Genomic DNA, 288,358 nt, shown 5'->3' with positions numbered 1-288,358 from the left:
CCGGGTGCACTGCAGAGGTGGACGAGAAATACAGGATGAGCTAGCAACAGGGCTGAAGAGGAGTTATGCTAAGAAGGAGGATAATGTGAATTGCTGTGCCTTATCCCATCTGTACCCACCTGATGAACTTGAACTGTCAAGTATATGTTTGACTGTTACAAAGAACTTTGTGTCCCCTAAATTGTGTGCGGCGGCTTCTGAGGACAGAAGCCTGAAGGCAGTGGAGGCCTGCGGCCTACAAGAGAGTGTGCTGCACCCCACACCCTAGAGCACACTGGGACTGGGACACCCATTGTCTGTAAAGTGCCAGAGCGAAATCAGACCGACGTTCAGTCACGACTACCGCTCTGTGCCACTTTACAAGATGAGTGATAAGGGAACTTCTCCATCAGAAGAGAAGAGGAAATAATGGTCGCTGCCCAAACTGTGACAAGAACAGGACCACAATGCAACAAGAACTGTCTCACAATGCTCTTGGAACTTTCCCATAATGCATTGCAAATTGAAACTAGAGCAAATACATTAAATCACTAGCAGACAGTGCAGTTATCAAGCAATAAAAAAGAGAGAGGATTCAAATGCAAGCAACATAATGTCAGAACTGATATACACATAAAGTGACTAGATTCCCTGGATAGCTAAATTCGCTGCTGAGGCAAGAACACGGGCTGCCCAGCACTATTTAAGTGCACCCCATGAAGATAGACACTCTAATTTACAAGGCCATAACATATAGGTGCATCTCACAAAATTAGAATATCATCAAAAAGTTAATTTATTTCAGTTCTTCAATACAAAAAGTGAACCTCATATATTATATAGAGTCATTACAAACACAGTGATCTATTTCAAGTGTTTATTTCTGTTAATGTTGATGATTATGGCTTATAGCCAATGAAAACACAAAAGTCATTAACTCAGTAAATTAAAATAATTAACAAAAAACACCTGCAAAGACTTCCTAAGCATTTAAAAAGGTCCCTTAGTCTGTTTTAGTAGGCTCCACAATCATGACAATCATGATGAAGACTGCTGGCTTGACAGATGTCCAGAGTTCCAATTTTCATTTGAAATCAAGGTCCCAGAGTCTGGAAGAAGAGTGGAGAGGCCACAATCCAAGCTGCTTGAGGTCTAGTGTGAAGTTTCCACAATCAGTGATGGTTTGGGGAGCCGTGTCATCTGCTGGTGTAGGTCCACTGTGTTTTTTCAACACAAAAGTCAGCGCAGCCGTCTACCAGGAAATTTTAGAGCACTTCATGCTTCCCTCTGCCACAGTATCAAGCTACCAGGGGGGCAAAGGGGGCGGTGGCCCCGGGCCCCTCGCTCTTAGGGGGCCCATCCAGGGCTACGCCAGTGTAACTGTATCTAGCATGCCCCTGGTGCCAGCATCGGGCCCCACTGCCCGCCACCGCCGCAAGTTTACTGATGAGAGAGGGAGCGCGGATCTCTCTCCCATTAGTCCCTTCTGTGACTGACGTCTCTGACATCATCACTTGGCGCCCAGCCCGCTGTGCTGAAGATGTGTGCGTGCTGGGTGCTCTGAGCAGCGAGGGAACCAGGAGGAGAGATGAGTACTGTTTATTTATTTTTTGCCGGGTGGGGGGCGGCATTATATTACAGACTCTGCCTATGGGAAGGGGGAGGTGCATTATACTACAGACTCTGCCTATGGGGGAGCATTATCCTAAAGACTCTGCCCACAGAGAGGGGGGGCATTATACTAAAGACTCTGCCTATGGGGAGGGGGGGCATTATACTACAGACTGTCTATGGGGAGGGGGGGAGCATTATACTAAAGCCTCTGTCTATGGGGGGGCATTCTACTACAGACTCTGCCTATGGGGGGCATTATACTACAGACTCTGTTTATGAGCAGGGGAGAGCAGTAGACTGCAGACTCTGCCTATGGGGGGACATTGTACTACAGACTCTGCCTATAAGAGGGGGAGCATTATACTACAGACTCTGCCTATGGGGGGTGCATTTTACTACAGACTCTGCCTATAGGTGGGGCATTATACTACAGACGCTGCCTATGAGATGGGGGGGCATTATATCACAGACTCTGCCTATGAGGAGGGGGGGGACATTATACTACAGACTCTGCCTATGAGATGGGGGGGCATTATACTACAGATTCTGCCTATGAGGAGGGGGGGGGATTATACTACAGACTCTGACTATGAGGAGGGGGGAGCATTAAACTACAGACTCTGCCTATGGGGGAGCATTATACTGCAGACTCTGCCTATGGGGGGGCATTATACTACAGACTCTGCCTATGAGGAGGGGGGGAGCATTATACTACAGACTCTGCCTATGGGGGGGACATTGTACTACAGACTCTGCCTATAAGAGGGGGAGCATTATACTACAGACTCTGCCTATGGGGGGTGCATTTTACTACAGACTCTGCCTATAAGTGGGGCATTATACTACAGACGCTGCCTATGAGATGGGGGGGGCATTATACCACAGACTCTGCCTATGAGGAGGGGGGGCACATTACACTACAGACTCTGCCTATGAGATGGGGGGGGGCATTATACTACAGATTCTGCCTATGAGGAGGGGGGGGCATTATACTACAGACTCTGCCTATGAGGAGGGGGGAGCATTATACTACAGACTCTGCCTATGGGGGGGGCATTATACTGCAGACTCTGCCTATGGGGGGGCATTATACCACAGACTCTGCCTATGAGGAGGGGGGGAGCATTATACTACAGACTCTGCCTATGGGGGGGAGCTTTATACTACAGACTCTGTCAATGGGGGGAGCATTTTACTACAGACTCTGCCTATAGGGGCGCATTATACTATACGAAGGACTATGGGGAGTGCATTATACTATATTGAGGACTATCTGGTGCATTATACTATATGTAGGCTATTTATACAGTGTGGGAGATAATGTGGGTTCTTTGAACAGCGTGGGGGCCATCATACAGTGTGGGAGATAATGTGGGGTCTTTGTATAGTGTGGAGGCCATCATACAGTGTTGGAGCCATCAGCTTGGGGGCTACTAAGGGGTCAGTATACTTTGTGGGGGTACTATACAGTGAGGGGGAATTATATCGTGAATAGGAGAACATCATACTGGTTAGAGCGGAGCTCTACATGGGGGGAGACTCAGGACATTATTAAATCTTAGGTGGGCACTTATTGTTATAGGGGAACTCAGGTTATCGTGACTGTCGAAGGGGCACTATTACTTTCTAGGGGGCACAATGTGGGCACTGTTTTCTAGGACACTTGCACACGGCATTACTTTATTTTAGAGGTTTGTTTTACCATCTAGAGGGCACACAGTAGGTGCAGTAATATGGACACATTTTGCAGCAGAGGCTCAGTATTGGGGTATCAGCAGGATGAGAAGTTTGTGCAGGTTGGGGATAGATGTGGTCAGTGCCTGAAATGTAAGGAGTCAAATGTGTCTTTGTTGTGATCTCTGCATACCTGAGACTCTGAGTCCTGGCTGGAGAAGTTGTCGTGTCGGTCTGGGCCAGATGGAAAAGACGGGAAAAGTGAACAATTTAATCAGAAAGAACGTCAGCTGTAAGGTACTATATATAACTGAGCTGTGATCTCTTATATGTTCTGCAGGACTGGCATCTATCAATATATGTCACCATATGGCGGTAATATCAGTGCTGGTCTTTGTATAGAGATTATTTTTAGTAACAGCGCGGTCATCTGCTGAGGTTTTCCTACATCAACTATCTGGGTGCGCCGCTATAGTTGGAATCAGGGTTACCTGGTTAGAGGCCCACTCAGAAGTTTCGGCCCCCTGAACCAAAACCTTAGCTACGCCAAGCTTTTTGGAGATGGAAATTTCATTCTCCAGCAGGACTTGGCCCCTGTCCACACTGACAAAAGTACTAATACCTGGTTTACACAACAGTATCACTGTGCTTGATTGGCAGCAAACTCACCTGACCTTAACCCCATAAAGAATCTATGGGGTATTGTCAAGAGGAAAATGAGAGACACCAGACCCAACAATGCAGACGACCTGAAGGCTTCTATCAAAGCCACCTGGGCTTCCATAACCCCTCAGCAGTGCCACAGGCTGATCCCTCCATGCCACATTGCCGCATTGATGCAGTAATTGATGTAAAAGGAGCCCCGACCAAGTATTGAGGGCATTTATTGAACATACATTTCAGTAGGATAACATTTTGGATTTTGAAAACATTTTTCAAGCTGTTGTTATAAGGTATTCTAATTAATTGAAATAATGACTTTTGAGTTTTCATTGGCTGTAAGCCATAATCATCAACATTAACAGAAATAAACACGTGAAATAGATCACTCTGTGTGTAATGGCTCTATATAATATATGAGTTTCACGTTTTGTATTGAAGAACTGAAATAAATTAACTTTTATGGTGATATTCTAATTTTGTGAGATGCACCTGTAGATGGGCTTGGCTGCACCCTGAATAAAAATAGCATGTAAAAAATATATATGATATATATGAGGTATTGGTCGATATTTTGGCCAAAATATACAAGCTCGCAACCTGCTCAAGGGTCCTCATACTTGCGAGTCCCTACACTAACATTAAAAGCAAAGTCACAAAAACAAGGAATTAAAGTTCCCACCAAAATTCAAGAATTAACACAGCAAATACAGCAACAATAATTACAAGGATGCAGCAAACCCATATAATGAAGAAGTCAGCAACACAGGTGCAAAATATTGATGAGACAACCACTCACAACCTACCAATTCATGGAGGGGGTGATTGCTTAGTATTAAAACTGCACACAAATAAGCCTTGTATAGGGCACTGGTCACACATAGGTAGTGCACAATGTCTGGCTTACAGCCTATTAGTGAAGCCCAAACTATTAGATTAGGTGGGCTGCCCAGCACTTTTTAAGTGCACCCCATGAAGACAGACACCCTAGTTTACAAGGCCAACATTGATGGGTCTGGCTGCACCCTGAATAAAAATAACGTGCAAAAAATATATATGATATATATGAGGTATTAGTAAATATTTTGGCCAAAATACACAAGCTCGCAACCCGCGTCAAGGGTCCTCATACTTGCGAGTCCCTACACTAACATTAAAAGCAAAGACAAATTTAAATTCCCACCAAAATTCAAGAATTAACACAGGAAAAAAGGGCAACAGTGTTTACCTGCCTAGGTCTCAGTACTAATCATACCATATAATAACGATGACAGCAATACAGGTGCAAAATACTGATGCGACAACCACTCACATATTACCAATTAATGGAGGGGGGTGATTACATAGTATTAAAACTGCACACAAAATTATATGGGATTGCTACATCCTAATAGTGCATTAGTTCTGAGATCTGGGCAGGTAAATGCTATATTAATAATTGATTTTTTGGGGAAAGTTAAATTCTCTTTTGTTGGCTTTACTTTTAATCTAACTGAAATACACATAAGCTTTTTTCCTAAACATTAGGATCTGTTTAGAGCCATCAGCTCAAAAAGGCTTCCTTTGACAGACTTGGCATAAGCAGGTCAAAAGGAACCCTGATCTTTACCATTACACCCCTTTACAGGAATGGAGACTTACCACATGCTCAGGGTTGCATCTACAGAGTAGCTGCTGGCCAGAGGAGCGAGTTTGAGGCTATAACTCTAACTAAAGCTTTTTTATTACTAAATGATGGGTTCTGTCTAAGGCCATTGGCTCAAAAAGACTTCCTCGGACAGACTTGGCGCAAGCTACTCCATTCTGCAGATCCCAAGGGAACCCTGGCCTTTACCATTACACCCCTGTACAGGGATAGATACTTACCATAGGCCCAGGGTTGCATCTACAGAGTAGCTGCTGGCCGGAGGAGCGAGCTTGAGGCTATAGTGGTTGATTCAACTCTAACTAAAGCTTTTTTTTCCTAAATACTGGGATCTGTTTAAGGCTGTTGGCTCAAACAGACTTCCTCGGACAGACTTGGCGCAAGCTACTCCATTCTGCAGATCCCAAGGGAACCCTGGTTTTTACCATTACACCCCTGTACAGGGATAGATACTTACCATAGGCCCAGGGTTGCATCTACAGAGTAGCTGCTGGCCGGAGGAGTGCGCTTGAGGCTTGAGTAGTTGAGTCAATCCTAACTAAAGAAAAACCTATCTAATGACACTTTCTTGTTAGGACCTGTCTGAGGCCTATGGCTCAAAAAAGCTTCTTTGGAAAAACTTGGCAAAAGCCAGTCTATCCTACAGGTTCCAAAGGAACTCTGGCCTTCACTCTTACAGCCCTGTACAGCGATAAAGACTTATTACAGGGCCTTGATTGCATCTACATAGTAGATGCTGACTGGAGGGGCAAACTTAAAGTTAGAATGGTTCTGCCAACCCTAACTATTGCTATTTTCTTAAATGTTAGGATATTTCTGAGGCCATTGGCTCAAACAGGCTTCCTTGGACAGACTTGGCGCAAAACACACCATTTCTGATGTTTCCAAATGAACCCTGGGCTTCACCCTTGAACCTCTATACAGGGACCGTTTCATAGTTTTAAGGTTGAAAGACACAAGTCCATCAAGTTCAACCTAAAAGCTAATGTGTTGATCCAGAGGAAGGCAAAAACCCCATGAGGCAGATGCTAATTGCCCCATATTAGGGGAAAAATTCCTTCCCGACTCCACATATGGCAATCAGACTAGTTCCCTGGATCAACGTCCCATAACAAAATCTAGTACGGATCACCTGCAATTTTATATTATTCAAGAAAGGCACACACATGCCCTCCTTGAATTTTTTTTAGAAAATTAAGTATTTCAATTTCATGTGGTAGAGAGTTTCATAACCTCATTGCTCACACAATAAAAATTTGCCAACTAACTTCCTTTAGACAAAGTGAATTAGGATCTTTATGCTAGAGTAATTGAATTAACTCTAACTGAAATAGATTAATGCTTTTTTCCTAAATGTTGAAATTTGTTTAAATCCATCAGCTCAAAAAGGCTTTCTCGGACAGACTTGGCGCAAGCTACTCCATTCTGCAGATCCCAAGGGAACCCTGGCCTTTACCATTACACCCCTGTACAGGGATAGATACTTACCATAGGCCCAGGGCTGCATCTACAGAGTAGCTGCTGGCCGGAGGAGCGAGCTTGAGGCTATAGTGGTTGATTCAACTCTAACTAAAGCTTTTTTTTCCTAAATACTGGGATCTGTTTAAGGCTGTTGGCTCAAACAGACTTCCTCGGACAGACTTGGCGCAAGCTACTCCATTCTGCAGATCCCAAGGGAACCCTGGTTTTTACCATTACACACCTGTACAGGGATAGATACTTACCATAGGCCCAGGGTTGCATCTACAGAGTAGCTGCTGGCCGGAGGAGTGCGCTTGAGGCTTGAGTAGTTGAATCAATCCTAACTAAAGAAAAACCTATCTAATGACACTTTCTTGTTAGGACCTGTCTGAGGCCTATGGCTCAAAAAAGCTTCTTTGGAAAGACTTGGCAAAAGCCAGTCTATCCTACAGGTTCCAAAGGAACTCTGGCCTTCACTCTTACAGCCCTGTACAGTGATAAAGACTTATTACAGGGCCTTGATTGCATCTACATAGTAGATGCTGACTGGAGGGGCAAACTTAAAGTTAGAATGGTTCAGCCAACCCTAACTATTGCTACTTTCTTAAATGTTAGGATATTTCTGAGGCCATTGGCTCAAACAGGCTTCCTTGGACAGACTTGGCGCAAAACACACCATTTCTGATGTTTCCAAATGAACCCTGGGCTTCATCCTTGAACCTCTATACAGGGACCGTTTCATAGTTTTAAGGTTGAAAGACACAAGTCTGTCAAGTTCAACCTAAAAGCTAATGTGTTGATCCAGAGGAAGGCAAAAACCCCATGAGGCAGATGCTAATTGCCCCATATTAGGGGAAAAATTCCTTCCCGACTCCACATATGGCAATCAGACTAGTTCCCTGGATCAACGTCCCATAACAAAATCTAGTACGGATAACCTGCAATTTTATATTATTCAAGAAAGGCACACACATGCCCTCCTTGAATTTTTTTTAGAAAATTAAGTATTTCAATTTCATGTGGTAGAGAGTTTCATAACCTCATTGCTCACACAATAAAAATTTGCCAACTAACTTCCTTTAGACAAAGTGAATTAGGATCTTTATGCTAGAGTAATTGAATTAACTCTAACTGAAATAGATTAATGCTTTTTTCCTAAATGTTGAAATTTGTTTAAATCCATCAGCTCAAAAAGGCTTTCTCGGACAGACTTGGCGCAAGCTACTCCATTCTGCAGATCCCAAGGGAACCCTGGCCTTTACCATTACACCCCTGTACAGGGATAGATACTTACCATAGGCCCAGGGCTGCATCTACAGAGTAGCTGCTGGCCGGAGGAGCGAGCTTGAGGCTATAGTGGTTGATTCAACTCTAACTAAAGCTTTTTTTCCCTAAATATTGGGATCTGTTTAAGGCTGTTGGCTCAAACAGACTTCCTCGGACAGACTTGGCGCAAGCTACTCCATTCTGCAGATCCCAAGGGAACCCTGTTTTTTACCATTACACCCCTGTACAGGGATAGATACTTACCATAGGCCCAGGGTTGCATCTACAGAGTAGCTGCTGGCCGGAGGAGTGCGCTTGAGGCTTGAGTAGTTGAATCAATCCTAACTAAAGAAAAACCTATCTAATGCCACTTTCTTGTTAGGACCTGTCTGAGGCCTATGGCTCAAAAAAGCTTCTTTGGAAAGACTTGGCAAAAGCCAGTCTATCCTACAGGTTCCAAAGGAACTCTGGCCTTCACTCTTTCAGCTCTGTACAGCGATAAAGACTTATTGCAGGGCCTTGATTGCATCTACATAGTAGATACTGACTGGAGGGGCAAACTTAAGGCTAGAATGGTTCAGCCAACCCTAACTATTGCTACTTTCTTAAATGTTAGGATATTTCTGAGGCCGTTGGCTCAAACAGGCTTCCTTGGACAGACTGGGCGCAAAACACACCATTTCTGATGTTTCCAAATGAACCCTGGGCTTCACCCTTGAACCTCAATACATGGACAGTTTCATAGTTTTAAGGTTGAAAGACACAAGTCCATCAAGTTCAACCTAAAAGCTAATGTGTTGATCCAGAGGAAGGCAAAAACCCCATGAGGCAGATGCTAATTGCCCCATATTAGAGGAAAAATTCCTTCCCGACTCCACATATGGCAATCAGACTAGTTCCCTGGATCAACGTCCCATAACAAAATCTAGTACGGATAACCTGCAATTTTATATTATTCAAGAAAGGCACACATATGCCCTCCTTGAATTTTTTTTAGAAAATTTAGTATTTCAAGTTCATGTGGTAGAGAGTTCCATAACCTCATTGCTCACACAATAAAAATTTGCCAACTAACTTCCTTTAGACAAAGTGAATTAGGATCTTTATGCTAGAGTAATTGAATTAACTCTATCTGAAATAGATTAATGCTTTTTTCCTAAATGTTGAAATTTGTTTAAATCCATCAGCTCAAAAAGGCTTTCTCGGACAGACTTGGCGCAAGCTACTCCATTCTGCAGATCCCAAGGGAACCCTGGCCTTTACCATTACACGCCTGTACATGGATAGATACTTACCATAGGCCCAGGGCTGCATCTACAGAGTAGCTGCTGGCCGGAGGAGCGAGCTTGAGGCTATAGTGGTTGATTCAACTCTAACTGAAGCTTTTTTTTTTCCTAAATACTGGGATCTGTTTAAGGCTGTTGGCTCAAACAGACTTCCTCGGACAGACTTGGCGCAAGCTACTCCATTCTGCAGATCCCAAGGGAACCCAGGTTTTTACCATTACACCCCTGTACAGGGATAGATACTTACCATAGGCCCAGGGTTGCATCTACAGAGTAGCTGCTGGCCGGAGGAGTGCGCTTGAGGCTTGAGTAGTTGAATCAATCCTAACTAAAGAAAAACCTATCTAATGCCACTTTCTTGTTAGGACCTGTCTGAGGCCTATGGCTCAAAAAAGCTTCTTTGGAAAGACTTGGCAAAAGCCAGTCTATCCTACAGGTTCCAAAGGAACTCTGGCCTTCACTCTTACAGCCCTGTACAGCGATAAAGACTTATTACATGGCCTTGATTGCATCTACATAGTAGATGCTGACTGGAGGGGCAAACTTAAGGCTAGAATGGTTCAGCCACCCTAACTATTGCTACTTTCTGAAATGTTAGGATATTTCTGAGGCCGTTGGCTCAAACAGGCTTCCTTGGACAGACTGGGCGCAAAACACACCATTTCTGATGGTTCCAAATGAACCCTGGGCTTCACCCTTGAACCTCAATACAGGGACAGTTTCATAGTTTTAAGGTTGAAAGACACAAGTCCATCAAGTTCAACCTAAAAGCTAATGTGTTGATCCAGAGGAAGGCAAAAACCCCATGAGGCAGATGCTAATTGCCCCATTTTAGGGGAAAAATTCCTTCCCGACTCCACATATGGCAATCAGACTAGTTCCCTGGATCAACGTCCCATAATAAAATCTATTACCACTAACCTGAAATGTTATATTATTCAAGGAACATTTTTCATCAAGCAGTTTTCACCGGAAATGTGTTGCACAACTGTTTGAATCTCAGTAAATTCCTGCGCAACTTACATTTGAATACTCTGACCTTTTTACACCCACTCTTTTAACTTCTTAAATAGTGAACAGAGCTTATCTGGACCGCTTGTGGCTTAGCTTTACCTGAAAACTTATTACAAATTAGGCTGGAAAAGTGGTGTAAAATAGGACTGAAATTGACTCCATCTTTTGACTGGAGTACATTTCTTGAGGTGTAGTACGTCAGCTTTAAGGGGATATTTCAATAAATGAATGACCCTGGCTGCAGGTATAAAGAATCAAACTGTGCTGTCCTGACCCATTCCTGGGATTGTGTATGGCACTGACATCACCTCAATACTGCCGCAGCCAACAAATGTAATCAGACGGACTGCCCAGCTGAGCGCACTGAGCTGCTGCAGCTCTGAGATGGTGGAACCTCTTTTTTTTAATTAAATGACCTGCAGCTAGGGACATTCATTTATTGAAAGGGAACAACCCCTTTAAGGATGAGTCAAGTTCATTAAGAGGTTTAGTCTTTTTAATGAATTTGGTGCACGTTCCTCCAATAGGCGCTTCATGAATGCTGGTATAGAAATCCACCAGCCTTGATGAATCGGCCACCATAGGTTTACATGGCATGAGCATATACAGAACAGTTGTGTAGTATACGTTACCAGGCCCTCATGATGCTCTTGGTCCTGGATGGCCTTCCACAGTCTGCTTTCTTGCTTCATCATCTTGAAGGGCTCCACTTTCTTTTCTTCTGGCTGGCATGGTGCGGCTCTATCATCCTGCTCCTTTAACACGAAGGGACGAATGACTGTAAAGCTGCCAGGAGCGTTTTTTTATCCCCTTAGATCATTGTGACACCACAAAGTGATGACATAGACAAGTGGGTGAGGCGCCTTTATTCAGTCATCGGGTGTGGTCAGAAGAAATTAGCATATTCCGTGATGTTACTACAATGAGAACAGACATGAACATTCTATTCGGAACCCGACCGCCATTATCAGCGGAACCTTCACTGCTGTCAGATTGGCACTAAAAACAAAAAGAGACCGCGGTGAACCTGGACAGTAACAATCTACAGGGACAGTGACTGCTAAGCGGACTTCATGTCAGATGTTATGCAGTTTTGTCAGAAAAAAAAACAATAAAATATATAAAAGACAGGCTCCAATAAACCTTAAACACTGGGCTGTAGTCACAGATTCTCCTTCCACCTGCAGCACATTGCTCCCCTGCCTAACCCTCCCCGTCCTGCAGCATGTTTCTCACCGCTTAATTCTCCCACTCCTGCAGCACATCACTCCCCTGTCTAAACCTCCCCCTCTTGCGGCACATTGCTCCCGTCTAATCCTCCCCTCCTTGCAGCACATTGTGCCCTTTCTAAATCTCCCCCTTCCTGCACCACATCACCCACTGCCAAATCCCCTCTTGCACCACATCGCCCACTGCCAAATCCTGCACTTCCTGCAGCATATCGCTCCCTGCCTAATCCTCTCCTATTGCATTACATCACTCCCCTGCATAAGCCACCTCTTCCTGCAGCACATCGCTTCCCTGCCTAAGCCTCCCCCTCCTGCATTACATCACTCCCCTGCCTAATCCTCCTCTTCCTGCAGCACAGCGCTCCCTGCCTAATCCTCCTCTTCCTGCAGCACATCGCTCCCTGCATGATTCTCCCTATCCTGCATTACATCACTCCCCTGCATAATCCTCCTCTCCCTGCAGCACACCACTCCCCTGGCTAATCTTCCCCCTCCTGCAGCACATCGCTCCCCTGACCCCCTCTTACGTGACATCTTTTCTATCAGTTACATTTGTGAAGTAACTGCTGTCTCCTGTGAGCAGTGGAGAGCGAAGCTGAGAGCCAGGAGGCTCTGCCCCTCTGCCCCTTCTTGCCACATCATCATCCATCTACATCAGGGCTGTCAAACTCAAATATATAGAGGGCCAAAAGGAAGAGTTTAACTCAGAAAAATAAGTCAACACTTTATCAGATGTTTCTGTGAAAACTTGAGTACAACAAATAAGATTTTGTTATTTTCCCTCAGTTATACAAAAAATAGTTATGAGAAAAGTGTGACAAAAAGGAGTCATAAAATGCACCAAAATGAAATATCACAATTTATGGCTCAAATTGAGGTGAAGCAAGGAAGAGGTTGAGCTTAGCTAATGAGATGCATCAAACATACAGGTGCTTCTCACAAAATTAGAATATCATCAAAAAGTTAATTTATTTCAGTTCTTCAATCCAAAAAGTGAAACTCATATATTATACAGAGTCATTACAGAGTGATCTATTTCAAGTGTTTATTTCTGTTAATGTTGATAATGATGGCTTACAGCCAATGAAAACACAAAGTCATTATCTCAGTAAATTAGAATAATTAACAAAAATCACCTGCAAAGGCTTCTTACGCATTTAAAAAGGTCCCTTTGTCTGTTTCAGTAGGCTCCACAATCATGGGGAAGACTGCTGACTTGACAGATGTCCAGAAGGCAGTCATTGACACACTCCACAAGGAGTGTAAACCACAAAAGGTCATTGCTAAAGAAGCTGGCTGTTAACAGAGTGCTGTATCCAAGCATATTTATGGAAAGTTGAGTGGAAAGAAAAAGTGTGGTAGGAAGAGGTGCACAAGCAACCGGGATAACCGCAGCCTTGAAAAGATTGTTAAGGAAAGGACATTCAAACATTTGGGGAAGATTCACAAGGAGTGGACTGCTGCTGGAGTCATTGCTTCAAGAGCCATCACACACAGACGTATCCAGGACATGGGCTACAAGTGTCACATTCCTTGTGTCGAGCCACTCATCACCAATAGACAACGCCAGAAGCATCTTACCTGGGCCAAGGAGAAAAACACCTGGACTGTTGCTCAGTGGTCCAAGGTGTTGTTTTCCGATGAAAGTAAATTTTGCATTTAATTTGGAAATCAAGGTCCCAGAGTCTGGAGGAAGAGTGGAGAGGCCACAATCCAAGCTGCTGGAGGTCTCGTGTGAAGTTTCCACAATCGGTGATGGTTTGGGGAGCCATGTCATCTGCTGGTGTAGGTCCACTGTGTTTTATCAAGACCAAAGTCAGCGCACCCGTCTACCAGGACATTGTAGAGCCCTTCATGCTTCCCTCTGCCCACAAGCTTTATGGAGATGGAAATGTCATTTTCCAGCAGGACTTGGCACCTGTCCACACGGCCAAAAGTACCAATACCTGGTTTACACAACAGTATCACTGTGCTTGATTGGCAGCAAACTCACCTGACCTTAACCCCATAGAGAATCTATTATAGGGAATCTATGGGGTATTGTCAAGAGAAAGATGAGAGACACCAGACCCAACAATGCAGACGAGCTGAAGGCTTCTATCAAAGCCACCTGGGCTTCCATAACCCCTCAGCAGTGTCACAGGCTGATCGCCTCCATGCCACATTGCCGCATTGATGCAGTAATTGATGCAAAAGGAGCCTGGCCAAGTATTGAGGGCATTTACTGAACATATATTTCAGTAGGACAACATTTCAGATTTTAAAAACATTTTTCAAGCTGGTGTTATAAAGTATTCTAATTTACTGAGATAATAGCATTAACAGAAATAAACACTTGAAATAGATCACTCTGTCTGTAATGACTCTATATAATATGAGTTTTACTTTTTGTATTGAAGAACTGAAATAAATTAACTTTTTGATGATATTCTAATTTTGTGAGAAGCACCTATAGTATGCTATATGCCCAATTTTAACAAATGTACTGCAATTTTTCCTGAATGTGTTCAGAAATGTACAGATGTGTAAGCAGACAAATGCAGAGACTTAGGCTATGTGCCCACGATGCACAAAAGCTCCGGATTTTTCCTGAGCGTTTCTGCATCTCCCTGGCAGAAAAAACGCATGCGGATTGTACATGCGGATTGTACATGCGGATTGTACATGCGGATTGTATATGCGGATTGTACATGCGGATTGTACATGCGGATTGTACATGCGGATTGTATATGCGGATTGTACATGCGGATTGTATATGCGGATTGTACATGCGGATTGTACATGCAGATTGTACATGCGGATTGTATATGCGGATTGTATATGCGGATTGTACATGCGGATTGTACATGCGGATTGTACATGCGTTTTTCCTGCCAGGGACATGCAGAAGTGAAGCGTTCTTCACATGCATTTCCACATGCGGGTTGACAAGCGCTTTACAAGCGAGTTTAGCATCACTTGGAAAGTGCTTGTCAATTTGGTCACACTATAGAAATCCATGAAAACGGCATGGATTTATATAGTGTGACCCCAAAGACTGGTTAAAAATAAAAAAATCTACTGTATAATTGTCTTTTCCCATCTGTCTGTCTGTCTGTTTGTCCGTCTGTCCTGGAAATCCCGCGTCTCTCATTGGTCCGGCAGCGGCCAATCAGCGCCGCGGGATTTCTGAAAAAAGATGGCGGCCGTTAGCGGCTCATCTGCGGGACGGAGCTCAGCGGCGATGCAGCCGGGAGATGAGCGCCGCGAGGCGCTCATCTCCCGGCCGGTACCAGCAGAAGGACACCGACCGCCGGACCCATCTGCGGGACGGAGATACAGCCGGGAGCCAAAATCGTGTAGCCAAGATCGGTGATTGGTCGCGGCCGATATTTAAATTTGGCGCCCAAATCGGTGATTGGTCGCGGGCAGCGTCCGCGACCAATCAGTACAGTAGTGTTTAACTTTTGCGGCAAGATCAGTGATTGGTCGCGGGCCAAGACCGCGACCAATCACCGATTTGTGCGGCACATTTAAATAGCGGCCGCGACCAATTGGATGTCAGCGCCGCTCCCCGGTCCTCCCTTCACCCCCTAGCCGCATGGATGTCAGCGCCGCTCCCCGGTCCTCCCTTCACACCCTAGCCGCTGATGTCCCCACAGTATCTGCATGGTGTTACAAAGGTCCGGACATTTGTGTTAAAAATCGCTGATTGGTCGCCGACGCTATTTAAATGTGGCGCCAAAATCGGTGATTGGTCGCGCCCAGCGTCGGCGACCAATCAGCGATTTTTAACACAATTGTCCGGACCTTTGTAACACCATGCGGATACTGTGGGGACATCAGCGGCTAGGGTGTGAAGGGAGGACCGGGGAGCGGCGCTGACATCCAATTGGTCGCAGCCGCTATTTAAATGTGCCGCACAAATCGGTGATTGGTCGCGGTCTTGGCCCGCGACCAATCACTGATCTTGCCGCAAAAGTTAAACACTACTGTGCTGATTGGTCGCGGACGCTGCCCGCGACCAATCACCGATTTGGGCGCCAAATTTAAATATCGGCCGCGACCAATCACCGATCTTGGCTCCACATTTAAACACCGCTGTACTGATTGGTCGCGGACGCTATTTAAATGTGGCGCCAAAATCGGTGATTGGTCGCGCCAAGCGTCGGCGACCAATCAGCACAGCGGTGTTTAAATGTGGAGCCAAGATCGGTGATTGGTCGCGGCCGATATTTAAATTTGGCGCCCAAATCGGTGATTGGTCGCGGGCAGCGCCAGCGACCAATCACCGATTTTTAACACAAATGTCCGGACCTTTGTAACACCATGCGGATACTGTGGGGACATCAGCGGCTAGGGTGTCAAGGGAGGACCGGGGAGCGGCGCTGCGGGTCCGGATACTTCAGCTGCGAGCAGTCGCTCATTTCCCGGCTTCTCGCAGCGGAAGTAGCCGCACAGGCAGCGGCGCTCCCCGGTCCTCACTAATACGATTCCGCTCCCCGGTCCTCACCAATACGATTCGCTGATTGGTCTCGCTCTCCACACGCGACCAATCAGTGATCTTGGCGCTAAAGTTAAACACCGCTCTGCTGATTGGTCGCGGCCGCTGCCCGTGACCAATCACCGATTTGGGCGCCACATTTAAATAGCGGCCGCGACCAATCACCGATCTTGCAGCCACATTTAAACACTGCTGTGCTGATTGGTCGCGGACGCCAGACGAGACCAATCAGCGATTTTGGCGCCAAATTTAAACCCGCTCCGCTAGTTGGTCGCAGATGCCGGCCGCGACTAATCAGCATTACTGGCGCCAAATTTAAACACCGCTCTGCTGATTGATCGCGGTCGCTGGCCGGGATCAATCAGCAGTATTGGCGCCAAATTTAAACCCCGCTATGCTGATTGGTCGCGGTTGCCGGCCGCGACCAATCAGCAGTATTGGCGCCAAATTTAAACACCGCTCTGCTGATTGGTCGCGGTGGCCAGCCGCGACCAATCAGCGATTTTGGCGCCAAATTTAAACACCGCTCTGCTGATTGGTCGCGGGCGGCGATTGCGACCAATCAGCATTATTGGCGCCAAATTTAAACCCCGCTCTGCTGATTGGTCGAGACAGCCGGCCGCCACCAATCAGCAATTTTGGCGCCAAACTTAAACCCCGCTCTGCTGATTGGTCGCGGTTGCCGGCCGCGACTAATCAGTATTGTTGGCGCCAAATTGCCGGCCGTGACTAATCAGCATTATTGCCGCCAAATTTAAACACCGCTCTGCTGAATGGTCGTGGCCGTGACCAGTCACCACTATTGGCGCCAAATTTAAACACCGCTTTGCTGATTGGTCGCGACCGGCGGCTGCAACCAATCAGCATTATTGGCGCAAAATTTAAACCCCGCTCTGCTGATTGGTCACGTTCGCTGGCCGCGACCAATCAGCATTATTGGCGCAAAATTTAAACCCCGCCCTGCTGATTAGTCGCGACTGCCGGCCGTGACCAATCAGCGATATAGCCGCCAAATTTCAACACCGCTTTGCTGATTGGTCGCAGTTGTTGGCCGCGACCAATCAGCGATTTTGGCGCCAAATTTAAACACCGCTCTGCTGATTGCGCCCGGTCTGCCGCATACATATTCTAGAATACACGATGCGTTAGAATCAGGCCACCATCTATAAATCTCTACTTAACTTCCGATGGCCCCCGCAGTCTTGCTTCGCTCCGTCCTGGCTGCCGGCAGATCGCGGTACACTGAAGGACCTGCTGTCACATGACTATGACGCCAGCGCAGGTCCTTCACTCCATCGCGAGCTGCCGGCATGGGAGGACGAGCGCAGCGGGGGCCGTCAGAAGGTAAATATAACATTTATTTTATATTTTATTCTTTTTTTTGACAGGTTCTATGGTACCCGGGTCCGGAGGAGAGTCTCCCATCCTCCACACGCGGGTACCATCCGCACATTGAACGCATGTATTCCGCATGTGCTTATCTAGTGAAGCGGAATCCATTTGTTCCAATGCAAGTCAATGGCGGCGAAAAAGCAGCGCTTACGCGAAATAATTGGTAGTGCTGCGTTTTTTTCCGCAATGATAATCCGCAGTGGAAATTTCCGCAGCATGTGCACAGCACATGCGGACTATCATTGGGGAACATGGCAGACCTTCTAACATGCGTTTTTAAGCGTTTCTGCAGCGTTTTTGCCATGCCGAAACACTTAAAAAACGCATTGTGGGCACACAGCCTTAGGCCATGTGCCCACGTAGCGTTTTTGTAGCATTTTTGCGGCATTTTTACGGCCGCGAAAACGTTTGTAGAACAGTCTGCCATGCAAAGCCATGTGAATTCGGATGTGCTGTGCACATGATGCGCTAATTTGCGCGCCGAATTCGCATTACTTTGCAAAACGCAGCAAGACCATTTCTACTGCGATTACGCTGAAGCTTATTCGCGATGCGTGTGGTATCTGGGAGGAAGACGAGACTACAACTCCTCTTCATCCCGGCTACCACGCGGTGAAAAAAAGAAATAAAAAAGTTAAAAACAAACAAAACCTGTATATTCACCTCTCCGGCGGCCCCCGGTCTGCTCTCCGGTCTCCTCCGGTCTGCTGTCTGTACTGTCAGGACCTGCGGTGACGTCATTTAGTCAGGTGATGGTCGCATGACCGCTGACGTCGGCATCAGGTGATGGTCGCGTGACCATCAGCTGACTAAATGACGTCACCGCAGGTCCTGACCGTACACTGCAGGACGCTGAAGAGAGAAGACGCGGCCGGGAGCAGACCGGAGGAGACCGGAGAGCAGACCGGGGGCCGCCGGAGAGGTGAATATACCGTTGTTTTTTTTTATTTATTAACGTTTTCTTTTTTTACTATAGATGCTGCATTTAAAGCATCTAAGTTGTTCACACATTATAGATCCATGTCGGTTGCATGGATTTATATTGTGTGATCAACTTGTCAAGCACTTTTCCAAGTGATGCTCAAAATTGCTTGGAAAAGTGCTTGAAAAAACGCATGTGAAAACGCTTCTCTCTGGCAGAAAAAACGCATGTAAATCTGCATCAAATCTGCTAGGTGTGCACACAGCCTTATAGCTGGTTTTGCTCTGAGCTGAGATGTCCGGGCTGAATAATGCTCTGGGAGCAGAACCCATCAGCAGAATCTGTCTGTTTCCTGCCTTGTACCAGTGGATCCCGGCTATTTAGCTCACAGAGCATTGTCTACACAAGATACAATTGTATCCAATTTTCAGCTGGGAACAGGACTATGGACAAGTTTTGCAGCAACTGCATTTGTGATAGGAAATGTTGATCAATCTAGATTTTCTTCAGTGTTCTTATTCATTGCAGAAAATCTTAAAAAAGCCGAGGAATGTGGGCAACATGGTGGGTCAATGATTAACGCTGTGGGGCTGGGTTCATATAATAGCAAGGACAACATCTGCAAGGAGTTTGTATGTTCTCCCCGTGTTTGTGTGGGTTTCCTCCGGGTTCTCCGGTTTCCTCCCACACTCCAAAGACATACTGATAGGGAATTCATATTGTGAGCCCCAATGGGGACAGTGATGATAATGTCTGTAAGGTGCTACAAAATCTAACGGCGCTATATAAGAGAGTAAAATAAATATATAACTAAATAAAATGAATGTATTAAAAGGCTAAGATTGCAAAGAGCTTGTAAAAACAAGAAACTTTGCAATTTCCTTCTTATTCAAAATCTTCTCTGTTCTCAAGAAGGAAAAGATTTTTAATTCTGCAGTGTACAGCTCATTGCTATGGTTACTGACCACCTGAGAAGTGGCCGGTCTCTTTGGCAAGAAGCGCTCACTTGCAGACTGGTGGACTTCAGTGCCCCTGTGCCTGTCCCATTCTGCAGAGGCAAAGCCGCCTCTGCCCGCAGAATGCAAGAGGGCACAATTCAGACAAGCGGCTCAGCCAAGCCACCGGCCAGAACTGTAAATCTTCAGCTTCTGATGAGAGGAACACAAGACCACCCCTTTAATAAAGGAGTAGAGCAGAACTCATACAGTGATTATTGGGGTCTGACACCTGAAATCCCCAGACATCAGCTACTTCTGCAAGATGATGTACACAGTGTTAAGAGCTGGAATAGCACAGCTCCGCACACTGTGCAATGGCTGGTTTCAGGTACTACAGCTCAGATCACAATCATTTCAATAGGAGCTGCAGTACCAAGATCGGCCACTACACAGTGTACAGCGCTGTGCTGTTTGGGCTCTCTACGCTGAGTATTTCCAGCTGCTGTCTTATTGGTGAGGGGGCCGTGTGTTGGAACCTCACTGATCTGATATTGATGACCAGGGTCGGACTGCGGTGTCTGGGGCCCACAGGGGAAATTAACTCTAGGGGCCCACCTACAGCAAGATGCAAATATCTGTTATCCGCTCTCGCTGTTATAGTGGAGCATTGACTGGCGGCTCCTGCACATCTACTGGGCGACACTCTAACTGGGATGGACATGTTTGCATTAAAGGGCTTCTTTGGTTAAAACTAGTGTTGAGCGAGTATGTTCTGTTAACCCTTTCGGCGAGTATGCTCGGGCCGAGCTCCGAGTATTTATAGCTGCTCGGTGATATGGTTGAATCGCTCCCGTGTGCATGATTTGCGACTGTTTGACGGTTTTAATACATGTGAGGAATGTGTAAGAAATAGACATTCCTCACATGTATTAACCCCTTAAGCCGCGGAGCATTTTCCGTTTTTGCATTTTCGCTTTTTGCTCCACTTGTTCCCAGAGCCATAGCGTTTTTATTTTTTGGTCAATATGGCCATGTTAGGGCTTATTTTTTGCGGGACGAGTTGTACTTTTCAACGCCATTACTAGTTTTACCATGCCGTGTACGGGAAAACGGGAAAAAAATTCCAAGCGCCGTGAAATTGCAAATAAAGTGCAATACCACTGAGGTTTTTTTTAATTTTTTTTTACCACGTTCACTGAATGCTAAAACTGACCTGCCATTATTATTCTCCAGGTCATTAAGAGCTCGTAGACACCAAACATGTATAGGTTCTTTTTTATTTAAGTGATGAAAAAAAATTCCAAAGTTTGGTAAAAAAAAAAATGGTGCCATTTTCCGAGACCCGTAGCGTCTCCATTTTTCGGGATCTGGGGCAGGGTGAGGGCTTATTTTTTGTGAACCGAGCTGAAGTTTTTATAGATGCTATTTTGGGGTAGATCCGATGTTTTGATCGCCCGTTATTGCATTTTATTGCAATTTTACGGTGACCAAAAAACGTAATTCTGGCGTTTAGAATTTTTTTCTCATTACGCCATTTACCGATCGCATTAATTCTATTTTTATATTGATAGATCAGGCGATTCTGAACGCGGCAATGCCAAATATGTGTATGTGGGGTTTATTTTATGATTTTAGGGGGTGATTTAAACTTTTACATTTTTTTATTTTTTTTCATATTTTTTAAAACTTTTTTTTTTCACTTTTTGCTTGCTTCTGTAGTCTCCATAGGAGACTTGAAGCAGCAACTGTCCGATCGCCTCTGCTACATACAGGGGACCAGCAGTTCCCCTGTATGCAGCAGAAATGGTCCTGTCCTATGAGCGCCGACCACTAGATGGCGCTCATAGCGACAGGATCATTACAACCACTGGTGTCTGCTGCAGACCCAGGGTTGTCATGACCACACATCGCCGACCCGCGATCATGTGACGGGGTCGCCGATGGGCGGGGTAAGTGACGAGCTTCCAGGAAGCGCGCATTAAATGCCGCTGTCGGAGATTGACAGCGGCATTTAATATGTTAACAGCCGCTGGTGGATCGCGATTCCACCCGCGCCTGTTGCGGGCACATGTCAGCTGTAATAATCAGCTGACATGTGCTTGGTTCAGTGCGGGCTCAGCGCCGGAGCCCTCACTGAACCGGAGGATAACGACATGCGCGTACTAATACGTGACATGTCGTTAAGGGGTTAAAGCTGTCAAACAGTTGCAAATCATGCACACGGGAGCGATTCAACCATATCACCGAGCAGCTGTAAATACTCGGAGCTCGGCCCGAGCATACTCGGACAGAACATACTCGCTCAACACTAGTTAAAACAAGTTATCACCGATCCATGGGCTCTACAGGATAGGTGATCACTTATTGAGCATTTGTGTCCGAACATTGGAAAACGCACCTATCGGAAGAATGGGGAAGTTTTATCCCTGACAGAACACTTATCCCTATTTTAAAATGCTGCGGCAGGTGGGACGTCTGACCGCAGCTCTATTCATTCTCTTAGAGACTTGCAAAAAAGAGCAGCGCTCACAGCCACTGAGAGAATGAATGGATCAGTGGTCGCATCTCACATGCCGCTCCAGTCTAATGGGGAGAAAAGCTCCACATTCTGCCGGTGTGTGCAAGCAGTCAGACCCCCACCAATCAATATTATCAATGATCCTGTGGAGAGGTGATTACTTGTTTTCACCGGAGAACCCCTGTAAGTGCATCTCTGCCGCTCTGGTCCAAGTATTTAATCGCTAAGGCCACGGCCCTACTATCAGTATTCGGTCAGTATCCAGTCAGTATTTTTTCTCAGGAGTGGGAGCCAAAACAGGTGATGAACAATCAGAGAAAAGGTATAATAGAAACAAGTCACCAATTCTGCATTAATCAACCATTCCTGGTTTCGGCAGCCACTCCTGAGAAAAATACTGACCAAATACTGATGGTGGGGCTGTGGCCTAATGGAAAAAAATCTTTTCCTAGTTAAGATCAGCGAGAATAAAATGACCGCCATACACAACACAGTCCACTATATCAACACCAATAATACCACATACAAAAGGGACAAATATCGCCACACCTTGACTAGATCACATATTACCACTACATAGTGACCGAATAATACCACATACAAGGAACAAATATGGCCAAACTATGACCAGACCATATATTACCACCCCAAGGTGACCAAATACTACAATACTGATCATGAATACAAAACCACAATACTAACAACACTGTTATTACCACCAGCAACATTATACACAGGAGCTCTGTATATAGTGTCCGTGTACAGGTAACACAGTGATCACCAGTGACATTATAGACAGGAGCTCTGTATATAGTGTATAGGTAATACAGTGATCACCAGTGACATACACAGGAGCTCTGTATATACTATATACACACGTGGTCAAAATTGTTCGTACCCCTCGTTTAATGAAAGAAAAACCCACAATGGTCACAGAAAAAAATTGAATCTGACAAAAGTAATAATAAATTAAAAATCGATGAAAATGAACAAATGAAAGACAGACATTGCTTTTCAACCCTGCTTCCACAGAAATGAAAAAAAAATTAAACTCATGAAATAGGCCTGGACAGAAATGATGGTACCCCTGAAAATAATGTGACAAAAGGGACATGTTAAATCAAGTTGTGTCCACTAATTAGCATCACAGGTGTCTACAATCTTGTAATCAGTCAGTGGGCCTATATTTAGGGCTACAGATACTCACTGTGCTGTTTGGTGACATGGTGTGTACCACACTCAACATGGACCAGAGGAAGCAAAGGAAAGAGTTGTCTCAGGAGATTAGAAAGAAAATTATAGACAAGCATGTTAAAGGTAAAGGTTATAAGACCATCTCCAAGCAGCTTGATGTTCCTGTAACTACAGTTGCACATATTATTCAGAAATTTAAGATCCATGGGACTGTAGCCAACCTCCCTGGACGTGGCCGCAGGAGGAAAATTGATAACAAATCAAAGAGACGGATAATATGAATGGTAACAAGAGCCCAGGATAACTTCTAAAGAGATTAAAGGTGAACTTCAAGCTCAAGGAACATCAGTGTCAGATCGCACCATCCGTCATTGTTTGATCTAAAGTGGACTTCATGGGAGACGACCAAGGAGAACACCATTGTTGAAAAAAAAACATAAAAAAGCCAGACTGGAATTTGCCAAACTACATGTTCACAAGTCACAAAGCTTTTAGGAGAATGTCCTATGGACAGATGAGACAAAAATGGAAGTTTTTGGCAAGGCACATCAGCTTTATGTTCACAGATGGAAAAATGAAGCATATCAAGATAAGAACACTGTCCCTACTGTGAAACATGGAGGAGTCTCTTTTATGCTTTGGGGCTGGTCTGCTGCATCTGGCACAGGGTGTCTTGAATCTGTGCAGGGTACAATGAAATCTCAAGACTATCAAGGGATTCTAGAGAGAAATGTGCTGCTCAGTGTCAGAAAGCGTGGTCTCAGTCGCAGGTCATGGGTCTTGCAACAGGATAATGACCCAAAACACACAGCTAAAAACACCCAACAATGGCTAAGAGGAAAACATTGGACTATTCTGAAGTGGCTTCTATGAGCCCTGACCTAAATCCTATTGAGCATCTTTGGAAAGAGCTGAAAGAGCTGAAACATGACATCTGGAAAAGGCAACCTTCAACCATGAGACAACTGGAGCAGTTTGCTCATGAGGAGTGGCCAAAATACCTGTGGAGAGGTGCAGAAGTCTCATTGACAGTTACAGGAATCGTTTGATTGCAGTGATTGCGTCAAAAGGTTGTTCAGCAAAATATTTGTCAGATTCAAGTTATTTCTGTGACCATTGTGGGTTTTTCTTTCATTAAACGAGGGGTACCAACAATTTTGACCACGTGTGTAGTGTAAGTGTACATGTAATACACTGACTCACCAGTGACGTCTCTAGGTGAAGTCCTTCATCTTCGCTTTTCTTCTTCATCTGGCACAGACGGCCATCACTTCTTCCAGCCAGGAATCATCTCTGCAGAAAATAACACACAGTTATCAATAACTGATCTCTTCTAGAGAATATTCCCACTCCACCCCCCGACTTCTACACTACACTAGTTGAAGAAAAAAATCAATATAGTGCGGCCCTGCACAGTAAAAGGAGCCCGCTTTTGTCCCATCCCATGGAAAACAATTTCCTAAAAAGTAAATTATATTACAGAAGTAATAATGTCCCTAATTGGACTCTAAAATAATAATGTTCCCCACTGGCCACCATAAACTAATAAAGTATGTTCCTCAATCTGGCCCCAAACAGTAATTAAGTCCCTTGTTCAGCCTGGCACCCCCATATATCCATCCTGGCCCCCCCTTCCCTGCATATATCCATCCTGACACCCCCCCATATATCCCTTCTGGCCCCCATATGTCCAGTGTGACCCCTCCATATATTTATCCTAGCCCACGTGTATCGAGCCTGCCCCCTCCCATATATCCATCCTAGTCCCCCATGTGGCCTGCCTGTTCCCCCCATATATCCATCCTGGCCTCCATGTGTCCAGCCTGCCCCCCCATATATCTGTCCTGGCCTCCATGTGTCCAGCCTGCCCCCTCCCATATATCCGTCCTAAAGCCCCATGTGTCCAGCCTGCCCCCCTATATATCCATCCTGGCCTCCATGTGTCCAGCATGCCCCCCTACATATCCATCCTGGCCTCCATGTATCCAGCCTGCCCCCCGCAATATATCCATCCTGGCCTCCATGTTTCCAGCCTGCCCCCCCATATATCCATCCTGGCTTCCATGTGTCCAGCCTGCCCCCTCATATATCCATCCTGCCCTTCCCCCCTGCATATATCCATCCTGACACCCCCCCATATATCCATTCTGGCCCCCATATGTCCAGCGTGGCCCCTCCATATATTTATCCTAGCCCACGTGTATCGAGCCTGCCCCCCCCACATATCTATCCTAGCCCCTCATGTGTCCAGCCTGCCCCCTCACATATCCATCCTGGCCATCATGTGTCCAGCCTGCCCCGCCCCCCATATATCTGGCCCCCCCATATATCCATCCCCCCCACATATCCATCCTGGCCTCCATGTGTCCAGCCTGCACCCCCATATAGCCATCCTGCCCCCCCTTTCCCATGTGTCCAGCCAGGCTCCTCCTTATGTGTCCAGCCAGACTCCCCCCCTTGTGTGTCCAGCCAGGGTTCCCCCCTTGTGTGTCCAGCCAGGGTTCCCTCTTGTGTGTCCAGCCAGCTCCCCCCTTGTGTGTCCAACCAGGGCTCCCCCTTGTGTGTCCAGCCAGGGTTCCCCCTTGTGTGTCCAGCCAGGGCTCCCCCTTGTGTGTCCATCAAGGCCCCTCTTGTGTGTCCAGCCGGGCCCCCCCTTGTGTGTCCAGCCTGCCCCCCATATAGCCATCCTGCCCCCCCTTTCCCATGTGTCCAGCCAGGCTCCCCCTTATGTGTCCAGCCAGGCTCCCCCCCTTGTGTGTCAAGCCAGGGTTCCCCCCTTGTGTGTCCAGTCATGGTTCACTCTTGTGTGTCCAGCCAGCTCCCCCCTTGTGTGTCCAGCCAGGGCTCCCCCTTGTGTGTCCAGCCAGGGTTCCCCCTTGTGTGTCCAGCCAGGGCTCCCCCTTGTGTGTCCAGCAAGGCCCCTCTTGTGTGTCCAGGCGGGCCCCCCCTTGTGTGTCCAGCCAGGGTCCCCCCTTGTGTGTCCAGCGGGCCCCCCCTTGTGTGTCCAGCCAGCGGCCCATCCCATTCTGCATCCACTCATATACACACAGACACACACACAGACACACACACAGACACAGACACCTCTTACCTTCCTGCGCTCCCGTGCGGTGTCCTTCTTCTCCGGCGGCTGAGTTGCGCGCCTCCTTCACAGCAGGCGCATGACGATGACATCATATGCTGGCCGGGGAAGGGAGACGCGCAGTTTCAGCTGCTTCACTGGGACGTGTGTCGCGGCGGTTCAGGTAATGAGCGCCGCGTGCGCGCGTCCCTGCATACACTGTGCCTGCGCTTTTAAAGGGCCCGTGCCCCTTAAAACCGCAGGTTTTTTTTTTCTTCATTCTCTTCTCCCCCTCTCCTCTGCAGGAGGGTACCCCGCCAGCCCAGTCCCACCCTGTTGATGACTTATCCTAAAATCGGTCATTAATATATAAGTCCTGGACAGTCCCGTTAAGCTTGTTTTACCTAGTTATAAAAGCCCTTTAAGTCCTCATTATAAGGTAAGGTATGAATGGATCTAATTAAATTCTCCAAAGAGAACTATTTATACATTTTTAGACACTGTGAGCTTTCTACAAGATATTGCGGGCAGTATATAGCGAATATACGGACACAGAGCCATTCGCCGGCTCAGATTGCCAATAAGCACCTTGTAAATATGAGACCTTGACTCAGAAAGTTTAGGATCAATGGTCCATTTGTAACGGTACACCGAACAGGTGTAGAGGCACAAAATCATTGCATTTATGCGACGTCTGCTCCGGTACACACCTGCCTTCTAAAATTGGGGAGCACAGTTTTTTCTTTATTAGGTTGAATATTATATGATCCGTCCTGGGACCTGTATTGTTCAACATCTTTATCAATGATTTAGATGAAGGAATTGAGGGTAAACTGATTAAATTTGCTGATGACACAAAGCTAGGAGGGATAGCTAATACTAGAGAAGAGAGAGAGAGGATTCAAAAAGACCTAAATAAACTGGAGCAGTGGGCAGCAACCAACAGAATGGTTTTTAACAGGGAAAAATGCAAAGTACTACATCTGGGCAATAAAAATTAAAAAAGCATATACAGAATGGGAGAAATAGAGCTAAGCAACAGTACATGTGAAAAAGACTTAGGTATACTAATAGATCATAGACTGAACATGAGTCAACAGTGTGATGCAGCAGCAAAAAAGGCAAATACAATTCTGGGATGTATTAACAGAAGCATACAGTCTAGATCACGTGAAGTCATTATCGGTCTTTACTCCTCTTTTGTCAGACCTCATCTGGAATACTGTGTACAGTTTTGGGCACCACATTTTAAAAAAGACATAGACAAACTGGAGCAAGTTCAGAGAAGAGCGACCAGAATGGTGACTGGTCTGCAAACCATGTCCTATGAGGAACGGTTGCAGGATTTGGGAATGTTTAGCTTGCAAAAAAGAAGACTGAGAGGAGACTTAATAGCTGTCTACAAATATGTCAAGGGCTGTCACATTGTAGAAGGATCATCTTTATTCTCATTTGCACAAGGAAAGACTAGAAGCAATGGGATGAAACTAAATGGGAGGAGACACAGATTAGATATTAGAAAAAACTTTTTGACAGTTAGGGTGATTAATAAGTGGAACAGGCTGCCACGAGAGGTGGTGAGTTCCCCTTCAATGGACGTCTTCAAACAGAGGCTGGACAGACATCTGTCTGAGATGATCTAGTGAATCCTGCTTTGAGCAGGGGGTTGGACCAGATGACCCAGGAGGTCCCTTCCAACTCTACCATTCTATGATTCTATGATTCTATGATTTTACGATGTCGCATTATTTTGAAATTATGGAGAAATCTTATTACTGAAATACCATAACTATACAGTAAAACCAGGAGACTCTGAGTTTTGTTAAATAAAGTTTCAAAATTATTAGTTTTAAAAGCAAACACTCACTTTAAAGGAGTTATCACCTGATTTAAAAGTGATTCTTAAAGGGGCTTTCCACTAATGGCCAATAGCTTTACTGGCCATTTTGAAAATTAAAAAAAAAAATCTTCACACCTCCCGGACCAACATGGTTCCTCCAATCACAGGGCTGTGTCTGCCAGCTTTCACATGACATGTCTTGTGACCACTGCAGCCAATCAGCAGCCATTGGAAGCGGGGAGGAAGGGGCGTAATGATCACATCACAAGAGTGGGCGACGGCAATCAGGCTCATGTGGGGGACGTCGCCTACGCCAGCGCTTATTCCACCTGGATGTACATCCTCGGATGCACATTCAGATGAAATGTACTGTGGCGCAGAGACCCACTGATTCCCTGCACTTCAATACATGCTGCCGGCCAATCAGAGGCTGGTAGCTGACCTTGGCTTGCCCGTCATGGGCAGCACATGGAAATGACGTCTTGCGCTACTCATGCAGGCTCATCAAAGTCAGCTGCTGGCTTTTGCACCAGCTATAAAAGAGGATGCCGCACATTGTGGCAGCGGGAAGGTAAGAATTAATGTTTTGGTTTTTTTTTAAATGTACTGGAGAACAAATTATTACTGGAAGGGGCCTAGAATGGGGGGCTATATAGCAGGATGGGGACCAGGAAGTGGGAAATTGTTCTAAGATGGGGCCCAGGATGGAGAGGGGCATTATTACAGGGAGAAGCCAGGAGGGGGACATTATTACTGGAAGGGACTCAGGATGGGGAGCTATATATCAGGAAGGGGCCAAGGATGTGGGAAATTGTTATAGGATGGGGCCCAGGATGAAGTGGGGCATTATCACAGGAAGAAGCCAAGAGGGGAACATTATTACTGGAAGGTTTCAGGAAGGGGACATTATTACTGGAAGGGGCCAAGGATGGAGGACTTTATACCAGGAAGTGGTCAAAGTTGGGAGACATTATATCAGAAAGGAACACAGTATGGGGAATATTTTGCCAGGAAAGGGCACAGTAAGGGGTACATTGTTATCGGATAGAGGGGCATTAATACAGGAATGGGCCCAGGACAGGGGACAATAATTCAGGAAGGGGTCAGGAGGGGAACATTATTACTTGAAGGGGCCAGGACGGAGGACATTATTACAGGCAAGGACCAGGATGAGGAAAATTATTACAGGAAGGAGACAGGATGGGGGACATTATTACATGGGGGGGGGGGCGAATATATATGTTTTTGTAGGTTCTAGAACGCTTACAGAAGGTAAGGTCCAAATTTTGCATGGGGCCAATCGGACTCTAGTTAAGCCACTGCAGAGATCTCTCCTGATGGTTGAAAAGCGCTGATCCAGGTGGTAAGTAGTTGTTTATTTTATGATGGTCAGTTTAGCTGTTAAGAAGGAGCTGGACAACCACTTTAATGAGTTTAGGGTAGGGATATAATGTAAATAAAAAGGACAACATCTTCAAGGAGTTTGTATGTTCTCCCCGTGTTTGCATGAATTTCCTCTGGGTTCTCCATTTTCACTCATACTGCAAAAACAAACTGACATCATAGGTTACTTGGCTTAATATGAAATTGTCCCTCATGTGTACCGCATTGTGGGCAGGGACTATATGTACATCACTGCAGAATATGTTGGCAATAAAAAGTCAACAGAAATTAATATCATGCAGATTGTTATGGGTCCGGGTGGTGGAACCTCTGTGCTGAGGTGCAAGGAGGGACCCAGAGGGGCGTGACTAAGTATCCACCCGAACCAACCCTGGTCGTACGGCAGCTAACGACACTGTGACCAGGGAGGATCCGGGCTGAGGGACCAGGTGCTACTCTGGGGACGACCTTGTAAGAGAGCAGGTGGCTCCCACGGGTCAGATGGCTGGGACTGACCGGTATGGCGGATGGACACGGCAAGCAGGCGGAAGTCTCTGGTAGCAGACAGGTGGTCACAGTTCAAGAAAGCAGAGCAAGCAGCAGTCTTTAGGTTTACCAGGAAGGTGGTCACAGCAAGTGACGGCAGGGTCTCCAGGCAGGCTGGCAGGAAACAGGCAGGTGCTCCCAGGTGAGCGGGCAGACAGATGAGGCGGGTAACTGGCAGGTAACTGGTGGGTGCTCCCAGGTGAGCCGGCAGACAGACGAGGCAGGTAACTGGCAGGTAACAGGTGGGCGCTCCCAGGTGAGCGGGCAGACAGACGAGGCAGGTAATTGGCAGGTAACAGGTGGGCGCTCCCAGGTGAGCGGACAGACAGACGAGGCAGGTAACAGGCGGGTGCTCCCAGGTGAGCGGCCAGACAGACGAGGCAGGTAACTGGCAGGTAACTGGTGGGCGCTCCCAGGTGAGCGGTCTGACAGACAAGGCAGGCGGATGCTCCCAGGTGAGCGGATTGATAGCCAAGGCAGGTAACCGGCAGATAACAGGTGAGCACTCCAGGTGAGCAGGCTGGCAGGTAACGGGCAGATAATAGGCTGGCAGGCAGGAAGAGGAGTCAGGCTAGCAGCGGGACCTCAGGGCTGAAGCACAGATCAGACACAGTGCAAACAACTTTGCTCGGGCTCCTCCATTTTGGAGGAGGTGCCTTATATATGGGAGGTCCTCTGGCAATTGGCCGGGGACTCCTTAGGACGGCGTGCGCGGTCCCTTTAAGAGAGGGGAAGTGCGCGAGCGCGCGCCCTAAGCACACAGCCGGGGAAGGAGCGCGTGCCGGAAGCAGTGGGGAGAGAAGCGCTAGAGGACGCCGCGCCAGGAGTGGGGAGGTTAGAGGGATGGCGTCTCTGCCTAGCAAGGGGCAGAGACGCCGATGCTACACAGATCCTCACCAGGACTCCAGCAGTGTCACCATCCTGCCACCATACAGCTATAGAAGGACAATAAACCTGCAGGGTTCTCCCCTCAGTTATTTTTTCCTTTAATTTTATTATCTGTTTCTTACTCACAGTGACAGAACAGTCATCAGATATTTTATTCTTCACTTTTTATTTTACAGTCTCAGCTCTGAAGAATAGAACGTCTTATGAATAAATGACAGCTCACTTACACTGTGTTCCAAATTATTATGCAAATAATATTTTCTCAGATTTCCCAAATTACCTATATGAATTGCAGTCATTGTAATTTTCCAGTCAAATAACTATTAGAGTACAATTGAAAGGTTTTTGTACAAACTGCCTATGATAACAGTATATTTTTAAAAAAATAAAAAACTCAAACTGCACTCAAAATGCATGTTCCAATTATTATGCACAGCAGAGTTTTCAACCTTTTCATTTTAATAAAGAACAAAAAAAATGTTCATTTTTGAAATTATAAGCATTAGCAGGTTATTACAAACTGAAATCAAACAGTTTTCAACTCAAAACTTTATTCTAGGTGATGTTACATTTGCACATAGGACCGCTTGTCCGAATGGAGCTTCTGAACTCTCTCGTCCATTGAATTTGTCAGGTTTTGGATGGTTTCTGCTTCCAATTGTTTTGCATGATGACAGAATACCCTCCCAGAGCTGTTGCTTACATGTGAACTGCCTCCAGCCATCATAGACACGCCTTTTGATGATGCTCAAGAGGTTCTCAATGGGGTTGAGGTCTGGGGAGCATGGGTACCACACCATAAGTTTGTCCCCTTTTATGCCCATAGCAGCCAGAGATGCAGATGTGTTATGTGCAGCATGAGATGGGGCATTATCATGCATGAAAATGATCTTGCTGCGGAATGCACGGTTCTTCTTCTTGAACCATGGAAGGAAGTGCTGTTTGAGAAACTCAACATACATTATGGAGTTCATCTTTACCCCTTCAGGGATCCTAAAAGGGCCGACAATCTCTCTCCCCATGATTCCAGCCCAAAACATTACTCCACCTTCTCCTTGTTAGCGCCGTAGCCGTGTTTGCATGGGGTGTCCATCAACCAGCCATCCTCCACTCCATCCATCTGGACCATCGAGATCATTTCATGCATGATAATGCCCCGTCTCATGCTGCACATAACACATCTGCATCTCTGGCTGCTATGGGCATAAAAGGGGACAAACTTATGGTGTGGCACCCATGCTCCCCTGACCTCAACCCCATTGAGAACCTCTGGAGCATCATCAAAAGGAGTGTCTATGATGGCAGGAGGCAGTTCACATCTAAGCAACAGCTCTGGGAGGGTATTCTGTCCTCATGCAAAATAATTGGAAGCAGAAACCATCCAAAACCTGACAAATTCAATGGACGAGAGAGTTCAGAAGCTCCTTTCGAACAAGCGGTGCTATGTGCAAATGTAACATCACCTAGAATAAAGTTTTGAGTTGAAAACTGTTTGATTTCAGTTTGTAATAACCTGCTAATGCTTATAATTTCAAAAATGACCATTTTTTTGTTCTTTATTAAAATGAAAAGGTTGAAAACTCTGCTGTGCATAATAATTTGGAACATGCATTTTGAGTGCAGTTTGAGTTTTTTATTTTTTTTTAAATATACTGTTATCATAGGCAGTTTGTACAAAAACCTTTCAATTGTACTCTAATAGTTATTGGACTGGAAAATTACAATGACTGCAATTCATATAGGTAATTTGGGAAAATCTGAGAAAATATTATTTGCATAATAATTAGGAACACAGTGTATTACAGTGGTGGCCAAAAGTATTGGCACCCCTGCAATTCTGTCAGATAATACTCAGTTTCTTCCTGAAAATGATTGCAATCACAAATTCTTTGGTATTATTATCTTCATTTAATTTGCTTGCAAGGAAAAAACACAAAAGAGAATGAAGCAAAAATCAAAACCTTGATCATTTCACACAAAACTCCAAAAATGGGCCGGACAAAAGTATTGGCACCCTCAGCCTAATACTTGGTTGCACAACCTTTAGCCAAAATAACTGCGAACAACCGCTTCCGGTAACCATCAATGAGTTTCTTACAATGCTCTGCTGGAATTATAGACCATTCTTCTTTGGCAAACTGCTCCAGGTCCCTGATATTTGAAGGGTGCCTTCTCCAAACTGCCATTTTGAGATCTCTCCACAGGTGTTCTATGGGATTCAGGTCTGGACTCATTGCTGGCCACCTTAGACGTCTCCAGTGCTTTCTCTCAAACCATTTTATAGTGCTTTTGGAAGTGTGTTTTGGGTCATTGTCCTGCTGGAAGACCCATGACCTCTGAGAGAGACCCAGCTTTCTCACACCGGGCCCTACATTATGCTGCAAAATTTGTTGGCAGGATAGGCGGATTATAATGAGGGCAATCCGGGCTACCGCCCAGGCCCCCGAGCCTGCAGAGGGCCCGCGGCTCCGGGCGGGGTGTCTAATGCCGGATTGCCCTCATTATATGTGCGGGCCACCGCGGCACATACCGGTAGCAGTGGCGGGAGGGGGGGCCCCGGACCGCTCCCCCAGCAGCGGCCGCCGCTACTTCTTCATCGGCCGGGCCAGCACTGCAGCAGTTAACTTCCCTGTGCTGGCCCAACCGCATCACTGCTAGGAGACACGGCCCCGTCACTGCTAGGAGACACGGCCCTGTGCGCTGTGATGTCACGCAGTGCGCGCCCGGCCTGCACTGCTGCAACGGAGAAATCAGAGCAGGCAGGAGGAATGGAGCCGGGGGATGGTGAGTCTGTGTCTGTATGTATGTACAGTCATGGCCAAAAGTTTTGAGAATGACACCAAAATTATATTTTCCCATGATCTGCTGGCCTCTGGTTTTTATTAGTGTTTGTCTGATGTTTATATCACATACAGAAATATAATTGCAATCATATTATGAGTACCAATAGGTTATATTGACAGTTAGAATGAGTTAATGCAGCAAGTCAATATTTGCAGTGTTGCCCCTTCTTCTTCAAGACCTCTGTAATTCTCCCTGGCATGCTCTCAATCAACTTTTGGACCAAATCCTGACTGATAGCAGTCCATTCTTGCATGATCAATGCTTGCATTTTGCCAGAATTTGTTGGTTTTTGTTTGTCCACCCGTCTCTTGATTGATCACAAGTTCTCAATGGGATTAAGATCTGGGGAGTTTCCAGGCCATGGACCCAAAATCTCTATGTTTTGTTCCATGAGCCATTTAGTTATCACCTTTGCTTTATGGCAAGGTGCTCCATCATGCTGGAAAAGGCATTGTTGGGCGCCAAACTGCTCTTGGACGGTTGGGAGAAGTTGCTCTTGGAGGACATTCTGGTACCATTCTTTATTCATGGCTGTGTTTTTAGGCAAGACTGTGAGTGAGCCGATTCCCTTGGCTGAGAAGCAACCCCACACATGAATGGTTTCAGGATGCTTTACAGTTGGCATGAGACAAGACTGGTGGTAGCGCTCACCTCTTCTTCTCCGAATAAGCTGTTTTCCAGATGTCCCAAACAATCGAAAAGGGGATTCATCAGAGAAAATGACTTTGCCCCAGTCCTCAGCAGTCCACTCCCTGTACCTTTTGCAGAATATCAGTCGGTCCCTGATGTTTTTTCTGGAGAGAAGTGGCTTCTTTGCTGCCCTCCTTGAAACCAGCCCTTGCTCAAAGAGTCTCCGCCTCACAGTGCGTGCAGAAGCACTCACACCAGCCTGCTGCCATTCCTGAGCAAGCTCGGCACTGCTGGTAGTCCGATCCCGCAGCTGAAACAGTTTTAAGATACGGTCCTGGCGCTTGCTGGTCTGTCTTGGGCGCCCTGGAGCCTTTTTGACAACAATGGAAGCTCTCTCCTTGAAGTTCTTGATGATGCGATAGATTGTTGACTGAGGTGCAATCTTTGTAGCTGCGATACTCTTCCCTGTTAGGCCATTTTTGTGCAGTGCAATGATGGCTGCACATGTTTCTTTAGAGATAACCATGGTTAACTGAAGAGAAACAATGATACCAAGAACCAGCCTCCTTTTAAAGTGTCCAGTGATGTCATTCTTACTTAATCATGACTGATTGATCGCCAGCCCTGTCCTCATCAACACCCACACCTGTGTTAATGGATCAATCACTAAAACGATGTTAGCTGCTCCTTTTAAGGCAGGACTGCAATGATATTGAAATGTGTTTTGGGGGTTAAAGTTCATTTTCTGGGCAAATATTGACTTTGCAAGTACAGTAATTGCTGTTAAGCTGATCACTCTTTGACATTCAGGAGTATATGCAAATTGCCATTACAAAAAATGAAGCAGTAAACTTTGGTAAAATTACTATTTGTCTCATTCTCAATACTTTTGGCCATGACTGTATGTATGTATGTATGTGTGTGTGTGTGTGTGTGTGTGTAGGCAGATATCATTGTGTGATGTCTGTTTATATGTATTTTTGTGTTTCAAATGTGTTTATGCTTGTATGTATATGTCTGTATATGTTTGTGTGTGTGCGTGACTGCATGCGTGACTGCGTGCGGCCTCCTGCTGAGTATAGTTGGCGCCGTGCGGCCTCCTGCTGTCTCTGGGGGGGGCGCCGTGCGGCCTCCCACTATGTATAGATGGCACCGTGCGGCCTCCTGCTGTATATAGATGGCGCCGTGCGGCCCCTGCTTTGTATAGATGGTGCCGTGCGGCCTCCTGCTGTGTATAGATGGCTACATGAGGCCTCCTGCTGTGTATAGATGGCTATGTGCGGCCTCCTGCTGTGTATAGATGGCGCCGTGCGGCCCCCTGCTGTGTATAGATGGCGCCGTGCGGCCCTCTGCTGTGTATAGATGGCGCCGTGCGGCCTCCTGCTGTGTATAGATGGCGCCGTGCGGCCCCCTGCTGTGTATAGATGGCGCCGTAAGGCCCCCTGCTGTGAATAGATGACGCCGTGCGGCCCCCTGCTGTGTATAGATGGCGCCGTGCGGCCTCCTGCTGTGTATAGATGGCGCTGTGTGCCCTCCTGCTGTGTATAGATGGCTACGTGCGGCCTCCTGCTGTGTATAGATGGCTACGTGCGGCCTCCTGCTGTGTATAGATGGCGCCGTGCGGCCTACTGCTGTATATAGATGGCGCCGTGCGGCCTCCTGCTGTGTATAGATGGCGCCGTGCGGCCTCCTGCTGTGTATAGATGGCGCCGTGCGGCCTCCTGCTGTGTATAGATGGCGCCATGCGGCCTCCTGCTGTGTATAGATGGCGCCGTGCGGCCTACTGCTGTATATAGATGGCGCCGTGCGGCCTCCTGCTGTGTATAGATGGCGCCGTGCGGCCACCTGCTGTGTATAGGTGGCGCCGTGTGGCCCCCTGCTGTGTATAGATGGCGCCGTGCGGCCTTCTGCTGTGTATAGATGGCGCCGTGCGGCCCCTGCTGTGTATAGATGGCGCCGTGCGGCCTCCTGCTGTGTATAGATGGCGCCGTGCGGCCTCCTGCTGTGTATAGATGGCGCCGTGCGGCCTCCTGCTGTGTATAGATGGCGCCATGCGGCCTCCTGCTGTGTATAGATGGCGCCGTGCGGCCTCCTGCTGTGTATAGATGGCTACGTGCCCCCACCTGCTGTGTATAGATGGCGCCGTGCGGCCTCCTGCTGCCTCTGGGGGGGACGCCGTGTGGCCTTCCGCTGTGTATAGATGGCGCCGTGCGGCCTCCTGCTGTGTATAGATGGCGCCGTGCGGCCTCTCGCTGTGTATAGAAGGCTACGTGCGGCGTCCCGCTGTGTATAGATGGCTATGTGCGGCCTCCCGCTGTGTATAGATGGCTACGTGTGCTCAATATTGAGTCATACAATTAATGTAAGGCTATGTGCCCACGATACAGAAATGTTCCGGATTTTTTTTGAGTGTTTCTGCATCTCCCTGGCAGAAAAAACGCATGCGGATTTTACATGTGGATTGTACATGCGGATTGTACAAGCGTTTTCCTGCCAGGGACATGCAGATGTGAAGCGTTCTTCACTTACATTTCCGAATGCGGGTTGACAAGCGCTTTCCAAGCGACTTTAGCATCACTTGGAAAGTGCTTGACAACTTGGTCACACTATATAAATCCATGCAACCAGCAAGGATTTATATAGTGTGACCGTAAAAGAATGGTAAAAAATAAAAAAATATATACTTACCTTCTGATGGCCTGCCGATGTCAGCGGTCGCGTGACCCGTCACATGACTAAATGACGTCACGGCAGGTCCTTTTCAGACCATCGCGAGCTGCCGGCAAGCCAGGACGCATCGCTATGGAGACCGGGGGCCATCAGAAGGTAAGTATAATATTTATTTTTTATTTTATTCTTTTTTTACAGGTTCTATGGTACCCGGGTCCGGAGGAGAGTCTCCTGTCCTCCACACCCGGGTACCATCCGCACATTGACACGCATGGATTCCGCATCTACAGATGCAGGGATGCGGATTCCATGCGTTCTAATGCAAGTCAATGGCGGCGAAAAGCCGCGCTTCTGCAAAATAATTGGTAATGCTGCGGATTTTTCCGCAATGATAATCCGCAGCGGAAATTTCCGCAGCATGTACACAGCACATGCAGATTATCATTGGGGAACATGGCAGACCTTCTACCAAGCATTTTTTAAGCGTTTCGGCAGCGGAATTGTCGCTGCGGAAACGCTTAAAAAACGCATAGTGGGCACACAGCCTAAAAAAAGATATTATAATTAATATTGTGCCAAATTAATTTCACGTGAACTATCACATGATTTATCACAGGGGATCATGTGACATGTCACGTGATAAATCAGGTGTGTGTGGGGGGGGCCCGTGCCTTCTAAACTGCCCCTGGGTCCTTGCTCCTCTTAATCCACCCCTGGTTGGTAGTCTTCAGACTTCATAATGCCATGCACACGGTCAAGCAGTCCAGTGCCAGAGGCAGCAAAGCAACCCCAAAACACCAGGGAACCTCCACCATGTTTGACTGTAGGGACCATGTTCTTTTCTTTGAATGCCTCTTTTTTTTCCCTGTACACTCTATGTTGATGGTTTTTCCCAAAAGCTCGACTTTTGTCTCATCTTACCAGAGAGCATTCTTCCAAAACGTTTTAGGCTTTATCAGGTAAGTTTTGGCAAACTCCAGCCTGGCATTTTTATGTCTCGGGATAAGAAGTGGGGTCTTCCTGGGTATCCTACCATACAGTTCCTTTTCATTCAGACGCTGACGGATAGTACGGGTTGACACTGTTGTACCCTCAGACTGCAGGGCAGCTTGAACTTGTTTGGATGTTAGTCGAGGTTCTTTATCCACCATCCGCACAATCTTGCGTTGAAATCTCTCGTCAATTTTTCTTTTCCGTCCACATCTAGGGAGGTTATCCACAGTGCCATGGGCTTTAAACTTCTTGAAGACACTGCGCACGGAAGACACAGGAACATTCAGGTCTTTGGAGATGGACTTGTAGCCTTGAGATTGCTCATGCTTCCTCACAATTTGGATTCTCAAGTCCTCAGACAGTTCTTTGGTCTTCTTTATTTTCTCCATGCTCAATGTGGTATACACAAGGACACAGGACAGAGGTTCAGTCAACTTTAATCCATGTTAACTGTCTGCAAGTGTGATTTAGTTATTGCCAACACCTGTTAGGTGCCACAGGTAAGTTACAGGTGCTGTTAATTACACGAATTAGAGAAGCATCACATGATTTTTCAAACAGTGCCAATACTTTTTTCCATCCCCTTTTTTAGGTTTGATGTGGAATTATATCCAATTTGGCTTTAGGACAATTATTTTTGTGTTTTTTCATTGAAAACAAATTAAATGAAGATAATAATACCAAAGAATTTGTGATTGCAATCATTTTCAGGAAGAAACAGAGTATTATCTGACAGAATTGCAGGGGTGCCAATACTTTTGGCCACCACTGTATTTCATGCGGCAGAAGTTAGCCTCCAGCAATGGAAGAGGGAACCGAGAAAGTGTAGAAAATGCTCTATCATGGCAGCAGTGGTATGAGACATTGGAAATGCACGATCAAACCTATCATATCATAGGATTATCTATCATCTATCTATCCTTATATTCTCTATTTCATATCTATCTATCCATCTATCTATCCATATATGTATCTATCTATCTTTCTATCTATCCATGTATGATAGATGGATAGATAGATGGATAGATGGATAAATAGATGGATAGATAGATGGATAGATAGATAAATAGATAGATAGATAGTGTAGGGATTTGTACTCACTGAGCCGCGTTGGAGGTAGGCACGGGTTCACACAGTGATGCAGTCCACGGGTTCAAACAAACTGGTGGCTTATTTTAGTGTCCATACACCAGTTAAGAAACAAAAGTTACAGCCTTTTCCTGGCACAAAAAGGAATAACAGAACAAAGCTCAAAATAACAAGTCCATGCAGCACGGCTTCAGCCGTTTAAACAAGGTGCTTTTCTCTGCCTCCTGCAGAGTCTAAGAGGCACCTGCAAGGTCTGCTCACCTTGCCCAGCAAACACAGACAGAGACAGGCGCAGCTGTCTTAAATTAGCCTTCCAAGACCTGGACTGGAGGTAAGTGAGCAGCTGTCCCCCCCAGCTCTTTCAGCTGCTCATAAAACCCGGCCCTGTAATCCGGACCCATTAAATTCCTCTCAGCACTATGTGTGCTGGAGCCTGCTTCTCAGGGTCCTACATCACCGAAGCATGGCACTTCGAGGACACATACCTCCCATCCACAACCTGTCCGGCAGCAACCTTACATACACCCCCCCTCTGTCCAAAGCCGTAGGGCTTGGCACCTTCTGTCACCATACAATAAACCCTTGACAAGGCAGCGGCATTCCCATGTTGTTTCCCAGGCCTATGCTCTACCCGGAAACTAAAATCTTGTAGAGCCAGGAACCACCTAGTCACTCTGGCATTGTTTCCCTTCTTTTCTCGCATCCACCTCAGTGGGGCATGGTCTGACACTAACCTGAACCTTCTACCTAATAGGTAATACCTCAGTGTCTAACGCCCACTTAATGGCCAAACATTCTTTTTCTACAATGGAGTAGTTCTTCTCACAAGCGGAGAGCTTCCGACTGAGGTATTTTACAGGGTGTTCTTCTCCGTTAACCTCCTGGGACAAGACAGCTCCCAGCCCGACATCCGATGCATCCATCTGGACCACAAACTCCTTGGAGAAGCTGGGTGCCAACAAGACTGGTTGTTTACAGAGGACCAGTTTCAATTCCTGGCAGGTCGCTTCTGCTTCCGGGGCCCACTTAGCCATAGCTGACTTCATCCCTTTCAGAAGATCCGTCAGTGGGGCTGCTATCAGAGCAAAGTTTGGGACAAATCTTCGATAGTAGCCCACAATGCCTAGAAACGCCCTGACCTGCTTCTTCGAGAGGGGCTGTGGCCAGTTCAAGATCGCCTCGACCTTATTTATTTGTAGTTTTATTTCCCCTCTACAACCACGTACCCTAGGTACTTGGCTTCCTCCATCCCCATGGCACATTTCTTCGGGTTGATAGTAAAGCCCACCTTCCTTAGGGCATCAAGTATGGCTTGAACTTTGTCCAGATGACTTTCCCAGTCCTGGCTAAATATGACGATGTCATCTAGGTAGGCCGCTGCATACTGTTTGTGGGGTGCTAAGATCCGGTCCATGGCTCCCTGGAAGGTGGCCGGAGCTCCCTGCAAACCAAACGGCATCCTGACGTATTGGCGTCGAGAAGGCTGTCTTCTCCTTGGCCTCTTTGGACAGGGGAATTTGCCAATATCCTTTGGTGAGGTCCAGAGTGGTGATGTACCGAGAGGGTCCTAGCCTTTCGATAAGCTCATCTAACCTAGGCATTGGGTAGGCGTCGAACTTTGAGACCTCGTTCAGCTTCTTATAGTCGTTGCAAAACCGCCATTCCCCATCTGGTTTCGGCACTAAGACTATAGGAACTGGACCATCCACTTTTGGACTCTTCAATGACTCCCAGGTTAAGCATCCGCCTTACTTCTTTAGAGATCACCTCTCTGCGGGTTTCGGGGATCCGGTATGGTTTTAGATTGACGCGAACATGAGGCTCTGTGAGAACCTCATGCTCTATGACCTGAGTGAGTCCTGGCAACTCCGAAAACATGTCTTTATTTCGCTGTAACAACTCTTTGCACTATTGCTTTTGGGCACATGACAGTGACTCTGCCACCTTGACCTCTTTCACATCGGCCTCAGCCTCAGCCACTAAACAGGGAGCTTCCGCAGGCTCTCTATCTGGCTTAATCAAGTTAACATGGTAAATGTGGTAGGGCTTCCTCTTCCCTGGTTGGTGGATCTTATAGTTGACTTCCCCCACTTTCTCTACCACCTCATAGGGGCCCTGCCACTTGGCCATGAACTTGCTCACCACTGTGGGACTAGCACAAGCACTCGATCTCCTGGGTTGAACGATCTCACCCTGGCCGACCTATTATACACCCTGGACTGTGCCTCTTGTGGCTTGAGGAGGTGCTCCCTCACAATGGGCATCACATGGGCAATCCTCTTTTGCATCTGGGCAACGTGCTACACCACTCTCCTATAGGGAGTGGTCTCAGCTTCCCAGGACTCTTTCGCCACCTCCAGGAGTCCTCGAGGGTGTCGTCCATAGAGTGGTTCAAACGGGGAGAAACCTGTGGAAGCTTTGGGAACTTCCCTCATAGCGAACAACAGATAGTCCCAGTCTCGGCCATCCTTTTCCACTGCTTTCCTCAACATTGCTTTCAAGGTTTTGTTAAACGTCTCGACCAGTCCGTCCGTCTGGGGATGGTACACGGAGGTTCTCAGTTGTGCAATGTGCAGTGTCTTGCACAATTCCCTCATGACCTTCGACATAAATGGAGTTCCTTGGTCTGTTAGGATCTCCTTAGGCAACCCGGTTCTTGAAAACTTGAGGACTAACTCCGGGGCTATACACCTGGCGGAGGAGTTTCATAGTGGTACGGCCTCCGGATACCGGGTAGCTTAATCTAATACCACCAGGATATACTGATGCCCTTGGGCGGACATGACCAGAGGCCCCACTAGACCCATTGCTATGCGTTCGAATGGAACCTCGATGACTGGTAGTGGCACTAGGGGACTGCGGAAGTGGGCCACTGGGGAGGTTATCTGGCATGTGGGGCAGGAACGACAATAACTCTCTATTTCTCTATAGCAACCTGGCCAGTAGAATCTTTGGAGGATCCGTTCTTGAATCTTGTCTGCACCCAGGTGACCACCCAACACATAAGAATGAGCCATGTCTAACACCCTGCGTCTATAGGGCCCTGGCACCAGCAACTGTTCTATTACCTCACCCCTTGGCTTGGTTATTCTGTACAGCAAATCCCCATTCACAGCAAAATGAGGGAACCGAGTGTCAGCCTCCGGTTCCTGAGGCACCCCATTTAACACAGTAACATTTTCAAAGGCCCCTTTCAGAGTTAAATCCCTGAGTTGGGCAGTTCCAAAGTTTCCCTCGGACACCTCCAGCTCAGGGATATTGGCCTCAGGGGATGCTACTTCATCCTCATTGTCCACCAGCACACACATGGGAAACTCATCTACTATGTTCTGCGGGTAAGTTTCCTTAGGGGCGATCTGGCTGTCGTCCAAGCAGCCAGGTGTCCCCACTTTCCCCCACATTTCCCAGAATAATGCAAAGTCACGTCCAATTATTATGGGATGCAATAGGTCCTTAACGACCGCCACTTCATGAGATGTGGTGCCACAGTCTGTGTTTACATCCACCTGGGCCACAGGATAGTTCTTAGCGTCCCCATGGATACACCGGACACCCACCACCTTCCCAGGAACCAGCCGATGAGGGAGTGTGGCCCTTATCAGGGTCACCAAACTTCCTGAGTCCAATAGTCCAGAGACTTGTGCCCCTTTAACTGACACTGAGCATGCCTGAGGGACCTCGCCATGTTGACGAACCGCGCTGCAGGCGGGGTAGGCAAAATAAGAGCAACGCCGGCCCATGTTGCAGTCCATTGGTTCAGCGTTTATGGGACACCGGGCGGCAATATGGCCAGGGGTATGACATCTCCAACACACCATATTATGGGGTGGGACCTTGGGCAGCAACTCAGACCCCTCCTGAACTCTAGGATGCCCCCCAGGTGTGGCGCTAACTCCCTTCTTTTGGGTGTCCGCCACCTTTTGGGAACCCCAGTATTGAGAGGCTACGACCCCTTGTTTTCCCAACGGACTCTCAACCGCCTGGTATCTTTCCACCAACCCCACCAAGTCATCAGCATTATGGGGATCTCCCTGGGCAACCCAGGATTTCACCGACTTCGGGAGAGAGTGTATAAACCTGTCTATAACGACCTCTATCTCATATCATAGGACTATCTATCATCTATCTTTTATCTATCCATCTATCTATCTCATATCTATCTATCTATCTATCTATCTATCAATCTCATATCTATCTATCTTCTCCACTTTTTATTTGGTCTCAGGTATGACTTTCATATTACCCACGACTGTTACTTGCCACAGGTGAGTTTTAACGAGCATCACATGCTTGAAGCAAAGTTGTTTTTCCACAATTTTGGAAAGTGCCAATTTTGTCCGGCCCATTTTTGGAGTTTTGTGTGAAATTATGTCCAATATTCCTTTTTTTCTCATTTTTTTGTGCTGTTTCAATACAGACAAAGGAAATAAATATTATAACAATTGTGTAACAAAACATGTGTAATTGTAATAATTTTCTGGGAGAAATACTTCACTTTCTGGAACAATCTCAAGGTTGCTAAACACTTCCGGCCATGACTGTGTGTATATATGGGCCCTCAATAAACCATCCCTCCCAAGGAAAAGGCCACAGCAAGGGTCAGGAATCGGTGGCCTTCCCTCTCCGAATCTTAGGGAGAGACGGTTGTGCTTCCAGCATCCACCTAGGCTGCCACCCCAGTGGAACTAATAGCAGGGTAGCCAACTGTCCAGAAATTCTTGGACAGTCCATAAAAATAGGGCACTTTTTTCCCTGTCCGTAAAAAAAAATGTGATGCGTCCATAATCTTTTTGAAGCTAGAGAGACTTGTTCAGATGTAGGGAGATGTAGGGGCATCATATTGTGTATAGGGAGATGTAGGGGCATCATATTGTGTATAGGTATCATATTGTGTATCTGCATGTGTGGAGACATCATACTGTGTATATGGAGCTGTGAGCACATCATACTGTATTTAGGGAACAATGAGGGAATCATACTGTATACAAGGAGCTGTGGAAACATCATGCTGTGTATAGGGTCTGTGGGGTCATCATCTAATATATATAATCGTCTTATCCCGTCTGTCTGTCTGTCCTTCTGTCCAGGAAATCCTGCGTCGCTGATTGGTCCGGCCGCGGCCAATCAGTGACGCGGGATTTTAGAAAAAGGTGGCGGCCGTTAGCGGCTCATCTGCCGCACGGAGGTCAGCGGCGATGCAGCCGGTAGATGACCGGCGCTAGCCGCTCATCTCCCGGCTGCTCTCAGCAGAAGTACCGCGACCGGCGGCGAAGCTGACCTCCATGCGGCTACCATCGGGAGATCAGTGGCTAGGGCCGCTGGGGGAGCGGCGCCGCCAGTCGGGATACTTCGGCTGTGAGCAGCCGGCCATCTCCCGGTTCCTCGCATTGGAAGTACCCGCACAGGCAGCGTCGCTGTCCGGTCCTCAGTAATACGATTCGCTGATTGGTCGGAATCAGCGATATTGTCGCCGCGACCAATCAGCAATATTGGTGCCAAATTTAAACACCGCTCTGCTGATTGCGCCTGGTCGGCCGCATACAGAATCTAGAATACCCGATGCGTTAGAATCGGGCCACCATCTAGTACTGTATATAAAGAGCTGTGGGAGCCATCACACTATATATAGAGACCTGTGAAAAGCTAATGTGTTGATCCAGAGGAAGTCAAAAAACCCCATGAGGCAGATGCTGCTTGCCCAAAATTAGGGGAAAAATTCCTTCCCGACTCCACATATGGCAATCAGACTAGTTCCCTAGATCAACGTCCCATAATAAAATCTAGTATGAATAACCTGTAATGTTATTCAAGAAAGTCACACAGGATCTTCTTGAACTTTTTATTAGAGAATTAAGTATTACAAGGTCATGTGGTAGAGAGTTCCATACCTCACACAATAAAACATTGCCATCTAACTTCCTTTAGACAAAGCGAATTAGGAGCTTGATGCTAGAGTAGTTGAATTAAAACTGAAAAAAATTATTAACACTGCAAAAAAGAGGAACAGTATTTATTCTCCAGCCCAGGTCTCAAAACGAATGCACTAATCAGGATGAAGCAAACCATATAATAAAGGCAGGGGCAGCACAGGTACAAAATACTGATGAGACAACCAACTCATAACCTACCAATTCTTGGAGGGAGTCATTGCTTAGTATTAAAACTGCACACAAAAAATGGCTTGTATAGGGCACTGGTCACACACAGATTGTTAGGGGAATGGTTGCAAACAACTTTATTAAATAATGGAAAGCAAACGAACCCGGGGTCCGCGATGCAGCCTGGAGGACTGCGGCCGAACACCTTCCGGGTAAGAAGGTAAAACAACCAACTGAAATAACAATCCCCCCCGTGTTACTGCACACCGGAACGGGAATTGGGATTCGCACTATCTCCGTTAACTGCACGAGAGATGTGCGACACATAATGTAGCTGTAGCCCTGTTAACTGCACAGAGGCTACGCAGCAGGCGCTAGGATGCATGTGTGATTCACGCCGGCGTATACATGCTCCCAGCCAGCGTGCTACCGGACTGAGGAGTATCTCTCCACGTGGCTAACAGGCGGTGCCGGGAATACGGAGTCCGCAGTCTGCTCGGGGTGTATAGCGACCCCCTTGTTGGAGCCAGACTGTCAGACGAAGCTACCTGCCTCCCTCCATCTAAGGCTGTCTATCCCCTGCTAAACCTGCCTGTCAGAAGCTATAACAGCAAAAGCACACGTGGAGCCGAAACGACCAAGCGTCCACACAATAACACCAACTCAGCTCAATGATCAGAGCGCGCCGCCATGTTTGTGGGCGTGCTATTTAAATATTAAGCCCTGCCCACCCTCATATTATTGGTGACGTCACCCGCGACCAATCAGGCGGTGCCAGGTCACCGGATCAGCCGACTCCCAAACCACCAATCACGGTCCGCCATGTCACGGGCATGCTCAGTGCAGTGTATCCTGGACTTAGGCTGTAACAGCCATGTGTCCCTCCGCAACCTATCCTTCATGTTGCTAGGAACAAAGACCTGAGAGACAGCTTGTACATCTCGTGCACCAGCTAGGCGTTGGGACTGATGATGATGCTGAGCAGCATCAGCCCTGGCTGGACCAGAATGGGAGACCACAGAATCCACTGATGATTCTGAACCCATTTCAGATCCAGAAAACACTTAACACAGATAGTGCTCAATATAGGGCTTACAGCCTATTAGTGACCCTCATACTGTTAGATTAGGTGGGCTGCAAAGCACCATCTAAGTGCACCCCATGAGGACAGACCCCCTAGTTTACAAATCCAGCATTGATGGGCTTGTCTGAACCCTGAATAAAAATAACATGCAAAATCTATATATGAGGTACTGGTAGATATTTTGGCACTGGTCACGCACAGTGTCTGGTTTACAGCCTATTAGTGACGCCCATACTATTAGATTAGGCGGGCTATGCTCCCCTCATACACCTTACCACAGTGTGTAGTGTGACATGGAGCTAAACCCCCTGTCTTCTTAAGAATAAGGCTGCGAAAACCCTTCTCTTTATTGATAGTAGAGAAACCTCCATACAGTAGATGCGGAAAACATACGATGAACCCCAGTATTGTACCACATAGATAGGGCTCTTACCGGCTAAGCTTGGAGCAGGCAGTGTGCACAGAGCCCAAGATACAAAACTGTAGGAATGTGGACTGTCTTACCCTGTTCCTGCCCCTGAAGACAACAAACGCGTCATGTGAATACTGTCTTGCGGTTTTATATGTAAAAGTGATATGTGTCTTATGTAATGTATAATGGTGATGTAACAGCATGTGAAGTGTTAATGCATAATGTGAGTATAGCATAAGATAAGCTTAGGATACCATAAGACATAAGTATAACATAAACCCTAAAATACAAATTTTATTAAATCTCTTTAAAATCGGGACATGCGGCATAAAGATGATCCGCATCAGTATTGCACTTTATCAAGATAAGTTCCTTTTATTGTTTAGTCTTGTGATCATTTATGTCATTGATACCTCTATGGGTGATTAATTCCAGGGCTGGCTAGGGTTATCCAGGGATAGCCGCCGTGGAGCGGGGCGCCACAGTGTCAACATTAACTAGGGTGTCACCCTCCACTATAAGGCAGGTAATCAGCATCTAGGGTGTTGAACAGGGCTGATTGTAGCCTTTGTTTGGATGCCCGAATGTATCCTTTGGCTTGGAGGTCCAAAGATATTAGGAACGTTCTTGGGTGTTTTTATAAATTTGCACATTGTCACTTTATTCACTGTTGTCACTTTAATCATTTAGTACACACTGAGGATTGATTGTTTGATGTGATATCTGTACCAGTTTCTGGTAGACTGTCAGATCTTTGGTCTATGTAAATACGAATAAGGGACTTTTAGGGTCTAGGGGCAGCTGCCGTTCAGCAAGGGTGCCATTGTCATCTATATGTAGGATGCCCATCTCCGTTGACATGCAGGTTCAGGCTAGGGTATCTATAGGGTGAGTTTTATTGAAGTACAGTGGGTACGGAAAGCATTCAGACCCCTTTAAATTTTTCACTCTTTGTTTCATTGCAGCCATTTGGTAAATTCTAAAAAGTTCATTTTTTTTCTCATTAAAGTCCACTCTGCACCCCATCTTGACTGGAAAAAAACAGAAATGTAGAAATTTTTTCAAATTTATTAAAAAAGAAAAACTGAAATATCACATGGTCATAAGTATTCAGACCCTTTGCTCATATTTAAGTCACATGCTGTCCATTTCCTTGTGATCCTCTTTGAGATGGTTCTACTCTTTCATTGGAGTCCAGCTGTGTTTAATTAAACTGATAGGACTTGATTTGGAAAGGCACACACCTATCTATGTAAGACCTCACAGCTCACAGTGCATGTCAGACCCTTTGCTCAGTATTGAGTAGAAGCCCCCTTTTGAGCTAGTTCATCCATGAGTCTTCTTGGGAATGATGCAACAAGTTTTTCACACCTGGATTTGGGGTTCCTCTGCCATTCTTCCTTGCAGATCCTCTCCAGTTCTGTCAGGTTGGATGGTGAACGTTGGTGGACAGCCATTTTCAGGTCTCTCCAGAGATGTTCAATTGGGTTTAGGTCAGGGCTCTGGCTGGGCCAGTCAAGAATGGTCACAGAGTTGTTCTGAAGCCACTCCTTTGTGATTTTAACTGTGTGCTTAGGGTCATTGTCTTGTTGGAAGGTGAACCTTCGGCCAAGTCTGAGGTCCAGAGCACTCTGGAAGAGGTTTTCATCCAGGATATCTGTATACTTGGCCGCATTCATGTTTCTTTCAATTGCAACCAGCCGTCCTGTCCCTGCAGCTGAAAAACACCCCCATGATGCTGCCACCACCATGTTTCACTGTTGGGATTGTATTGGGCAGGTGACGAGCAGTGCCTTGTTTTCTCCACACATACCGCTTAGAATTATCACCAAAAAGTTCTATCTTCGTCTCATCAGACCAAAGAATCTTATTTCTCATAGACTAGGAGTCCTTCATGTGTTTTTAAGCAAACTCTGTGCGGGCTTTCATATGTCTTGCACTGAGGAGAGGCTTCCGTTGGGCCACTCTGCCATAAAGGCTCGACTTGTGGAGGGCTGCAGTGATAGTTGACTTTATGCAACTTTCTCCCATCTCTCTACTGCATCTCTGGAGTTCAGCCACAGTGATCTTGGGGTTCTTCTTTACCTCTCTCACCAAGGCTCTTCTCCCACGATTGCTCAGTTTAGCTGGACGGCCAGGTCTAGGAAGACTTCTGGTGGTCCCAAACTTCTTCCATTTAAGGATTATGGAGGCCACTGTGTTCTTAGGACCCTTGACTAATGCAGAAATTCTTTTGTAAACTTGGCCAGATCTGTGCCTTGCCACAATTCTGTCTCTAAGCTCCTTGGGCAGTGTCAGGATGCCAGGTTTAATTTTACTTTGCCAATAGTTTTTCCCTTAGCCAAGATGGCTTCCATTGCCTCACTGGGGTCATGTGTTTCCTGCCTGTGGACCTACTTAAACTGCATGTGTTGCAATCATGCCTTGCCTGAGTATTGTGTGCTTGTAGCTTGCTACTCACCTGTGCTAGCCCTCTGAATAGAGTCTTGCTGACCTTGTGTTTACTCCTAGTCATCCGCTGAAAGGATTGCTGCCTGAATCCTCTGCTAAGGGGACTTCTGCTGAAAGGAACCGCTGGCTGTTGTTCACTCACGCTGGGATCTCTAAACTTTTGTCTTCCTGAAGCAAACTTCTCCTGGATCTCTACACCTCTGGTATAGTCACCATCTTGCTCTGTGTTTAAATACCCGGCTCCAGCTCTGCTTAAGACATCGCTGTTTCCTCCGCTGCACCTTCTGCATTCTTCAATATCCAGATCCATATTCCAGTTTGTCTTCTCTTCTGCACTACGTGAGTCCACAATCAACTGAGGAATACCTACGTCTGCTTACTATCCTTATTTCTGTTTGCATACTACTGTACCTAAGTAAACTTGGACTATCGTTAACGTTTACATACCCTAATAGTAATGAAGGCCGTGCCTTACAGATTAGGTTCTAAGAAGTATTGTTTGGAATGAACTTACCTTCATAAACTGTTTGCTGTGATCTTTTGCACTTGAGTTTAAAATAGACTTTCACACTACTCTTGTCTCAGTCTCTGCTTTTGGCCCACGCCATTGGACTTCAGGGTATCTACTAACATCGTAACAGGCAGTTCCTTTGAGCTCATGATTCTCATTTGGTCTGACATGCACTGTGAGCTGTGAGGTCTTATATAGACAGGTGTGTGCCTTTCCAAATCAAGTCCTATCAGTTTAATTAAACACAGCTGGACTCCAATGAAAGAGTAGAACCATCTCAAGGAGGATCACAAGGAAATGGACAGCATGTGACTTAAATATGAGCAAAGGGTCTGAATACTTATGACCATGTGATATTTCAGTTTTCCTTTTTTAATAAATTTGCAAAAATTTCTACATTTCTGTTTTTTTTCAGTCAAGATGGGGTGCACAGTGTACTTTAATGAGAAAAAAAAAAGAACTTTTTAGAATTTACCAAATGGCTGCAATGAAACAAAGAGTGAAAAATGTAAAGGGGTCTGAATGCTTTCCGTACCCACTGTATATAGTACTCAATGGGTGTGGCCTGCCTCTGATTGAGAAGTGCCTCTTCCCGCAGTCTGAATAAGGGTCTATCGTTAGGGGTGTGACTAATTTGTTTTCACTTAAGGTGATATATGTCCCGCTTTTAATGAGATTTAATAACATTTGTATTTTAGGGTTTCTATTATAATTCTGGGATTTCCTAATTTGTTTATAGAATTTTTGAATTGCATAACACATAGGATAAGGATAATAGGTTTAGTATATGAGATAGGAAATAGTTATTGATAGAACTAGTGCAGTGGATGGGCACTAGTGTTAATAAAAAGAGGGGCACTTCCTGATAGTGTGCGCCATGTCCCATGATTTGGGAATCTTACAGACCATATTGCACTATCATTAACCCCTTCCCGACCCGTTTCACACCGTCTGTGACATGGAATTCAGTTCGTTCCCGACCCGTGTCACAGCGTCTGTGACATGGAGGGATCGCTCCCCTGCAGTGCCTGCGAGCAGTGTCGCTCAGATGTCACAGTTGCTACTGCAACTGTGACACCTGTAGTTGACCCCACAGGTGGTGGATTAACCCTCCCGTGCCTAAAACCCCCCCAATTGGCAGTTTCACTTTCACTTTAGTGAAACTGACAATCGGAATGAATTAAATATTTCACCAATGGAAATTGGTGAAATATTTACTATCTGGGCATGGATTGATGCATATAGCATGAGCCATTGGCTGGGGGGAGTGTCACCTCTGTCCCCCCCTCCCCCCAGATCTGATTGGGGGGCTAGCGTCACATGGACACTAGACCCAATCAGATGTGGAGGGAGTTGTTCACGATGGCTGAAACTCCCCAGCTCCATCCCGTCCCTGGATCGTCTGCTGCCGCCGTGGATCGTCCTGCTGCCGCCGCCATGGATTGTCCTGCTGCCGCCGCCGTGGATCGTCCTGCTGCCGCCGCCGCCGTGGATCGTCTGCTGCCGCCGCTGATCTGCCACCGCTGATCCGCAGCAGGTAGTATTGCCCCCACTTCCCCCCGACCCCCCCCACCTCCACTACCCCCTCCCAATTTCTTACCTGCACCCCGACCTCCGCTCCCAATATCTTCCACGTCTTCATCCACCGGCTGCTGCTCTCCTTCTGACAGCCGGTGGACTGTGATCACAGGCAGCAGCAGGCTCAGTGTAAATGCCCTGCGCCTGTGATCACACCCACCATCCCCCAGTCCCAGTGATCTCACCCACCATCTCCCCCTCCCAGTGATAACCCCCCGTCCCAATTATCACCCCCTCCCAATGATCACCCCCTCTCCCCAGTGAACACCCCCCCTCCCAATCATCACCCCCTCCCCCCAGTGATCACCCCCCCCCATCCGAGTGATCACCCCCCTGCTGCTGCCAGCTACTGCCTGCCGGCTCCTACCCCCGCTTGCTGCTGCTGGCTCCTGCCCCCCTTTCTGCCCCCTTTTGCCCCAGTGATCACCCCCCCCTCCCCTGCTGCTGCTGGCTCTTCCATCTCCTCAGCCCCCTCCTGCTCCCCGTGTGCCTGAGCGTGCCCCCTCCTGCGCCGCGTGTGCCTGAGCGTGCCCCCTCCTGCGCCACGTGTGCCTGAGCGTGCCCCCTCCTGCGCCGCGTGTGCCTGAGTGTGCCCCCTCCTGCGCCCCGTGTGCCTAAACATTGAAGCTCCCCCACAAGTGACCCCATTTTGGAAACTAGACCCCCCAAGGCACCTATCTAGATGCATAGTGAGCATTTGGTGCCCCCAGGTGCTTCACAAATTGTTTCATAAAAATGAAAAAGTGGAAAAAAAATATACTTTTTCATTTTTACGGATTAATTTGTGAATCACCTGGGGGTTCAAAATGCTCACCACCCATCTAGATAAGTTCCCTGGGGGGTATAGTTTCCAAAATGGGGTCACTTGTTGGAGAGCTCCAATGTTTAGACACACAGGGGCACTCCAAACGCAACATGGTGTCCGCTAACAATTTGAGCTGATTTTCCATTCAATTTGTTAGCAGACACCATGTCGCGTTTGGAGAGCCCCTGTGTGCCTAAACATTGGAGCTCCCCCACAAGTGACCCCATTTTGGAAACTAGACCCCCCAAGGCACCTATCTAGATGCATAATGAGCACTTGGAACCCCCAGGTGCTTCACAAATGTTGATGATTATGGCTTACAGCGAATGAAAACACAAAAGTCATTAACTCAGTAAATTAAAATAATTAACAAAAAACACCTGCAAAGACTACCTAGGCATTTAAAAAGGTCCCTTAGTCTGTTTCAGTAGGCTCCACAATCTTGGTGAAGACTGCTGACTTGACAGATGTCCAGAAGGCAGTCATTGACACACTCCACAAGGTCCCAGAGTTCCAATTTTCATTTGAAATCAAGGTCCCAGAGTCTGGAAGAAGAGTGGAGAGGCCACAATCCAAGCTGCTTGAGGTTTAGTGTGAAGTTTCCACAATCAGTGATGGTTTGGGGAGCCGTGTCATCTGCTGGTGTAGGTCCACTGTGTTTTTTCAACACCAAAGTCAGCGCAGCCGTCTACCAGGAAATTTTAGAGCACTTCATGCTTCCCTCCGCCACAGTATCATAGCTACCAGGGGGGCAAAGGGGGCGGTGGCCCCGGGCCCCGCGCTCTTAGGGGGCCCATCCAGGGCTACGCCAGTGTAACTGTATCTGGCATGCCCCTGGTGCCAGCATCGGGCCCCACCGCCTGTCACCGCCGCAAGTTTACTGATGAGAGAGGGAGCGCGGATCTCTCTCCCATTAGTCCCTTCTGTGTCTGACGTCTCTGACATCATCACTTGGCGCCCGGCCCGCTGTGCTGAAGATGTGTGCGGGCTGGGTGCTCTGAGCAGTGAGGGAACCAGGAGGAGAGGTGAGTACTGTTTATTTATTTTTTGCCGGGAGGGGAGCGGCATTATATTACAGACTCTGCCTATGGGAAGGGGGAGGTGCATTATACTACAGACTCTGCCTATGGGGGAGCATTATCCTAAAGACTCTGCCCACAGAGAGGGGGGGGCATTATACTAAAGACTCTGCCTATGGGGAGGGGGGGCATTATACTACAGACTGTCTATGGGGAGGGGGGGAGCATTATACTAAAGACTCTCTCTATGGGGGGGCATTATACTACAGGCTCTGCCTATGGGGGGCATTATACTACAGACTCTGTTTATGAGCAGGGGAGAGCAGTATACTACAGACTCTGCCTATGGGGGGGACATTGTACTACAGACTCTGCCTATAAGAGGGGGAGCATTATACTATGGACTCTGCCTATGAGATGGGGGGGCATTATACCACAGACTCTGCCTATGAGGAGGGGGGGCCCATTATACTACAGACTCTGCCTATGAGATGGGGGGGCATTATACTACAGATTCTGCCTATGAGGAGGGGGGGGCATTATGCTACAGACTCTGTCTATGAGGAGGGGGGAGCATTATACTACAGACTCTGCCTATGGGGGGGGGGCATTATACTGCAGACAATGCCTATGGGGGGGCATTATACTACAGACTCTGCCTATGAGGAGGGGGGGAGCATTATACTACAGACTCTGCCTATGGGGGGGGAGCATTATACTACAGACTCTGTCAATGGGGGGAGCATTTTACTACAGACTCTGCCTATGGGGGCGCATTATACTATACGAAGGACTATGGGGAGTGCATTATACTATATTGAGGACTATCTGGTGCATTATACTATATGTAGGCTATTTATACAGTGTGGGAGATAATGTGGGTTTTTTGAACAGTGTGGGGGCCATCATACAGTGTGGGAGGAATGCTCAACCTCTTCCTTGCTTCACCTCAATTTGAGGATTAGACGGGAGCAATGTGCCGCAAGAGGGGGAGGTTTAGACAGTGGAGCGATGTGCTGCAGTAGGTGGAGGATTTGGCTGTGGGCGATGTGGTGTAAGAGGGGATTTTGCAGTGGCTGATGTGGTGCAGGAAGGGGGAGATTTAGAAAGGGAACAATGTGCTGCAAGGAGGGGAGGATTAGACGGGACCAATGTGCCGCAAGAGGGGGAGGTTTAGACAGGGGAGCGATCTGCTGCAGGAGTGGGAGAATTAAGCGGTGAGAAATATGCTGCAGGATGGGGAGGGTTAGGCAGGGGAGCAATGTGCTGCAGGTGGAAGGAGAATCTGTGACTACAGCCCAGTGTTTAAGGTTTATTGGAGCCTGTCTTTTATATATTTTATTGTTTTTTTTTCTGACAAAACTGCATAACATCTGACATGAAGTCCGCTTAGCAGTCACTGTCCCTGTAGATTGTTACTGTCCAGGTTCACCGCGGTCTCTTTTTGTTTTTAGTGCCAATCTGACAGCAGTGAAGGTTCCGCTGATAATGGCGGTCGGGTTCCGAATAGAATGTTCATGTCTGTTCTCATTGTAGTAACATCACGGAATATGCTAATTTCTTCTGACCACACCCGATGACTGAATAAAGGCGCCTCACCCACTTGTCTATGTCATCACTTTGTGGTGTCACAATGATCTAAGGGGATAAAAAAAACGCTCCTGGCAGCTTTACAGTCGTCCCTTCGTGTTAAAGGAGCAGGATGATAGAGCCGCACCATGCCAGCCAGAAGAAAAGAAAGTGGAGCCCTTCAAGATGATGAAGCAAGAAAGCAGACTGTGGAAGGCCATCCAGGACCAAGAGCATCATGAGGGCCTGGTAACGTATACTACACAACTGTTCTGTATATGCTCATGCCATGTAAACCTATGGTGGCCGATTCATCAAGGCTGGTGGATTTCTATACCAGCATTCATGAAGCGCCTATTGGTGGAACGTGCACCAAATTCATTAAAAAGACTAAACCTCTTAATGAACTTGACTCATCCTTAAAGGGGTTGTTCCCTTTCAATAAATGAATGTCCCTAGCTGCAGGTTATTTAATTAAAAAAAAGAGGTTCCACCATCTCAGAGCTGCAGCAGCTCAGTGCGCTCAGCTGGGCAGTCCGTCTGATTACATTTGTTGGCTGCGGCAGTATTGAGGTGATGGCAGTGCCATACACAATCCCAGGAATGGGTCAGGACAGCACAGTTTGATTCTTTATACCTGCAGCCAGGGTCATTCATTTACTGAAATATCCCCTTAAAGCTGACGTTCTACACCTCAAGAAATGTACTCCAGTCAAAAGATGGAGTCAATTTCAGTCCTAATTTACACCACTTTTCCAGCCTAATTTGTAATAAGTTTTCAGGTAAAGCTAAGCCACAAGCGGTCCAGATAAGCTCTGTTCACTATTTAAGAAGTTAAAAGAGTGGGTGTAAAAATGTCAGAGTATTTAAATGTAAGTTGCGCAGGAATTTACTGAGATTCAAACAGTTGTGCAACACATTTCCGGTGAAAACTGCTTGATGAAAAATGTTCCTTGAATAATATAACATTTCAGGTTAGTGGTAATAGATTTTATTATGGGACGTTGATCCAGGGAACTAGTCTGATTGCCATATGTGGAGTCGGGAAGGAATTTTTCCCCTAAAATGGGGCAATTAGCATCTGCCTCATGGGTTTTTGCCTTCCTCTGGATCAACACATTAGCTTTTAGGTTGAACTTGATGGACTTGTGTCTTTCAACCTTAAAACTATGAAACTGTCCCTGTATTGAGGTTCAAGGGTGAAGCCCAGGGTTCATTTGGAACCATCAGAAATGGTGTGTTTTGCGCCCAGTCTGTCCAAGGAAGCCTGTTTGAGCCAACGGCCTCAGAAATATCCTAACATTTCAGAAAGTAGCAATAGTTAGGGTGGCTGAACCATTCTAGCCTTAAGTTTGCCCCTCCAGTCAGCATCTACTATGTAGATGCAATCAAGGCCATGTAATAAGTCTTTATCGCTGTACAGGGCTGTAAGAGTGAAGGCCAGAGTTCCTTTGGAACCTGTAGGATAGACTGGCTTTTGCCAAGTCTTTCCAAAGAAGCTTTTTTGAGCCATAGGCCTCAGACAGGTCCTAACAAGAAAGTGGCATTAGATAGGTTTTTCTTTAGTTAGGATTGATTCAACTTCTCAAGCCTCAAGCGCACTCCTCCGGCCAGCAGCTACTCTGTAGATGCAACCCTGGGCCTATGGTAAGTATCTATCCCTGTACAGGGGTGTAATGGTAAAAACCTGGGTTCCCTTGGGATCTGCAGAATGGAGTAGCTTGCGCCAAGTCTGTCCGAGGAAGTCTGTTTGAGCCAACAGCCTTAAACAGATCCCAGTATTTAGGAAAAAAAAAAGCTTCAGTTAGAGTTGAATCAACCACTATAGCCTCAAGCTCGCTCCTCCGGCCAGCAGCTACTCTGTAGATGCAGCCCTGGGCCTATGGTAAGTATCTATCCATGTACAGGCGTGTAATGGTAAAGGCCAGGGTTCTCTTGGGATCTGCAGAATGGAGTAGCTTGCGCCAAGTCTGTCCGAGAAAGCCTTTTTGAGCTGATGGATTTAAACAAATTTCAACATTTAGGAAAAAAGCATTAATCTATTTCAGTTAGAGTTAATTCAATTACTCTAGCATAAAGATCCTAATTCACTTTGTGTAAAGGAAGTTAGTTGGCAAATTTTTATTGTGTGAGCAATGAGGTTATGGAACTCTCTACCACATGAACTTGAAATACTTAATTTTCTAAAAAAAATTCAAGGAGGGCATATGTGTGCCTTTCTTGAATAATATAAAATTGCAGGTTATCCGTACTAGATTTTGTTATGGGACGTTGATCCAGGGAACTAGTCTGATTGCCATATGTGGAGTCGGGAAGGAATTTTTCCTCTAATATGGGGCAATTAGCATCTGCCTCATGGGGTTTTTGCCTTCCTCTGGATCAACACATTAGCTTTTAGGTTGAACTTGATGGACTTGTGTCTTTCAACCTTAAAACTATGAAACTGTCCATGTATTGAGGTTCAAGGGTGAAGCCCAGGGTTCATTTGGAAACATCAGAAATGGTGTGTTTTGCGCCCAGTCTGTCCAAGGAAGCCTGTTTGAGCCAACGGCCTCAGAAATATCCTAACTTTTAAGAAAGTAGCAATAGTTAGGGTTGGCTGAACCATTCTAGCCTTAAGTTTGCCCCTCCAGTCAGTATCTACTATGTAGATGCAATCAAGGCCCTGCAATAAGTCTTTATCGCTGTACAGAGCTGAAAGAGTGAAGGCCAGAGTTCCTTTGGAACCTGTAGGATAGACTGGCTTTTGCCAAGTCTTTCCAAAGAAGCTTTTTTGAGCCATAGGCCTCAGACAGGTCCTAACAAGAAAGTGGCATTAGATAGGTTTTTCTTTAGTTAGGATTGATTCAACTACTCAAGCCTCAAGCGCACTCCTCCGGCCAGCAGCTACTCTGTAGATGCAACCCTGGGCCTATGGTAAGTATCTATCCCTGTACAGGGGTGTAATGGTAAAAAACAGGGTTCCCTTGGGATCTGCAGAATGGAGTAGCTTGCGCCAAGTCTGTCCGAGGAAGTCTGTTTGAGCCAACAGCCTTAAACAGATCCCAGTATTTAGGAAAAAAAAGCTTTAGTTAGAGTTGAATCAACCACTATAGCCTCAAGCTCGCTCCTCCGGCCAGCAGCTACTCTGTAGATGCAGCCCTGGGCCTATGGTAAGTATCTATCCCTGTACAGGGGTGTAATGGTAAAGGCCAGGGTTCCCTTGGGATCTGCAGAATGGAGTAGCTTGCGCCAAGTCTGTCCGAGAAAGCCTTTTTGAGCTGATGGATTTAAACAAATTTCAACATTTAGGAAAAAAGCATTAATCTATTTCAGTTAGAGTTAATTCAATTACTCTAGCATAAAGATCCTAATTCACTTTGTCTAAAGGAAGTTAGTTGGCAAATTTTTATTGTGTGAGCAATGAGGTTATGAAACTCTCTACCACATGAAATTGAAATACTTAATTTTCTAAAAAAAATTCAAGGAGGGCATGTGTGTGTCTTTCTTGAATAATATAAAATTGCAGGTTATCCGTACTAGATTTTGTTATGGGACGTTGATCCAGGGAACTAGTCTGATTGCCATATGTGGAGTCGGGAAGGAATTTTTCCCCTAATATGGGGCAATTAGCATCTGCCTCATGGGGTTTTTGCCTTCCTCTGGATCAACACATTAGCTTTTAGGTTGAACTTGATGGACTTGTGTCTTTCAACCTTAAAACTATGAAACGGTCCCTGTATAGAGGTTCAAGGGTGAAGCCCAGGGTTCATTTGGAAACATCAGAAATGGTGTGTTTTGCGCCCAGTCTGTCCAAGGAAGCCTGTTTGAGCCAACGGCCTCAGAAATATCTTAACATTTAAGAAAGTAGCAATAGTTAGGGTTGGCTGAACCATTCTAGCCTTAAGTTTGCCCCTCCAGTCAGCATCTACTATGTAGATGCAATCAAGGCCCTGTAATAAGTCTTTATCGCTGTACAGGGCTGTAAGAGTGAAGGCCAGAGTTCCTTTGGAACCTGTAGGATAGACTGGCTTTTGCCAAGTCTTTCCAAAGAAGCTTTTTTGAGCCATAGGCCTCAGACAGGTCCTAACAAGAAAGTGGCATTAGATAGGTTTTCCTTTAGTTAGGATTGATTCAACTACTCAAGCCTCAAGCGCACTCCTCCGGCCAGCAGCTACTCTGTAGATGCAACCCTGGGCCTATGGTAAGTATCTATCCCTGTACAGGGGTGTAATGGTAAAAACCAGGGTTCCCTTGGGATCTGCAGAATGGAGTAGCTTGCGCCAAGTCTGTCCGAGGAAGTCTGTTTGAGCCAACAGCCTTAAACAGATCCCAGTATTTAGGAAAAAAAAGCTTTAGTTAGAGTTGAATCAACCACTATAGCCTCAAGCTCGCTCCTCCGGCCAGCAGCTACTCTGTAGATGCAGCCCTGGGCCTATGGTAAGTATCTATCCCTGTACAGGGGTGTAATGGTAAAGGCCAGGGTTCCCTTGGGATCTGCAGAATGGAGTAGCTTGCGCCAAGTCTGTCCGAGAAAGCCTTTTTGAGCTGATGGATTTAAACAAATTTCAACATTTAGGAAAAAAGCATTAATCTATTTCAGTTAGAGTTAATTCAATTACTCTAGCATAAAGATCCTAATTCACTTTGTCTAAAGGAAATTAGTTGGCAAATTTTTATTGTGTGAGCAATGAGGTTATGAAACTCTCTACCACATGAAATTGAAATACTTAATTTTCTAAAAAAAATTCAAGGAGGGCATGTGTGTGCCTTTCTTAAATAATATAAAATTGCAGGTTATCCGTACTAGATTTTGTTATGGGACGTTGATCCAGGGAACTAGTCTGATTGCCATATGTGGAGTCGGGAAGGAATTTTTACCCTAATATGGGGCAATTAGCATCTGCTTCATGGGGTTTTTGCCTTCCTCTGGATCAACACATTAGCTTTTAGGTTGAACTTGACAGACTTGTGTCTTTCAACCTTAAAACTATGAAACGGTCCCTGTATAGAGGTTCAAGGGTGAAGCCCAGGGTTCATTTGGAAACATCAGAAATGGTGTGTTTTGCGCCAAGTCTGTCCAAGGAAGCCTGTTTGAGCCAAGGGCCTCAGAAATATCCTAACATTTAAGAAAGTAGCAATAGTTAGGGTTGGCTGAACCATTCTAACTTTAAGTTTGCCCCTCCAGTCAGCATCTACTATGTAGATGCAATCAAGGTCCTGTAGTAAGTCTTTATCACTGTACATGGCTGTAAGAGTGAAGGCCAGAGTTCCTTTGGAACCTGTAGGATAGACTGGGTTTTGCCAAGTCTTTCCAAAGAAGCTTTTTTGAGCCATAGGCCTCAGACAGGTCCTAACAAGAAAGTGGCATTAGATAGGTTTTTCTTTAGTTAGGATTGATTCAACTACTCAAGCCTCAAGCGCACTCCTCCGGCCAGCAGCTACTCTGTAGATGCAACCCTGGGCCTATGGTAAGTATCTATCCCTGTACAGGGGTGTAATGGTAAAAAACAGGGTTCCCTTGGGATCTGCAGAATGGAGTAGCTTGCGCCAAGTCTGTCCGAGGAAGTCTGTTTGAGCCAACAGCCTTAAACAGATCCCAGTATTTAGGAAAAAAAAGCTTTAGTTAGAGTTGAATCAACCACTATAGCCTCAAGCTCGCTCCTCCGGCCAGCAGCTACTCTGTAGATGCAGCCCTGGGCCTATGGTAAGTATCTATCCCTGTACAGGGGTGTAATGGTAAAGGCCAGGGTTCGCTTGGGATCTGCAGAATGGAGTAGCTTGCGCCAAGTCTGTCCGAGAAAGCCTTTTTGAGCTGATGGATTTAAACAAATTTCAACATTTAGGAAAAAAGCATTAATCTATTTCAGTTAGAGTTAATTCAATTACTCTAGCATAAAGATCCTAATTCACTTTGTCTAAAGGAAGTTAGTTGGCAAATTTTTATTGTGTGAGCAATGAGGTTATGAAACTCTCTACCACATGAAATTGAAATACTTAATTTTCTAAAAAAAATTCAAGGAGGGCATGTGTGTGCCTTTCTTGAATAATATAAAATTGCAGGTTATCCGTACTAGATTTTGTTATGGGACGTTGATCCAGGGAACTAGTCTGATTGCCATATGTGGAGTCGGGAAGGAATTTTTCCCCTAATATGGGGCAATTAGCATCTGCCTCATGGGGTTTTTGCCTTCCTCTGGATCAACACATTAGCTTTTAGGTTGAACTTGATGGACTTGTGTCTTTCAACCTTAAAACTATGAAACGGTCCCTGTATAGAGGTTCAAGGGTGAAGCCCAGGGTTCATTTGGAAACATCAGAAATGGTGTGTTTTGCGCCCAGTCTGTCCAAGGAAGCCTGTTTGAGCCAACGGCCTCAGAAATATCTTAACATTTAAGAAAGTAGCAATAGTTAGGGTTGGCTGAACCATTCTAGCCTTAAGTTTGCCCCTCCAGTCAGCATCTACTATGTAGATGCAATCAAGGCCCTGTAATAAGTCTTTATCGCTGTACAGGGCTGTAAGAGTGAAGGCCAGAGTTCCTTTGGAACCTGTAGGATAGACTGGCTTTTGCCAAGTCTTTCCAAAGAAGCTTTTTTGAGCCATAGGCCTCAGACAGGTCCTAACAAGAAAGTGGCATTAGATAGGTTTTCCTTCAGTTAGGATTGATTCAACTACTCAAGCCTCAAGCGCACTCCTCCGGCCAGCAGCTACTCTGTAGATGCAACCCTGGGCCTATGGTAAGTATCTATCCCTGTACAGGGGTGTAATGGTAAAAACCAGGGTTCCCTTGGGATCTGCAGAATGGAGTAGCTTGCGCCAAGTCTGTCCGAGGAAGTCTGTTTGAGCCAACAGCCTTAAACAGATCCCAGTATTTAGGAAAAAAAAGCTTTAGTTAGAGTTGAATCAACCACTATAGCCTCAAGCTCGCTCCTCCGGCCAGCAGCTACTCTGTAGATGCAGCCCTGGGCCTATGGTAAGTATCTATCCCTGTACAGGGGTGTAATGGTAAAGGCCAGGGTTCCCTTGGGATCTGCAGAATGGAGTAGCTTGCGCCAAGTCTGTCCGAGAAAGCCTTTTTGAGCTGATGGATTTAAACAAATTTCAACATTTAGGAAAAAAGCATTAATGTATTTCAGTTAGAGTTAATTCAATTACTCTAGCATAAAGATCCTAATTCACTTTGTCTAAAGGAAATTAGTTGGCAAATTTTTATTGTGTGAGCAATGAGGTTATGAAACTCTCTACCACATGAAATTGAAATACTTAATTTTCTAAAAAAAATTCAAGGAGGGCATGTGTGTGCCTTTCTTAAATAATATAAAATTGCAGGTTATCCGTACTAGATTTTGTTATGGGACGTTGATCCAGGGAACTAGTCTGATTGCCATATGTGGAGTCGGGAAGGAATTTTTCCCCTAATATGGGGCAATTAGCATCTGCCTCATGGGGTTTTTGCCTTCCTCTGGATCAACACATTAGCTTTTAGGTTGAACTTGACAGACTTGTGTCTTTCAACCTTAAAACTATGAAACGGTCCCTGTATAGAGGTTCAAGGGTGAAGCCCAGGGTTCATTTGGAAACATCAGAAATGGTGTGTTTTGCGCCAACTCTGTCCAAGGAAGCCTGTTTGAGCCAATGGCCTCAGAAATATCCTAACATTTAAGAAAGTAGCAATAGTTAGGGTTGGCTGAACCATTCTAACTTTAAGTTTGCCCCTCCAGTCAGCATCTACTATGTAGATGCAATCAAGGCCCTGTAGTAAGTCTTTATCACTGTACATGGCTGTAAGAGTGAAGGCCAGAGTTCCTTTGGAACCTGTAGGATAGACTGGGTTTTGCCAAGTCTTTCCAAAGAAGCTTTTTTGAGCCATAGGCCTCAGACAGGTCCTAACAAGAAAGTGGCATTAGATAGGTTTTTCTTTAGTTAGGATTGATTCAACTACTCAAGCCTCAAGCGCACTCCTCCGGCCAGCAGCTACTCTGTAGATGCAACCCTGGGCCTATGGTAAGTATCTATCCCTGTACAGGTGTGTAATGGTAAAAACCAGGGTTCCCTTGGGATCTGCAGAATGGAGTAGCTTGCGCCAAGTCTGTCCGAGGAAGTCTGTTTGAGCCAATAGCCTTAAACAGATCCCAGTATTTAGGAAAAAAAAGCTTTAGTTAGAGTTGAATCAACCACTATAGCCTCAAGCTCGCTCCTCCGGCCAGCAGCTACTCTGTAGATGCAGCCCTGGGCCTATGGTAAGTATCTATCCCTGTACAGGGGTGTAATGGTAAAGGCCAGGGTTCCCTTGGGATCTGCAGAATGGAGTAGCTTGCGCCAAGTCTGTCCGAGAAAGCCTTTTTGAGCTGATGGATTTAAACAAATTTCAACATTTAGGAAAAAAGCATTAATCTATTTCAGTTAGAGTTAATTCAATTACTCTAGCATAAAGATCCTAATTCACTTTGTCTAAAGGAAGTTAGTTGGCAAATTTTTATTGTGTGAGCAATGAGGTTATGAAACTCTCTACCACATGAAATTGAAATACTTAATTTTCTAAAAAAAATTCAAGGAGGGCATGTGTGTGCCTTTCTTGAATAATATAAAATTGCAGGTTATCCGTACTAGATTTTGTTATGGGACGTTGATCCAGGGAACTAGTCTGATTGCCATATGTGGAGTCGGGAAGGAATTTTTCCCCTAATATGGGGCAATTAGCATCTGCCTCATGGGGTTTTTGCCTTCCTCTGGATCAACACATTAGCTTTTAGGTTGAACTTGATGGACTTGTGTCTTTCAACCTTAAAACTATGAAACGGTCCCTGTATAGAGGTTCAAGGGTGAAGCCCAGGGTTCATTTGGAAACATCAGAAATGGTGTGTTTTGCGCCAAGTCTGTCCAAGGAAGCCTGTTTGAGCCAACGGCCTCAGAAATATCCTAACATTTAAGAAAGTAGCAATAGTTAGGGTTGGCTGAACAATTCTAACCTTAAGTTTGCCCCTCCAGTCAGCATCTACTATGTAGATGCAATCAAGGCCCTGTAATAAGTCTTTATCACTGTACAGGGATGTAAGAGTGAAGGTCAGAGTTCCTTTGGAACCTGTAGGATAGACTGGCTTTTGCCAAGTTTTTCCAAAGAAGCTTTTTTGAGCCATAGGCCTCAGACAGGTCCTAACAAGAAAGTGTCATTAGATACGTTTTTCTTTTGTTAGGATTGACTCAACTACTCAAGCCTCAAGCGCACTCCTCCGGCCAGCAGCTACTCTGTAGATGCAACCCTGGGCCTATGGTAAGTATCTATCCCTGTACAGGGGTGTAATGGTAAAAACCAGGGTTCCCTTGGGATCTGCAGAATGGAGTAGCTTGCGCCAAGTCTGTCCGAGGAAGTCTATTTGAGCCAACAGCCTTAAACAGATCCCAGTATTTAGGAAAAAAAAGCTTTAGTTAGAGTTGAATCAACCACTATAGCCTCAAGCTCGCTCCTCCGGCCAGCAGCTACTCTGTAGATGCAACCCTGGGCCTATGGTAAGTATCTATCCCTGTACAGGGGTGTAATGGTAAAGGCCAGGGTTCCCTTGGGATCTGCAGAATGGAGTAGCTTGCGCCAAGTCTGTCCGAGGAAGCCTTTTTGAGCTGATGGATTTAAACAAATTTCAACATTTAGGAAAAAAGCATTAATCTATTTCAGTTAGAGTTAATTCAATTACTCTAGCATAAAGATCCTAATTCACTTTGTCTAAAGGAAGTTAGTTGGCAAATTTTTATTGTGTGAGCAATGAGGTTATGAAACTCTCTACCACATGAAATTGAAATACTTAATTTTCTAAAAAAAATTCAAGGAGGGCATGTGTGTGCCTTTCTTGAATAATATAAAATTGCAGGTTATCCGTACTAGATTTTGTTATGGGACGTTGATCCAGGGAACTAGTCTGATTGCCATATGTGGAGTCGGGAAGGAATTTTTCCCCTAATATGGGGCAATTAGCATCTGCCTCATGGGGTTTTTGCCTTCCTCTGGATCAACACATTAGCTTTTAGGTTGAACTTGATGGACTTGTGTCTTTCAACCTTAAAACTATGAAACGGTCCCTGTATAGAGGTTCAAGGGTGAAGCCCAGGGTTCATTTGGAAACATCAGAAATGGTGTGTTTTGCGCCCAGTCTGTCCAAGGAAGCCTGTTTGAGCCAACGGCCTCAGAAATATCCTAACATTTAAGAAAGTAGCAATAGTTAGGGTTGGCTGAACCATTCTAGCCTTAAGTTTGCCCCTCCAGTCAGCATCTACTATGTAGATGCAATCAAGACCCTGTAATAAGTCTTTATCGCTGTACAGGGCTGTAAGAGTGAAGGCCAGAGTTCCTTTGGAACCTGTAGGATAGACTGGCTTTTGCCAAGTCTTTCCAAAGAAGCTTTTTTGAGCCATAGGCCTCAGACAGGTCCTAACAAGAAAGTGGCATTAGATAGGTTTTTCTTTACTTAGGATTGATTCAACTACTCAAGCCTCAAGCGCACTCCTCCGGCCAGCAGCTACTCTGTAGATGCAACCCTGGGCCTATGGTAAGTATCTATCCCTGTACAGGGGTGTAATGGTAAAAACCAGGGTTCCCTTGGGATCTGCAGAATGGAGTAGCTTGCGCCAAGTCTGTCCGAGGAAGTCTGTTTGAGCCAACAGCCTTAAACAGATCCCAGTATTTAGGAAAAAAAAGCTTTAGTTAGAGTTGAATCAACCACTATAGCCTCAAGCTCGCTCCTCCGGCCAGCAGCTACTCTGTAGATGCAGCCCTGGGCCTATGGTAAGTATCTATCCCTGTACAGGGGTGTAATGGTAAAGGCCAGGGTTCCCTTGGGATCTGCAGAATGGAGTAGCTTGCGCCAAGTCTGTCCGAGAAAGCCTTTTTGAGCTGATGGATTTAAACAAATTTCAACATTTAGGAAAAAAGCATTAATCTATTTCAGTTAGAGTTAATTCAATTACTCTAGCATAAAGATCCTAATTCAGTTTGTCTAAAGGAAGTTAGTTGGCAAATTTTTATTGTGTGAGCAATGAGGTTATGAAACTCTCTACCACATGAAATTGAAATACTTAATTTTCTAAAAAAAATTCAAGGAGGGCATGTGTGTGCCTTTCTTAAATAATATAAAATTGCAGGTTATCCGTACTAGATTTTGTTATGGGACGTTGATCCAGGGAACTAGTCTGATTGCCATATGTGGAGTCGGGAAGGAATTTTTCCCCTAATATGGGGCAATTAGCATCTGCCTCATGGGGTTTTTGCCTTCCTCTGGATCAACACATTAGCTTTTAGGTTGAACTTGACAGACTTGTGTCTTTCAACCTTAAAACTATGAAACGGTCCCTGTATAGAGGTTCAAGGGTGAAGCCCAGGGTTCATTTGGAAACATCAGAAATGGTGTGTTTTGCGCCAAGTCTGTCCAAGGAAGCCTGTTTGAGCCAATGGCCTCAGAAATATCCTAACATTTAAGAAAATAGCAATAGTTAGGGTTGGCAGAACCATTCTAACTTTAAGTTTGCCCCTCCAGTCAGCATCTACTATGTAGATGCAATCAAGGCCCTGTAATAAGTCTTTATCACTGTACAGGGCTGTAAGAGTGAAGGCCAGAGTTCCTTTGGAACCTGTAGGATAGACTGGCTTTTGCCAAGTCTTTCCAAAGAAGCTTTTTTGAGCCATAGGCCTCAGACAGGTCCTAACAAGAAAGTGTCATTAGATAGGTTTTTCTTTAGTTAGGATTGATTCAACTACTCAAGCCTCAAGCGCACTCCTCCGGCCAGCAGCTACTCTGTAGATGCAACCCTGGGCCTATGGTAAGTATCTATCCCTGTACAGGTGTGTAATGGTTACAACCAGGGTTCCCTTGGGATCTGCAGAATGGAGTAGCTTGCGCCAAGTCTGTCCGAGGAAGTCTGTTTGAGCCAACAGCCTTAAACAGATCCCAGTATTTAGGAAAAAAAAGCTTTAGTTAGAGTTGAATCAACCACTATAGCCTCAAGCTCGCTCCTCCGGCCAGCAACTACTCTGTAGATGCAGCCCTGGGCCTATGGTAAGTATCTATCCCTGTACAGGGGTGTAATGGTAAAGGCCAGGGTTCCCTTGGGATCTGCAGAATGGAGTAGCTTGCGCCAAGTCTGTCCGAGAAAGCCTTTTTGAGCTGATGGATTTAAACAAATTTCAACATTTAGGAAAAAAGCATTAATCTATTTCAGTTAGAGTTAATTCAATTACTCTAGCATAAAGATCCTAATTCACTTTGTCTAAAGGAAGTTAGTTGGCAAATTTTTATTGTGTGAGCAATGAGGTTATGAAACTCTCTACCACATGAAATTGAAATACTTAATTTTCTAAAAAAAATTCAAGGAGGGCATGTGTGTGCCTTTCTTGAATAATATAAAATTGCAGGTTATCCGTACTAGATTTTGTTATGGGACGTTGATCCAGGGAACTAGTCTGATTGCCATATGTGGAGTCGGGAAGGAATTTTTCCCCTAATATGGGGCAATTAGCATCTGCCTCATGGGGTTTTTGCCTTCCTCTGGATCAACACATTAGCTTTTAGGTTGAACTTGATGGACTTGTGTCTTTCAACCTTAAAACTATGAAACGGTCCCTGTATAGAGGTTCAAGGGTGAAGCCCAGGGTTCATTTGGAAACATCAGAAATGGTGTGTTTTGCGCCAAGTCTGTCCAAGGAAGCCTGTTTGAGCCAACGGCCTCAGAAATATCCTAACATTTAAGAAAGTAGCAATAGTTAGGGTTGGCTGAACCATTCTAACCTTAAGTTTGCCCCTCCAGTCAGCATCTACTATGTAGATGCAATCAAGGCCCTGTAATAAGTCTTTATCACTGTACAGGGATGTAAGAGTGAAGGTCAGAGTTCCTTTGGAACCTGTAGGATAGACTGGCTTTTGCCAAGTTTTTCCAAAGAAGCTTTTTTGAGCCATAGGCCTCAGACAGGTCCTAACAAGAAAGTGTCATTAGATAGGTTTTTCTTTAGTTAGGATTGACTCAACTACTCAAGCCTCAAGCGCACTCCTCCGGCCAGCAGCTACTCTGTAGATGCAACCCTGGGCCTATGGTAAGTATCTATCCCTGTACAGGGGTGTAATGGTAAAAACCAGGGTTCCCTTGGGATCTGCAGAATGGAGTAGCTTGCGCCAAGTCTGTCCGAGGAAGTCTGTTTGAGCCAACAGCCTTAAACAGATCCCAGTATTTAGGAAAAAAAAGCTTTAGTTAGAGTTGAATCAACCACTATAGCCTCAAGCTCGCTCCTCCGGCCAGCAGCTACTCTGTAGATGCAGCCCTGGGCCTATGGTAAGTATCTATCCCTGTACAGGGGTGTAATGGTAAAGGCCAGGGTTCCCTTGGGATCTGCAGAATGGAGTAGCTTGCGCCAAGTCTGTCCGAGACAGCCTTTTTGAGCTGATGGATTTAAACAAATTTCAACATTTAGGAAAAAAGCATTAATCTATTTCAGTTAGAGTTAATTCAATTACTCTAGCATAAAGATCCTAATTCACTTTGTCTAAAGGAAGTTAGTTGGCAAATTTTTATTGTGTGAGCAATGAGGTTATGAAACTCTCTACCACATGAAATTGAAATACTTAATTTTCTAAAAAAAATTCAAGGAGGGCATGTGTGTGCCTTTCTTAAATAATATAAAATTGCAGGTTATCCGTACTAGATTTTTTTATGGGACGTTGATCCAGGGAACTAGTCTGATTGCCATATGTGGAGTCGGGAAGGAATTTTTCCCCTAATATGGGGCAATTAGCATCTGCCTCATGGGGTTTTTGCCTTCCTCTGGATCAACACATTAGCTTTTAGGTTGAACTTGACAGACTTGTGTCTTTCAACCTTAAAACTATGAAACGGTCCCTGTATAGAGGTTCAAGGGTGAAGCCCAGGGTTCATTTGGAAACATCAGAAATGGTGTGTTTTGCGCCAAGTCTGTCCAAGGAAGCCTGTTTGAGCCAATGGCCTCAGAAATATCCTAACATTTAAGAAAATAGCAATAGTTATGGTTGGCAGAACCATTCTAACTTTAAGTTTGCCCCTCCAGTCAGCATCTACTATGTAGATGCAATCAAGGCCCTGTAATAAGTCTTTATCACTGTACAGGGCTGTAAGAGTGAAGGCCAGAGTTCCTTTGGAACCTGTAGGATAGACTGGCTTTTGCCAAGTCTTTCCAAAGAAGCTTTTTTGAGCCATAGGCCTCAGACAGGTCCTAACAAGAAAGTGTCATTAGATAGGTTTTTCTTTAGTTAGGATTGATTCAACTACTCAAGCCTCAAGCGCACTCCTCCGGCCAGCAGCTACTCTGTAGATGCAACCCTGGGCCTATGGTAAGTATCTATCCCTGTACAGGTGTGTAATGGTAAAAACCAGGGTTCCCTTGGGATCTGCAGAATGGAGTAGCTTGCGCCAAGTCTGTCCGAGGAAATCTGTTTGAGCCAACAGCCTTAAACAGATCCCAGTATTTAGGAAAAAAAAGCTTTAGTTAGAGTTGAATCAACCACTATAGCCTCAAGCTCGCTCCTCCGGCCAGCAACTACTCTGTAGATGCAGCCCTGGGCCTATGGTAAGTATCTATCCCTGTACAGGGGTGTAATGGTAAAGGCCAGGGTTCCCTTGGGATCTGCAGAATGGAGTAGCTTGCGCCAAGTCTGTCCGAGAAAGCCTTTTTGAGCTGATGGATTTAAACAAATTTCAACATTTAGGAAAAAAGCATTAATCTATTTCAGTTAGAGTTAATTCAATTACTCTAGCATAAAGATCCTAATTCACTTTGTCTAAAGGAAGTTAGTTGGCAAATTTTTATTGTGTGAGCAATGAGGTTATGAAACTCTCTACCACATGAAATTGAAATACTTAATTTTCTAAAAAAAATTCAAGGAGGGCATGTGTGTGCCTTTCTTGAATAATATAAAATTGCAGGTGATCCGTACTAGATTTTGTTATGGGACGTTGATCCAGGGAACTAGTCTGATTGCCATATGTGGAGTCGGGAAGGAATTTTTCCCCTAATATGGGGCAATTAGCATCTGCCTCATGGGGTTTTTGCCTTCCTCTGGATCAACACATTAGCTTTTAGGTTGAACTTGATGGACTTGTGTCTTTCAACCTTAAAACTATGAAACGGTCCCTGTATAGAGGTTCAAGGGTGAAGCCCAGGGTTCATTTGGAAACATCAGAAATGGTGTGTTTTGCGCCCAGTCTGTCCAAGGAAGCCTGTTTGAGCCAACGGCCTCAGAAATATCCTAACATTTAAGAAAGTAGCAATAGTTAGGGTTGGCTGAACCATTCTAGCCTTAAGTTTGCCCCTCCAGTCAGCATCTACTATGTAGATGCAATCAAGACCCTGTAATAAGTCTTTATCGCTGTACAGGGCTGTAAGAGTGAAGGCCAGAGTTCCTTTGGAACCTGTAGGATAGACTGGCTTTTGCCAAGTCTTTCCAAAGAAGCTTTTTTGAGCCATAGGCCTCAGACAGGTCCTAACAAGAAAGTGTCATTAGATAGGTTTTTCTTTAGTTAGGATTGATTCAACTACTCAAGCCTCAAGCGCACTCCTCCGGCCAGCAGCTACTCTGTAGATGCAACCCTGGGCCTATGGTAAGTATCTATCCCTGTACAGGGGTGTAATGGTAAAAACCAGGGTTCCCTTGGGATCTGCAGAATGGAGTAGCTTGCGCCAAGTCTGTCCGAGGAAGTCTGTTTGAGCGAACAGCCTTAAACAGATCCCAGTATTTAGGAAAAAAAAGCTTTAGTTAGAGTTGAATCAACCACTATAGCCTCAAGCTCGCTCCTCCGGCCAGCAGCTACTCTGTAGATGCAGCCCTGGGCCTATGGTAAGTATCTATCCCTGTACAGGGGTGTAATGGTAAAGGCCAGGGTTCCCTTGGGATCTGCAGAATGGAGTAGCTTGCGCCAAGTCTGTCCGAGGAAGCCTTTTTGAGCCAATGGCCTTAGACAGAACCCATCATTTAGTAATAAAAAAGCTTTAGTTAGAGTTATAGCCTCAAGCTCGCTCCTCTGGCCAGCAGCTACTCTGTAGATGCAACCCTGAGCATGTGGTAAGTCTCCATTCCTGTAAAGGGGTGTAATGGTAAAGATCAGGGTTCCTTTTGACCTGCTTATGCCAGGTCTGTCAAAGGAAGCCTTTTTGAGCTGATGGCTCTACACAGATCCTAATGTTTAGGAAAAAAGCTTATGTGTATTTCAGTTAGATTAAAAGTAAAGCCAACAAAAGAGAATTTAACTTTCGCCAAAAAATCAATTATTAATATAGCATTTACCTGCCCAGATCTCAGAACTAATGCACTATTAGGATGTAGCAATCCCATATAATTTTGTGTGCAGTTTTAATACTATGTAATCACCCCCCTCCATTAATTGGTAATATGTGAGTGGTTGTCGCATCAGTATTTTGCACCTGTATTGCTGTCATCGTTATTATATGGTATGATTAGTACTGAGACCTAGGCAGGTAAACACTGTTGCCCTTTTTTCCTGTGTTAATTCTTGAATTTTGGTGGGAATTTAAATTTGTCTTTGCTTTTAATGTTAGTGTAGGGACTCGCAAGTATGAGGACCCTTGACGCGGGTTGCGAGCTTGTGTATTTTGGCCAAAATATTTACTAATACCTCATATATATCATATATATTTTTTGCACGTTATTTTTATTCAGGGTGCAGCCAGACCCATCAATGTTGGCCTTGTAAACTAGGGTGTCTGTCTTCATGGGGTGCACTTAAAAAGTGCTGGGCAGCCCGCCTAATCTAATAGTTTGGGCTTCACTAATAGGCTGTAAGCCAGACATTGTGCACTACCTATGTGTGACCAGTGCCCTATACAAGGCTTATTTGTGTGCAGTTTTAATACTAAGCAATCACCCCCTCCATGAATTGGTAGGTTGTGAGTGGTTGTCTCATCAATATTTTGCACCTGTGTTGCTGACTTCTTCATTATATGGGTTTGCTGCATCCTTGTAATTATTGTTGCTGTATTTGCTGTGTTAATTCTTGAATTTTGGTGGGAACTTTAATTCCTTGTTTTTGTGACTTTGCTTTTAATGTTAGTGTAGGGACTCGCAAGTATGAGGACCCTTGAGCAGGTTGCGAGCTTGTATATTTTGGCCAAAATATCGACCAATACCTCGTATATATCATATATATTTTTTACATGCTATTTTTATTCAGGGTGCAGCCAAGCCCATCTACAGGTGCATCTCACAAAATTAGAATATCACCAGAAAAGTTAATTTATTTCAGTTCTTCAATACAAAACGTGAAACTCATATATTATATAGAGCCATTACACACAGAGTGATCTATTTCACGTGTTTATTTCTGTTAATGTTGATGATTATGGCTTACAGCCAATGAAAACTCAAAAGTCATTATTTCAATTAATTAGAATACCTTATAACAACAGCTTGAAAAATGTTTTCAAAATCCAAAATGTTATCCTACTGAAATGTATGTTCAATAAATGCCCTCAATACTTGGTCGGGGATCCTTTTACATCAATTACTGCATCAATGCGGCAATGTGGCATGGAGGGATCAGCCTGTGGCACTGCTGAGGGGTTATGGAAGCCCAGGTGGCTTTGATAGAAGCCTTCAGCTCGTCTGCATTGTTGGGTCTGGTGTCTCTCATTTTCCTCTTGACAATACCCCATAGATTCTTTATGGGGTTAAGGTCAGGTGAGTTTGCTGCCAATCAAGCACAGTGATACTGTTGTTTTAAACCAGGTATTAGTACTTTTGTCAGTGTGGACAGGGGCCAAGTCCTGCTGGAGAATGAAATTTCCATCTCCAAAAAGCTTGGCGTAGCTAAGGTTTTGGTTCAGGGGGCCGAAACTTCTGAGTGGGCCTCTAACCAGGTAACCCTGATTCCAACTATAGCGGCGCTCCCAGATAGTTGATGTAGGAAAACCTCAGCAGATGACCGCGCTGTTACTAAAAATAATCTCTATACAAAGACCAGCACTGATATTACCGCCATATGGTGACATATATTGATAGATGCCAGTCCTGCAGAACATATAAGAGATCACAGCTCAGTTATATATAGTACCTTACAGCTGACGTTCTTTCTGATTAAATTGTTCACTTTTCCCGTCTTTTCCATCTGGCCCAGACCGACATGACAACTTCTCCAGCCAGGACTCAGAGTCTCAGGTATGCAGAGATCACAACAAAGACACATTTGACTCCTTACATTTCAGGCACTGACCACATCTATCCCCAACCTGCACAAACTTCTCATCCTGCTGATACCCCAATACTGAGCCTCTGCTGCAAAATGTGTCCCTATTACTGCACCTACTGTGTGCCCTCTAGATGGTAAAACAAACCTCTAAAATAAAGTAATGCCGTGTGCAAGTGTCCTAGAAAACAGTGCCCACATTGTGCCCCCTAGAAATAATAGTGCCCCTTCGACAGTCACGATAACCTGAGTTCCCCTATAACAATAAGTGCCCACCTAAGATTTAATAATGTCCTGAGTCTCCCCCCATGTAGAGCTCCGCTCTAACCAGTATGATGTTCTCCTATTCACGATATAATTCCCCCTCACTGTATAGTACCCCCACAAAGTATACTGACCCCTTAGTAGCCCCCAAGCTGATGGCTCCAACACTGTATGATGGCCTCCACACTATACAAAGACCCCACATTATCTCCCACACTGTATGATGGCCCCCACGCTGTTCAAAGAACCCACATTATCTCCCACACTGTATAAATAGCCTACATATAGTATAATGCACCAGATAGTCCTCAATATAGTATAATGCACTCCCCATAGTCCTTCGTATAGTATAATGCGCCCCTATAGGCAGAGTCTGTAGTAAAATGCTCCCCCCATTGACAGAGTCTGTAGTATAAAGCTCCCCCCCATAGGCAGAGTCTGTAGTATAATGCTCCCCCCCTCCTCATAGGCAGAGTCTGTGGTATAATGCCCCCCCATAGGCAGAGTCTGCAGTATAATGCCCCCCCCCCATAGGCAGAGTCTGTAGTATAATGCTCCCCCCTCCTCATAGGCAGAGTCTGTAGTATAATGCCCCCCCCCTCCTCATAGGCAGAATCTGTAGTATAATGCCCCCCCCATCTCATAGGCAGAGTCTGTAGTGTAATGTGCCCCCCCTCCTCATAGGCAGAGTCTGTGGTATAATGCCCCCCCCCATCTCATAGGCAGCGTCTGTAGTATAATGCCCCACCTATAGGCAGAGTCTGTAGTAAAATGCACCCCCCATAGGCAGAGTCTGTAGTATAATGCTCCCCCTCTTATAGGCAGAGTCTGTAGTACAATGTCCCCCCCATAGGCAGAGTCTGTAGTATAATGCTCCCCCCCTCCTCATAGGCAGAGTCTGTAGTATAATGCCCCCCCATAGGCAGAGTCTGCAGTATAATGCCCCCCCATAGGCAGAGTCTGTAGTATAATGCTCCCCCCTCCTCATAGTCAGAGTCTGTAGTATAATCCCCCCCCCCTCCTCATAGGCAGAATCTGTAGTATAATGCCCCCCCATCTCATAGGCAGAGTCTGTAGTATAATGTGCCCCCCCTCCTCATAGGCAGAGTCTGTGATATAATGCCCCCCCCATCTCATAGGCAGCGTCTGTAGTATAATGCCCCACCTATAGGCAGAGTCTGTAGTAAAATGCACTCCCCATAGGCAGAGTCTGTAGTATAATGCTCCCCCTCTTATAGGCAGAGTCTGTAGTACAATGTCCCCCCATAGGCAGAGTCTGTAGTCTACTGCTCTCCCCTGCTCATAAACAGAGTCTGTAGTATAATGCCCCCCATAGGCAGAGTCTGTAGTAGAATGCCCCCCCATAGACAGAGGCTTTAGTATAATGCTCCCCCCCTCCCCATAGACAGTCTGTAGTATAATGCCCCCCCTCCCCATAGGCAGAGTCTTTAGTATAATGCCCCCCCTCTCTGTGGGCAGAGTCTTTAGGATAATGCTCCCCCATAGGCAGAGTCTGTAGTATAATGCACCTCCCCCTTCCCATAGGCAGAGTCTGTAATATAATGCCGCCCCCCACCCGGCAAAAAATAAATAAACAGTACTCATCTCTCCTCCTGGTTCCCTCGCTGCTCAGAGCACCCAGCACGCACACATCTTCAGCACAGCGGGCTGGGCGCCAAGTGATGATGTCAGAGACGTCAGTCACAGAAGGGACTAATGGGAGAGAGATCCGCGCTCCCTCTCTCATCAGTAAACTTGCGGCGGTGGCGGGCAGTGGGGCCCGATGCTGGCACCAGGGGCATGCTAGATACAGTTACACTGGCGTAGCCCTGGATGGGCCCCCTAAGAGCGAGGGGCCCGGGGCCACCGCCCCCTTTGCCCCCCTGGTAGCTTGATACTGTGGCAGAGGGAAGCATGAAGTGCTCTAAAATTTCCTGGTAGACGGCTGCGCTGACTTTTGTGTTGAAAAAACACAGTGGACCTACACCAGCAGATGACACGGCTCCCCAAACCATCACTGATTGTGGAAACTTCACACTAGACCTCAAGCAGCTTGGATTGTGGCCTCTCCACTCTTCTTCCAGACTCTGGGACCTTGATTTCAAATGAAAATTGGAACTCTGGACATCTGTCAAGCCAGCAGTCTTCATCATGATTGTCATGATTGTGGAGCCTACTAAAACAGACTAAGGGACCTTTTTAAATGCTTAGGAAGTCTTTGCAGGTGTTTTTTGTTAATTATTTTAATTTACTGAGTTAATGACTTTTGTGTTTTCATTGGCTATAAGCCATAATCATCAACATTAACAGAAATAAACACTTGAAATAGATCACTGTGTTTGTAATGACTCTATATAATATATGAGGTTCACTTTTTGCATTGAAGAACTGAAATAAATTAACTTTTTGATGATATTCTAATTTTGTGAGATGCACCTATATGTTATGGCCTTGTAAATTAGAGTGTCTATCTTCATGGGGTGCACTTAAATAGTGCTGGGCAGCCCGTGTTCTTGCCTCAGCAGCGAATTTAGCTATCCAGGGAATCTAGTCACTTTATGTGTATATCAGTTCTGACATTATGTTGCTTGCATTTGAATCCTGTCTCTTTTTTATTGTTTGATAACTGCACTGTCTGCTAGTGATTTAATGTATTTGCTCTAGTTTCAATTTGCAATGCATTATGGGAAAGTTCCAAGAGCATTGTGAGACAGTTCTTGTTGCATTGTGGTCCTGTTCTTGTCACAGTTTGGGCAGCGACCATTATTTCCTCGTCTCTTCTGATGGAGAAGTTCCCTTATCACTCATCTTGTAAAGTGGCACAGAGCGGTAGTCGTGACTGAACGTCGGTCTGATTTCGCTCTGGCACTTTACAGACAATGGGTGTCCCAGTCCCAGTGTGCTCTAGGGTGTGGGGTGCAGCACACTCTCTTGTAGGCCGCAGGCCTCCACTGCCTTCAGGCTTCTGTCCTCAGAAGCCACCGCTCACAATTTAGGGGACACGAAGTTCTTTGTAACAGTCAAACATATACTTGACAGTTCAAGTTCATCAGGTGGGTACAGATGGGATAAGGCACAGCAATTCACATTATCCTCCTTCTTAGCATAACTCCTCTTCAGCCCTGTTGCTAGCTCATCCTGTATTTCTCGTCCACCTCTGCAGTGCACCCGGAACTGGCCTTCAACTTCCATCTATGCAGGTCCCTGTCCATCTTCCTTTGTACTTCAGAGCACACAAAGTGTCCGGCAGCTCCTATGCCAGACCTTAGGCTCTGGACGTGACTGGAGCGACTGCTCTGGATCCCAGTAATGCCTCCCACTGCCTGGAACATTGAGTACTATATACAGTGGGTACGGAAAGCATTCAGACCCCTTTACATCTTTCACTCTTTGTTTCATTGCAGCCATTTGGTAAATTCTAAAAAGTTATTTTTTTTCTCATTAAAGTACACTGTGCACCCCATCTTGACTGAAAAAAAACAGAAATGTAGAAATTTTTGCAAATTTATTAAAAAAGGAAAACTGAAATATCACATGGTCATAAGTATTCAAACCCTTTGCTCATATTTAAGTCACATGCTGTCCATTTCTTGTGATCCTCCTTGAGATGGTTCTACTCTTTCATTGGAGTCCAGCTGTGTTTAATTAAACTGATAGGACTTGATTTGGAAAGGCACACACCTGTCTATATAAGACCTCACAGCTCACAGTGCATGTCAGACCAAATGAGAATCATGAGCTCAAAGGAACTGCCTGTTACGATGTTAGTAGATACCCTGAAGTCCAATGGCGTGGGCCAAAAGCAGAGACTGAGACAAGAGTAGTGTGAAAGTCTATTTTAAACTCAAGTGCAAAAGATCACAGCAAACAGTTTATGAAGGTAAGTTCATTCCAAACAATACTTCTCAGAACCTAATCTGTAAGGCACGGCCTTCATTACTATTAGGGTATGCAAAAGTTAACCATAGTTCAAGTTTACTTAGGTACAGTAATATGCAAACAGAAATAAGGATAGTAAGCAGACGTAGGCATTCCTCAGTTGATTGTGGACTCACGTAGAGCAGAAGAGAAGACAAACTGGAATATGGATCTGGATATTGAAGAATGCAGGAGGTGCAGCGGAGGAAACAGCGATGTCTTAAGCAGAGCTGGAGCCGGGTATTTAAACACAGAGCAAGATGGTGACTATACCAGAGGTGTAGAGATCCAGGAGAAGTTTTCTTCAGGAAGACAAAAGTTCAGAGATCCCAGCGTGAGTGAACAACAGCCAGCGGTTCCTTTCAGCAGAAGTCCCCTTAGCAGAGGATTCAGGCAGCAATCCTTTCAGCGGATGACTAGGAGTAAACACAAAGTCAGCAAGACTCTATTCAGAGGGCTAGCACAGGTGAGTAGAAAGCTAAAAGCACACAATACTCAGGCAAGGCATGATTGCAACACATGCAGTTTAAGTAGGTCCACAGGCAGGAAACACATGACCCCAGTGAGGCAATGGAAGCCATCTTGGCTAAGGGAAAAACTACTGGCAAAGTAAAATTAAACCTGGCATCCTGACACTGCCCAAGGAGCTTAGAGACAGAATTGTGGCAAGGCACAGATCTGGCCAAGTTTACAAAAGAATTTCTGCATTAGTCAAGGGTCCTAAGAACACAGTGGCCTTCATAATCCATAATCCTTAAGTGGAAAAAGTTTGGGACCACCAGAAGTCTTCCTAGACCTGGCCGTTCAGCTCAACTGAGCAATCGTGGGAGAAGAGCCTTGGTGAGAGAGGTAAAGATGAACCCCAAGATCACTGTGGCTGAGCTCCAAAGATGCAGTAGGGAGATGGGAGAAAGTTGCATAAAGTCAACTATCACTGCAGCCCTCCACAAGTCGAGCATTTATGGCAGAGTGGCCCAACGGAAGCCTCTCCTCAGTGCAAGACATATGGAAGCCTGCACAGAGTTTGCTTAAAAACACATGAAGGACTCCCAGTCTATGAGAAATAAGATTCTTTGGTCTGATGAGACTAAGATAGAACTTTTTGGTGATAATTCTAAGGGGTATGTGTGGAGAAAACCAGGCACTGCTCATCACCTGCCCAATACAATCCCAACAGTGAAACATGGTGGTGGCAGCATCATGGGGGTGTTTTTCAGCTGCAGGGACAGGACGACTGGTTGGAATTGAAAGAAACATGAATGTGGCCAAGTACACAGATATCCTGGATGAAAACCTCTTCCAGAGTGCTCTGGACCTCAGACTTGGCCGAAGGTTCACCTTCCAACAAGACAATGACCCTATGCACACAGTTAAAATAACAAAGGAGTGGCTTCAGAACAACTCTGTGACCATTCTAGACTGGCCCAGCCAGAGCCCTGACCTAAACCCAATTGAACATCTCTGGAGAGACCTGAAAATGGCTGTCCACCAACGTTCACCATCCAACCTGACAGAACTGGAGAGGATCTGCAAGGAAGAATGGCAGAGGAACCCCAAATCCAGGTGTGAAAAACTTGTTGCATCATTCCCAAGAAGACTCATGGATGCACTAGCTCAAAAGGGGGCTTCTACTCAATACTGGTCATTTGGTCTGACATGCACTGTGAGCTGTGAGGTCTTATATAGACAGGTGTGTGCCTTTCCAAATCAAGTCCTATCAGTTTAAATAAACACAGCTGGACTCCAATGAAAGAGTAGAACCATCTCAAGGAGGATCACAAGGAAATGGACAGCATGTGACTTAAATATGAGCAAAGGGTCTGAATACTTATGACCATGTGATATTTCAGTTTTCCTTTTTTAATAAATTTGCAAAAATTTCTACATTTCTGTTTTTTTCAGTCAAGATGGGGTGCACAGTGTACTTTAATGAGAAAAAAATGAACTTTTTAGAATTTACCAAATGGCTGCAATGAAACAAAGAGTGAAAAATTTAAAGGGGTCTGAATGCTTTCCGTACCCACTGTACTTCAATAAAACTCACCCTATAGATACCCTAGCCTGAACCTGCATGTCAACGGAGATGGGCATCCTACATATAGATGACAATGTCACCCTTGCTGAACGGCAGCTGCCCCTAGACCCTAAAAGTCCCTTATTCGTACTTACATAGACCAAAGATCTGACAGTCTACCAGAAACTGGTACAGATATCACATCAAACAATCAATCCTCAGTGTGTACTAAATGATTAAAGTGACAACAGTGAATAAAGTGACAATGTGCAAATTTATAAAAACACCCAAGAACGTTCCTAATATCTTTGGACCTCCAAGCCAAAGGATACATTCGGGCATCCAAACAAAGGCTACAATCAGCCCTGTTCAACACCCTAGATGCTGATTACCTGCCTTATAGTGGAGGGTGACACCCTAGTTAATGTTGACACTGTGGCGCCCCGCTCCACGGCGGCTATCCCTGGATAACCCTAGCCAGCCCTGGAATTAATCACCCATAGAGGTATCAATGACATAAATGATCACAAGACTAAACAATAAAAGGAACTTATCTTGATAAAGTGCAATACTGATGCGGATCATCTTTATGCCGCATGTCCCGATTTTAAAGAGATTTAATAAAATTTGTATTTTAGGGTTTATGTTATACTTATGTCTTATGGTATCCTAAGCTTATCTTATGCTATACTCACATTATGCATTAACACTTCACATGCTGTTACATCACCATTATACATTACATAAGACACATATCACTTTTAGATATAAAACCGCAAGAGAGTGTTCACATGAGGTGTTTGTTGTCTTCAGGGGCAGGAACAGGGTATGCCAAGAGAATGCCAAGAGTGTGCAAAGCAGTCATCAAAGCAAAAGGTGGCTACTTTGAAGAACCTAGAATATAAGACATATTTTCAGTTGTTTCACACTTTTTTTGTTAAGTATATAATTCCACATGTGTTAATTCATAGTTTTGATGCCTTCAGTGTGAATGTACAATTTTCATAGTCATGCAAATACAGAAAAATCTTGAAATGAGAAGGTGTGTCCAAACTTTTGGTCTGTACTGTATATTAGATGATGACCCCACAGACCCTATACACAGCATTATGTTTCCACAGCTCCTTGTATACAGTATGATTCCCTCATTGTTCCCTAAATACAGTATGATGTGCTCACAGCTCCATATACACCGTATGATGTCTCCACACATGCAGATACACAATATGATACCTATACACAATATGATGCCCCTACATCTCCCTATATACAATATGATGCCCCTACATCTCCCTCCATCTGAACAAGTCTCTCCAGCTTCAGAAAGATTATGGACGCATCACATTTTTTTTTACGGACAGGGAAAAAAGTGCCCTATTTTTATGGACTGTCCAAGAATTTCTGGACAGTTGGCTACCCTGCTATTAGTTCCACTGGGGTGGCAGCCTAGGTGGATGCTGGAAGCACAACCGTCTCTCCCTAAGATTCGGAGAGGGAAGGCCACCGATTCCTGACCCTTGCTGTGGCCTTTTCGTTGAGAGGGATGGTTTATTGAGGGCCCATATATACACACAGTCATGGCTGGAAGTGTTTAGCAACCTTGAGATTGTTCCAGAAAGTGAAGTATTTCTCCCAGAAAATTATTACAATTACACATGTTTTGTTATACATTTGTTATAATATTTATTTCCTTTGTGTGTATTGAAACAGCACAAAAAAATGGGAAAAAAAGGCAAATTGGACATAATTTCACACAAAACTCCAAAAATGGGCCGGACAAAATTGTTGGCACTTTTCCAAAATTGTGGAAAAACAACTTTGCTTCAAGCATGTGATGCTCGTTAAAACTCACCTGTGGCAAGTAACAGTCGTGGGTAATATGAAAGTCATACCTGAGACCAGATAAAAAGTGGAGAAGATAGATAGATATGAGATTGATAGATAGATAGATATGAGATAGATAGATAGATGGATATGTGGCACCCCAGGGTCTGGTTACCACTGTAATAGAAATATTATGTCTGAGAGCAAGTGGGAGGTTTCCTGGTTCGGAGCCCTTAAACATGCAACACCTCCTGTCCCAGACCAGATAGGGGAGGAACCTGCCCTATATAAACTGGATCTGGGGCGGGGTTAGTGAAGTCAGAGCCTGGAGTTAGTTCCAGACACAGGGAAAGTAACAGCGAGGAGCTCTGTAGGAGCAGGAGCTGAAGACCAGGGACTTGAGCTAAGCGGAGTTCGTCCTGGCAGAAGACTCTGAGAACCGGACACAGGAGTCCGAGGTTGCGGGGACTTATATATACCCAGCAGCAGAAACCCGCCGGCAGGGGATTTCAAGTCCTCTGGCCATAGAAGCCCGGAGGCTCAGTCACGAGCAAGGGACCAGCACTGCAATCGAGGAGCGGGGGCTATCAGAAGGCCCCAAGTCACCAGCCATACAGGTGAGCACCACACGGAACTCTCAGGGACGTGGGCTACTTCCACTCGCTTACAGCAAGGTAGCCAGGAAGAGTGCAGATAGTCAGGGAGGCCTACAACTCCACCTGGCCAGGGGAACTCCAGTTTGCTCACAGACTGACCAGGCCTCTTATGCTAGCCAGTACTCCCGGGAGGGTCTGCCTTATCACCATCAGTAAAGACCCTGAACTGCACTGCAAAGCCTCTGAGTCGTTCCTGCTGCGCTCGTGTACCATCACTCCTATCATCCACACTCACTAGCCTGAGGCTATACTCCTCCCGTGGGGAGTTATACTACACTCTGCTGCCCTCACAACATCAGCCTCAGAGGTCTGCTCAGCAGCGGCGCTTCTTATTGACCGCAATCCACGGGTGGCGTAGTCGGACATTGCATTATACTGATACAGAGACTGCCACAATATTGGTCTGGCCACCCTGAGCCACGGGACCAGGTCGCCACAACTACTCCCAGCATTGCCCTGAAGTCCGGTCCCGGGTGCCCCATGGCCCAGGGGGCGCGTCATATAGATAATAGATAGATGATAGATAGTCCTATGATATGAGATAGAGGTCGTTATAGACAGGTTTATACACTCTCTCCCGAAGTCGGTAAAATCCTGGGTTGCCCAGGGAGATCCCTATAATGCTGATGACTTGGTGGGGTTGGTGGAAAGATACCATGCGGTTGAGAGTCCGTTGGGAAAACAAGGGGTCGTAGCCTCTCAATACTGGGGTTCCCAAAAGGTGGCGGACACCCAAAAGAAGGGAGCTAGCGCCACACCTGGGGGGCATCCTAGAGTTCAGGAGGGGTCTGAGTTGCTGCCCAAGGTCCCACCCCATAATATAGTGTGTTGGAGATGTCATACCCCTGGCCATATTGCCTCCCGGTGTCCCATAACCTCTGAACCAATGGACTGTAACATGGGCCGGCGTTGCTCTTATTTTGCCTACCCCGCCTGCAGCGCGGTTCGTCAACATGGCGAGGGCCCTCAGGCATGCTCAGTGTCAGTTAACGGGGCACAAGTCTCTGGACTATTGGTCTCAGGAAGTTTGGTGACCCTGATAAGGGCCACACTCCCTCATCGGCTGGTTTCTGGGAAGGTGGTGGGTGTCCGGTGTATCAATGGGGACGCTAAGAACTATCCTGTGGCCCAGGTGGATGTAAACACAGACTGTGGCACCACATCTCATGAAGTGGCGGTCGTTAAAGACCTATTGCATCCCATAATAATTGGACGTTACTTTGCATTATTCTGGGAAATGTGGGGGAAAGCGGGGACACCTGGTTGCTTGGACGACAGCCAGATCGCCCCTAAGGAAACTTACCCGCAGAACATAGTAGATGAGTTTCCCATGTGTGTGCTGGTGGGCAATGAGGCTGAAGTAGCATCCCCTGAGTCCAATATCCCTGAGCTTTAGGTGTCCGAGGGAAACTTTGGAACTGCCCAACTCAGGGATTTAACTCTGAAAGGGGCCTTTGAAAATGTTACTGTGTTAAATGGGGTGCCTCAGGAACCGGGGGCTGACACTCGGTTCCCTCATTTTGCTGTGAATGGGGATTTGCTGTACAGAATAACCAAGCCAAGGGGTGAGGTAATAGAACAGTTGCTGGTGCCAGGGCCCTATAGACGCAGGGTGTTAGACATGGCTCATTCTCATGTGTTGGGTGGTCACCTGGGTGCAGACAAGATTCAAGAACGGATCCTCCAAAGATTCTACTGGCCAGGTTGCTATAGAGAAATATAGAGTTATTGTCGTTCCTGCCCCACATGCCAGATAACCTCCCCAGTGGCCCACTTCCGCAGTCCCCTAGTGCCACTACCAGTCATCGAGGTTCCATTCGAACGCATAGCAATGGATCTAGTGGGGCCTCTGGTCAAGTCCGCCCAAGTGCATCAGTATATCCTGGTGGTATTAGATTATGCTACATGGTATCTGGAGGCCGTACCACTACGAAACTCCTCCACCAGGTGTATAGCCCGGGAGTTAGACCACATGTTTTCAAGAACTGGGTTGCCTAACGAGATCCTAACAGACCAAGGAACTCCATTTATGTCGAAGGTCATGAGGGAATTGTGCAAGACACTGCAGATTGCACAACTGAGAACCTCCGTGTACTCTCCCCAGACGGACGGACTGGTAGAGAGGTTTAACAAAACCTTGAAAGCAATGTTGAGGAAAGCAGTGGAAAAGGATGGCCGAGACTGGGACTATATGTTGTTCGCCATGAGGGAAGTTCCCAAAGCTTCCACAGGTTTCTCCCCGTTTGAACCACTCTATGGACGACACTCTCAGGACTCCTGGAGGTGGAGAAAGAGTCCTGGGAAGCTGAGACCACTCCCTATAGGAGAGTGGTGGAGCACGTTGCCCAGATGCAAGAGAGGATTGCCCATGTGATGCCCATTGTGAGGGAGCACCTCCTTAAGGCACAAGAGGCACAGTCCAGGGTGTATAATAGGTCGGCCAGGGTGAGATCGTTCAACCCAGGAGATCGAGTGCTTGTGCTAGTCCCACAGTGGAGACAAGTTCATGGCCAAGTGGCAGGGCCCCTATGAGGTGGTAGAGAAAGTGGGGGAAGTCAACTTTAAGATCCACCAACCAGGGAAGAGGAAGCCCTACCAAATTTACCATGTTAACTTGATTAAGCCATGGCAAGATAGAGAGCCTGCGGAAGCTCCCTGTTTAATGGCTGAGGCTGAGGCCGATGTGAAAGAGGTCAAGGCGGCAGAGTCACTGTCACATGCCCAAAAGCAACAGTGCAAAGAGTTGTTACAGCGAAATAAAGACATGTTTTCGGAGTTGCCAGGACTCACTCAGGTCATAGAGCATGAGGTTCTCACAGAGCCTCATGTTCGCGTCAATCTAAAACCATACCGGATCCCCGAAGCCCGCAGAGAGGTGATCTCTAAAGAAGTAAGGCGGATGCTAATCCTGGGAGTCATTGAAGAGTCCAAAAGTGGATGGTCCAGTCCTATAGTCTTAGTGCCGAAACCAGATGGGGAATGGCGGTTTTGCAACGACTATAGGAAGCTGAACGAGGTCTCAAAGTTCGACGCCTACCCAATGCCTAGGGTAGATGAGCTTATCGAAAGGCTAGGACCCGCTCGGTACATCACCACTCTGGACCTCACCAAAGGATATTGGCAAATTCCCCTGTCCAAAGAGGCTAAGGAGAAGACAGCCTTCTCGACGCCAATACGTCAGGATGCCGTTTGGGTTGAAGGGAGCTCCGGCCACCTTCCAGAGAGCCATGGACCGGATCTTAGCACCCCACAAACAGTATGCAGCGGCCTACCTAGATGCCATCGTCATATTTAGCCAGGACTGGGAAAGTCATCTGGACAAAGTTCAAGCCATACTTGATGCCCTAAGGAAGGCGGGCTTTACTATCAACCCGAAGAAATGTGCCATGGGGATGGAGGAAGCCAAGTACCTAGGGTACGTGGTTGGTAGAGGGGAAATAAAACCACAAATAAATAAGGTCGAGGCGATCTTGAACTGGCCACAGCCCCTCTCGAAGAAGCAGGTCATGGCGTTTCTAGGCATTGTGGGCTACTATCGAAGATTTGTCCCTAACTTTGCCCTGATAGCAGCCCCACTGATGGATCTTCCGAAAGGGATGAAGTCAGCTATGACCAAGTGGTCCCCAGAAGCAGAAGCGACCTGCCAGGAATTGAAACTGGTCCTCTGTAAACAACCAGTCTTGGTGGCACCCAGCTTCTCCAAGGAGTTTGTGGTCCAGATGGATGCATCGGATGTCGGGCTGGGAGCAGTCTTGTCCCAGGAGATTAACGGAGAAGAACACCCTGTAAAATACCTCAGTCTGAAGCTCTCCGCTTGTAAGAAGGACTACTCCATTGTAGAAAAAGAATGTTTGGCCATTAAGTGGGCGTTAAACACTCTGAGGTATTACCTATTAGGTAGAAGGTTCAGGTTAGTGTCAGACCATGCCCCATTGAGGTGGATGCGAGAAAAGAAGGGAAACAATGCCAGAGTGACTAAGTGGTTCCTGGCTCTACAAGATTTTAGTTTCCGGGTAGAGCATAGGCCTGGGAAACAACATGGGAATGCCGCTGCCTTGTCAAGGGTTTATTGTATGGTGACAGAAGGTGCCAAGCCCTACGGCTTTGGACAGAGGGGGGGTGTATGTAAGGTTGCTGCCGGACAGATCGTGGACGGGAGGTATGTGTCCTCGAAGTGCCATGCTTCGGTGATGTAGGATCCGGAGAAGCAGGCTCCAGCACACATAGTGCTGAGAGGAATTTAATGGGTCCGGATTACAGGGCCGGGTTTTATGAGCAGCTGAAAGAGCTGGGGGGGAACAGCTGCTCACTTACCTCCAGTCCAGGTCTTGGAAGGCTAATTTAAGACAGCTGCGCCTGTCTCTGTCTGTCTGTGTTTGCTGGGCAAGGTGAGCAGACCTTGCAGGTGCTTCTTAGACTCTGCAGGAGGCAGAGAAAAGCACCTTGTTTAAACGGCTGAAGCCGTGCTGCATGGACTTGTTATTTTGAGCTTTGTTCTGTTATTCCTTTTTGTGCCAGGAAAAGGCTGTAACTTTTGTTTCTTAACTGGTGTATGGACACTAAAATAAGCCACCAGTTTGTTTGAACCCGTGGACTGCATCACTGTGTGAACCTGTGCCTACCTCCAACGCGGCTCAGTGAGTACAAATCCCTACACTATCTATCTATCTATTTATCTATCTATCCATCTATCTATCCATCTATTTATTCATCTATCCATCTATCTATCCATCTATCATACATGGATAGATAGAAAGATAGATAGATATGTGACACCCCAGGGGTCTGGTTGCTACAGTGATAGAGATATTACGTCTGAGAGCAGGTGGGAGGTCTCTTGGTCAGGGATCCTATGCATGCCACACCTCCTGCCCAGTCCTGGGAGGGGAAGAACTTCCCCTATATAAACCTAGGGCTGAGGCAGGCGTTAGTGAGTAGAGAAGAAGTAGAGAAAGAGAAGCAGCATAGGAAGAAACAACAGGAGCTCTGTGGGAGCAGTGTTACAAGGAGTCAGGGGCTGGCAGCTGCAGAGCTCGCCCTGACTGAGAAGTTATCACCGGACCCGGAGTCCGAGGCTGTGGGGACTAACTCCTATCCAGCAGCAGAAACCGACCGGCAGGGGATTGCAGGTCCTCTGGCCCAGAAACCCGAAGGCACGGTCACACGCGTGGGACCAGCACCGCCGTCGTGGAGCGGAAGCTACTAGAAGGCCCCGAGTCACCGGCCATACGGGTGAGCACCACACGGTACACTCAGGGACGTGGGCTACTTATACCCGCCTCTAGCAAGGTAGCCAGAAGAGTATCGTTAGTTTGGGAGGCCTACAACTCCGCCTGGCCAGGGGAGATCCCATCTGCTCAAGGACTGACCAGGCCCCAATCGCTAGCCAGTACTCCGGGAGGGTCTATCTTTGTCACCAGTAAAGACCCTGAACTACACAGTACCGTCTCCGAGTGGTTCCTGCTACCCCCATCATCCACGTCGGCTGCCCTGAGGCCATACCCCTCCCGTTGGGGGTTATACTATCACGCTGCACAATCCTACCACCGGCCTCAGCGGTCTGCCCTGCAGCAGCAGCTCCCTGGCTGCACTCAACGGGTGGCGTAGTCGTCCAACATCTACCGCTAAAACAGCGCCACTTAGTCTGACTCCCTGGGCACGGACCGGATCACCGCCACGAGACTACAACCCTCAACAGATCCAGCTCCGGGTAAGCTCCCGCGTGCGCAACGCAGCGCGACACAGGCCCAGGGGCGCGTCAACTTTTGGCGTAGTCGGCAGGATCTCGTGCCCGCAACCACCGGGTACTGAAAAAGACTGTTCAAACTTACCAGTGGTGAAGATTCCCACCATCCGGCGCCATCTTCTACATTCTTCCCGCCATCCGCGAAGTTTTCCCGCCATCCGGCGCCATCTTCGGCCTTCTTCCCGCCATCCGTGGAGGTTTCCCGCCATTGGACGCCATCTTGAGGACGCCGCGCGGGAAGAAGAGGGGCGTGGACTCCGAAAGCGCGCGAGAACTGAAGCCCCGCCTCACGTCCGGACGTTGCGTAAGGTCCTGGAAGGAGCCCAGCAGACGCCGACGTCACAGGAGCGCGACGGAAGGTCCTCAACCCTGACGATCCACTGTGGAGCCGCGGCCTACGGAAGAGGATCATCGCAAGGTAGGCCACGGTCCACTAGGGGGGAGAAGGATGTCGGATACGGAGGAGAGCTTCACCGCTTCAACCCCCGCCAGCGCCACCGCTGTTGCGGTCATGCCTTTCACCATGCCCTATATCCCGGGGGCAGCCTGGCTACCCCAGTACTCAGGGGAATCGCATACCCTGCATGACTTTAGAGAAAAGCTGGATAGCCTCTTCCAGGTGTACCCCCTTACAGAAGAGCAAAAAGTGAGCATCCTGGTGGCCCAATTAACCGGGGCAGCCCAAAGGGAGGTAAAGTCCTGGCCACCTGGGGGGAGGACTGTCGCAGGGATACTGGCCCGGCTGAGGGACACCTTTGATACCCGCACCTCAGCCGAGATCAAGCTCAGATTCTACGGGTGCAAACAGCGGGCAAATGAGAGTATAAGGGACTATGCATTAAACCTACAAGAAGCCCTGAGAGCCATTAAGCAGACCGACCCTGACGGCGTGGGAGACGAGGACAGGCTGTTGACTGAACAATTTATAGAGGGTTTATATTGCAATGCCCACCGAACCCAGTTGCGGGCAATGGCCTTACAGGACCCTCATCTGGGATTTGCACAGTTCAAGGACAGAGCCATCCGGGTGCTCCGAGAACCGGCACCAGGTGGCGTTGTGACCCACAGACGCCCCACTACCACTTACCACCAGGAGGCGGCGCCCTTGTCGGCAGGGCCTGTGGGAGCTGATGCGCAGGCTTTGAGCAATGACCCGGCTCCAGACCTGCACCATCAGGTCCAAGAGCTAGCTAAAAGCGTTGCTGCGCTAACCCGAACTGTGCAGTCTTTACAGGTTTCTACTCCAGGGAAGATCCAGCTGGCATCCGGACCGGAGGACATCCCGTGGCGTCGACCAAGGAGGACCCCACCGGCCAGAGGAAGACCCAGCGACCGATACAACGAGGACGGACGACCCATCTGCCGCTGCTGTAATCAACCCGGACATATGGCAAGGTACTGTCCTTTAAACTGGCACAACCTAGGGTAGAGGGCCAACCCCTAGGAAAAAGATCATCAGGCCCATCGAACTGGCGCGACAAATATGTGGGAGGACGTCCAGTCTTGCCTGTGGTACTGGATGGCATTCCTATGAGTGCCCTACTGGATACCGGGTCACAGGTCACCACCATCCCGTACGTGCTCTTCAAGCAGTACTGGAATGACTCGGATATTACCCGCTACCCTGACGACGACTTGAGTATCATCGCCAGCAATGGTCAGCCCGTGCCACAGATCGGATTTAAAGAGGTGACCATTAAAATTGGTAGAGTTGAACTGGCAGCACAGGGACTGATCATTGTAGACATTGACAAACATGAGAGTCACCCAAAGATAACTCTAGGAATTAATGTAATTGAAAATTGTCTTGCAGAGGTGATTTTCCTTTTACAGCAGGTTGCCAAGAACGCCAGCTCCGGCGAGCAGCGAGTGCTCCAAAAAGAGATCCGGGCACTGATGCGACGGCAACAGGTGGAACTCTCCGGTGGTGAGATTGGTAGCGTAAGAATGTGTGACCCTTTCCCTATTGCCATGCCCCCAAAAAGTGAAATGATGATTTGGTGCCGGGCAGCTATTGGTCTGAGAGGTAGAGATTACCAGGCAATGGTAGAACCAGTTTACTCAGACAGTAGGCCCACCATCTTGACAGCACGGGGGGTGGTTAATGTACGCCATGGGAGGGTGCCCGTTCGCATAATCAATATCGGGAAGAGGGAAGTGTACCTGCCCCGGTATGCCACGCTAGCCAAATTATATACCATTAACAAAAATGCTATACAATCTGTGGAACCCTTGCCTCCATCTCACCCGGAGGAAGGTAACGGCTCTAAGAAAACAATGGAGGACTGGTGTCAGCAACTACATTTGGGTACTGACTCCACTCCCTCACACCAGAAACAGGGAGTCTATCGGGTGGTTCAAGAGTACGAGAGAGTGTTTAGTAAACACCCGTTAGACTTCGGGCGAGTCAAGGGGGTAGAACACCACATCCCCACGGGAGACCATCCTCCCATAAAAGAGAGGTATCGACCCGTACCCCCTGCACACTACCAACACGCCAAGGGGATGCTTAGAGACATGAAGGAGGCTGGGGTGATCAGGGATAGCTGTAGCCCCTGGGCAGCTCCACTAGTCTTAGTCAAAAAGAAAGACAACACCATGAGGATGTGTGTAGATTACCGGAAAATCAACCGTATCACACACAAGGATGCGTACCCCTTACCAAGGATAGAGGAGTCTTTGGCTGCTTTAAGATCTGCTAACTTCTTCTCTACCTTGGATCTCACTAGTGGGTACTGGCAGGTTCCTGTAGCAGAGGCGGACTGGGAGAAGACCGCATTCACCACCCCGATGGGACTTAGCGAGTTTACCTGCATGCCGTTCGGACTCTGCAACGCACCAGGAACCTTCCAACGATTAATGGAGTGCTGTCTGGGCCACAGAAACTTCGAGACGGTCCTGTTGTACCTGGACGATGTCATCGTATATTCTAAGACTTATGAGGACCACCTGAAACACCTGGCGGAAGTGTTCGAAGCTCTGGCAAGCTACGGCCTAAAGGTGAAACCCTCCAAGTGTCACCTCCTGAAACCAAAGGTGCAGTACCTGGGACACGTGGTGAGCGCTGACGGAGTGGCTCCCGACCCTGATAAGATCACCGCAATTAAGGAATGGCCAAGTCCCTCCAGTGTAAAGGAAGTGCGGCAGTTCCTCGGGTTGGTAGGCTACTACTGCAGGTTCATCCCCGGTTTCACCAAAAAGGCAGCTCCTATGCAGGACCTCCTGATAGGCCAGTCCTGGAAGGCCAAGAACCAGAAGCCGCCCTTCAGATGGGAGAAGTTGGAAGAAGAGTCCTTCCGCCAGCTGAAGATGGCCCTCACGGGGGATGAAATCCTGGCGTACCCGGATTACAGCCAGCCCTTTATCCTCTACACCGACGCAAGTAACATCGGGCTAGGAGCCGTGCTGTCCCAGATCCAGCAGGGGAAAGAGCGAGTAATCGCTTACGCCAGCCGAAAACTGCGACCCACCGAAAGAAACCCTGAGAATTACAGCTCATTTAAGCTAGAGTTCCTGGCAGTGGTGTGGGCAGTCACCGAACGCTTTAAGCACTACCTCGCTTCTTCCCGGTTCGTCGTGTACACGGATAACAACCCGTTGACACACCTGGACACGGCAAGACTCGGTGCCCTAGAGCAGAGATGGATGGCCCGCCTGTCCAACTACGAGTTCACCATCAAATACCGGGCAGGACGCTCCAATACCAACGCGGACGCCCTGTCCAGGATGCCAAACCTACCGGACGTAGGAGAAGATCCAGAGGGACTGGAAGAAGTCGAACTCCCCGCGTTTCACCGTCATGGGACTATCCAGTATTCCCATCGGGTAAGGAGTAAGCAAGACGCTACGCTTAACCCCTTACCTCACTACAACTGGGCGGAAACGCAAGACAGTGACCCTGCCGTCCGGCTGGTGAAGGAGATGCTGACTCGGCCAGAGGCTCGCCTTGACCCAGATGCTCCGGAGGAAGCCAAGCAACTGTGGGCAGAAAAGAGTAGACTGTTCCTTTACAAGGGGAAGTTGTGCCGCAGAATGGTTAACTCCCGGACGCATGAACTAATCTGGCAAGTAGTGGTGCCACGAAGAGACGCAGCCATGGTGATGGAGGCATACCACGACGGGGCTGGACACTTCGGATGGAAGAAGCTGGAGTTCCTGCTGCGCGAGCGGTTCCACTGGGTAGGCATGAGGGGAACCATCGAGAGGTGGTGCAGAGACTGTGGCCCGTGCAACCTAAGAAGGAAGGACCGTGCCAGCCAGAAGACTCCCCTGCAGTCTATCGTCACCCGGCAGCCGTTGGAACTGGTAGCCTTGGATCATGTAAAACTGACCCCAAGCAGAAGTGGCTACGTCTACGCACTAACCATCGTGGATCACTACTCCCGGTTCTTGGTTGTCGTCCCTGTCAAGGACTTAACAGCTCGAACAGCAGCAAGAGCCTTCCAGCAGCATTTCTGCCGTCCACACGGGTACCCGGACCAAGTGTTGACAGACCAGGGACCTGCCTTTGAAGCGGAGGTCTTCCAAGAATTCTGCACTCTGTATGGCTGCCGGAAGATAAGGACAACACCCTATCATCCGCAAACTAATGGACTTTGTGAGAAAATGAACCAGGTGGTAATGGATCTTCTGAAAACGTTGCCCCTGGAAGAACGCAGTCTGTGGCCTGAGAAGCTGCCCGATCTGGTGGACCTATACAACCACATCCCGGTAGGTTCCACCAACTGTACCCCGGCTTACCTAATGAGGGCGAGACCTGGTAAGTTACCTGTTGACCTGGAAATGGGAGTCCTGACACCCGAGGACACTTCACCAGAAGCAGACTGGGACACAGAGAGGCAGCAGCAGTACCGGAGAGTACAGGAGAGCGTGGAGCGAAGTCTCTGTCAGGCTAGGGAAAGACAAGAGAAAACTTACAACCAGTATGCTCCCGCTGTTCCCCTGGTACCCGGAGAGCAGGTCTTGAAGAGAAAAAGACGGCTCCACAAGTTGGACGACCAGTGGGAGAAGGACCCGTACACCGTACTGCCCTCAAGCCACGACAACCCAAAGGTCTGTACCATCAGTAAAGAAGGAGGGGAAACCACAACCATTGTATCCCAGGATCACCTGAAGAAGTGTCCCGAACAGCTACGGAACCCTGAAGAGGAACAAGAAGACCCTCGACCCGTAGAGGAAAGGGAAGGCATGGTTAGTACTGTGCTCGGAGACTTCCCTCGGTCTTGGACTCAAGTCAATGGCGCAGTTGTGGTACCCGTACTCACCTTCCTCCAACCAGCATCCCAAGCACCTACGGAGCGACAGGTAGAGCTGGAAGAGCAGCCGGTCCAGGAGGCAGAAGACTCCACACAAGCAGAACAGGAGGATCAACCCTCTGCTTATAGTGAGCCTGCCGTACCCCTAGTGAGCCAAAGAGCCGGTAGACAGCTGCCCAGTTTACCCTTGACAGCTCCTACACCCTGTAGTTCAGGGCTAGGCAGTCAGCTCCGTAGGTCCACTAGGGCCACTAGAGGCCAGTTACCCGCACGTTGGAGGATTTGAAATGTATAAATTGTTTTATTTGTGGTTACCTGTTTTTCTTGTTACTTGTAAATAATTATGTGTTTCTAGTTATTTTTAGGAGTCCTTGGTGGATTTACCGGGAATCCTTGTACAATTAGTTGGAGCGTAACCCAGGATGGACTAAAAGACTGTTAAGGACTCGGGGCAGGACAGACCCCTACCTGGTTACGTCTCCCTGTTTTGGTGAAATGGACACCTTTGTTTTCTTCAAAGACTGCACCCGGTTGCGGACACGCTGTAACCATCTTTATGTGTTTTTCTTATTGTATTATTATTGTTTATACCTTGTTATGTTTTTCTAAAAATATGTTTAGTCCCGGAGTACTAAATTTCACTAGGGGGGAATGTGACACCCCAGGGGTCTGGTTGCCACAGTGATAGAGATATTACGTCTGAGAGCAGGTGGGAGGTCTCTTGGTCAGGGATCCTATGCATGCCACACCTCCTGCCCAGTCCTGGGAGGGGAAGAACTTCCCCTATATAAACCTAGGGCTGAGGCAGGGTTAGTGAGTAGAGAAGAAGTAGAGAAAGAGAAGCAGCATAGGAAGAAACAACAGGAGCTCTGTGGGAGCAGTGTTACAAGGAGTCAGGGGCTGGCAGCTGCAGAGCTCGCCCTGACTGAGAAGTTATCACCGGACCCGGAGTCCGAGACTGTGGGGACTAACTCCTATCCAGCAGCAGAAACCGACCGGCAGGGGATTGCAGGTCCTCTGGCCCAGAAACCCGAAGGCACGGTCACACGCGTGGGACCAGCACCGCCGTCGTGGAGCGGAAGCTACTAGAAGACCCCGAGTCACCGGCCATACGGGTGAGCACCACACGGTACACTCAGGGACGTGGGCTACTTATACCCGCCTCTAGCAAGGTAGCCAGAAGAGTATCGTTAGTTTGGGAGGCCTACAACTCCGCCTGGCCAGGGGAGATCCCATCTGCTCAAGGACTGACCAGGCCCCAATCGCTAGCCAGTACTCCGGGAGGGTCTATCTTTGTCACCAGTAAAGACCCTGAACTACACAGTACCGTCTCCGAGTGGTTCCTGCTACCCCCATCATCCACGTCGGCTGCCCAGAGGCCATACCCCTCCCGTTGGGGGTTATACTATCACGCTGCACAATCCTACCACCGGCCTCAGCGGTCTGTCCTGCAGCAGCAGCTCCCTGGCTGCACTCAACGGGTGGCGTAGTCGTCCAACATCTACCGCTAAAACAGCGCCACTTAGTCTGACTCCCTGGGCACGGACCGGATCACCGCCACGAGACTACAACCCTCAACAGATCCGGCTCCGGGTAAGCTCCCGCGTGCGCAACGCAGCGCGACACAGGCCCAGGGGCGCGTCAGATACATATATGGATAGATAGATGGATAGATAGATAGATATGAAATAGAGTATATAAGGATAGATAGATGATAGATAATCCTATGATATGATAGGTTTGATCGTGCATTTCCAATGTCTCTTACCACTGCTGCCATGATAGAGCATTTTCTACACTTTCTCGGTTCCCTCTTCCATTGCTGGAGGCTAACTTCTGCCGCATGAAATACAGTGGTGGCCAAAAGTATTGGCACCCCTGCAATTCTGTCAGATAATACTCAGTTTCTTCCTGAAAATGATTGCAATCACAAATTCTTTGGTATTATTATCTTCATTTAATTTGTCTTCAATGAAAAAACACAAATAGAATTGTCCTAAAGCCAAATTGGATATAATTCCACATCAAACCTAAAAAAGGGGGTGGACAAAAGTATTGGCACTGTTTGAAAAATCATGTGATGCTTCTCTAATTCGTGTAATTAACAGCACCTGTAACTTACCTGTGGCACCTAACAGGTGTTGGCAATAACTAAATCACACTTGCAGCCAGTTAACATGGATTAAAGTTGACTCAACTTCTGTCCTGTGTCCTTGTGTATACCACATTGAGCATGGAGAAAAGAAAGAAGACCAAAGAACTGTTTGCGGACTTGTGAAACCAAATTGTGAGGAAGCATGAGCAATCTGAAGGCTACAAGTCCGTCTCCAAAGACCTGAATGTTCCTGTGTCTTCCGTGCGCAGTGTCATCAAGAAGTTTAAAGCCCATGGCACTGTGGCTAACCTCCCTACATGTGGACGGAAAAGAAAAATTGACGAGAGATTTCAACGCAAGATTGTGCGGATGGTGGATAAAGAACCTCGACTAACATCCAAACAAGTTCAAGCTGCCCTGCAGTCTGAGGGTACAACAGTGTCAACCCGTACTATCCGTCGGCGTCTGAATGAAAAGAGACTGTATGGTAGGATACCCAGGAAGACCCCACTTCTTACCCCGAGACATAAAAAAGCTATCCTGGAGTTTGCCAAAACTTACCTGATAAAGCCTAAAACTGGAAGTGCATTGAGGTGAAGGTGAAGAGGTATTGGGAATCCTGCAGAAAATACCTGTGTGAATTGTGTGAAGAGGTATTGGGAATCCTGCAGAAAATACCTGTGTGAATTGCATGAAGAGGTATTGGGAATCCTGCAGAAAATACCTGTGTGAATTGCGGTGAGTGCTGCATTGTGATCTGCTGAGTGCGTTTCTTCCTGTTTAGATTTATTGGGCTTTTTAAAATCTATTTTCTCACTACAGTTTTAGTTTCTTAGTTTACTACCTGTGTATTTAAGGGTTAACTACATTGCACTGAAATCCTGAGGTGTAGATTTACTCACAAGGGGTTAATTAAGGGGAAGGGGTCATAATTAAGGGTTTATAAGGGGCAGCTGGTTGGGCATAAAGTCCTTTGGAAGTGCATGGAGGTGAAGGGTACATTGCTGGAAAAGGAAAAAAAAAAAAAAAAAAAACACTTTAAATCTCTTAGTTTGCGAGTGTGAACGAGCTGCGTGTGTACGGAGCGTAAGTGCGAACGAAAGTAAGTGTGTGACTTGTTTTTCAGTGACTTTGGATTCAGGGAGTTTGGAAGGGAGGACTTAGGACTGAATTGCTGACTGTATTTCATTCTTTCTTTACTTTACTTTTTACTTAATTAATCCACCTGACCTACTTAGCTGATTCCCCCGTCCATACTTGATACTTAACTGATCCCCTGTCCATACTTAACTGATCCCCCGCCGATATCTAATTGATACACTTGCACATCCCTAATTGATCCCCGTCCATACACCTATATATAAATAATTGTGTTTTGTACTTGTATATATATACTGACTGTATCCCCATATTTAGAATGACGTCCATGTTGGACGGAGCCGTGCAGTGTACATCTTGCGCAATGTATGCATTCCGTGAGCACCCGCTCGAGTATCCATACTGCTGCAAGAGATGTGAGCATATCGTGCACTTGGAAGCCCAAATTCTGGATCTAAGTGCTCAGATAGCGGTACTGAGGAGCATCGACAACATAGAACGGAGTTTGCTGCTCACCGAGCAGACACTCAATGGGTCAATACTGGGGGTGGAGCATAGAGGGGAAGTGCAGGCTGAACAGGCAGGGAGCTGGATAACAGTAAGGAGGGATAGAGGGAAGAAGTATAGGAAGGCTGGTTCAGAACCGGCATTATTGGAGCACGACAGATCCTCTGACCGCCGGGGGAGTGTATGCTCCAGTAATGAGGGGGAGGGGGGAAGTGTAGGGCAGGCAAGACAGGTTCTGGTAGTGGGTGACTCTATTATTAGGGGGACAGACAGGGCAATCTGTCACAAAGACCGGGATCGCCGAACGGTGTGCTGCCTCCCTGGCGCTCGAGTCCGGCACATCGCGGATCGGGTTGACAGGTTACTGGGTGGGGCTGGCGAAGACCCAGCGGTCATGGTCCACATCGGCACCAATGACAAAGTGAGTGGTAGATGGAGGGTCCTTAAAAATTATTTCAGGGACCTAGGTAGGAAGCTTAGGGCAAGGACCTCCAAGGTAGTTTTCTCAGAAATACTACCAATCCCGCGAGCCACACAGGAGCGCCAACAGGAGGTTAGGGAGGTGAATAAGTGGCTAAAGAGTTGGTGCAAGGCAGAAGGGTTTGGGTTCATGGAGAACTGGGCCGACTTCGCGGTCGGCTACAGGCTCTACCGTAGGGACGGGCTGCACCTCAATGGGGAGGGTGCAGCGGTGCTGGGGAAGAAGATGGCTAATAGTAAATGGGAAACCTTCAAAAGAATTCTGAATACTCAGTGCGAGAGGTATATACCGTATGGGAATAAAAGGGCCAGAAATAAGAGGAAACCAATATGGCTGAACAAGAACGTAAAAGGGGCGTTAAATAGCAAAAAAGAGGCATTCAAGAGATTAAAACAGGAAAACAGTAAGGAGGCACTAATGTGTTACAAGGAAAAAACGAGAACCTGCAAAAAACAAATAAAAATAGCGAAGGAGGAAACAGAGAGACGTATTGCTAGGGAAAGTAGATCAAATCCCAAACTGTTCTTTACGTATATAAATAGTAAGAGGATTAAATCGGATAATATTGGACCGATAAAAAGTGAGGAAGGCAAAATCATAGAGAAAGATGAGGATAAAGCTAATCTATTAAATAATTTTTTTTCGACAACTTTCACAAAGGAAATCGAACTAACAGGAGAAATGAGAAGTGACAAACTTAATCCTCCACTAAGTATGACAAATCTAACCCAAGCTGGGGTACAGAAACGCCTCAGTAACATTAAAATAAACAAATCACCAGGACCTGATGGCATACACCCACGGGTACTAAGGGAACTAAGTAATGTGATAGACAGACCGTTATATCTTATATTTAAGGACTCTGTTGAGACTGGGTCTGTGCCACTTGATTGGCGACAGGCGAATGTAGTGCCAATATTCAAAAAGGGAGCGAAAAGTGACGCCGGAAACTATCGGCCGGTGAGTCTGACGTCCGTTGTGGGCAAAATTTTTGAAAGCTTCATTAAAGAGGCAATTATGGAGCATCTTGATGCTAATAATCTTTTAATCCCGAACCAACATGGATTCATGAGGAATCGCTCCTGCCAAACAAACCTGATTGACTTCTACGAGGAGGTTAGCTCTCGAGTAGATCAGGGGGAACCAGTGGATGTCGTGTATCTCGACTTCTCAAAAGCGTTCGATAGCGTGCCACATAATAGGTTGGTATACAAAATAAGAATGATGGGGCTGGGGGAAAATGTTTGCAAGTGGGTAGCAAACTGGCTAAGGGATAGAAGACAGAGGGTGGTTATAAATGGAATATACTCAGAATGGGTAAGCGTCACTAGTGGGGTACCACAGGGGTCTGTACTAGACCCAATGTTATTTAATATCTTTATTAACGACATAGTCAACGGGATAAATAGTAAAATATCAATATTTGCAGATGACACAAAGTTATGTAAAACAATTAATACAAAAGAGGACAGAGCAGACCTACAGAGGGATTTGGATAAGCTGGGTAGGTGGAGCATTAAATGGCAAATGAGGTTTAACGAGGAGAAATGTAAGGTCATACATATGGGAAGGAAAAATGGAAGTCACCAGTACTCACTGAATGGGAAATCATTGGGGAATTCAGAGATGGAGAAGGACTTGGGCATCTTGATTGATAGCAAACTAAATTGGAGTGCCCAAAGTCAGGCCGCTGCTGTAAGGGCAAACAGGGTAATGGGATGTATCAGAAGAGGTATAGCTGCAAAGGAGGAGAACATTGTTCTTCCACTGTACAAAGCACTGGTCAGACCACACTTGGAATACTGTGCTCAGTTATGGGCCCCAATATATAGAAAGGATATAAATGAGCTTGAAAGGTACAAAGGAGGGCAACAAAATTAATAAAGGGAATGGAGGGACTGCAATACCCAGAGAGGTTGGCAAAACTAGGACTTTTCAACCTGGAAAAGAGAAGGTTGAGGGGGGACATAATAAATGTGTACAAATATGTTAGGGGACAGTATAGAGATCTTGCCCGGGATTTGTTCAAAAGGAGGGATATTACGGTAACAAGAGGGCATTCACTAAGACTGGCAGAGAAAAGGTTTCAGCACCAGCATAGGAAGGGGTTCTTTACGGTAAGAGCAGTGAGAATATGGAATTCACTGAGTGAGGAGACGGTAATGTCGGATTCACTACACCAGTTCAAGCGGGGACTGGATGCATTTCTAGATACCAGGCAGATTTCAGCATATACTTAAAAATAAAATAAAATAGTAGGTTGATACAGGGATTTATTCTGACTGCTGGTTTCAGAGTCGGGAGGGAATTTTTCCTCAGGTGAAGATTGGCCAAATCATTTGGGGTTTTTGCCCTCCTCTGGATCAACTTTAGCAATTACAGAACTAACAGGTCGAACTTGATGGACGCAAGTCTTTATTCGGCTTTACAAACTATGTTACTAACGCTTTCTCTGCTCCTCCTTACTGCCGGCGACATCTCTCCACATCCCGGTCCTCCTCACCACATCCCTACACTCACTTCCACCTCCTACCCACGATCTATCCCAAACTCTCGTAACCCTTCTAACCTTATACCCATCCGCCCAGCCCCCTCTTCCCCAGTCCCACTAATAGGAGCTCTATGGAACGCTCGCTCCGTCTGCAACAAACTTTCCTATATTCACGATCTCTTCATCACTAACAAGCTTTCCTTCCTCGGCATCACTGAAACCTGGCTCACCCCCTCCGACACAGTCTCTCCTGCTGAACTTTCGTATGGCGGATTCCACCTCTTCCATACCCCCCGCCCCACCGGCAAGCACGGTGGAGGAATAGGTTTCCTCCTCTCAGAAAACTGCTCCTTCACCCATATCCCACTGCCGCCCTCAATTACTCTCCCCTCTTTTGAAGTGCACTGCGTGCGCATCTACTCCCCATCCAACTGGCTGTTATCTACCGCTCCCCAGGATCAACCACCACTTTCTTTGACCACTTCACCACTTGGCTACTTCATTTCCTCTCCGTTGACATCCCCACTATGCTCATGGGCGACTTTAACATCCCCATTGACACTTCCCTCTCAGCTGCCTCTAAGCTTCTATCCCTCACTTCCTCCTTTGGTCTTACTCAGTGGTCTTCCACACCCACCCACAAAGACGGCCACACACTGGACCTCATCTTCACCCGCCTCTGTTCCCTATCTAACCTCTCTAACTCACCTCTCCCTCTTTCTGACCACAACCTACTCACATGCTCTTCTCTCTCCTCCCCGGGGCAACAATCCCCACTCCACAAACTTGCATACCCTCGCAGAAATCTCAAAACACCTTGACCTACACTGACTCTCTGAATCCCTCCTCCCTCTTACAGACATTAGTTCCTTACATGATGCAGATGTTGCTGCCACTTTATACAACACCACAACCGCTGCAGCTCTCGATTCGGTCGCCCCCCTCACACATACCAAGGCTCGCACAATCAACAGACAACCCTGGCACATCAGCCTAACTAAAGAACTGCGACGGGCCTCCAGGGTTTCTGAGCGTAGATGGAAAAGGTCCCACTCCCATGAGCACTTCATCGCATTCAAACAGTCCCTCACTACGTTCAAGTCCACACTCACTGCAGCAAAACAAACATACTTCGCATCTCTCATATCCTCCCTGTCTCATAACCCCAAACAACTATTCAACACCTTTCCTCCGTCCCCCAGTGCCTCCTCCCTCTCCTCTTATTTCAGCCGAAGACTTTGCCTCATTCTTCAAGCAGAAGATTGACACCATCAGACAAAGCTTTTGCCTAAAGCCCCCACAGCCCCTCCCCACACCTACTCAACCCTCTTCCTCCAAAACCACCTCCACCATTTCTGAAGATCAACTTTCCTCTTTACTCTCCAAATCACACCTCACCACCTGTAAACTTGACCCAATCCCGTCCCACCTCATCCCAAACCTTACCACTATCTTCATCCCAGCCCTAGCCCACCTCTTCAACCTGTCACTAACAACTGGTGTCTTCCCCTCATGCTTCAAACATACCTCAATCACACCCATCCTCAAAAAGCCCTCCCTTGACCCATCCTCTGTGTCTAGCTATCGCCCCATATCACTTCTCCCCTATGCCTCAAAACTACTGGAACAACATGTCCATTCTGAACTGTCCTCCCACCTCTCATCCTGCTCCCTCTTTGACCGCCTACAATCTGGTTTCCGACCACACCATTCTACTGAAACTGCACTGACTAAAGTCACCAACGACCTACTAACCGCCAAATCTAAGCGACACTACTCTGTCCTCCTCCTATACCTGTCATCTGCCTTTGACACAGTGGACCATTCCCTCTTACTACAGACTCCCTCATCTATCGGCATCACAGACTTGGCCCTATCCTGGATCTCCTCATACCTAACAGACAGGACATTCAGTGTCTCCCACTCACACACCACCTCCTCATCTCGCCCCCTATCTGTCAGTGTCCCCCAAGGTTCAGTTCTAGGACCGCTGTTCTTCTCCATCTACACCTTCGGCCTGGGACAGTTCATAGAGTCTCACGGCTTTCATTATCACCTCTATTCCAATGACACACAGATCTACCTCTCTGGACCCGATATCACCTCCTTACTAACCAAAATCCCACAATGTCTATCTGCTATTTCATCCTTCTTCTCTTCCAGATTTCTAAAACTTAACATGGACAAAACAGAATTCATCATCTTTCCACCATCTCATTCAACCCCCCAACTGACCAACTATTAACGTCAATGGCTGCCCACTCTCCCCAGTCCCTCAAGCTCGCTGCCTTGGGGGAACCCTGGACTCTGAACTCTCCTTCAAACCACATATGCAAACCCTTTCCACTTCCTGCCGACTCCAACTCAAAAATATCTCCCAGATCCGCACATTCCTCAACCATGAATCTGCAAAAACACTAGTGCACGCCCTCATCATCTCCCGCCTTGACTACTGCAACCTCCTGCTCTGTGGCCTCCCCTCTAACACTCTCGCACCCCTCCAATCTATCCTAAACTCTGCTGCTCGACTAATCAACCTGTCCCCCCGCTATTCCCCGGCCTCTCCTCTCTGTCAATCTCTTCACTGGCTCCCCATTGCTCAGAGACTCCAGTTCAAAACCCTAACCATGACATACAAAGCCATTCACAACCTGTCTCCTCCATATATCTCTGACCTAGTCTCCCGTTCCATACCCGCACACAACCTCCGATTCTCACAAGAACTCCTTCTCTACTCCCCTCTTATCTCCTCCTCCCACAATCGCATACAAGATTTCTCCCGTGCTTCTACTCTGGAACTCTACCCCAACGTATCAGACTCTCGCCTACCGTGGAAACCTTCAAAAGGAACCTGAAAACCCACCTCTTCCGACAAGCCTACAACCTGCAGTAACCACCGCTCCACCATACTGCTGCACGACCAGCTCTACCCTCACCTACTGTATCCTCACCCATCCCTTGTAGATTGTGAGCCCTCGCGGGCAGGGTCCTCGCTCCTCCTGTACCAGTCGCTGTGACATTGTGTTCAAGATTATTGTAATTGTTCTTTTATTATACCCCTTTTTCACATGTAAAGCGCCATGGAATAAATGGCGCTATAATAATAAATAATAATAATAATAATTTGGTGGGGAGGTTTGTGGTGGTCTATCTGGACAATATTTTGGTTTACTCACCTGATTTTGAGACTCATTGGGGGGATGTTAATCAGGTGCTCCAGATATTAAGGGATAACAAACTTTATGCCAAACTAGAAAAATGTGTTTTCGCTGTTCAGAAGGTGCAGTTTTTGGGGTACTTGTTGTCATCTTTGGGTTTTCGGATGGATCCAGAGAACGTCCCGAGAACCTGAAGGCTCTACAATGTTTTTTTGGGCTTTACTAATTTTTACCGTAAATTCATCCAAAACTACTCTGTTATTGTGAAACCCCTTACTGACATGACTAAGAAGGGGTCTGATTTTTCCAAATGGTCGGATGCTTCCCTCTAGGCTTTTTCTTCCTTAAAGAATCATTTTGCCACTGCACCTATACTCAGTCAATCCGTTGTTTCTCAACCCTTCATTGTGGAGGTTGATGCGTCGGATGTCAGGGTTGTGGCTGTGTTGTCTCAGGGTTCGTCCCGTGGTAAATGGCTTCCATGCGCATTCTTTTCTAAAAAATTGTCTTCGGCTGAGAGAAATTATGACGTGGGTAATAGGGAACTTTTGGCGATCAAATTGGCGTTCGATGAATGGCGACATTGGTTGGAGGGGGCTGTCCATCCTTTTACTGTTATTACTGACCATAAGAACCTGTTATATCTCCAGTTAGCTAAACGTCTCAACCTTAGACAAGCCAGATGGTCACTGTTTTTTACTAGGTTCAATTTTGTTGTCACTTTTCGTCCGTGGGTCAAAAACGTCAAGGCTGATGCTTTGTCCCGGAGATTCACTGGTGGTGGTGACCATGAGAACCCTGCCCCGATATTACAGAAAGGGGTAGTCATTTCGGCACTTTATCTTGAACTGGAGGGTGAGGTGTTGGAGGCTCAGGGGGACGCCCTTGCCTCCTGCCCTTCAGGAAAGTTATTTGTACCATCTAATCTGTTCCGCAAAGTAATTAAGGAACATTATAACTCTGTGCTTGCTGGGCATCCAGATGGTAAGGCAACCGCGGGCCTCCTCTCTCATCATTTTTGGTGGCCAGGGTTGCATCGGGACATAATTGAACACATAGCTGCTTGTAGTATTTGCGCCCGTTGTAAGGTTTTGCATACCCGTTCCGTCTAGTACTTTTCTTCCATTACTTATTCCTAATAGGCCATGGACACACTTGTCCATGGATTTTATTACTGACCAACCGGTTTCTGCAGGCAAAACGGTGGTTTTGGTGGTAGAAGATAGGTTCAGTAAAATGGTTAATTTTGTCTCATTAACTGCGTTTCCAAATGCCAAGACATTTGCTCAGGTGTTCATAAATGAGATAGTGAAGCTTCACAGGGTTCCCTCGTGTCAGATCGGGGGACCCAGTTTGTTTCCTAGTTCTGGAAGGCATTCTGTTCTCGACTGGGGGTGCAGCTGTCCTTTTCCTCTGCCTTCTACCCTCAGTCGAATGGACTGACTGAGCTTGTCAATCAGAATTTGGAGACCTACCCCAGTTGTTTCGTTTCTGAAAATGAGGATTGGGCATCCTACCTACTGCTGGCAGAATTTGCCATTAATAATCATCGTCAAGAATCCACTGGCAGGTCACCGTTCTTCGGTGCATACGGTTATCACCCACAGTTTGGTACTTTTAGTGGGTGAGGAACTTCAGGAGTTCCTGAGGAGGAACGGTTTGCTTCATCGCTCTCCTCGGTATGGCAGGGTGTGCTGAGTAATTTAAAGATGATGGGAGACATGTATAAATGTATGGCTGACAGAAAACGCTTGCCAGGTCCGGACCTGAATGTGAATGACTTTGTGTGGTTGTGTACCAGGAATATAAGATTGAAAGTTCCTTCTTGGAAGTTGGGACCTAGGTTTATTGGTCCCTATAAAATAACCGCCGTCATCAACCCAGCAGAGTTTTGTCTTGAACTTCCTCAGGCCCTTAAAGTCCACAATGTGTTCCATAGGTCCTTACTTAAAAAATATGAGGAACCTCTTGAGCCCTCGCCTCTACCACCACCCCCAGTAAGGGTTGATGACCATGACATACAGTCGCCCTGCAGTTGGTTGCAGGAGATCTCTACATTTGGCATTACAGACATCTTCTTAGAGGCTGGTTGTCTCTAGGACTCAGCGACTACCTCCCTCTGGCTAATTCGCTCCCTGGCCTGGGTGTATAACTACCTGGTGTTTCTGAGAGGGAGGTGCTGGCGATATTCATTACTACTTGTGAGGCTTTAGCAAGAGCAGTACTTTGTCCTCTCTGGAGCTTGAGGCCATGTGCGCATTTGTTTGGAGTCGTCTAAGGCTAAACAATTCCCCCCTGTTTGTCTACCCTTGTTGTCTATAGAGTTTAGTGGAGATCATCTAGTGCTCATCTCCTTCCTTCCCTAGCCTTAGCCATATGCCAGGGAAAGTCAGGGAGAGGCACGCATGCGGCGATTGGTGAAGAGCCAATATAGGGACGGTAGTTGAGACAGGTTGACACTAGACCCGACTAGGAGGTCTTCACTCCCCTATTTCCCTAGTATCTGGGCTCACTTTCCCTCTTCACTCTGTGTTGCACTAAGTCTTTCCCACACCTTGCGTGACAGATGAGCCCCGCATATAATGGTCTCTATAGTATGATGGCTCCACATTAGTGTTGAGCGATACCTTCCGATATCAGGAAATATCGTATCGGATTGGATCGGGCCGATACCCAAAAAGTATCGGATATCGCCGATTCCGATACCGGAAACCAATGCAAGTCAATGGGACACAAATATCGGAATGAAAATAAACCCTTTCTTTCCTTGTAGGTTAATTCTACATGAAGTAAAACAACTAAGAATAATGTAGAATGACATGAAAAGCCGGCAATTCAGCAGCGGCATTCACCGGTACCCGACAATTTACAACAGAAAGAATAGAGCATCACACATAGATTAGATAGATAGAAACATGTCAGTCACATATATATGAAGTACAGTGACAGTGTTGCTTACTGTACTTGTCATTTAGTGTAAAGGATTTATTAAAAAAAATATTAGTGTTTTCGTGCACCGTCTCTTTAAAAAAGCCGGCCGGCAATTCAGCAGCGGTACCCGACAATTTATAACAGACAGAATAGAGCTTCACACATAGATTAGATAGATAGAAACATGTCAGTCACATATATATGAAGTACAGTGACAGTGTTGCTTACTGTACTTGTCATTTAGTGTAAAGGATTTATTTAAAAAAATAATAGTGTTTTCATGCACCGTCTCTTTAAGAAAGCCGGCCGGCAATTCAGCATCTGTACCCGACAATTTAGAATAGAAAGAATAGAGAATCACACATAGATTAGATAGATAGAAACATGTCAGTCACATATATATGAAGTACAGTAATAGTGTTGATTACTGTACTTGTCATTTAGTGTTAAAATAAAGGATTTATTTAAAAAAAAATTGGCATGGGGTTCCCCTTAATTTTAGGCTCTAGCGGAGGTTAAGCAGACAGCTGGGGCAAATGTTTGAAGCCTGGGAAGGGGGTAATACCCACGGAGCTTCCCAGGCTACTAATATCAGCCCCCAGCTGAATACCTAGCCTTTACTAGCTATTAAAATGGGGGAACCCCCCAAAAAAAATAACGTGGGGTCCCCCCTAATTTAATAGCTAGCACAGGCTAGGCAGACAGCTGGGGGCTGATATTAATAGCCCAGGAAGGGTGCCATGAATATTGGCCCCCTCCCAGGCTAGAAACACCAGCCGTCAGCCGCCCCAGAAATGGCGCATCCATAGGATGCGCCAATTCTGGCACTTAGCCTCGCTCTTCCACGCTGCCCTGGTGCGGTGGCAGGGGGTAATAGGGTTGGGGTTGATGTCAGCTTATAATGCCAGCTGACATCAAGCCCAGGTTAGTAATGGAGAGGCGTCTATAAGACACCCCCATTACTAACCCCATAGTCAAAGTTAAAGAAAAACACAAACACCCAGAATAAAGTCCTTTAATTGAAATAAAGACACAATCCTTTATTGTTCTAAATTAAACCATACTTACCATCACGCCCATTCCAGCTGAAGCCAACGATCTCCTGCAATAAAAGTAAAATAATAAAGCAACCTCATCCTTACCTTTCCATGGTTCCCACGACAGCTTCAGCTCTGCTACATCGAGATGACAGGCTGGACCGCAGCAGAACGCTGCCATCCAGCCTGTCATCCCGCAGACACTGAGAAGCGCAGGCATGCTTGCGCTCCTCAGTGTCTCTCTGTGACGTCATCCAGATGAGCCGAGTTCATGTCCAATGAACTCAGCTCACCTCATGCACGTCACTGACAGCGTGGGAAAATTCTCACGCTGAAGTGCTGAGTGCAGGAGAATTTTCCCACGCTGTCAGTGACGTACATGAGGTGAGCTGAGTTCATTGGACATGACCTCGGCTCATCTGGATGCCGTCACAGCCAGACACTGAGGAGTGGAAGTATGCCTGCGCTTCTCAGTGTCTGCGGGATGACAGGATGGATGGCAGCGTTCTGCTGCGGTCCAGCCTGTCATCTCGATGTAGCAGAGCTGAAGCTGTCGTGGGAGCCATGGAAAGGTAAGGATGATGTTGCTTTATTATTTTACTTTTATTGCAGGAGATCGTTGGCTTCAGCTGGAATGGGCGTGATGGTAAGTATGGTTTAATTTAGAACAATAAAGAATTGTGTGTTTATTTCAATTAAAGGACTTTTTTCTGGGTGTTGTGTTTTTTTAAATACTTTACTAGAAATTCATGGTGGTCATGTCTAATATTGGCGTGACCCCATGAATTTCGGGCTTAGGGCCAGCTGATAATGCCAAGCTGGCCTTAACCCCTTTATTACCCAGTGAGCCACCGCACCAGGGCCCTGGATGAATTGGGTACAGCGCCAGAAGATGGCGCTTCTATGAACGCGCCATTTTCTGGGGCGGCTGCTGACTGCAATTTGCAGCGGGGGTGGCCCAGAAAGCTTGGGCCTCCCTGCGCTGCGGATTCCAGCCCCCAGCTGCCTAGTTGTATCTGGCTGGGCACAAAAATAGGGCGAAGCCCCACGCATTTTTTTTTTAAATTATTTCATGAAATTCATGGAATAATTAAGAAAAAAAGGGCTTCCCTATATTGTTGTGTCCAACCAGGTACAAATAGGCAGCTGGTGGTTGGGGGCAGCCCGTTCCTGCCTGCTGTACCTGACTGGACACAAATATAGGGCGAAGCCCCACATAATTTTTTTTTAATTATTTCATGAATTTCCTGAAATAATTAAAAAAAAATTGACGTGGGGCTTTGCACTATATTTGGGTCCAGCCAGGTACAGCAGGCAGGAACGGGCTGCCCCCAACCACCAGCTGCCTATTTGTACCTGGTTGGACACAACAATATAGGGAAGCCCTTTTTTTCTTAATTATTCCATGAATTTCATGAAATAATTAAAAAAAAAAAAACGTGGAGCTTCTCCCTATTTTTGTGTCCAGCCAGGTACAACTAGGCAGCTGGGGGATGGAATCTGCAGCGCAGGGAGGCCCAAGCTTTCTGCCCCCCCCCCGCCCCGCTGAAAATTGCAGTCCGCAGCGACCCCGGAAAATGGCGCGTTCATAGAAGCTGGATGCTGTACCTGGCTGGCATACAAAAATATGGCGAAGCCCACGTCAAAAGTTTTGGGAAAAATTAATTAAAAAATAAATAATAATTTAGGGACTGCATCTTTATTAACTCCTCAAATGTCATTTAGTGTTAAAATAATGGATTTATTTAAAAAAAAAATGGCGTGGGATCCCCCATAATTTTAGTCTCTAGCGGAGGTTAAGCAGACGGCTGGGGCAGATGTTTGAAGCCTGGGAAGGGGGTAAAACCCACGGAGCTTCCCAGGCTACTAATATCAGCCCCCAGCTGAATACCTAGCCTTTACTAGCTATTAAAATGGGGGACCCCCCCCAAAAAAATGACGTGGGGTCCCCCCTATTTTAATAGCTAGCAAAGGCTAGGCAGACAGCTGGGGGCTGATATTAATAGCCCAGGAAGGGTGCCATGAATATTGGCCCCCTCCCAGGCTAGAAACACCAGTCGTCAGCCGCCCCAGAAATGGCGCATCCATAGGATGCGCCAACTCTGGCACTTAGCCTCGCTCTTCCACGCTGCCCTGGTGCGGTGGCAGGGGGTAATAGTGGTGGGGTTCATGTCAGCGCCAGCTGCCATGAAGCCCAGGTTAGTAATGATGGGCGTCTATAAGACACCCCCATTACTAACCTACAAAGTGTTAAAAAGAAAAAACACACACTACACCCAGAAAAAAATAATTTATTTGAAATAAAACACACAATTTTATTTAATTCTTAGTTTACTAAAAATAATAGTTACCTGTCCACGTTCCTGCGCTGATCTCCCATGCACAGCTGTCACATCTGGAGATGGTGACAGCTGTGCATGGCTGCTGTAAGCTCACGCTGCCGGGAACACGTCCGCTCCCGGCAGCGGGAGCCACTGACTGAGGTCACCGGAGTGCATTCAGTCAGCGCAGCTCTGGAGACCTCCTTTACGGCACTGCTGTACCGTGGGAATTTCTCACTATACAGCAGGGCCGTAAAGCAGCTAACCGGAGCAGCGCTGCCTGAACTCCGGTGAACCCTTACGGCCCCGTCATTCTAGCGGCGGCAGCGGTTCAGAGTGGTCACATTCTATGTGGCTGCTCTGAACTGGAGATCTTCGTGGGACACTCGTGGACTGCTACGGAGGGGTAAGGATAAGGTTGTGGTTTATTATTTTATATTTTATTACAGGAGATCGATGGCTTCGGGGAATTAGGTGTCTTGGTGAGTATAGGTGTAGTTTTTTATTTTTTACTTTATTTTAGGTGGCGATCGGCGGGGACAGGTAATGTATGAACTAATTTCTTTTAGGTAACCACTGGCCACCAATGACATGTATTTAACATTTATTGGGGACACAGTAGGGCAATTTAAATAGCAGGATCAGTCTGATGGGAACTACTGCTCCCATCGAGCTGATCCTGCTGGCAGGAGTGGACGGGGGACAGACATAGGCCGATGGGAGTAGTAGTGTCACATCGGCCTATGTCTGCCTGCACGCACACACCCGCACACATCGCACAGACACCGCGCACACACTAATCATGACGGGTCTGGGAGGTGAGGCTGACCTGTGCGGCCGTGGGAAAGTTCATGTGAGTTCATGCAGTCAAGCATGAACTCACATGAACCCTCTGAGGGCACCGCGGCGACTTCAAATGAACAGCTGATCAGCATCACCTGATACCTCAGCTGTTCATTTGAAATAACCGGCGGGAAAGCGCAGCACAGAACGGGAAAGCCGGCGGTGAAGTCTTTTCACTGCCGGCTTCCCCGCCCGGGTCCTTCGCTCCTTGTTGCTGCGCTCCCCGCCCGGTCCTAATTTACGATTGGGATTGGAGGTGGCGAGGGGAGCGGAGGATCGGGGTGGGAGGCTGCGGGGAAGCAGTATGGGGCTGTGTGATTGTTTAAAAGCCAGCGGCTTTTTACCGCGCGCCGGCTTTTAAACGATCAGGAGAATTCTCCCCCGCTGGGATGGCATTCTGATGACAGGCTGGATCTCAGCTGAGCGCTGCCATCCAACTTGTCATCCTTCACAGACACTGCAGAGCGCAGGCATTATGGGAACTTCCGATTCCGGTATCCGATATTGTAAAAGTATCGGAATTAAGTATCGGAATTCCGATACCGCGAATATCGGCCGATACCCGATATTACAGTATCGGAATGCTCAACACTAGTGCTGACTAATGTCACAGCATTTCTGACTTAAATGAATGTAACTAGATGAAATACTATTTTTGCTGCATGCAGCCACCACCAGGGGGAGCTGTTGACCTGTGATTATGTACAGCTAGTATTGTACCCAACCGCAGCAGTAGAAGTCTGTCTCCAGTGAGCGCCCTCTAGTGCCAGCTGTATGTAGCTGTAGTGAACTCATGCAGTGCTGGGTCTCAGAGCCGTTGCTGCCTTCTTTTATGGTAGATTTGTACCTGATATTCAATGTAGAATTTGATGAATCTGCACTAATTGTGAATATATATTGCTCTCATTGCTTCTAAGATATGCTGGGCAAGTAGGTTATCTAATGGCTGGGATGAAGGACGCACAGGAAGCACAAATAGGAGACACTCTGCATTTACTGAAGCAGCCAGTGGCTCTGCCCGGCTTTAAGCCTGCGAAACCCATGGTGTTTGCAGGTGAGTTGAACCCTAATACAAATTAAATGGTCGCTGTACTTGATCTCATTCGATAGATAATGTGCAAAATCCCTTTATAAAGTTCAATTAAGTTGGAGTTACTTTTCAGGGGTTAGATAACCTAAAAGTGTCGGCCGGTAGGGTCTCCCTTCTGTCTAAGTGTAATTTGTCTCTAGCAGCAGAAACCCCCCTATATGGATTACCGGAAGTGGGGCTTGGCCTTCGTCTCTCTGCTCCTGCCTGTCAAACTGTATATGCAGGCTTAACAGAGATTCAGTCTTTCAGTTAATTGCAGGCATTTCATTAAGCAATGGCGGAAGCAATACATGCTGAGTAATGAGAGAAGGGATGTCCCAGGACCTATAGTGCTGACAGAATGCTGATAAAGAGCAATCGTCCACTCCAAAAGAGTGGATGGCAAGTTACAGAGCATGTGTATTGGTACTGTTCCAGGACATACTGTTTTATCTACAGTCCATTTAGAATCAAAACTCTGTTCTACATAATATTGTACATGGAACAGAGTATTATGCCAATGTAACTGCAACACGCATCGAAGTCAAAATCTCAGCAGAATTACACCTATAGCCCCCTCAGACTATGCAAAACACCAATTGAGCTTTAACAACTTCAGCTCAAGTGCTCAAAAACTGTGTAACGGGGTCAGAAAGCTATTGTACAGTATACAGTATATATTTTATTATCGTAATATTAAAGACTGTATTACAAGAGCACTTAGTTCAAGATTCAGCCTCCAGATGGCGTGACATCAGAGATTAGACACATCTGCAAGAGCGTCCTCAACAATGAATATATAGTCAATCACAAGGACTAGACGTGTAATGGATCAGTACAACAGTATAACGAGTGTTGTGTAGAGATGAGCGAACCCGAACTGTAAAGTTTGGGGTTCATACCGGACACCTAGTGTCCAATGCTGAACTCCGAACACTGACAAGTCCGTTTTAAGAGTCAGAGACCTCCTAGCCCTTACTACAACCATTTTACAGCATCAAAGTTTGTGTCTCCATTGACTTCTATGGGGTTTGGGTTCAAGTTCTGGTACCCGAACCGAACTTTGGACTAAAGTTTGGTCGAAACCGAACATCCACGGGGTTCGCTCATCCCTAGTGTAGTGTAAATTCTACATATTTTGCGCCTGAGTACCAGTAATGAGGAGATCCTTACCCATTATGTGCCTGCCACTCTCCTAAACACGCGTTTCACTTTTTTAGCTTCTTCAGAGGGTCACAGAGTATACCAAACACTGCCCCCCGGGCACCAGATGTAACCCACTGTATCAGTTCCTTTAAGGCTAAAGTTACAGCTATAGAATAGATTGACCTTGACAATTCAAGTGCTTTCTTGTGGGAAGTATGTGCACCTCCCGATCATTTCAGTGGAGAGCGACCATTCCCAGCCACCTCTATTGAGAATCCATGACAGACACAGGCGCTGTACCCTCGCCTGTCACACTTTAGTAATCCTACTAATTCCTTGTAACAGCCAGGAACGCCTCCACGATTGGATTAGGAACGGTGATCACAGAGTAGATAAATGCCAGAGAACCTTTATTCTGCAGCCGCATCTTTCATCCCATTAGACTCGGCCTATTTTACCGAAGCCGAGATAATTGAGGAGAGATGTAAGGAAGGAACCTCACGATCCTCCAGGACTAGTCAGCTCAGAGCCGTGACGTGTGGACAAGGTTTTTCTACATTGTGGGGAATTTAGGGAGCGCTGCAGCAAGGGGGTTGGTAATGACACGCCACCGTGACACATAATGCATGGACTGTCTCCTCTCATTTGTCTTTGAAGCTTGTTTTTCTCGTGAGTGATGCTCGGCACATGAGAAAAGCCCAAACAATTAACATCAAATGGGTTTTCTGCGATTTGTAAAATCCTGTGCCCCGCTGATCCCCCGCTGCGGCTCCCCATAGGTGGATTATAATGAGGGCAATCCGGGCTACCGCCCGGGGCCTCCGGTCTCTATGGCCGGATTGCCCTCATTATATGTGCGGCCCCGCGGCACATACCGGCAGACAGTGGCAGTGGGGGGACCCCGGACCACTCCCCCAGCAGCAGTGCAGAACCGCTGCTTCTTCTTCGGCCGGGCCAGCACTGCAGCAGTTAACTTCCCTCTGCTGGCCCGGCGGTGTCTCCTAGCTGTGACGTCACGCAGTGCGCGCCCGGCCTGCACTGCTACTTACCACCGGAGAGGAGCAGGAGCCAGGAGGACTGGAGCCGAGCCGGGGGATGGTGAGTGTGTGTGTGTGTGTGTGTGTCTGTGTGTATGTGTATGTATGTATGTGTGTGCAGGCAGATATCATTGTGTGATGTCGGTTTATATGTATTTTTGTGTTTCAAATGTGTTTATGCGTGTATGTATATGTCTGTATATGTTTGTGTGTGTGCGTGACTGCGTGCGGCCTCCTGCTGAGTATAGATGGCGCTGTGTGGCCTCCTGCTGTCTCTGGGGGGGGGGCGCTGTGCTGCCTCATGCTGTGTATAGATGGCGCCGTGCGGCCTCCCGCTGTGTATAGATGGCTCCATGCTGCCTCACGCTGTGTATAGATGGCTACGTGCGGCCTCACGCTGTGTATAGATGGCACCATGCGGCCTCCCGCTGTGTATAGATGGCTACGTGCGGCCTCCCGCTGTGTATAGGTGGCTACATGCGGCTTCCTGCCATGTATAGATGGCTCCGTGCTGCCTCACGCTGTGTATAGATGGCTCCGTGCTGCCTCACGCTGTGTATAGATGGCTCCGTGCGGCCTCCCGCTGTGTATAGATGGCACCGTGCGGCCTCCCGCTGTGTATAGATGGCACCGTGCGGCTCCCTGCTGTGTATAGATGCCACCGTGCGGCCTCCTGCTGTGTATAGATGGCACCGTGCGGCCTCCTGCTGTGTATAGATGGCACCGTGCGGCCTCCTGCTGTGTATAGATGGCACCGTGCGGCCTCCTGCTGTGTATAGATGGCACCGTGCGGCCTCCTGCTGTGTATAGATGGCACCGTGCGGCTCCGTGCTGTGTATAGATAGCTACGTGCGGCCTCCTGCCGTGTATAGATGGCTACGTGCGGCCTCCCGCTGTGTATAGATGGCTACGTGCGGCCTCCTGCTGTGTATAGATGGCTATGTGCGGCCTCCCGCTGTGTATGGATGGCGCAGTGCGGCCTCCTGCTGTGTATAGATGGTTACGTGTGCTCAATATTGAGTCATAAAATTACCTGCCAGGGACATGCGGATGTGAAGCGTTCTTCACATGCATTTCATGTTGACAAGCGCTTTCCAAGCGATTTTAGCATCACTTGGAAAGTACTTGACAACTTGGTCACACTATATAAATCCATGCAACCAGTGTGACCGTAAAAGAATGGTAAAAAATAAATATATAATTACCTTCTGATGGCCTTCCGACGTCAGCGGTCGCGTGACCCGTCACATGACTAAATGACATCATGGCAGGTCCTTTTCAGACCATCGCGAGCTGCCGGCAAGCCAGGACGCATCGGATAAAGACATCAGGGGCCATCAGAAGGTAAGTATAATATTTATTTTTTATTTTATTCTTTTTTTACAGGTTCTATGGTACCCTGGTCTGGAGGAGAGTCTCCTTTTCTCCAAACCCGGGTACCATCCGCACATTGAAACGCATGGAATCTGCATGTACAGATGCAGTGATGCGGATTCCATGTGTTCCAATGCAAGTCAGTGGCGGCGAAAGCGCTGCGCTTCCGCAAAATAATTGTTATTGCTGCGGATTTTTCCGCAATGATAATCCGCAGCGGAAATTTCCGCAGCATGTGCACAGCACATGCGGATTATCATTGGGGAACATGGCAGGCCTTCTACCAAGCGTTTTTTAAGCGTTTCTGCAGCGGAATTGCCGCTTCGGAAAAGCTTAAAAAACGCGTAGTGGGCACACAGCCTAAAAAAAATTATTATAATTAATATTGTGCCAAATTAATTTCACGTGAACTATCACATGATCTATCACAGGGGATCATGTGACATGTGATACATACAGGTATATGTGCATGTGTGTGTGTGGTGGGGGCCGTGCCTTCTAAACTGCCCGGGGCACTTGCTACTCTTAATCCACCCCTGCGGCTCCCCCACACCCACCACCATGCGGCCATACAATAATATAGTATTCGGACTATAAGACGCACCCCCCACTTTCCTCCAAAATTTTGGAGGAAAAAAGTGCATCTTATAGCCCAAAAAATACGGTTTTTATTAAGAATAGGAGATTTATTTTTTTTTAAATGTAGGAACGATTCAATTATTCCCAAGATCTCACCCCATGGATGGATCCTTTGTATTTGCAATTGGTGGAGGAAGGGCATTGCTAACAATAGGAATTCCAGAGAATGGAGGACTTAACTACAACTCCCAGTATGTCCTTAGCAATGGTAAGGAGATACTGGGAGTTGTTACCAGTCATCATCAGACTGTGGACCGTATAGGAACCAATGTACTGATTAGATGCAAGCAGTGGAACTATTAAACGTTTAAAAAGTAACTTACATTTTGGGATATATATTACATGATTTAGGTCCTATAATTTTGAGCAGATTAGTGCGAATCTGAGACCCTGATCACTCAGAAGATCTCTTAGAAGTGAAGAGGTGAGGAGACATGACTGTGACTTTCTGCTGCATTTGCTCCGCTCAGTGTACTCTCCTATCTACTGAGCTGCGCTCTTCTAGGGGGTCTTTTAAGCAAATGAGCAAAGGATTGGGGTCCCCACAAATCTGCTCAGAATTAATGACCCTAAATCACATTAAAAACATCCCAAAAGTTGATTTACTCTTTAAGGTTAATTTACACACACACACACACACACACACACACAATGTATACGGCGTACGCACCACACATATACACTTTATACTCCATACGCACCACACACACACTGTATACGGCGTACGCAACACACACGCACTGTATACTCCGTACGCACCACACACACTGTATACGCCGTACGCACCACACACACTGTATACGCCGTACGCACCACACACACTGTATACGCCGTACGCACCACACACACTGTATACGCCGTACACACCACACACACACACACACACTGTATACACCGTACACACCACACACACACACACTGTATACGCCGTACATACCACACACACTGTATACGCCGTACGCACCACACACACTGTATACGCCGTACGCACCACACACACTGTATACGCCGTACGCACCACACACACACTGTATACGCCGTACACACCACACACACACACTGTATACTCCGTACGCACCACACACACTGTATACGCCGTACGCACCACACACACACTGTATACGCCGTACACACCACACACACACACACTGTATACGCCGTACACACACACACACACACACACACTGTATACACCGTACACACCACACACACACACACTGTATACGCCGTACACACACAAACACACACACACTGTATACTCCGTACACACACACTGTATATGCCGTACGCACCACACACACATTGTATACACCGTACGCACCACACACACACACTGTATACGCCGTACGCACCACACACACTGTATACGCCGTACGCACCACACACACAGTATACGTCGTATGCACAACACATACACTGTATACGCCGTACGCACCACACACACTGTATACGCCGTACACCCCACACACACACTGTATACGCCGTACGCACCACACACACTAAAAGAAGAAGGGGGGAAAAGGAAGCCGACCATAAAGTCCAAAATATCAAAGTGTAGTGAATAATTCCATATTTATTATTAATTAACAACAGGTGACAACAATGAATAGCAGATCAAATACATGATAAAAATAAACTAAAAGCATCTAAAAACAGGGGCGAGTGTCCGATATGATATTCCATGTGGGAGAGAAAAATAGAAGAAAGGGGGAAATATTATATCATGATGATTGAATAGATAGTCTATAAATAGATAGGATAATTAGGAAATAGTGAAATATAAATAAGGTGCACAAGAGATATATTAAAAAGTGTCAGTGCTATGGATATTTTGATGTCTATCCCAAGATTGTGTACAGAGTATACATAACAGTATATAACAAGTAAATAGCAGCATCAATGCATAATATATGTTGGTCAATATATATATACTAGGGAGACAGGGCAGAGAATATCAATGCCTTAATCAAGAAATCATCAATGCAAGTGCCTGAAAATAGATCAATGTGTACCTAAAGTAGATAACTATCCTAGCATAATTGGTAAATGGTGAAAATATACCTACAATTATGTAGTAAGAGGCTCCCACACGCAGGACACGCGTCCACCCCGACGCGCGTTTCGGCAAGCGCCTTCGTCAGGGGGTGAAGATACCAGGCAAACAGGAAGTATAAAAGGAGATAGGGACCAATCATATAAGAGGGCGTGTGGTGATAGACCAATCACAGGAGAGGGGGCGTAGTATGACACGATGTAAGCCCCAAACCAATCATGTAGGGGGCGTGTGTGAATGGACCAATAATCCAGGAGGAGGCATGGCGCGATGCGACGCAAGCCCCAGCTTCCGCGCGTCACCGCAGCAACCACGTCACGTGACCCGCAGTCACGAGACGCACGTAGGACACGTGGTCCCGAACCACAGGGCACATGATAGACGCGGTCATCACGGAGACAGCACAGGACACGGGAACACACGCCGCATACTGCCTGCTCCGGAATGGTAGAGGAGGCGTGGAATGACGCATATGACGCCACGATGACCAAGGGCAGCCGCGACCCCCCTGTCATGTGACCAAGGGAGGGCCACATAGAGACACAGGGGCCGCGGGTATCCATGGCAGCATGGCGACAGTGCGTACCGCCCCCAAGTATGTATATATATATATATATGTATATATGTAGAAGAAATGCAAAAAGTGAAGGAAAACAAGAATCAATGAAAAGTGTGATGTGAAGAGAATATATATATAAAAAATTAGGTATAGGGGGGGGAGGGGAAGAGAAGGGAGGGAGTGGGGGAAGGGGGAGGGAGAGGAAAAGGGAGGGAGTGGGGGAAGGGGTGTAAAACGTAAGTGAAAATAATGTGAAAAGTGAGGAATGTGAATGTGTGAAAGAAGTGTAAAAAGTAACGAATAGTGATGATGAAAGGCTAATAAATAAAAAGAAAAGTGAACAAAAAATGAATGAATATAATAAATAAGGTGAAAATATATGAAATAATTAGTTACATATAAGTGCAGAGTATAGGTACATGCATAAAATGCACATAATTGCATTACATAGATAGATGATATGACAACAAAAAACGCAAACACATGCAGTGGTGTCCACTCATTCTTGGATAGTAAGCAGCCAGAAGAAATGCGACCAAGTCCATGAATGTCATGTAAGTCCATCAGGTCCACCAGATGGTAATAGACGAAACGCCCCACACCATGATATCCCACACATGAGTCAAATCGATGGAATATAAACTAAAAAAAACATAAAGATAAATGTAAATATATGAACAACATAGGGTCCAAAAGAGAGACAAAATAATATATATATGTATGTATATCTCTCTCGCACACTCCAACAAAACTAAACGTAGTCAAAAAACACACAGTATATATCACATAAAATATAATATAAAAAGAAAGAAAACATGGATATTAAAAATTAAAAATTAATAATTAATTAGAGTCGGCCTGGAATCAAAATAGGTGGTCAGAGAAATGGGACAAAACTGTTATATTCATTAAGCCCAAGGGGGTGGACCGTATTTAGAGTCCAAATCCATTTTGTTTCCCGCTGAGCAAGATTGCGATTGATATTACCACCGCGAATGGTAGAGGAAATGGAGTCAATGCCACGAACCATCAATTTAGTACTATCACAGTCATTGATGATTTCTTGATTAAGGCATTGATATTCTCTGCCCTGTCTCCCTAGTATATATATATTGACCAACATATATTATGCATTGATGCTGCTATTTACTTGTTATATACTGTTATGTATACTCTGTACACAATCTTGGGATAGACATCAAAATATCCATAGCACTGACACTTTTTAATATATCTCTTGTGCACCTTATTTATATTTCACTATTTCCTAATTATCCTATCTATTTATAGACTATCTATTCAATCATCATGATATAATATTTCCCCCTTTCTTCTATTTTTCTCTCCCACATGGAATATCATATCGGACACTCGCCCCTGTTTTTAGATGCTTTTAGTTTATTTTTATCATGTATTTGATCTGCTATTCATTGTTGTCACCTGTTGTTAATTAATAATAAATATGGAATTATTCACTACACTTTGATATTTTGGACTTTATGGTCGGCTTCCTTTTCCCCCCTTGTTCTTTTGGTGTTTTTTCCGATTGTCCCTTTTTGCTTATATTGGTCCCTCATTCTGGCGGGTTGAATATTTATGTACTCTGCATTTATACACTTACATTTATTTCCGCCGGAAATATATTCTGTTGTTTTGGTTTCTTTATTCTATCATTGTATTATTGCTGTGTTCTGCACAGGTTTTCCAACAAGGGCCATGGACTACAAGGCCAGTGAACAAATCTGGCTGGGCAAAGTAAATCAGGTTTTTGGCAATAGTGGATCTGCGGATCAAAACAACATTGGTGGTCAGAGAATTGAGGAGATCACTAATTCCATTAAACAAATGCTTTCTAAACGCACTAGATTGTGGTGGAACAGAACATTTCTTGAAAACTATATATTGAAACAACTTATTCCTAGAGGTCTTAGAGTCAGAGTCATACCATCTTTCCCAGTTAATGATGAGACATTTATAAAAGACTGGGAAGAAGTATGTAACAATACGTCCATAAGATTTATGGAGTTGCTCATTGGACTTAACAATAAAACCCTTGTTGAGATTGACAAGGAATTGGATAATATATATACTCAGGCTAAATCTGAATTATCGGCTGATAATTTACAATTAATGAATATACAGATGGAGAAGCACGTTGAAAATTTGGTTAAAAATATACAAGACAATCAGATGAATAAATATAATAGAGACGTAAAGGATTTCCATCTTGGATCGGTCTATCGGTGGAAAAAAGTTTTGATCCATACTAACCATGTGAACCGTACTCCATCTATATCATCCCTCACGTCCACAAGTGATACTTCAGATACTTCATCGTATCCCTATGCCACTAGATTTGCGACGAGACCAAAACGGAAGTTGGAATCTAGACAACCTCCTAATAAAAGACAGTACGATCCTCTAACGGAGAGGAATCAATATGATATGAAGGTAATCAACCTTAGTTCACACATTCTATCCTCCACCGATATGCAGGTACTTACACGTGGGCTGTCTTTCTCACCTACAACTAAGTTGGATTTGTTCACTGTCACTAAGGACCTGCATATGTTTGCGAGATCTTTGATTTTTAAAAAACATTTTCATGATCATTCTTCCCATGCATTATTTCCTACAGAGACGGAACAGGAAGCGTTAAGAACTTTGGAGGAACTAGCCATCGAACATGATACCTCAGATGGCGGTAAGATTCCATCCACAATACGGCCCAAGTCCAAAAAATTCCCTGCTCTGTCAACATGTCCCAATATTGACTTATTTGTTCAAATCGTGGCCAAAGATCTGGAAATGACTACTGGGGGGACAATACATGACAATCTTAGTAGGGCGGAGCGCCTCTCCCTAGACAGATTACAAAACCTTGACGATGTGGTAATTAAACCGTCCGATAAGGGAGGTAACATTGTTATCTGGCCCACACATATGTATGAGGGTGAGGCGTTCCGCCAACTTGGTAATATTGATTGTTACAAAAAATTGACGTATAATCCATCCAGTAGTTTTCAGTCTCAACTTTGCAATCTATTATCACTTGCCAAGGATAATGGAGTAATAACTCAAGAATTGTTTCTGGCACTCCAAGTTAAAGACCCCACTATTCCTACACTTTACCTTCTTCCGAAGGTACATAAAAACATACAAGTACCGCCGGGTAGACCGATCGTTTCGGGCATGGGCAATTACTTGGAACTTGTCAATAAATTCATTGATGCGAAACTTCAACCCATGGTGGAATGTCTCCCATCATTCACAAAAGACACCAGCGAATTCCTAAAAAAGGTGGATGGATTGCATATTGATGACGATACATTGTTGGTTACATGCGATGTAGAGTCCCTCTACACTAATATTAGGCATGTGGATGGTATTAAAGCTGTTCAGTTTTTTCTTCAAACTTCTAATATATCTACTACAATGTCCTCATTTATTTTACAACTTTTGGAATTTACCTTATCACACCATTTTTTTGTTTTTAAGGGGTCCTTCTACCTGCAGCTCCAGGGAACAGCGATGGGCGCAGCTTTTGCGCCCTCTTATGCTAACCTGTTCCTCGGGCTGTGGGAGAGAGACCTATTCTTGTCGGATCGTTTGTCGTCAATGGACCGCGTCCTTTTTTGGACGCGGTACATTGACGACATATTTTTGATCTGGCAGGGTGACATAGATTCTCTTGTTGACTTCATGTCTCAATTGAATGATAACAATTCCAACATTCATCTTACCTTTGAGGCGGATATTTCATCCATTAATTTTTTGGATGTGAATATTAAGCGTGATATTGATGGTGCGTTACAAACCGATATGTATCGGAAACCAACGTCCGTCAATTCACTCCTACATGCCTCTTCAGCCCACCCTTCCTTTATGATCAATTCTATTCCTGTTGGCCAATTTCTGAGACTTCGTAGGATTTGTTCCCTAAATACGGACTTTGAGAGACGAGCCTTGGAATTGAGAGCTCGCTTTCATGAACGTGGCTACAGCCATAGGATGGTCAAACGGGCCTATCATAGGGCCAAACACACATCACGCCATCAACTCTTATATTCTTCCAGACAATCAGCTGACAAAAACCTTGTTCGGTTTATCACAACATTCAACGTACATGCTGATGCTGTGAGGCGAAGTTTGGATAAGTCATGGCCTATTCTTTTGGCAGATCCCATACTATCCCAATATCTTCCGGATAAACCACAAATTACGTTTCGCAGGTCCAAAAATTTACATGACCTACTTATCTCCAGTCATTATCAATCAGTGTCTCCGAAAACGTTTTTGAACAATTATCCTTCGATAGGGGGCTGCTCGCCATGTGGGCGATGTGTGGCATGCCCTAATATCGAACGATCTAATACCTTCCTTGACTCAATGGGTCTTAAATCATACAAAATTAACAAAAAAATTTCCTGTACCACTAAGGCCGTGATATATTATGCCACGTGTCCATGCCCTAAAATATATGTCGGGATGACATCTCGACAATTAAAAGTACGGGTACGAGAACATATTTTGGGCATTATAGCTGCCAGGGAAGAAAATGATGTCTCTAGTTTAAAAACGATCCCGAGGCACTTTAAAACTCATCATGACTGTGATAGTACTAAATTGATGGTTCGTGGCATTGACTCCATTTCCTCTACCATTCGCGGTGGTAATATCAATCGCAATCTTGCTCAGCGGGAAACAAAATGGATTTGGACTCTAAATACGGTCCACCCCCTTGGGCTTAATGAATATAACAGTTTTGTCCCATTTCTCTGACCACCTATTTTGATTCCAGGCCGGCTCTAATTAATTATTAATTTTTAATATCCATGTTTTCTTTCTTTTTATATTATATTTTATGTGATATATACTGTGTGTTTTTTGACTACGTTTAGTTTTGTTGGAGTGTGCGAGAGAGATATACATACATATATATATTATTTTGTCTCTCTTTTGGACCCTATGTTGTTCATATATTTACATTTATCTTTATGTTTTTTTTAGTTTATATTCCATCGATTTGACTCATGTGTGGGATATCATGGTGTGGGGCGTTTCGTCTATTACCATCTGGTGGACCTGATGGACTTACATGACATTCATGGACTTGGTCGCATTTCTTCTGGCTGCTTACTATCCAAGAACGAGTGGACACCACTGCATGTGTTTGCGTTTTTTGTTGTCATATCATCTATCTATGTAATGCAATTATGTGCATTTTATGCATGTACCTATACTCTGCACTTATATGTAACTAATTATTTCATATATTTTCACCTTATTTATTATATTCATTTTTTGTTCACTTTTCTTTTTATTTATTAGCCTTTCATCATCACTATTCGTTACTTTTTACACTTCTTTCACACATTCACATTCCTCACTTTTCACATTATTTTCACTTACGTTTTACACCCCTTCCCCCACTCCCTCCCTTTTCCTCTCCCTCCCCCTTCCCCCACTCCCTCCCTTCTCTTCCCCTCCCCCCCCTATACCTAATTTTTTATATATATATTCTCTTCACATCACACTTTTCATTGATTCTTGTTTTCCTTCACTTTTTGCATTTCTTCTACATATATACATATATATATATATACATACTTGGGGGCGGTACGCACTGTCGCCATGCTGCCATGGATACCCGCGGCCCCTGTGTCTCTATGTGGCCCTCCCTTGGTCACATGACAGGGGGGTCGCGGCTGCCCTTGGTCATCGTGGCGTCATATGCGTCATTCCACGCCTCCTCTACCATTCCGGAGCAGGCAGTATGCGGCGTGTGTTCCCGTGTCCTGTGCTGTCTCCGTGATGACCGCGTCTATCATGTGCCCTGTGGTTCGGGACCACGTGTCCTACGTGTGTCTCGTGACTGCGGGTCACGTGACGCGGTTGCTGTGGTGACGCGCGGACGCTGGGGCTTGCGTCGCATCGCGCCATGCCTCCTCCTGGATTATTGGTCCATTCACACACGCCCCCTACATGATTGGTTTGGGGCTTACATCGTGTCATACTACGCCCCCTCTCCTGTGATTGGTCTATCACCACACGCCCTCTTATATGATTGGTCCCTATCTCCTTTTATACTTCCTGTTTGCCTGGTATCTTCACCCCCTGACGAAGGCGCTTGCTGAAACGCGCGTCGGGGTGGACGCGTGTCCTGCGTGTGGGAGCCTCTTACTACATAATTGTAGGTATATTTTCACCATTTACCAATTATGCTAGGATAGTTATCTACTTTAGGTACACATTGATCTATTTTCAGGCACTTGCATTGATGATTTCTTGATTAAGGCATTGATATTCTCTGCCCTGTCTCCCTAGTATATATATATTGACCAACATATATTATGCATTGATGCTACTATTTACTTGTTATATACTGTTATGTATACTCTGTACACAATCTTGGGATAGACATCAAAATATCCATAGCACTGACACTTTTTAATATATCTCTTGTGCACCTTATTTATATTTCACTATTTCCTAATTATCCTATCTATTTATAGACTATCTATTCAATCATCATGATATAATATTTCCCCCTTTCTTCTATTTTTCTCTCCCACATGGAATATCATATCGGACACTCGCCCCTGTTTTTAGATGCTTTTAGTTTATTTTTATCATGTATTTGATCTGCTATTCATTGTTGTCACCTGTTGTTAATTAATAATAAATATGGAATTATTCACTACACTTTGATATTTTGGACTTTATGGTCGGCTTCCTTTTCCCCCCTTCTTCTTTTGGTGTTTTTTCCGATTGTCCCTTTTTGCTTATATTGGTCCCTCATTCTGGCGGGTTGAATATTTATGTACTCTGCATTTATACACTTACATTTATTTCCGCCGGAAATATATTCTGTTGTTTTGGTTTCTTTATTCTATCATTGCACCACACACACTGTATACGGCGTACGCACCACACACACACTGTATACGGCGTACGCACCACACACACTGTATATGCCGTACGCACCACACACACACTGTATACGGCGTACGCACCACACACACTGTATATGCCGTACGCACCACACACACACTGTATACGCCGTACGCACCACACACACTGTATACGGCGTACGCACCACACACACTGTATACACCGTACGCACCACACACACTGTATATGCCGTACGCACCACACACACACTGTATACGCCGTACGCACCACACACACTGTATATGCCGTACGCACCACACACACACTGTATACGCCGTACGCACCACACACACTATATACGCCGTATGCAACACACACTGTATACGCCGTATGCACCACACACACTTTATACTCCATACGCACCACACACACACACTGTATACGCCGTACGCACCACACACACTGTATACGCCGTACGCACCACACACACTTTATACTCCATACGCACCACACACACACACTGTATACGCCGTACGCACCACACACACTGTATACGCCGTACGCACCACACACACTATATACGCCGTATGCAACACACACTGTATACGCCATACGCACAACACACACACTGTATACGCTGCACACACCACACGCACAGTATATTCCGTACGCACCACACATACACTGTATACGCCGTACGCACCACACACACACACACACTGTATACTCCATACGCACCACACACACACTGAATACGGCGTGCGCACCACACACACTGTATACGGCGTGCGCATCACGCACACTGTATACGGCGTGCGCACCACACACACTGTATACGGCGTGCGCATCACACACACTGTATACGGCGTGCGCACCACACACACTGTATACGCCGTACGCACCACACACACACTGTATACGCCGTACGCACCACACACACTGTATACGGCGTGCGCATCACGCACACTGTATACGGCGTACGCACCACACACACTGTATACGGCGTGCGCATCACGCACACTGTATACGGCGTGCGCACCACACACACTGTATACGCCGTACGCACCACACACACACTGTATACGCCGTACGCACCACACACACTGTATACGGCGTACGCACCACACATACACTGTATACGCCGTACGCACCACACACACACACACACACTGTATACACCGTACACACCACACACACTGTATACTCCATACGCAACACACACACACACTGAATACGGCGTACGCACCACATACACACTGTATACGCCGTACATACCACATGCACTGTATACGCCGTACGCACCACACACACTGTATACGGCGTACGCACCACACATACACTGTATACGCCGTACGCACCACACACACACACACACACACTGTATACGCCGTACGCACCACACACACTGTATACTCCATACGCAACACACACACACACTGAATACGGCGTACGCACCACATACACACTGTATACGCCGTACATACCACATGCACTGTATACGCCGTACACACCACACACACTGTATACGCCGTACGCACCACACATCCACTGTATACGCCATACTCACCACACACACACTGTATACGCCGTACACACCACACACACATTGTATACGCCGTACACACCACACACACACACACACACACTGTATACGCTGTACACACCACACACACACTGTATACACCGTACACACCACACACACACACACACACTGTATACACCGTACACACCACACACACACACACACACACACACTGTATACACCGTACACACACACACACTGTATACTCCGTACACACACACACACACACACACACACATACACACACACACACTGTATACTCCGTACGCACCACACACACACTGTATACGCCGTACGCACCACACATACACTGTATACGCCGTACGCACCACACACACTGTATACGCCGTACGCACCACACACACTGTATACGGCGTACGCACCACACACACTGTATACGCCGTACGCACCACACACACTGTATACGCCGTACACCACACACACACACACTCTGTATAAGCCGTACACACCACACACACACACACTGTATACACCGTACACACACACACACACACACACTGTATACGCCGTACACCACACACACACACACACTGTATACGCCGTACGCACCACACACACACACACACTGTATACGCTGTACATACCACATACACTGTATACGCCATATGCACCACCACACACACTGTATACGCCGTACACACCACACACACTGTATACGCTGTACATACCACATACACTGTATACGCCGTACACACCACACACACACACTGTATATGCCGTACACACCACACACACACACACTGTATACGCCGTACGCACCACACACACACACACACACACTGTATATACCGTACACACCACACACACACACACACACTGTATACACCGTACACACCACACACACACACACACACTGTATACTCCGTACACACCACACACACACACACTGTATACACCGTACACACCACACACACACACACACTGTATACACCGTACACACCACACACACACACACATACTGTATACTCCGTACACACACACACACACACACACTCTGTATAAGCCGTACACACCACACACACACACACACTGTATACACCGTACACACACACACACACACACACACACACACTGTATACGCCGTACACCACACACACACACACACTGTATACGCCGTACGCACCACACACACACACACACTGTATACGCCGTACGCACCACCACACACACTGTATACGCCTTACACACCACACACACACTGTATACGTCATACACACCACACACACTGTATACGCCATATACACCACATACACTGTATACGCCGTACACCACACACACACACTCTGTATAAGCCGTACACACCACACACACACACTGTTTACGCCGTACGCACCACACACACACACACACTGTATACGCTGTACATACCACATACACTGTATACGCCGTACACACCACACACACAGACTGTATACGCTGTACATACCACATACACTGTATACGCCATATGCACCACCACACACACTGTATACACCATACACACCACACACACACTGTATACGCCGTACGCACCATCACACACACGCAGTCTGTATACATCGTATGCACCACACACACGCACTCTGTATACACCGTACGCACCACACACACTGTATACGCCGTACGCACCACACATCCACTGTATACGCCATACTCACCACACACACACTCTGTATACGCCGTACACACCACACACACACTGTATACGCTGTACATACCACACACACACACTGTATATGCCGTACACACCACACACACACACACACACACACACACTGTATACGACGTACGCACCACCACACACACACGCACTCTGTATACACCCTGCACACCACACACACGCACTCTGTATACACCGTACACACCACACACACACTGTATATGCCGTACACAGTGGCATACTGCCAATGGCGGCAGACCAGGCGACTGCTATGGGGCCCGTGAGCCGAGGGGGCCCATAGCAGTCCAGGGGTGGATATACCGCCACCGGTGCAGCTGCGCCGGGTCCCCACCATGCAGCTGCACCAAGGGGCCCACAAGGTGCAGCTGCTCCCTGCACGCGGCGGTCAGGGAGTGATTCCTACAGCTCCGCTGCTGTCAGGAGGAGAATAGCAGCGGAGCTGGAGGGTTCATCCACTACTTCCTCCCTGACCCAGGCGCGCGCAGCTTGATGATGTCATCATGCAGCGCGCGCCTGGGTCAGGAAGAAAGCTGCCGGCAACCAGGAGGATGCTGCTGCAGGGGAGCGAGCTGAAGTAAGTTTTTTTTTTTTACTGAAATGCTGGGGAGGGGATGGGGCTGGGAAGAGCAATAATGGGGCGGATAGAGCTGGAGAGAGCAATGATGGGGATGGTGGGGAAGGGGAGAGCAATGATGGGGGTGCTGGGAGAGAGCAATGATGGGGGTGCTGGGAGAGAGTGTGTCACCCTGGCCTGGATGCCACAAGTGTAATTAAAGCTGTGTCTGAGAGCAAGGGGGAGGTTCTCTGGTCAGGGGAACATTAGCATGCAATGCCTCCTGTCTCAGGCCAGTAGGGGGAGCTGGCTGCCCCTATAAAAGCTGGTACTGAGGGCAGGGTTAGAGAGAACTGGATTGCCTGTCTCAGCTCTGAGACGTGTCCCAGAGTGGAGCAGGGACAGACAGTTGCACTGCACCTAAGAGGGAGTGTGGCAGGAGGAGAGCCACAAGCCAGAGACAAGAGGCGAAGTGAGCCTGTCTTGGCAGATAAAAGACTTAATTTACCAGACTTTGGTGTCTGAGGCTGGGAGGATTCCACATCCCCCAGCAGAGAACCAGTCCGCAAGGGACTGTATATTCCTTGGCCTAAGAAGCCTGGAGGCTCTGCCACAACCGAAGGGACCAGTAAAGCCATACAAGGCTGGGAGCAGAAAGGAACCCACGTCGCAGGCCATACAGGTGAGAATACACGGAAAGCTCGGAACCGTGGGCTGTTACTCTATAAGGAGGAGATAGCCAGAAGGAGCGCAGAAAGCACGGTAGGCCTACACCCTCACCCTGACCAGGGCCAATTTCCCCGTTGCTCTCAGACATCCAGGTCCCCTCCTAGCTGGGACTGTTTATGGGTCAGTTTACCTGTTTCAGTAAAGACCCTGGACTGCAACCTATTGTCTGTGTGCTCCTTCGCGCCTCCAGCACTACCGGTACTGGGACCCTCACTACCATCACTCCCACCATCCACTATACTGCCCTGGGGCTGCACTCTTCCCGTGGGGAGTCACACTACCCTAGCTGCACACCTCATCAGCCCCAGCGGTCTGCATGCAGCGGCGGTTCCTAATAACCGCAAATCCACGGGTGGCGTAGTCGGACATAAACATCAGCACATAACGGACTACCACTGGCCTGACCACCCTGAGCCACGGAACCGGGTTGCCACTACTACTCCCATCGTTCCCCTACTGCCCGGATCCGAGTGCCCCACGGCCCAGGGGGCGAGTCAGCTTTGGCGTAGTCGGCAGGATTTCGTGCCCGCAACCACCGGGTACTGCGTGCCTGAAAAAGACTTTTGTAACTTACCTGTGGCGAAGTTTCCCGCCGTCCGGGGTCGTTTCCCGCCATCCGGAGCCGATTCCCGCCACCAGACGCCATCTTGGACCGTTTCCCGCCGTCTTCTGCCGTCTTCCCGCCATCCGCAGCTGCTTCCCGCCATCGGACGCCATCTTCAGGACGCCGCGCGGGAAGAAGAGGGGCGTGGACGTCAAAACCGCGCGAGATCCGAAGCTCCGCCCCACGCTCCAACGCTGCGCAAGGTCCTGGAAGGGAGAGAGAGCGACGCTGACGTCATCAGGACACGACGCCAGGTCCTCGTCCATAGCAGCAGCAGCGGAGCCGCGGCCTACAGAAGAGGATCGTCGGAAGGTAGGCCACGCTTAACTAGAGGGGAGGAAGATGTCGGACACAGAGGCGCCCACTACCACCAACGCAGCTGCAGCAGCGGTGATGCCCTTTTCCCTGCCCTACATCCCTGGAGCGGCCTGGCTGCCCAAGTACTCAGGGGAGCCCCATGCCCTAACTGACTTTAAGGAAAGGCTATACAGTTTGTTCCACGTTTACCCCCTAACAGAGGAACAGAAGGTCAGCATACTAACAGGGCAGTTAACTGGCGCAGCCCAAAGGGAGGTAAAATCATGGCCCACTGAGGAGAAAAGGACCGTGAAGGGTGTTCTGGCCCAGCTGCGGGGTACCTTTGACACACGTACCTCCGCTGAAATTAAAATGAGGTTCTATGGATGTAAGCAGCGGGCACAGGACAGCATCAGAGACTATGCCCTAAATCTGCAGGAAGCCTTGAGGGCTATTCAACAAACTGACCCTGGCAGTGTGCAGGAAACGGATAAGCTGCTAACAGAACAATTCATAGAAGGTCTGCTGTCTAGCGCCCACACCTGACCTGAACCCCAACCTGACCTTTGCCCAATTTAAGGACAGGGCCATAAGGGTGCTCCGTGAATCTGCAACCAGTGGCGCTATAAACCCCCGGCGCCCTGCTCTCACCTACCACCAGGAGGCGGCGCCCTCCTCTATGGATCCCGTGGGGGCTGATGCACAGGCCCTGAACCAAGCCCCGTCGAAAGACCTGCACCACCAAGTCCAGGAGCTGACCAAGAGCGTCGCGGCGTTGACCAGGACCGTCCAGGCGTTGCAAGTGGACCCGTCAAGACCCATCGAGCTGGCTTCAAGTCCGGAGGATGTCCCGTGGCGTCGACAGAGGAGGATCCCGTCGTTCCGAGGGAGGCCCACAGACCGCTACGCAGAGGATGGACAGCCCATTTGCCGTCGATGCAACCAGCCCGGACACATTTCCAGGTACTGTAATTTAAACGGGTCCAACCTGGGGCAGAGGGCCAACCCCCAGGCATAAGATCACCAGGCCCTTACAATTGGCGTAATAAGTACGTTGGGGGGCGCCCGGTTTTACCCGTGGTGCTGGACGGTATCCCCATGAGCGCCTTGCTGGATACTGGGTCGCAAGTAACCACTATCCCTTATGTACTTTTTAAGCAGTATTGGACTGATGCTGATATCACACGGTATCCAGACAGTAACTTGAGCATCATCGCCAGTAATGGCTTACCCGTGCCACAGATGGGGTTCAAGGAGATGACCATTAAAATTGGTAAAGTTGAACTGCCGGCACAGGGAGTTATTATTGTGGACATTGACCGTCGTGAAAGTCACCCTAAAATAACTGTGGGTACTAACGTAATTGAAAATTGTCTTTCAGAGGTAATTGTAATCTTACAACAGGTGGCGGTGAATGCTAGTTCCAGCCAACAGAGAGTCCTCAACAAGGAGATAAAAGCCCTGATGAGACGGCAGCAGGTAGAACTGTCTGGTGGTGAGATCGGTAGCGTAAGAATGAGTGACCCATTCCCCATTTCCATGCCTCCCAAAAGTGAAATGATGATCTGGTGTCGGACTGCAATCGGGTTGAGAGGTAGAGACTACCAAGCCATGGTAGAACCCGTGTACTCAGACAGCAGGCCCACCATTTTGACAGCCAGGGGGGTGGTTGATGTCCGTCATGGGAGGGTGCCCGTCCGCATCCTCAACATTGGGGAGAGGGAGGTACACTTACCCAGGTACGCTACACTCGCCAAACTGTTTGTTGTCGAACACAAATCTATCAGGGCTGTGGAACCCTTGCCTCCATCTCCACAGGCGGAGGGTAATGGCTCCCAGAAACAAAAGGAGGACTGGTGCCAGAAACTCCACGTGGGTGCTGACTCCACTCCCCTGCACCAAAAACAAGGAGTCTACCGGGTGGTACAGGAGTACGAGAGAGTCTTTAGTAAACACCCGCTAGACTTCGGCAGAGTAAAGGGGATAGAACACCACATCCCCACAGGGAGCCACCCACCGATAAAAGAAAGACACAGACCTGTACCCCCTGCACACTACCAGAATGCAAAGGGCATGCTAAGAGAGATGAAAGAAGCTGGGGTCATTAGAGACAGCTGTAGCCCCTGGGCAGCCCCCTTGGTTCTGGTCAAAAAGAAAGACGGCACCATGAAAATGTGCGTGGACTATAGACAAATCAACCGTATCACCCACAAAGACGCATATCCGCTGCCTAGAATAGAGGAGTCTTTAGCCGCACTAAAATCAGCTAACTTCTTTTCTACTTTGGACCTTACTAGCGGGTACTGGCAGGTTCCTGTGGCAGAGGCTGACAAGGAGAAGACCGCCTTCACCACCCCGATGGGACTGAGCGAATTCAACTGCATGCCTTTCGGGCTCTGCAACGCACCAGGGACCTTCCAGCGACTGATGGAATGCTGCCTAGGGCACCGAAACTTCGAGACGGTTCTCCTTTACCTGGACGACGTGATCGTCTATTCGAAGACCTACGAGGACCACCTAAAGCACCTGGCCGAGGTGTTCGAAGCCCTGGCAGGCTATGGCCTGAAGGTGAAACCATCGAAGTGTCACCTGCTGAAACCAAAGGTCCAGTACCTAGGGCACGTGGTAAGTGCGGAAGGAGTGGCCCCCGACCCTGACAAGGTCACGGCAATCAAGAGCTGGCCAAGCCCCTCGAACATCAAAGAGGTGAGACAGTTTCTCGGGTTGGTAGGCTACTACCGAAGGTTCATCCCCGGGTTCACTAAGATGGCAGCTCCTATGCAGGACCTCCTGATCGGACAGTCTAAGTCCAGAAGTCAAAAGCCACTCTTCAAGTGGGATAAACCGGAAGAGGAGTCCTTCCGCCAGCTAAAGATGGCCCTCACGGGGGATGAGATCCTGGCCTACCCTGATTATGGCCAGCCTTTCATTCTCCACACAGACGCCAGTAATGTGGGACTGGGAGCCGTACTGTCCCAAAACCAACAGGGCAGAGAACGGGTGATCGCGTACGCCAGCCGGAAGCTGAGACCCACCGAGAGGAACCCGGAGAATTACAGCTCCTTCAAGCTAGAATTCTTGGCGGTGGTGTGGGCCGTGACGGAACGCTTCAAGCATTACCTGGCCTCCGCAAAGTTCACAGTGTACACGGACAACAACCCGTTGACACACCTGGACAATGCAAGACTGGGTGCCCTAGAACAGCGGTGGATGGCCCGTCTCTCCAACTATGACTTCGTGATCAAGTACCGGGCAGGCAAAACCAATGCCAACGCGGACGCCCTATCAAGGATGCCTCACTTACCTGAACGTGACGAAGACCCAGAAGAGCTGGAGGAGGTAGAACTCCCCGCGTTTCACCGGTATGGAGCTGCTCAACACTCTCACCGTGTGAAGGAGGAGGATCTAACAACCGTGATGATCAATCCACTACCTCACCACAGCTGGGCCGAGACCCAAGATAGTGACCCTGCAATCCGCCTGGTGAAAGATCTGCTGACCCGGGAAGATGCCCGCTTGGATCCAGATGCCCCAGAGGAAGCCAAGCAGCTATGGAAGGAGAAGAGCAAGCTGTTCCTCTACGAAGGCAAGTTGTGCAGAAGGATTGTTAACCACCGGACGCACGAGCTGACCTGGCAAGTCGTGGTCCCAAGACGGGATGCAGCCATGGTCCTGGGGGCTTACCATGACAGAGTGAGACACTTCGGTTGGAAGAAACTGGAGTTCCTGCTAAGAGGAAGGTTCTTTTGGGTCGACATGAGAGGAGCTGTAGAAAAGTGGTGCAGAGACTGTGGCCCTTGTCACCTGAGGAGGAAGGACCGCACCAGCCAGAAGACACCCTTGAGGCCCATCGTCACCACGCAGCCTCTTGAGCTGGTAGCTCTGGACCACGTCAAATTGGCTCCAAGCCGGTCTGGATACATCTATGCCCTGACAATCGTGGACCACTATTCCCATTTTCTAGTGGTGGTCCCGGTAAAGGACTTGACAGCCCAAACAGCGGCCAGAGCCTTCCAGCAATATTTCTGCCGTCCACACGGGTATCCGGAACAGGTCCTGACAGACCAGGGTCCAGCGTTCGAGGCTGAAATCTTCCAGGAGTTCTGCAACCTCTATGGCTGTAAGAAGATTCGTACAACGCCTTACCACCCCCAAACCAACGGGATGTGTGAGAAGATGAACAATATAGTCATTGATCTCCTGAAGACGTTGCCCCTGGAGGAACGCAGCCTGTGGCCAGAAAAACTGCCGGACCTGATAGACCTATACAACAATATCCCGGTGAATGCTACAAACTGCACCCCGGCTTACCTGATGCGAGCTAGACCAGGTAAGCTGCCCGTAGACCTGGAGATGGGAGTCCTAATACCTGAGGACACCTCCCCGGATGCAGACTGGGATACGGAAAGGCGACTGCAGTACAAGAAGGTACAGGAGAGTGTGGAGAAGAGCCTGGCCCAGGTGAGAGAGAAGCAAGAAAGACTCTTCAATCAACACGCCCCTGCTGGTCCCCTAGAACCTGGTGAGCAAGTCCTAAAGCGAAAAAGAAGGCTACATAAGTTGGACGACCAGTGGGAAAGGGAACCCTACACCGTACTGCAGTCTGACCACGACAACCCAAAGGTGTGCGTAATCACCAAGGACGGAGGAGAAACCACTAGTGTCGTCTCCAGAGACCACCTCAAAAGGTGCCCCGAGCAACTCCGTAGTGCAGAAGAAGATCAGAGTGACCTTGAACCCACAGAGGACAAGGAAGAAATGATCAGCACCGTTCTCGGAGAGTTCCCTCAGTCCTGGACTCGCATAAATGATGCCATAGTGGTACCCGTCCTGCATTTCCTGCAACCGGCACAGCAACAACCAACACCAGAGCCGGAAGGTGAAGAGGAGCAAGCGGTTCCAGAGGCAGAAGAGCCTGTACCAGCAGCCCAGGAGAGTCAACCCTCTGCTGACAGTGAGCCTGCCGTGCCTGCGTTAAGCCAAAGGACCCGCAGACAGCTGCCTGCCCTACCTGTACACCCAGCTGGTAGCTGTACCCCTAACGCTAGTGGGGAAAGCCAGGTTGGTCCACCACCAGTCAGTGGGCTACGTAGGTCAACCAGGAGCACAAAGGGACAGATACCCGCTCGCTGGAAAATATAAAGTGTACTAAGATTGTAAATAACCCTGTTGCCAAATGTTGAATTGTTTGCAAAGTTACATGCATGTTTGGTAATTCTGTGTTTCAGTTTCTTGCAGCTACCGTAAGGACTCACAGGTTATGGACTTTTTATAACCAGGACCTGGTATGGACTGCGTTCGGAGCCTAACCCAGGAATGAACTAAGACTGTAAAGGACTTGGGGTAGGACAGACCCCCACCTGGTTAAGGCTCCCCGTTGTATTGGTGATATGGACACCCGGTCACAGACCACACTGTGACCTTAAGAACTCAATTTGTGCGTCGTCTGTCTATTAATGTTTTATTGTTATGAATATTGTCTTTGTTTACTGTTTAGTCCCGGAGTACTAAATTTCACTAGGGGGGAATGTGTCACCCTGGCCTGGATGCCACAAGTGTAATTAAAGCTGTGTCTGAGAGCAAGGGGGAGGTTCTCTGGTCAGGGGAACATTAGCATGCAATGCCTCCTGTCTCAGGCCAGTAGGGGGAGCTGGCTGCCCCTATAAAAGCTGGTACTGAGGGCAGGGTTAGAGAGAACTGGATTGCCTGTCTCAGCTCTGAGACGTGTCCCAGAGTGGAGCAGGGACAGACAGTTGCACTGCACCTAAGAGGGAGTGTGGCAGGAGGAGAGCCACAAGCCAGAGACAAGAGGCGAAGTGAGCCTGTCTTGGCAGAGAAAAGACTTCATTTACCAGACTTTGGTGTCTGAGGCTGGGAGGATTCCACATCCCCCAGCAGAGAACCAGTCCGCAAGGGACTGTACATTCCTTGGCCTAAGAAGCCTGGAGGCCCTGCCACAACCGAAGGGACCAGTAAAGCCATACAAGGCTGGGAGCAGAAAGGAACCCACGTCGCAGGCCATACAGGCGAGAATACACGGAAAGCTCGGAACCGTGGGCTGTTACTCTATAAGGAGGGGATAGCCAGAAGGAGCGCAGAAAGCACGGTAGGCCTACACCCTCACCCTGACCAGGGCCAATTTCCCCGTTGCTCTCAGACATCCAGGTCCCCTCCTAGCTGGGACTGTTTATGGGTCAGTTTACCTGTTTCAGTAAAGACCCTGGACTGCAACCTATTGTCTGTGTGCTCCTTCGCGCCTCCAGCACTACCGGTACTGGGACCCTCACTACCATCACTCCCACCATCCACTATACTGCCCTGGGGCTGCACTCTTCCCGTGGGGAGTCACACTACCCTAGCTGCACACCTCATCAGCCCCAGCGGTCTGCATGCAGCGGCGGTTCCTAATAACCGCAAATCCACGGGTGGCGTAGTCGGACATAAATATCAGCACATAACGGACTACCACTGGCCTGACCACCCTGAGCCACGGAACCGGGTTGCCACTACTACTCCCATCGTTCCCCTACTGCCCGGATCCGAGTGCCCCACGGCCCAGGGGGCGAGTCAAGAGCAATGATGGGGGTGCTGGGACAGAGCAATGGTGGGGGGCTGGGAGAGAGCAATGATGGAGGTGCTGGGACAGAGTAATGATGGGGGTGCTGAGAGGAAATGATGGGGGTGCTGGGAGAGAGCAATGATGGGAGTGCTGGGAGAAGCAATGATGGAGGTGCTGGGACAGAGCAATGATGGGGGGCTGGGAGAGAGCAATGATGGAGGTGCTGGGACAGCGCAATGATGGGGGTGCTGGGACAGAGCAATGATGCAGGTGCTAAGAGAGAGAGCAAAGATGGGGGTGCTGGGAGAGAGCAATGATGGGGTTGCTGGGAGAGAGCAATGATGGGGGTGGTGGGACAGACTAATGATGCAGGTGCTAAGAGAGAGAGCAAAGATGGGGGTGCTGGGAGAGAGCAATGATGGGGTTGCTGGGAGAGAGCAATGATGGGGGTGCTGGGAGAGAGCAATGGTGGGGGTGCTGGGACAGAGCAATGGTGGAGTGCTGGGACAGAGCAATGGTGGGGGGCTGGGAGAGAGCAATGATGTGGGGCTGGGAGAGCAATGATGAAGGTGCTGGGACAGAGAAATGATGGAGGTGCTGGGAGAGAGCAATGATGGGAGTGCTGGGAGAAGCAATGATGGAGGTGCTGGGACAGAGCAATGATGGGGGGCTGGGAGAGAGCAATGGTGGAGGTGCTGAGACAGCGCAATGATGGGGGTGCTGGACAGAGCAATGATGCAGGTGCTAAGAGAGAGGAAAGATGGGAGTGCTGGGAGAGAGCAAAGATGGGGGTGCTGGGACAGAGCAATGACGTGGGTGCTGGGACACAGCAATGATGGGGCTACTGGGAGAGAGCAATGATGGGGGTGCTGGGAGAGAGCAATGGTGGGGGGCTGGGAGAGAGCAATGATGTGGGGCTGGGAGAGAGCAATGATGGAGGTGCTGGGACAGAGAAATGATGGGGGTGCTGGGAGAGAGCAATGATGGGAGTGCTGGGACAGAGCAATGGTGGAGGTGCTGAGACAGCGCAATGATGGGGGTGCTGGACAGAGCAATGATGGGGGTTGGGAGAGAGCAATGATGGGGGTGGTGGGACAGAGCAATGATGCAGGTGCTAAGAGAGAGAGCAATGATGGGGGTGCTGGGAGAGAACAAAGATGGGGGTGCTGGGAGAGAGCAACGATGAGGGTGCTGGGACAGAGCAATGATGTGGGTGCTGGGACAGAGCAATGATGGGGGTGCTGGGAGAGAGTAATGATGGGGGTGCTGAGAGGAAATGATGGGGGTGCTGGGAGAGAGCAATGATGGGGGTGCTGGGAGAGAGCAATTATGGGGGTTTCACTTTGCTTGTACTGTGAAGCCTTGTATGTTTTCCGTGTGCACATAGCCTTACAGTTAATTGGGAAGAGTCACAGAGACTGAATAATTTATATTATTGGCCGGTGCAGATTATAGTTAATGGGGGGCACAGTGCTGCTTATCACTTTATATTTTGATTACTAGGTGGTTAATAGTATATTAATGAGGGGGTGCATATCTGTATTCGAGGACGCAGAGCGGGGGAGACACATGTATACATACAATATGTGACCTTGTTATTTTCTAGGCTGGAGATCATCGTGACAAGACGAGACGTGGCTGGGAGATGTCGAGATGAAGGTCTGACCAGATGGAGAAGAAGCAGCAGAAACCGACTCTGATCAGATGAGACGTCAGCGGTAAGTGCCTGGATGTAAATATTATTCTGTATCTGCACTGTGTGACTTGGAGTGATAATGTTATCTGTAAAATCCCTTAGGCTGTACTCTCACATTTGTGTGAAATGTCCGTGTGCTGCCAGATCTTTTTATCGGATGGTTCACGGACTCGTAGAGTTTTATAGATCCATTCACACGTCCATGAAAATCACGGATCTGAGAATGAGATCTAAGAGGGTCAGAGAATGTCCTGTTCTGATCCGATATTGAGGATTAGAATAGGACATGCTCAATGCAGGGCAGCACACCGACACTGCACACAGATGCAGGAATGTAGCCTTATTATGTATAGCACAGTCCCTTAGTATATAGTGCACTCACTTATTATGTATAGCGCCATCCTTAGTTATATAGTTTCCTCTTTTATTATGTGTAACACCCTCCCTTATTATGTACCATCCTCTCAAGCCGCTCACAGTTGGGGGATCATACTGTGTTGGGGACAGCATACTTTACCCTGGGAGTTGAGGTGGGGTACAGTAGGGTCATTATACTGTGCATGTGGAGGAATTCACCATGGGGGTATCATACCGTGTTTGGGGGGCCCTTTTATTGGCATCACACTTTATGGGGCAATGAAAAAGGGATCTAGGACTTCAGCAGGAGGAAAATTACTATGTAAAGGATGGAAAGTTGTGAGATCTGATCTTTGGTGACCCCGACAATTATTTATTTTATTTTTTTTTGAGGGGGGGGGCAATTAGAGCTTCTGCTATGGGGCCCCATGATTCCTATGTATGCCCCTGGCCGTACATACCACATACACTGTATACGCCATATACACCACCACACACACACACTGTATACGCCGTACGCACCACACACACACATACACTGTATATGCCGTACGCACCACCACACACACGCACTCTGTATACACCCTGCGCACCACACACACACACACACACACACACACACACACACACACACACACACACACACTGTATATGCCGTAAGCACCACACACACACTATATACGCCGTATTCACCACACATACCCTGTATACACCGTATGCAACACCACACACACTGTATACGCCATACGCACCCCCCACACACACACTGTATACGCCGTACGCACCCCCCCACACACACTGTATACGCTGTATGCACCACCACACACACTCTGTATACGCCATACGCACCACACACGCTCTGTATACGCTGCACACACCACACACACAGTATATTCCGTACGCACAACACACACACTGTATATGCTGTACACACCACACACACTGTATATGCCGTACGCACCACCACACACACACACACTCTGTATACGCTATATGCACCACCACACACACACACACACACACACTCTGTATACGCCATACGCACCACACACGCTCTGTATACGCCGTACGCACCACCACACACACTCTGTATACGCTGCACACACCACACACAGTATATTCCGTACGCACAACACACACTGTATACGCTGTATGCACCACCACACACACACACTGTATACTCCATACGCACCACACACGCTCTGTATACGCTGTATTCACCACCACCCACACTCTGTATACGCTACACACACCACACACAGTATATTCCGTACGCACAACACACACACTGTATACGCTGTACACACCACACACACACTGTATATGCCGTACGCACCACCACACACACACACACTCTGTATACGCCATACGCACCACACACGCTCTGTATACGCCGTACGCACCACCACACACACTCTGTATACGCTGTACGCACCACACACACAATGTATACGGCGTATGCACCACACACATTGTATACACCGTACACACACCACACACACACTGTATACGCCGTACGCACCACACACACTGTATACGCCGTATGCATCACACACTGTATACGCCGTACGCACCACACACTGTATACGCCGTACGCACCACACACTGTATACGCCGTACGCACCACACACTGTATACGCCGTACGCACCACACACTGTATACGCCGTACGCAACACACACTGTATACGCCATACGCACAACACACACACTGTATACGCTGCACACACCACACACACAGTATACGCCGTACGCACAACACACACACTGTATACGCTGTACACACCACACACACTGTATACGCTGTACACACCACACACACTGTATACGGCGTACGCACCACACACTGTATACGCCGTACGCACCACACACTGTATACGCCGTACGCACCACACACTGTATACGCCGTATGCAACACACACTGTATACGCCATATGCACAACACACACACTGTATACACTGCACACACCACACACACAGTATACGCCGTACGCACAACACACACACTGTATACGCTGTACACACCACACACACTGTATACGCCGTACGCACCACCACACACACACACTCTGTATACGCCGTACGCACCACACACACACTCTGTATACGCCGTACGCACCACACACACGGTATACGCCGTACGCAGCCTCTTGCGTGGTACCACCAGCGGAACACTGTCGCAAACACGCCGCCGCCGGGATCAGCCGAATGATTCACTTACTGCCGCCATCTTTGTACAGGAGGAGCGCATGCGCAGTTTTAATGTGACCGCCGCTATCTGCCTGCACAAAGATGGCGGCGATCTGATTTACTGCGTGGGGAGACAGCTCAAACGAGAGAACACATGAGGGAAGAAGACAGCACAGGGGTGGAGAGAGAGAGCAGACAAGGGGGATAGCACATGGGGTACACAGGTCAAAGAAGAGATCTCATGAGAGGAGAAGACAGCACATGGGGGAGCGAGAAAGTGCACAGAGGGAGAGAGACAGAGCACAGGGGGGAGACAGCTCAAACGGGACAGCACATGAGGGGAGAACACAGCACAGGAAGGAGAGAGACAGCAGACAAGGGGGAGAGCACATGGGGTAGACAGGTCAAAGAAGAGATCACATAAGAGGAGAAGACAGCAGATGGGGGAGAGAGAAAGCGCACAGAGGGGAAAGAGACAGAGCACAGGGGGGAGACAGCTCAAACGGGACAGCACATGAAGGGAGAACACAGCACAGGAAGGAGAGAGAGACAGCAGACAAGGGGGAGAGCACATGGGGTAGACAGGTCAAAGAAGAGATCACAGACGGGAGAAGTCAGCACATGGGGGAAAGAGAGAGTGGATAGGTGGGTGAGCACATGGGGGGGAGAGATTCTCAGCGCTGCAAAGCCTGCCCCCATCGTGACATTACCACCCTCCCGATGCGATAGCATCGGGCCTCCATCTAGTATATACAGTACAGACCAAAAGTTTGGACACACCTTCTCATTTAAAGATTTTTCTGTATTTTCTTGACTATGAAAATTGTACATTCACACTGAAGACATCAAAACTATGAATTAACACATGTGGAATTATATACTTAACAAAAAAGTGTGAAACAACTGATAATATGACTTATATTCTAGGTTCTTCAAAGTAGCCACCTTTTGCTTTGATGACTGCTTTGCACACTCTTGGCATTCTCTTGATGAGTTTCAAGAGGTAGTCACCGGAAATGGTCTTCCAACAATCTTGAAGGGGTTCCCAGAGATGCTTAGCACTTTTTGGCCCTTTTGCCTTCACTCTGCGGTCCAGTTCACCCCAAACCATCTCGATTGGGTTCAGGTCTGGTGACTGTGGAGGCCAGGTCATCTGGCGTAGCACCCCATCACTCTCCTTCTTGGTCAAATAGCCCTTACACAGCCTGGAAGTGTGTTTGGGGTCATTGTCCTGTTGAAAAATAAATGATGGTCCAACTAAACGCAAACCGGATGGAATAGCATGCCGCTGCAAGATGCTGTGGTAGCCATGCTGGTTCAGTTTGCCTTCAATTATGAATAAATCCCCAACAGTGTCATCAGCAAAGCACCCCCACACCATCACACCTCCTCCTCCATGCTTCACAGTGGGAACCAGGCATGTAGAGTCCATGCGTTCACCTTTTCTGCGTCGCACAAAGACACGGTGGTTGGAACCAAAGATCTCAAATTTGGACTCATCAGACCAAAGCACAGATTTCCACTGGTCTAATGTCCATTCCTTGTGTTCTTTAGCCCAAACAAGTCTCTTCTGCTTGTTGCCTGTCCTTAGCAGTGGTTTTCTAGCAGCTATTTTACCATGAAGGCCTGCTGCACAAAGTCTCCTCTTAACAGTTGTTGAAGAGATGTGTCTGCTGCTAGAACTCTGTGTGGCATTGACCTGGTCTCTAATCTGAGCTGCTGTTAACCTGCGATTTCTGAGGCTGGTGACTCAGATAAACTTATCCTCAGAAGCAGAGGTGACTCTTGGTCTTCCTTTCCTGGGGCGGTCCTCATGTGAGCCAGTTTCTTTGTAGCGCTTGATGGTTTTTGCAACTGTACTTGGGGACACTTTCAAAGTTTTCCCAATTTTTCAGACTGACTGACCTTCATTTCTTAATGTAATGATGGCCACTCATTTTTCTTTACTTAGCTGCTTTTTTCTTGCCATAATACAAATTCTAACAGTCTATTCAGTAGGACTATCAGCTGTGTATCCACCAGGCTTCTGCACAACACAACTGATGGTCCCAACTCCATTAATAAGGTAAGAAATCCCACTTATTAAACCTGACAGGGCACACCTGTGAAGTGAAAACCATTTCTGGTGACTACCTCTTGAAGCTCATCAAGAGAATGCCAAGAGTGTGCAAAGCAGTCATCAAAGCAAAAGGTGGCTACTTTGAAGAACCTAGAATATAAGACATATTTTCAGTTGTTTCACACTTTTTTGTTAAGTATATAATTCCACATGTGGTAATTCATAGTTTTGATGCCTTCAGTGTAAATGTACAATTTTCATAGTCATGAAAATACAGAAAAATCTTTAAATGAGAAGGTGTGTCCAAACTTTTGGTCTGTACTGTATATATATTACATATTCTACAAGCCGGGCTTGTGGATTGTCCATTATTCTAATATACAACATATAAAGTGCAGTGCAGGAGGGGAAGGCGAAGGACCTGACTAATCCCCCCAAATATTAATGATAGTGTGTAAAATAATCACAGGCTGCAATTACCCACAATGTTTTTTAGTTTTGTTTTTTTAAACCATTAAAATCAACTTTTTCTTGTGGTTGTAAATGTGAAATAACAGTGAGAGCCATGATGACATCACAATGCACATGACATCATAGACATGACAGCTGGAGTAGAATGTATGAAGCTCTGCACCAGAGCCATCTTGTGTCACTAGGATCTGACAGCTGGAAGGGGACGAGTCCAGGTAGGGAGCACATTACTTTTAAGCTTTGGTATACTTATAGCGTATCCCCCGGATTTATCATGGATCGCCAGAAACACTCTGTAATAAGACATTTTCAGGACCACCCCTTACCTAAATGAGGAGTCACTGATGATCTGTTGATATTAACAAGTATGGCAGCTAAACCCCCAGCAATGAGCTGCTATATTGCTGGGGAAGCAGCGTTTTCCATGCCCCCTATAGCAGGAGGATGACAATGTGATGATACATATTTGTTGGGGGTCTTCCAGCTCTTTGCACTGGCTCCCCACTATGGCAGACTACAATGGAGCTCGCCCCCTATGTCACCCCTATGCTCTAGTAAGGCATGTAGATAGGGGGGGCTCAAGTTGGGACATCTTTATGGGGCTCCATTTTTGGATCGTTTTGCCATTGACGTGGTAGAATTACAGCACTTTGTAACAGAAATTTAGTAGCGTATGCCATCATTCTCTGTTGTCAGCTCTTTTGCTCCTGTGAATTCGGGGGGGACATTGGAGTTGTAGTTACTGGGGTCAGGACTGGCAGTATGGGGTCCTGGGTGTTATTTTAGTACATAGAGCAGTAGGTAATATAGATAAAATAAAAGGCTCCTTTTAAATGTGCGTCATAGAATTATAAAATGAGGTCGGGGTTTTGTCTTTTTATTGAATTAATTTTTTGTTGATGTTGTAAACTGGATCCATAAAAAGCAGTGAGAGTTTTAATGACATCACAGGGCGCGTGACATCATCGACATCCCATGACATCACAGATGAAATAGAATGGGCACATTGCTAAACCTGAATCATTTTATGTCTTTAACCCCGGACAGCTTGAAGGAGACTGGTCCAGGTAAGCGTCTCTTCACACAATCTTGGGGTCCTGTTTACACATCATGTAGCTGGGGGTGTTTGTGGTGAAGTTCAGCACTGCACCATTTTGCCCCCCAAAAAATCAGAGCCCACACATCTGTGTCATGTGCTTATTGCTGTGATTGTCAAGGTGATGCCTTTAGGGATCGCTGACACTGCTGAGTAGCCGGCATATAACTCGGATGAGTATAGCACTCACTCCAATGTTATACTATGGGGCAGTGCCAACTAGTGTTTATTTTCTCATGCCAAGTCAGCATGAGAAAAAAATTGATGCATGCTGCAATTGGCAGAGTATATCAGACAACGCGCCCATACAAGTCTATGGATACGTGAAAAACATCGGACTGCACTCAGATGTCATCTGAGTGCAGTCCAATATACGCCGGCTGACTCACACAATTGAGAAGATGGAGAAATTAAATGCTCCATCTTCTCCACACCTGTGATCCGAATCTCGCATGCGAGAGAATTGGATCACAAACACAATATTGTTGATATTTTCCATTGAAGTAAGGCCCCCCTAAGGCGAAGGTCTGGACAGTAAGAAACCCTTCCAGTGTCAATGACCACCTAATGGTTCAAAAATATCTACCCCACTTTTTGCTATAAAGTGTAGATTGAGCATCCCAGAATGCCAAAGGGGATCCAGAAACCAGAATATTTAATACCTTATTTCAATCAAACTTCACCAATCTTTTTTTTTTTTGCTTTGTCCCATAGGACGTAACGTTAAGTCGTCTGAAGAAACGCAGTGAGAAGGCATTCGTCTTGACTAGCGGAGAGGTTACTCCTTTGCTACAGGAGTCTGACAGGTAAGTGGACATTTTAACTCATCCATCAATTCCTCCCCTTGTATATTTATTGCAGAATTGCCGTTTTAATCACCCAAAAAGCACATTGACCGGATATTTAACCAACTCACCACTTAGTTCAATCTAGCAATTTTAGGACTTCAATCCTAAAATACTTATTGGGTATAATGGCTTCACCGACTTAATTTCTAATATGTCCATTTTCCAACTTCAACCAAGAGGATATGCTGGTCTTGGAATATTTTCACTAGAACCGGTATAACTATGTCCATCATGCTCCTCCAGTTAGGAGGATAGACTGGGACATTGATGGTTTATCAGCCCCACACTGGCGGATCCAGATCCAACTTCCATTAGGAGGGCAGACTGGTATACGGTGGGGAAAAGAAGTATTTAATACACTGCCGATTTTGCAAGTTTTCCCACCTACAATGAATGGAGAGGTCTGTATTTTTTATCGTAGGTCACTTCACCTGTGAGAGACCAAGTTTAAAAATAAAATCCAGAAAAATCACATTGTATGATTAACATTACATAATTCATTTGCATTTTATTGCATGAAATAAGTATTTGATACAATAGAAAAATAGAACTTAATATTTGGTACAGAAACCTTTGTTTGCAATTACAGAGGTCAGATATTTCCTGTAGTTCTTGACCAAGTTTGCACATAATAAAGCAGGGATTTTGGCCCTCTCCTCCATACGGATCTTCTCCAGATCTTTCAAGTTTCGGGGCTGTTGCTGGGCAATATTGAGTTTCAGCTCTCTCCAAAGCTTTTCTACTGGGATCAGGTCTGGAGACTGGCTAGACCACTACAGGACCTTGAAATGCTTCTTATCGAGCCACGCCTTAGGTTGCCCTGGCTGTGTGTTTCGGATCATTGTCATGCTGGAAGACCCAACCACAACCCATCTTCAACGTGCTTACTGAGGGAAGGAAGATACATGACCCCATCCATCCTCCCTTCAATACATTGCAGTCGTCCTGTCCCCTTTGCAAAAAAAAGCACCTCCGAAGTATGAGGTTTCCCCCGCCATGCTTCATGGTTGGGAGAGTGTTCTTGGGGTTGTACTCATCCTTCTTCTTCCTCCAAACAAGGTGAGTGGAGTGGACACCAAAAAGTTCTATTTTGATCTCATCTGACCACATGACCTTCTCCCATGCCTCCTCTGGATCATCCAGATGGTTATTGACAACTTCAAACAGGCCTGGATATGTGCTGGGGTGAGCACTGGACCTTGTGTGCCCTGCAGGATTTTAATCCATGATAGCGTAGTGTGTAACTAATGGTAATGTTTGAGACTGTGGTGCCAGCTCTATTTAGGTCATTGACCAGGTCCTCCCATGTAGTTCTGGGCTGATTCCTGACGTTTCTCAGAATCATCCTTACCCCACGAGGCGAGATCTTGCATGAAGCCCCAGACCGAGGAAGACTTAGTCATCTTGTGTTTCTTCCATTTTCTAATAATTGCGCCAACAGTTGTTGCCGTCTCGTGAAGCTGCTTGCTTATTGTCCTGTAGCCCATCCCAGCCTTGTGTCTTTTATACAGGTAATAAGTTCAAACAAGTGCAATTAATACAGGTAATGAGTGCAGAGTAGGAGGGCTTCTTAAAGAAAAACTAACAAGTATGTGAGAGCCAGAATTCTTGCTGGTTGGTAGGTGATCAAATACTTATTTCATGCAATAAAATGCAATTTAATTATTTAAAAATCATATAATGTGATTTTCTGATTTTTAGATTTTGTCTCTCACAGATGAAGTGACCTACGATAAAAATGACAGACCTCTACACTCTTTGTAGGTAGGAAAACTTATACTTATTTTCTCCACTGTAGTGCTGTCCAACATGACACCATCAAGCTCATCTTACCACTCCATACCAGGAGGGTAGATTGGGGCATTTACAGTTTAATCACTTTGTGTCCACAAGGCCATCTCTTCCAACTAGGAGCCTTAACTGGACTTACAGTGGTTTTATTCAGCTTATTGCAGCCATGTCCAGCTTGCACCTCCAACAAGGAGAGTAAACTGAAATGTAGATGTTTATTAACTTAAATGCTGAGCAGTCCATCCTATGACACCGGACCAGGAGGAGCAGCTGGACTTACACTGGTTTTGCTCAGCTCAGCCATACTCAACTTACAAATCCAACTTAAAGGATAACCTGGAAACTAAATGGTTAACCAACTTAAACGCCAACCAGTCCAATTTATGACTCCAGACCCCGAATATTAATTGAACTTACAATGATTTCATGTGTCTTATGACCAATGGCGTAACTAGAGTCTGAATATATATATCCCGAATATGTCCCCCATTCTGCCGCTGTTCTTTATTGTATAAAAAAAAAACTAAGCCATTATACTCACCAGGGGTGTACATTCAAGTCATGGGGCTCCAGAGCATAAGTATAACGCACTTCCCATAGTCCTTCATATAGTATAATGCATCCCATAGTCCTTCATATAGTATAATGCATCCCATTCTCCTCTATATAATATACTGTACAGCCCATAGTCGTCCATAAAGTATAATGCACAGCTCCTAGTCATACATGTAGTATAATGCACCCCATAGTTTTCAATAAAGTATAAAGCACCTCCACAGTCATACATAGTAGTATAATGCACCACATCATAATATATAGCAGTATAATTCACCCCCATAGTCATATATGGTAATATAATGTACCTCCATAGTCATATAAAGTAGTGTAATGCACCCCATAGTCATATATAGTAGTATAATGCACCTCCATAGTCATATATAGCAGTATAATGCACCCCCATCGTCATATATAGCAGTATAATGCACCTCATCGTCATATATAGCAGTATAATGCAAGCCATAGTCCTATATAGCAGTATAATGCACCCCCAGTCATATATAGTAGTATAATGCACCCCATAGACATGTACAGTAGTATAATGCATCCTCATAGTCATATATAGTAGTATAATACACTTCATAGTCATCCATAGAAGTATAATGCACCCCCATCGTCACATAAAGCAGTATAATGCACTCCATAGTCATATAAGTCAGTATAATGTACCCCCATATAGTTTATATAGTAGTATAATGCACCCCATAGTCATATATAGCAGTATATTGCACCTCCTGGTCATATATAGTTGTATAATGTACCCCCATAGTCATATATAATAGTATACTGCACCCCCATAGTCATATACACTAGTATAAAGCATCCCATAGTCATATACAGTAGTATAAAGCACCCCATAGTCATATATAGTAGTATAAAGCACCCCATAGTCATTTATAGTAGTATAAAGCACCCCATAGTCATTTATAGTAGTATAATGTACCCCCCATAGTCATATATAGTAGTATAATGCACCCCACTGTCATATCAGTATAATGCACCCCCATAGTCATATATAGTAGTATAATGCACCCACATAGTCATATATAGTAGTATAATACACCTTCATAGTCATATACAGAAGTATAATGCACCCCTATAGTCATCCGTAGTAGTATAATACAACCCCAATAGTCATCCGTAGTAGTATAATACAACCCCCATAGTCATATATAGTAGTGTAATGCACCTCCATAGTCATAAATAGTAGTATAATGCAACACCATAGTCAGAAATAGTAGTAAAATGCACCCTATAGTCATATATAGCACTATATTGCACTTCAGTCATATATAGCAGTATAATGTACCCCCATAGTCATATATAGCAGTATAATGTACATCATAGTCATATATAGCAGTATAATGCACCCTTATAGCCATATATAGTAGTATAGTATACCCCATATTCATATATAGTAGTATGATGTACCCCATAGTCATATAGCAGTATAATGCACCCCGTAGTCATATATAGTAGTATAAAGCACCTCATAGTCATATATAGTGTTATGGGTCCGGGGGGTAGAACCTCTGTGCTATGGTGCAAGGAGGGACCCAGAGGGGCGTAACTAAGTATCAACCCGGACCGACCCTGGTCGTACGGCGGCTAACGACTCCGTGACCAGGGAGGGACCGAGCCGAGGGACCAGGTGCTACTCTGGGGATGACCTTGTAAGGGAGCAGGTGACCTTCACGGTACAGATGGCAGGGACTGACCGGAATAGCAGGTAGGCACAGCAGGCAGGCTGGCGAGCAGGAGTCTCTAGGTGGGCTGGCAGGTGGTCACGGCAAGTGACGGCAGGAGTCTCTAGGTGGTCACGGCAAGTGATGGCAGGAGTCTCTAGGTGGGCTGGCAAGTGGTCACGGCAAGTGACAGCAGGAGCCTCCAGGAAGGCACGGCAGGTAACAGGCAGGTCACAGGCAAGTGCTCCCAGGTGAGCGGGCTGACAGGCACGGCAGGTACCAGGCAGGCAACAGGCAAGTGCTCCCAGGTGAGCGGGCTGGCAGGCACGGCAGGTAACAGGCTGGTGGGCAAGACTGGTAGTCAGGCTAGCAGCGGGACCTGAGGGCTGAAGCAGAAGTCAGAAACACTGTGCAACAACTTTTGCTCGGGCACCTCCATTTTGGAGGAGGTGCCTTATATATGGGAGGACCCTCGGCTATTGGCCGAGGACTCCTTAGGACGGCGCATGCGGCCCCTTTAAGAGGGAGGGAGCGAGCGCGCCCTAAGCACAGTGCCCGGGGAGCTGGGCGCGCCGGCTGCAGGAAGAGGAGCGCTGGTGAACGCAGAGCGGGGAGCGAGGAGGTGAATGGGACGGCGTCTCTGCCTAGCAGGGGGCAGAGATGCCGATGCTACATATAGTAGTATGGCAACTTATTTAAAATAAATATTTAAATACTCTACCCACCTTCCCTTCACTCCCGCTCCGCAAGTCCTGTTGTGAAGCAGGCAGCTGACTTCGGCCTGTGACGGGAGTGCATGACGTTACTGCCATGCGCCCCGTCATGTGCTGGCCTATGATTGGCCGACAGAATGCATTGTCGCTAAAGGACCCAATAGGTATGTCCACAGCAATACACTTCAACTGGATGTGCGTAGGAGGACACACATCTAATTAAAGGTTCTGCTGGTGTCGGCTGGCCCCTGATCCTCCGGGCCTTTGTGACTTGCTGCGACCGCAGTCGTTACTCCCCTACTAATCACAACCATGACCAACTTCAACTAGAAGGATAACTGGGACATAAATATTTTGCTAAGTAAAATGTCGACCAGTCCATTCTGAGACTCCCGACATCAGACTTAAAATAGCTTCATTCTGTTTAAAGCAACCATTTACACCTCCTACCAACAAGAGGCCAAACTGGGACATGGATAGCACATTGAACAGGTCTGCCTTTATCATCTAAGTATGAGGGATGGACTGGAAATTTGTTGGCCTCACCAGCTACCCTCAGGACTGTACTTTATTAAGGCACCTCCTTGTTGTTTGATAGGATCAGCCGTTATCACCCGGAAGTCATTCTTACCAATATCAGCAGAATTGCTAGTTAATGAAGCATTGAGACAGTAAAGAAAAGAAGCCTACAAACCACAATCGGCTGACATACCACTGAAAGTAGCCTAGGGCGGGCGGGCGGGCCCCACAGTCCGGACCCGGGGCGGGCGGGCCCCACAGTCCGGACCCGGGGCGGGCGGGCCCCACAGTCCGGACCCGGGGCGGGCGGGCCCCACAGTCCGGACCCGAGGCTAGATCCGGGACAGGCGGCCTAACAATCCAGACACAGGGCGGACGGGCTCCACAGTCCAGGCTCGGGTTGGACGGGCCCCACAGTCCAGGCTCGGGGCGGACGGGCCCCACGTTCCAGGCTCGGGGCGGACGGGCCCCACGGTCCAGGCTCGGGGCGGACGGGCCCCTCGGTCCAGGCTCGGGGCGGACGGGCCCCTCGGTCCAGGCTCGGGGAGGACGGGTCCCTCGGTCCAGGCTCGGGGAGGACGGGTCCCTCGGTCCAGGCTCGGGGAGGACGGGTCCCACGGTCCAGGCTCGGGGAGGACGGGCCGCACGGTCCAGGCTCGAGCGAACAGGCCCCAAAGTCCAGGATCGGGGCGGACGGGGGGCCCCACAGTCCGGAGTCGGGGTGGGTGGGGGGCCCCACAGTCCGGAGTCGGGGTGGGTGGGGGGCCCCACAGTCCGGACCCGGGGCAGGCGTGGGTCCCCACTGTCCAGACCTGGAGCTAGAACCGGGGCAGGCGGCCGCAAAGGCCGGACATGGGGCCGATGGGCCCCACAGTCAGGACATGGGGCTGGCTGGCCCCACAGTCAGGACATGGGGCTGGCTGGCCCCACAGTCAGGACACGGGGCGGGCGGGGGGCCCCACAGTCAGGACACGGGGCGGGCGGGGGGCCCCACAGTCAGGACACGGGGCGGGCGGGTGGCCCCACAGTCAGGACACGGGGCGGGCGGGGGGCCGCACAGTCCGCATGCGGGGCTAGTCCCGGGGCAGGCAGCCCCACAGTCCAGGCTCGGGGCTAGACCCGGGGGCAGCCGGCCCCACAGTCCAGGCTCAGGGCGGATGGGCCCCACTGTCCAGGCCCGGGGCAGACAGGCTCCCCTTTTCCACTCGGGGCGGGCATGTCCCACAGTCCAGGCTCGGGGCGGGCGTGTCCCACAGTCTAGACACAGGGCTAGTCCTGGGGCAGGTGGCCCCACAGTCCAGACCTGGGGCTAGACCTGGGGCAGGCGGCCCCAAGTGCGGACACGGGGCGGATGGGCCCCACAGTCTGGACTCGGGGCGGATGGGCCCCACAGTCTGGACTCGGGGCGGATGGGCCCCACAGTCTGGACTCGGGGCGGATGGGCCCCACAGTCTGGACACGGGGCGGGCGGGCTCCACAGTCAGGACACGGGGCGGGCGGGCCCCACAGTCAGGACACGGGGCGGGCGGGCCCCACAGTCAGGACACGGGGCGGGCGGGCCGCACAGTCATGACACGGGGCGGGCGGGCCCCACAGTCAGGACACGGGGCGGGCGGGCGGGCCCCACAGTCAGGACACGGGGCGGGCCCCACAGTCAGGACACGGGGAGGGCGGGCTCCACAGTCAGGACATGGGGCGGGCGGGCCCCACAGTCCGAACACAGGGCTAATCCCGGGGCAGGCGGCCCCACAGTCCAGACCTGGGGCTAGACCCGGGGCAGACGGCCCACAGTCCGGACACGGGGTGGACGGGCCCCACAGTCCGGACACGGAGCAGGCATGCCCCACAGTCCAGACCTGGGGCTAGACCCGGAGCACGCGGCCCACAGTCCGGACACGGGGTGGACGGTCCCCACAGTCCGGACACGGGGGAGCCACAGTCCGGACATATGGCGGACGGGCCCCACAGTCCAGGCTCGGGGCGGACGGGCCCCACAGTCCGGACGTGGGGCTAGTCCCGGGGCAGACGGCCCCACAGTCCAGACCTGAGGCTAGACCAGGGGCAGGCGGCCCCACAATTCAGACACGGGGTGGACGGGCCCCACAGTCCTGACATGGGGCGGACATGCCCCACAGTCCAGACCCGGGGCAGGCGGCCCCACAGTCCAGACTCGGGGCGAGTGGGGGGCCCCACAGTCCGTACCCGGGGCGGGCGGGGGGCCCCACAGTCCAGGCTCGGGGCGGACGGGCCCCACAGTCCGGACACGGGGCTAGTCCCAGGGCAGGCGGCCCCACAGTCCAGACCTGAGGCTAGACCAGGGGCAGGCGGCCCCACAGTCCAGACACTGGGTGGACGGGCCCCACAGTCCTGACATGGGGCGGACATGCCCCACAGTCTAGACCCGGGGCAGGCTTCCCCACAGTCCAGACTCGGGGCGAGCGGGTGGCCCCACAGTCTGTACCCGGGGTGGGTGGGGGGCCCCACAGTCCGTACCCGGGGCTGGCGTGGGGCCCCACAGTCCAGACCTGGGGCTAGACTCGGGGCGGGCGGCCCCACCGTCCGGACCTGGGGCGGGCAGGGGGCCCCACAGTCCAGACCTGGGGCTAGACCCGATGCAGGCGGCCCCACAGTCCGGACACGGGGCGGACGGGCCCATAGTCCGGACACTGGGCGGCCGCAGTCCGGATATAGGGCGGCCGGGCCCCACAGTCCAGGCTCGGGGCTAGACCTGGGACGGACGGGCACCACAGTCCAAGCTTGGGGCGGGCGTGCCCCACAGACCGGAAACGGGGCTAGACCCGGGGCATGGGGCCCCAAAGTCCAGACACGGGGCGGATGAGCCCCACAGTCAGGACACGGGGCGGATGAGCCCCACAGTCAGGACACGGGGCGGGCGAGCCCCACAGTCAGGACACGGGGCAGGCGGGCCCCACAGTCAGGACACGGGGCGAGCCCCACAGTCAGGACATGGGGCGGGCGGGCCCCACAGTCAGGACACGGGGCGGGCGGGCCCCACAGTCCAGACCTGGGGCTAGACCCGGGGCAGGCGGCCCACAGTCCAGACACGGGGTGGACGGGCCCCACAGTCCGGACACGGGGCGGGCATGCCCCATAGTCCAGACCTGGGGCTAGACCCGGGGCAGGCGGCCCCACAGTCCAGACCTGAGGCTAGACCCGGGGCAGGCGGTCCCATATTCTAGGCAAGGGGTGGACGGGCCTCACAGACCTGACATGGGGCAGACATGCCGCACAGTCCAGACCTGGGGCTAGACCCGGGGCAGGCGACCCACAGACCGGACACGGGGTGGACGGGCCCCACAGTCCGGACACGGGGTGGACGGGCCCCACAGTCCGGACACGGGGTGGACGGGCCCCACAGTCCGGACACTGGGTGGACGGGCCCCACAGTCCGGACACTGGGTGGACGGGCCCCACAGTCCGGACACGGGGTGGACGGGCCCCACAGTCCGGACACGGGGTGGACGGGCCCCACAGTCCGGACACGGGGCGGACGGGCCCCACAGTCCGGACACGGGGCGGACGGGCCCCACAGTCCGGACACGGGGCGGACGGGCCCCACAGTCCGGACACGGGGCGGACGGGCCCCACAGTCCGGACACGGGGCGGACGGGCCCCACAGTCCGGACACGGGGCGGACGGGCCCCACAGTCCGGACACGGGGCGGACGGGCCCCACAGTCAAGACACGGGGCGGGCGGGACCCACAGTCAGGACACGGGGCGGACGGGCCCCTCAGTCAGGACACAGGGCGGACCCCACAGTCAGGACACAGGGCGGGCCCCACAGTCAGGACATTGGGCGGGCGGGCTCCACAGTCAGGATACAGGGCGGGCAGGCCCCACAGTCCGGACACAGGGCTAATCCCGGGGCAGGTGGCCCCACAGTCCAGACCTGGGGCTAGACCCGGGGCAGGCGGCCCACAGTCCAGACACGGGGTGGACGGGCCCCACAGTCCAGATACGGGGCGGGCATGCCCCATAGTCAAGACCTGGGGCTAAACCCGGGGCTGGCGGCCCCACTGTCCAGACCTGAGGCTAGACCTGGGGCAGGCGGCCCCACATTCTAGACACGGGGTGGACGGGCCCCACAGTCCGGGGACGGGGCGGGCATGACCCATAGTCAAGACCTGGGGCTAGACCCGGGGCAGGCGGCCCCACAGTCCAGACCTGAGGCTAGACCCGGGGCAGGCGGCCCCACATTCTAGACACAGGGTGGACGGGCCCCACAGTCCTGACACGGGGCGGACATGCCCCACAGTCCAGACCTGGGGCTAGACCCGGGGTAGGCGGCCCCACAGTCCGGACACGGGGTGGACGGGCCCCACAGTCCGGACACGGGGTGGACGGGCCCCACAGTCCGGACACGGGGCTAGTCCCGGGGCAGGCGGCCCCAAAGTCCGGACAAAGGGCGGGCGGGACCCACAGTCAGGACACGGGGCGGGCGGGCCCCACAGTCAGGACACGGGGCGGGCGGGACCCAGTCAGGACACGGGGCGGGCGGGACCCACAGTCAGGACACGGGGCGGACGGGCCCCACAGTCAGGACACAGGGCGGGCCCCACAGTCAGGACATTGGGCGGGCGGGCTCCACAGTCAGGATACAGGGCGAGCAGGCCCCACAGTCCGGACACAGGGCCAGTCCCGGGGCAGGTGGCCCCACAGTCCAGACCTGGGGCTAGACCCGGGGCAGGCGGCCCACAGTCCAGACACGGGGTGGACAGGCCCCACAGTCCAGATACGGGGCGGGCATGCCCCATAGTCAAGACCTGGGGCTAAACCCGGGGCTGGCGGCCCCACAGTCCAGACCTGAGGCTAGACCCGGGGCAGGCGGCCCCACATTCTAGACACGGGGTGGACGGGCCCCACAGTCCGGATACGGGGCGGGCATGACCCATAGTCAAGACCTGGGGCTAGACCCGGGGCAGTCGGCCCCACAGTCCAGACCTGAGGCTAGACCCGGGGCAGGCGGCCTCACATTCTAGACATAGGGTGGACGGGCCCCACAGTCCTGACACGGGGCGGACATGCCCCACAGTTCAGACCTGGAGCTAGACCCGGGGTAGGCTGCCCCAAAGTCCGGACACGGGGTGTACGAGCCCCACAGTCCGGACACGGGGCGGCCACAGTCCAGACATAGGGTGGGCGGGCCCCACAGTCCAGGCTCGGGGCTAAACCCGGGGAAGCCGGCCCCACATTTCAGACCCGGGGCGGGGGGGCCCCACAGTCCAGGCTCGGGGCGGATGGGCCCCACAGTCCAGGCTCGGGGCGGATGGTCCCCACAGTATTGGCTCGGGGCCAACGGGCCCCACAGTCCAGGCTCGGGGCGGACGGGCTCCACAGTCCAGACCTGAGGCTCGGCCCGGGGCAGGCGGCCCCACAGTCCAGATACGGGGTGGACGGGCCCCACAGTCCTGACACGGGGCGGACATGCCCCACAGTCCAGACCTAGGGCTAGACCAGGGGTAGGCTGCCCCAAAGTCCAGACACGGGGTGACGAGCCCCACAGTCCGGACACGGGGCGGCCACAGTCCAGACATAGGGTGGGCGGGCCCCACAGTCCAGGCTCGGGGCTAAACCCGGGGAAGCCGGCCCCACATTTCAGACCCGGGGCGGGGGGCCACACAGTCCAGGCTCGGGACGGATGGGCCCCACAGTCCAGACTCGGGGCGGATGGTCCCCACAGTATTGGCTCGGAGCGAACGGACCCCACAGTCCACGCTCTGGCCCCACAGTCCACGCTCGGGGCAGACGGGCCCCACAGTCCAGACTCGGGGCGGACGGGCCCCACAGTCCAGGCTCGGGGCGGGCGGGCCCATAGTTACGACACGGGGCGGGCGGGCCCCACAGTCCGTACACGGGGCTAGTCCCGGGGCAGGCGGCCCCACAGTCCGGACACGGGGTGGACGGGCCCCACAGTCCGGACACGGGGCGGCCATAGTACGGACATAGGGCGGGCGGGCCCCACAGTCAGGACACTGGGCCCACAGTCAGGACACGGGGCGGGCGGGCTCCACAGTCAGGACACGGGGCAGGCGGGCCCCACAGTCCGGACACTGAGCTAATCCCGGGGCAGGCGGCTTCACAGTCCAGACCTGAGGCTAGACCTGGGGCAGACGGCCCACAGTCCGGACACGGGGTGGACGGGCCCCACAGTCCAGGCTCGGGGCTAAACCCGGGGAAGCCGGCCCCACATTTCAGACCCGGGGCGGGGGGCCACACAGTCTAGGCTCGGGACGGATGGGCCCCACAGTCCAGACTCGGGGCGGATGGGCCCCACAGTATTGGCTCGGAGCGAACGGGCCCCACAGTCCACGCTCTGGCCCCACAGTCCACGCTCGGGGCAGACGGGCCCCACAGTCCAGACTCGGGGCGGACGGGCCCCACAGTCCAGGCTCGGGGCGGGCGGGCCCATAGTTACGACACGGGGCGGGCGGGCCCCACAGTCCGTACACGGGGCTAGTCCTGGGGCAGGCGGCCCCACAGTCCGGACACGGGGTGGACGGGCCCCACAGTCCGGACACGGGGCGGCCATAGTACGGACATAGGGCGGGCGGGCCCCACAGTCAGGACACTGGGCCCACAGTCAGGACACGGGGCGGGCGGGCTCCACAGTCAGGACACGGGGCAGGCGGGCCCCACAGTCCGGACACTGAGCTAATCCCGGGGCAGGCGGCTTCACAGTCCAGACCTGAGGCTAGACCTGGGGCAGACGGCCCCCAGTCCGGACACGGGGTGGACGGGCCCCACAGTCCGGACACGGAGCAGGCATGCCCCACAGTCCAGACCTGGGGCTAGACCCGGAGCACGCGGCCCACAGTCCGGACATGGGGTGGACGGTCCCCACAGTCCGGACACGGGGGGAGCCACAGTCCGGACATATGGCAGACGGGCCCCACAGTCCAGGCTCGGGGCGGACTGGCCCCACAGTCCGGACACAGGGCTAGTCCCGGGGCAGGCGGCCCCACAGTCCAGACCTGAGGCTAGACCAGGGGCAGGCGGCCCCACAGTCCAGACACGGGGTGGACGGGCCCCACAGTCCAGACACAGGGTGGACGGGCCCCACAGTCCTGACATGGGGCGGACATGCCCCACAGTCCAGGCCCGGGGCAGGCGGCCCCACAGTCCATACCCGGGGCGGGCGGGGGGCCCCACAGTCCAGGCTCGGGGCGGACGGGCCCCACAGTCCAGGCTCGGGGCGGACGGGCCCCACAGTCCAGGCTCGGGGCGGACGGGCCCCACAGTCCGGACACGGAGCTAGTCCCGGGGCAGGCGGCCCCACAGTCCAGACCTGAGGCTAGACCAGGGGCAGGCGGCCCCACAGTCCAGACACGGGGTGGACGGGCCCCACAGTCCTGACATGGGGCGGACATGCCCCACAGTCCAGACCCGGGGCAGGCTTCCCCACAGTCCAGACTCGGGGCGAGCGGAGGGCCCCACAGTCCGTACCCGGGGCGGGCGGGGGGCCCCACAGTCCGTACCCGGGGCTGGCTGGGGGCCCCACAGTCCGTACCCGGGGCTAGACTCGGGGAGGGCGTGGGGCCCCACAGTCCAGACCTAGGGCTAGACCCGATGCAGGCGGCCCCACAGTCCGGACACGGGGCGGACGGGCCCATAGTCCGGACACGGGGTGGGCGAGCCCCACAGTCAGGACACGGGGCGGGCGAGCCCCACAGTCAGGACACGGGGCGGGCGGGCCCCACAGTCAGGACATGGGGCGGGCGGGCCCCACAGTCAGGACATGTGGCGGGCGGCCCGCCCCACAGTCAGTATAGAGCGGGCGGCCCGCCCCACAGTCAGGACATGGGTCGGGCGGCCCGCCCCACAGTCAGGACATGGGGCGGGCGGCCCCCCCCCACAGTCAGGACATGGGGCGGGCAGCCCGCCCCACAGTCAGGACATGGGGCGGGCGGTCCCCACAGTCAGGACACGGGGCTGGCGAGCCCCACAGTCAGGACACGGGGCGGGCGAGCCCCACAGTCAGGACACGGGGCGGGCGGGCTGCACAGTCAGGACACGGGGCGGGCGGGCCCCACAGTCAGGACACGGGGCGGGCGGGCTGCACAGTCAGGACACGGGGCGGGCGGGCCCCACAGTCAGGACACGGGGCGGGCTGGCCCCACAGTCAGGACACGGGGCGGGCGAGCCCCACAGTCAGGACACGGGGCGGGCTGGCCCCACAGTCCAGACCTGGGGCTAGACCCGGGGCAGGCGGCCCACAGTCCAGACACGGGGTGGACGGGCCCCACAGTCCGGACACGGGGCGGGCATGCCCCATAGTCCAGACCTGGGGTTAGACCCGGGGCAGGCGGCCCCACAGTGCAGACCTGAGGCTAGACCCGGGGCAGGCGGTCCCATATTCTAGACACGGGGTGGACGGGCCTCACAGACCTGACACGGGGCGGACATGCCCCACAGTCCAGACCTGGGGCTAGACCCGGGGCAGGCGACCCACAGTCCGGACACGGGGTGGACGGGCCCCACAGTCCGGACACGGGGTGGACGGGCCCCACAGTCCGGACACGGGGTGGACGGGCCCCACAGTCCGGACACGGGGTGGACGGGCCCCACAGTCCGGACACGGGGTGGACGGGCCCCACAGTCCGGACACGGGGTGGACGGGCCCCACAGTCCGGACACGGGGTGGACAGGCCCCACAGTCCAGACACGGGGCTAGTCCCGGGGCAGGCGGCCCCACAGTCTGGACACGGGGCGGACGAGCCCCACAGTCTGGACACAGGGCGGACGAGCCCCACAGTCTGGACACGGGGCGGACGGGCCCCACAGTCTGGACACGGGGCGGACGGGCCCCACAGTCTGGACACGGGGCGGACGGGCCCCACAGTCTGGACACGGGGCGGACGGGCCCCACAGTCTGGACACGGGGCGGACGGGCCCCACAGTCTGGACACGGGGCGGACGGGCCCCACAGTCTGGACACGGGGTGGAAGGGCCCCACAGTCCGGACACGGGGTGGACGGGCCCCACAGTCCGGACACGGGGTGGACGGGCCCCACAGTCCGGACACGGGGTGGACGGGCCCCACAGTCCGGACACGGGGTGGACGGGCCCCACAGTCCGGACACGGGGTGGACGGGCCCCACAGTCCGGACACGGGGTGGACGGGCCCCACAGTCCAGACACGGGGCTAGTCCCGGGGCAGGCGGCCCCACAGTCTGGACACGGGGCGGACGAGCCCCATAGTCTGGACACGGGGCGGACGAGCCCCACAGTCTGGACACGGGGCGGACGGGCCCCACAGTCTGGACACGGGGCGGACGGGCCCCACAGTCTGTACACGGGGCGGACGGGCCCCACAGTCTGGACACGGGGCGGACGGGCCCCACAGTCTGGACACGGGGCGGACGGGCCCCACAGTCTGGACACGGGGCGGACGGGCCCCACAGTCTGGACACCGGGCGGACGGGCCCCACAGTCTGGACACGGGGTGGAAGGGCCCCACAGTCCGGACACGGGGTGGACGGGCCCCACAGTCCGGACACGGGGTGGACGGGCCCCACAGTCCGGACACGGGGTGGACGGGCCCCACAGTCCGGACACGGGGTGGACGGGCCCCACAGTCCGGACACGGGGTGGACGGGCCCCACAGTCCGGACACGGGGCTAGTCCCGGGGCAGGCGGCCCCACAGTCTGGACACGGGGCGGACGAGCCCCACAGTCTGGACACGGGGCGGACGAGCCCCACAGTCTGGACACGGGGCGGACGGGCCCCACAGTCTGGACACGGGGCGGACGGGCCCCACAGTCTGGACACGGGGCGGACGGGCCCCACAGTCCGGACACGGGGTGGACGGGCCCCACAGTCCGGACACGGGGTGGACGGGCCCCACAGTCCGGACACGGGGTGGACGGGCCCCACAGTCCGGACACGGGGTGGACGGGCCCCACAGTCCGGACACGGGGTGGACGGGCCCCACAGTCCGGACACGGGGTGGACGGGCCCCACAGTCCGGACACGGGGTGGACGGGCCCCACAGTCCGGACACGGGGTGGACGGGCCCCACAGTCCGGACACGGGGCTAGTACCGGGGCAGGCGGCCCCACAGTCTGGACACGGGGCGGATGAGCCCCACAGTCTGGACACGGGGCGGGCGAGCCCCACAGTCTGGACACGGGGCGGGCGAGCCCCACAGTCTGGACACGGGGCGGGCGAGCCCCACAGTCAGGACACGGGGCGGACGGGCCTCACAGTCCGGACACGGGGCTAGTCCTGGGGCAGGCGGCCCCAAAGTCTGGACACGGGGCGGAGGAGCCCCACAGTCTGGACACGGGGCGGGCGAGCCCCACAGTCTGGACACGGGGCGGGCGAGCCCCACAGTCTGGACACGGGGCGGGCGAGCCCCACAGTCTGGACACGGGGCGGGCGAGCCCCACAGTCTGGACACGGGGCGGGCGAGACCCACAGTCTGGACACGGGGCGGGCGAGACCCACAGTCTGGACATGGGGCGGAGCGAGCCCCACAGTCTGGACACGGGGCGGGCGAGCCCCACAGTCTGGACACGGGGCGGGCGAGCCCCACAGTCCGGACACGGGTCGGGCGGGCCCCACAGTCCAGGCTCGGGGTGGACGGGCCTCACAGTCCGGACACGGGGCTAGTCCCTGGGCAGGCGGCCCCAAAGTCCGGACACGGGGCGGATGAGCCCCACAGTCCGGACACGGGGCGGGCGGGACCCACAGTCTGGACACGGGGCGGGCGGGACCCACAGTCTGGACACGGGGCGGGCGGGACCCACAGTCTGGACACGGGGCGGGCGGGACCCGCAGTCTGGACACGGGGCGGGCGGGACCCGCAGTCTGGACAAGGGGCGGGCGGGACCCACAGTCAGGACACGGGGCGGGCGGGACCCCCAGTCAGGACACGGGGCGGGCGGGCCCCACAGTCAGGACACAGGGCGGGCCCCACAGTCAGGACATTGGGCGGGCGGGATCCACAGTCAGGATACAGGGCGGGCAGGCCCCACAGTCCGGACACTGAGCTAATCCCGGGGCAGGCGGCTTCACAGTCCAGACCTGGGGCTAGACCTGGGGCAGACGGCCCACAGTCCGGACACGGGGTGGACGGGCCCCACAGTCCGGACACAGAGCAGACATGCCCCACAGTCCAGACCTGGGGCTAGACCCGGGTCAGGCGGCCCACAGTCCAGACCTGGGGTTAGACCCGGGGCAGGCGGCCCACAGTCCAGACACGGGGTGGACGGGCCCCACAGTCCACGCTTGGAGCGGACGGGCCCCACAGTCCAGACTCGGGGCGGACGGGCCCCACAGTCCAGGCTCAGGGCGGGCGGGCCCATAGTTACGACACGGGGCGGGCGGGCCCCACAGTCCATACACGGGGCTAGTCCCGGGGCAGGCGGCCCCACAGTCCGGACACGGGGTGGACGGGCCCCACAGTCCGGACACGGGGCGGCCATAGTACGGACATAGGGCGGGCGGGCCCCACAGTCAGGACACGGGGCCCACAGTCAGGACACGGGGCGGGCGGGCTCCACAGTCAGGACACGGGGCAGGCGGGCCCCACAGTCCGGACACTGAGCTAATCCCGGGGCAGGCGGCTTCACAGTCCAGACCTGGGGCTAAACCTGGGGCAGACGGCCCACAGTCCGGACACGGGGTGGACGGGCCCCACAGTCCGGACACGGAGCAGGCATGCCCCACAGTCCAGACCTGGGGCTAGACCCGGAGCACGCGGCCCACAGTCCGGACATGGGGTGGACGGTCCCCACAGTCCGGACACGGGGGGAGACACAGTCCGGACATATGGCGGACGGGCCCCACAGTCCGGACACGGGGTGGATGGGCCCCACAGTCCAGATGCAGTGCGGCCACAGTCCGTACATAGGGCGGGCCCCACAGTCCAGGCTCGGGGCGGACGGGCCCCACAGTCCAGGCTCGGGGCGGACGGGCCCCACAGTCCAGGCTCGGGGCGGACGGGCCCCACAGTCCGGACACGGAGCTAGTCCCGGGGCAGGCGGCCCCACAGTCCAGACCTGAGGCTAAACCAGGGGCAGGCGGCCCCACAGTCCAGACACGGGGTGGACGGGCCCCACAGTCCTGACATGGGGCGAACATGCCCCACAGTCCAGACTCGGGGCGAGCAGGGGGCCCCACAGTCCGTACCCGGGGCGGGCGGGGGGCCCCACAGTCCGTACCCGGGGCTGGCTGGGGGCCCCACAGTCCAGACCTGGGGCTAGACTCGGGGCGGGCGGGGGGCCCCACAGTCCAGACCTGGGGCTAGACCCGATGCAGGCGGCCCCACAGTCCGGACATGGGGCGGACGGGCCCATAGTCCGGACACTGGGCGGCCGCAGTCCGGATATAGGGCGGCCGGGCCCCACAGTCCAGGCTCGGGGCTAGACCCGGGACGGACGGGCCCCACAGTCCAAGCTTGGGGCGGGCGTGCCCCACAGACCGGAAACGGGGCTAGACCCGGGGCAGGCGGCCCCAAAGTCCAGACACTGGGCGGATGAGCCCCACAGTCAGGACACGGGGCGGGCGGGACCCACAGTCCGGACACGGGGCGGGCGGGACCCACAGTCCGGACACGGGGCGGACGGCCCTCACAGTCCAGGCTCGGGGCGGACGGACCTCACAGTCCGGACACGGGGCTAGTCCCTGGGCAGGCGGCCCCAAAGTCCGGACACGGGGCGGATGAGCCCCACAGTCCGGACACGGGGCGGATGAGCCCCACAGTCCGGACACGGGGCGGATGAGCCCCACAGTCCGGACACGGGGCGGATGAGCCCCACAGTCCGGACACGGGGCGGATGAGCCCCACAGTCCGGACACGGGGCGGATGAGCCCCACAGTCCGGACACGGGGCGGATGAGCCCCACAGTCCGGACACGGGGCGGATGAGCCCCACAGTCCGGACACGGGGCGGATGAGCCCCACAGTCCGGACACGGGGCGGGCGGGACCCACAGTCCGGACACGGGGCGGGCGGGACCCACAGTCTGGACACGGGGCGGGCGGGACCCACAGTCTGGACACGGGGCGGGCGGGACCCACAGTCTGGACACGGGGCGGGCGGGACCCACAGTCTGGACACGGGGCGGGCGAGACCCACAGTCAGGACACAGGGCGGGCCCCACAGTCAGGACATTGGGCGGGCGGGCTCCACAGTCAGGATACAGGGCGGGCAGGCCCCACAGTCCGGACACTGAGCTAATCCCGGGGCAGGCAGCTTCACAGTCCAGACATGGGGCTAGACCTGGGGCAGACGGCCCACAGTCCGGACACGGGGTGGACGGGCCCCACAGTCCGGACACGGAGCAGGCATGCCCCACAGTCCAGACTTGGGGCTAGACCCGGGGCAGGCGGCCCACAGTCCAGACCTGGGGTTAGACCCGGGGCAGGCGGCCCACAGTCCAGACACGGGGTGGACGGGCCCCACAGTCCACGCTTGGAGCGGACGGGCCCCACAGTCCAGACTCGGGGCGGACGGGCCCCACAGTCCAGGCTCGGGGCGGGCGGGCCCATAGTTACGACACGGGGCGGGCGGGCCCCACAGTCCGTACACGGGGCTAGTCCGGGGCAGGCGGCCCCACAGTCCGGACACGGGGTGGACGGGCCCCACAGTCCGGACACGGGGCGGCCATAGTACGGACATAGGGCGGGCGGGCCCCGGGCGGGCCCCACAGTCAGGACACGGGGCCCACAGTCAGGACACGGGGCGGGCGGGCTCCACAGTCAGGACACGGGGCAGGCGGGCCCCACAGTCCGGACACAGCTAATCCCGGGGCAGGCGGCTTCACAGTCCAGACCTGGGGCTAGACCTGGGGCAGACGGCCCACAGTCCGGACACGGGGTGGACGGGCCCCACAGTCCGGACACGGAGCAGGCATGCCCCACAGTCCAGACCTGGGGCTAGACCCGGAGCACGCGGCCCACAGTCCGGACACGGGGTGGACGGTCCCCACAGTCCGGACACGGGGGGAGCCACAGTCCGGACATATGGCGGACGGGCCCCACAGTCCGGACACGGGGTGGACGGGCCCCACAGTCCAGATGCAGTGCGGCCACAGTCCGTACATAGGGCGGGCCCCACAGTCCAGGCTCGGGGCGGACGGGCCCCACAGTCCAGGCTCGGGGCGGACGGGCCCCACAGTCCAGGCTCGGGGCGGACGTGCCCCACAGTCCGGACACGGAGCTAGTCCCGGGGCAGGCGGCCCCACAGTCCAGACCTGAGGCTAAACCAGGGGCAGGCGGCCCCACAGTCCAGACACGGGGTGGACGGGCCCCACAGTCCTGACATGGGGCGGACATGCCCCACAGTCCAGACCCGGGGCAGGCTTCCCCACAGTCCGTACCCGGGGCTGGCTGGGGGCCCCACAGTCCAGACCTGGGGCTAGACCCGATGCAGGCGGCCCCACAGTCCGGACACGGGGCGGACGGGCCCATAGTCCGGACACTGGGCGGCCACAGTCCGGATATAGGGTGGCCGGGCCCCACAGTCCAGGCTCGGGGCTAGACCCGGGACGGACGGGCCCCACAGTCCAAGCTTGGGGCGGGCGTGCCCCACAGACCGGAAACGGGGCTAGACCCGGGGCAGGCGGCCCCAAAGTCCAGACACTGGGCGGATGAGCCCCACAGTCTGGACACGGGGCGGATGAGCCCCACAGTCTGGACACGGGGCGGGGGAGCCCCACAGTCTGGACACGGGGCGGGCGAGCCCCACAGTCTGGACACGGGGCGGGCGAGCCCCACAGTCTGGACACGGGGCGGGCGAGCCCCACAGTCTGGACACGGGGCGGGCGGGACCCACAGTCCGGACACGGGGCGGGCGGGACCCACAGTCCGGACACGGGGCGGGCGGGACCCACAGTCCGGACACGGGGCGGGCGGGACCCACAGTCCGGACACGGGGCGGGCGGGACCCACAGTCAGGACACGGGGCGGGACCCACAGTCAGGACACGGGGCGGGCGGGACCCACAGTCAGGACACAGGGCGGGCCCCACAGTCAGGACATTGGGCGGGCAGGATCCACAGTCAGGATACAGGGCGGGCAGGCCCCACAGTCCGGACACAGGGCTAATCCCGGGGCAGGTGGCCCCACAGTCCAGACCTGGGGCTAGACCCGGGGCAGGCGGCCCACAGTCCAGACACGGGGTGGACGGGCCCCACAGTCCGGATACGGGGCGGGCATGCCCCATAGTCAAGACCTGGGGCTAAACCCGGGGCTGGCGGCCCCACAGTCCAGACCTGAGGCTAGACCCGGGGCAGGCGGCCCCACATTCTAGACACGGGGTGGACGGGCCCCACAGTCCGGATACGGGGCGGGCATGACCCATAGTCAAGACCTGGGGCTAGACCCGGGGCAGGTGGCCCTACAGTCCAGACCTGAGGCTAGACCCGGGGCAGGCGGCCCCACATTCTAGACACAGGGTGGACGGGCCCCACAGTCCTGACACGGGGCGGACATGCCCCACAGTCCAGACCTGGGGCTAGACCCGGGGTAGGCTGCCCCAAAGTCCGGACACGGGGTGGGCAGGCCCCACAGTCCAGGCTCGGGGCTAAACCCGGGGAAGCCGGCCCCACATTTCAGACCCGGGGCGGATGGGCCCCACAGTCCAGGCTCGGGGCGGATGGGCCCCACAGTCCAGGCTCGGGGCGGATGGGCCCCACAGTATTGGCTCGGGGTGAACGGGCCCCACAGTCCAGGCTCGGGGCGGACGGGCTCCACAGTCCAGACCTGAGGTTCGGCCCGGGGCAGGCGGCCACACAGTCCAGGCTCGGGGCGGATGGGCCCCACAGTCCAGACTCGGGGCGGATGGGCCCCACAGTATTGGCTCGGAGCGAACGGGCCCCACAGTCCACGCTCTGGCCCCACAGTCCATGCTCGGGGCGGACGGGCCCCACAGTCCACGCTTGGAGCGGACGGGCCCCACAGTCCAGACTCGGGGCGGACGGGCCCCACAGTCCAGGCTCGGGGCGGGCGGGCCCATAGTTACGACACGGGGCGGGCGGGCCCCACAGTCCGTACACGGGGCTAGTCCCGGGGCAGGCGGCCCCACAGTCCAGACACTGGGCGGACGGGCCCCACAGTTCTGACACGGGGCGGGCATGCCCCACAGTCCTGACCTGGGGCTAGAGCCAGGGCAGGCGGCCCCACAGTCCGGACACGGGGTGGACCGGCCCCACAGTCCGGACACGGGGCGGCCATAGTACGCACATAGGGCGGGCGGGCCCCACAGTCAGGACACGGGGCGGGCGGGCTCCACAGTCAGGACACGGGGCGGGCGGGCCCCACAGTCAGGACACGGGGCGGGCGAGCCCCACAGTCAGGACACGGGGCGGGCGGGCTCCACAGTCAGGACACGGGACGGGCGGGCCCCACAGTCAGGACACGTGGCGGGCTGGCCCCACAGTCCAGACTGGGGCTAGACCCGGGGCAGGCGGCCCACAGTCCAGACACGGGGTGGACGGGCACCACAGTCCGGACACGGGGCGGGCATGCCCCATAGTCCAGACCTGGGGCTAGACCCGGGGCAGGCGGCCCCACAGTCCAGACCTGAGGCTAGACCCGGGGCAGGCGGTCCCATATTCTAGACACGGGGTGGATGGGCCTCACAGACCTGACACGGGGCGGACATGCCCCACAGTCCAGACCTGGGGCTAGACCCGGGGCAGGCGACCCACAGTCCGGACACGGGGTGGACGGGCCCCACAGTCCGGACACGGGGTGGACGGGCCCCACAGTCCGGACACGGGGTGGACGGGCCCCACAGTCCGGACACGGGGTGGACGGGCCCCACAGTCCGGACACGGGGCTAGTCCCGGGGCAGGCGGCCCCACAGTCTGGACACGGGGCGGATGAGCCCCACAGTCTGGACACGGGGCGGGCGAGCCCCACAGTCCAGACCTGGGGCTAGACCCGTAGCAGGCGGCCCACAGTCCGGACACGGGGTGGACGGTCCCCACAGTCCGGACACGGGGGGGGCCACAGTGGGGACATAAGGCGGGCGGGCCCCACAGTCCAGGCTCGGGGCTAGACCCGGCGGCAGTCGGCCCCACAGTCCAGACCCGGGGCGGGGGGCCCCACTGTCCGGACCCGGGGTAAGCGGGGGATCCCACAGTCCGGACCCGGGGTGGGCGAGGGGCCCCACAGTCTGGAATCAGGGCGGGCGGGGGGCCCCACAGTCCGGACCTGGGGCTAGACCCAGGGCAGGCGGCCCCACAGTCCGGACACGTGGCGGCCGCAGTCCGGATATAGGGCGAGCCCCACAGTCTGGACTCGGGGTGGCCACTGTCCAGACATAGGGTGGGCGGGCCCCACAGTCCAGGCTCAGGGCTAGACCCGGGGCGGGGGGAACACACAGTCCAGGCTTGGGGCTAGACCCGGGGAATCCGGCCCCACATTTCAGACCCCGGGCGGACGGGCCCCACAGTCCAGGCTCGGGGCGGACGGGCCCCACAGTCCAGGCTCGGGGCGGACGGGCCCCACAGTCCAGGCTCGGGGCGGACGGGCCCCACAGTCCAGACATGGGGCTAGTCCCGGGGCTGGCGGCCCCACAGTCCAGACCTGAGGCTCGACTCGGGGCAGGCGGCCCCACAGTCCAGACACGGGGTGGACGAGCCCCACAGTCCTGACATGGGGCGGACATGCCCCACAGTCCGGACACGGGGCAGGCGGCCCCACAGTCCGGACACGGGGTGGGCGAACCCTACAGTCCGGACACAGGGCGTCCGCAGTCCGGACATAGGGTGGGCGGGCCACACAGTCCAGGCTCGGGGCCAGACCCTGGGCCAGACCCGGGGCAACCGGCCCCACAGTCCAGACTCGGGGCGGGCGGGGGGCCCCACAGTCCGTACCGGGGCGGGCGGGGGGCCCCACAGTCCGTACCCGGGGCTGGCGGGGGGTCCCACAGTCCAGACCTGGGGCTAGACTCGGGGCGGGGGGCCCCACAGTCCAGACCTGGGGCTAGACCCGATGCAGGCAGCCCCACAGTCCGGACACGGGGCGGACGGGCCCACAGTCCGGACACGGGGCCGCCGCAGTCCGGATATAGGGCGGCCGGGCCCCACAGTCCAGGCTCGGGGCTAGACCCGGCACGGACGGGCCCCACAGTCCAAGCTCGGGGCAGACGGGCCCCACAGTCCAAGCTCGGGGCGGGCATGCCCCACAGTCCGGACACTGGGCTAGTCCCGGAGCAGATGGCCCCACAGTATAGACCTGGGGCTAGACCTGGGGCAGGCGGCCCCACAGTCTGGACACGGGGCGGATGAGCCCCACAGTCTGGACACGGGGCGGATGAGCCCCACAGTCTGGACACGGGGCGGATGAGCCCCACAGTCTGGACACGGGGCGGATGAGCCCCACAGTCTGGACACGGGGCGGATGAGCCCCACAGTCTGGACACGGGGCGGATGAGCCCCACAGTCAGGACACAGGGCTGGCGGTGGGTGGGCCCCACAGTCAGGACACAGGGCTGGCGGGCCCCAAAGTCAGGACACAGGGCGGGCGGGCCCCAAAGTCAGGACACAGGGCGGGCCACACAGTCAGGACACAGGGCGGGCCCCACACTCAGGACATGGGGCGGGCGGGCCCACATGTCGCCCGCCCCCACAGTCAGGACATGGGGCGGGCGGGCCCCACAGTCCGGACACGGGGCTAATCCCGGGGCAGGTGGCCCCACAGTCCAGACCTGGGGCTAGACCAGGCGCAGGCGGCCCACAGTCCAGACACGGGGTGGACGGGCCCCACAGTCCGGACGCGGGGCGGGCATGCCCCATAGTCCAGACCTGGGGCTAGACCCGGGGCAGGTGGCCCCACAGTTCAGAACTGAGGCTAGACCCGGGGCAGGCGCCCTACAGTCCGGACACGGGGTGGATGGGCCCCACAGTCCGGACACGGAGCGGGCATGCCCCACAGTCCAGACCTGGGGCTAGACCCGGAGCAGGCGGCCCACAGTCCAGACCTGGGGCTAGACCCGGAGCAGGTGGCCCACAGTCCGGACACGGGGTGGACGGTCCCCACAGTCCGGACACGGGGGGGGGGGGGCCACAGTCCGGACATAAGGCGGGCGGGCCCCACAGTCCAGGCTCGGGACTAGACCCGGGGGCAGTCGGCCCCACAGTCCAGTCCCGGGGCGGGTGGCCCCACCGTCCGGACCCGGGGCAAGCAGAGGTTCCCACAGTCCGGACCAGGGGCGGGCGAGGGCCCCCACAGTCTGGAATCGGGGCGGGCGTCGGGCCCCACAGTCCGGGCCTGGGGCTAGACCCGGGGCAGGCGGCCCCACAGTCCGGACACGGGGCGGCCGCAGTCCGGATATAGGGCGAGGCCCACAGTCTGGACTCGGGGCGGCCACAGTCCAGACATAGGGTGGGCGGGCCCCACAGTCCAGGCTCGGGGCTAGACCCGGGGCAGCCGGCCCCACATTTCAGACCAGGGGCGGGGGGCCCCACAGTCCAGGCTCGGGGCGGACGGGCCCCACAGTCCAGGCTCGGGGCGGACGGGCCCCACAGTCCAGGCTCGTGGCGGACGGGCCCCACAGTCCGGACACGGGGCTAGTCCCGGTGCAGGCGGCCCCACAGTCCTGACATGGGGCGGATATGCCCCACAGTCCAGACCCGGGGAAGGCGGCCCCACAGTCCGGACACAGGGTGGACGCAGTCCGGACATAGGGTGTGCGGGCCGCACAGTTCAGGCTCGGGGCCAGACCCGCGGCAGCCGGCCCCACAGTCCATACTCGGGGCGGGCGGGGGGCCCCACAGTCCGGACACGGGGCGGGCGGGCCCCACAGTCCAGACCTGGGGCTAGACTCGGGGCGGGCGGCCCCACCGTCCAGACCTGGGGCTAGATCCGAAGCAGACGGCCCCACAGTCCGTACACGGGGCGGACGGGCCCACACTCCAGACACGGGGCGGCCGCAGTCCGGATATAGGGCGGACGGGCCGCACAGTCCAGGCTCGGGGCTAGACCCGGGGCGGACGGGCCCCACAGCCCAGGCTCGGGGCGGACGGGCCCCACAGCCCAGGCTCGAGGCGGATGGGTCCCACAGCCCAGGCTCAGGGCGGACGGGCCACACAGCCCAGGCTCGGGGCGGACGGGCCCCACAGCCCAGGCTCGGGGCGGACGGGCCCCACAGCCCAGGCTCGGGGCGGACGGGCCCTACAACCCAGGCTCGGGGCGGACGGGCCCCACAGTCCAGGCTCGGGGCGAACGGGCCCCACAGTCCAGGCTCGGGGCGGACAGGCCCCACAGTCCAGACCTGAGGCTAGACCTGGGGTAGGCGGCCCCACAGTCCAGATACGGGGTGGACGGGCCCCACAGTCCAGACCTGGGGCTAGACCCGGGGTTGGCAGCCCCAAAGTCCGGACACGGGGTGGACGAGCCCCACAGTCCGGACACGGGGAGGCCACAGTCCAGACATAGGGTGGGCGGGCCCCACAGTCCAGGCTCGGGGCTAGACCCGGGGTAGCCGGCCCCACATTTCTGACCTGGGGCGGGGAGCCACACAGTCCAGGCTTGGGGCGGACGGGCCCCACAGTCCAGGCTCGGGGCGGATGTGCCCCACAGTACTGGCTCGGGGCGAACGGGCCCCACAGTCCACGCTCGGGCCCCACTGTCCATGCTTGGAGCGGACGGGCCCAACTGTCCAGGCTCGGGGCGGGCGGGGGGTGTGCCGGACACGGGGCTAGTCCCAGGGCAGGCGGCCCCACAATCCGGACACGGGGCGGACGGGCCCCACAGTCCTGACACGGGGCGGGCATGCTCCACAGTCCTGACCTGGGGCTAGAGCCGGGGCAGGCGGCCGCACAGTCCGGACACGGGGTGGACGGGCCCCACAGTCCAGACATAGGGCGGGCCAGTCCAGGCTCGGGGCTAGACCCGGGGGCAGCTGGCCCCAAAGTCCAGACCCGGGGCGGGCGGGGGGGGCCCCACAGTCCAGGCTCGGGGCGGACGGGCCCCACAGTCCAGGCTCGGGGCGGACGGGCCCCACAGTCCAGGCTCGGGGCGGACGGGCCCCACAGTCCAGGCTCGGGGCGGACGGGCCCCACAGTCCAGGCTCGGGGCGGACGGGCCCCACAGTCCAGGCTCGGGGCTGATGGGCCCCACAGTCCAGGCTCGGGGCTGATGGGCCCCACAGTCCAGGCTCGGGGCTGATGGGCCCCACAGTCCAGGCTCGGGGCTGACGGGCCCCACAGTTCAGGCTCGGGGCGGGCAGACCCCATAGTCCAGGCTCGGGGTCCACAGTCCAGGCTCGGGGTGGACTGGCCCCACAGTCCAGGCTCGGGGCGGACGGGCCCCACAGTCCAGGCTCGGAGCGGATGGGCCCCACAGTCCACTCTCGGGGCGGACGGGCCCCACAGTCCAGGCTCGGGGCGGACGGGCCCCACAGTCCAGGCTCGGAGCGAACGGGCCCCACAGTCCAGGCTCGGGGCGGACAGGCCCCACAGTCCAGGCTCGGGGCGGACGGGCCCCACAGTCCAGGCTCGGGGCGGACGGGCCCCACAGTCCAGGCTCGGGGCTGACGGGCCCCACAGTCCAGGCTCGGGGCGGACGGGCCCCACAGTCCAGGCTCGGGGCGGACGGGCCCCACAGTCCAGGCTCGGGGCGGACGGGCCCCACAGTCCAGGCTCGGGGCGGACGGGCCCCACAGTCCAGGCTCGGGGCGGACGGGCCCCACAGTCCAGGCTCGGGGCTGACGGGTCCCACAGTCCAGGCTCGGGGCTGACGGGCCCCACAGTCCAGGCTCGGGGCTGACGGGCCCCACAGTCCAGGCTCGGGGCGGGCGGGCCCCACAGTCCAGGCTCGGGGCGGGCGGGCCCCACAGTCCATGCTCGGGGTGGACTGGCCCCACAATCCATGCTCGGGGTGGACTGGCCCCACAGTCCAGGCTCGGGGCGGACGGGCCCCACAGTCGAGGCTCGGAGCGGATGGGCCTCCCTTTCCCGCTCGGGGCGGGCGTGCCCCACAGTCCAGGCTCGGGGCTAGTCCCGGGGCAGGTGGCCCCACAGTCGAGACCTGGGGCTAGACCCGGGGCAGGCGGCCCCAAGTCAGGACACGGTGCGGATGGGCCGCACAGTCTGGACTCGGGGCGGGCGAGCCCTACAGTCAGGACACCCACAGGCCGGACACGGGGCTAATCCCGGGACAGGCGGCTTCACAGTCCAGACCTGGGGCTAGACCCGGGGCAGGCGGCCCACAGTCCGGACAAGGGGTGGACGGGCCCCACAGTCCGGATGCGGGGCGGGCATGCCCCACAGTCCAGACCTAGGGCTAGACCCGGAGCAGGCGGCCCACAGTCCGGACACGGGGTGGACCGTCCCCACATTCCAGACACGGGGGGGGCACAGTCCGGACATAAGGTTGGCGGGCCCCACAGTCCAGGCTCGGGGCTAGACCCGGGGGCAATCGGCCCCACAGTCCAGACCCGGGGCAAGCGGGGGATCCCACAGTCTGGACCCGGGGCGGGCGAGGGGCCCCACAGTCTGGAATCGGGGCGGGCGGGGGGTCCCACAGTCCGGACCCGGGGCGGGCAGGGGGGCCCCACAGTCCAGGCTCGGGGCGGACGGGCCCCACAGTCCAGGCTCGGGGCGGACGGGCCCCACAGTCCAGGCTCGGAGCGGACGGGCCCCACAGTCCAGGCTCGGGGCGGACGGGCCCCACAGTCCAGGCTCGGGGCGGACGGGCCCCACAGTCCAGGCTCTGGGCTGACGGGCCCCACAGTCCAGGCTCGGGGCTGACGGGCCCCACAGTCCAGGCTCGGGGCTGACGGGCCCCACAGTCCAGGCTCGGGGCTGACGGGCCCCACAGTCCAGGCTCGGGGCTGACGGGCCCCACAGTCCAGGCTCGGGGCTGACGGTCCCCACAGTCCAGGCTCGGGGCTGACGGGCCCCACAGTCCAGGCTCGGGGCGGGCGGGCCCCACAGTCCATGCTCGGGGCGGGCGGGCCCCACAGTCCATGCTCGGGGTGGACTGGCCCCACAGTCCATGCTCGGGGTGGACTGGCCCCACAGTCCATGCTCGGGGTGGACTGGCCCCACAGTCCAGGCTCGGGGCGGACGGGCCCCACAGTCCAGGCTCGGAGCGGATGGGCCTCCCTTTCCCGCTCGGGGCGGGCGTGCCCCACAGTCCAGGCTCGTGGCTAGTCCATGGGCAGGTGGCCCCACAGTCGAGACCTGGGGCTAGACCCGGGGCAGGCGGCCCCAAGTCAGGACACGGTGCGGATGGGCCCCACAGTCTGGACTCGGGGCGGGCGAGCCCTACAGTCAGGACACCCACAGGCCGGACACGGGGCTAATCCCGGGACAGGCGGCTTCACAGTCCAGACCTGGGGCTAGACCCGGAGCAGGCGGCCCACAGTCCGGACACGGGGTGGACGGTCCCCACATTCCAGACACGGGGGGGGGGCACAGTCCGGACATAAGGTTGGCAGGCCCCACAGTCCAGGCTCGGGGCTAGACCCGGGGGCAATCGGCCCCACAGTCCAGACCCGGGGCAAGCGGGGGTTCCCACAGTATGGACCCGGGGCGGGCTAGGGGCCCCACAGTCTGGAATCGGGGCGGGCGGGGGGCCCCACAGTCCGGACCTGGGGCTAGACCCGGGTCAGGCGGCCCCACAGTCCGGACACGGGGCGGCCGCAGTCCGGATATAGGGCGGGCCCCACAGTCCAGGCTCGGGGCTAGACCCGGGACGGATGGGCCCCACTGTCCAGGCTCAGGGCGGACAGGCCCCACAGTCCATCCTCGCTGCGGACGGGCCCCGCAGTTCAGGCTCAGGTCGGACGGGCCCCACAGTCCAGGCTCGGGGCGCAGGGGCCCCACAGTCCAGGCTCGGGGCGGAGGGGCCCCACAGTCCAGGCTCGGGGCCCCACAGTCCAGGCTCGGGGCCCCACAGTCCGGGCTCGGGGCGGACGGGCCCCACAGTCCGGGCTCGGGGCGGACGGGCCCCACAGTCCGGGCTCGGGGCGGACGGGCCCCACAGTCCGGGCTCGGGGCGGACGGGCCCCACAGTCCGGGCTCGGGGCGGACGGGCCCCACAGTCCGGACACGGGGCGGCCACAGTCCGGACATAAGGTGGGCGGGCCGCACATTCCAGGTTCGGGGCTAGACCCGGGGCAACCGGCCCCACAGTCCTGACATGGGGCGGACATGCCCCACAGTCCGGACACGGGGTGGACGAGCCCTACAGTCTGGACACGGGGCGGCCACAGTCCGGACATAGGGTGGGCGGGCCGCACATTCCAGGTTCGGGGCTAGACCCGGGGCAACCGGCCCCACAGTCCGGACACGGGGCGGACGGGCCCCGCAGTCTAGGCTCGGAGCGGACGGGCACCACAGTCCAGGCTCGGAGCGGACGGGCCCCACAGTCCGGACACGGGGCTAGTACCAGGGCTGGCGGCCCCACAGTCCAGACCTGAGGCTAGACCAGGGGCAGGTGGCCCCACAGTCAAGACACGGGGAGGATGGGCCCCACAGTCCTGACACGGGCTTGACATGCCCCGCAGTCCAGACCTGGAGCTAGACCCGGGGCAGGCAGCCCCAAAGTCCGGACACGGGGTGGACGAGCCCCACAGTCCGGACACGGGGCGGCCACAGTCCGGACATAGGGTGGGCCCCACAGTCCAGGCTCGGGGCTAGACCCGGGGCAGCCGGCCCCACAGTTCAGACCCGGGGCGGGTGGGGGGCCCCACAGTCCGTGCCCGGGGCTTACGCGGGGGCCCACAGTCCAGACCTGGGGCTAGACTCGGCGCGGGCGGGGGGCCCCACCATCCGGACCCGATGCAGGTGGCCCCACAGTCCGGACACGGGGTGGACGAGCCCCACAGTCCAGATGCAGTGCGGCCACAGTCCGTACATAGGGCGGGCCCCACAGTCCAGGCTCGGGGCGGACGGGCCCCACAGTCCAGGCTCGGGGCGGACGGGCCCCACAGTCCAGGCTCGGGGCGGATGGGCCCCACAGTCCAGGCTCTGGGCGGACGGGCCCCACAGTCCAGGCTCTGGGCGGACGGGCCCCTCAGTCGAGGCTCGGGGCGGACGGGCCCCCCTTTCCCGCTCGGGGCGGGCGTGCCACACAGTCCAGGCTCGGGGTGTGCGGTGCCCACAGTCAGGACACGGGACGGGCGGGCTCCACAGTCAGGACACGGGGCGGGCGGGCGGGCCCCACAGTCCGGACACGGAGCTAATCCCGGGGCAGGCGGCCCCACAGTCTAAACCTGGGGCTAGACCCGGGGCAGGCGGCCCACAGTCCGGGCAGGCGGCCCACTGTCCGGACACGGGGTGGACGGGCCCCACAGTCCGGACATGGGGTGGGCATGCCCCACAGTCCAGACCTGGGGCTAGACCCGGAGCAGGCGGCCCACAGTCCGGACACGGGGTGGACGGTCCCACAATCCGGACACGGGGGGGGGACCACAGTCCGGACATAAGGCGGGCGGGCCCCACAGTCCAGGCTCGGGGCTAGACCCGGGGGCAGTCGGCCCCACAGTTCAGACCCGGGGCGGGGGGCCCCACAGTCAGGACACAGGGCGGGCTGGCCCCACAGTCGGGACACTCTGCGGGCGAGCCCCACAGTCAGGACACGGGGTGGGCGGGCCCATAGTTAGGACACGATGCTAGTCCTGGGGCAGGCGGCCCAACAGTCCAGACCTGCGGCTAGACCCGGGGCTGGCGGCCGCAAAGTCCGAACACGGGTCGAACGGGCCCCACAGTCCTGACACGGGGCGGGCATGCCCCACAGTCCAGAGTTGGGGCTAGACCCGGGGCAGGCAGCCCCACAGTCCGGACACGGGGTGGACGGGCCCCACAGTACGGACACGAGGCGGCCACAGTCCGGACATAGGGCGGGCGGTCCCCACAGTCCAGGCTCGGGGCTAGACCCGGGGGCAACCGGCCCCACAGTCCAGGCTCGGGGCGGACGGGCCCCACAGTCAGGACACAGTGTGGGCGGGCCTATAGTTAGGACATGGGGCGTGCCCCACAGTCCGGGGACTGGGCTTGTCCCGGGTTAGGCGGCCCCACAGTCCGGACACGGGGCGGACGGGCCCCACAGTCCAGGCTCGGAGCGGATGGGCCTCCCTTTCCCGCTCGGGGCGGGCGTGCCCCACAGTCCAGGCTCGGGGCTAGTCCCGGGGCAGGTGGCCCCACAGTCGAGACCTGGGGCTAGACCCGGGGCAGGCGGCCCCAAGTCAGGACACGGTGCGGATGGGCCCCACAGTCTGGACTCGGGGCGGGCGAGCCCTACAGTCAGGACACCCACAGGCCGGACACGGGGCTAATCCCGGGACAGGCGGCTTCACAGTCCAGACCTGGGGCTAGACCCGGGGCAGGCGGCCCACAGTCCGGACAAGGGGTGGACGGGCCCCACAGTCCGGATGCGGGGCGGGCATGCCCCACAGTCCAGACCTAGGGCTAGGCCCGGAGCAGGCGGCCCACAGTCCGGACACGGGGTGGACGGTCCCCACATTCCAGACACGGGGGGGGGGCACAGTCTGGACATAAGGTTGGCGGGCCCCACAGTCCAGGCTTGGGGCTAGACCCGGGGGCAGTCGGCCCCACAGTCCAGACCCGGGGCAAGCGGGGGATCCCACAGTCTGGACCCGGGGCGGGCGAGGGGCCCCACAGTCTGGAATCGGGGCGAGCGGGGGGCCCCACAGTCCGGACCTGGGGCTAGACCCAGGGGCAGGCGGCCCCACAGTCCGGACACGGGGCGGACGGGGGGCCCCACAGTCCAGGCTCGGGGCGGACAGGCCCCACAGTCCACGCTCGGGCCCCACAGTCCAATCTCGGGGTGGACGGGCCCCACAGTCCAGGCTCGGGGCGGATGGTCCCCACAGTCCAGGCTCGGGGCGGACGGGCCCCCCTTTCCCGCTCGGGTCGGGCGTGCCCCACAGTCCAGGCTCGGGGCGCACGTGCCCCACAGTCCGGACACGGGGCTAGTCCCGGGACTGGTGGCCCCACAGTCCAGACCTGGGGCTAGACCCGGGGCAGGCGGCCCCAAAGTCCGGACTCGGGGCGGATGGGCCCCACAGTCTGGAGTTGGGGCGGGCGAGCCCCAAAGTCAGGACACGGGGCGGGAGGGCTCCACAGTCAGGACACGGGGCGGGCGGGCTCCACAGTCAGGACACGGGGCGGGCGGGCTCCACAGTCAGGACACGGGGCGGGCGGGCTCCACAGTCAGGACACTGGGCGGGCAGGCCCAACAGTCTGTATACGGGGTGGGCGGGCCTCACAGTCAGGACACGGGGCGGGCGGGCCCATTGTTAGGACAAGGGGCGGACGGGCCCCACAGTCCTGACACGGGGTGGGCATGCCCCACAGTCCAGACCTGGGGCTAGACCCGGGGCAGGCAACCTCACAGTCCGGACATGGGGCGGTCACAGTACGGACAGAGGGCGGACGGGCCCCACTGTCCAGGCTCAGGGCGGATGGGCCCCACCGTCCAGGCTCGGGGCGGACGGGCCCCACCGTCCACGTTCTTGCCCCACAATCCACGCTCGGGGCGGATGGGCCCCACAGTTCACGCTCGAGGCGGTCGGGCCCCACAGTCCACGCTCGGGCCCCACAGTCCAGGCTCGGGGCAGACGGGCCCCAAACTCCAGGCTCGGGGCGGACGAGCCCCACAGTCCAGGCTCGGGGCGGACGGGCCCCACAGTCCAGGCTCGGAGCGGACGGGCCCCACAGTCCAGGCTCGGAGCGGACGGGCCCCACAGTCCAGGCTCGGGGCGGACGGGCCCCACAGTCAAGGCTTGGGGCGGATGGGCCCCACAGTCAAGGCTCGGAGCGGACGGGCCCCACAGTCCAGACACGGGGATAGTCCCGGGGCAGGCGGCCCCACAGTCCAGACCTGGGGTTAGACCCAGGGCAGGCGGCCCCAAAGTCCAGACACAGGGCGGACGGGCCCCACAGTCCAGACCCAGGGCGGGCGGCCCAACAGTCCAGACCCAGGGCGGGCGGCCCAACAGTCCAGACCCAGGGCGGGCGGCCCAACAGTCCAGACCCGAGTCGGGCGGCCCAACAGTCCAGACATGGGGCCAGACCCGAGGAGGGTGGCCAATTGGTGCAACATGTGCAGTTCCACAGGGACCCAAGATGTAAAGGGGCCACCACCACCTCCTAATCAGGTGAATTGTGCATTATGATGAGCTATGCCAATATACTGATAGAGGGGAACTGTCCAGACCCGAGGCGGGCGGCCCAACTGTCCAGACCCGAAGTAGGAGGTCCAACAGTCCAGACTCAAGGCGGGAAGTCCCACAGTCCAGACACGAAGCCAGGCCCGAGGTGGGCGGCCCAACAGTCCAGACACGGGGCCATGCCCGAGGCGGCCCGCCCAACAGTTCAGACACGGGGCTAGATATACTGTTCTGATAGAGGGGCCCTCTTCAGGCTGTGTCCGCCGCCCCTGACGTACAGATATACAGCAATATGCAGCAGGAGAGACAAGATCCAGGGAGATATCCGATCGCCAGAACTGGGGTCAGGAAGGAATTTTTTTCCCCCCTAGGGGGTTTTCTTCGCCTTCCTCTGGATCTTTGGTTCCAGTGGCTCTCATCAGGTCTGCACTATCCGCAGCAAGTTCTGTAGTCTCTATCGGGCCTGACCTGAGAGTCATTGTGAACTTTAATTTATTAAAGGGCCAGTAATATTTTTATTACAATGTGGCTTATTGCTATTCCAATAAAAAAATTAATAATAATATATTGTGTTGTGTGTTTTATTTGTGTGGACTTCACCCTACAGAAACAATGATGAGAGTGAACGCTGACGCTCAATATTCCAGAACTAGAACCAGACTTGGCTGATCCGGCATATAATAAAGTGTCTGTCTCATCTGCTGTATACATGATGGCAGCTGCTGCAGGACCAGGGAGTATAGAGGGTGCTACATACAGGAGCATCTCACAAAATTAGAATATCATCAAAAAGTTAATTTCAGTTCTTCAATATAAAAAGTCAAAGTTATATTTTATATAGAGTCATTACAAACAGAGTGATCTATTTCAAGTGTTTATTTCTGTTAATGTTGATGGTTATGGCTTACAGCCAATGAAAACACAACAGTCATTATCTCAGTAAACTTAAATAATTAACAAAAAACACCTGAAAAGGCTTCCTAAGCATTTAAAAAGTCCCTTAGTCTGTTTCAGTAGGCTCCGCAATCATGGGGAAGACTGTTGACTTGACAGATGTCCAGAAGGCAGTCATTGACACACTCCACAAGGTCCCAGAGTTCCAATTTTAATTTGTTTCATTTCATTTGTTTAGCTGCTGGAGGTCTAGTGTGAAGTTTCCACCATCAGTGATGGTTTGGGGAGCCATGTCATCTTCTGGTGGAGGTCCACTGTGTTTTATCAAGACCAAAGTCAGCGCAGCCGCCTACCAGGAAATTTTAGAGCACTTCATGCTTCCCTCTGCAGACAAACTTTTGGAGATGGAAATTTCATTCTCCAGCAGGACTTGGCCCCTGTCCACACGGCCAAAAGTACCAATACCTGGTTTACACAACAGTATCACTGTGCTTGATTGGCAGCAAACTCGCCTGACCTTAACCCCATAGAGAATCTATTATAGAGAATCTATGGGGTATTGTCAAGAGGAAGATGAGAGACCCCAGACACAACAATGTAGATGAGCTGAAGGCTGCTATCAAAGCCACCTGGGCTTCCATAACACCTCAGCAGTGCCACAGGCTGATCGCCTTCATGCCACATTGCCGCATTGATGCAGTAATTGATGCAAAAGGAGCCCCGACCAGGTATTGAGTGCATTTACTGAATATACATTTCAATAGGCCAATATTTCGGATTTTAAAATAATTTTTCAAGCTGTTATAAAGTATTCTAATTTACTGAGATAATAACTTTTGTGTTTCCATTGGCTGTAAGCCATAATCATCAACATTAACATAAATAAACACTTGAAATAGATCCCTCTGTGTGTAATGACTCTATATAATATAGGAGTTTCACTTTTTGTATTGAGGAACTGAAATAAAGTAACTTTTTGATAATATTCTAGTTCTGTGAGATGCACCTGTACATAGAGCAGGTCACATATAACTCCAGCCCAAGTTACATCACCAGTGTTTTGGGGGTCGGTCTCTGTGATGGGGGCACTTATATTGTATTGGTCCTATAAAACACACTACCTGAAAGACTGATGACCAGATCACAGCAAAGCAGAATGCAGGAAACCCAGGAAAATGGCTAAATAGGTGTCACAGGGTGCAATAAGTAGCCATGGGCCCCAAGACAAAACTAGGGCCTCACTCAGAAATGAACACAATAGCCCATTTACCAAGGCTGGCTATAGGGAGGAAAGCAGATACTTGGAGGGATTTGTGCTAAATTTTCCACCTATTTATTAGAACGAAGAAAATAGTGTTACAGGGTCAGGATAGGGTTAAAAATCTTGTGAGTTTATTTGTAGTAAAAAATATATAAAAACATCACCATAGGTCGCGATCCTAACCAGAATAATGTTTAACCGCAAATGCGTTTCCGACTTGCATCTATAGTTATTGCAATAGGATAGGACAGATACACAATTCCAGTTAAAGGGAATCTGTCAGAAGGTTTTGCTATGTAATCCGAGATCAGCATGATGTAGGGGCACAGAGCCTGATTCCAGCGATGTATCACTTACTAGACTGCTTGGTGCAGTTTTGATAGAATCCCTGCTTTCTCTGTTGTAAATGAAGCAGTGCTCAGAATGTTAAGCCCTGTGTAACCCCGCCCACGCTGGCAGATTCCTGTGTACAAACTGCAAATCAGTGGTGAGGGCGGGGTTACACAGATTAGCCTGACTGGCCTGTACCTGAGACCTAGTCAGGCAGTGATCATCTCCTGTTGATAAAACATGGATTGTATTGAAACTACAACACACAGCCTAATAAGTGACACATCCCTGGAATCAGGATATCTTGCTCTACATCATGCTGCTCTCAGATTAAGTAGCAAAAATCTGCTGACAGATTCCCTTTAATAAAGTACATGTCCTGTTTTGTATCTCCCAGAGCAATGTCATCAGTGTCGCTCACCACCAATGCAGATGTGAGTGGCGCCGGACAACCTCTTTATGTCAAATAATTCCCTGCAGAGCTGGCATCCATCTGAGGAGATGTAACATATCTGCCTGACAGGTGGGTGGAGATGAATTGGTTGATATATCCCACTCTTAGTCCACTTGGCTAAAAAGATGATTTACATCCAGGGAAGAGGGACAGAGGGGCAGGAACACAAGAAAAGCAACGCCGTATTCAGAACAGGGGCATTTACACCAGGTAAAAAATTACATCGTTATGGAAAGTGACAGGTTCTCTTTAAAGGGATTTCAGAAGACTGAGAACACCTACAACACCTGAAATGGATGACCCACATCTCTGGTTTACTCTATTATGACCGGCTATTAATGGAAAATGTATGGAAATGGGAGCAGTCGTGTGCAGGGTCCTCACATACAAAGGTTGAAAAAAAGATGATGGGGCTGGTATCTACTATAGACAAGTTGTGGGGCCGCACATCAACTAGTCCATAAACCTCCTGCAATCAGCAGCAAACCAAAGACAAGTGCGAAGCATCATGCTCCGTGTGCATTACCTAATTCCCTATTAGTTATTAATTTGTGGGGATAATTTGGGACATTAATTTGACTGCTGGTTCTATTAGCTCAATAGGTCCACAGGAATCCTTGATTAGTTTAGGAAAGGGCATCCACTATGGTTACTGGACACATGAAGTCCCCCACAACCACCATACCCATACACAATAGATACAAGTTAGAAAGTCTTGCCCTGTTGAACGCTACACCTGACTTGAGGCCACCACATCTTGGTTGTCCAATGTTCTTGCTTCTCTAGGGCTCTTCTCAGATATTCATTATACCAGCTCCCCAGAATACCAAAGCTAGGGTGGGTGACCGCAAGCCCTGGTGGTGGTCATAACTGCGGCCACCCAGGGGCAATACTCCATAACAACAATCCCCTGAGGTGGTGTAGGATGTAAGGACCTATTCACACTACATTCAGTGCTGCATTCAGGTCTTTACACAAGGCTTACAACTGAATCCCTGAAATTCAGGATTGTGCTGTCTGAAATGAGACATCTGAAAGCAGAGCAAATGGAGCCTGAAGATTCATACTTTAGGCTCGGTTTGCCTTTGTTCAAATCAATGGAAAAAATCCCCATCTCTACATGTCTGACAGCCATTCTATTCCAGCGTCAGTTGAATTCCAACCACAGTCCACCTCATTCTACTTAATGTGCTTCTGATTAGGTGATCACCTGAACCAAATCTTATGTAACCAGGGAAAGTATAAAAAACACTGCTGTGGTCTTCACAATCCTCTTGCAATAGGACAAGCTGGATGGCAAAACAAGTGCTAGGAATAGCCCAAAAGTAATTTGAATGAAAAACTAACTTTTAACCATGCCAAAGGAGTTGAAAAGAAAAGTCTTGAGTGAGGAAAAGAAGGGCTCAATTATGGCTTCTCTAGCAGAGGGATACAGTGAGCGTCATGTTGCCTCCATCCTTAAAATTTCAAAGACGGCAGTCCATTACAACAAGGTCAAGCAGCAGACATTGGGGACAACAAAGCTACAGACCGGCAGAGGGCGAAAGCGACTCTCCACTGACCGGGATGACCGTCATCTTATTCTAATGTCACTCAGCAACCGCAGGATGACATCAAGTGACCTACAAAAGGAATGGCAAATGGCAGCTGAGGTGAAGTGCACGGCAAGAACAGTTCATAACGGGCTCCTAGAGACCTCAAGTCATGTAAAGCTAGAAAAAAGCCTTTCATCAATGAGAAGCAAAGGAGAGCCAGGCTGAAGTTTTCCAAAGACCATAAGGATTGGACCATAGAGGACTGGAGTAAGGTAATCTTCTCTGATGAGTCTAATTTTCAGCTTTGCCCAACACCTGGTCTTCTAATGGTTAGACGGAGACCTGGAGAGGCATACAAGCCACAGTGTCTTGCACCACTGTGAAATTTGGTGGAGGATCGGTGATGATCTGGGGATGCTTCAGCAAGGCTGGAATTGGGCAGGTTAATCTTTGCGAAGGACGTATGAATCAAGCCGCATACAAGGTTATCCTTGAAAAAACACTTGCTTCCTTCTGCTCAGGCAATGTTCCCCAACTCTGAGGACTATTTTTTCCAGCAGGGCAATGCCCCATGCCACACAGCTAGGTCAATCAATGTGTGGATGAAGGAGCACCACATCAAGACCCTGTCATGGTCAGCCCAATCTCCAGACCTGAACCCTATTGAAAACCTCTGGAATGTAATCAAGAGGTAGATGGATAGTCACAAGCCATCAAACAAAGAAGAACTGCTTACATTTTTGTGCCAGGAGTGGCGTAAGGTCACCCAAAAGCAGCGTGAAAGACTGGTGGAAAGCAGCCAAGACGCATGAAAGCTGGGATTAAAAATCATGGTTATTCCACCAAATATTGATTTCTGAACTCTTCCTGAGTTAAAACATGAGTATTGTTGTTTCTAAATAAATAAGAACTTGTTTTCTTTGCAGTATTTGAGGTCTGACAGCACTGGTTCTCTGGTTCTCTGTTTCTTTTTTATTATTTTGACGATTTCTCATTTGCTGCAAATAAATACAAAATGTTTAGCTTTGAATTTCGGAGACATGTTGTCAGTAGTTTATAGAATAAAGCAACAATGTACATTTTACTCAAAAATAGACCTAGAAAGAGAAAAATCAGAGAAAATGAAAATGAGCTGTGTATATATAGATATATATAGATATATACACACACACATTATATACATACACACATATTATATACACACACATGTATATGTGGCGCCCCTGAGGGCTCGGTCACCACAGAGGTACTGCATCTCACCCAGAGCTGTGGTATCTCACTCTCAGGTAAGGAAGGAGTACAGCTCAGGACCCCAACACCTGCATTCATTACACCACACTTCAGAGGGCGGGGCGAGATTGCTCCTACGGGAGAGCACAGTCCCTGGTCCCTGGCTGGAGTGGGGGGAACCTAGTAAAGGGGTGTGGGTGGAGGACGTAGTTAAGGGGAGCACATAGAAGGAAGATATAAAAAGAGAAACCATCTTAGAAAGACAGATTAGTCTGAGGAGGAAAGTGCCAGGAGCAGAGGCTCTGTAGGAGCTCTTTTGCAGAGGCGGGCCTAGCCAGTGAGGCCCAAGGCTGAGAGGAAGAAGAGAAGGAGAGGAGAGGGAGCAGGAAGGCTCCAGGAACCAGAAGAAAGGATCCCAGGGGTACAGGCAGTGCGAGAGGCCACCCGCACGCCCGAATCTGCCGGGAGGTGGAGGGGTCAGGCTGCATACAGGGAACTGGTCCCTCAACTAGTAGAAGATTGCACGTCTTAACTAGAAACCGGAGGCTGCAGTATTTCATGTTCAGTAGCCAACATTCCATACCAGTCTCACCAGGAAGGTAGCTATATAGGACCCAGGGGACGGAACAGACGTCGCCCGCCAAGGCCCGCAGGTACTGGACTGGGACACTTGGTATGAGGTTCGGGGAGACAGCCAGAGAGAGTACACAGAAGGGGGTCCTGCTATGAACTCCGGAGTTACCTGGGGGTGGACTGAACCCCTCACTGAGTAAATGCAGCACGGCACGGGAAGTTACCTTGACGTCTGTAACTTGGACTGCAATAACCGTGAGTAAAGATCCAGAGGACTGCACCACCTTGTCTGTGTTTCTTGCAGCGCCATCACTCCCTGCACTACAACGCCCAGCGCAACCTACAACAACATCTACACTGCCCTGGAGCTAGCTCTTCCTGTGGAGAGCCACACCATCCCTGCTGCAGTAACATGAGCTTCAGAGGACGGCTCCACAGCGGACGCTCCCTTTAGCCGCAATCCACAGGTGGCGTCACAAACTTTAACATCCTACTAATATTATAAATGCGAAAGTTTGTGAGTATGTATGTCAGGAACAGGTTACTAGGGAACTACACGTCCCAGCACGGCCTGCCCGCGCCCACAGCCCGGGGGGAGTGTGAGGCTTCCTCCTGCAGGTTGCCCTGGGGCACCGGGCCGTCATTGTCCTCACACAGGGGGTCCCCGCCGCCATTGTCCCCCCACATAACACCATATAATAAAACATGCGCTCACCTGCGCCAGCTGCTGCAGCCGGGAAAGTTCCGAGCGCCTCACCTGGGCGGAGGGGAAGTGACTCACACACGGGGAGGGGCAGTAACCTGAGCGCGGCTCCATGGAGGATGCACACACTGCAGCCTGACAGCACCAGCAGCAGCGCTACACAAATGGCGTCCTCCCCTCCTGTGTGCAGCACAGCCCTGTGTGTGTGCAGCGCAGCATGTCACCCACAGCACCAGCAGGCTGCTCTCAGCTCCCACAGAGCACTGGGAATGGTTGCTATGGGTAACCGCGCCACAGCTGCTCCTCATAGACCATGTCACCCACAGCACCAGCAGGCTGCTCTCAGCTCCCACAGAGCACTGGGAATGGTTGCTATGGGTAACCGTGCCACAGCTGCTTCTCATAGACCAGTCATATACAACTGATATCGTCTGTACAGTGATCGTAATATAACTAATTAGATTGTTTTAGTATTTTGTTTGAACTTTACTAAGTACCTATTTTGTAATTAGTACTTAGAAAAATGCCGCAAAAGCGTAAGTCTAACATTTCGCAAAGCTCTAATAAAGCCCGAGCTCTGAAAATAATTAGACGTGATGAGACGTCTCAACAAGCCGAGCAACGAAGGCTTGAGCAGGCGGTGCGTTGTGCGGCACATAGAGCTGCAGAGACTCCAGAACAATCCCAAGCCCGACGTAAACGGAATGAGGAGTTTTTGGCATCTCAACGGGCTGCTGAAACTCAAGAACAGTCCCAAGCCCGACGTGAACAGCATGCGGAGTATCTGGCGTCTCAACGGGCTGCTGAAACTCAAGAACAGTCCCAAGCCCGACGTGAACAGCATGCGGAGTATCTGGCGTCTCAACGGGCTGCTGAAACTCAAGAACAGTCCCAAGCCCGACGTGAACAGCATGCGGAGTATCTGGCGTCTCAACGGGCTGCTGAAACTCCAGAACAGTCCCAAGCTCGACGTCAGCAGCAAGCGACTTACATGACGTCCCAAAGAGCCACTGAAACTTATGAAATGGCCGAATCTCGCAGACGCACTGTTGCTGAAAGGGCAGCACAGCAACGTCAAACATTTACAAGAAATACATGGATATTGTTTAATAAAGCTGCATTTGAGTACGACGAGACTCTTGATTATGAAACTCACAAGCTTATAAAAATAGAAGCAATGACCATAGATTGCAAATATTGCGGAGCTCTTAAGTGGAAAGAGGAAGCAGCAGGTATGTGTTGTTTGGGCGGGAAAGTAGCTCTTCCTTATATAGACGAGCCAGTTCAACCTTTAAAAGAGCTTTTCTCTAATGAAACTGATGAATCTCGCCTTTTTCTAAATAATATAAGAAAATACAACATGTGCTTTCATATGACGTCTTTTGGAGCAGATCAAATTGTCTCAATGCCAGGGTTTTGCCCGACCTTTACAATACAAGGACAAGTATACCACCGTATCGGTTCTTTAATTCCTACGTCCATTTCGCAACCACAATTTTTACAAGTTTATTTCATAGGTGACGAAGAAGAACAAATCAACAGGCGTACTGAGTGCGTGCAAAGCGTAGATAGAAACATAGTTAAAAAATTACAACGAGTACTTCAAGACCACAACATTTTGGTGCATGAATTTAAAACGGCTAGAGACAGAATGATCAATGACGATCATTTCAAAGTAGTGATTCACCCAGACCGTGTACCACGTGGTCAACATGAGAGACGATTCAATACCCCTACTACAAATGAAATAGCTGCTGTAATAGTTAGTAGCGAACAAACTATGTCTCGGGACATCGTTGTGCAGCCGCGCGATGGCATGCTCACTAGGGTTCCCGATACACATAGATTCTATGACGCTCTCGAGTACCCAATAATTTTTTGGAAAGGACAAGAGGGGTACAGCATTGATATTCCTCAGATAAATCCAATTACCAAACAAGCAATGCCAAGCAAAAAGGTGTCCTGCAAAGATTTTTATGCCTTTCACTTGATGGTCCGTCGCAGCGATTTTAATTTGATGCTTAAGTGTAGGCTCCTACTTCATCAGTTTCTGGTCAACATGTATGTAAAGATGGAAAGTGAGCGCTTAAGGTTCATTTCTTTAAATAAAAAAAAACTGCGCGCAGAAAATTATATTCACTTGCAAGATGCAATAAGAAATTATGCGGATTTGGATCCAAATAACTTAGGTCAGATGGTGATTCTCCCGTCATCATTTGTAAATAGCCTGAGATACCTACACGAATACACACAAGATGCATTCACATACGTACGTAATTATGGGAGGCTTGATTTATTTATTACAATGACTTGCAACCCCGCTTGGCCAGAAATCACCAAAGAGCTTATGGCTGGTCAAAATTCAACGGACAGACAAGACTTAACAGCTCGAGTATTTAGAATAAAAGTACAGAAGTTGGTAGCTCTACTTACAAAAGGTAACATATTTGGTGATATGCAATGCTTCATGTACTCGATCGAGTGGCAAAAGCGAGGTTTGCCTCATGTGCACTTACTGCTGTGGTTAAAGGAAAAATTGCATCCGAACCAAATTGACGAAATCATATGTGCTGAGATACCAAACCCAGAAACCGATCAAAAGCTCTATGATACAGTGACAAAGAATATGATTCACGGGCCATGTGGTACATTCAATTCTTCATCGCCATGTATGAAGGAAGGAAAATGTGTAGCGCCGGCGTCCCTGCCCTCTGCTAGGCAGGGACGCTGTTCCTCTCACCCCTCTGCTCCGAGCCCGGCGTCCTCCTCCCGCTCTGCTGGCAGCGCGCGCTCCTTCCCGGCCACTGTGCTTAGGGCGCGCGCGCTCCCTCCCTCTTAAAGGGGCCGCGCGCGCCGTCCTAAGGAGTCCCTGGCCAATGGCCGGAGGACTTCACCATATATAAGGCACCTCCTCCAAAATGGAGGTGCCCGAGCAATGTTGTTGCACTGTTCACTACTCTGCTTCAGCCCTCAGGTCCCGTTGCCAGTTACCAGCCAGTTACCTGCCAGAATCCTGCCAGTTTGCTGTCTGTTTCCTGCCTGACATTCCTCCTACCTGCTTGCTAGCCTGAGGTCCGACGGTCTGCCTTCCTACTCCTGTCAGTCTGTCTATGGACCAGCTTGCCCGCTCACCTGGGAGCGCACATCTGCTACCTGCCTGCTAGCCTACCTGGAGGCTCCGCCGTCACGTGCTGTGACCACCTGCCATTCCAGAGACTCCTGCCCGCTCACCTGGGAGCGCACACCTGCTACCTGCCTGCTAGCCTACCTGGAGGCTCCGCCGTCACGTGCTGTGACCACCTGCCATTCCAGAGACTCCTGCCCGCTCACCTGGGAGCGCACACCTGTTACCTGCCTGCTAGCCTACCTGGAGGCTCCGCCGTCACGTGCTGTGACCACCTGCCATTCCAGAGACTCTCGCTTGCTCACCTGGGAGCACACATCTACCATCTGCCTGCTAGCCTACCTGGAGGCTCTGCCATCACAGGTCGTACCTACCCTTTACCCAGAGACTGCCCCGGTCACTTGCCGTGACCTCCTGCCCGTTCATCCAGAGACTGCCCCGGTCACTTGCCGTGACCTCCTGCCCGTTCATCCAGAGACTGCCCCGGTCACTTGCCGTGACCTCCTGCCCGTTCATCCAGAGACTGCCCCGGTCACTTGCCGTGACCTCCAGCCCGTTCACTCAGAGACAGTCCCGGTCACCTGCTGTGACCTCCAGCCCGTTCACTCAGAGACTGTCCCGGTCACCTGCTGTGACTGCCTGCCCATCTTCCCTGGTCGCCACCCGCTCCCTTACAAGGACCGCCCCCTTGTATAGTAGCTCAGAGGTTCCGCCTTCCAGACCAGTTACAAAATGTACCAAAAAATATCCGAGGAAGCTTTTAAAAGATACTCAAACCAATGACAAAGGTTATCCTTTCTTTGTACAGGCGCAGAGCACCAGAGAATGGTGGATGCACGACGATTATAAAAACCCGTAGAGGAACACAGGAAATATTGGTGGACAATAGCTGGGTGGTCCCATATTCTCCACTCTTATCAAAAAATTTTAATTTTCATTTAAATGTAGAGTTCTGTAATACGGTACAGGCGATAAAATATATTTGTAAATATATTAATAAGGGTAGCGACAAGGCTATTTTTAACATCCGCCAGATAGGGAATGTTAACATTGACCCAAGAGATGAAGTGCAGACCTTTAGAAACGGCCGATATGTTAGTAGTAACGTAGCAACGTGGCGGATCTTAGGTCTGCCTCTGCACGAGAGACACCCAACCGTCACTCATCTCGTGATTCATTTACCCAATGGCGAGAGGGTTTACTTTATGGAAAATAATTTTAGAGAGAGATTAGAAGCACCACCTAAAACTACACTAACTGCATTTTTCCTGTTGTGCCAAAGTGATACGTTTGCAAAAACATTACTTTACATTGACGTGCCTCGCTACTATACTTGGAATGTGGCTCGGAAGCAATGAAAACGTCGTTTACAAGGAACACCTGTCGATGGCTGGCCAGGTGTGAAGGCAGGAGACGCTCTAGGTCGCATTTACACGGTGCACGTTAGCAATTTTGAATGTTATTGCTTGCGTATGCTGCTGAATGTAATAAGGGGTCCAACCAACTTCTCGGATTTAAAAACATTTGAAGGTCAAGAACTTGCAACTTTTCGGCAGGTGTGTGAGAAGATGGGGTTGTTGGAAGATGATAACCACTAGGATACCACCTTAGAAGAGGCCGTGCTATGTCGCTCCCCGGCGCAAATAAGAGAGCTGTTTGTCATATTGATATGCACTTGCGGTTTATCCAATCCTCTACAACTCTGGCACAAGTATAAAACTGCGTTATCAGAGGATATCATGCACAGATTTGAAAGAATGGATCACGTTAACGATGATCTCTGTTTCAATGAGGCGTTGGGGCTTATCGAGGACAAAATATTAATAATTTCTGGAAAGAAATTGTCCGATTTTAGTCTACCCTCACCGCGGCGTAGAGGAGAGCTGTCGAACGAGTTGATAAAAGAGCTAAGCTATGACACCAACCAGTTAGACGCTCACGTTTGCGAAACTGAGCCACGTTTGCTACCTGATCAAAGAGAGATTTATCACAAAATAGTAGGACGAGTTGAGAATGGTGAAGGCGGACTTTTTTTCCTTGATGCCCCGGGTGGTACAGGAAATACTTTCTTGCTTAATTTACTTTTAGCAAAAATTCGTAGCGGTCATAACGTTGCATTAGCTGTGGCTTCCTCTGGAATTGCTGCAACATTGCTAAGCGGTGGACGGATGGCACATTCAGTCTTTAAATTACCTCTTAATCTGGTGAACGAAGAAACCCCATCGTGTAATATCAGCAAGAGCAGCGCCCGTGGCCTCCTGTTGCAACAGTGCAAACTAATCGTGTGGGATGAGTGCACAATGTCACACAAACGCGCCATCGAAGCTCTTGATTGTTGTCTACAAGACTTACACAGTAAACAAACAATAATGGGTGGTGTGGTTGTTTTATTGGCTGGGGACTTTAGGCAAACTTTGCCTGTCATCGAGCGAGGCACTGCAGCAGACGAAATTAACGCATGTCTGAAATCCTCATATTTATGGACCAAAGTTGAAAAGCTGCACCTCACCACCAACATGCGTGTCCAGTTATTCAGTGATCTAGAGTCGGGCGCGTACGCTGAGAAACTGCTCGAGATCGGTGAAGGTCGAATCGAAACTGACGAAGAAGGTATGGTTCTATTCACTAACCAATTTTGTCATGTTGTGGATTCGGAAGACGCACTTATTGCTCAAGTTTTTCCAAATTTGCAACAAAACATCCACGATGAAAATTGGCTATGTGAAAGAACTATACTAGCACCAAGAAATGAAACAGTTGCGAAAATCAATAAAATTATCTTGGACCAAGTAACCAGCGATGCAACAACCTACAACTCCATCGACACAGTCATGTCATCTGAAGACTGTATGAGCTACCCCGTCGACTATCTTAACTCTTTGGAGCTATCCGGGGTCCCATCTCATAAGCTCGAATTAAAGGTCGGTATACCCGTTTTTTTAATGCGCAACTTGGACGCCCCGAGATTATGTAATGGCACTAGATTGCGAGTCACTGAACTAGGCAGGCACATTGTAAAGGCCACAATTTTAACTGGAGAAGCTAAGGGTGAAAATATTCTTATACCACGCATCCCAATAATACCCAATAACTTACCCTTTAATTTCAAACGTTTGCAGTTCCCAGTTAAAGTTGCATTTTCAATGACCATCAATAAATCGCAAGGGCAAACTTTGAAGGTAGCGGGGATACATTTAGGCACGCCCTGTTTTTCCCACGGTCAGCTATACGTAGCTTGCTCACGTGTTTCTAAATCGCAAAATCTACATATTTTCGCTGAACGAAAGAAATCAAATAACATAGTTTACAGGAGTATATTGCAGTAAAAACACATAGATAAATTACCTGCAGATGTCCATTATTCCAATTACATACTAATTCTTTACTAACACGAACAATATTAAACGCAAGTAACTTCAGTCCGTCCTGTTTATTAATCAGTGTTTAGTAATCCGTTTGTGATGAAATTTGATATGGATAATTTCAAGCCTGGGGAAGGACATAGGGCTACTTTTTATAAACACACCATACAGGCGAAGATTATATAAAACTGTAAACCTGATTGACTGACACACCTAGCGGTCAACGCACAGCCGAAACCACTGAACTTAGCATCTTGAAATTTGCAGATAGGTTCTATTATAGCTTAAATGAGCACTAAGAAAGGAATTTTGATAATTCCACCCTCAAGAGTTTCCCTCTTCATATTATAGGGGTTCAAAGATTGTATGGAATCCATCAGTTTTGAAGTTAGACATCTGAAATTTTGGATGTACGAGTAACTAAATAAGATTATTTTTTTTTACTCTTAAGATTATTTTTTTTACTATTAAGATTATTTTTTTTACTATTAAAATGATCTGTCATGAAACTTAATGTGGCAGACCAAATTAAGCTAGTGTTTTAATATTTTAATAAAGGCTGTGGCCAATCTTTTCTACACCAAGTCAATGTGTCAAGCAGTATTTGTTATGCGCTGTTTAGGTAGAGAGTTAGATTAATGTGTAATGCCTTTGCAATGTATCTGTAAAAATCGAAAGCTATACTATGGCTCTGTATGGCATCTGATTTTTTTTACGCACCCAGACTTGAATGTGCGAGTCTCATCTGATTTATAGAAGAAACCAGAGCACGCTGCACTATTTTTCTCACACAAATTCAGTGAAAAAAAAATGTCTCATCTGCACTGTGTCACTGAATAACAATGGTCCGAGTGTGATCCGTTATTTCAACAGACAGCACCCGGACCAAAAATACAATCCTGTGAATGAGCCCCAATCCTGGCTAGAAATCAGACATGAATTGCAGCAGCTGCTTACTGATGGTCTCCTGGCCAATCTCCTGCCAGCTTCCAGGATTTAAACCACAGAGAGGAAGCAGTCAGCAGATTGTGTGCTGTGATGAGGGCCTTTATGAGAGGGTGTAAAGATGGCAGCAGTGATGACCAGGGTAAGTGGAAGGGCTCTGGCGGGTGCAAGGGTTAAGTTACTTGCATGTTGTCTGGTTATAGGTAAATTCCACTTTTACATTGTGCTGCTGTTTTATGAGATTTGCATTGCTGGGTTCTTCATGGTTGAAGAACCATGGAATACTGTGTACAGTTTTGGGCACCACATTTTAAAAAAGACATAGACAAACTGGAGCAAGTTCAGAGAAGAGCGACCAGAATGGTGACTGGTCTGCAAACCATGTCCTATGAGGAACGGTTGCAGGATTTGGGAATGTTTAGCTTGCAAAAAAGAAGACTGAGAGGAGACTTAATAGCTGTCTACAAATATGTCAAGGGCTGTCACATTGTAGAAGGATCATCTTTATTCTCATTTGCACAAGGAAAGACTAGAAGCAATGGGATGAAACTAAATGGGAGGAGACACAGATTAGATATTAGAAAAAACTTTTTGACAGTTAGGGTGATTAATGAGTGGAACAGGCTGCCACGAGAGGTGGTGAGTTCCTCTTCAATGGACGTCTTCAAACAGAGGCTGGACAGACATCTGTCTGAGATGATCTAGTGAATCCTGCTTTGAGCAGGGGGTTGGACCAGATGACCCAGGAGGTCCCTTCCAACTCTACCATTCTATGATTCTATGATTCTATGAGGCATGTCATTGTATGATTTTCCAATTTTCTTTTTTTTGTCTTATTGCTGAAACTAGAACTTGCCTTCTTCACTCTTTTTAGGCCATTTAAAAAAAAAAAACCCTTGTTGCTTACTGAAATTCCTGCTGTGACTTTGCTGCTTGCCTACAGGACTGAGTACTGGGCTAGCTGAGGCCTAACCCTGACAGCACATGTAACTCCTTTAGTGATATGGGTTAGGATTAGTGATGAGCGAGCACAAAAATGCTCGGGTACTCGTTGCTCGGGTCGAGCAAATTGGAATACTCAGGTGCTCAACCCGAGCAACGAGCCCAATGTAAATCTATGGGAAACTCGAACATTTTTCAGGCGGCTCCCCCCGGCGGTCTGCAGAGGGCCTAAAAATTGCCCAAATCGATGGGAACAGTGCTCAAATGACATGGGGAAGACCCCTGGAAGCATTTCTGACTCCCAGGTCACTGGTGTCTACAACGTTGTCAGAGAATTACACCACTTTTACGGACTCACAATAAAACATACAAAAACAAAACCAAAATGGATTTTCCTGGGAAATATATTAAGGAACATCCTTTCCAGGGTAATGATTGTATATAAGGCAAAATAAATAACAAAAAATACTCCTCCACACCTTGGGCTATGTTCACACGTAGCGTTTTTGATGCGTTTTTGCACTTTAGCATTGCTTTCAACAAAGACAAATGCATTCACTGGGAAATGTAATTTTAACATTTTACAACCTTATCTGGCCATGTGGTGTATGACACATCATCAGACACATGCATACAGTGCTGAAAAGACATGGGAACAGCATGGGGAAGACCTCTGGAAGCATTTCTGACTCCCAGGTCACTGCCTAAAAGTGTGGCCATCATAAGTGATCCTTGGCACATGCGAAGATGCCTCCCGCCATGCACCTGTCGTTGCAGACTTGCAATAATCACTGTCCACGTCCTTGTCCCAGTGCAGCGTTCAGTTGTCCCTACCCCATTCCTTGGAATGCAAGCGCAAGTATGCAGCCACCCACCCACCCACAGGCTGCAATACTATACTGCCAAATTTTTCACAGCTGCTTGCACTTGAAAATGTGGCCTTTTAGGCTCGTGGAGGCGGAAGCTTTTGATAACCTCATGCAGGAGGCGGCCGGGTGTCCATACTCCTCTCCCCAGCCGCCACTGTTTCTCCCGGTGTCGTCTCCTCCTTCCACAAGCACGGTTACCACAACATTACCCGTGCCCTCCCCAGTGCACTTACTGGGAAGGACCGCCTAACCACAAACACGTGGACAGGTGAATGTGGCCAGGGAAGGTACGGAGCCAGTCCACAGCTTTTTCTGCTGAGTTGTATTTCACCACAGCCATATTCTTTAGCTTGGTGAAAGGACTTGGGAAACCATATCTACCCAGCTGTCATTTCTCCCAAGAAGTCCTCTAAAGCTGCTTTCACTTGAAATGTGGCCTTTTAGGCTCGTGAAGGCGGAAGCTTTTCATAACCTCATGCCAGCAGAGGCCGGGTGTCCAAACTCGGTCCCCAGCCGCCACTGTTTCTCCCGGGGTCGTCTCCGTCTTCCACAAGCACGGGTCCCACAACATTACCCGTGCCCTCCCCAGTGCACTTACTGGGAAGGACCGCCTAACCACAAACACGTGGACAGGTGAATGTGGCCAGGGACAGTACAGAGCCAGTCCACAGCTTTTTTTGCTGAGAGCTGTATTTAGCTCGGTGAAAGGACTGGCATAGAGGGAAATCGAATTTAAAGACACATAGAGCAGGGCCACAATAAAGACAAATTCCCATAAGAAAAGAGAGAGTTTGCTATACAGTTATAGGGTATGCAGTGAGTCCAACGGCTGACCAATTTTAGGAAAAACCCCACTAAGAATTTAAAGACACATGGAGCAGGGCCACAGTAACAAGGTACGACATGTTCCCATTAGAAAGGAGAGGGTCTGCTATACAGTTATAGGGTATACAGTGAGTCCAACGGCTGACCAATTTTAGGAAAAACCCCACTAAGAATTTAAAGACACACGGAGCAGGGCCATAGTAACGACAAATTCCCATTAGAAAAGAGAGAGTCTCCCATAGTGTTGGCCTATGCAGTGAATGCAAGGGCTGCCAAAAATTTGGAGGCACTTCAATGCCCCTTGGAAGAGACGTGGAGGAGGGCCTCATAAAAAAAAAATGTTTCCATTAGAAAGGAGCGGGCCTCCTATACTTGTAATGCCCATGCACTAAGTGTATGGGCTGACAAACATTTACCCCTGGGGGGTATACATGAACATACTGTATAAAAATTTTTTTTAACGGGCATCATAAACACCCTCTAAGAAAATTATGTGGGTGTTGCATCACGGACCACGGTCACCATGGAGATATGGTGGTGGAGGATGAGGAGAAGGAGGAGGAAAAGAACAAATAGCCAAAATCAGGAAGCGTATACCCATGTGTGGGTGTGAAAAGGTGCATGGGAATACACCTCACAAGAAAAGACACTGGATTTGAGTTTCTTATGCTGCTATCATTCGGTGTTGTTGAGAAGCCTGGCCCAATCCAGCCCTTGTTCATTTTTATAAGAGTCAGCCTGTCAGCATTTTCAGTTGACAGGCAGATCATTGATTTTTGGCCCTTCTGTGTAACTGCCAGGTACCACTGACCTAGATGCTGTACCGAAATCTCGCACATCAATCTGCTCATCTCTAGTGTCTAGCAGTGGCTGTCCCTATTGACTACACGTAAACCCTCAGTCATACTGATCATTCTATTATAATGGGAAGTCGGAAAAGATAAGTGTTGGCAGGACAAGTGTCTTGTCAATAGCCAACTCATGTCTATGGCCACCTTAGCATCCGGAAAGCCATTCTCCAACCTACCATAAAAATGGAGGATAGGTAAAGGCTGTTAGAGCCTCAGCTAAACCTCACGTAAAAGAAGTCATGTAACAGTTATTTTAAAATAATAATGTAAATAAAACACAAGTCCGGATAAATGTCATTTTCCAAAACTTTATTTAGCATTGACTTTTTAATTAAAATCATTAAATGTAATTTTAAATGTAAAAAAAGCTGCAGGGGCAACAGTTTTTCTTCTGAAACTCCTTTGTGGCCAAGTTGTTCTGCTGTCAAAGGCCCTGCTTGTTCTTGGTCTTCCCCATCGTGCAAATTCTGAAGACCAGGATTGCTCCTCGGGGTCAGGCTTTTGTTGACCAGTCATGAGGTCAGAATGCCATGGAGATATATAGCCTTCAGTTTAGGAAAGCAAGAGGGGAATAAGATGAATGTGATGTACAGACAAGACAGAGCTAAAAAAACAATATGTATGAAATAATATGTGACGTTGCAAGTTGCACAAAAACTGGGCCACAATGACCAAAGTGCAGTAGCATTAAAGAGCTTACAAAATGCATGTTTTAAAGAGAAACTGTCATTTGCCATTAATATGATTTTTTTTTTCCAAAACAACTTCAGGGAAACAAAATCATTTAGACCAGGTAAAATATTTCCATATTTATGGCAAGTGACAGATCCTCTTTAAAGAAGAACTCCCGACAAACATATTATCTTGTAAACCTTTCTAGATACAGGGAAGGAAATAATTATTTGATTAATTGCTGTTTTTGTACGTTTGTCCACTGACAAAGACATGAACAGTCTATAATTTTAAGGGTAGGTTAATTTTAACATTGAGAGATAGAATATCCCCCCAAAAAATCAAGAAAATCACATTGTATAAATTAGATACATTTATTTGCATTTTGCAGTGAGAAATAAGTATTTGATCCCCTACAAACCATTATGAGTTCTGGCTCCTACAGACTAGTTAGACGCTCCTAATCAACTTGTTACCTGCATTAAAGACAGCTGTCTTACATAGTCACCTGTATAAAAGACTCCTGTCCACAGACTCAATTAATCCGTCAGACTCTAACCTCTACAACATGGACAAGACCAAAGAGCTTTCTAAGGATGTCAGGGACAAGATCATAGACCAGCACAAAGCTGGAATGGGCTAAAAAAACAAAAGTAAGACGCTGGGTAAGAAGAAGACAACTGTTGGTGCAATAGTAAGAAAATGGAAGAAGTACAAAATGACTGTCAATCGACATCGATCTGGGGCACCATGCAAAATCTTACCTCGTGGGGTAGCCTTCATCATGAGGAAGGTGAGAGATCAGCATAAAACTACAGAGGGGGAACTTGTTAATGATCTCAAGGTAGCTGGGACCACAGTCACCAAGAAAACCATTGGTCGGGCGAGTACAGAGTATCTTCAGCATGCTCGGTGATATGTTTGAATCACTCCCATGTGCATGATTTGCGACTGTTTGACAGCTTTAATACATGTGAAGAATGCTTGTTTCTTAAGCATTCCTCACATGTATTAAAACTGTCAAACAAGCACGCTGAAGATACTTGGTACTCGCCCGAGCATACTTGTCGAAAGGGTTAACTGAACATACTCGCTCATCACAAGAGCAGGCCCATCTGAAGTTTGCCAATGAACACCTGGATGATTCTGTGAGTTATTGGGAGAAGGTGCTGTGGTCAGATGAGACAAAAATTGAGCTCTTTGGCATTAACTCAACTCGCTGTGTTTGGAGGAAGAGAAATGCTGTCTATGACCCAAAGAACACCATCCCCACTGTCAAGCATGGAGGTGGAAACATTATGTTTTGGGTGTGTCTCTTTGCTAAGGGCACAGGACTACTTCACCGCATCAATGGGAGAATGGATGGAGCCATGTACCGTAAAATCCTGAGTGACAACCTCCTTCCCTCCACCAGGACATTAAAAATGGGTCGGGACAGGGTCTTCCAGCAAGATAATTAAAAACATACAGCCAAGGCAACAAAGGAGTGGAGGGAGTGGAAGCTTCGAGTTGCCAATCGACAGCCTCAAAATCTGAATGATTTAGAGATGATCTGCAAAGAGGAGTGGACCAAAATTCCTCCTGACATGTGCGCAACCCTCATAATCAAGTACAAAAAAAGTCTGACTGCTGTGCTTGCCAACAAAGGTTTTGCCACCAAGTATTAATTGTTGTTTTCCAGAGGAATCAAATACTTATTTCTCACTGCAAAATGCAAATAAATTTATCTAACATATACAATGTGATTTTTTGGGGGGATATTCTATCTCTCAATGTTAAAATTAACCTACCCTTAAAATTATAGACTGTCCATGTCTTTGTCAGTGGGCAAACGTACAAAAACAGCAAGGGATCAAATAATTACTTCCTTCACTGTATGTATGCTATGTAGTATTATTGTGTTACAATACTTACTGATCACCTTCTACCCCAGTTTTCAGTGCCGCCTAGGTTCATTAAAAGCTGTTAGAATTTTTTTGCACACCGCCAAATCTTTGTTCAATTAGTCCATAACCCCGATCTTATGAAACCTTTTCTTCATCCCAATTGAGCTTAATGGCATATGGCTGAAAGAGATCTTCCCCATCAGAATCACCCTACATGTAAACTTCAGGGAATCCAACAATGGCTAAAAATTTCTCACCATCACATCACACCGCATTCACCTTTCCATCTTCCAGTAATCAACTTGACAGCCGGCAGCCTACACTGCCCTTTTAGCGAGTCCACTTGTATTCCTATATAGGACAGTCTTGAAAATGGAAAATATTTTTTTCGTGAATTCCATTAATAATTTCTCCTCTTCTTCCTCACTACCTGTCTAAGTCTGTCTTCGCTGCCAAGACTTAGGTTAAAAAAAAAAAAAAACATCCACGTCCCCTCCTTCCCTGATACTCTTACTACAAATGTATAAGTGGATGACAATGAACATACCCTGCGCTGTGACTAGTATCTCACTGTTCTGAGCTTTCAGCCATGTAGTGATCACCTCTTTCTTATAACACTTCTCAGCTTTCAAACACTTTATTAACATGTTAAACATATTTCCTTCCTTACTGCATGCATCTTCATCTGACAATACAGCCCCATCCAATCAATTAGAATAAGACTTACTTGGCTACTGCGGTGCTGCTTGGATTGTGTCCTTGCTGTGACTTGCTCTTGTTTGGCCACTGTTTGCTGCGTGAGACCTCCATGCCCCGGCCACCTCTTATCGTCTAGTGTCCACATCTTGTTGCACCTTGTCGCTGCTTTGATCTCTGCAACAACAGACACTGTGCGAGTATGCGTTCACATGTGATTTCACTGAGGACGCAACAAATTCCTGCCCAAGCCAATTACTCCCTGTACGTGGCCTGTGCTGTGACTACTCACCTAATCCTGGATGCTGTCCATGCTTCCCAACCTAAATTTGTCCTGGCCTCTGTTCCTCACATCTCCTCGTTCTGAGTCCATGATCTGCTCCTGCTATATACTGGTTATGTCCAAGGCCTATTTCTAGTTATAGCTTGTGGTCATGAACCTGATCCCGGCTGTGTCCCTGGTCCATGATCCTGGATGCAGCTCTTTGCTGTGTCCTAGTTATCCGTCACTCTGCTTACAGCTCCACATCTGGTACTTAAAGGGGTTTTCCAATGAACAAAAGTTAATTTTAATCAATACATCTTGAATAATAATTTCCACAATTGGATGTGTTTAAATAAAATGTTCCTGTGCTAAGATAATCTTATAAATGTGCCCCTGCTGTGTACTGTGTAATGACCCGACTTCTGTGTGCCACTGAAGCACATGGCCCGAACAGATGCCACATAAGCACATGGTCTGATGTCCACATGCTGCTGAAGCATGCGGCCCGGCGTCTCTTTGCCACCAAAACACACGGCCTGGCATCTGCGTGCCACCAGAGCACACAGCTCAACTTCCACGTGCCAACAAAGCACGTAGCCTGGTTTCCGCTTGTCACTGAAGCATATGACCCAGCATCCGTATGCCACTGAAGCATACGGCCACGTCATCGAATGTCACTGAAATGCACGGCCCCGTGTCCATGTGCCACCAAAGTACACGGACCAACATCCACGTGCCACCGAAGCACATTGACCGACATCTGCCTGACACCGAAGCACATGGCTAAATGTTTGCAGCACAGTTAAATCCACTGGTAGAGAATATAATGCCATGCTATGGGTCATCTATGTACGTATATAAGAATATGACAAGCTATCAAAATATGAAATTACAACCAAACTGTAGATAATAATACAACCACTAACATACAGTATGTTATCTGAAAATGAATTACTGGAGAGTTTACCCTCCAGGTCACACTCATTGGCAATTGGTCTGCCTCTGTTTTTTTTTTCCACCAAAGCACAAGGCCTGACATCCAGGTACAAACGAAGCACACTGCCCAAAGTCCATGTGCTATCGAAGCACAAAGTCCGACGTCCGCGGGCCACCGAAGCACAAAGAACAGCGTCCACGTGTCACAGAAGCACAAGGTCCTCGAGTTTGAGTCCCACTGAAGCACAGGGCTTGGCATCCGGGTGCCACCGAAGCACACAGCCCCACGTCCGGGTGCCACCGAAGCACACAATCCCGTGTACGGGTGCCACCGAAGAACACAGCCCGGCATCCGGTTGCCACCAAGGCACACGGCACCGCGTACATGTGCCATTAAAGCACAAGGCACCGCGTACGGGTGCCACCGAAACACACGGTCCCGCTTACAGGTGCCATTGAAGCACATATCCCGGCACCTGGGTGTCACCGAAGCACACGGCCTGCGTATGGGTGCCATTGAAGCACATGGCCCTGCGCCTGGGTGCCACAGAAGCACACAAACCCGTGTCCGGGTGCCACCGAAGCACATGGCCTCCCTGTATGGGTGTCACCGAAGCACACAGACCCATGTCTGGGTGCCACCGAAGCATACACACCCGCATCTGGGTGCCACCGACGCATACGGCCTACCTGTACGGGTGCAACCGAAGCACATGGCCCCACATGCGAGTGCCACCAAAGCACACAGACCCGTGTCTGGTTGCCACCGAAGCACACAGACCCGCATCCGTGTACCACTGAAGCACATGGCCCCGCTTCTCGGTGCTACTGAAGCACTTAAATCGGCGTCTGGGTACCATCGAAGCACACGACTTCATATACGAGTGACCCTGAAGCACAAGGCCTCGTGTCTGGGTGGCACCGAAGCACTCTGCCCCTCGTCCGGGTGGCACCGAAGCACATGGCCCCGCATCTAGGTGCCACCTAAGCACGCAGACCCACATCCGTGTGCAACCGAACCACTCTGCCCCCATCCGGATGCCACCGAAGCACATGGCCCTTTGTCTAGGTGCCACATAAGCACACAGATCTGCATTCGGGTGCAACTGAAGTACACGGCCTCATGTCTGAGTGCCACCGAAACACACGCCCCATGTCTGAGTGTCACCGAAGCACATGGCCCCGCCTCCGGGTGCCACCGAAGCACATGGCCCCTCGTCCGGGTGCCACCGAAGCACACAGACCTGCGTCCGTGTACCACAGAAGCACATGGTCCTGCGTGCGTGTGCCATCGAAGCACATGACCCCGTTTCTCGGTGCTACCGAAGCACTAAGATCGGCATCCGGGTACCATCAAAGCACACGGCTCCATGTACGATTGCCCCTGAAGCACAAGGCCTCGTGTCTGGGTGTCACCGAAGCATGCTGACCCGCGTCTGGGTGCCACCGAAGCACACAATCCTGTGTACAGGTGCCACCGAAGAACTCGGCCCGGCATCCGGTTGCCACCAAGGCGCACGGCCCCGCGTACATGTGCCATTGAAGCACAAGGCACCGTGTACGGGTGCCACCGAAACACATGGTCCCGCTTACAGGTGCCATTGAAGCACATATCCCGACATCTGGGTGTCACCGAAGCACACGGCCCTGCGTATGGGTGCCATTGAAGAACATGGCCCTGCGTCGGGGTGCCACCGAAGCATATGGCCCCACCTCACAGTGCCAAGGAAGCACACGGCCTCGCGTCTGGGTGCCACTTAAGCACACGGCCTCCCTGTACGGGTGCCACCGAAGCACACAGACCCGTGTCTGTGTGCCACCGAAGCACACAGATCCACGTCCATGTGCCATAGAAGCACATGACCCTGCGTCCGGGTGCCACAGAAGCATATGGCCCCGCTTTTGGGTGCTACCGAATCACAAAGACCGGCGTCCGGGTACCTCCGAAGCTCCATGTACGAGTGCCCATGAAGAACACGGGCTCGTGTCTGGGTGCCACCGAAGCACACAGACCCGCATTCGTGTGCCACCGTAGCACTCTGCCCCGCGTCCGTGTGCCACCGAAGCACATGACCCCTCGTCTGGGTGCCACCGAAGCACACAAACCCGCGTCCAGGTGGCACCGAAGCACACGGCCTACCTTTACGGGTGCTACCGAAGCACACTGCCCCACATATGAGTGCCACCGAAGCACACAGACCCGAGTCTGGTTGACACCGAAGCACACACTCCCGCATCTGTGTACCACCAAAGCAAATGGCCCCGCTTCTCGGTGCTACTGAAGCACTAAGATCGGCGTCTGGGTACCATCGAAGCACACAGCTCCATGTACGAGTGAACCTGAAGCACAAGGCCTCGTGTCTGGGTGGCACCGAAGCACTCTACCCCGCGTCCGGGTGCCACCGAAGCACATGGCCCCGCATCTAGGTGTCACCTAAGCACGCAGACCCGCATCCATGTGCCACCGAAGCACTCTGCCCCGCGTCCGGATGCCACCGAAGCACATGGCCCCTTGTCTAGGTGCCACAGAAGCACACAGATCTGCATTCGAGTGCCACCGAAACACACGCCCCATGTCTGAGTGCCACCGAAGCACATGGCCCTACCTCCGGGTGCCACCGAAGCACATGGCCTTGCGTCTGGGTGCCACAGAAGCACACAAACCCGTGTCCGGGTTCCACCGAAGCACATGGCCTCCCTGTATGGGTGTCACCGAAGCACACAAACCCGTGTCTGGGTGCAACCGAAGCATACACACACGCATCAGGGTGCCACCGATGCATACGGCCTACCTGTACGGGTGCAACCGAAGCACATGGCCCCACATGCGAGTGCCACCGAAGCACACATACCTGTGTCTGGTTGCCACCGAAGCATACAGACCCGCGTCTGTGTGCCACCGATGCATTCTGCCCCGCGTCTGGGTGCCACCGAAGCACAGAGACCCGCGTCTGGGTGTCACCGAAGCACACGGCCCAACGTCCGGGTGCCGCCAAAGCACACGGCCCCATGTCCGGGTGCCGCCAAAGCACACGGCCCACATACGAGCGCCACCGAAGTACACGGCCCCACTTCCGGGTGCCACCGAAGCACACTGCCCCGTGTGGTCGTCGTGCCATCGAAGCACACAGACCCGCGTCCATGTGCTACAGAAGCACACGGCCCTGCGTCCGGGTGCCACCGAAGCACGTGGCCACGCTTCTCGGTGCTACGGAAGCACAAAGATTGGCGTCTGGGTACCAACAAAGCACTTGGCTCCACTTACGAGTGCCCCTGAAGCACAAAGCCTCGTGTCTGGGTGCCACCAAAGCACACAGACCCGCATCCGTGTGCCATCGAAGCACTCTGCCCCGTGTCCGGGTGCCACCGAAGCATGTGGCCCCGCTTCTCAGTGCTACCGAAGCAGAAATATTGGCGTCCGGGTACCACCGAAGCACACGGCTCCACGTACGAGTGCCCCTGAAGCACACAGCCTCGTGTATGGGTGCCACCGAAGCACACAGACCCGCGTCCATGTGCCACAGAAGCACATGGCCCCTCGTCCGGGTGCCACCGAAGCACACAGACCCGCGTCCTTGTACCACAGAAGCATATGGCCCTGCGTCTGTGTGCCACCGAAGCACATGGCCCCGTTTCTCAGTGCTACCGAAGCACTAAGATCGGCGTCTGGGTACCATCGAAGCACACGGCTCCATGTACGAGTGCCCCTGAAGCACAAGGCCTCGTGTCTGGGTGTCACCGAAGCATGCTGCCCCGTGTCCGGGTGCCACCGAAGCACATGGCCAAGCATCTAGGTGCCACCTAAGCACGCAGACCCGCATCCGTGTGCCACCGAAGCACTCTGCCGCGCGTCCGGATGCCACCGAAGCACATGGCCCCTTGTCTAGGTGCCACAGAAGCACACAGATCTGCATTCGGGTGCAACTTAAGCACTTGGCCCCGCATTCGCGTGCCACCGAAGCACATGGTCCTGCGTCTGGGTGCCACAGAAGCACACAAACCTGTGTCCGGGTGCCACCGAAGCACATGGCCTCCCTGTATGGGTGCCACCGAAGCATACACACTCGCATCAGGGTGCCACCGACGCATACGGCCTACCTGTATGGGTGCAACCGAAGCACAAGGCCCCACATGCGAGTGCCACCGAAGCACACATAACCGTGTCTGGTTGCCACCGAAGCACACAGCCCGCTTCTCGGTGCTACCGAAGCACAAAACTTGGCATCCAGGTACCACCGAAGAACACGGCTCCACGTACGAGTGTCCCTGAAGCACACGGCCCGACGTCTAAATGCCACCTAGGCACATAGACCCGTGTCCGTGTGCCACCAAAGCATACAGACCCGCGTCCGTGTGCCACCGAAGGACTCTGCCCCGCGTCTGGGTGCCACCGAAGCACATGGCCCATGTCTAGGTGCCACCGAAGCACACAGACCAGCGTCTGGGTGCCACCGAAGCACACGGCCCCACGTCTGGGTGCCACCGAAGCACACTGCACTGTGTGCTCGTGCCACCGAAGCACACAGACCCGCGTCTGTGTGCCATCGAAGCACTCTGCCCCCCGTTCGGGTGCCATCAAAGCACATGGCCCCTTGTCTAGGTGCCACCAAAGCACACAGACCCGCATTCGGGTGCCACCGAAGGACACGGCCCCGCTTCCAGTTGCCATCGAAGCACACAGCCCCACATACGAGTGCCACCGAAACACACGCCCCGTGTCTGGGTGCCACCGAAGCACATAGCCCCGCATCTGGGTGCCACCAAAGCACATGGCCCCATGTCAAGGTGCCACAGAAGCACACAAACCCGTGTCCAGGTGCCACCGAAGCACACGGCCTCCCTGTACGGGTGTCACCGAAGCACACAGACCCGTGTCTGTGTGCCACCGAAGCACAGAGACCCATGTCTGTATGCCACCAAAGCACATGGCCCCGCTTCTCAGTGGTACGGAAGCACAAAGACCAGCGTCCGGGTATCACCAAAGAACACGGCTCCACGTACGAGTGCCCCTGAAGCACACGGCCCCGCATCTAGGTGACACCTAAGCACACAGACCCACATCCGGATGCCACCGAAGCACATGGCCCCTTGTCTAGGTGCCACCGAAGCACACAGACCCACATTCGGGTGCAACCGAATCACAAGGCCCCACCTACTAGTGCCACCGACGCACGCAGACACGTGTGTGGGTGGCACCGAAGCACACAGATCCACGTCCATGTGCCATAGAAGCACATGGCCCTGCGTCCAGCTGCCACCGAAGCACATTGCCCCGCTTTTTGGTACTACCGAATCACAAAGACCGGCGTCCGGGTACCTCCGAAGCACACGGCTTCATGTACGAGTGCCCCTGAAGCACAAGGCCTTGTGTCTGCGTGCCACCGAAGCACACAAACCCACGTCCATGTGCCACCGAAGCACATGGCCCCGCATCTAGGTGCCACCTAAGCACGCAGACCCGCATCCGTGTGCCACCGAAGGACTCTGCCCCGCGTCTGGGTGCCACCGAAGCACATGGCCCATGTCTAGGTGCCACCGAAGCACACAGACCAGCGTCTGTGTGCCACCGAAGCACACGGCCCCACGTCCGGGTGCCACCGAAGCACACTGCACTGTGTGCTCGTGCCACCGAAGCACACAAACCCGCGTCTGTGTGCCATCGAAGCACTCTGCCCCCCGTTCGGGTGCCATCAAAGCACATGGCCCCTTGTCTAGGTGCCACCAAAGCACACAGACCCGCATTCGGGTGCCACCGAAGGACACGGCCCCGCTTCCGGTTGCCATCGAAGCACACAGCCCCACATACGAGTGCCACCGAAACACACGCCCCGTGTCTGGGTGCCACCGAAGCACATAGCCCCGCATCTGGGTTCCACCAAAGCACATGGCCCCATGTCAAGGTGCCACAGAAGCACACAAACCCGTGTCCAGGTGCCACCGAAGCACACGGCCTCCCTGTACGGGTGCCACCGAAGCACACAGACCCGTGTCTGTGTGCCACCGAAGCACAGAGACCCATGTCTGTATGCCACCAAAGCACATGGCCCCGCTTCTCAGTGGTACGGAAGCACAAAGACCAGCGTCCGGGTATCACCAAAGAACACGGCTCCACGTACGAGTGCCCCTGAAGCACACGGCCCCGCGTCTAGGTGACACCTAAGCACACAGACCCACATCCGGATGCCACCGAAGCACATGGCCCCTCGTCTAGGTGCCACCGAAGCACACAGACCCACATTCGGGTGCAACCGAATCACAAGGCCCCACCTACTAGTGCCACCGACGCACGCAGACACGTGTGTGGGTGCCACCGAAGCACACAGATCCACGTCCATGTGCCATAGAAGCACATGGCCCTGCGTCCAGCTGCCACCGAAGCACATTGCCCCGCTTTTTGGTACTACCGAATCACAAAGACCGGCGTCCGGGTACCTCCGAAGCACACGGCTTCATGTACGAGTGCCCCTGAAGCACAAGGCCTTGTGTCTGCGTGCCACCGAAGCACACAAACCCACGTCCATGTGCCACCGAAGCACATGGCCCCGCATCTAGGTGCCACCTAAGCACGCAGACCCGCATCCGTGTGCCACCGAAGCACTCTGCCCCGCGTCCGGATGCCACCGAAGCACATGGCCCCTTGTCTAGGTGCCACAGAAGCACACATATCTGCATTCGGGTGCAACTGAAGCACACGGCCCCACATACGAGTGCCACCGAAACAGACGCCAACGAAGCACACAGAGCCGTGGTCCGTATGCCACCGAAGCACATGGCCCCAAATCTGGGTGCCACCGAAGCAAATGGCCCTGCGTCTGGGTGCCACAGAAGCACACAAACCCGTGTCCGGGTGCCACTGAAGCACATGGCCTCCCTGTATGGGTGTCACCGAAGCACACAGACCCGTGTTTGGGTGCCACCGAACCATACACATCCGCATAAGGGTGCCACTGACGCATACGGCCTACCTGTACGGGTGCAACCGAAGCACATGGCCCCACATGTGAGTGCCACCGAAGCACACATACACGTGTCTGGTTGCCATCGAAGCACACAGACCCGCGTCCGGGTGCCGCCAAATCACATGGGTCCGCTTCTCGGTGCTACTGAAGCACAAAGCTTGGCGTCCAGGTACCACCGAAGAACACGGCTCCACGTACGAGTGTCCCTGAAGCACACGGCCCCACGTCTAAATGCCACCTAAGCACACAGACCAGCGTCCGTGTGCCACCGAAGCATACAGACCCACGTCTGTGTGCCACCGAAGCACACAGACCCGTGTCTGGGTGCCACCGAAGCACACAGACCAGCGTCTGGGTGCCACCGAAGCACATAGCCCCGCTTCTCAGTGCTACCGAAGCACAAAGACCGGTGTCCGGGTACCACCGAATCACACGGCTCTGAGTACGAGTGCCCCTGAAGCACAAGGCCTTGTGTCTGCGTGCCACCGAAACACACAGACCCGCGTCCGTGTGCCACCGAAGCACTCTGCCCCGCGTCTGGGTGCCACCGAAGAACATGGCCCATGTCTAGGTGCCACCGAAGCACACAGACCCGCGACTGGGTGCCACCGAAGCACACGGCCCCACGTCCGGGTGCCGCCAAAGCACACAGCCCACATACGAGTGCCACCGAAGCACACGGCCCCACGTCCGGGTGCTACCGAAGCACATTGCACCATGTGCTCGTGCCACCGAAGCACACAGACCCGCGTCCATGTGCCATCGAAGCACTCAGCCCCGCGTCCGGGTGCCATTGAAGCACATGGCCCCATGTCAAGGTGCCAAAGAAGCACACAAACCCGTGTCCAGGTGCCACCGAAGCACATGGCCTCCCTGTACAGGTGCCATCGAAGCACACAGACCCGTGTCTGGGTGCCACTGAAGCACACAGACCTACGTTCATGTGCTACAGAAGCACACGGCCCTGAGTCCGGGTGCCACCGAAGCATTCTGCCCCGCGTCCGGGTGCCACCGAAGCACGTGGCCCCGCTTCTCAATGCTACCGAAGCACAAATATTGGCGTCCGAGTACCACCGAAGCACATGGCTCCACGTACGAGTGCCCCTGAAGCACACAGCCTCGTCTCTGGGTGCCACCGAAGCACACAGACCCACGTACATGTACCACAGAAGCACATGGCCCCTCGTCCGGGTGCCACCAAAGCACATGGCCCCGTATCTAGGTGCCAGCGAAGCACACAGACCTGCGTCTGGGTGCCACCGAAGAAAATAGTCCCACTTCTCGGTGCTACCGAAGAACAAAGACCGGCGTCCAGGTGCCTCCGAAGCAAACGGCTGCACATACGAGTGCCCCTGAAGCACACGGCCTTGTGTCTGGGTGCCACCGAAGCACACAGACCCGCATTCGTGTGCCACCGTAGCTTTCTGCCCCGCGTCTGTGTGCCACCAAAGCACATGACCCCCTGAACGGGTGCTACCGAAGCACACAGCCCTGCATAAGAGTGCGACCGAAGCACATGACCCCATGTCTAGGCGACACCGAAGCACAGACCCGTGTCTGGATGCCACCGAAGCACACGGGCCCACAACCGGGTGCCACCGAAGCACAGGGCCCTGTGTCTGGGTGCCATCGAAGCACACAGACCTGCATCCGTGTGCCACCGAAGCACATGGCCCCTCATCCTGGTGCCACTGAAGCACATGGCCCCATGTCAAGGTGCCACAGAAGCACACAAACCCGTGTCCAGGTGCCACCGAAGCACATGGCCTCCCTGTACAGGTGCATCGAAGCACACAGACACATATCTGGGTGCCACTGAAGCACACAGACCCGCGTCTATGTGCTACAGAAGCACACAGCCCTGCGTCTGGGTGCCACCGAAGCACATGGCCCCGCTTCTCGGTGTTACAGAAGCACAAAGATCGGCATCTGGGTACCACCAAAGCACATGGCTCCACGTACGAGTGCCCCTGAAGCACACAGCCTTGTGTCTGGGTGCAATCAAAGCACACAGACACGCATCCATGTGCCATCGAAGCACTCTGTCCCGCGTCCGGGTGCCACCGAAGCACGTGGCCCCGCTACTCAGTGCTACCGAAGCACAAATATTGGCGTCCGGGTACCACCGAAGCACACGGCTCCAGGTACGAGTGCCCCTGAAGCACACAGCCTTGTGTCTCGGTGCCACCGAAGCACACAGACCCGCGTCCATGTGCCACAGAAGCACATGGCCCCTCGTCCGGGTGCCACCGAAGCACATGTCCCCGTGTCTAGGTGCCAGCGAAGCACACAGACCCGCATCTGGGTGCCACCGAAGAACATAGTCCCACTGCTCGGTGGCACATGGCCCCGTTTCTCAGTGCTACCGAAGCACAAAAGAACAGCATCCAGGTACCTCCAAAGCACACGGCCCCACATACGAGTGCCACTGAAGCACGCGGCCCCGTCTCTGGGTGCCACCAAAGCACACAGACCCGCATCCGTGTGCCACCGAAGCACATGGCCCTGCGTCCGGGTGCCACCGTAACACACATGGCCCCGTGTCTAGGTGCCACCGAAGCACACAGACATGCATCTGGGTGTCACCGAAGCACACGGTCCCGCTTCTCGGTGTTACCGAAGCACAAAGACTGGTGTCCAGGTAACATTGAAGAACACGGCTCCACGTACGAGTGCACCTGAAGCACAGGGACTCGTGTCAGCCCACATACGGGTGCCACCGAAGCACACATAGCCGCGTCCGGGTGCCACCGAAGCACACGGCCCCACGTCCGGGTGCCGCCAAAGCACACGGCCCCGCGTATAGTTGCCACCGAGCACTCTGCCCCGCGTCCATGTGCCACCGAAGCACATGGCCCCTTGTCTAGGTGCCACCAAAGCACACAGACCCGGGTGCCTCCGAAGCACACGGCCCCGCTTATGGGTGCCATCGAAGCATACAGCTCACATACGGGTGCCACCGAAGCACACAGACCCGAGTCCAGGTGCCACCGAAGCACATGGGCCCACGTCCGGGTGCCGCCAAAGCACACAGACCCGCGTCTAGGTGCAACTGAAGCACACAGACCCGCGTCCATGTGCCACCAAAGCACTCTGCCCTGCGTCCGGGTGCCACCGAAGCACATGGCCCCTTGTCTAGGTGCCACCAAAGCACACAGACCCGCATTCGGATGCCTCCGAAGCACATGTCCCCGATTCTGGGTGCCATCGAAGCACACAGCCCCACATACGAGTGCCACCAATGCACTCTACCCCGCGTCCGGTTGCCACCAAAGCACATAGAACTGTCTCTAGGTGCCACCGTAGCACACATACCCGTCTCTGGGTGCCACCAAAGCACACAGACCCGCATCCGTGTGCCACCGAAGCACATGGCCCTGCGTCCGGGTGCCACCGTAACGCACATGGCCCCGTGTCTAGGTGCCACCGAAGCACACAGACACGCATCTGGGTGTCACCGAAGCACACGGCCCCGCTTCTCGGTGTTACCGAAGCACAAAGACTGGTGTCCAGGTAACATTGAAGAACATGGCTCCACGTACGAGTGCACCTGAAGCACAGGGACTCGTGTCAGCCCACATACGGGTGCCACCGAAGCACACATAGCCGCGTCCGGGTGCCACCGAAGCACACGGCCCCACGTCCGGGTGCCGCCAAAGCACACGGCCCCGCGTATAGTTGCCACCGAAGCACTCTGCCCCGCGTCCATGTGCCACCGAAGCACATGGCCCCTTGTCTAGGTGCCACCAAAGCACACAGACCCGGGTGCCTCCGAAGCACACGGCCCCGCTTATGGGTGCCATCGAAGCATACAGCTCACATACGGGTGCCACCGAAGCACACAGACCCGAGTCCAGGTGCCACCGAAGCACATGGGCCCACGTCCGGGTGCCGCCAAAGCACACAGACCCGCGTCTAGGTGCAACCGAAGCACACAGACCCGCGTCCATGTGCCACCAAAGCACTCTGCCCTGCGTCCGGGTGCCACCGAAGCACATGGCCCCTTGTCTAGGTGCCACCAAAGCACACAGACCCGCATTCGGATGCCTCCGAAGCACATGTCCCCGATTCTGGGTGCCATCGAAGCACACAGCCCCACATACGAGTGCCACCAATGCACTCTGCCCCGCGTCCGGTTGCCACCAAAGCACATAGAACTGTCTCTAGGTGCCACCGTAGCACACATACCCGTATCTGGGTGCCACCAAAGCACACAGACTAACGTCCATGTGCCACCGAAGCACATGGCCCCACATCCGGTTTCCACTGAAGCACATGGCCCCGATTCTCGGTGCTACCGAGGCACAAACACTGGTGTCCGAAGTACACGGCTCTACGTATGAGGGCCCCTGAAGCACATGGCCTCGTGTCTGGGTGCCACCCAAGCACACAGACCCGCGTCCATGTGCCACAGAAGCACATGGCCCCTCGTCCGGGTGCCACCGAAGCACATGGCCCTGTGTCTAGGTGCCAGCGAAGCACACAGACCCGCATCTGGGTGCCACCGAAGAACATAGTCCCACTTCTCGGTGCTACCGAAGCACAAAGAACGGCATCCAGGTACCTCCGAAGCACACGGCCCCACATACAAGTGCCACTGAAGCACGCGGCCCCGTCTCTGGGTGCCACCAAAGCACACAGACCCGCATCCGTGTGCCACCGAAGCACATGGCCCTGCGTCCGGGTGCCACCGTAACGCACATGGCCCCGTGTCTAGGTGCCACCGAAGCACACAGACACGCATCTGGGTGTCACCGAAGCACACGGCCCCGCTTCTCGGTGTTACCGAAGCACAAAGACTGGTGTCCAGGTAACATTGAAGTACACGGCTCCACGTACGAGTGCACCTGAAGCACAGGGACTCGTGTCTGGGTGCCACCGAAGCACACAGACCCATGTCCGTGTGCCACAGAAGCACTCTGCCCCATGTCCGGGTGCCACCAGAGCACATGGCCCATGTCTAGGTGCCACCGAAGCATACAGACCCGCATCCGGGTGCCACCGAAGCACAAGGCCCCACGTCCGGGTGCCACCAAAGCACACAGCCCACATACGGGTGCCACCGAAGCACACATAGCCGCGTCCGGGTGCCACCGAAGCACACGGCCCCACGTCCGGGTGCCGCCAAAGCACACGGCCCCGCGTCTAGTTGCCACCGATGCACTCTGCCCCGCGTCCATGTGCCACCGAAGCACATGGCCCCTTGTCTAGGTGCCACCAAAGCACACAGACCCGGGTGCCTCCGAAGCACATGGGCCCACGTCCGGGTGCCGCCAAAGCACACAGACCCGCGTCTAGGTGCAACCGAAGCACACAGACCCGCGTCCATGTGCCACCAAAGCACTCTGCCCTGCGTCCGGGTGCCACCGAAGCACATGGCCCCTTGTCTAGGTGCCACCAAAGCACACAGACCCGCATTCGGATGCCTCCGAAGCACATGTCTCCGATTCTGGGTGCCATCGAAGCACACAGCCCCACATACGAGTGCCACCAATGCACTCTGCCCCGCGTCCGGTTGCCACCAAAGCACATAGAACTGTCTCTAGGTGCCACCGTAGCACACATACCCGTATCTGGGTGCCACCAAAGCACACAGACTAACGTCCATGTGCCACCGAAGCACATGGCCCCACATCCGGTTTCCACTGAAGCACATGGCCCCGATTCTCGGTGCTACCGAGGCACAAACACTGGTGTCCGAAGTACACGGCTCTACGTATGAGGGCCCCTGAAGCACATGGCCTCGTGTCTGGGTGCCACCGAAGCACACAGACCCGCGTCCGTGTGCCACCATAGCACTCGGCACCGCGTCTGGATGCCACCGAAGCACACGGCCCCGTGTCTGGGTGCCGCCGAAGCACAAAGACCCGCATCCGTGTGCCACCGAAGCATATGGCCCTGCGTCCGAGTGCCAACGAAGCACATGGCCCCGTGTCTAGGTGCCACCAAAGCACACAGACTCGCATCCGGGTGCCACTGAAGCACACGGCCCCGCTTCTCGGTGTTACCGAAGCACAAAGACAGGTGTCCAGGTACCATTGAAGAACACGGATCCACGTACGAGTGCTCCTGAAGCACACGGCCTCATGTCTGGGTGCCACCGAAGCACACAGACCCATGTCCGTGTGCCACCGAAGCACTCTGCTCCGCGTCCGGGTGCCACCGAAGCACATGGCCCGGTGTCTAGGTGCCACCGTAGCACACAGACCCGTGTCCAGGTGCCACCGAAGCACACAGACCAACGTCCACGTGCCACCGAAGCACATGGCCCTGCGTCCGGTTTCCACCGAAGCACATGGCCCCGCTTCTCGGTGCTACCGAAGCAAGAAGACCGGCGTCCGGGTACCCCTTCAGCACATGGCTCCACGTATGAGTGCCCCTGAAGCACATGGCCTTGTGTCTGGGTGCCACCGAAGCACACAAACCCATGTCCGTATGCCACCAAAGCACTCTGCCCCGCATCCGTGTGCCACCGAAGCACATGGCTCTTCGTCCGGGTACCACCGAAGTACATGTCCCCGTGTCTAGGTGCCACCGAAGCAAACAGACCCACATCCGGGTGCCACCGAAGCACACAGCCTCCCTGTACGGCTGCCACTAAAGCACATGGCCCCGTGTCTAGGTGCCACCAAAGCACACAGACCCGCATCTGGGTGCCACCACAGCACACGGCTCCGCTTCTCGTGTTACCGAAGCACAAAGAACGGCGTCCCTGTACCATTGAAGAACACGGCTGCACGTACGAGTGCCCCTGTAGCACACAGCCTCGTGTCTGGGTGCCACCAAAGCACACAGACCAGCGTCCATGTGCCACCGTAGCACTCTGCCCCACATCCGGGTGGCACCGAAGCATATGGCCCCGTCTCTAGGTGCCACCGTAGCACACAGACCCGTGTCTGGGTGCCACTGAAGCACACAGACCAACGTCCATGTGCCACTGAAGCACATGGCCCCATGTCTGGTTTCCACCAAAGCACATGGCCCCGCTTCTCGGTGCTACCGAAGCACAAAGGTACCTCCGAAGTACACAGCTCCACATATGAGTGCCCCTGAAGCACACAGCCTCGTGTCTGGGTGCCACCGAAGCACAGACCCGCGTCCGTGTGCCACCATAGCACTCTGCCCCACATCTGGGTGCCACCGAAGCACACGGCCCCACATACGAGTGCCACCGAAGCATACGGCCCCATGTCTGGGTTCCACCAAAGCACACAGACCCGCGTCCATGTAAAACCGAAGCACTCTGCCCCGCGTCCGGGTGCCACCAAAGCACATGGCTTCACATACCAGTACCACCGAAACACACGGCCACGTGTCTGGGTGCCACCAAAGCACAAAGACCTGGGTCCATGTGCCACCGAAGCACATGGCCCCGTGTCTACATGCCACCGAAGAACACAGACCCACATCTGGGTGCCACCGAAGAACATGGTCTCACTTCTCGGTGCTACCGGAGCACAAAGACCGGCGTCCGGGTACCTCCGAAGCACACGGCTGCACATGCGAGTGCCCCTGAAGCACACAGCCTTGTGTCTGGGTGCCACCGAAGCACACAGACCCACGTTCGTGTGCCACCATAGCTTTCTGCCCCGCGTCCTTATACCACCGAAGCACATGACCCCCTGAACAGGTGCCGCAGAAGCACACAGCCCTGCATAAGAGTGCGACCGTAGCACATGACCCCATGTCTAGGTGACACCCAAGCACACAGACCCGCATCCGGGTGCCACCGAAGCACATGACCCCATGTCTAGGTTCCACCGAAGCACACGGCTTCACATACAAGTACCCCCGAAGCACATGGCCCTCGTCCGGGTGCCACCGAAGCACATGGTCCCGTGTCTAGGTGCCACCGAAGCACACAGACCCGCATCTGGGTGCCACCGAAGAACATGGTCCCACTTTTCGGTGCTACCGAAGCACAAACACCGGTGTCCGGGTACCTCCGAAGCACACGGCTGCACGTACGAGTGCCCCTGAAGCACACGACCTTGTGTCTAGGTGCCACCGAAGCACACAGACCCACGTTCATGTGCCACCGTAGCTTTCTGACCCGCGTCCGTGTACAACCGAAGCATATGACCCCCTGAACAGGTGCCACCAAAGCACACAGCCCTGCATAAGAGTGCGACCGAAGCACATGACCCCATGTCTAGGTGACACCGAAGCACACAGACCCGCGTCTGAGTGCTACCGAAGCACACGGGCCCGCAACCGGGTGCCACCGAAGCACACAGCTTCACAAACGAGTACCACTGAAGCACACAGCCCCGTGTCTGGGAGCCACCGAAGCACACACACCTGCGTCTGTGAGTGACCAAGCACGTGGTCCCTCGTCTGGGTGCCACAGAAGCACATAACCCCGTCTCTAGGTGCCACCGAAGCACACAGACCCGCGTCCGGGTGCCACCGAAGCACATGGCCCTGCTTCTCGGTGCTACCGAAGCACAAAGACCGGCCTCCGGGTACCACCGAAGCACTCCACATGAGTGCCCCTGAAGCACACAGCCTTGTGTCTGGGTGCCACCGAAGCACACAGATCCGCATCCGTGTACCACCATAGAACTCTGCCACGCATCTGGGTGCCACCAAAGCACACAACCCCCTGAATGGGTGCCACCGAAGCACAAAGCTCCACATACGAGTATCACCGAAGCACACAGCCCCATGTCTGGGTGCCACCGAAGCACACAGACCCGCATCCGTGTGCCACCGAAGCACATGGCCCTTCGTCCGGGTGCCACCGAAGCACATGGCCCCGTGTCTAGGTGCCACCAAAGCACACAGACCTGCATCTGGGTGCCACCAAAGCACACGGCCCCGCTTCTCGTGTTACCGAAGCACAAAGACCGGTGTCCCTGTACCATTGAAGAACACGGCTCCACGTACGAGTGCCACTGTAGCACACAGCCTCGTGTCTGGGCGCCACCAAAGCACACAGACCAGCGTCCATGTGCCACTGTAGCACTCTGCCCCGTGTCCGGGTGCCACCGAAGCACATGGCCCCGTCTCTAGGTGCCATCGTAGCACACAGACCCGTGTCTGGGTGCCACTGAAGCACACAGACCAACATCCATGTGCCACCGAAGCACATGGCCCCATGTCTTGTTTCCACCAAAGCACATGGCCCTGCTTCTCAGTGCTACCGAAGCACAAAAACCGGCGTCCGGGTACCTCCGAAGTACACGGCTCCACATATGAGTGCCCCTGAAGCACACGGCCACGTGTCTGGGTGCCACTTAAGCACAGACCCGCGTCCGTGTGCAACCATAGCACTCTGCCCCACATCTGGGTGTCATCGAAGCACACGGCCCCACATACGAGTGCCACCGAAGCACACGGCCCCATGTCTGGGTGCCACCGAAGCACACAGACCCGCATCCATGTGCCATCTAAGCACATGGCCTTGCGTCCGGGTGCCACCGAAGCACATGGCCCCGTGTCTAGGTACCACCGAAGCAAACAGACCCGCATCCGGGTACCACCGAAGCACACGGCCCCGCTTCTCGGTGTTACCGAAGCACAAAGACCGGCATCCAGGTACCATTGAAGAACACAGCTCCATGTACGAGTGCCGCTGAAGCACACGGCCTCGTGTCTGGGTGCCACCGAAGCACACAGACTCATGTCCGTGTGCCACCGAAGCACTCTGCCCCGCGTCCGGGTGCCACCGAAGCACATGGCCCGGTGTCTAGGTGCCACCGTAGCACACAGACCCGTGTCTAAGTGCCACCGAAGCACACAGACCAACGTTCATGTGCCACCGAAGCACATGGCTCCTCGTCCGCTTTCCACCGAAGCACATGGCCCCGCTTCTCGGTGCTACCGAAGCACAAGGACCAGCGTCCGGGTTCCTCCAAAGCACAAGACTCCACGTACGAGTGCCCATGAAGAACACGGCCTCGTGTCTGGGTGCCACCAAAGTACAGGGCCCCGTTGAATGGGTGCCACCGAAGCACACAAACCTGCATCCGGGTGCCCCCGAAGCACACAACCTCCCTGTACAGGTGCCACTGAAGCACACATATCAGCGTCCAGGTGCCACTGTAGCACAAGGCCCCGCTTTTCGGTGCTACCGAAGCACACAGACCGGCGTCTGGGTACAACCGAAGCACACGGCTTCACATATGAGTGCCCGTGAAGCACAAGGCCTTGTGTATGCATGCCACCGAAACACACAGACCCGCATCCGTGTGCCACCAACGCACTCTGCCCCGCATCTGGGTGCCACCGAAGCACATGGCCCATGTCTAGGTGCCACCGAAGCACACGGCCCCACATCCGGATGCCGCCAAAGCACACAGCCCACATACGGGTGCCACCGAAGCACACAGACCCGAGTCCAGGTGCAACCAAAGCAGACGGCCCCAAGTCCGGGTGCTGCCAAAGCACACGGCCCCGCATCTAGGTGTCACCGAAGCACACAGACCCGCATCCATGTGCCACTGAAGCACTCTGCCCCAAGTCCAGTTGCCACCGAAGCACATAGCCCCTTGTCTAGGTGCCACCAAAGCACACAGACCCGCATTCGGGTGCCACCGAAGCACACGGAACCGCTTCTGGGTACCATCGAAGCACACAGCCCCACATACGAGTGCCACCGAAACACATGCCCCGTGTCTGGGTGCCATCGAAGCACATGGCACCATCTCTAGGTGCCACCAAAGCACACATACCCGTGTCTGGGTGCCACCGAAGCACACAGTCCATGTGCTACCGAAGCACATGGCCTCACGTCCGGGTGCCACCGAAGCACATGACCCCACTTCTCAGTGCTATCGAAGCACAAAGAACGGCTTCCGGGTACCTCCGAAGTACACGGCTCCACGTATGAGGGCCCCTGAAACACACAGCCTCGTATCTGGGTGCCACCGAAGCACACAGACCCGCGTCCGTGTGCCACCATAGCACTCTGCCCCGCGTCTGGGTGCCACCGAAGCACATGGCCTGGTGTCTAGGTGCCACCATAGCACACAGACCCGTGTCTGGGTGCCACCGAAGCACACAGACCAATGTCCATGTGCCACGGAAGCACATGGCCCCTTGTCCGGTTTCCACCGAAGCACCTGGCCACGCTTCTCGGTGCTACCTGAGCACAAAGGCCGGCATCCAGGCACCTCTGCAACACATGGCTCCACATACGAGTGCCCCTGAAGCACACGGCTTCGTGTGTGGGTGCCACCGAAGCACTCAGACCCATGTCCGTATGCCACCGAATCACTCTGCCCCACGTCCGGGTGCCACCGAAGCACAAGGTCCAGTGTCTAGGTGCCACCGTAGCACAAATACCTGTGTCTGGGTGCCACCGAAGCACACAGACCAACGTCCATGTGCCACCGAAGCACTTGGCTTCACGTCCGGTTTCCACCGAAGCACATGGCTCCTCTTCTCGGTGCTACCGACGCACAAAGACCCGCGTCCGTGTGCCACCGAAGCACTCTGCCCCGCATCCGGGTGCCATCGAAGCACATGGCCCCATGTGTAGGTGCTAACGAACACACAGACCCGCGTCCGGGTGCCACCGAATCACACGGCCCCGCTTCTCGGTGATACCGAAGCAGAAAGCTTGGCGTCCAGGTACCACCGAAGAACACGGCTCCACGTACGAGTGCCCCTGAAGCACACGGCCCTGCGCCTAGGTGCCACCTAAGAACACAGATCCGCGTCCGTGTGCCACCGAAGCACATGGTCCCGCTTCTCGGCACCACCGAAGCACAAAGACCGGTGTCCGGGTACCTGCCAAGCACACTGCTCGATGTACGACTGCCACTTTAGCTCTCTGCCCCGCGTCTGGGTGCCACCGAAGCACACGACCCCCTGAACGGGTGCCACTAAAGCACACAGCCCCACATAAGAGTGCCATTGAAGCACATGCCCCTGTGTCTGGGTACCACTGAAGCACACAGACCCACGCCCATTTGCCAAATAAGCACAGGGCCCTGCGTACTGGTGCCACTGAAGCACATGGCTCCCGCTTCTCGGTGCTACTGATGCACAAAGACCGGCGTCCGGGTACCTCCGAAGAACACGGCTCCACGTACGATTCCTCATGAAAAACACTGCTTCGTGTCTGGGTGCCACCGAAGCACACGGCCCCGTTGAATGGGTGCCACCGAAGCACACAAATCTGCGTCCGGGTGCCACCGAACAACATGACCTCCCTATACAGGTGCCACCGAAGCACACGGCCCCACATGCGAGTGCCACCAAAGCACACAGACCCGTGTCTGGGTGCCACCGAATCACACAGACCAGCGTCCGGGTGCCACCGAAGCACATGGCCCTGCTTCTTGGTGCTATCGCAGCACAAAAACTGGCTTCCGTGTACCACCGAAGCACACAACTCCACATACGAGTGCCCCTGAAGCACATGGCCTGGTGTCTGGGTGCCACGGTGGCACACAGACCCGCATCCGTGTGCCACCGAAGCACTCTGTCCCACGTCCGGGTGCCACCGAATCACACGGCCCCGCTTCTCGGTGCTACCGAAGCACAAAGCTTGGCGTCCATGTACCACCGAAGAACACGGCTCCACGTACGAGTGCCCCTGAAGCACATGGCCCTGCGTCTAGGTGACACCTAAGAACACAGACCCGCGTCCGTGTGCCACCGAAGCACATGGCTCCTCGTCCGGGTGCCACCGAAGCACATGGCCCGTGTCTAGGTGCCACCAAAGCACACAGACCCACGTCCGTGTGCCACCGAAGCACATGCCCCCGCTTCTCTGCGCCACTGAAGCACAAAGACCGGCGTCCGGGTACCTCCCAAGCACACGGCTCAACGTACGACTGCCACTTTAGCTCTCTTCCCCGCATCCGGGTGCCACCGAAGCACACGACCCCCTGAACAGGTGCCACCGAAGCACACAGCCCCACATAAGAGTGCCATTGAAGCACATGCCCCTGTGTCTGGGTACCACCGAAGCACACAGACCCACGTCCATGTGCCAAATAAGCACAGGGCCCTGCGTACTGGTGCCACCAAAGCACATGGCTCCCGCTTCTCGGTGCTACTGAAGCACAAAGACCAGCATCCGGGTATCTCCGAAGAACACGGCTCCACGTACGATTGCTCATGAAGAACACAGCTTCGTGTCTGGGTGCCACTGAAGCACACGACCCCGTTGAATGGGTGCCACCGAAGCACACAAACCTGCATCCGGGTGCCACCGAAGCACACGACCTCCCTGTACAGGTGCCACTGAGGCACACGACCCCACATGCGAGTGCCACCGAAGCACACAGACACGTGTCTGGGTGCCACCGAAACACACAGACCAGCGTCCGGGTGCCACCGAAGCACATGGCCCTGCTTCTCGGTGCTATCACAGCACAAAAACTGGTGTCCGTGTACCACCGAAGCACACAACTCCACATACGAGTGCCCCTGAAGCACATGGCCTGGTGTCTGGGTGCCACCGTAGCACACAGACCCGCATCCGAGTGCCACCAACGAAGCACACAGACCCGCGTCCGGGTGCCACCAGAGCACATGACCCCATGTCCGGATGCCGCCAAAGCACACAGCCCACATACGGGTGCCACCAAAGCATACAGACCTGAGTCCGGGTGCAACCGAAGCACACGGCCCCACGTCCGGGTGCCGCCAAAGCACACGGCCCCGCATCTAGGTGCCACCGAAGCACACAGACCCGCGTACATGTGCCACCGAAGCACTCTGCCCCGCGTCCGGGTGCCACCGAAGCACATGGCCTGGTGTCTAGGTGCCACCGTAGCACACAGACCCGTGTCTGGGTGCCACCGAAGCACAAAGACCAATGTCCATGTGCCACCGAAGCACATGGCCCGGTTTCCACCGAAGCACACAGACCCGTGTCTGGGTGCCACCGAAGCACACAGACCAGCGTCCGGGTGCCAACAAAGCACATGGCCCTGCTTCTCGCAGCACAAAGACTGGCGGCCGTGTACCACCGAAGCACACAACTCCACATACGAGTGCCCCTGAAGAACATGGCCTGGTGTCTGGGAGCCACCGTAGCACACAAACCCGCGTCCGGGTGCCACCGACGCACATGGCCCGGTGTCTAGGTGCCACCGTAGCACACAGACCCGTGTCTAGGTGCCACTGAAGCACACAGACCAACGTTCATGTGCCACCGAAGCACATGGCTCCTCGTCCGCTTTCCAGCGAAGCACATGGCCCCGTTTCTCGGTGCTACCGAAGCACAAAGACCGGCGTCCGGGTACCTCCAAAGCACAAGACTCCACGTACGAGTGCCCATGAAGAACACGGACTCGTGTCTGGGTGCCACTGAAGTACAAGGCCCCGTTGAATGGGTGCCACCGAAGCACACAAACCAGCATCTGGGTGCCCCCGAAGCACACAACCTCCCTGTACAGGTGCCACCGAAGCACACAGATCAGCGTCCAGGTGCCACTGTAGCACAAGGCCCCGCTTCTCGGTGCTACCGAAGCACACAGACCGGCGTCTGGATATAACCGAAGCACACGGCTCCGCATACGAGTGCCCCTGAAGCACAAGGCCTTGTGTCTGCATGCCACCGAAACACACAGACCCGCGTCCGTGTGCCACCAACGCACTCTGCCCCGCATCTGGGTGCCACCGAAGCACATGGCCCATGTCTAGGTGCCAACGAAGCACAAAGACCAGAGTCCGGGTGCCACCAGAGCACACGGCACCACGTCCGGATGCCGCCAAAGCACACAGCTCACATACAGGTGCCACCGAAGCACACAGACCTGAGTCCGGGTGCAACTGAAGCACACGGCCCCACGTCCGGGTGCCGCCAAAGCACACGGCCCCGCATCTAGGTGCCACCGAAGCACACAGACCCGCGTCCATGTGACACCGAAGCACTCTGCCCCGCGTCCGGGTGCCACCGAAGCACATAGCCCCTTGTCTAGGTGCCACCAAAGCACACAGACCCGCAATCGGGTGCCACCGAAGCACACGGCCCAGCTTCCGGGTGCTATCGAAGCACACAGCCCACATACGAGTGCCACCGAAACACAAGCCCCGTGTCTGGGTGCCACCGAAGCACATGGCCCCGCATCTGGGTGCCACCAAATCGCACAGACCCGCGTCCATGTGCCACCGATGCACTCTGACCCACGTCCAGGTGCCACCGAAGCACATGGCACCATCTCTAGGTGCCACCATAGCACACATACCCATGTCTGGGTGCCACCGAAGCACACAGACTGACGTCCATGTGCCAACGAAGCACATGGCCCCACGTCCGGGTGCCACCGAAGCACATGACCCCGCTTTTCAGTGCTACCAAAGCACAAAAAACTGCGTCCGGGTACCTCCGAAGTACACGGCTCCATGTATGAGGGCCCCTGAAGCACACGGGCTCGTGTCTGGGTGCCACCGAAGCACACAGACCCGCGTCCGTGTGCCACTATAGCACTCTGCCCCGCGTCCGGGTGCCACTGAAGCACACGGCCCCACATACGAGTGCCACCGAAGCACACGGCCTCGTGTCTGGGTGCCACCGAACCACACAGACCCATGTCCGTGTGCCACCGAAGCACTCTGCCCCGCGTTCGGGTGCGACCGAAGCACATGGCCTGGTGTCTAGGTGCCACCATAGCACACAGACCCGTGTCTGGGTGCCACCGAAGCACACAGACCAACGTCCATGTGCCACCGAAGCACATGGCCCCTCGTCCGGTTTCCACCGAAGCACATGGCCACGCTTTTCGGTGCTACCGGAGCACAAAGGCCGGCATCCGGGTACCTCCACAACACATGGCTCCACGTACTTGTGCCCCTGAAGCACACGGCTTCGTGTGTGGGTGCCACCGAAGCACTCAGACCCATGTCCATGTGCCACCGAAGCACTCTGCCCCGCGTCCAGGTGTCACCGTAGCACACAGACCCGTGTCTGGGTGCCACCGAAGCACACAGACCAGCATCCGGGTGCCACCGAAGCACATGGCCCTGCTTCTCGGTGCTATCGCAGCACAAAGACTGGCGTCCGTGTACCACCGAAGCACACAACTCCACATACGAGTGCCCCTGAAGCACATGGCCTGGTGTCTGGGTGCCACCGTAGCACACAGACCCGTGTCTAGGTGCCACTGAAGCACACAGACCAACGTTCATGTGCCACCGAAGCACATGGCTCCTCGCCCGGTTTCCAGCGAAGCACATGGCCCCGTTTCTCGAAGCACAAAGACCGGCGTCCGGGTACCTCCAAAGCACAAGACTCCACGTACGAGTGCCCATGAAGAACACGGCCTCGTGTCTGGGTGCCACCGAAGTACAGGGCCCCGTTGAATGGGTGCCACCGAAGCACACAAACCTGCATCCGGGTGCCCCCGAAGCACATGGCCCCTTGTCCGGTTTCCACCGAAGCACATGGCCAGGCTTCTCGGTGCTACCGGAGCACAAAGGCCGGCATCCGTGTACCTCTGCAACACATGGCTCCACGTACGAGTGCCCCTGAAGCACACGGCTTCGTGTGTAGGTGCCACCGAAGCACTCAGACCCATGTCCGGGTGAAGCCAAAGCACACATACGAGTGCCATCTAAGCACACGGCCCCACGTCCGGGTGCATCTGGGTGCCACCGAAGCACATGGCCTCCCTCTAAAGGTGCCATTGAAGCACACAGACCCGTGTCTGGGTGCCACCAAAGCACACAGACCCGCATCCATGTGCTACAGAAGCACACAACCCTGCGTCCAGGTGCCACCGAAGCACCGCTTCTCGGTGCTACCGATGCACAAACATCAGCGTCCGGGAACCACCGAAGAACACGGCTCCACGTACTAGTGCCCCTGAAGCACATAGCCTCGTGTCTGGGTGCCACCAAAGCACACAGAACCACATCCGTGTGCCACCGAAGCATTTTGCCCCGCGTCCGGGTGCCACCGAAGCATACGGCTTCACATACGAGTACCACCGAAGCACACGGCCACGTGTCTGGGTGCCACCAAAGCACATGGCCCCGTGTCTAGGTGCCACCAAGGCTCACAGACCAGCGTCCGTGTGCCACAGTAGCACATGGCCCCGCGTCGTGGTGCCACCGAAGCACATGGCCTCGTGTCTAGGTGCCACCTTAGCACACAAACCCGCGTCCAGGTGCCACTGAAGCACACGGCCTCCCTATAAGGGTGCCAATGAAGCACAAATACCCACGTCCGTGTGCCACCAAAGCACTCTGCCCCTCATCCTGGTGACACCGAATCACATGTCCCCGTGTCTAGGTGCCACCGAAGCACACAGACCCACGTCCGGGTGCCACCGAAGCACACGGCCCCGCTTCTCAGTGCTACCGAAGCACAAAGACTGGCGTCCAGGTACTACCAAAGAACACGGCTCCACGAACGAGTGCCCCTGAAGTACAAGGCCTCATGTCTGGGTGCCAAGGAAGTAAACAGACCTGCGTCCGTGTGCCATCGAAGCACTCTGCCCCGCGTCCGGGTGACACCGAAGCACATGGCCCCGTGTCTAGCTGCCACCGAAGCACACAGACCCGCGTCTGTGTGCCACCGAAGCACATGGTCCAGAGTCCGGGTGCTACCGAAACACATGGCCCTGTGTCCAGGTGCCACCGAAGCACACACACCCGCGTCCGGGTGCCACCGAAGCACACGGCCTCCCTGTACAGGTGCCACCGAAGCACACGGACCCACATACGAGTGCCACCGAAGCACACAGACTCGCGTCCGGGTGCCACCGAAGCACAAGGCCCCGCTTCTCGATGCTACCGAAGCACAAAGACCGGCGTCCGGGTACCACCGAAGCACACGGCTCCGCGTACGAGTGCTCCAGAAGCACAAGGCCTTGTATCTGCGTGCCACCGAAACACACAGACTCGCGTCCGTGTGCCACCGAAGCACTCTGCCCCGCGTCTGGGTGCCACTGAAGCACATGGCCCGTGTCTAGGTGCCTCCAAAGCACACAGACCCGCATCCGGGTGCCACCGAAGCAAACGGCCCCATGTCCGGGTGCGGCCAAAGCACACGGCCCACATACGAGTGCCACCTAAGCACACGGCCCCACGTCCGGGTGCATCTGGGTGCCACCGAAGCACATGGCCTCCCTGTACGGGTGCCATTGAAGCACACAGACCCGTGTCTGGGTGCCACCGAAGCACACAGACCCGCGTCCATGTGCTACAGAAGCACACAACCCTGCATCCGGGTGCCACCGAAGCACGTGGCCCCGCTTCTCGGTGCTACCGAAGCACAAACATCGGTGTCCAGGAACCACCGAAGAACACGGCTCCACGTACGAGTGCCCCTGAAGCACACAGCCTCGTCTCTGGGTGCCACCAAAGCACACAGACCCGCATCCGTGTGCCACCGAAGAACTCTAACCCGCGTCCGGGTGCCACCGAAGCACACGGCTTCACATACGAGTACCACCGAAGCACACGGCCACATGTCTGGGTGCCACCAAAGCACATGGCCCCGTGTCTAGGTGCCACCGAGGCTCACAGACCAGCGTCCGTGTGCCACAGAAGCACATGGCCCCGCGTCATGGTGCCACCGAAGCACATGGCCTCGTGTCTAGGTGCCACCTTAGCACACAAACCCACGTCCGGGTGCCACTGAAGCACACGGCCTCCCTGTAAGGGTGTCAACGAAGCACACAGACCCGCGTCCATGTGCGACCATAGCACTCTGCCCCTCGTCCGGGTGACACCGAATCACATGTCCCCGTGTCTAGGTGCCACCGAAGCACACAGACCCACGTCCGGGTGGCACCTAAGCACACGGCCCCGCTTCTCGGTGCTTCCGAAGCACAAAGACTGGCGTCCAGGTACCACCAAAGAACACGGCTCCACGTACGAGTGCCCCTGAAGTACACGGCCTCAAGTCTGGGTTCCACCGAAGCACACAGACCTGCGTCTGTGTGCCATCGAAGCAATCTGCCCTGCGTCCGGGTGACACCGAAGCACATGGCCCCGTGTCTAGCTGCCACCGAAGCACACAGACCCGCATCTGTGTGCCACCGAAGCACATGGTCCAGAGTCCGGGTGCTACCGAAGCACATGGCCCTGTGTCTATGTGCCACCGAAGCACACAAACCCACGTCCGGTTGCCACCGAAGCACACGGCCTCCCTGTACAGGTGCCACCGAAGCACACGGCCCCGTGTCTGGGTGCCACCACAGCACACAGACCCGCGTCCGAGTGCCACCGAAGCACATGGCCCCGCTTCTCGGTGCTCCCGAAGCACAAAGACCGGCGTCCGAGTACCAACGAAGCACATGGGTCCGCGTACAAGTGCCCCTGAAACGCACGGCCTTGTTTGTGGGTGCCACCGAAGCATACAGACCCCTGTTCATGTGCCACCGAAGCACTCTGCCCCGCATCCGGGTGCCACCGAAGCACATGGCCCGGTGTCTAGGTGCCACCGTAGCACACAGAACCGTGTCTGGGTGCCACCGAAGCACACAGACCAACGTCCATGTGCCACCGAAGCACATGGCCCCTCGTCCGGTTTCCACCGAAGCACATGGCCCCGCTTCTCGGTGCTACCAAAGCACAAAGACCGGCGTCCGGGTGCCACCGAATCACATGGCTCCACGTACTTGTGCCCCTGAAGCACGCGGCTTCGTGTGTGGGTGCCACCGAAGCACTCAGACCCATGTCCATGTGCCACCGAAGCACTCTGCCCCGCGTCCAGGTGTCACCGTAGCACACAGACCCGTGTCTGGGTGCCACCACAGCACACAGACCCGCGTCCGAGTGCCACCGAAGCACATGGCCCCGCTTCTCGGTGCTCCCGAAGCACAAAGACCGGCGTCCGAGTACCAACGAAGCACACGGGTCCGCGTACAAGTGCCCCTGAAACGCACGGCCTCGTTTGTGGGTGCCACCGAAGCATACAGACCCCTGTTCATGTGCCACCGAAGCACTCTGCCCCGCATCCGGGTGCCACCGAAGCACATGGCCCGGTGTCTAGGTGCCACCGTAGCACACAGAACCGTGTCTGGGTGCCACCGAAGCACACAGACCAACGTCCATGTGCCACCGAAGCACATGGCCCCTCGTCTGGTTTCCACCGAAGCACATGGCCCCGCTTCTCGGTGCTACCAAAGCACAAAGACCGGCGTCCGGGTGCCACCGAATCACATGGCTCCACGTACTTGTGCCCCTGAAGCACGTGGCTTCGTGTGTGGGTGCCACCGAAGCACTCAGACCCATGTCCATGTGCCACCGAAGCACTCTGCCCCGCGTCCAGGTGTCACCGTAGCACACAGACCCGTGTCTGGGTGCCACCGAAGCACACAGACCAACGTCCATGTGCCACCAAAGCACATGGGCCCTCATCCGGTTTCCACTGAAGCACACAGACCCGTGTCTGGGTGCCACCGAAGCACACAGACCAGCGTCCGGGTGCCACCGAAGCACATGGCCCTGCTTCTCGGTGCTATCGCAGCACAAAGACTGGCGTCCGTGTACCACCGAAGCACACAACTCCACATACGAGAGCCCCTGAAGCATATGGCCTGGTGTCTGGGTGCCACCGTAGCACACAGACCCGTGTCTAGGTGCCACTGAAGCACACAGACCAACGTTCATGTGCCACCGAAGCACATGGCTCCTCGCCCGGTTTCCAGCGAAGCACATGGCCCCGTTTCTCGAAGCACAAAGACCGGCGTCCGGGTACCTCCAAAGCACAAGACTCCACGTACGAGTGCCCATGAAGAACACGGCCTCGTGTCTGGGTGCCACCGAAGTACAGGGCCCCGTTGAATGGGTGCCCCCGAAGCACATGGCCCCTTGTCCGGTTTCCACCGAAGCACATGGCCAGGCTTCTCGGTGCTACCGGAGCACAAAGGCCGGCATCCGTGTACCTCCGCAACACATGGCTCCACGTACGAGTGCCCCTGAAGCACACGGCTTCGTGTGTGGGTGCCACCAAAGCACACAGACCCGCATCCGTGTGCCACCGAAGAACTCTAACCCGCGTCCGGGTGCCACCGAAGCACACGGCTTCACATACGAGTACCACCAAAGCACATGGCCCCGTGTCTAGGTGCCACCGAGGCTCACAGACCAGCGTCCGTGTGCCACAGAAGCACATGGCCCCGCGTCGTGGTGCCACCGAAGCACATGGCCTCGTGTCTAGGTGCCACCTTAGCACACAAACCCACGTCCGGGTGCCACTGAAGCACACGGCCTCCCTGTAAGGGTGTCAACGAAGCACACAGACCCGCGTCCATGTGCGACCATAGCACTCTGCCCCTCGTCCGGGTGACACCGAATCACATGTCCCCGTGTCTAGGTGCCACCGAAGCACACAGACCCACGTCCGGGTGGCACCGAAGCACACGGCTCCGCTTCTCGGTGCTTCCGAAGCACAAAGACTGGCGTCCAGGTACCACCAAAGAACACGGCTCCACGTACGAGTGCCCCTGAAGTACACGGCCTCAAGTCTGGGTGCCACCGAAGCACACAGACCTGCGTCTGTGTGCCATCGAAGCAATCTGCCCTGCATCCGGGTGACACCGAAGCACATGGCCCCGTGTCTAGCTGCCACCGAAGCACACAGACCCGCATCTGTGTGCCACCGAAGCACATGGTCCAGAGTCCGGGTGCTACCGAAGCACATGGCCCTGTGTCTATGTGCCACCGAAGCACACAAACCCACATCCGGTTGCCACCGAAGCACACGGCCTCCCTGTACAGGTGCCACCGAAGCACACGGCCCCGTGTCTGGGTGCCACCACAGCACACAGACCCGCGTCCGAGTGCCACCGAAGCACATGGCCCCGCTTCTCGGTGCTCCCGAAGCACAAAGACCTGCGTCCGAGTACCAATGAAGCACACGGGTCCGCGTACAAGTGCCCCTGAAACGCACGGCCTCGTTTGTGGGTGCCACCGAAGCATACAGACCCCTGTTCATGTGCCACCGAAGCATTCTGCCCCGCATCCGGGTGCCACCGAAGCACATGGCCCGGTGTCTAGGTGCCACCGTAGCACACAGAACCGTGTCTGGGTGCCACCGAAGCACACAGACCAACGTCCATGTGCCACCAAAGCACATGGCCCCTCGTCCGGTTTCCACCGAAGCACATGGCCCCGCTTCTCGGTGCTACCAAAGCACAAAGACCGGCGTCCGGGTGCCACCGAATCACATGGCTCCACGTACTTGTGCCCCTGAAGCACGTGGCTTCGTGTGTGGGTGCCACCGAAGCACTCAGACCCATGTCCATGTGCCACCGAAGCACTCTGCCCCGCGTCCAGGTGTCACCGTAGCACACAGACCCGTGTCTGGGTGCCACCGAAGCACACAGACCAACGTCCATGTGCCACCAAAGCACATGGCCCCTCATCCGGTTTCCACTGAAGCACACAGACCCATGTCTGGGTGCCACCGAAGCACACAGACCAGCGTCCGGGTGCCACCGAAGCACATGGCCCTGCTTCTCGGTGCTATCGCAGCACAAAGACTGGCGTCTGTGTACCACCGAAGCACACAACTCCACATACGAGTGCCCCTGAAGCACATGGCCTGGTGTCTGGGTGCCACCGTAGCACACAGACCCGTGTCTAGGTGCCACTGAAGCACACAGACCAACGTTCATGTGCCACCGAAGCACATGGCTCCTCGCCCGGTTTCCAGCGAAGCACATGGCCCCGTTTCTCGAAGCACAAAGACCGGCGTCCGGGTACCTCCAAAGCACAAGACTCCACGTACGAGTGCCCATGAAGAACACGGCCTCGTGTCTGGGTGCCACCGAAGTACAGGGCCCCGTTGAATGGGTGCCACCGAAGCACACAAACCTGCATCCGGGTGCCCCCGAAGCACATGGCCCCTTGTCCGGTTTCCACCGAAGCACATGGCCAGGCTTCTCGGTGCTACCGGAGCACAAAGGCCGGCATCCGTGTACCTCCGCAACACATGGCTCCACGTACGAGTGCCCCTGAAGCACACGGCTTCGTGTGTGGGTGCCACCGAAGCACTCAGACCCATGTCCGGGTGCCGCCAAAGCACACGGCACACATACGAGTGCCATCTAAGCACACGGCCCCACGTCCGGGTGCATCTGGGTGCCACCGAAGCACATGGCCTCCCTGTAAAGGTGCCATTGAAGCACACAGACCCGTGTCTGGGTGCCACCAAAGCACACAGACCCGCATCCATGTGCTACAGAAGCACACAACCCTGCGTCCAGGTGCCACCGAAGCACGTGGCCCCGCTTCTCGGTGCTACCGATGCACAAACATCGGCGTCCGGGAACCACCGAAGAACACGGCTCCACGTACTAGTGCCCCTGAAGCACATAGCCTCGTGTCTGGGTGCCACCGAAGCACACAGAACCGCATCCGTGTGCCACCTAAGCACTTTGCCCCGCGTCCGGGTGCCACCGAAGCATACGGCTTCACATACGAGTACCACCGAAGCACACGGCCACGTGTCTGGGTGCCACCAAAGCACATGGCCCCGTGTCTAGGTGCCACCGAGGCTCACAGACCAGCGTCCGTGTACCACAGTAGCACATGGCTCCCTGTACAGGTGCCACCGAAGCACACGGACCCACATACGAGTGCCACCGAAGCACACAGACCCGTGTCTGGATGCCACCGAAGCACACAGACTCGCGTCCGGGTGCCACCGAAGCACAAGGCCCCGCTTCTCGATGCTACCGAAGCACAAAGACCGGCGTCCGGGTACCACCGAAGCACACAACTCCACATACGAGTGCCCCTGAAGCACATGGCCTGGTGTCTGGGTGCCACCGTAGCACACAGACCCGTGTCTAGGTGCCACTGAAGCACACAGACCAACGTTCATGTGCCACCGAAGCACATGGCTCCTCTCCCGGTTTCCAGCGAAGCACATGGCCCCGTTTCTCGAAGCACAAAGACCGGCGTCCGGGTACCTCCAAAGCACAAGACTCCACGTACGAGTGCCCATGAAGAACACGGCCTCGTGTCTGGGTGCCACCGAAGTACAGGGCCCCGTTGAATGGGTGCCACCGAAGCACACAAACCTGCATCCGGGTGCCCCCGAAGCACATGGCCCCTTGTCCGGTTTCCACCGAAGCACATGGCCAGGCTTCTCGGTGCTACCGGAGCACAAAGGCCGGCATCCGTGTACTCCGCAACACATGGCTCCACGTACGAGTGCCCCTGAAGCACACGGCTTCGTGTGTAGGTGCCACCGAAGCACTCAGACCCATGTCCGGGTGAAGCCAAAGCACACATACGAGTGCCATCTAAGCACACGGCCCCACGTCCGGGTACATCTGGGTGCCACCGAAGCACATGGCCTCCCTCTAAAGGTGCCATTGAAGCACACAGACCCGTGTCTGGGTGCCACCAAAGCACACAGACCCGCATCCATGTGCTACAGAAGCACACAACCCTGCGTCCAGGTGCCACCGAAGCACCGCTTCTCGGTGCTACCGATGCACAAACATCAGCGTCCGGGAACCACCGAAGAACACGGCTCCACGTACTAGTGCCCCTGAAGCACATAGCCTCGTGTCTGGGTGCCACCAAAGCACACAGAACCACATCCGTGTGCCACCGAAGCATTTTGCCCCGCGTCCGGGTGCCACCGAAGCATACGGCTTCACATACGAGTACCACCGAAGCACACGGCCACGTGTCTGGGTGCCACCAAAGCACATGGCCCCGTGTCTAGGTGCCACCAAGGCTCACAGACCAGCGTCCGTGTGCCACAGTAGCACATGGCCCCGCGTCGTGGTGCCACCGAAGCACATGGCCTCGTGTCTAGGTGCCACCTTAGCACACAAACCCGCGTCCAGGTGCCACTGAAGCACACGGCCTCCCTATAAGGGTGCCAATGAAGCACAAATACCCACGTCCGTGTGCCACCAAAGCACTCTGCCCCTCATCCTGGTGACACCGAATCACATGTCCCCGTGTCTAGGTGCCACCGAAGCACACAGACCCACGTCCGGGTGCCACCGAAGCACACGGCCCCGCTTCTCAGTGCTACCGAAGCACAAAGACTGGCGTCCAGGTACTACCAAAGAACACGGCTCCACGAACGAGTGCCCCTGAAGTACAAGGCCTCATGTCTGGGTGCCAAGGAAGTAAACAGACCTGCGTCCGTGTGCCATCGAAGCACTCTGCCCCGCGTCCGGGTGACACCGAAGCACATGGCCCCGTGTCTAGCTGCCACCGAAGCACACAGACCCGCGTCTGTGTGCCACCGAAGCACATGGTCCAGAGTCCGGGTGCTACCGAAACACATGGCCCTGTGTCCAGGTGCCACCGAAGCACACAAACCCGCGTCCGGGTGCCACCGAAGCACACGGCCTCCCTGTACAGGTGCCACCGAAGCACACGGACCCACATACGAGTGCCACCGAAGCACACAGACTCGCGTCCGGGTGCCACCGAAGCACAAGGCCCCGCTTCTCGATGCTACCGAAGCACAAAGACCGGCGTCCGGGTACCACCGAAGCACACGGCTCCGCGTACGAGTGCTCCAGAAGCACAAGGCCTTGTATCTGCGTGCCACCGAAACACACAGACCCGCGTCCGTGTGCCACCGAAGCACTCTGCCCCGCGTCTGGGTGCCACTGAAGCACATGGCCCGTGTCTAGGTGCCTCCAAAGCACACAGACCCGCATCCGGGTGCCACCGAAGCAAACGGCCCCATGTCCGGGTGCGGCCAAAGCACACGGCTCACATACGAGTGCCACCTAAGCACACGGCCCCACGTCCGGGTGCATCTGGGTGCCACCGAAGCACATGGCCTCCCTGTACGGGTGCCATTGAAGCACACAGACCCGTGTCTGGGTGCCACCGAAGCACACAGACCCGCGTCCATGTGCTACAGAAGCACACAACCCTGCATCCGGGTGCCACCGAAGCACGTGGCCCCGCTTCTCGGTGCTACCGAAGCACAAACATCGGTGTCCAGGAACCACCGAAGAACACGGCTCCACGTACGAGTGCCCCTGAAGCACACAGCCTCGTCTCTGGGTGCCACCAAAGCACACAGACCCGCATCCGTGTGCCACCGAAGAACTCTAACCCGCGTCCGGGTGCCACCGAAGCACACGGCTTCACATACGAGTACCACCGAAGCACACGGCCACATGTCTGGGTGCCACCAAAGCACATGGCCCCGTGTCTAGGTGCCACCGAGGCTCACAGACCAGCGTCCGTGTGCCACAGAAGCACATGGCCCCGCGTCATGGTGCCACCGAAGCACATGGCCTCGTGTCTAGGTGCCACCTTAGCACACAAACCCACGTCCGGGTGCCACTGAAGCACACGGCCTCCCTGTAAGGGTGTCAACGAAGCACTCAGACCCATGTCCATGTGCCACCGAAGCACTCTGCCCCGCGTCCAGGTGTCACCGTAGCACACAGACCCGTGTCTGGGTGCCACCACAGCACACAGACCCGCGTCCGAGTGCCACCGAAGCACATGGCCCCGCTTCTCGGTGCTCCCGAAGCACAAAGACCGGCGTCCGAGTACCAACGAAGCACACGGGTCCGCGTACAAGTGCCCCTGAAACGCACGGCCTCGTTTGTGGGTGCCACCGAAGCATACAGACCCCTGTTCATGTGCCACCGAAGCACTCTGCCCCGCATCCGGGTGCCACCGAAGCACATGGCCCGGTGTCTAGGTGCCACCGTAGCACACAGAACCGTGTCTGGGTGCCACCGAAGCACACAGACCAACGTCCATGTGCCACCGAAGCACATGGCCCCTCGTCCGGTTTCCACCGAAGCACATGGCCCCGCTTCTCGGTGCTACCAAAGCACAAAGACCGGCGTCCGGGTGCCACCGAATCACATGGCTCCACGTACTTGTGCCCCTGAAGCACGTGGCTTCGTGTGTGGGTGCCACCGAAGCACTCAGACCCATGTCCATGTGCCACCGAAGCACTCTGCCCCGCGTCCAGGTGTCACCGTAGCACACAGACCCGTGTCTGGGTGCCACCGAAGCACACAGACCAACGTCCATGTGCCACCAAAGCACATGGGCCCTCATCCGGTTTCCACTGAAGCACACAGACCCATGTCTGGGTGCCACCGAAGCACACAGACCAGCGTCCGGGTGCCACCGAAGCACATGGCCCTGCTTCTCGGTGCTATCGCAGCACAAAGACTGGCGTCCGTGTACCACCGAAGCACACAACTCCACATACGAGAGCCCCTGAAGCACATGGCCTGGTGTCTGGGTGCCACCGTAGCACACAGACCCGTGTCTAGGTGCCACTGAAGCACACAGACCAACGTTCATGTGCCACCGAAGCACATGGCTCCTCGCCCGGTTTCCAGCGAAGCACATGGCCCCGTTTCTCGAAGCACAAAGACCGGCGTCCGGGTACCTCCAAAGCACAAGACTCCACGTACGAGTGCCCATGAAGAACACGGCCTCGTGTCTGGGTGCCACCGAAGTACAGGGCCCCGTTGAATGGGTGCCACCGAAGCACACAAACCTGCATCCGGGTGCCCCCGAAGCACATGGCCCCTTGTCCGGTTTCCACCGAAGCACATGGCCAGGCTTCTCGGTGCTACCGGAGCACAAAGGCCGGCATCCGTGTACCTCCGCAACACATGGCTCCACGTACGAGTGCCCCTGAAGCACACGGCTTCGTGTGTGGGTGCCACCAAAGCACACAGACCCGCATCCGTGTGCCACCGAAGAACTCTAACCCGCGTCCGGGTGCCACCGAAGCACACGGCTTCACATACGAGTACCACCAAAGCACATGGCCCCGTGTCTAGGTGCCACCGAGGCTCACAGACCAGCGTCCGTGTGCCACAGAAGCACATGGCCCCGCGTCGTGGTGCCACCGAAGCACATGGCCTCGTGTCTAGGTGCCACCTTAGCACACAAACCCACGTCCGGGTGCCACTGAAGCACACGGCCTCCCTGTAAGGGTGTCAACGAAGCACACAGACCCGCGTCCATGTGCGACCATAGCACTCTGCCCCTCGTCCGGGTGACACCGAATCACATGTCCCCGTGTCTAGGTGCCACCGAAGCACACAGACCCACGTCCGGGTGGCACCGAAGCACACGGCTCCGCTTCTCGGTGCTTCCGAAGCACAAAGACTGGCGTCCAGGTACCACCAAAGAACACGGCTCCACGTACGAGTGCCCCTGAAGTACACGGCCTCAAGTCTGGGTGCCACCGAAGCACACAGACCTGCGTCTGTGTGCCATCGAAGCAATCTGCCCTGCGTCCGGGTGACACCGAAGCACATGGCCCCGTGTCTAGCTGCCACCGAAGCACACAGACCCGCATCTGTGTGCCACCGAAGCACATGGTCCAGAGTCCGGGTGCTACCGAAGCACATGGCCCTGTGTCTATGTGCCACCGAAGCACACAAACCCACATCCGGTTGCCACCGAAGCACACGGCCTCCCTGTACAGGTGCCACCGAAGCACACGGCCCCGTGTCTGGGTGCCACCACAGCACACAGACCCGCGTCCGAGTGCCACCGAAGCACATGGCCCCGCTTCTCGGTGCTCCCGAAGCACAAAGACCTGCGTCCGAGTACCAATGAAGCACACGGGTCCGCGTACAAGTGCCCCTGAAACGCACGGCCTCGTTTGTGGGTGCCACCGAAGCATACAGACCCCTGTTCATGTGCCACCGAAGCACTCTGCCCCGCATCCGGGTGCCACCGAAGCACATGGCCCGGTGTCTAGGTGCCACCGTAGCACACAGAACCGTGTCTGGGTGCCACCGAAGCACACAGACCAACGTCCATGTGCCACCAAAGCACATGGCCCCTCGTCCGGTTTCCACCGAAGCACATGGCCCCGCTTCTCGGTGCTACCAAAGCACAAAGACCGGCGTCCGGGTGCCACCGAATCACATGGCTCCACGTACTTGTGCCCCTGAAGCACACGGCTTCGTGTGTGGGTGCCACCGAAGCACTCAGACCCATGTCCATGTGCCACCGAAGCACTCTGCCCCGCGTCCAGGTGTCACCGTAGCACACAGACCCGTGTCTGGGTGCCACCGAAGCACACAGACCAACGTCCATGTGCCACCAAAGCACATGGCCCCTCATCCGGTTTCCACTGAAGCACACAGACCCATGTCTGGGTGCCACCGAAGCACACAGACCAGCGTCCGGGTGCCACCGAAGCACATGGCCCTGCTTCTCGGTGCTATCGCAGCACAAAGACTGGCGTCTGTGTACCACCGAAGCACACAACTCCACATACGAGTGCCCCTGAAGCACATGGCCTGGTGTCTGGGTGCCACCGTAGCACACAGACCCGTGTCTAGGTGCCACTGAAGCACACAGACCAACGTTCATGTGCCACCGAAGCACATGGCTCCTCTCCCGGTTTCCAGCGAAGCACATGGCCCCGTTTCTCGAAGCACAAAGACCGACGTCCGGGTACCTCCAAAGCACAAGACTCCACGTACGAGTGCCCATGAAGAACACGGCCTCGTGTCTGGGTGCCACCGAAGTACAGGGCCCCGTTGAATGGGTGCCACCGAAGCACACAAACCTGCATCCGGGTGCCCCCGAAGCACATGGCCCCTTGTCCGGTTTCCACCGAAGCACATGGCCAGGCTTCTCGGTGCTACCGGAGCACAAAGGCCGGCATCCGTGTACCTCCGCAACACATGGCTCCACGTACGAGTGCCCCTGAAGCACACGGCTTCGTGTGTGGGTGCCACCGAAGCACTCAGACCCATGTCCGGGTGCCGCCAAAGCACACGGCACACATACGAGTGCCATCTAAGCACACGGCCCCACGTCCGGGTGCATCTGGGTGCCACCGAAGCACATGGCCTCCCTGTAAAGGTGCCATTGAAGCACACAGACCCGTGTCTGGGTGCCACCAAAGCACACAGACCCGCATCCATGTGCTACAGAAGCACACAACCCTGCGTCCAGGTGCCACCGAAGCACGTGGCCCCACTTCTCGGTGCTACCGATGCACAAACATCGGCGTCCGGGAACCACCGAAGAACACGGCTCCACGTACTAGTGCCCCTGAAGCACATAGCCTCGTGTCTGGGTGCCACCGAAGCACACAGAACCGCATCCGTGTGCCACCTAAGCACTTTGCCCCGCGTCCGGGTGCCACCGAAGCATACGGCTTCACATACGAGTACCACCGAAGCACACGGCCACGTGTCTGGGTGTCACCAAAGCACATGGCCCCGTGTCTAGGTGCCACCGAGGCTCACAGACCAGCGTCCGTGTGCCACAGTAGCACATGGCTCCCTGTACAGGTGCCACCGAAGCACACGGACCCACATACGAGTGCCACCGAAGCACACAGACCCGTGTCTGGATGCCACCGAAGCACACAGACTCGCGTCCGGGTGCCACCGAAGCACAAGGCCCCGCTTCTCGATGCTACCGAAGCACAAAGACCGGCGTCCGGGTACCACCGAAGCACACGGCTCCGCGTACGAGTGCCCCAGAAGCACAAGGCCTTGTATCTGCGTGCCACCGAAACACACAGACCCGCGTCCGTGTGCCACCGAAGCACTCTGCCCCGCGTCTGGGTGCCACTGAAGCACATGGCCCGTGTCTAGGTGCCGCCAAAGCACACGGCCCACATACGAGTGCCACCTAAGCACACGGCCCCACATCCGGGTGCATCTGGGTGCCACCGAAGCACATGGCCTCCCTGTACGGGTGCCATTGAAGCACACAGACCCGTGTCTGGGTGCCACCGAAGCACACAGACCCGCGTCCATGTGCTACAGAAGCACACAACGGCCACATGTCTGGGTGCCACCAAAGCACATGGCCCCGTGTCTAGGTGCCACCGAGGCTCACAGACCAGCGTCCGTGTGCCACAGAAGCACATGGCCCCGCGTCGTGGTGCCACCGAAGCACATGGCCTCGTGTCTAGGTGCCACCTTAGCACACAAACCGACGTCCGGGTGCCACTGAAGCACACGGCCTCCCTGTAAGGGTGTCAACGAAGCACACAGACCTGCGTCCATGTGCGACCATAGCACTCTGCCCCTCGTCCGGGTGACACCGAATCACATGTCCCCGTGTCTAGGTGCCACCTTAGTACACAAACCCACGTCCGGGTGCCACTGAAGCACACGGCCTCCCTGTAAGGGTGTCAACGAAGCACACAGACCTGCGTCCATGTGCGACCATAGCACTCTGCCCCTCGTCCGGGTGACACCAAATCACATGTCCCCGTGTCTAGGTTCCACCGAAGCACACAGACCCACGTCCGGGTGGCACCGAAGCACACGGCCCCGCTTCTCGGTGCTTCCGAAGCACAAAGACTGGCGTCCAGGTACCACCAAAGAACACGGCTCCACGTACGAGTGCCCCTGAAGTACACGGCCTCAAGTCTGGGTGCCACCGAAGCACACAGACCTGCGTCTGTGTGCCATCGAAGCAATCTGCCCTGCGTCTGGGTGACACCGAAGCACATGGCCCCGTGTCTAGCTGCCACTGAAGCACACAGACCCGCATCTGTGTGCCACCGAAGCACATGGTCCAGAGTCCGGGTGCTACCGAAGCACATGGCCCTGTGTCTATGTGCCACCGAAGCACACAAACCCACGTCCGGGTGCCACCGAAGCACACGGCCTCCCTGTACAGGTGCCACCGAAGCACACAGCCCCACATATGAGTGCCACCGAAGCACACAGACACGTGTCTGGGTGCCACCACAGCACACAGACCCGCGTCCGAGTGCCACCGAAGCACATGGCCCCGCTTCTCGGTGCTCCCGAAGCACAAAGACCGGCGTCCGAGTACCAACGAAGCACACGGGTCCGCGTACAAGTGCCCCTGAAACGCACGGCCTCGTTTGTGGGTGCCACCGAAGCATACAGACCCCTGTTCATGTGCCACCGAAGCACTCTGCCCCGCGTCCCGGTGCCACCGAAGCACATGGCCCGGTGTCTAGGTGCCACCGTAGCACACAGAACCGTGTCTGGGTGCCACCGAAGCACACAGACCAACGTCCATGTGCCACCGAAGCACATGGCCCCTCGTCCGGTTTCCACCGAAGCACATGGCCCCGCTTCTCGGTGCTACCAAAGCACAAAGATCGGCGTCCGGGTGCCACCGAAGCACATGGCCCTACTCCTCGGTGCTATCGCAACACAAAGACTGGCGTCCGTGTACCACCGAAGCACACAACTCCACATACGAGTGCCCCTGAAGAACATGGCCTGGTGTCTGGGTGCCGCTGTAGCACACAGACCAGCATCCGTGTGCCACCCAAGCACTCTGTCCCACATCCGGGTGCCACCGAAGCACATGGCCCCTTGTCTAGGCGCCACCAAAGCACACAGACCCACATTCGGGTGCCACCGAAGCACACGACCCCGCTTCCGGGTGCCACCGAAGCACACAGCCCCACATACGAGTGCCACCGAAACACATGCCCCGTGTCTGTGTGCCACCGAAGCATGTGGCCCTGTGTCAAGGTGCCAGAGAAGCACACAAACCCATGTCTAGGTGCCACCGAAGCACATGGCCTCCCTGTACGGGTGTCATCGAAGCACACAGACTCGTGTTTGGGTGCCACCGAAGCACAAAGACCCGCATCCATGTGCTACAGAAGCACACGGCCCTGCATCCGGGTGCCACGAAGCACGTGGCCCCACTTCTCGGTGCTACCGAAGCAACAAAGATCGGCGTCCGAGTACCACCGAAGCACACAGCTCCACGTATGAGTGCCCATGAAGCACACAGCCTCGTGTCTGGGTGCCACCGAAGCACACAGAACCACGTCCGTGTGCCATCGAAGCACTCTGCCCCGCGTCCGGGTGTCACCGAAGCACACGGCTTCACATACGAGTACCACCGAAGCACACGGCCATGTGTTTGGGTGCTACCGAAGCACACTGACTTGCATCCATGTGCCACCGAAGCACATGGCCCCTCATCCAGGAACCACCGAAGCACACAGACCCGCATCTGGGTACCACCGAAGAACATGGTCCCACTTCTCGGTGCTACCGAAGCACAAAGACTGGCGTCCGGGTACCTCCGAGGCACACGGCTGCACGTACTAGTGCCCCTGAAGCACATGGCCTTGTGTCTGGGTGCCACTGAAGAACATAGTCCTACTTCTCGGTGCTACCGAAGTACAAAGACCTGCGTCCGGGTGTCACCGAAGCACACGGCTTCACATACGAGTACCACCGAAGCACACGGCCATGTGTTTGGGTGCTACCGAAGCACACTGACTTGCATCCATGTGCCACCGAAGCACATGGCCCCTCATCCAGGAACCACCGAAGCACACAGACCCGCATCTGGGTACCACCGAAGAACATGGTCCCACTTCTCGGTGCTACCGAAGCACAAAGACTGGCGTCCGGGTACCTCCGAGGCACACGGCTGCACGTACTAGTGCCCCTGAAGCACACGGCCTTGTGTCTGGGTGCCACCGAAGCATACAGACCCACGTTCGTGTGCCACCGTAGCTTTCTGACCCGCATCCGTGTGCCACTGAAGCACATGACCCCCTGAACAGGTGCCACCGAAGCACAGAGCCCTGCATAAGAGTGCGACCATAGCACATGACCCCATGTCTAGGTGACACCGAAGCACACAGACCCGCGTCCGGGTGCCACCGAAGCACACGGCCCCACAACCTGGTGCCACCGGAGCACACGGCTTCACATATGAGTACCACCGAAGCACACGGCCCCATGTCTGGGTGCCACCGAAGCACACAGACCTGCGTCCGTGTGCCACCTAAGAATATGGCCCCTCGTCCGCGTGCCACAGAAGCACATGACCTTGTGTCTAGGTGCCACCGAAGCAGCTTCACATACGAGTACCACCGAAGCACATGGCCATGTGTCTGGGTGCCTCCGAAGCACACAGACTAACATCCATGTGCCACCGAAGCACATGGCCCCAAGTCCGGTTTCCACCGAAGCACAAAGACCGGCGTCCGGGTACTTCCGAAGTACGCGGCTCCACATACGAGTGCCCCTGAAGCACACGGCCTTGTGTCTGGGTGCCACCGAAGCACACAGACCCACGTCCTTGTGCCACCGTAGCACTCTGCCCCGCATCCGGGTGCCAACGAAGCACACGGCCCACATACGAGTGCCACCAAAGCACACGGCCCCGTGTCTGGGTGCCACCGAAGCACACAGACCCGCATCCGTTTGCCACCGAAGCACATGGCCTTGTGTCCGGGTGCCACCGAAGCACATGCCCCCTGTCTAGGTGCCACCAAAGCACAGACCCGCATCCAGGTGCCACCAAAGAATACTTCTCCATGTACGAGTGACCAAGAAGCACACGGCCTCATATCTGGGTGCCACCGAAGCAGACAGACCCGCGTCCATGTACCACCAAAGCACAAAGACCCCAGTCCGGGTGCCACCGAAGCACATGGCCCTGTGTCTAGGTGCCACCGTACCACACAGACCCGTGTCTGGGTGCCACCGAAGCACATAGACCAACGTCCATGTGCCACCGAAGCACATGACCCCGCATCCGGTTTCCACCGAAGCACATGGCCCAGCTTCTCGGTGCTGCCGAAGCACAAAGACCGGCGTCCGGGTACCTCTGAAGTACACGGCTCCATGTACGAGTGCCCCTGAAGCACACGGCCTCGTGTCTGGGTGCCACCGAAGCACACAGACCCGCGTCCATGTGCCACCGAAGCACTCTGCCCCGCATCCGGGTGCCATCGAAGTACATGGCCCCGTGTCTAGGTGCTACCGAACACACAGACCCGCGTCCGGGTGCCACCGAATCACACGGCACCGCTTCTCGGTGCTACCGAAGCACAAAGCTTGGCGTTCAGGTACCACCGAAGAACACGGCTCCACGTACAGGTGCCCCTGAAGCACACGACCCTGCGTCTAGGTGTCACCTAAGCACACAGACCCGCGTCCGTGTGCCACCAAAGCACATGGCTCCTCGTCCGGGTGCCACCGAAGCATATGGCCCGTGTCTAGGTGCCACCAAAGCACACAGACCCACGTCCGTGTGCTACTGAAGCACATGGCCCTGCTTCTCTGCGCCCCCAAAGCACAAAGACCGGCATCCGGGTACCTCCCAAGCACACTGCTCAACGTACTACTGCCACTCTAGCTCTCTGCCCCGTATCCGGGTGCCACCGAAGCACGCGACCCCCTGAACGGGTGCAACCGAAGCACACAGCCCCACATAAGAGTGCCATTGAAGCACATGCCCCTGTGTCTGGGTACCACCGAAGCACACAGACCCACGTCCATGTGCCAAATAAGCACAGGGCCCTGCGTACTGGTGCCACTGAAGCACATGGCTCCCGCTTCTCGGTGCTACTGAAGCACAAAGACCGGCGTCCAGGTACCTCCGAAGAACACGGCTCCACGTACGATTGCTCATGAAGAACACGGCTTCGTGTCTGGGTGTCACCGAACCACACGGCCCCGTTGAATGGGTGCCACCGAAGCACACAAACCTGCGTCCGGGTGCCACCGAAGTACACGACCTCCCTGTACAGGTGCCACCGAAGCACGCGGCCCCACATGCGCGTGCCACCGAAGCACACAGACCCGTGTCTGGGTGCTACCGAAGCACACAGACTAACGTCCGGGTGCCACCGAAGCACATGGCCCTGCTTCTCGGTGCTATCGCAGCACAAAGACTGGCGTCCGTGTGCCACCGAAGCACACAACTCCACATACGAGTGCCCCTGAAGAACATGGCATGGTGTCTGGGTGCCACCGTAGCACAGACCCGCATCCGTGTGCCACCGAAGCACTCTGTCCCACGTCCGGTTGCCACCGAAGCACATGGCCCTTGTCTAGGTGCCACCAAAGCACACAGACCCACATTCGGGTGCCACCGAAGCACACAGCCCCACATACGAGTGCCACCGAAACACATGCCCCATGTCTGGGTGCCACCGAAGCACGTGGCCCTGTGTCAAGGTGCCACAGAAGCACACAAACGCGCGTCTAGGTGCCACCGAAGCACATGGCCTCCCTGTACGGGTGTCATTGAAGCACACAGACTCGTGTCTGGGTGCATCTGAAGCACAAAGACCTGCATCCATGCGCTACAGAAGCACACGGCCCTGCATCCGGGTGCCACGAAGCACGTGGCCCCACTTCTCGGTGCTACTGAAGCACAAAGATCGGCGTCCGAGTACCACCGAAGCACACAGCTCCACGTACGAGTGCCCCTGAAGCACACGGCCTTGTGTCTGGGTGCCAATGAAGAACATGGTCCCACTTCTCGGTGCTGCCAAAGTACAAAGACCTGCGTCCGGGTACCTCCGAAGCACACAGACCCGCGTCCGTGTGTCATCGAAGCACTCTGCCCCGCGTCCGGGTGCCAGCGAAGCACACGGCTTCACAAACCAGTACCACCGAAGCACACGGCCACGTGTTTGGGTGCTACCGATGCACACAGACTTGCGTCCATGTGCCACCGAAACACATGGCCCCTCGTCCAGGAACCACCGAAGCACACAGACCCGCATCTGGGTCCCACTTCTCGGTGCTACCGAAGCACAAAGACCGGCGTCCGGGTACCTCCGAAGCACACAGCTGCACGTACGAGTGCCCCTAAAGCACACGGCCTTGTGTCTGGGTGCCAATGAAGAACATGGTCCCACTTCTCGGTGCTGCCAAAGTACAAAGACCTGCGTCCGGGTACCTCCGAAGCACACAGCTGCACGTACGAGTGCCTCTGAAGCACACGGCCTTGTGTCTGGGTGCCACCGAAGCACACAGACCCACGTTCATGTGCCACCATACCTTTCTGACCCGCGTCCGTGTGCCACCGAAGCACATGACCCCCTGAACAGGTGCCACCAAAGCACACAGCCCTGCATAAGAGTGCGACCATAGCACATGACCCCATGTCTAGGTGACACCGAAGCACACAGACCTGCGTCCGGGTGCCACTGAAGCACACGGCCCCACAACCTGGTGCCACCGAAGCACACGGCTTCACATATGAGTACCACCGAAGCACACGGCCCAATGTCTGGGTGCCACCGAAGCACACAGACCTGCGTCCGTGTGCCACAGAAGAATATGGCCCCTCTTCCGGGTGCCATGGAAGCACATGACCTTGTGTCTAGGTGCCACCGAAGCACACGGCTTCACATACGAGTACCACAGAAGCATATGGCCATGTGTCTGGGTGCCACCGAATCACATGGCCCCTCGTCCGGGTGCCACCGAAGCACATGGCCCCATGTCTAGGTGCCACCGAAGCACACAGACCCGCATCTGGGTGCCACCGAAGAACATGGTCCCACTTCTCGGTGCTGCCGAAGCACAAAGACAGGTGTCCGGGTAACTCCGAAGCACACGGCTGCACGTACGAGTACCACCGAAGCACACGGCCCCATGTCTGGGTGCCACCGAAGCACACAGACCTACGTCCGTGTGCCACTGAAGCACATGGCCCCTCGTCCGGGTGCCACCGAAGCACATGACCCCGTGTCTAGGTGCCATCGAAGCACACAGACTCGCATCTGGGTGCCACCGAAGCACATGGCAATGCTTCTCAGTGCTACCGAAGAACAAAGACCGGCGTCCGGGTACCACCGAAGCACATGGCTCCACGTATGAGTGCCCCTGAAGCACACAGCCTCATGTCTGGGTGCCACCGAAGCACACAGATCCGCGTACATGTGCCACTATAGCACTCTGCCCCGCGTCCGAGTGCCACCGAAGCACATGGCCTGGTGTCTAGGTACCACTGAAGCACACGGTCCGGCGTCCATGTGCCACAGAAGCACATGGCCCCAAGTCTGGGAGCCAGAGAAGCACAAGGCCCAATGTTTGGGTGCCACTTAAGCACACGGCCTCAGTTACTGATGCCACCGAAGCACACGGTCCTGTATACGGATGCCACCGAAGCACACAGCCCAGCATAAGAGAGCCACCGAAGCACACGCCCCCGTGTCTGGGTGCCACCGCAGCCCAAAGTCTCGCTTCCGTGTGCTACCGAAGCAAGTGACCCCGCGTCCTGGTGACCCCGAAGCACATGGTCCCGTGTCTAGGTGCCACCGAAGCACACAAACCCACGTTAGGGTGCCATCAAAGCACACGGCTTACCTGTACGGGTGCCACCGAAGCACATGGACCCACATGCAAGTGCCACCGAAGCACATAGACCCATGTCTGGTTGCCACCGAAGCACACAGACCCACGTCCATGTGCCACAGAAGCACATGGCCCTGCGTCCGTGTGCCACCGAAGCACATGGCCCCGCTAATCGGTGCTACTGAAGCACAAACACCGGTGTCTGGATACCACCGAAGCACACGGCTCCAAGTATAAATGCCCCTGAAGCACACGGCCTCGTGTCTGGGTGACACCGAAGCACACAGTCCCACATCCATGTGCCATCGAAGCAAATGGCCCCATGTCTAGGTGCCACCAAAGCACACAGACTCGCATCCGGGTGCCACCAAAGCACAAAGCCCCGTGTCTGGATGCCACCGAAGCACACGGCTTTACATGCGAGTTCCACTGAAGCACACGGCCCCGTTTCTGGGTGCCACCGAAGCACACAGACCCACGTCCGTGTGCCACTGTAGCACTCTGCCCCGCCTCCGGGTGCCACCGAATCACACGTCCCCGTGTCTGGGTGCCACCGAACCACACAGACTCGCATCCGTGTGCCATCGAAGCACATGACCTTGTGTCCGGGTGCCACCGAAGCACATGGCCCCATGTCTAGGTGAAACCGAAGCACACAGACCCGCATCTAGGTGCCGCCAAAGAATACAGTTCCATGTACGAGTGCCCCTGAAGCACACGGCCTCATGTCTGGGTGCCACCAAAGCACACAGACCCATGTCCGTGTACCACCGAAGCACACAGACCCCAGTCCGGGAGCCACCGAAGCACATGGCCCCGTGTCTAGGTGCCACCGTAGCGCTTAGACCCGTGTCAGGGGGCCACCGAAGCACACAGACAAACGTCCATGTGCCACCGAAGAACATGGCCCCGCGTCCGGTTTCCACTGAAGCACATGGCCCTGCTTCTCAGTGCTACCGAATCACAAAGCCGGGATCTGGGTACCACCGCAGTACACGGCTCCACGTACGAGTGCCCCTGAAGCACACGGCCTCGTGTCTAGCTGCCACCGAAGCACACAGACCCATGTCTGTGTGCCACCGAAGCACATGGCCCCACTTCTCGGTGCTACCGAAGCACAAAGATCGGCATCCGGATACCACCGAAGTACACGGATTCACGTACGAGTGCCCCTGAAGCACACGGCCTTGTGTCTGGGTGCAACCGAAACACACAGACCCGTGTCCGTGTGCCATCGAAGCACTCTGCCCCGCATCCGGGTGTCACCGAACCACATGGCCCCGTGTCTAGGTGCTTTCGAAGCACACAGACCCGCATACGGGGGCTACGAAGCACATGGCCGTGCATCCAGGTGCCACCGAAGCACACGGCCCTGTGTCCGGGTGCCTATGAAGAACAAGCCCTGCGTACCGGTGCCACCAAAGCACACGGCTCCATATCTGAGTGCCCCAAAGCATACGGTCCCGTGTCCAGGTGCCACTGAAGCACAAGATCCGGCGTCCACGTGCCACTGAAGCACAAGGCCCGATGTCTGGATGTCGCTGAAGCACACGGCCCGGCATTTATTTGCCATCAAAGCACATGCCTCAGCTTCCGCATACCCGTGAAGCACCAGGCCCGACATCCACATGCCACCGAAGCACATGGACCGACGTCCGTGTGACACCAAAGCATCTACTGGTACAGAATATAATATCATGATATAGGTCATCTGCGTATATAAGAATATATATATTCCTCCTATACCCCGTTTACAATGCTTTTGTTGGACAGAAAAATTGCATCAACAATTTGATTAGTAATGTAATAATGGCAATGGAGAACAGATGGGCATGTTAGCATTCATACTGGATTCCTGACAGATGCTACACAGACTGACGATTAGATTTGTTAATCCAAGGGAAATACACTATTGTGTTTCTGTTGACTTGTTATGTATGAGCATTTCTGTTACTGGTCAAGGGCAGACCAGTATTTGTATAACCCTGATTGTTGTCTTCTATTAGTCTGTGGTACAATGAATGTTGATTAAGCTTTGTGTGGACACTGTGGCTTGTTGACTCCCAAGACAGGAGGACAAACTATGCAAATTCATTAAATGCTCAAACATTGAGACCTCAGCGCTGCCCTTTCCCCCAAACCTGTGAATGTGTACTTGCATGGAGAACTGTGACTATTTTAAGGGACATGTGCTTCTGTAGGAGAGACATGGGACAGAGATTGAAAGAGACTTGGAACATCAGCTTGGTAGTATGGCTTTACCTAAAGAGACCCAGATTTGGATTCTACATGATTCTTGCCTAAGGGTACATAGCCCTGACTGGAAAGATACGGATCTGCTCCATTAACCATCAGAGAGCCCATGGATACATTTGTGGAGACCAGGTTGGGACGATGAAGTCACCTGGCCCCATGGATATGTTGTTTGGGGTTGCCAGGAGGGACCCATTGGTTGCCTGGAACTCATGGAGACATTCATAAAAGCCAGATTGGGACTCACCAGTCATCTGGCCCCATGGAAACTCTCGGAGAGGACAGGGTGGGACCCTCAGGTTTCTTGACCTTGTACCTTGATGGACTACTAACTTCCTAAGCTTGCCGCTACCTTCTCTATGTGGGGGCCCGCCAGTAGCCGGGGCCCACTGATTGAGGTAGTTGACCCTGGAAGTCTCAAAGTCGCAGCTGTTCTATCCCAGGCAGGCGGAGCGGAAGGGTGAGACTGTGTAATGTTGTACGATCTTGGGTATTTGCTGGGACTGTTCTATGTGTTTATTGTCCTATTTTGTGGTTCAATAAAGTATTGTCACGCTGTTTTACCCTCACCCCTGTGTTGTCTGAGTAGCATTACGCCCACTGAAGACCCCGGAACTTCACACCATACATTAAATGTTGGATAACAGTTGCTTAACTCCTTAAATGCCGTGGTGAAAAACAAGCACGGTATCTAAGTTGATAGACATAGGGATGAGCTCCTTTTCTCTCAGTATCTCTAAAATGCGCAATAATGGAGTATTCAGAAGTACAAAACAATAAAGTGAAAACCACAAAAATAACTTTTTTTATATTAAAACGTGTTTTGACAAAAAAATCACAAGCAAAAAAATATAATGACACACTGGTTCAGACGCCTGTCCGGCCAATCTCAGGCTTCAGCATCGGTCACATCTGGGCGGCTTAGTCATCGTTTCTATCTAGAGTGAGTATAGCAGGGGGACGCACATTTGTTTGTTATTTTTAAAAGATCAACGCCAAAGAAAAAATATTGGATAACTCATTTAAAAGTAAAATAATGGTAGCTCTCAGAAAATGTAGACAGAAAAAATATTTTTATTTTTACAAAGTGATTTTATTGAGCAAAGCTTGAAAGCTTCAAAACCTTCTAAATTAGGTAAAGTGCTAAAAATAAAATAAATAACATTTTTTTTTCACAAAATGCAGCTTTTTTTGTTCATCTTTCCTACAAATAAATGGAATTAAAAAGTGATCAAAATGTTGTCTGTACCCTAAAATAGGCGACTATTGCTACCAGCCCCCACCACGCACAATAGAATAGTGGGTGCTACTGGATTTGACATTGTTCAATATCTCCAAACAAATTACAAAACATTTGCATGCTGAAATCCCCTAAAGGAAAAATATATAAGTTAAAAAAATAAAGAGATATTGAAAGAATAAAAAAATTAAAAACTCAAATCATACCCTCGTCTCCTCGTTTTCAGCAAAGAAATGTAAAATAAATAAATAAATATATGTATATATATATATATAGGAAACATATACTGGAACAGCACCATTTCACATTCACTCACGGTGGGTGCCAGGCCTCCAAGCAACCTGTCCAAATTGCATCTGAATAGAAAAATGGAAGAAGGCAGCACTCCAGATAAATTACATTTTTAGAAAAAATGGACTTTATTGAGCCCAAATGGCGACGTTTCGGTTCATAGAACCTTTCTCAAGCCTTGAACTTATCTGTAGTGCTGCCTTATTATATATATTTTTTATATATATATATATATATATATATATATATATATATGTATAAATATATATATATATACATGTTTATATATAACAGCACATTTGGTAATGTTGCATTTGTAACACACATGATAAACGCTGTAAATACAAAAAAATGTTAAAAGCCCCAAAAATTGGAATAAAAAGCAATCAACAAGCCGTAAGCAGCCCCCCTTGGTATCAGTAAAACCAATAGCTTACGCTGGAAAAAAACGATGTATGTTTGGTATTGGTGAAATGGTACTGCCCCGGGAATCATATTGTCAGGACATTGTGACCATATAATGAACGCTGTATATAATAAATACTGAGTTGGGGGATTGCGCTTTTTTCACTGCAGTTGGAATTTATCAGAAGATAAAATGGTGACATTCAATAGCAGAACTCGTCCCCCAATAAACAAGTCGTCATACGGCGATATCAGCGGAAACATCAGAAAGTGACGGGAAGAAGGGAGGAGAACAGCGAAAACGCAAGAACTGATAATCGCCGGGAAGTGAAGGGGAAGCAGGAAATTCTACTAATCAGTTTGGTAACAGCCGCCATCATGTCACCGGAGAACCAGCACCGGACATTATTACCGGCCAATAAACCCCCAAACACAACGATCTGTTATTATTCCTTTATTCCTCGGCCCCTGGATGCAGATTATATGGACAAGTGACTGGAGCCATTAATAAGAGGAGATCACTCAGCAGATAACGAGCCGCCGTACGGATCCACCGACAGAAGAAGGAAAAGTGATGGAGGAGACATAACAGGGCGGAAATCAGAGCTGTCAGGAAGGGGTTAAAGGGCATTTATTCCATTAGTAGGAATATGGTATCTATAGATTTGGTGTCAGCTGAATCCCCCAGAATAACCCAGCAGTGCAGAGACCCCCATCCTCCATGTATGTATGTACACTGCTATCTATAGACACACATACATCCACAATGCCCACAGCTCGTACATCGCACAGCCTCAGCCGGGGGCTCCACCACCCGGCAGCACAGACCCCGCTCACCACCTCAGACCCCCGGGGTGAGCGCTCATATCGCTGCTGGCTCTGCTCCTCCGTCCTCAGCAATTTGGTGACATCCGCGGTGATGGGAACACTGCGCGCAGGGCGTGGCTTCTCACTGTAACAGACACTGACGTGTTGTCATGGAGAACTCAGGGGCGTGGTATCTATAATGGGCGGAGTCTCCTGGGAATGGGCGGGGCCTCCGGTTTATAGTGTTCCGCACGTAATAGGAAGTAGCAGCAGTGCATGCTGGTCTATACAGTGTAAGATCCGTCCTGCTGCTGCTGCTCGGGGAAGATGGAGAGGGACAGAGAGCAAAAGGACAGATCTGTGAGAGGAGAGAGAGATGAGAATCTGTGTGAGAGGGGAGATCATGGGGGCAGTCTGTAATAGTGGGGGGACTATGAGGAGCCTGCTATATGAGAGGGGACTATGGGGAACAGGCTGTATGAGAGGGAGCTATGGGGAAAGTGGGGGACTATGAGGAGCTGGCTGTATGAGAGGGGAGTATGGGGAGCAAGCTGTATGAGAGGGAGCTATGGGGAAAGTGGGGGGCTATAAGGAGCTGGCTGTATGAGAAGGAGCTATGGGGAAAGTGGGGGGACTATGAGGAGCCTGCTGTATGAGAGGGGACTATGGGGAACAGGCTGTATGAGAGGGGACTATGGGGAAAGTGGGGGGCTATGAGGAGCAGGCTGTATGAGAGGAAATTGAGGCAAGTAGGGGGGACTATGAGGAGCAGGTTGTATGAGGTGACTATGGGGAAAGTGGGGGGACTATGAGGAGCAGGCTGTATGAGAGGGGACTATGGGGAAAGTGGGGGGCTATGAGGAGCAGGCTATATGAGAGGGGAGTATGGGGAAAGTGGGAGGACTATGAGCAGCAGACTGTATGAGAGGGGACTATGGGGAACAGGCTGTATGAGAGGGAGCTATGGGGAAAGTGGGGGGCTATGAGGAGCTGGCTGTATGAGAGGGGACTATGGGGAACAGGCTGTATGAGAGGGGACTATGGGGAACAGGCTGTATGAGAGGGAGCTATGGGGAAAGTGGGGGGCTATGAGGAGCAGGCTGTATGAGAGGAAATTGAGGCAAGTAGGGGGGACTATGAGGAGCAGGTTGTATGAGGTGACTATGGGGAAAGTGGGGGGACTATGAGGAGCAGGCTGTATGAGAGGGGACTATGGGGAAAGTGGGGGGCTATGAGGAGCAGGCTATATGAGAGGGGAGTATGGGGAAAGTGGGAGGACTATGAGCAGCAGACTGTATGAGAGGGGACTATGGGGAACAGGCTGTATGAGAGGGAGCTATGGGGAAAGTGGGGGGCTATGAGGAGCTGGCTGTATGAGAGGGGACTATGGGGAACAGGCTGTATGAGAGGGGACTATGGGGAACAGGCTGTATGGGAGGGAGCTATGGGGAAAGTGGGGGGCTATGAGGAGCAGGCTGTATGAGAGGAAATTGAGGCAAGTAGGGGGGACTATGAGGAGCAGGTTGTATGAGGTGACTATGGGGAAAGTGGGGGGACTACAAGGAGCAGGCTGTATGAGAGAGGACTACGAGGAAAGTGGTAGGACTATGTAGAGCAGGCTGTATGAGAGGAGACTATGGGGAAAGTGGGGGGACTATAAGGAGCAGGTTGTATGAGGGGACTATGGGGAAAGTGGAGGGACTATGAGGAGCAGGCTGTATGAGAGGGGACTATGGGGAAAGTGGGGGGACTATGAAAAGCAGGCTGTATGAGGAAACTATGGAGAAAATTGGGGACTATGAGGAACAGGATGTATGAGAGGGGACTATGGGGAAAGTGTGGGGACTATGAGGAGCAGTCTGTATGAGGGAACTGTGGGGGGACTATGGGGAGCATGCTGTATGAGAGGGGACTATGGGGAAAGTGGGAGGACTATGAGGAGCAGGATGTATGAGACGGGACTATGGGGAAAGTAGGGGTACTGAGGAGCAGGCTGTATAAGAGGGGACTAAGGGAAAGGTGGGGGGACTCTGAGGAGCAGAATATATGAGAGGGAAGTGTGAGGCTCCATTGGGAGTTCTCTGAGAGGAGGGACTAAAGGAAAAATGAGTGGAGGGTATATGGGGAGTTTTCTGTGAGAAGAGGGACTATGGAGCATGTGGGGAACATTAGGGAGTGGTCGGTGAGTAAAAAGCTTTGGGTAAATTGAGGGACCATAGCTGGTGTTCTGTGAGAGACGGGATTATGGAGAAAGTGGGGGAACTATGAGGAGTGGTCTGATAGAGCGAACTATGGGGAAAGTGAAGGGACCATGTGGAGGGGTTTGTGAGAGACGGTACTATGGGGAAACCATAGGACATGGTCTATGAGACGAGGCCTATAGAGAAGTGGAAGATGAGGGTCTGTAAGAGATCAGAGACTTGGGGGACACTCTGTAAAAGTAGGGGTACCACAGGGAGCCGTCAGTTAATTTGGCCAGTGCGGAATGAGGGAAACCATGGTGAGCGGTCTCTGATGGGGACAGTTGGAAGCAGTTTGTGTTAAATGAGAGACAATCGGGATCACAAGATAAGAGGAGTGACTGAGAAGAGCTGTCAGGTGCCCATCATATAGATTAATGGCGGAGTGTACGGCATGTGCTGTGATGAATATAAAGTCTGCACTGTTGCATCATGATGTTGTTTATGGGGGTCTGTCTGATAAGTGACAGTGAGCCCTGGACCCAGAGGTACAAACCCACTGCCCGCCACCCCTGCCCCCCAGTTCTAAATTATCCTAGGTACAAGCCCGCTGCACACAGCTCCTGCCCCCCAGTTCTGCATTACCCAAAGTACAAGCCCCCTGCACACAGACCCTGCCCCTCATTTCTGCATTACCCAAGGTGCAAGACCCCTGCACACATCTTCTGCCCCCCTTTCTCCATTACCCAAGGTACAAGCAAGCCCCCTACAAACAGTCCCTGCTTGCCAGTTCTGTATTACCGAAGGTACAAGTCCCCTGAACACATTCCCTGCCCCCCAGTTCTGCATTACCCAAGATACAAGACCTCTGCACACAGCTCCTGGCCCCCAGATCTGCATTACCTAAGATACAAGCCCCCTGCACACAGCCACTGCCCCAAGTTCTGCATTACCCACAGGTACAAGCCCCCTGCACACAGCCCCTGCCCCCAGATCTGCATTACCTAAGATACAAGTCCCCTGAACACATTCCCTGCCCCCCAGTTCTGCATTACCCACGATACAAGCCCCCTGCACACAGCCCCTGCCTACCCCCAGTTCCGCATTACCCACAGGTACAAGGCCCCTGCACACAGCCCCTGCCCCCAGGTCTGAATTACCTAAGATACAAGCTCCCTGCACACAGCCCCTGCCCCCCAATTCTGCATTACCCACGGGTACAAGCTCCGTGTGAAAAGCCCCTGCACCCCAGGACTGCATTACCTAAGATACAAGTCCCCTGCACACATTCCCTGCCCCCTAGTTCTGCATTACCCAAGGTACAGCACCCTTGCACACAGCTACTGCACCCCAGGTCTGCATTACCCTAGGTACACACCCCTGCCTCCAGGTCTGCATTATCCACTGGTATAAGCCTCCTTCACACAGCTCCTGCCCCTCAGTTCTGCATTACCCAAGGTACAAGCCCCTGCACACAGCCTCTGTTTGTCAAGGCACGGAAAACCCACCAGGAGGCAGTAAACCTCATATGCTATCCAGGGGTGTACATAGAAATCATGGGGCCCCATAGCAGAAGTTCTAATTGGGCTCCCCCCCTCCCAAAAAAAAAAATTGTTGGGGTCACAGGGGAGCATATCTCATAACTTTCCAGCCTTTACATAGTAATTTCCTCCTGCTGAAGTCCTAGATTCATTTTGCATTACCCCCATAAAGTATGATGCCAACAAAACAAAAGTACCCCCCCAAACACAGGCTGATACCCCCATGGTGAATTCCTCTACATTAACCTCCACATGCACAGTATAATTACTCTATTGTACCCCACCTCAACTCCCAAGGCAATGTATGGTGACCCCGACACAGTATGATCCCCCAGCTGTGACCCCCATACAGCCCTTCATGCAGTATAATGGACCTACATACAGTATGATGGCCCCACACCTCTCCACACTGTATAATGGCCCGCACTAGCCCTCCACACAGCATGATGGTACCCACACAGGGCTGCGACTAGGAATTACAGGGCCCCATACTGGCTACATTTTTGGGCCCCCTTGAGACTCTGCCCAGGCTCCACCCCAGCTCCGCCTCAACCCCTCGAACGTTCCACAGTCCCACCGCCCACTCTTGGAAAAACTCTACTTTCTGCACCACGTCTTCACCAATCACACATTAACAGTACCCATTGAACCCCAGCTCACATATACAGTACAGACCAAAAGTTTGGACACACCTTCTCATTTAAAGATTTTTCTGTATTTTCATGACTATGAAAATTGTACATTCACACTAAAGGCATCAAAACTATGAATTAACACATGTGGAATTATATACTTAACAAAAAAGTGTGAAACAACTGAAAATATGTCTTATATTCTAGGTTCTTCAAAGTAGCCACCTTTTGCTTTGATGATTGCTTTGCACAATCTTAGCATTCTCTTGATGAACTTCAAGAGGTAGTCACCGGAAATGTTAAGTATATAATTCCACATGTGTTAATTCATAGTTTTGATGCCTTCAGTGTGAATGTACAATTTTCATAGTCAAGAAAATACAGAAAAATCTTTAAATGAGAAAGTGTGTCCAAACTTTTGGTGTGCACTGTATACAGGGTGGTCCAATAGTAGGTGGACAGAAAGTGTAATAAGGTTATGAAGGGACAGATTTAACAAACATGGTGTAAAGTGAAACTGGCTCATTTGCCCTTAGCAACCAGTCAGATTTCACTTTTCATTCCTCACAGACTCTTTGGAAAATGAAAGGTGGAATCTGATTGGTTGCTAAGGGCAACTGAGCCAGTTTCACAGATCTAGTTTTCAAAGATAGATCTCCCCCAAATCTGTTTTCTTTTCAGATAACACATAATGGCAAATAATTTAAATACAGATCAAAGAAAATGGATTTTAACAGAGTATTGGAAATCTCAAAATGCTGAAACCGTTAGAGCAAATTGGGTTGAAACATTTGGTACTCAAGCCCCAAAGAGATAAACCATTTATCGCATTCGTGACAAATTCAATGCCACTGGCTCAATCCTTAATGCTCCAAAAACTGGTCGACCCAAAACAGTCTGTACAGAAGATAATAAACAACTTGTTGCTGAAACATTTGTTCAGAGTCCAAAAAAGTCCACCAGAAGAGCCTCTTTGGAATTGGGAATTTCACGAGCTTCTATCATGCGAATCCTGAAATCTATTGGGTGGAGGTTTATCGTCCACGTCTAATTCATGGTTTATTGGAGGATGATCCAGACAGGCGGCTGCAATTTAGTGTTTGATAAATCTCCCCCTTCATAACCTTATTACACTTTCTGTCCACCTACTTTTGTACAACCCTGTGTATATATATATATATATATATATATATATATACACTGCTCAAAAAAATAAAGGGAACACTCAAACAACACATCCTAGATCTGAATGAATGAAATATTCTCATTAAATACTTTGTTCTGTACAAAGTTGAATGTGCTGACAACAAAATCATGCAAAAATCATCAATGGAAATCAAATTTATTAACCAATGGAGGCCTGGATTTGGAGTCACCCCCAAAATTAAAGTGGAAAAACACACTACAGGCTGATCCAACTTACCGTAGATGTAATGTCCTTAAAACAAGTCAAAATGAAGCTCAGTATTGTGTGTGGCCTCCACGTGCCTGTATGACCTCCCTACAACGCCTGGGCATGCTCCTGATGAGGTTGCGGATGGTCTCCTGTGAGATCTCCGCCCAGACCTGGACTAAAGCATCTGCCAACTCCTGGACAGCCTGTGGTGCAACGTGACGTTGGTGGATGGTGCGAGACATGATGTCCCAGATGTGCTCAATCGGATTCAGGTCTGGAGAATGGACGGGCCAGTCCACAGCTTCAATGCCTTTATCTTGCAGGAACTGCTGACACACTCCAGCCACATGAGGTCTGGCATTGTCCGGCATTAGGAGGAACCCAGGGCCAACCGCACCAGCATATGGTCTCACAAGGGGTCTGAGGATCTCATCTCGGTACCTAATGGCAGTCAAGCTACCTCTGGCGAGCACATGGAGGGATGTGTGGCCCTCCAAAAAAATGCCACCCCACACCATTACTGACCCAGTGCCAAACCGATCATGCTGAAGGATGTTGCAGGCTGTCACATGTGCTCAGTGTGAACCTGCTTTCATCTGTGAAGAGCACAGGGCGCCAGTGGCGACTTTGCCAATCCTGGTGTTCTGTGGCAAATGCCAAGCGTCCTGCACGGTCTTGGGCTGTGAGCACAACCCCTATCTGTGGACGTCGGGCCCTCATACCACCCTCATGGAGTCGGTTTCTAACCGTTTGTGCAGACACATGCACATTTGTGGCCTGCTGGAGGTCATTTTGCAGGGCTCTGGCAGTGCTTCTCCTGTTCCTCCTTGCACAAAAGCGGAGGTAGCGGTCTTGCTGCTGGGTTGTTGCCCTCCTACGGCCCCCTCCATGTCTCCTGGTGTACTGGCCTGTCTCCTGGTAGTGCCTCCAGCCTCTGGACGCTACGCTGACAGACAAAGCAAACCTTCTTGCCACAGCTCGCATTGATGTGCCATCCTGGATGAGCTGCACTACCTGAGCAACTTCTGTGGGTTGTAGAGTCCGTCTCATGCTACCATGAGTGTGAAAGCACAACCAACATTCAAAAGGGACCAAAACATCTGCCAGAAAGCATTGCTACTGAGATGTGGTCTGTGGTCCCCACCTGCAGAACCACTCCTTTTATTGAGGGTGTCTTGATAATTGCCAATAATTTCCATCTATTGTCTATTCCATTTGCACAACAGCATGTGAAATTGATTGTCAATCAGTGTTTCTTCCTAAGTGGACAGTTTGATTTCACAGAAGTTTGATTTACTTGGAGTTATATTCTGTTGTTTAAGTGTTCCCTTTATTTTTTTGAGCAGTGTATATATATATATATATATATATATATATATATATATATATGCATATATATGTATATATATATATGTATATATAAAGCCATATAATATAGCATGAGAGATCCTGTAGCCAGGAGCCAATTCAGTCAGTGCATATAACTTTATATATCTGTGGACAGCATAACACATCCAGTGTACATATTCTTATATACCATCTGGTGTCTGTAGCCATAGTATATTATGTATTGGTGATCCCGGACCCTGAGGAGGGGAACACATGGCATTACCAGGAATGCTATGTGTTCTGCTTAGTTAAGGGTTAAATGGCGGGAGAATGGCTTTCCCGCCGCTTTCAGATGGTCATGTAGCTAGGAGAAGTTAGGGAATTGATTGGATCTAAGGCCCGGCCATTCAGGGCACCGTAACAGGGGAGATATGTTTTTGCCCTGGAGATGGACCGTGATTGGAGCAGGTATCAGCTGGGGGATATAAGGGAGCAGTGCCGGAGGTTCATGTCTGTCCTCCGGCACTGTCGTACCTGAAGTGCTGCCCTGCCCTCCCTCCCTGAATTTTTGGCACGGCCTAGCGTTAGTCGTCCAGGTATCTGGATGGACAGGTAGTTGATTAACGGGCTTAAGCCTCATGGCCGAGCTGCGGTGTTGGAAAAATGGTTTGAACCTTTTAAGAAATTATGTTAATATGGTTATATTTATATGATATGTTTTAATGTTTTAATAAAGGCTGTGGCCAATCTTTTATCCACCAAGTCAATGTGTCAAGCAGTATTTGTTATGCGCTGTGTAGATAGAGAGTTAGATTAATGTGTAATGCCTTTGCAATGTATCTGTAAAAATCGAAAGCTATACTATGGCTCGGTGAAAGGACTGGCATAGAGTGAAACCGTATCTACTCTGGGTGTCATTTCTCCGTCACCAGGTTCCGCCCATTGTCACACACGACCATGCCTGGCTGTATGTTCAGCGGTGGGAGCCACAGATCAGGCTGCTGTGTTATAGCTTTCAACAACTCTGCAGTGCTGGGCGGTTTGTCAATTAAGCATTAAGCATGTTATCTTCAGCACAGCCTGTTGCTGCTTGGCCAAGGCAGTGCTGCAGTGCTGTCAGCTTGTGACTGATGTGGTCATTTTGGAGATGGAGGAGGAGGGGCATGAGCTGAACAATGTGATTATATTGAGGTTAAATTGGTGACGCTGTTTTTTTATACTAAAGAAAGATCCTATTGTTTTGTTTTTTTACGTTATTTTTTAAGACAAATGCATTCACCGGGAAATGTCATTTTAACATTTTACAACCTTATCTGGCAATGTGGTGTGTGACACATCATCAGACACATCCTTTTTTATTTATGATGGAGGGACTCTGAAAGTCATAAAGCCTATTTTTATAGGGACATCAGATGGCCCTTACTATTCTTAAAAGGCCAGCAGTCGGCCCTAGCTATTGTTAGAGAGCCATCAGCTAGCTATGCTTTGTTGTTCCCATTATTAACAAGTGGGTCTCCTATACTGTTATTGCGTATCCAGTGACTGCAAGGGCTGCCAAAAATTTGGACGCAACCCAATACCCCTTTGAAGAGACATAGAGGAGGGTCTCAGTAAAAAAAATGTTCCCATTAGAAAGGAGCGGGTCTCCTATAGTGGTAATGCCCATGCTGTGACTGCAAGGGCTGCCAAAATTTGGGAAAAACCCCACTAAGAATTTAAAGACACATAGAGCAGGGCCACAGTAGCAAGGTACGACATGTTCCCATTAGAAAGGAGAGGGTCTGCTATACAGTTATAGGGTATGCAGTGAGTCCAACGGCTGACCAATTTTAGGAAAAAACCCACTAAGAATTTAAAGACACACGGAGCAGGGCCACAGTAACAAGGTACGACATGTTCCCATTAGAAAGGAGAGGGTCTGCTATACAGTTATAGGGTATACAGTGAGTCCAACGGCTAACCAATTTTAGGAAAAACCCCACTAAGAATTTAAAGACACACAGAGCAGGGCCACAGTAACAAGGTACGACATGTTCCCATTAGAAAGGAGAGGGTCTGCTATTCAGTTATAGGGTATACAGTGAGTCCAACGGCTGACCAATTTTAGGAAAAACCTCACTAAGAATTTAAAGACACATAGAGCAGGGCACAGTAACGACAAATTCCCATTAGAAAAGAGAGAGTCTCCCATAGTGTTGGCCTATGCAGTGAATGCAAGGGTTGCCAAAAATTTGGAGGCACTTCAATGCCCCTTGGAAGAGACGTGGAGGAGGGCCTCATAAAAAAAAAAATGTTCCCATTAGAAAGGAGCGGGCCTCCTATACTTGTAATGCGCATGCACTAAGTGTATGGGCTGACAAACATTTACCCCTGGGGGGTATATATGAACATACTGTATAAAATATTTTTTTAACGGGCATCATAAACACCCTTTAAAAAAGTTATGTGGGTGTTGCATCACAGACCACGGTCATCATGGTGATATGGTGGTGGAGGATGAGGAGAAGGAGGAGGACAAGAGCAAATAGCCAAAATCAGGAAGCGTATACCCATGTGTGGGTGTGAAAAGGTGCATGTGAATACACCTCCCAAAAAAAGACACTGGATTTGAGTTTCTCATGCTGCTATCATTCGGTGGTGTTGAGAAGCCTGGCCCAATCCAGCCCTTGTTCATTTTTATAAGAGTCAGCCTGTCAGCATTTTCAGTTGACAGGCAGATAATTGATTTTTGGGCCTTCTGTGTAACTGCCAGGTACCACTGACCTAGATGCTGTACCGAAATCTCGCACATCAATCTCCTCATCTCTAGTGTCTAGCAGTGGCTGTCCCTATTGACTACACGTAAACCCTCAGTCATACTGATCATTCTATTATAATGGGAAGTCGGAAAAGATAAGTGTTGGCAGGACAAGTGTCTTGTCAATAGCCAACTCATGTCTATGGCCACCTTAGCATCCGGAAAGCCATTCTCCAACCTACCATAAAAATGGAGGATAGGTAAAGGCTGTTAGAGCCTCAGCTAAACCTCACGTAAAATAAGTCATGTAACAGTTATTTTAAAATAATAATGTAAATAAAACACAAGTCCGGATAAATGTCATTTTCCAAAACTTTATTTAGCATTGACTTTTTAATTAAAATCATTAAAGTATAAACTCTATTTTAAATGTAAAAAAAGCTGCAGGGGCAACAGTTTTTCTTCTGAAACTCCTTTGTGGTCAAGTTGTTCTGCTGTCAAAGGCCCTGCTTGTTCTTGGTCTTCCCCATCGTGCAAATTCTGAAGACCAGGATTGCTCCTCGGGGTCAGGCTTTTGTTGACCAGTCATGAGGTCAGAATGCCATGGAGATATATAGCCTTCAATTTAGGAAAGCAAGAGGGGAATAAGATGAATGTGATGTACAGACAAAACAGAGCTAAAAAAACAATATGTATGAAATAATATGTGACGTTGCAAGTTGCACAAAAACTGGGCCACAATGACCAAAGTGCAGTAGCATTAAAGAGCTTACAAAATGCATGTTTTAAAGAGAAACTGTCATTTGCCATTAATATGATTTTTTTTTCCAAAACAACATCAGGGAAACAAAATCATTTAGACCAGGTAAAATATCTCCATATTTATGGCAAGTGACAGATCCTCTTTAAAGAAGAACTTCCGACAAACATATTATCTTGTAAACCTTTCTAGATACAGGGAAGGAAATAATTATTTGATTAATTGCTGTTTTTGTAAGTTTGCCCACTGACAAAGACATGAACAGTCTATAATTTTAAGACTAGGTTAATTTTAACATTGAGAGATAGAATATCCCCCCAAAAAATCAAGAAAATCACATTGTATAAATTAGATACATTTATTTGCATTTTGCAGTGAGAAATAAGTATTTGATCCCCTACAAACCATTATGAGTTCTGGCTCCTACAGACTAGTTAGACACACCTAATCAACTTGTTACCTGCACTAAAGACAGCTGTCTTACATAGTCACCTGTATAAAAGACTCCTGTCCACAGACTCAATTAATCCGTCAGACTCTAACCTCTGCAACATGGGCAAGACCAAAGAGCTTTCTAAGGATGTCAGGGACAAGATCATAGACCTGCACAAAGCTGGAATGGGCTAAAAAACCATAAGTAAGACGCTGGGTGAGAAGAAGACAACTGTTGGTGCAATAGTAAGAAAATGGAAGAAGTACAAAATAACTGTCAATCGACATCGATCTGGGGCACCATGCAAAATCTCACCTCGTGATGTAGCCTTGATCATGAGGAAGGTGAGAGATCAGCATAAAACTAAAGAGGGGGAACTTGTTAATGATCTCAAGGTAGCTGGGACCACAGTCACCAAGAAAACCATTGGTCGGGCGAGTACAGAGTATCTTCAGCATGCTCGGTAATATGTTTGAATCACTCGCATGTGCATGATTTGCGACTGTTTGACAGCTTTAATACATTTGAAGAATGCTTGTTTCTTAAGCATTCCTCACATGTATTAAAACTGTCAAACAAGCACGCTGAAGATACTTGGTACTCGCCCGAGCATACTCGTTGAAAGGGTTAACTGAACATACTCGCTCATCACAAGTGCAAATGAAAACCTGGATGATTCTGTGAGTTATTGGGAGAAGGTGCTGTGGTCAGATGAGACAAAAATTGAGCTCTTTGGCATTAACTCAACTCGCTGTGTTTGGAGGAAGAGAAATGCTGTCTATGACCCAAAGAACACCATCCCCACTGTCAAGCATGGAGGTGGAAACATTATGTTTTGGGGGTGTTTCTTTGCTAAGGGCACAGGACTACTTCACCGCATCAGTGGGAGAATGGATGGAGCCATGTACTGTAAAATCCTGAGTGACAAGCTCCTTCCCTCCACCAGGACATTAAAAATGGGTCGGGACAGGGTCTTCCAGCAAGACAATGACCCAAAACATACAGCCAAGGCAACACAGGAGTGGAGGGAGTTGAAGCTTCGAGTTGCCAATCGACAGCCTCAAAATCTGAATGATTTAGAGATGATCTGCAAAGAGGAGTGGACCAAAATTCCTCCTGACATGTGCGCAACCCTCATCATCAACTACAAAAAAATTCTGACTGCTGTGCTTGCCAACAAAGGTTTTGCCACCAAGTATTAAGTGTTGTTTTCTAGAGGAATCAAATACTTATTTCTCACTGCAAAATGCAAATAAATTTATCTAATATATACAATGTGATTTTTTGGGGGGATATTCTATCTCTCAATGTTAAAATTAACCTACCCTTAAAATTATAGACTGTTCATGTCTTTGTCAGTGGGCAAACGTACAAAAACAGCAAGGGATCAAATAATTACTTCCTTCACTGTATGTATGCTATGTAGTATTATCGTGTTACAATACTTACTGATCACCTTCTACCCCAGTTTTCAGTGCCGCCTAGGTTTATTAAAAGCTGTTAGAATATTTTTGCACACCGCCAAATCTTTGTTCAATTAGTCCATAACCCCGATCTTATGAAACCTTTTCTTCATCCCAATTGAGCTTAATGGCATATGGCTGAAAGAGATCTTCCCCATCAGAATCACCCTACATGTAAACTTCAGGGAATCCAACAATGGCTAAAAATTTCTCACCATCACATCACACCGCATTCACCTTTCCATCTTCCAGTAATCAACTTGACAGCAGGCAGCCTACACTGCCCTTTTAGCGAGTCCACTTGTATTCCTATATAGGACAGTCTTGAAAATGGAAAATATTTTTTTTGTGAATTCCATTAATAATTTCTCCTCTGCTTCCTCACTACCTGTCTAAGTCTGTCTTCGCTGCCAAGACTTAGGTTAAAAAAAAACAAAAACATCCACGTACTCTCCTTCCCTGATGCTCTTACTACAAATGTATAAGTGGATGACAATGAACACACCCTGCGCTGTGACTAGTATCTCACTGTTCTGAGCTTTCAGCCATGTAGTGATCACCTCTTTCTTATAACACTTCTCAGCTTTCAAACACTTTATTAACATGTTAAACATATTTCCTTCCTTACTGCATGCATCTTCATCTGACAATACAGCCCCATCCAATCAATTAGAATAAGACTTACTTGGCTACTGCGGTGCTGCTTGGATTGTGTCCTTGCTGTGACTTGCTCTTGTTTGGCCACTGTTTGCTGCGTGAGACCTCCATGCCCCAGCCACCTCTTATCGTCTAGTGTCCACATCTTGTTGCACCTTGTCGCTGCTTCGATCTCTGCAACAACAGACACTATGCGAGTATGCGTTCACATGTGATTTCACTGAGGATGCAACAAATTCCTGCCCACGCCAATTACTCCCTGTACGTGGCCTGTGCTGTGAGTACTCACCTAATCCTGGATGCTGTCCATGCTTCCCAACCTAAATTTGTCCTGGCCTCTGTTCCTTACATCTCCTAGTTCTGAGTCCATGATCTGCTCCTGCTATATACTGGTTATGTCCAAGGCCTATTTCTAGTTATAGCTTGTGGTCATGAACCTGATCCCGGCTGTGTCCTAGTTATCCGTCACTCTGCTTACAGCTCCACATCTGGTACTTAAAGGGGTTTTCCAATGAACAAAAGTTCATTTTAATCAATACATCTTGGAATAATAATAATTTCCACAATTGGATGTGTTTAAATAAAATGTTCCTGTGCTAAGATAATCTTATAAATGTGCCCCTGCTGTGTACTGTGTAATGACCCGACTTCTGTGTGCCACTGAAGCACATGGCCCGAACAGATGCCACATAAGCACATGGTCTGATGTCCACATGCTGCTGAAGCATGCGGCCCGGCGTCTCTTTGCCACCAAAACACACGGCCTGGCATCTGCGTGCCACCAGAGCACACAGCTCAACTTCCACGTGCCAACAAAGCACGTAGCCTGGTTTCCGCTTGTCACCGAAGCATATGACCCAGCATCCGTATGCCACTGAAGCATATGGCCACGTCATCGAATGTCACTGAAACACACGGCCCCGTGTCCATGTGCCACCGAAGCACACAGAACAACGTCCATGTGCCACCGAAGCACATGGCTTCACGTCCGGTTTCCACCGAAGCACATGGCTCCTCTTCTCAGTGCTACCGACGCACAAAGACCGGCCTCGTGTCTGGGTGCCACCGAAGCACACAGACCTGCATCCGTGTGCCACCGAAGCACTCTGCCCCGCCTCCGGGTGCCATCGAAGCACATGGCCCCATGTGTAGGTGCTACCGAACACACAGACCCGCGTCCGGATGCCACCAAATCACACGGCCCTGCTTCTCGGTGCTACCGAAGCACAAAGCTTGGCGTCCAGGTACTACCGAAGAACACGGCTCCACGTATGAGTGCCCCTGAAGCACATGGCCCTGCGTCCGTGTGCCACCGAAGCACATAGCTCCTCGTCCGGGTGCCACCGAAGCACATGGCCCGTGTCTAGGTGCCACCAAAGCACACAGACCTACGTCAGTGTGCCACCAAAGCACATGGCCCCGCTTCTCTGCGCCACTGAAGCACAAAGACCGGCGTCCAGGTAGCTCCCAAGCACACGGCTCAACATACGACTGCCACTTTAGCTCTCTTCCCCGTATCCGGGTGCCACCGAAGCACACGAACCCCTAAACAGGTGCCACCGAAGCACACAGCCCCACATAAGAGTGCCATTGAAGCACATGCCCCTGTGTCTGGGTACCACCAAAGCACACAGACCCACGTCCATGTGCCAAATAAGCACAGGGCCCTGCGTACTGGTGCCACCAAAGCACATGGCTCCCGCTTCTCGGTGCTACTGAAGCACAAAGACCAGCGTCCAGCTACCTCCGAAGAACACGGCTCCACGTACGATTGCTCATGAAGCACACAGCCTCGTGTCTGGGTGCCACCGAAGCACACAGAACCGCGTCCGTGTGCCACCGAAGCACTCTGCCCCGCGTTCGGGTGCCACTGAAGCACACAGCCCCACATACGAGTGCCACCAAAGCACACGGCCCCGTGTCTGGGTGCCACCGAAGCACACAGACCCGCATCCGTTTGCCACCGAAGCACATGCCCCCTGTCTAGGTGCCACCAAAGCACAGACCCGCATCCAGGTGCCACCAAAGAATACTTCTCCATGTACGAGTGACCAAGAAGCACACGGCCTCATGTCTGGGTGCCACCGAAGCAGACAGACCCGCGTCCATGTACCACCAAAGCACACAGACCCCAGTCCGGGTGCCACCAAAGCACATGGCTCCCGCTTCTCGGTGCTACTGAAGCACAAAGACCAGCGTCCAGCTACCTCCGAAGAACACGGCTCCACGTACGATTGCTCATGAAGAACACGGCTTCGTGTCTGGGTGCCACCGAAGCACACGACCCCGTTGAATGGGTGCCACCGAAGCACACAAACCTGCATCCGGGTGCCAACGAAGCACACGACCTCCCTGTACAGGTGCCACTGAAGCACACGGCCCCGCATGCGAGTGCCACCGAAGCACACAGACACGTGTCTGGGTGCCACCGTAGCACACAGACCCGCGTCTGTGTGCCACCAACGCACTCTGCCCCGCGTCTGGGTGCCACCGAAGCACATGGCCCATATCTAGGTGCCAACGAAGCACACAGACCCGCGTCCGGGTGCCACCAGAGCACACGGCCCCACGTCCGGATGCCGCCAAAGCACACAGCCCACATACGGGTGCCACCGAAGCACACAGACCTGAGTCCGGGTGCAACCGAAGCACACGGCCCCACGTCCGGGTGCCGCCAAAGCACACGGCCCCGCATCTAGGTGCCACCGAAGCACACAGACCCGCGTCCATGTGCCACCGAAGCACTCTGCCCTGCGTCCGGGTGCCACCGAAGCACTCTGCCCCGCGTCCGGGTGCCACCGAAGCACATGGCCCTGCTTCTCGGTGCTATCGCAGCACAAAGACTGGCGGCCGTGTACCACCGAAGCACACAACTCCACATACGAGTGCCCCTGAAGCACATGGCCTGGTGTCTGGGTGCCACCGTAGCACACAGACCCGTGTCCGGGTGCCACCGAAGCACATGGCCCGGTGTCTAGGTGCCATCGTAGCACACAGACCCGTGTCTAGGTGCCACTGAAGCACACAGACCAACATTCATGTGCCACCGAAGCACATGGCTCCTCGCCGCACATACGGGTGCCACCGAAGCACACAGACCTGAGTCCGGGTGCAACCGAAGCACACGGCTCCACGGCCGCCAAAGAACACGGCCCCGCATCTAGGTGCCACCGAAGCACACAGACCCGCGTCCATGTGACACCGAAGCACTCTGCCCCGCGTCCGGGTGCCACCGAAGCACATAGCCCCTTGTCTAGGTGCCACCAAAGCACACAGACCCGCAATCGGGTGCCACCGAAGCACACGGCCCGGCTTCCGGGTGCCATCGAAGCACACAGCCCCACATACGAGTGCCACCGAAACACATAGCCCCGCATCTGGGTGCCACCAAATCACACAGTCCCGCATCCATGTGCCACCGATGCACTCTGCCCCGCGTCCGGGTGCCACTGAAGCACATGGCACCATCTCTAGGTGCCACCATAGCACACATACCCATGTCTGGGTGCCACCGAAGCACACAGACTAACATCCATGTGCCACCGAAGCACATGGCCCTACATACGGGTGTCACCGAAGCACAAAAAACTGCGTCCGGGTACCTCCGAAGTACACGGCTCCATGTATGAGGGCCCCTGAAGCACACGGGCTCGTGTCTGGGTGCCACCGAAGCACACAGACCCGCGTCCGTGTGCCACCATAGCACTCTGCCCTGTGTCCGGGTGCCACCGAAGCACACGGCCCCACATACGAGTGCCACCGAAGCACACGGCCTCGTGTCTGGGTGCCACCAAAGCACACAGACCCATAAAAGCCTCTGTCAGGACTGCACACATACTGGCTGGCGACCAGTCCATGTATTATTATTTATCCTATTCAGTATATCAAGGCTGCATTATACAATATATGTACTTTTTACCTTTTGTGTCTCCCCCACTTCCTCATAGACTGTAAGCTCGCGAGCAGGGCCCTCACTCCGTTCGATATGAGATATGCTTATTCTGTATTGTCTGTATAAGTCCCCCCTAAAATTTGTAAAGTGCTGCGGAATATGTTGGCGCTATAAAAATAAACTATTATTATTATTATTATATGTCCGTGTGCCACCGAAGCACTCTGCCCCGCGTCCGGCTGCCACCGAAGCACATGGCCTGGTGTCTAGGTGCCACCGTAGCACACAGACCCATGTCTGGGTGCCACCAAAGCACACAGACCAACGTCCATGTGCCACTGAAGCACATGGCCCCTCGTCCGGTTTCCACCGAAGCACATGGCCACGCTTCTCGGTGCTACCGGAGCACAAAGGCCGACATCCGGGTACCTCCGCAACACATGGATCCACGTATGAGTGCCCCTGAAGCACACAGCTTCGTGTGTGGGTGCCACCGAAGCACTCAGACCCATGTCCATGTGCCACCGAAGCACTCTGCCCCGCGTCCAGGTGCCACCGTAGCACACAGACCCGTGTCTGGGTGCCACCGAAGCACACAGACCAACGTCCATGTGCCACTGAAGCACATGGCACCTCATCCAGTTTCCACCGAAGCACACAGACCCGTGTCTGGGTGCCACCGAAGCACACAGACCAGCGTCCGGGTGCCACCGAAGCACATGGCCCTGCTTCTCGGTGCTATCACAGCACAAAGACTGGCGTCCGTGTACCACCGAAGCACACAACTCCACATACAAGTGCCCCTGAAGCACATGGCCTGGTGTCTGGGTGCCACCGTAGCACACAGACCCGCGTCCGGGTGCCACCGAAGCACATGGCCCGGTGTCTAGGTGCCACCGTAGCACACAGACCCGTGTCTAGGTGCCACTGAAGCACACAGACCAACGTTTATGTGCCACCGAAGCACATGGCTCCTCGCCCGGTTTCCAGCGAAGCACATGGCCCCGTTTCTCGGTGCTACCGAAGCACAAAGACCGGCGTCCGGGTACCTCCAAAGCACAAGACTCTACATACGAGTGCCCATGAAGAACACGGCCTCGTGTCTGGGTGCCACCGAAGTACACAAACCTGCATCCGGGTGCCCCCGAAGCACATGGCCCCTCGTCCGGTTTCCACCGAAGCACATGGCCAGGCTTCTCGGTGCTACCGGAGCACAAAGGCTGGCATCCGGGTACCTCCGCAATACATGGCTCCACGTACGAGTGCCCCTGAAGAACATGGCTTCGTGTGTGGGTGCCACCGAAGCACTCAGACCCATGTCCGGGTGCCACCAAAGCACACGGCACACATACGAGTGCCATCTAAGCACACGGCCCCACGTCCGGGTGCATCTGGGTGCCACCGAAGCACATGGCCTCCCTGTAAAGGTGCCATTGAAGCACACAGACCCGTGTCTGGGTGCCACCGAAGCACACAAACCCGCGTCCATGTGCTACAGAAGCACACAACCCTGTGTCCAGGTGCCACCGAAGCACGTGGCCCCGCTTCTCGGTGCTACCGAAGCACAAACATCGGCGTCTGGGAACCACCGAAGAACACGGCTCCACGTACTAGTGCCCCTGAAGCACACAGCCTCGTGTCTGGGTGCCACCGAAGCACACAGAACCGCGTCCGTGTGCCACCGAAGCACTCTGCCCCGCGTTCGGGTGCCACTGAAGCACACAGCCCCACATACGAGTGCCACCAAAGCACACGGCCCCGTGTCTGGGTGCCACCGAAGCACACAGACCCGCATCCGTTTGCCACCGAAGCACATGGCCTTGTGTCCGGGTGCCACCGAAGCACATGCCCCCTGTCTAGGTGCCACCAAAGCACAGACCCGCATCCAGGTGCCACCAAAGAATACTTCTCCATGTACGAGTGACCAAGAAGCACACGGCCTCATGTCTGGGTGCCACCGAAGCAGACAGACCCGTGTCCATGTACCACCAAAGCACACAGACCCCAGTCCGGGTGCCACCGAAGCACATGGCCCCGTGTCTAGGTGCCACCGTATCACACAGACCCGTGTCTGGGTGCCACCGAAGCACATAGACCAACGTCCATGTGCCACCGAAGCACATGACCCCGCATCCGGTTTCCACCGAAGCACATGGCCCAGCTTCTCGGTGCTACCGAAGCACAAAGACCGGCGACTGGGTACGTACGAAGTACACGGCTCCACATACGAGTGCCCCTGAAGCAGACGGCCTTGTGTCTGGGTGACACCGAAGAATACAGACCCACGTCTGTGTGCCACCGTAGCACTCTGCCCCGCATCTGGGTGCCACCAAAGCACACAGCCCCACATACGAGTGCAACCGAAACACATGCCCCGTGTCTGGGTGCCACCGAAGCACGTGGCCCTGTGTCAAGGTGCCATAGAAGCACACAAACCCGCGTCTAGGTGCCACCGAAGCACATGGCCTCCCTTTACGGGTGTCATCGAAGCACACAGACTCGTGTCTGGGTGCCACCGAAGCACAAAGACCCGCATCCATGTGCTACGGAAGCACACGGCCCTGCATCCCGGTGCCAAGAAGCACGTGGCCCCACTCCTCGGTGCTACCGAAGCACAAAGATCGGAGTCCGAGTACCACCGAAGCACACAGCTCCACGTACGAGTGCCCCTGAAGCACACAGCCTCGTGTCTGGGTGCCACTGAAGCACACAGACCCGCGTCCGTGTGCTATCATAGAACTCTGCCCCGCGTCCGGGTGCCACTGAAGCACAAGGCTTCACATACGAGTACCACCGAAGCACACTGCCACGTGTTTGGGTGCTACCGAAGCACACGAACTTGCATCCATGTGCCACCGAAGCACATGGCCCCTCGTCCAGGAACCACCGAAGCACACAGACCCGCATCTGGGTGCCACCGAAGAACATGGTCCCACTTCTCAGTGCTACCGAAGCACAAAGACCGGCATCCGGGTACCTCCAAAGCACACGGCTGCACGTACGAGTGCCCCTAAAGCACACGGCCTTGTGTCTGGGTGCCACTGAAGCACACAGACCCACATTCGTGTGCCACCGTAGCATTCTGCCCCGCGTCCGTATGCCACCGAAGCACATGACCCCCTGAACAGGTGCCACAGAACCACACACCCCTGCATAATAGTGCGACCGTAGCACATGACCCCATGTCTAGGTGACACCGAAGCACACAGACCCGCGTTCGGGTGCCACCGAAGCACATAACCCCGTGTCTAGGTGCCACCGAAGCACACGGCTTCACATACGAGTACTACCGAAGCACATGGCCCTCGTCCGGGTGCCACCGAAGCACATGGTCCCGTGTCTAGGTGCCACCAAAGCACACGGAGCCGCATATGGGTGCCACTGAAGAACATGGTCCCACTTCTCGGTGCTACCAAAGCACAAACACTGGCGTCCGGGTACCTCCGAAGCACACGGCTGCACGTATGAGTGCCCCTGAAGCACACGGCCTTGTGTCTAGGTGCCACCGAAGCACACAGACCCACATTCATGTGCCACCGTAGCTTTCTGCCCCGCGTCCGTGTGCCACCGAAGCACATGACCCCCTGAACAGGTGCCACAGAAGCACACAGCCCTGCATAAGAGTGCGACTGAAGCACAAGACCCCATGTCTAGGTGACACCGAAGCACACAGGATCACAACCGGGTGCCACCAAAGCACACGGCTTCACATACGAGTACCACCGAAGCACACGGCCCCGTGTCTGGATGCCACCGAAGCACACACACCTGCGTCTGTGAGCGACCGAAGCACGTGGCCCCTCGTCTGGGTGCTACCGAAGCACATGACCCCGTGTCTAGGGGCCACCGAAGCACACAGACCCGCGTCCGGGTGCCACCGAAGCACATGGCCCTGCTTCTCGGTGCTACTGAAGCACAAATACCGGCATCCGGGTACCACCAAAGCACTCGGCTCCACATGAGTGCCACCGAAGCACACAGACCCGCATCCGTGTGCCACCGAAGCACATGGCCCTTCGTACGGTGCCACCAAAGCACATGTCCCCGTGTCTAGGTGCCACCGAAGCAAACAGACCCACATCCGGGTGTCACCGAAGCACACAGCCTTCCTGTACGGCTGCTACCAAAGCACATGACCCGTGTCTAGGTGCCACCAAAGCACACAGACCCGCATCTGGGTGCCACCAAAGCACACGGCCCCGCTTCTCGTGTTACCAAAGCACAAAGACCGGCGTCCCTGTACCATTGAAGAACACGGCTCCACGTATGAGTGCCCCTGTAGCACACAGCCTCGTGTCTGGGTGCCACCAAAGCACACAGACCCACGGCCATGTGCCACCGTAGCACTCTGCCCCGCTACCGAAGCACAAAGACCGGCGTCTGGGTACCTCCGAAGTACACGGCTCCACATATGAGTGCCCCTGAAGCACACGGCCTCGTGTCTGGGTGCCACTGAAGCACAGACCCGCGTCCGTGTGCCACCATAGCACTCTGCCCACGTCTGGGTGCCACCGAAGCACACGGCCCCAAATACGAGTGCCACCGAAGCACACGGCCCCATGTCTGGGTGCCACCGAAGCACACAAACCCGCATCCGTGTGCCATCGAAGCACATGGCCTTGCGTCTGGGTGCCACCGAAGCACATGGCCCCGTGTCTAGGTACCACCGAAGCAAACAGACTCGCATCCAGGTACCACCGAAGCACACGGCCCCGCTTCTCGGTGTTACCGAAGCACAAAGACCGGCATCCAGGTACCATTGAAGAACACAGCTCCATGTACGAGTGCCCCTGAAGTACACTGCCTCGTGCCTGGGTGCCACCGAAGCACACAGACCCATGTCAGTTTGCCACCGAAACACTCTGCCACGCGTCCGGTTTCCACCGAAGCACATGGCCCGGTGTCTAGGTGCCACAGTAGCACACAGAACCGTGTCTGGGTGCCACCGAAGCACACAGATCAACGTTCATGTGCCACCGAAGCACATGGCTCCTCGCCCGCTTTCCACCGAAGCACATAGCCCCGCTTCTCGGTGCTACCGAAGCACAAAGACCGGCGTCTGGGTACCTCCAAGGCACAAGACTCCACGTACAAGTGTCCATGAAGAACTCGGCCTCGTGTCTGGGTGCCACCGAAGTACAGGGCCCCGTTGAATGGGTGCCACCGAGGCACACAAACCTGTATCCGGGAGCCCCTGAAGCACACAACCTCCCTGTACAGGTGCCACCGAAGCACACAGATCAGCGTCCAGGTGCCACCGTAGCACAAGGCCCCGCTTCTCGGTGCTACCGAAGCACACAGACCGGCGTCTGAGTACCACCGAAGCACACGGCTCCGCATATGAGTGTCCCTGAAGCACAAGGCCTTGTGTCTGCATGCCACCGAAACACACAGACCCGCGTCCGTGTGCCACCAACGCACTCTGCCCCGCGTCTGGGTGCCACCGAAGCACATGGCCCATGTCTAGGTGCCACCGAAGCACACAGACCCGCGTCCGGGTGCCACCGTAGCACACGGCCCCACATCCGGATGCCGCCGAAGCACACAGCCCACATACGGGTGCCACCGAAGCACACAGACACAAGTCCGGGTGCCACCGAAGCACGCGGCCCCACGTCCGGTTGCCACCGAAGCACACGGCCCCTCATCCGGGTGCTGCCAAAGCACGCGGCCCCCCATCTAGGTGCCACTGAAGCACACAGACCCGCATCCATGTGCCACCGAAGCACTCTGCCCCGTGTCCGGGTGCCACCGAAGCACATGGCCCCTTGTCTAGGTGCCACCAAAGCATACAGACCCGCATTCGGGTGCCACCGAAGCACACGGCCCGGCTTCCGGGTGCCATCGAAGCACAAAGCCCCATATACGAGTGCCACCGAAACACACGCCCCGTGTCTGGGTGCCATCGAAGCACATGGCCCCGCATCTGGGTGCCACCAAATCACACAGACCCGCGTCCATGTGCCACCGATGCACTCTGCCCCGCGTCCGGGTGCCACCGGAGCACATGGCACTATCGGCTAGGTGCCACCATAGCACACATACCCGTGTCTGGGTGCCACTGAAGCACACAGACTAACGTCCATGTGCCACCGAAGCACATGGCCCCACGTCTGGGTGCCACCGAAGCACATGACCCCGCTTCTCAGTGCTACCAAAGCACAAAGAACGGCGTCCGCGTACCTCCAAAGTACACGGCTCCACGTACGAGGGCCCCTGAAGCACACAGCCTCGTGTCTGGGTGCCACCGAAGCACACAGACCCGCGTCCATGTGCCACCATAGCACTCTGCCTCGTGTCCAGGTGCCACCGAAGCACACGGCCCCACATATGAGTGCCACCGAAGCACACGGCCATGTGTCTGGGTGCCACCGAAGCACATGGCCTGGTGTCTAGGTACCACTGAAGCACACGGTCCGGCGTCCGTGTGCCACAGAAGCACATGGCCCCGCGTCTGGGAGCCAGAGAAGCACAAGGCCAAATGTTTGGGTGCCACTTAAGCACACGGCCCCGGTTACTGATGCCACCGAAGCACACGGTCCTGTATACGGATGCCACCGAAGCATTTGCCCCCAAGTACGGGTGCCACCGAAGCACACAGCCCAGCATACGAGAGCCACCGAAACACACACCCCCGTGTCTGGGTGCCACCGCAGCCCAAAGTCTCGCTTCCGTGTGCCACCGAAGCAAGTGACCCCGCGTCCTGGTGACCCCGAAGCACATGGTCCCGTGTCTAGGTGCCACCGAAGCACACAAACCCGCGTTAGGGTGCCATCAAAGCACACGGCCTACCTGTACGGGTGCCACCGAAGCACATGGCCCCACATGCAAGTGCCACCGAAGCACATAGACCCATGTCTGGTTGCCACCGAAGCACACAGACCCACGTCCATGTGCCACAGAAGCACATGGCCCTGCGTCCGTGTGCCACCGAAGCACATGGCCCCGCTAATCGGTGCTACTGAAGCACAAACACCGGTGTCCGGGTACCACCGAAGCACACGGCTCCAAGTATAAATGCCCCTGAAGCACACGGCCTCGTGTCTGGGTGACACCGAAGCACACAGTCCCACATCCATGTGCCATTGAAGCAAATGGCTCCATGTCTAGGTGCCACCAAAGCACACAGACTCGCGTCCAGGTGCCACCGAAGCACAAGGCCCCGTGTCTGGATGCCACCGAAGCACACGGCTTCACATGCGAGTTCCACTGAAGCACACGGCCCCGTTTCTGGGTGCCACCGAAGCACACAGACCCACGTCCGTGTGCCACTGTAGCACTCTGCCCCGCCTCCGGGTGCCACCGAATCACACGTCCCCGTGTCTGGGTGCCACCGAAGCACACAGACCCGCATCCGTGTGCCATCGAAGCACATGACCTTGTGTCCGGGTGCCACCGAAGCACATGGCCCCATGTCTAGATGAAATCGAAGCACACAGACCCGCATCCGGGTGCCGCCAAAGAATACAGTTCCATGTACGAGTGCCCCTGAACCACACGGCCTCATGTCTGGGTGCCACCAAAGCACACAGACCCATGTCCGTGTACCACCGAAGCACACAGACCCCAGTCCGGGAGCCACCGAAGCACATGGCCCCGTGTCTAGGTGCCACCGTAGCGCTTAGACCCGTGTCTGGGTGCCACCGAAGCACACAGACAAACGTCCATGTGCCACCGAAGAACATGGCCCCGCGTCCGGTTTCCACTGAAGCACATGGCCCTGCTTCTCGGTGCTACGGAAGCACAAAGCCGGGATCTGGGTACCACCGCAGTACACGGCTCCACGTACGAGTGCCCCTGAAGCACACAGCCTCGTGTCTAGCTGCCACCGAAGCACACAGACCCATGTCCGTGTGCCACCGAAGCACATGGCCCCACTTCTCGGTGCTACCGAAGCACAAAGATCGGCATCCGGATACCACCGAAGTACACGGAATCACGTACGAGTGCCCCTGCAGCACACGGCCTTGTGTCTGGGTGCAACCGAAACACACAGACACGTGTCCGTGTGCCATCGAAGCACTCTGCCCCGCATCCGGGTGCCACCGAACCACATGGCCCCGTGTCTAGGTGCTTTCGAAGCACACAGACCCGCATCCGGGTGCCACCGAATCACATAGCCCCGCTTCTCGGTGCTACCGAAGCACAAAGCTTGGCGTCCAAGTACCACCGAAGAACATGGCTCCACGTACGAGTGCCCCTGAAGCACTAGGCCGCGCATCTAGGTGCCACCTAAGCACACAGACCCGCGTCCTTGTGCCACCAAAGCACATAGCCCCTCATCCGGGTGCCACCGAAGCACAAGACCCCCTGAATGGGTGCCACCTAAGCACACAGACCCGCGTCCTTGTGCCACCAAAGCACATAGCCCCTCGTCCGGGTGCCACCGAAGCACAAGACCCCCTGAATGGGTGTCACCGAAGCACACAGTGCCACATGAGTGCCATTGAAGCATACGCCCCCGTGTTTGGGTGCCACCGAAGCACACAGACCCACGTCTGTGTGCCAAATAAGCACAGGGCCCTGTGTATGGGTTCCACCGAAGCACATGGCTACCGCTTCTCGGTGCTACTGAAGCACAAAGACCGGCATCCGGGTACCTCGGAAGCACACGGCTCTACGTACGAGTGCCCATGAAGCACACGGCCCCGTTGAATGGGTGCCATCGAAGCACACAAACCTGCGACCGGGTGCCACCGAAGCACACGACCTCCCTGTACAGGTGCCACCGAAGCACAAGGCCCCACATATGAGTGCCACCGAAGCACACAGACCCGTGTCTGGGTGGCACCGAAGCACACAGACTCGCGTCCGGGTGCCACCGAAGCACAAGGCCCCGCTTCTCGGTGCTACCGAAGCACAAAGACCGGCGTCCGGGTACCACCGAAGCACACGGCTCCACGTACGAGTGCTCCTGAAGCACAAGGCCTTGTATCTGCGTGCCACCGAAACACACAGACCCGCGTCCGTGTGCCACCGAAGCACTCTGACCCGCGTCTGGGTGCAATTGAAGCACATGGCCCATGTCTAGGTGCCTCCAAAGCACACAGACCCGCATCCGGGTGCCACCGAAGCAAACGGCCCCATGTCCGGGTGCCGCCAAAGCACACGGCCCACATACGAGTGCCATCTAAGCACACGGCCCCACGTCCGGGTGCATCTGGGTGCCACCGAAGCACATGGCCTCCCTGTACAGGTGCCATTGAAGCACACAGACCCGTGTCTTGGTGCCACCAAAGCACACAGACCCGCGTCCATGTGCTACAGAAGCACACAACCCTGCATCTGGGTGCCACCGAAGCACGTGGCCCCGCTTCTCGGTGCTACCAAGGCACAAACATCGGCGTCCGGGAACCACCGAAGAACACGGCTCCACGTACGAGGGCCCCTGAAGCACACAGCCTCGTGTCTGGGTGCCACTGAAGCACACAGACCCGCGTCCTTGTGCCACCGAAGCACACTGCCCCGCGTCCGGGTGCCACCGAAGCACACGGCTTCACATACGAGTACCACCCACGGCCACGTGTCTGGGTGCCACCAAAGCACATGGCCTCCCTGTAAGGGTGCCAACGAAGCACACAGACCCACGTCTGTGTGCCACCAAAGCACTCTGCCCCTCGTCCGGGTGCCACCGAATCACATGTCCCCGTGTCTAGGTGCCAGCGAAGCACACAGACCCACATCTGGGTGCCACCGAAGAACATGGTCCCACTTCTCAGTGCTACCGAAGCACAAACACCGGCGTCCGGGTACCAACGAAGCACACGGCTCCAAGTATGAAGGTCCCTCGTGTTTGGGTGACACCGAAGTACACAGACCCACATCCATCTGCCATCGAAGCACATGGCCCCATGTCTAGGTGGCACCAAAGCACACAGACACGCGTCCGGGTGCCACCGAAGCTCACGGCCCCATGTCCGGGTGCCACCGAAGAACACGGCTTCACATGCTAGTACCACCAAAGCACTCTGCCCCGCCTCCGGGTGCCACCGAAGCACATGACCCCACATACAAGTGCCACCAAAGAACATGGCCCCGTGTCTGGGTGCCACCGAAGCACACAGACCCACATCCGTGTGCCATCGAAGCACATGACCTTGCGTCCGGGTGCCACCGAAGCACATGGCCCCATGTCTAGGTGCCACCGAAGCAAACAGACCCGCATCCGGGTGCCACCAAAGAATACAGTTCCATGTACGAGTGCCACCGAAGCACACAGACCCATGTCTGTGTACCACCGAAGCACACAGACCACAGTCCGGATGCCACCGAAGCACATGGCCCCGAGTCTAGGTGCCACCGTAGAGCTTAGACCGGTGTTTGGGTGCCACCGAAGCACACAGACCAATGTCCATGTGCCACCGAAGCACATGGCCCCGCATCCGGTTTCCACTGAAGAACATGGCCCTGCTTCTCAGCGCTACCGAAGCACGAAGCCGGCGTCCGGGTACATCCGCAGTACACGGCTCCATGTACGAGTGCCCCTGAAGCACACGGCCTCGTGTCTAGCTGCCACCGAAGCACACAGACCCGTGTCCGTGTGCCACCGAAGCACATGGCCCCGCTTCTCGGTGCTACCGAAGCACAAAGATTGGCGTCTGGGTACCTCCGAAGTACACGGCTTCACGTATGAGTGCCCCTGAAGCACACGGCCTTGTGTCTGGGTGCAACCGAAACACACAGACCAGTGTCCATGTGTCACCGAATCACACCGCCCCGCTTCTCGGTGCTACCGAAGCACAAAGCTTGGCGTCCAGGTACCACAGAAGAACACGGCTCCATGTACGAGTGTAACTGAAGCACAAGGCCACATATCTAGGTGCCACCTAAGCACACAGACCCACATCCTTGTGCCACTGAAGCACATAGCCGCTCGTCCGGGTGCCACCGAAGTACACGAGCCCCTGAATGGGTGTCACCGAAGCACACAGCCCCACATGAGTGCCATTGAAGCACACGCCCCCGTGTTTGGGTGCCACCGAAGCACACAGACACAAGTCTGTGTGCCAAATAAGCACAGTGCCCTGCGTCCGGGTACCTCCGAAGCACACGGCTCTACGTACGAGTGCCCATGAAGCACACGGCCCGTTGAATGGGTGTCACCGAAGCACACAAACCTGCGTCCGGGTGCCACCGAAGCACACGACCTCCCTGTACAGGTGCCACCGAAGCACACAGCCCCACGTACGAGTGCCGCCGAAGCATACAGACCCCTGTCTGGGTGCCACCGAAGCACACAGACTCGCGTCCGGGTGCCACCGAAGCACAAGGCCCAGCTTCTAGGTGCTACCGAAGCACAAAGACCGGCGTCCGGGTGCCACCAAAGCACACGTCCCCGTGTTTGGGTGCCACTTAAGCACACGGCCCAGGTTACTGATGCCACTGAAGCACACGGTCCTGCATACGGATACCACCGAAGCATTTGCCCCCAAGTACAGGTGCCACCGAAGCACATGGCCCTGTGTCTGGGTGCCACCGAAGCACACGGTCCCGCATACGGATGCCACCAAAGCACATAGCCCCGCGTGCGGAAGTCACCGAAGCACACAGTCCAGCTTCTCAGCGCCATTGAAGCACACGGACCGGCGGGTGCCACTGTGCCACCGAAGCACATGGCTCCACATACGGGTGCCACCGAAACACACGGCCTGGCATCCGGGTGCCACCGAAGCACATGGCCCCACATACGGGTGCCACGAAGCACATGGCCGTGCATCCAGGTTCCACCGAAGCACACGGCCCTGTGTCCGGGTGCCTACGAAGAACAAGCCCTGCGTACCGGTGCCACCAAAGCACACGGCTCCATATCTGAGTGCCCCAAAGCATACGGTCCCGTGTCCAGGTGCCACTGAAGCACAAGACCCGGCGTCCACGTGCCACTGAAGCACAAGGCCCGATGTCTGGATGTCGCTGAAGCACACGGCCCGGCATTTATTTGCCATCAAAGCACATGCATCAGCTTCCGCATTCCAGTGAAGCACCAGGCCCGACATCCACATGCCACCGAAGCACATGGACCGACGTCCGTGTGACACCAAAGCATCTACTGGTACAGAATATAATATCATGATATAGGTCATCTGCGTATATAAGAATATATATATTCCTCCTATACCCCGTTTACAATGCTTTTGTTGGACAGAAAAATTGCATCAACAATTTGATTAGTAATGTAATAATGGCAATGGAGAACAGATGGGCATGTTAGCATTTATACTGGATTCCTGACAGATGCCACACAGACTGACGATTAGATTTGTTAATCCAAGGGAAATACACTATTGTGTTTCTGTTGACTTGTTATGTATGAGCATTTCTGTTACTGGTCAAGGGCAGACCAGTATTTGTATAACCCTGATTGTTATCTTCTATTAGTCTGTGGTACAATGAATGTTGATTAAGCTTTGTGTGGACACTGTGGCTTGTTGACTCCCAAGACAGGAGGACAAACTATGCAAATTCATTAAATGCTCAAACATTGAGACCTGAGCGCTGCCCTTTCCCCCAAACCTGTGAATGTGTACTTGCATGGAGAACTGTGACTATTTTAAGGGACATGTGCTTCTGTAGGAGAGACATGGGACAGAGATTGAAAGAGACTTGGAACATCAGCTTGGTAGTATGGCTTTACCTAAAGAGACCCAGATTTGGATTCTACATGATTCTTGCCTAAGGGTACATAGCCCTGACTGGAAAGATACGGATCTGCTCCATTAACCATCAGAGAGCCCATGGATACATTTGTGGAGACCAGGTTGGGACGATGAAGTCGCCTGGCCCCATGGATATGTTGTTTGGGGTTGCCAGGAGGGACCCATTGGTTGCCTGGAACTCATGGAGACATTCGTAAAAGCCAGAATGGGACTCACCAGTCATCTGGCCCCATGGAAACTCTCGGAGAGGACAGGGTGGGACCCTCAGGTTTCTTGACCTTGTACCTTGATGGACTACTAACTTCCTAAGCTTACCGCTACCTTCTCTATGTGGGGCCCGCCAGTAGCCGGGGCCCACTGATTGAGGTAGTTGACCCTGGAAGTCTCAAAGTCGCAGCTGTTCTATCCCAGGAGCGGAAGGGTGAGACTGTGTAATGTTGTACCATCTTGGGTATTTGCTGGGACTGTTCTATGTGTTTATTGTCCTATTTTGTGGTTCAATAAAGTATTGTCACGCTGTTTTACCCTCACCCCTGTGTTGTCTGAGTAGCATTACGCCCACTGAAGACCCCGGAACTTCACACCATACATTAAATGTTGGATAACAGTTGCTTAACTCCTTAAATGCCGTGGTGAAAAACAAGCACGGTATCTAAGTTGATAGACATAGGGAGGAGCTCCTTTTCTCTCAGTATCTCTAAAATGCGCAATAATGGAGTATTCAGAAGTACAAAAAAAATAAAGTGAAAACCACAAAAATAACTTTTTTTACATTAAAACGTGTTTTGACAAAAAAATCACAAGCAAAAAAATATAAACCTACGGTAATTTATATTGCAGCATCTGTAACTACACAAACTATAAAGCCATCACATTATTTATCATGACTGAAAAATGGCATAATAATAATAACACCACAATTGCTATTATTGATCATTTTGGCCTCACCCTAAAAAAAATCCACCAGAATATATTACCTATACTGCATTATAAACTCTGTACAGTTATATAAATAACCAAATGGAAAAGTTCATACCAGTCATCACCCCCCATGGATGAAGCGGAGAACGCTCCGGTGGTCTGCATCAGATCCGGAAGTGATGATTTCGCCATCCGGAAGTTACTTGATCGCTGATTCACTGCACAGGTCAGGAAAGATCTAATGACACACTGGTTCAGACGCCTGTCCGGCCAATCTCAGGCTTCAGCATCGGTCACATCTGGGCGGCTTAGTCATCGTTTCTATCTAGAGTGAGTATAGCAGGGGGACGCACATTTGTTTGTTATTTTTAAAAGATCAACGCCAAAGAAAAAATATTGGATAACTCATTTAAAAGTAAAATAATGGTAGCTCTCAGAAAATGTAGACAGAAAAAATATTTTTATTTTTACAAAGTGATTTTATTGAGCAAAGCTTGAAAGCTTCAAAACCTTCTAAATTAGGTAAAGTGCTAAAAATAAAATAAATAACATTTTTTTTTCACAAAATGCAGCTTTTTTTGTTCATCTTTCCTACAAATAAATGGAATTAAAAAGTGATCAAAATGTAGTCTGTACCCTAAAATAGTACCAATGAGAGCTATAGATTGTCCTGGAAAATTTAAGCCCTCGTATAGCTTTGTCAACAGAAAAATTAACAAGTTATTACTGTTAAAATATGGCAATATAAAATCAAATATATTCTTTTTCCCTTTCCAGATTTCTGACGCACTTGTACGACGTACGTGGGGTGATTGTGTACGTGGCCCACTCGTTACAGTGTGGGTGCTGGCTGTGTTATACAGATGGCACCGGCCTCTGAACAGCAGCTGCTGAAAATAGCACCGATTGTTGCTGTCAATTTATGATAGCGGCATTTAAATCGTTTTTCACCATGTGGAGAAAAACTATGGGCGACTATTGCTACCAGCCCCCACCACGCACAATAGAATAGTGGGGGCTACTGGATTTGACATTGTTCAATATCACCAAACAAATTACAAAACATTTGCATGCTGAAATCCCCTAAAGGAAAAATATATAAGTTAAAAAAATAAAGAGATATTGAAAGAATAAAAAAATTAAAAACTCAAATCATAACCTCGTCTCCTCGTTTTCAGAAAAGAAATGTAAAATAAATAAATAAATAAATATATGTATATATATATAGGAAACATATACTGGAACAGCACCATTTCACATTCACTCACGGTGGGTGCCAGGCCTCCAAGCAACCTGTCCAAATTGCATCTGAATAGAAAAATGTAAGAAGGCAGCACTCCAGATATATTACATTTTTAGAAAAAATGGACTTTATTGAGCGCAAATGGCGGCGTTTTGGTTCATAGAACTTTTCTCAAGCCTTGAATTTATCTGTAGTGCTGCCTTATTATATTTTATATATATATATATATATATATATATATATATATACACATGTATATACATAACAGCACATTTGGTAATGTTGCATTTGTAACACATATGATAAACGCTGTAAAGAAAAAAAAATGTTAAAAGCCCCAAAAATTGGAATAAAAAGCAATCAACAAGCCGTAAGCAGCCCCCTTGGTATTACTAAAACCAATAGCTTACGCTGGAAAAAAACAAGTCCTCATACAGCTCAAAAAAATGCATTGGTCTCTGAAAATGGCGACACAAGGCAATTTATTTTTACAAGATTCTGACTTTCTTAACCCCCATCTCCCTGTCTTTGACGCGGGCAAGCTGAGCCTATATTTTTGACAGCAGATGATGGCTGTGTTATTCAGCCATCACTTGCCTCTAACAGCTGCGAATGGAGCAGAGCTCCGCCCATAGCTATTAACCATCTAAATGCTGCTGTCAATCTGTGACAGCGCCATTAACAGCACGGTCTGGGGAAGAGCTCTTCTTACTGCGCACTGGCATCACCACGACGTGATCGTGAGGCGCTGGGTTGCCATGACAGCTGGGGGTCTGCTGAAGACCCCAGTTGCTCGCCAGTACTGACAGTACTCCGGTGAACGCCAGATTCTAGTTGGCGTTCATAGGAGATCGGAGACAGTGATTTTTTTCTATATACAGCAATATAGCGGCATTGCTGTATAAAGTACAAGCGATCAGAAGATCAGACTAACAATTACAATGAAAAGAAAAAAATATTTTCAAAAAAATAAAATAAAAAAATAAAAGTTCCAATCACCCTCCTTTTCCCTCATTAAAAATAAATAAAAAAACCTAAATTTACACATAGTGTGGTATCGTGATTTCTGTATCAAAATATAAAATGAATTAATCTGATCAGTAACAGCGTAATGAGAAAAAAATGCAACATGAGGCGATCGAAACATCATATGTACCCCAAAATTGTATCAATAAAAACATCAGCTCAGGGCGCAAAAAGCGAATCCCTCGCACAGCCCCATCCACCAACACTTGGAAACCTATCGGGTCTCAAAAAATGACAACACAAGGGATTTTTTTTATTTTACAAATTTCTGATTTGTTTTCTACACTTAAAGTAAAAACGATGTATGTTTGGTATTGGTGAAATGGTACTGCCCCGGGAATCATATTGTCAGGACACTGTGACCATATAATGAACGCTGTATATAATAAATACTGAGTTGGGGGATTGCGCTTTTTTCACTGCAGTTGGAATTTATCAGAAGATAAAATGGTGACATTCAATAGCAGAACTCGTCCCCAATAAACAAGTCGTCATACGGCGATATCAGCGGAAACATCAGAAAGTGACGGGAAGAAGGGAGGAGAACAGCGAAAACGCAAGAACTGATAATCGCCGGGAAGTGAAGGGGAAGCAGGAAATTCTACTAATCAGTTTGGTAACAGCCGCCATCATGTCACCGGAGAACCAGCACCGGACATTATTACCGGCCAATAAACCCCCAAACAACGATCTGTTATTATTCCTTTATTCCTCGGCCCCTGGATGCAGATTATATGGACAAGTGACTGGAGCCATTAATAAGAGGAGATCACTCAGCAGATAACGAGCCGCCGTACGGATCCACCGACAGAAGAAGGAAAAGTGATGGAGGAGACATAACAGGGCGGAAATCAGAGCTGTCAGGAAGGGGTTAAAGGGCATTTATTCCATTAGTAGGAATATGGTATCTATAGATTTGGTGTCAGCTGAATCCCCCAGAATAACCCAGCAGTGCAGAGACCCCCATCCTCCATGTATGTATGTACACTGCTATCTATAGACACACATACATCCACAATGCCCACAGCTCGTACATCGCACAGCCTCAGCCGGGGGCTCCACCACCCGGCAGCACAGACCCCGCTCACCACCTCAGACCCCCGGGGTGAGCGGTCATATCGCTGCTGGCTCTGCTCCTCCGTCCTCAGCAATTTGGTGACATCCGCGGTGATGGGAACACTGCGCGCAGGGCGTGGCTTCTCACTGTAACAGACACTGACGTGTTGTCATGGAGAACTCAGGGGCGTGGTCTCTATAATGGGCGGAGTCTCCTGGGAATGGGCGGGGCCTCCGGTTTATAGTGTTCCGCACATAATAGGAAGTAGCAGCAGTGCATGCTGGTCTATACAGTGTAAGATCCGTCCTGCTGCTGCTGCTCGGGGAAGGTGGAGAGGGACAGAGAGCAAAAGGACAGATCTGTGAGAGGAGAGAGAGATGAGAATCTGTGTGAGAGGGGAGATCATGGGGGCAGTCTGTAATAGTGGGGGGACTATGAGGAGCCTGCTGTATGAGAGGGGACTATGGGGAACACGCTGTATGAGAGGGAGCTATGGGGAAAGTGGGGGGACTATGAGGAGCAGGCTGTATGAGAGGGAGCTATGGGGAACAGGCTGTATGAGAGGGGAGTATGGGGAAAGTGGGGGGCTATGAGGAGCTGGCTGTATGAGAGGGAGCTATGGGGAAAGTGGGGGGCTATGAGGAGCTGGCTGTATGAGAGGGGAGTATGGGGAGCAGGCTGTATGAGAGGGAACTATGAGGAGCTGGCTGTATGAGAGGGAGCTATGGAGAAAGTGGGGGGCTATGAGGAGCTGGCTGTATGAGAGGGGACTATGGGGAAAGTGGGGGGCTATGAGGAGCTGGCTGTATGAGAGGGGAGTATGGGGAGCAGGCTGTATGAGAGGGAACTATGAGGAGCTGGCTGTATGAGAGGGAGCTATGGAGAAAGTGGGGGGCTATGAGGAGCTGGCTGTATGAGAGGGGAGTATGGGGAAAGGGGTGACTATGGGGAGCAGGCTGTATGAGAGGGGACTATGGAGAAAGTGGGTGACTATGAGGAGCAGGCTGTATGAGAGGAAAGTGGGGGGACGATGAGCATCAGGCTGTATGAGAGGGGACTATGGGGAAAGTGGGGGGACTATGAGGAGCAGGCTAAATGAGAGGAGACTATGGAGAAATTGTGGAGACTATGAGGAGCAGGCTGTATGAGAGGAAACGGGAAAGTGGGGGAACGATGAGCGTCAGGCTGTATGAGAGGGAACTATGGGGAAAGTGGGGGGACTATGAGGAGCAGGCTGTATGAGAGGGGACTATGAGGACCCTGCTGTATGAGAGGGGACTATGGAGAAAGTGGGGAACTATGTGGAGCAGGCTGTGTGAGAGGGGACTATGGGGAAAGTGGGAGGGCTATTGGGAACAGGCTGTATGAGATGGAGCTATGAGGAAAGTGGGGGGATATGAGGAGCTGGCAGTATGAGAGGGGACTGTGGGGTCGATGAGCATCAGCCTGTATGAGAGGGGACTATGGGTTAAGTAGGGAGATTATGAAGAAAAGACTATGAGAAGGGACTATGGGGAAAGTGGGTGGACTATGGGGAATAGGCTGTATGACAGGGGACTATGGGGAAAGTGGGGGGACTATGGGGAGCACACTGTATGACAGGGAACTATGGAGAAAGTGAGGGGACTATGGGGAACAGACTGCATGAGAGGGGACTATGGGGGAACTATGAGGAGCAGGCTGTATGAGATGGGACTATGGGGAAAGTGGGGGGACTATGGAGAGTAGGCTCTATGAGAGGGGACTATGGGGAAAGTGGGGGACTATGAGGAGCAGGATGCATTAGAGGGGACTATGGGGAAAGTGGGGGTACAATAGGGAACAGGCTGTATGAGAGGGAACTATGGGGAAAGTGGGGGGACTATGGGGAGCAGGCTGTATGAGAGGGGACTATGGGGAAAGTGGGAGGACTATGAGCAGCAGACTGTATGAGAGGGGATTCTGGGGAAAGTAGGGGGACTGAGGAGCAGGTTGTATGAGAGGAAATTGAGGCAAGTAGGGGGGACTATGAGGAGCAGGTTGTATGAGGTGACTATGGGGAAAGTGGCAGGACTACAAGGAGCAGGCTGTATGAGAGAGGACTACAAGGAAAGTGGTAGGACTATGTAGAGCAGGCTGTATGAGAGGAGACTATGGGGAAAGTGGGGGGACTATAAGGAGCAGGTTGTATGAGGGGACTATGGGGAAAGTGGAGGGACTATGAGGAGCAGGCTGTATGAGAGGGGACTATGGGGAAAGTGGGGGGACTATGAAAAGCAGGCTGTATGAGGAAACTATGGAGAAAATTGGGGACTATGAGGAACAGGATGTATGAGAGGGGACTATGGGGAAAGTGTGGGGACTATGAGGAGCAGTCTGTATGAGGGAACTGTGGGGGTACTATGGGGAGCATGCTGTATGAGAGGGGACTATGGGGAAAGTGGGATGACTATGAGGAGCAGGATGTATTAGACGGGACTATGGGGAAAGTAGGGGGACTGAGGAGCAGGCTGTATAAGAGGGGACTAAGGGAAAGGTGGGGGGACTATGAGGAGCAGAATATATGAGAGGGATGTGTGAGGCTCCATTGGGAGTTCTCTGAGAGGAGGGACTAAAGGAAAAATGAATGGAGGGTATATGGGGAGTTTTCTGTGAGAAGAGGGACTATGGAGCATGTGGGGAACATTAGGGAGTGGTCGGTGAGTAAAAAGCTTTGGGTAAATTGAGGGACCATAGCTGGTGTTCTGTGAGAGACGGGATTATGGAGAAAGTGGGGGAACTATGAGGAGTGGTCTGATAGAGCGAACTATGGGGAAAGTGAAGGGACCATGTGGAGGGGTTTGTGAGAGACGGTACTATGGGGAAACCATAGGACATGGTCTATGAGACGAGGCCTATAGAGAAGTGGAAGATGAGGGTCTGTAAGAGATCAGAGACTTCGGGGACACTCTGTAAAAGTAGGGGTACCACAGGGAGGCGTCAGTTAATTTGGCCAGTGCGGAATGAGGGAAACCATGGTGAGCGGTCTCTGGTGGGGACCGTTGGAAGCAGTTTGTGTTAAATGAGAGACAATCGGGATCACTAGATAAGAGGAGTGACTGAGAAGAGCGGTCAGGTGCCCATCATATAGATTACTGGCGGAGTGTACGGCATGTGCTGTGATGAATATAAAGTCTGCACTGTTGCATCATGATGTTGTTTATGGGGGTCTGTCTGATAAGTGACAGTGAGCCCTGGACCCAGAGGTACAAACCCACTGCCCGCCGTCCCTGCCCCCCAGTTCTAAATTATCCTAGGTACAAGCCCGCTGCACACAGCTCCTGCCCCCCAGTTCTGCATTACCCAAAGTACAAGCCCCCTGCACACAGACCCTGCCCCTCATTTCTGCATTACCCAAGGTGCAAGACCCCTGCACACATCTTCTGCCCCCATTTCTCCATTACCCAAGGTACAAGCAAGCCCCCTACAAACAGTCCCTGCTTGCCAGTTCTGTATTACCGAAGGTACAAGTCCCCTGAACACATTCCCTGCCCCCCAGTTCTGCATTACCCAAGATACAAGACCTCTGCACACAGCTCCTGCCCCCCAGATCTGCATTACCTAAGATACAAGCCCCCTGCACACAGCCACTGCCCCCAGTTCTGCATTACCCACAGGTACAAGCCCCCTGCACACAGCCCCTGCCCCCAGATCTGCATTACCTAAGATACAAGTCCCCTGAACACATTCCCTGCCCCCCAGTTCTACATTACCCACGATACAAGCCCCCT

The sequence above is a fragment of the Phyllobates terribilis genome, unplaced genomic scaffold (genome assembly GCF_046119375.1).
Source record: "Phyllobates terribilis strain yellow unplaced genomic scaffold, ASM4611937v1 Scaffold_150__1_contigs__length_4496277, whole genome shotgun sequence".
NCBI lineage: Eukaryota > Metazoa > Chordata > Amphibia > Anura > Dendrobatidae > Phyllobates > Phyllobates terribilis.
This window is presented reverse-complemented; position numbering follows the sequence as displayed.